Source organism: Toxotes jaculatrix, chromosome 24 (genome assembly GCF_017976425.1).
Source record: "Toxotes jaculatrix isolate fToxJac2 chromosome 24, fToxJac2.pri, whole genome shotgun sequence".
Taxonomy (NCBI): Eukaryota; Metazoa; Chordata; class Actinopteri; family Toxotidae; genus Toxotes; species Toxotes jaculatrix.
In genome coordinates, this window is record NC_054417.1 from 3,116,463 (window position 1) to 3,367,994 (window position 251,532).

The 251,532-nt window shown below is 44.7% G+C and overlaps 3 protein-coding genes across 8 annotated transcripts; 1 reads left to right on the forward strand and 2 right to left on the reverse strand.

Annotated features, from left to right (window-relative positions):
* Positions 1-5,897: 5,897 nt before the first annotated feature.
* On the reverse strand, positions 5,898-81,527 carry nrp2a (neuropilin 2a). 4 transcript variants are annotated; one of them, XM_041032454.1, is made up of 22 exons: positions 81,456-81,522; positions 81,276-81,345; positions 79,486-79,611; positions 79,254-79,371; positions 75,421-75,527; positions 54,445-54,622; positions 44,879-45,060; positions 37,591-37,821; positions 35,922-36,077; positions 35,143-35,312; positions 34,058-34,213; positions 27,021-27,165; positions 25,084-25,259; positions 24,368-24,547; positions 24,119-24,263; positions 18,998-19,078; positions 18,658-18,762; positions 15,170-15,435; positions 14,380-14,476; positions 12,557-12,589; positions 7,525-7,587; positions 5,898-7,395 (listed from the first exon to the last, which is right to left on the reverse strand). In XM_041032454.1, the coding sequence occupies exons 5-22, from the start codon at positions 75,524-75,526 to the stop codon at positions 7,091-7,093; spliced, it is 2,775 nt and encodes a 924-aa protein (XP_040888388.1). In that variant the 5' UTR covers position 75,527; positions 79,254-79,371; positions 79,486-79,611; positions 81,276-81,345; positions 81,456-81,522; the 3' UTR covers positions 5,898-7,090. The 4 variants fall into 4 exon arrangements, with proteins under 4 accessions (XP_040888388.1, XP_040888390.1, XP_040888389.1 ...); XM_041032457.1 differs by lacking the exons at positions 5,898-7,395; positions 7,525-7,587 and adding an exon at positions 7,970-10,623 and having other exon boundaries at positions 81,456-81,527; XM_041032456.1 differs by lacking the exons at positions 75,421-75,527; positions 79,254-79,371; positions 79,486-79,611; positions 81,276-81,345; positions 81,456-81,522 and adding an exon at positions 63,476-64,305 and having other exon boundaries at positions 54,445-54,623.
* Positions 81,528-90,058: 8,531 nt separating this feature from the next.
* On the reverse strand, positions 90,059-213,730 carry pard3ba (par-3 family cell polarity regulator beta a). 3 transcript variants are annotated; one of them, XM_041032693.1, is made up of 24 exons: positions 213,302-213,730; positions 206,916-207,017; positions 191,336-191,507; positions 183,685-183,791; positions 179,102-179,184; positions 175,690-175,776; positions 175,354-175,479; positions 173,822-174,297; positions 172,087-172,226; positions 171,758-171,886; positions 165,284-165,469; positions 162,619-162,789; positions 161,204-161,290; positions 155,853-155,988; positions 154,471-154,618; positions 153,803-153,906; positions 150,030-150,074; positions 140,268-140,474; positions 139,253-139,457; positions 124,475-124,585; positions 123,841-124,122; positions 116,400-116,511; positions 102,403-102,479; positions 90,059-91,555 (listed from the first exon to the last, which is right to left on the reverse strand). In XM_041032693.1, the coding sequence occupies exons 1-24, from the start codon at positions 213,416-213,418 to the stop codon at positions 91,120-91,122; spliced, it is 3,846 nt and encodes a 1,281-aa protein (XP_040888627.1). In that variant the 5' UTR covers positions 213,419-213,730; the 3' UTR covers positions 90,059-91,119. The 3 variants fall into 3 exon arrangements, with proteins under 3 accessions (XP_040888627.1, XP_040888628.1, XP_040888626.1); XM_041032694.1 differs by having other exon boundaries at positions 162,628-162,789; positions 179,102-179,187; XM_041032692.1 differs by having other exon boundaries at positions 179,102-179,187.
* A 21,478-nt stretch (positions 213,731-235,208) lies between these two features.
* On the forward strand, positions 235,209-239,896 carry LOC121178110 (zona pellucida sperm-binding protein 3-like). Its single transcript, XM_041032630.1, has 11 exons — positions 235,209-235,685; positions 235,773-235,875; positions 236,288-236,406; positions 236,484-236,602; positions 236,878-236,981; positions 237,685-237,862; positions 238,105-238,222; positions 238,639-238,730; positions 238,895-238,989; positions 239,495-239,644; positions 239,757-239,896. Exons 1-11 carry the CDS (start codon positions 235,245-235,247, stop codon positions 239,882-239,884), a joined length of 1,647 nt encoding a protein of 548 aa, XP_040888564.1. The 5' UTR covers positions 235,209-235,244; the 3' UTR covers positions 239,885-239,896.
* Positions 239,897-251,532: the final 11,636 nt, after the last annotated feature.

Genomic DNA, 251,532 nt, shown 5'->3' on the forward strand with positions numbered 1-251,532 from the left:
CTAAATCACTGTGTGAACGCCATGATGCTATGAATACCAAAGCTTGTGGGAGCATGGCAGTTTCAAGCCCATGCAACTGTGAGATTCACCTCTGCGATTTAATAATTCTGGTGAAAAACAATGCTGCACAGAAAAATGAGAAGAATGTGAAGAGATAAATCTCCAAAACACCTTCTGCAAATTTCCCATGAATCTCCCTCCATGACATCGTTCGGCAAGAGCCTGTGTGTGTGTGCGTTGTTGTGAAGAAAGGTGTGTGTGTGTGGTAAGATGGAGAAAAAGGGAGAGGGATTGCTAAGTTGGCGGTTTGAATGATGTTTAACTGGAGCTCAGCACAGCTGAATGAGGCTGTAAATCCGCTTTCTCCCGGGTGCAGTTACTCAGAGCATCGTGGCACAGAACTATCACAGAGAGAAGGATGTCACCACATTACAGTTGAGCGCACACACACACACACACATACACAATTCCTACCTCCTACAAGGCATAAAATATAACCCATACCATCAACAGCAACCCACTCAGAGGACTTAGGATGTACACAGAGCACAGAGCTGCATCCCACATTAACCAAACACAGAGAGCTCCCCTCTTGAGGCTTCACATCCACACTGGCCTCGCTGGCACATAATCTTCCTCTGACACATCCCTTCTCCTCACAGCTCACACTGCTTATGATCAAATCATGAAAACAGAGTAAAAAAAGAAAACTGCAGAACAAGACAGTCATTGAGTGACAGCTGCAATTTCATGTCACGATGGAAAACAGCATTGTGTATAAATAATATCAAGGATGGGAATATTTATTTTTAGGTCAATGTTTATCTCTGCGTTTAAAATGCATCTTCTACATGTCTTAATGTATGATTACAGACATTTTCTAACATTTATAACTACACTTAAGGGCATTTATGAGGCCACAGCAAGTAACACTGATTTGAAGCCTTTTCAGAGAAAAAAACATTCCATGTTTTTTCATTTTACCTTTTTTTATTTTCTGCTGTATTTCTGCCAACATCACACTGCAGTGTCCAACTTCATCAAAGAGGAAATGTGGCGGGTGTTCTTACAAAGCTGCTTCGTAAACATACGTTACTTGTGGAGCTAATTTGATTCAGATGAGGAGATTTATGTGCAGAGCCAAGGAGACTGGGGAGGGTGTTTTTTTTTTGAAGGGTGGAATCGTCAATTATTTTGGAACAGATGGGTCTCAAAGTGCAATTGAATTTGATTATCGCCTCAATGGAATACATAATGAAAGAGCCCTAATTTGAAGAGAAAGTTATGAGAAGGCCATTTCAATTACTCCACAAACTAAACTGGGGTACGAGCCTCACACAACAGACTCAGGCATTCAGATAATTTTCTATTTCTTACTTTCTGTCTTTCTTCTCCTTTAATGACAGCGAGAGTGAATCATGATGAGCACAGCTGTTTATTTTCTTGTTTCTGAAATCTGCCCCAGCTGCATTCTTGAAAGCTTGATGTTTTTGTCATTGTTAATTGATTACCACTTTTCATGAAATATGACTTTATTTTTCATTCTATTATCGACACGCTTGTTCGAATAATAACAGGCTTGGCATCTCAAATCTGTTGAAATTGTTTGACAGATTTGGAGTAAAGAATTGTCTACGGTGCCAGCATTGAACAGATTATTACAGAAGCTTTAAGATGTTTTGTCCAGGAACGTTCAAATTCTGACAACCTGTCAAGCATGAATGCTCCGCTAACAGCTTTCTTTTACTTAACTTGTGACTGACAGATACATTTTTAGCTGTTTTTTTCCTCACAGGTTCAAGAGTTCACATTGATTAAGGTTTCACAGAACTCATTTGATCTGTTTTGAGAGCTGGCCTGTGTTAAAACTTTTAAGATTCATCAGCTTTTCCTTAATTTTTAGAGCATCTGCACAATGATCACAGCCTCCTCCTGGACTGAGAATTTAAGAGTGGATCTTACCCAAATGGGAACATGTCATGTCGTGAAGTGAAGGTAACACACTCAGTGATTAAACCAGAAGCAAAGTAGATGCTCAAACTAATGAAAGTGTTCCTGTAACTTCTCCCTTAAATCAATAGTAACACTGACCCCAATATCAAAATAGTTTTTCTAATTGAATATGGTTTCAGTGTTATAAAGATTACCTCGGGCAAATAAAGATATGATTAATTTTAATGAAATATTCAAGTCAGACTAATAGATAGATAATGTGAACCCCTTAAAGGTCCACAGATTTCTCCTCATACACTGTGAGAGGCGCTGCTGAAATCTGAGGCCATTATTTAAACAATACTGATGTTGAAATAATGAATTTGAGGAATCATTTCATTGGTCTCTGATGTCCGGCACTTGAACCACAACACCTTCACTCAAACCCAGCCACAAACACTCCAAACAGATGGCTCAGGCCCGCTGAAAGAGGCCTCCCGCCATGCCTGATAACAAGTTTTCGGGACTATATAGGGCAACCGTGACTGTAAACACACCAGCCTCAAGTGGAGTGAACAGGTGGCGTACCACATGGGGCCCACTATTTATGTTGCGTGTCCACAGCAAAAGTTCCATTATGAGGAAGAGTCTTTCCATGGTTCGAAATGCAATAATGGGCTCAGATCCGCTCGTGGAGAAATGATCAGAGCTAAGATGCTTCTGGGAAATCAAATCCGTTGCTCTGCACCAAAACATCGCTGCTGAGCAAAACCAACACGAGGCATTAGCTTCAGTCCAGAGGGAGTGGCATCCAAAAACAAAACTAAAGCCAGACCATCAGCGGCGTAGTCCCTGGTCAACAGCCCCAAAAACTGCCTCAAATGCCCTCAGTATCTTTTTATCAAGTTAATTTCCTCTGTGCTGCTTCACAATGACAAGAAGCCTGGCCTAGTTTGAAGCTCTGAATAGAGCTTTTCTCATTCCAATCATATCCTCCATGTATTTGTTTTCAGAGGCAGTATCCTCTGGTGGTCGGGAGATGATAATGTCACGGAGGAAGGAAAGTGATGGTCTGCCTGGTGTTTATACAAGACTCTGGCATTTGTTGTCACAGGGTCTGCCGTCATTGGCAGGCAACTTGCCACAGAGCCCCTTTCCATCCTCCATCCTCCACACACACACACACACACACACACATGCACACCCTCCCCACTCTGACCCATATAGGTGCTTTGAACCGCTGGCAGGCCCGACAAGATTATCTGGGCCCTCTTCCCAGGAAGACCACTGGGATGTGGGTGCGTGGTGGTTTGTGTGTGTGTCTATGTGCATGAAACATGTCTAAAAATGTAAGCGTGCTGTCAGTCTCTGCATGTGCATGTATAAATGCAACACTGCTGCAGTTTGTGACAGCACTTTGGAAGCTGTTGAAAGAGATGTAAGGTTTAGTCTCCAGGTGGTTCTCGTCTTCAGACTGTCACCGAAGGAGCAGGGAGGAGGATACGGAGGTTTTTTGAATTTTGAATTAAGGATTTTTGAATTTCTCCTGGAAAGGTAAAATTCTCTTCTACTAATAATCTGTATGACTGTATCACAAGCTGCTTTCGAGGGTCAGCACAACTGAAACCAGTGTACTTTGACTATGCAATAACACAAAGGAAATACTAAGTGATTAAATAAGAAAACCAAACAAAGTTTCCTCCCTAACTGTGATGACTAATGTGCTGCCTGTTTGTCCTCTCTTCCATCTTAATTACATAATCCCCAGATTAATTAGCTGTGTGTTTCAGTCACTTCCTGTAGCGCGACCCTCAAATGGGCTTCCTCCGCAATCTGGCCTATCGACTTACAGGGCGCCAGGGCTTTTTCTTTGAAGGCCGCCTCGGCTTCAGAGGCAAAAGAACTCTCTGATCTGACGGCTAAAGAAAAGGGCCCCTGCAGTGTGCCGTTACAGACTGATAAAAACCTAGAAAAACAACATTTGGGTAACACACACACTCATGGGGGGAAAAAAAGAAGAATAATCTGGTTACGAAAACAAGAGGCGGCATGGAACAATGACAATCTGGCTCCTTTGGTAATTTCCTGTCGACGCTCATTCATGTGATGTGGTCGTGACTGTTTTGCCGGGATCAATCAAACCTGTGAGCAGATGGCATCGCGCTCCTCCGGCGGACTGGGGATTGTCTGTGTTTTTTCAGAGACGATAATTGGCCCGCTATGTCATGGACCGGAGCACGCTAACAGCCACTGCCAACACGTGTCGTTCTGCTTTGTATGGCTCATAATGGGGTACCTGTGCTACAGGCTCCATTTCGTATCAACTCAAACTTCTGTTAAACGATGTTATAATTAATACGCCATGATGACAGTCTATTTCAGTAAGAAAAAAACACGTTTCAAGATGTCCTCACAAACTCTGAAATGCAACATTCACTTCAGCACTCTCATTTATCTTGCAAGTCATGAGAACAACTACAGACACCCATAAGACCCCAAAGAGTAGAACATATCGTATTCTGGATCTGAAACTCTGTGCTGTGTTTGCTAAGAGGGTTTGCATTTAGGTGAGGAAAGCTTATGCGGATAAATGGAACCGTGTGTGGGAAACTCAGCAAGCTGTATAAAAGAGAAGCACAGTAATTGCATGTGTACTGTATGAGTCTGTGTGTGTATGTGTGTGTGTGTGTGGCTAAGACGCCGGGCACTTCAAAGCTTTGATGTTGGAGCTCCTAAATGAGGGCCACCAGAGGTCCAGACTAATGGGACATCATGGGGAGATTAGAGGCCAAGTGTAGCAGGCTGACAACACAGCATTATGTATGTATGTGTATGTGACAGAGAGCGAGAGAGAGAGCGAGAGAGCACGGGTTTGTGTGCGTGAGATTTCCTGTGTGTATTCTTTTTGCAATTAAAAGTGAAAGTTTGGCTCCAAGTCTCAGATGGAGTTTGCAGAGAACTCGACAGGAAGTATTTGTAGTATCACAGGAACAGGACTGATGCTAAGAAAACATCGCATCACTCAGACCTTCCTGTTCTTTTTCACAATTTCTAAACGTAGCACAGTAAGAAAATCCTGGCCTGCTCTTTCCTATGGTATAAATCCTTTATTAAATAATCATAACAATAATTATAATAACAATCATAAAAAGAGCTTTTCTGTACAAAGACCCCCTTTAAATCAACAACAACAGCAGTCCGAGCAGTGCGAAGGGCCGGGGAGGGAGGGGGGGGGGGGGGGGGGGGGCGGGGGGTCCTGACATTTGTTTGGTCCTCCCAGTCAGAAGGGGGCGCTGTGACTGTCATTGTCAGTGTCAAATTACTGTATCTGATACCGGCTCCAAAGGCAAGCTGGATCCCCGAGGCTCCAAGGCACTTTGAAGAGAGTCAGTGGGGTCCACAGATGCGGGCCTCAGAGGAGAGGGACGGTGTGTGTGTGTGTGTATGTGTGTGTGTCTGTGTGTGTACATGGTGAGGGTAAATGGGATGAGATGTCCACGGCATTTATGTAATTCACGGCCTCCAATATATCTCTCTCAGCAGCTCCCATTATCCCTTCATTTTTAGGTCTGAGTGCCTCGCACTGTGTGTATGTGTCCAACGTTTCACGTGTTTCTGAGAGAGGCTGTGTATTCATGTTCTGTATATACATCTGTATATACAAGTGGAGTGTGCATGGGAGGGTCTCTCACCCTCACCTTCTCATGGCTTATGAGTCCATTCGAACCCGCCCCGAAGAATGCCCGCCTTGCTGTGCGAGAAAAAAAAAAAACTAAACAAAAACAACTTCAGAAAACAAGTCGCAATTAGCCAGCAGGTTGAGGTGGGGGTGGTGTGACGTGTCTGCATGTGTGTTTTTTTTTGGGGGGGGTGGGGAGGGGGCATGGGGATAGGTCCTTTAAATCATGGCTTTTGAGGTCCACATGTAAAAAGAGAGAGAGACACATCGCTCCTCTCTTGTCTTGGTGTTGCCTCAACGTTCCTTTTTCTTCATTTCCGCAAACAGTTTGCTTTTAAGGCTTGTTGTGTGTCCGGGCACACAGTCAGTCGATTGAGAAAGCAGTTTCTGGCTGTGCATTTGTTTTTCATCCCATTTGTTTTTTTTTTTGTCCTCGCCAAAGCACAGAGAGAACATTACCCCTGTGAGAGAGCGAGGCAGGGGATTTTAGTGCTCTGTCAGTCATAGTCTCTCTCACTCTCTTTGCTTCTCTTTCTTCAGTGGTTTTCGGTCTCTGCTCTCACCAGCAATCCATAGGTTGCACCGACCAAAGCTCCTTGACCTTTCACCATTAACCACAATGTAAACATGACCTTCTCTTTGACAGGAACCAGCAACAACAGTCTCCGACAACTAAATCTAACAATAACGTCTCTCCGTCATTAAAAGAATGTGTAAAATCCCCCCCTCCCCACCTCTACACGCACATACATTTTCTTTGCCTGTTTTTTTTCTACTTATCTGCCATCACAGAACGAAAACATTAAACAGAAAGAGAGTGACCGAGCAGAAAGACATACTGGAGGGACGTCGGTGACTAAAAATACCACAGACTGTCAGGAACTGAGGGGATAACTGAGGCTGATAGGTAGCAGGGTCTACGACGGAACAAAAAAGTCAACGGGCCACACAAAGGAGCTAAGTTCTAGGCCACTGTGTTCACATGTGATCAAAAAAGACGCTTTCTAAGCACGTTCCTAACCTACCACCGTTCCGACACAATGTGTTCTGACTCAGTATGTGTAGCTTACAGTATCCAGTTTCAAAACTAGACCTCTTACAAATCTATGATGCATTTATAAACAGTTCTCTTTTGGTGGAGCAGGAATCTGTAATTGATATGTGTAGATATTTATTTTTTGAGGCCTAACATCCCTGCAATGGAACAATCCATCTGGGTTACCCCAGTCTTTCTCTCATTGGTTCTTTCACCACAAAAAATACCTAACACTGGACAACGCCACGTTTTCCAAACAGGAAACGAGTTCCCACTTGAGATAAAAAGTGGCTTTCTCATTGTCCATGTGTCCAGGGATTTGCACCATTGAGGAAGTAAACTGACACTAAAGTGAACTGGAGGGAATGAAGAAAATAGTGAGAGGATTTCACAAAATGGCTCCATCTCTCGCTCTTGTTCCGCCTCTTTTTGAGCTTCCTCTCTCACGCCTCGGTGCAGCAGCGCTGTTGGTTCAGTTTGACCTTGTGCTTGAGGCCGTCGTACAGTTCGAAGTTGTAGTTCTCCAGGGTGGTGGAGGAGCGTGACGACAGGCCGCTGTAGGAGCAGGTGCAGTACAGGAGGAGGCCGGCGCAGACCGCCCCGAGCAGGACGCCCAGGGAGCTCATGACGATGATGGTGACCAGGATGGGGTCCAGGGTGTACAGCCACGAGTTGTCCTTTTCTGAGACACGGGTCACCGGAGGCTCAGATGACGGGGATGCTGTGTTCCACGAGGGGAACTGTAAAACTGTGACAGGAGGGAAGAGACGTGGAGAGTTTCCAGTGGAAAGGTGAATGAGACTCGTTTCATTTTAACTTTCTTTAAAGAGAAATTCGACACAAGAGACTAAAATTCTGCTGATGAAAAGGAGCTTACCTCCACCGAGTGGGTCTCTGCCACTGAAGAGTCGCCCGTCTCCAAAGTCGTTGGGTTTCTTAACTGTCAGAGAGAAGCACAGGTGACACGGACTTTAAGCATCGAGCAAATCCTACACACCATTATTGTTACGTGGCACAGAAAGTGTACAAAAAGATGGTGCTAAGGTGAGAGTAGAAACTCATCCTCTATTCGCAGATTCTCATCCCAGTTGTATAATATTTGATTCTTTTTTCAGATTGCTTCACTAATTAATAAATAAATAAGTTTTTGTGATAAATAACTCTTTAGATATTGTAAATTAGGTCATATTTGCTGCTTTATATTTACTGGAATTTAGAAATTTGGCACACAAACACACACCCACCCACACACGCACACACACTTGGAATAATAGAAAAATATGACTTTATTAATAGAGAAAGATCATTATGTTACATTCCTGTCAAACACACAGTCATCACATAACATACTGATGGTATAAGACTGTTCATTCCATGTGAATAAAGATGCAAACATGTCATCATCAAATAATTACTCATCATTATCACCGTTAAAATCGTCGACACTATTTCTGTCAAGTTTAAGAGTGGTGCATAAGATGATCAGGAAAAAAAAAAAAACTAATGGCAACAACGGTCAACATTTAAGAAGTGCCGGTGACAGTCGGTGAAATTCACGACACTGCCAGGCGAACTGAAAATTGATATGTATGCAAGTGTCTGAATAGGGAAGATTACAAGTGTGGTAAAACTAGCAGTGGCTGCAGCACTTTAGTTGAGCCCAATGGCTCGAGTGTACTTATACTTCAGATGAGTTTTCTTTTCACTTTGTGTGTGTGTGTGCGCATTTGTGTCTATGTGTGTTTGCGCTCGCTGCTCTTGGCAAGAATTCAGGAGTGGTAGTAACTGCTTGGCAAGGCACACGTCTAGATGTGGAGGTCTTTGATGGCCAATGGCGTTATTAATACCGTTTCCAGGGCAACTGAAGTTGGCAGCAGATTGGGCGACGGAGGTGCGGTAGATGGGAGGGAAAAGTGCTTACCGCAGCCTTCATAAATGTTATCTGTCCATTAACTAATTACAACTATTAGAGGCTTGGAGCGTAACAGTGTCGAGAAGGAAGAGGCAGGATGTCCAATCCCTCCTCCCCAAGTTGATTTAAGAGCACAGAGTGAGAGCATGCCAAAAAACACCTTTTTTTACTCAGGAGAGGAAAGCGCAGCTTCCAAATCGTGGCAACAAACTGCGGTGCATTCTGCTGAGCTGCGGTGTAGTAGCTGATGGATTTTTGCTGGTGTGACAGATCACGAGAGCACGCCCCGCTAAGCCACGGAGTAAAGACCCTCAATTTCATTCAATCCAGGGTGTTAAACTGAGCTCGAGTCAAATCTCACCACCACAGCTGCACCAACTGATGAGAGAGAAACTGGCACCAATTTGTCTTTCTCTGTCAGAATTTTGAGAAATTTCACAATAAAATAGGCTTTCAGATCCCAGGTATGTTAGATATTAGTAAGAAGTGCATTAGTTATGTCTTATTTTATATTAATAGCCATTCATGGCGTCTTATGGCACTAAAGGAAGAAATATCAACAGTTGGAGCTCGGCTCTGGTTCTCATAATGTCTTGGATCCATCTCAAGGGTGCACATATACAGCAAAACACGCACTTATGGCTTCCAGCTGTTGCAGCGGCATTGTGGGATTTGTAGGAGTATAAATCAAGAAAGCAGTGGTGATGGCAGACAGCTGTGTCTATTTACAACCCTAAAAACAACAAGCACATATTCACACTGAAAACACAGTACGGCTTGGCTCGGCTCGGCTTTCATCTGGGCAGCTTGCAGACATGGGGAACAATGGGAGTGGGTGGTATGAAGCATAAATGGGAGTGGAACAACGTGCTTTATTACGCCGGAGAATCAAGATGAAACACTAAACACTGAAGACGGCTGCATCCATCACTGACTGATGCCTTTATCAGGAGGAGACAAGACGTTCAATCAAACGAGCTGGTTATCTCCATTTGTGATGCAGGACTTTAAGTATGATGGATTTGCATTCCTTTGTTTTTAAATGTGCACAAGCTCTGTTGAAAAGGACAGTGGAAGGATTTTTTTCTCCTGCGTTACAACAGCCTCACTACTGGTACAACTCATATCACAGATATCTCGTGTTGTTATTACAGAGATACCAAGAGCTTTATTTTGCGGGGCTCGCCAGATCATTTCCACAGCTAGCACAATGAACGCCTCTCAGCCTAATAGTTTTCTCCTCTCTCTCGGCACTGCAGAGCTCCTCGTGTCTCCGGGGGCTTGTTTTAGCCTGTGGTTTGGCAGCTCTGGCTGGCTCTCGCAGTGGAACCAGCTCGACCCCCTCCTCTTCCCAGCCCACACATGTCTGTGTGTATGTCCATGCTGGGGTCATTCCAGGAGGACCGTTGGGGTTATGAGGAGCCAGACGGCGCTCAATGGTCCGAAACAAGCTGTTCAGATAAATAACTTACTCAGACTTCAGTCCTCTCATCAGGAGCAGCATAGTGTGAAATGTCAACAGCAAACTCCTTAATGGAACAAAAAAAAAAAAAAAAAAAACAGCAACCGAAGCTACGTCCTTTAGAGACGGAGAGAGAGAGAGCACAGTGTTTCTTTGCAAATTTTCACTTGGCATCATCATCATCACCCCTGCAACTGTAAACTAAAGGAGAGAGGAGTTCATCAAGAGGATGTTCTGTCAAATCTTCATCATGACACACACTGCCACTGACATCACAAGTTGGTGTCCTCCTCTGCCAAACACAACGCAGCTAAGTGCTTCTTTTCAGCAGAGGGTACGGTGTCGGTCCCGGCTGTCCAATCTCACTGTCAGGACTGGCTCCACCCCTGGGGTGGCCATACTGGAAGACCAGTTAGAATACTGGAAGCACTGCGAGGAGCTGTGATAGGCCACTGACAGCTGGCTCTTCTTGGTGGCCAGGTGTTGTCGACAGCAACAGAGCGCTCTGACCAAGATGGCCACCGCCAGGAGAAGGAGGGCGCCCCCGGCGGCCATAATGTAATACCAGTGGATGGGCAAGGGAGGCACAGGAACGCCTCCCCCTGGTGGAGAGATACAGAATAATTGGCCAGCGGGAAAAGAGAGGAGCGGCACTTTTCTATTTTTTACATTTAATTCTCTATTTTCTATCCCTATGTCTTCATCATACGAACAGCAGGCGTGCACCTCGAATGAGCATGCACAAGCATGCCAGTTGCAAAAAATAAAATAAATCTCCAAAGCCGAGAAAAGAAAAAAAAATTAAAAATGCATCCATTTCTCTCATGTAGCTGGTTTTGCAGTTGGAGGACAAGTTTTCACACCAAGATCATCAAGAGATTTGGCTTGAAATCAGTCCAATGGTTGATCCAATCAAATGCAATGTAATTAAATTTTTTCAAAGCTCAGATGAAATGACTTGGTGTGAAACGAAAGCCAAAATAATTAGTTATAAAAGCACCCACACACAGTGAATTAAGGAGCTTCCTCTTCCTGTTTCGAACTGGCACAGGAAGTCACAAACAGCCCCCTGATAAAGTCTCAGAACCATGCAAGAATCAGTCGGACACCACACGGGGATCCAATGTTCCAGAGCTCTCTGGGAGCTCATATTGGACTGGGATTTGTTATTTAGCTGGCTTGACTTGGCAGATTTGTTTTGAGTACATAATTTATCCTGTTCTCAGTTCTTGGTTTTTCATTTTCCTTTTTCTCATGCATCAGCCTCCTGGCCAGTCCTCTCCTCCTCAAGCCAAGCGCCGTCTCCTTGGAGACTATCTCCACAGATCCTCTACACTGCTGCCCCTGGCTTGAACCCCCTTCTCAAATTCTCGGTAAGAACCAACTAACCACCTTCCAAGAAGCCTCTACTCGAATATCCAAGCACGCTATGCAAAAACGAACCCCTGAAGACACTGAAAAACTGAAAAAAATAGAACCCGCTTTTACCATCCAAACTTGATGTGGAGAGCTGTAAGACTGAGAGAATGTCACACTGAACTAGGGAACACGAAGCAGAGCTGAATACATCCTGATTTTTGGACCGTGTCACATAATTACAGAGGGAAATGGTGCGTACTCCTGCTACTTCACACTGCACACACTCATTAGACAGAGCTGAGTTAGGGAGAGGAGAGAGACACCCGTGCTTTCTGCTGCTCAGTCACTCTATCTGATTGCTTTTCACTGGGGACACTGGTGTGTATGTGTGTGGTGATATTAATGTGTGTGTTTGTGCAAGTTTGTCAAGGGTTAGAGACACTGTGTCTGTGTGTGTGTGTGATGATGATGGAGGAGTAGAAAAGACGAAGAAGTGCACACACATCACATTCGCACTGAAACCACCAGGCTCTTATCTTATTGGAAGACATTATGAGATGCCAAAACACTAATATCAATCTCATAGAGTCCCCCAGGATGCTCTAAATATTTTTCATGAGGCAGACAGTTATTTAAAACCCTTCAGGCTGTGTCAGGCAGCCTAGAACTGAGAATATGCAGCTCTTTTCAAATATCTGACTCCATGAGGTGTGCTTGATTTAGCTTGCCTTGCACGCACAGTTTGCTCTTTTGAGACTAATCCTTTGTTTCCACTGAGACTGACAAGGTAAAACTAATGCACAACAACACATTACTAAAATAATCTATTTTCCAACTTGGTTAGAGTTTGAGAAAATTCATTCTGTATTTGCAAATTGAATAATTTAGATTTTAGCGAGGGGTTTAGTATTTGTTTGGTGATGTCCACATGCTGCGGATGATGCGATGAATCACTCGTTTTAAAGATGAAGGCAGTTTTATTAATCTGGAATCACACAGCTCTCGCTACAGACTCAGCCTCTGTGTTGTCGGTGGAAGGACTGGTTTGGGCTGGCTGTTTAGCGGTCGAGACAACTGCCAACAGTGCCACCAAGCAAAAAACCCCAGGGTAGTGCATACCAACGGGCAGGAAGCAAGACCAGAGAGGAAGTGACATCATACCAAAGTCAAACTCACCTGGATTTTCAGGAGAAAAAGCTGCGAAGGGTTCTGCGAGGACAGAGAGAGAGCCAGGCAGACATAGAAGGAGGAGAAGAAAGAGGGAGAGAGTGAGAACTGTTAGATAACTTTAAATACGAGGGAAAAGTCAGCCAAATGTCACACAAATGTCACAAGACTATCAAACTCCTCCTGAGGAAATTTAAGTTAATTCCTCAGATAACTCACATGAATTATGGCATTTACTCAGCTCCTTTGCTAGAATGCAATTTCAAACAGAACGTTGTGTGAGTCGGGAATTTGAGATGGGCTGTGCTGAGAGTGTATAGGCTACGTGTGTATGTGTGCGTCCGTGTTCGCAAAGTTCACGCATTTCAAGTTGTTTATCTGCGGAGTCCAGATAAACTGGAGCGGGCTGTGGCGCTTTGGCTTGCTGCAAATGCACAGAGCAGAACCTTCACTTTGATTGCCTGGAATGCAAACACAAAGAACTGGTGTGTGTTTCTCAGTGTGTGTTGGATAATGCGTGTGTGTGTTTGTGTGTTTGTTGGGGGGGTATGGTGAGAGACAAAGAAAGAGGGAAACCGACTTGGGAACTTGGGCCTTTTGGCGGGAACGCCATCGTACTCTGAAGAACTCAACTGCGCTGGGTGATAAGCAAAATCCCAGCATGCTCTGGGAGTGGCGAAAGAGGGGAGAGAAGGGGGGTGGGAAACACAGCAGTATGGAGGTGGAGTGGGTTGCGGGGGTGGGAGGGGGGGGCTGTCGTCTTTGCCTTCCAAACTGCTGCGCTGCTACGACTCTCTCAACACTCTCATGATGCACACAAACACACAAAAATGAATGATAGAACACAAAAAGGCAAAAGTGTTTGCCACAAGCGAGGGACATAACACACACACACACACACACACACACTTTCCCTCAATTACACTTTGCCTTCTCCCCACTGTGGTCCAGCTCCAAAGCACACTGGACGTCAGTCAGAAGCGATGACGGCAGGTTTTTGGCTCTGAACCCCCGGCTCGGTCTCTGATCTGTTTAAGACCCTCTCCAAAGCCCCTGCTCGGGCCAGATTAAGGAGGCTGTGCTGGCGCTCGGCTCACACCAGGCACCCAGAAAGTTGCTTGGGAAACAGCCTGTCTAGTAATTCCCTTTGACGGCTCGGGAAAAGCTCTGTTTACAAATACGAAAGAGGAGTGAGTGCAAGAGAGATAGAGGGAGCGGAGAGAAAGAGAAGAAGAGAAATCTAATGAAACATAGATTAGCATCGCTGGGGCCCACAGGGCGTTTATGGCCTAGTTTTCCTATTCTTCTTTTCTTTTCTTTTTTTTTGTGGAGGAGTAAACGCTATCCCTCCCTCTTCTTCCTCCTTTCATCTCTGTATTCGGTGGGCTCTTTGGAGGAGAGGCTGTCTCTGAAACTGGGATGGGAGGGTGATGGAGTGGAGGGAGGGACTGGAGGGGGGGGGGGGGGGGGGCATGTTTATCGCTTCATGTGTGTCACTGTTCAAGGACCTTAAGGCTAAAAGTGGAGGAGGTGGAAGGGAAATAGAGGGAATGGCAGATTGATGGAGGGTGAGATGATGGTGGTGTTGACAGAGGATGAGAGGGAGCTGGTGGGTCAAACGGATGCATGTGTGTGTGTGTGTGTGTGTGTGTGTGTGTGTTTAATTTTGAAAATTCTTCTGGATGGGAAAGATTTTGGCAAATTGAAGAAAAAAAACACAGTTTGTCTCCGTCTGTCTGTCTGTTATAGAGTGGTCCTCAGAAATGCGTGGATGTGAATTACTGAAGTGTGTGTGTGTGTGTCTACAGCATGTGGGTTTGTGTGTGACTTACGTGTACACTCTTTCAGAGGAGTGCTCGAGCTCATGTGGATGTTGTCTATCCAGATGTGTCCTCTGGTGCCGTGCACAAAGAAACCCTCCATCACCACCTACCACAGCCAAAAACGGGGGAGGAAGAGGAAGAGGAGGAGGGGGAAAAAGTTGAAAAAGAAGAGGAGGAAGAGGAAGACGGAGACAGGATGAAGGCAAGGGGGAGCAGAGGGGTGGAGGCGAATTGAGAATGGGGACAAGAAGGAGGAGGAGGAGAAGGAGGAGGAGAAAGAGGATAAAAACTTAATATGGTGCCTGTGATTTCAAAGTTGCACTCAACACTTGCAATCATCCTCCTCTTCCCTGCAAGCTTCTCCAACTGACTTTTTTATGAGAACATTAACTGCTTGTGATGTCTCTGACAAATGAACAGTGATCCCCAAACAATCATAAAGCCAACAGAGACAGTATGACTTACTTTAGCTGCTTTTGAAGTCAAACCTGGTCTAGGGTGACAGAGTGGTTCAAACCGATGCTTTCATATGCACTCAGATGAACATGTCTCACTCTAACCGACCCTGATTAAGACATTAAAGACATGTTCCTCTTCCTGGGGAGACATATAATAAAGGGTCTGACCCAGATACCTATTTATCAAGCAGACATACTTTAATATAGCTCACTGATATTGGCCAGAATTTGCTTTGACTTTTCCAGTCACCTCCTTTCTCAGCATTTGCACTTTTTCATGCCAGTAAAGATAAACTTCATCCCGCTTCTTCTTTCATCTAAATATCTGGGTTCATTTCTACCTGGAAGTCTTTAGGTGAGCGCGGCAGAATAGTGCGACCCTCCTTCCAGACGGGGCCCTGGTCGTCCTTCAGTGTCCAGAGCAGGGTCTCCTCGTTGTGGGCGTCACGCAGCAGAACCTTCAGGTGGCCCTGGGCCTCACCCCACAGCTGATAGGAGAAGAGGAGGCAGAGGGGCCCGGTTTCGGCCGCCACGACGGGGCTGATGAGCCGGGCTCGCTGCTGCTCCGTCTTCAGGCCGGCGTCCATGTACAGGTAGCTGTTGAGCTCTGGATGGGATCGAGACAAGATGAGAGGTTACTTTGTCGGTTTTGGATAAGTGTGTGTAACATGATTCGAGTTATTCAAGGTTTTCACAGCAACACTGTGCAAACAAACAGTTTTAGTATTTTTAACACATACAGAAATGAGCAGAGTTTTAACCTTGAGTTGCTGGTTGTTACACTCAGATTTAATGGGTTTTCATTTCAGCCCTCAAGGCAATAAAAGCTAGGAAATATGAGTCTGTGTAGTTTTTTGATATCCACTGTAAATGCTAGTAGATGCTGCTGAAATGAGTTTGCGTGCACAAATGTAGCAGAGACACAACCTGTGTGTCTTCATGAATGCAGTCAAACATTTTTTTATCATTAATCATCACTGTTCGCACATCCAGGCAGATTTAGACACACATATATACACACACGTACAGAATGTGTTTTCACACAATTACAGACATTTCCAACATGTCCCTCAAACAAGAAAGAAACTAATCAGCAGTTGCTAACAGGAACGGGATCACCCTCGCACAATAGTCCCACTAAACAATAGGGATATGACATATATAAACACACAGAAGAATAGGTCCAGTGAGAGCGTCATTCGTACGTGGAGTGCTACCAGAACTCCAGCAAAGACCCTCGGGGCCTATTTCTCTTCATTCCCTCGCAGGTAAATGACTCAAACAATGGAAAAGTCCAACAAAATGCACGCCACTCCATTTGTTTACACCAGAGGATGTTTAGTTTGCAAATTGGAGGCCGACATGAATTCCGTTGTGAGGGAGTAAGATTGGTGAGTCTACTGTATGTATGAGTGTGTGTGTGTGTGTGAGGCTGCGTGTTTATGCCCATATATGTGTGAGAGAGAGACTCAATGAGGCGTCTGGTGAAGAATTTCTTAAGTGGGCCCTGTGGGAAAATGTCCAGTATCAACAATCTGCAGATTAAATCACCTGCTTTATCATGAACAACTGTGTGTGTTTGTGTGTGTGCGTGGCAGAGCAAATGTGTGCCTCAGTGTTTTACAGGAAAAACAGTGTGACACGTATCAGGGAGCATACATGTGTTTATTTTCTCCAAAACACCGTACAGCAGCATCCATCGCCGTGTGTGTGTTTCAGTGCAGTTATTGAGTGACTGGGCCGATAACCTTTTCGCTGGGTGTGTGTTTACGTGTGTGTGCGGTCCTTCCAGCAGATCAGACAAGCAGTATCTGGAGGGACAAATCTTCCTCTGGCTTGACAGCTCCCCTCTGCCCGCCATACGCCCAGACTCGCCTGTGTGTGACACTTCAGACACTGTGTGTGACAGTATGTCCCTTGGCCTTTTGCAGCTCTGGAATGAATGTGTGTACTCTTCCTTACTGCACATGACACAGTTTGTTTTTTTTTGTGGGCGGTGTATACACTGTGTGTATATATATATATGCCTAGAGAGGATGTGTGAGTGAAACACATTTGTGACTCCGCGAGGCGTTTTATCACTCATTTTAATGTGCGCACCAAAGCCTCCTCCATCATCTCTGCCTCGCGTCGAAGCGCAGCGTCTTGCAGCGAACCCCCCATTGTTGCGCCTCTTGTTTGCCAGACAGCTCATAATCGAGACTGCCTCGCCATACGCAGCACAACAGAGCATTAATAATCACACTGGTCTCCTGCAGCGAGAAGCAAACAGGGATTCAATCTATGAAGCCTAGTTAGCACATTTTTATTAGTGGGGGTATATTAAGCCAAATAATACAACTGTATATGTTGGCTAATTCCAGCTCTGTGTTTTATGGCCGGTTTCACGACCGAGGTCAGGAGGTGAGGAGATCATAGTTCCTGGGTCACAGGAGAAAAAGGAACTCTACAGAGGATTAAACAGTGATTTGATAGCGGTGAAATAATGATCCTGTGCTGGCTGGGATTTCTGACCTTTGACACGTGCGGGAAAATCAAAGGCTGGCGTGGCGTGTCAAAACGACTGGAAATGATACTTTATACATGAAAGCCACAACCTGACTAATCTAAGCAACCCTTTCCAATCCGGCCGTGATGAAAGAAGCCGCTTTGAAGCCCCCTGTCAAAGATGGTTATGACCTAAAGAGGTCACGCTTCAGGAAAACGCTGCGAGATCGGTTGCTCTGCAGAACATAACCCAGGTGACATCAGAGATCTGACAAAAAAAAAAAGGGGGCAAGCTGAAGCTCTTGTTCAATTCTATCCAGCTGGAGAAATGCTGAATCTTTCATGGAGACTTGCTCAAAAGCAATGAATTTTAAAACACGGTTGGGATAACAATCCTGTTCCCTGCCAATGAAAAATTATAAATAGTGCTATAAAAAAAATTCTTCCTTAAACCCAGCAGGAAATGTCTTCTGTAGCTTTTAATAACTCGCCAAAAGCTGCACTTTTGATCCTCGGGTATGAATAAAGGGAAAATGAATAATTATTTCTTCAAGGAGTGTCTAAGTAGATGGAAGTCTACATAGCATCATCTGGGATGTGCCTGAGGTAATGGAGGGGCAGTAAAGGGACGGCTGGGAATAACTGCTCGTCTTCGGAATCTCCTGCTCTGAACTTAATTGGAGCTACTGGGTCTTAACCCCTTCCTGCCGAGACGTCAAGCGTTTGGACACACAGAGGCGAGCGAGCAGAGAGCTGGGGTATGTCACATGTGTCACATGTGAGGCTGTATGTGCTCGACATGACAGCGGTATCTCTTTCCCTCTGATTCCCTCATTTCATTTTCCTTCTCATTCACTCGGAATGAGCAGCGCGGCTGGCAGACGACGCTGCTGCTAAATTAGACCGGTTTCAATTTAAGGAATTATTTTAATCAAATTGAAAAGGAACTCAATGAAGATGCACGAGGAAAATGACTCCATTCAATTATAAAAAAAAAACAATGTCTTGTCTAGACTCACTGAAGTTGATAAAATAAACTTAATGCATTTGTTTTTGTGCAGTTTTCTGCACCCAAATGAAATTCCCAGTGCAGCAAACCTTTCTACAGCTGACAGATGTTTATACAGAAACTTTAAGATGCTTGAGTGGGTAAGTGCATTGTTTTATTTTAAAGCATCCAGATCTAAATGTTGACCTCTTGACTCCTGCAGGTCACTGTCCATCAACTCTGTGCTACATGGAGAAAAGCTTAAGTTCCCCGAAGCAGCGCTGAGTCGCCCTGCTAACCAGACAGCAGCAGTGAGTCATGCAGAATCTCCACATGACTGATAAGGAGACTCACCGTGGCTGTGCAGGGACCAGAAGAGAGGGGCGCTGGGGTCGTGCGTCCACCCACACAGGCCGTGGTCAAAGTCACACACGCTGTCTGACGGAGGAGAGGTAGCTACTGTAGAGGTGGAGAGCAGCGAGGAAGGAAAAGACGGAGTAAGAGCGAGAGCCAAAAGGCACAAAGGCATGAGAGATCACAGTCATTTCAGATAAAGAAGCATTCACAGCAGCTCTACATAATGTCACACAGGCCTTACAGAGGCTTTCATCTTTGTTATTACAGCTTCCTAATAACACTATTAATCCAGTAATTCTGTTGCTTTCATGTCAAACACTGTGCTGCCTGGTCTCACCTGTAGTCATGACGGGGACAGTGGTGGTTTCGATGTCTGCAGGCAGCGTTGGTACGACTGTGTCAGCCGGCGTGGTGGTTTCTACAGAAACAAGCACAACACAGCTCAGGTCAGAGACGGTAGCATGGGACAATCCTCAGACACAGACAGATTATCGACACATTAATCACCCAGTGTTTGTTCAAGAGATTATTCATGTGGAATTCCCCTCGTGGAATCATACGTTAGGAAGGACAAAGAAACGCGGACAGGAGCGGAAATGATACGCAACAAAGGCAGAAAGAACCAGGAGGGACTGACTGAGTCTCTTCATTGTAAACTACAGCACAGAGCAGCGCAGTGATTCACATGCTTCCTCCCTGCAACTCAACCCAGTTCAGGCTGACTTTAACAGCAGCGAGAGGACGTTTTAAACAGGAAACTGGAGACTTATACGCCTGTTTTGATGAACCAAATTCACATCAACATCATGTCTGCGTGTCCCATTAAGTGCACTTCATTATGTGTGAGGCCACTGTCCGAAACTAACTGTATCTCTCGTCTACTGTCTCCACTCGGCCATCCCACCCAGAGCGTCAGAGACAGGCGGAGGCAGGCACAGATAGCCCCAGAGCACCCAAGGGGGCCAGCATCATGTTGTGTCTGGATGCTCAGGCGTCAGTGTCTGACACACACACACGCGCACATTGACTCAAATATGCAGACAGATGCACAGGCGCACATATTCAATCGCTAATACACACGCTCAGAATGCCTGGCGCTAAGGCTGATGGATGGATGTGTCTAACAAACTCCCCTCGACCTTGGAGAGGATGATCACACTCTGGGACCACTCACTGGCTGTCAGGGAGGATACAGAGCACACACACTCCATCTCCCACGTTTTTTCTTGTGCATGTGTGAGCTATCGTTTGTGTGTGTGTGTATGTGTGTGTCCGAGTGTCTCCCTCACTCTATAACTCATGCGCACTGGAGAGAAGGGAGAGCAAACACAAAGTGAAATGTATAATTTTCTCTCTGCCCCTTAACATCTATTTAAGCACGCATCTATCACAAAGAAACACAAACAACACACAAAGACATAAATAAGCCAACAATTTGCTCATTAAAACACATCACATGTGCACGCAAACAGACACATGTTGAGCAGGCTGCAGTTGGAATGTGAAGTGGGAGAAAGCGCCGTGTTATTGGGAGCAGATGGGTCAACCCTGGTGCGTTATGGGAGTTTACGCAGAGGTTTGGGCCACGTCTCAACCAAAGATCCAAATTTATCATGTGAATAAACTGTGTAGTCTGCTCTTCCCTCAACTTCTGTCTGTATAACCGTCGCAAAGAGTCATTAACAACATCTGTTTACACAGCGACTTGTTTTTGTCACATTTCACTACACTAACATATTCATAGTCAAACATATTGTACTAATTTGACATTAATGACCACTGAAATGTGGATTCATAAGAATATTATATTTCTCTGTTAGCTTTCCCTGCCTTGTCTCATTTAAGCTTATCCAAACAACTCTGAGGCTTGGATGCCTGATGATCTCATGTGAAACAGAGCTCAGCAGCTGGAAAAGAAACACAACAAGCACGAAAACATCTAAAAAAAAAAAAAAAGAGAGAGTCACGTGGGTTTACTCTGCTGAATGCCTGTTAGCTGCAGCTCTAGAGCCTCCTACTGTTAATTTTCCTCTTTCTGCATGACTACCATTATCATTTAAAGACTATGAAAGGCTAAGGGCAACAGACGCGGCATGATACACAATTGATCCGCTTAAAGGAACTTCCTGTGGAAATGAGTGCAACGGCGCCCCAGCTGGAGAAATGGCAAACATGAAAGGGCCGGCCACAGCTGGTGACGGCTTCTGACATTAACCCAGCATTAATGTCACGTCCTTTATGCCAGTCATTAACTTCCTAATGAGACTCTTATCGCTGCCAGCCCACCGGAAAGGTGGGAAAGGTAAGGCACGGAGAGCAGTCCTCTTCCTCAGACCTCTCTGCCTCACCAGGTTCAAATGCACGACCATCTCCTGTTCCCCTTCTTCTCTTTTTTTCTGTCTCTTGTGCTCACTCTCCAGATTTGTTTTTGCTTGTGGTGTTTGCCTTTTTATTCCAGTCTAACCTTTGAGTTCTCCAGTTAAGTCTTGGGACCAGGCGTTAAAATAAACTTCACACTCACATTACCTGGGCGCCAGTGTGCGTACAACTAAACACACATAAACACAAAACACACAGGCTAGTCCATTAAGATTCAACCCAGCTCCTGAGCACTCTGCTTTCAAAGGTCAGGCCTTGTCACAGTGTAAATGTGCTGACCTTTCCAGGGTGTGACAGGAGTGTCGGGGGCAATGGGAATGGGACCGACTTCTGCGTTTGTGCGGGTGCGTGTGTTTATGTGAGACAGAGTGAGAATGTGTGTGAACGTATGTGACCTGCCTACCTTGCCCCAAGCCCTGTCCTTGACGTGTGTGTGAGGACTATGTCACAGAGCAGCGTGAGGAGGCCCACGTGTGCACAGGCAGGCCTACTGTACATGCGCAGCAGAGGGCCTCGTCATGCAGGAAAAGTCCCTCTGCAGCGGAGTGTTGTCTTACATAATGTGTCTGCTGCTGCAGGTGATGATGCAAGTCATCATCATGCACAGGATGAGACACCAACACTCAGAACTGGGCCCTGGGGAACTGCTGGCATAGATAATGGAGATGTACACTCACACGTACAAATACACATAAAGTGCAGCTGCGCAAAACCACACATGGACATATACACAAAAAAATGGTTTTGCGTTATTGTTTTTCAATACACACATACACTAAAAAACACTGAGAGTCAGGGTGGCGAGGGCCAACCCTCTCTGCATAAAAGACATTGCTCACTCCAAAGAATCTGACTCAGCAATATGTCAGAGAAGAGAAAAAAAAAATCTTCAATTATGTAGAAAGCCTTTCTGTAAATCTCTGCTTGGCAGCCCTACACACACTACACACACACACACACACACACACACACACACACACACACACACACACACTGATGAATGGATGTGCATGCACGCACGTACACACACACCCCACAAAAGAACATGACGGGAAAGACAAATAGCCATTGTTTCATATTCTTTTGGGTGGGGTTAAGTGCTCAGATCAAGGTTTCTCTACACACACACACACCCTAAAGGATGGGATGCTACAAAGATGGTGACATGAAGAGCTTACATGAACAGCCCAGATACGTGTAAGACCAAACTGTGTCGACTGTTTATGATCTGTCATAATCTCTACCGCAGCTCTACCATCCAGAGCTTACTGGGATTTTGAAGGAACCAGAAAACCAGTGTGGAGCTGAGGTTGACTTTACAGATGTGCATGTTACAGATGTGTGTGTGAGTTCTACAGTGCAGTGCTCCTGTGACTATAATGATCCTACCTGGAAAAAGGAAGAGATGATGTTTTTTTTTTTTACAGATCAGTCTCTAAAATTTCCTTCCTGAGCTCATAAATTTTTCATTTTTGCGGCACACACACTAGAAAAAAATTGCGACTGTAGAGGCTGTGTGTGTGTGTGTGTGTGTGTGAGTCAGCTGCCAGTGAATCGGGGGAAACAGAAGGAGTCAGGATCAACAGCAGTGAGCACGGAAAAGAGGTGCAAGTGATGAGTAACAGAGGAAGAAGGGAGGAGAGGAGGCATGGTAACGAAATGAGAACAAAAACATTTACGGACCCACGCACTGGGCCTCAGGGTGGGAAAAAAAAAAAAACTGTAACCATGTGTAGGAATGGGGAGAGAGACCTTATTCCTCCTCATCGAGGGAGCTGCTGCGAGCTTCAAACTGCTCTATGCACGATTTGTGGTGGAAAAAAAAACACTTTTTTATCTTCCTAATTCACATAAATGAGAAGAAATTCAAAAGAGGGCTTAAGTGAGGACAGAACAGAAAGACGTGAATAGCTTGTGGAAGGGGAAGTGAATGATTTACAGGATGTCAGCAGTAGTCCACTATTCCTGCAGAGTTTTAGAGGCCTGTGAACAATGTGTGACCCTCAGCAGCAGTTTTCTGCGCCACAAACCCTCCACTCTTCTCTGATAAAAATCCCTCCTCTACACAAAGTGGTAATCCCTGAGGTTTTTCCTTGTTCATTTTGTCTCCATCTTTGAGGTTAGTGCTCAGTCTTATGTCGTTTCTTCGCTGCACCTCCCACAGCTCACTTGTCAATCAACGGTGAATGCAAAACACCTCATTTCCTGTGTGGCACAGGAGGTTTTGGGGGGAAATAAAGTCATATATGAAATGTATAAAATATATGCATCTCTGGATCTTCATCTGCACTACACAAACCCACACACATACACACAAATCACCTCAGTGAAGACATACCATATAACTTGCATTTATAGAGGCATGATTACTGTGGTGTGTGTTGGTGTGTGAATGCTGGGAGTCTAGTATACATCTATATATCTTTCTTTTTGTGGTTTGTTTGGCGTGTGAGTGTGTGTCTACATGTGTGTGCGCATCTGTGCTCGTATGTAAGTGTGGAGCATGTTGTGCCATACAGCCCAGTCATCCTGTTGAGGCACAGAGGGAGTGGTAAACAGTGAGAGTCCATATGTGTGCGAGTGCTGGTGAATGTGTGTGTGTGTGTGTGTCTCCGGCACTGCCTCACATCTGGATAACAGACCACGCTGGAAAGTGAACAAACCAGCGCTCTCTCTCTCTCTCAGTGGGGACGCATTCCTTTAAACCGAACCCTGTCCACTCCCTGCTGATGCGAACACTTGTTGTAGAAGCTCACAGAGCCTAACACGCAACTTCCAGGTGAAACAATATCACAAAGGAATCAAAATCCCAGACTCTCAGGGTCAAGCTGTCACCTTCCCTCTCTCTGCCAGCACTGGGCGTCACTTTTCACCTCTGGCAGACTCTAATGACTCTCATGCATTTCTAATGCGAGCCCCACTTCTCTGGTGAGCCACTTTCCTCAAGGTCCATTCAGTTCTGCTTAGATCACTCGAGTTCATTAGAGTGAAGGGCAAATTATTCAGCCTGGAACTCTATAGGCAGCAAATTGTCATATAGAAAACGATTCATACAATAAGCAACAGCAGAGTGTCCTACCTGGAAGGTCGCAGCCCAGTATCTCCACTCTCATCCCGATCCCTGCTGGAGACCACCTCTCTGGATACAGCCTGATGTACTGGGCCACTGTCTCCTCAAAATGACGCAGCTCTGGCGTGTCGTAGTGTGTGTTCCCCTCGAAGATCTGCACAAAACACATAAACACAAAGCTTCAGTGGCTGCTGAACTGGTGTTATGTGAAAACAAACATAGCTTAATTTTCTCCATCTGTCCTCCACCCTCGCCCACCTTGGGCAGGCTGGTCTTCTTGTCCATGATGAAGTTCCAGTCTTTTGCATTCAGGCTGTGCGCCACTTTGTACTTCCTAACAAACGCCCGGTTGTCCGTGGTGGCCCCACTTCCGGCGTCCCCTCCCCTGGCTCCTTGGGTGATCACACCACGCACCGTCTTCGGCACACCGAGGTCCACCTGAGGAGATCAGATTTAGATGAATGCACTTTACATTAAAAACAGCACATGGTTATCGTGTCACTGCTGCTGTGCTTCTGGTTTCAGCAGTTTTCTCTGGCAGCGCGTGGAAGCAGGAATTTACGGGTGCTGCGTGTCGCAAGTATAAACATGACATTTTCACTGTGAAAGTAACAACAATTAGATTGAATAATGACACAGCAACCAGACAGACGTCTCTATGATGTGTATTTAACTGTAAACCTGACCCTATGAGACAGAATGTACAATGCACTATAGGTGCCAGTAAATTTATTTATTTATTTACTTACTAATTTTTTTCACCATTAGCTATAATCTGCACAGTTGCTCTTTCCGTGGTCCACACAGGCTAATCTGCTTCAAGTGTTCTGGGTTAGTGTCTACTATTACTCCTTAATGTGTGGACGATTAATATCTGTAACCTACAAGGATAAAAAAGGATCCGCGAGGTGCTGACAAGCATAAATATCAGCTGGAAACTTACAGCCAAAATTTTCAGTGAAAAAATCTCGTACCTGTAGCCACTCCTCTCCAGCCAGAGGCTGTGCAGGGGCTGGGAACCAGCCGGAGCGACTGGCGACCAGACGGGCGGTGCCAGGATTCCACACCATGTCCCTGCTGGAAGAGGCTGAGATCTGCGCATCAGGTAGCAGGCCGGAGAGCATGCCCTGCAGGTCTGAACACGGAGCATCTGGAGTGGAAAGGAGAGAGTGAAGAGATTCCTTTAGCCTTCACCTTGGGGGGGAATGGAGGGGCTTGGTGGAGAAGTTTCAGCGATGACCTAACATACGCTCATGCTGTTACTCATGTTCCCACATGGGAGCTGTTAAGCTTCACCGCAGGACTGCACTACTGGCTGCTAAGCACTAAGAGTTTAGACTGGAACAAACGGGAGAGGATGAGGTGAGAGACAAGAGGAGGGAAGGAAAGGAGACGTGTTGTGCAGCTACTGCCTCAAGTTCATCATGCAATTAGACTGCCATTAGTGAAATAAAGCAATGTGTTTGGTTGGTGCTGAATGGCCACAGTTCACTGCTTTGCACTTCACATCTCGCACAAATATTTAAGTGTCTTTTAGACATGTAGTTCACTGTGTTGTGTCTTTATATTCTTTACAATGGCTTGTCTGTTCACCAGGCTGCACACATTCTTTGCACATCCACTGAGTGAGGGAAAGTCCCACATACATGTAGAAGCACTTGGGAATGAAACTCATACGGATATGGATGGACGAGTAGCGTTGAAAGTAACTTGCTGAGGGAGTATGTGCGAGGGAGAAATGAGGATTAAGGGGATGAGAAAGGTATAATTCAAGGAGCTGGGAGGCAGAGAGGTAGAGAGCGGAAAGAGCAAGAAAAAAATCAAGAGAAAGAGACTCGGAGCTGAAGATGACGGTGTGGGGACACTGGGAGAAGGATGGAGGGAGGAGGAGTGAGGGACCGGGGGAGGTAGATGAGCGCGGAGGGTGGTGCGAGGTAGAGAGAGCTTAAGGAGGAGGAAGAGAGGGAGGCACAGAGGAAGCGAGAAAGGGCAGGAGGAAGGGAGATGGGGAGATGTTAGTTGTGCTGACGGTTTAAGAGAACACAGATCAAAGTTTCATGCTGTTATGTCACTGCAAAAGCAGGAGATGTAAATAATGAATAAAAAGCACAGGAAGTGTATGTGTGTACGTGTGTGTGCCAGTGGGTGGTGTCTGTGTACATTTCAAAGGGTGTGCCTGCTTTTGAGGTCACCTGCTATATTTAGAAAGCGCTGGTGTGTGGATGTACCTGTACTGTAACAGCTAATAGTTATTTTAATAGCAGCTGTTGATGCTGAAGCGAATCACAGTTTCTGATGTAAGAGTGAACGGGGAGCCATGAATGATTGATCGGTACTCATTTCTCCATATAGAGGAGCTCGCGGAGCAAAGAGGACACATCATAAGAGTATCAAAAACCACGAGAGGAGGAAGAGGCGGGAGAGCGGGGGGAGTCAGAGACAGAAGAGCATGGAGAGAGGGAAGAGACACTGGTGGAGCCTCTGGAAGGAAGAATAGAGTAGAAGTTTCCTTTAATTAGCCTGAGGCTCACCATGTTTAAAAGATAGCAGGAAGAGTGTGGCAGAGAGTAAATACACATGGATGTGTGAGTCAGTATGTGCCAGTGTGTGTGTGTGTTCCCTTTTTATGGTTTAGGAAGTTGTTTTTTGCTGATGTTCAAAGTCTTTAAAGTCGCAAATTATATTTAGCTTTCAAAACAGTTTTTTCTTGGGAAGACAGCGGTGGAAAATACAGACTTCTGACCACAGTGTTGAATCACACAAGTGGACTAAACTGGGATTTCTCCTCTCACTCGTCACTTCTGCTAATTTGCCCCTGAAAGAGAGACTGAGCTTAAACGTGCAGCAGATACTGGGCAGAGGTGACTTTAGGTCAGAAGAATCTAACCTCGTCTCACACACACACACACACCTGTGATCTGGCATCCGTAGAGCTCGAAGCGCAGAGCGATGCCGTTCCTCCAGGTCTGCGGTCTGATGCGAACAAACCGGGCCAAAACCGGCTGTGGGACCCGGTTCAGAACCACCTCAGCTGGGTCTGTGTTGGCGTGGAAGATCTGGGAAAACAAAGACAAACAGAGGACAAAGGGCGGTTACTGTCAGACAGAGATGTACTGTACACACCTGTACGCCTGAGTCTTATCTCTCTCCTTCTCACACACACACACACACTGCGTCTTGCTTTACACCCACCCACAGTGCATGGTTTCGCTTGGCTACACACACACACAGTGGCAGGCCGGACAAAGCAGAGACAACCCAAACACGGATCCAATGTCACCAGCCCAGCTGTCGATATGTTTTGGGGTCAAAGGTTCGGCGCTGGGAGGCTGGGAAAGCCTGACGATGGATGAGGGTTCCTCTCTCTCCTACACACACACACACACACACACACACACATACACACACACACACACACACACTGCTCACTCATCCACCAACTTCCATTCACCTCTATGCTGGTGGTCATAGGAAGCTGCGGGAGACGTGACCTGACACGGCCAAACATGACTGGCCTTCAGACGGAGGAAGTCTGTCCAGGTGGGCAGGATGTGAGTGAGTGAAATTCACTTCCTGAGGCATCCGCCCAAAAGCATCAACATTCACTTCAGGGACACTCCCTTCCTTCCACTCGCTCTTAAGCGACCGGCTGGGGCAGCAAGGGTCGGAGGGCAAATGTAACCAGGGTGGTCAGTTACTTTCTGTTTGAGGCAGAAATGTGACCCATAATGCTCCAGGGCGTTGGACGAGGACATTCAATGACAGACACGAGTCTCCCTTTATTTCCTTTTTGTGGCAGAACAGTTTTCCCAAAACCCAAACTTCCAGTTTGTAATTATGAATAACTTCCTCTTCCTTCTCCGCCTCATTGTCCCTCCACTCTCTGTCCATCTTTACCACATCCCTCTGGATCCCTTCATCTCAACACCTCCATTTTCTCCTTCAAGACTGTACAGTTGATATCTCTCCACACCTCCTCTCTTACCACCACATGCCTTTCTTCCTCTTGTTGGTGGCTACAAACTGAAACCACACACACAAAGACACAGGAAACCACAGGGACCCACACAAAGCCCCACGAGAACACACACACCCTCTATGCTCTCAGATAAGCAGAGGAAGCGTCTCTTAACTGACTGAGTGACTGTTAAGTGTCATTCACTCTCTCGGTCTGTGGTCGACCGGGCCGGCTGATAGGAGAGCCACAGCTGAAGGACGCATATCAGCAAAACCACAATGACTAACATCACAGCCGCTACGCAATGAAAAGATGGAAAGAGCTACAAACAGCTGAATTAAAGATTAAAGGCATAATTTATTAAAAAAAATAAATAAAAAGGTCCCTGAATGACTTTTCTTTTTCTCTAATCCGAGCACAGAATGATCAAACCTGAAAATGTGACGATTCCTTCTTCTTTTGATAATGTTATTTTATCATAAACCGTCTGGTTTCAGTCAGAGTCTGAAACGATTCCTCTGCCTTACTGGAGTAAAGTGACCCATTTGTAAAGGTCCCTCTCTGGCACACGCCTCTCAAAATTATATGATATTCCAGAAATTCCATAACCAGTGGGAATATGAGTGATATGACTTCAAAATCCTACTCGAGGGGTTTTATTTGATTTTGGGCACGGCCTGATTTAATCAAGTGGAGCTGACACTGGTAATACAAAGCAGCGTGAGTGTTTGAACAGATAAGCGGAGGCTATCTCTGCGGTATCTGCTGCTGGCTTGAGGATAGACAGCCGTCATGTTTACCTAAGAGGCCAAACAGTGGATGTGGGCTCTTATGGGGGTTATGTAAACACCCACGCATGCTCACACAAAGACAACCGTATGCCTCACATACAACCAACCTGTCTTCGCCACTTGTAGATATTCTGTCTGTGAAACAAAGAGCAGCGGGATGCAAAGACAGAGAGGACAGGAAAAACAGAAAATGACTGCAGGGAGGATGAGTCCTCAGAAGAATAGTTAAAACCAGATGAAAAGAGGAGTGGAGGTGGGTGTGAGAGAGAGAAAGAAAAGGTTGAATGGAGGACAGTAGATAGAACTTAATGAGGAATATGAACAGAGGAATGTGGAAGAGGAGGCAGGGCGTGGCGGCGAGTAGGAAGGAAAGAACAACGAAGACATTCATCACCGAAACAGGAAATACTCCATCCAAGTATTTATATCGTTATAAGCCAAAACAGCAAAGTTCAATGGAATTTCCTCAATTTTAAAATAAACTGCTATCACTAGTTAAAGCTCACTGTAATCACACTATTGGACAAACATCCAAATCCCAGCATCAGAACACTGTGTTAACTATCAAACAAGCTGTCCAAGCTCCATAATCTGAGGGGCACTGAGTCAATTATTACAACATCAGCAAAAGAAATTTTATGATAAACTGCAATAAAAAATAAATTGTCAAATAAAAAATGATGCAAACATCAGCATCATCAGGCCCATAAACACTTTAGTTTCAGAAGTGGAAAGTTTCTGTAAAGTATTTGTCTGTTAAAACTTCCCAGAAATGTCTTCAATGTTCCAATGTACAAAATGCCCAGCATGACTAAAAGGCCATTAGCTGGTGCATTATAACATTGGCAGCTGCTTTTCTTTATTTTTTTTTTTATCTCTGGATAAAAGCAGGGAACACGGCCAACATTACTGACACAAAAAAGAACTATTTGTTCAATAAGAATCAGCTCTCGAGAGCCACTGTTCATTTTTCCTTCTTGGACGTGAGAGAACAAACTTTTACAGGAGCCAGAGAGGGAAGACAGAATAAGACAATGAGCAGCTGTCAGTCAGCTCTCAGCGTCGTCTGTCCACTCCACTTCCTCCCATCTATTGTTGGGCTACCTGAAAGGTCACTCATTTGACCCCTGAGCAATTACTTCCAAGGTTAAAGGTCAATGGCCTCAGGAAGCAGATGGTTGGTCATTGACTAGCTTGTTGATAGCATGGTTACTTTTTGACTGATCAGGAATGTCCACCGGGCACGGCGCGAATTCAAATGTATGCTTATGTGTGTATAAGTGTTTATGTGAGGCACGACGAGGGGCACAGCTGCCAGTCTGTTGTCTGGGCCACCTCTGTAATCTGCCTGACGACTGGCGTGTTCTTTTCTGCTTGTGTATGTGTGTGTCTATGCGAGGCCCCCTCTTCACGTGACGTGTGGGTGAGGTGGGCTGAATAATTAACGTTGTCATGTTGTGTGTCCCAGTGTGGAGAGTCATGAAAATATAACGAAGCCCCGCTCGCCGTCTAACCCCACCCCTCCAGACACACACATAGCAGCATACGACGGTCAGACTTGTTTGTGTGGACACTGGCGGGTCGCTGGCACCATGGGTATTTAACTATTCATGACCTCTCAGGAGAACGAGGTCACTGTGAAAGGTGTGTGTGTGTCTTATTGCAGACACACTCCATAAAGATCTAAATCTCTGGACCAGCAGAAACAGAAGTGCGTGTGCATCCTAAGCAGACTAAATTTGACTGGGTCTTGTTAGAGCGAAGAACATTTGTTCTGTGGAAAATGAGGCGTGGATAAATACATACATCATAGCCTGATTCATTTACCATCTCTCCCTTTCTCTCTCCGTTCTGTGTTTTTGGCACATGTCTCCTTCCTCTGCCAGTGTTTTCCTTCTAGCTGATGGCACCACGGGGAGAAGTGGTGAGCTCTGCACAAGACATTATTCATTTCCCGGTCGTCTTTTCATCCCTGTGTTGTTCCCTTGATCTCTGTCTCTTTCTCTGTCCATTACACTCCTCATCCTCGTCTTCTTGCTCTAGTTATTCCCTCTGTCTCTCTCTTCCTTTCTAGCCATTAGCCCCCTCTCCACCTTTGCTCTAGACGCCCCCCTCTTTCTCAGTTCTCTGTATTAAGATGTTGACAGTAGGAACTGGTTCCAGCTGGCCGCTCTCCACTACTGGCTCTAAGAGGGCGAACAGTGTGTGTGTGTGTGTGTGTGTGTGCACTAAGGTTGAAGCAGTGATCCATAGCAATTGTCCTACACCACCTTATGTTGAAGTCTTCCACTTTGTACCAGTGTTACCAGTTGTGTTGTCTCTGTGCATGTGTGTGTGACCTCTCACCTGTGTGTGTGTGCATTTGCAGCTGTATGTCATGAAGAATGAGTAAGTGAAACACAAAGCTTTTGTGTGTGTGATGGAGGAGCAGGGTGAAAAGCTGTGTGGGCTTTTTTTTTTCCTCTCCCAGGTTACTTTGTGTATGTGTGTGTGTGTGTGTGTTGAACAGATTTAGCATAGCCCCACAACGCTTTTCAGTAACACAATGCTTGGTTAGCACAGGGGCTGATGGGATTTTCTTCACAGACGGAAGACAATGTGTGTTTGAGTCCATGTGTGTCTATGTTACCACTAAAAAAAAATCATTGTGTGTTCGTATCTATGTGTGAGTGTAAGTGTATAAGTGTGTGTGAGTGTGTGTGAGTGAGATATGCAATTCCTAAGCGTGTTAGCATCTCATCAAGTAATGAGGTGCATATGTGAGTAGTGTGATTTAGAATTAACAAGTCACATGGGTGTCAAACTGAAAATGTGTTGGCATGCAGAAAATGAGTCAAAAAAATCACACACACACACACACACACGTGCGCGTGCATGCACACACACGTGCACAAAGCCTTCTTTGCTGGTGTGACTGAGGTGATTGCAATCTGCAGTGCTGGTGTTTTTCCCTTCACACAGCACTTTCATTTCTCTACAAAAAAAAAAAAAAAAGAAGTGCTGTTTCTCACAATGCCTCAGCTGCTCTCGCTCTTTCTGCCCGCCTCTCTTTCTGTCAAATAATCTTTATTGGCATTAAATCCTTCGGTCTTTGTTAACACAGCAAATAAGCACACAAATCTTGACAATGAGTGAATGACAATGAATCTCTTCCTACAACAAGCACTGTGAGCAGGAACTGCCAAACCAATCCTTTTATTCGTGGGTGATTCATATCTGATGCACAGCCACACTCACGGCTCAGCCTCCACAAACACACACTTATTGTACACTACCGACACACGCACTCTTTTAAAGCCACATTAACTTCAAACTCACTGTTAAATGACAATTAGAAGAACCAAATCCCAGTCATTACAGGACCCCCTGATGAGAATTGAGCTTCAACCACTTAAGGGCTCTTTGGGGGGCTTAGGACGGGCTAACTGGGAGTTTGTACGACATGACTGTTGGATTAGCAGTCACGGAAGATTCAACGGCAGCCCACAGGGGCCCCGAGAAGAACCTGGCTGACAAGGAGAGTGAAGAGTGCGGTGAAATCTTCAGTTTCAGCATTATAAAATCAGGCCGGGCTGAAATCACGACTGCAAACTGTGCTTCGGTGTGCGATTTGTCAGAGGCGTTATTCCTAAATTCAATCCATCCATCAATGTCTGCGGTTGGCAAAAATACAAAGAGAAAGTTTGATCCAGTGTAATCTGAGATGCCTTGCCCCTGTCTTAAACATCAGAGAGCGTGAATGCACAATAAATCCTTTTGGATTTGAAACATAATTTGAGAACCCTATCACGCGTGGAGTAAATGTTGTAACTGTCATCTTTTCTTTATCATGATCAAAAACAGATGGTCTACTTAATCATATCTACATTTTAGCGAGATAATGTAATGTCCCATTAGTAAAAGTATCAAACATTATTTCCTGCTTTCAGCCTGGTTTTGAGGAACATCCATAATTTAAAACAAACCTGCATGTTTTATTGATCTTTCATTTTCCTGCCGGACTTTGTGCGTTCTTTGTGCAAGCTGAGAACATAACCAATTTAAAACTTTCAATACCACCACTCACAAAACAAACAATATCTCCACCAAATGCATGTGGACGCATCCGCGTCTGAAAGTGTCTCAACTGTTTTTTTTTTTTTTTTTGCTCAGACAGATTAGTGGACTCAGATTACGTGGTACAGACAGACAGACACATCATATACATATGCGAACACACGCTCAGATCTCCAGACAGAGAGATCAGCCAGAGGTTATTTAAAGGGGGGGTCTGGGGATTCTAAGTGGGAGGAGTGGGGGCAGTCTGGGGGCGGGGTTCTAATAAATTGCACAGATGTTGACTTTTTAAGTCAAATCCACGTTTCGCTCAATAATCTCCACATCAAATACCCCCCACTGGCCCCACCCAAACCAATCACTGGCGCACACAGAAGGGGAGTCCCAGTCCGTGTGGGTGAGTGTGTGGATTAACCCGCTACACACACCCCCAGCCTTGCCACTCTCTATTTTTTCTGCCACTGTCTATTTTTCCGCTTGAAATCCACAGTGACCTTCACCCAGATATAAGGGGCAGGGTTCACTTCCCCCAGAGACAGGCTTACTGCAGGTCACACCATGACAACAACAACAACCTGCACTGTATATGCATTCATACACAAGCCTGTGTATGAATCCACCGCCCCACATCACACACAAACAAACGGCCGTGAGGCCACCAGTTTACAAAAAAAAAAAAATGTTGTTGTGAACCTCTTTAACACAGTCCGCACCTGCTATGACTCCAAGGGTTTTACAACCCGAGGTGTGTGTTCATGTGTGTATGCACTGGTGTGAGAGAGATGATGAATAGCAAGAACAGATAAGGGCACATAGAGGACTCCATTGTTCTTGTTTGTCAGTTTCCCTATCTCTATCTCTTCCTCCCTCCCATTCCCTCTTTCTCTACCTCCTGACTGAGGTCATGACTCTGGTTCATAAACAGTCCTGGAAGGGGAAAGACTCCTTCAGGAATGTTGCAACTGCTGATATGGCTCTTTGATGCACACAACAAACCCTGTTGTTGTAGAACATATCATGATAGTAGCATAAAGGTTAGAGAAAGTGCACTACAAGTTCAAACTGCTTCTTGACTGTTTCATCCCTTTGTCTCCGTGTAGAACATGCTGATCTTAAAGCACCTGAGTCGATCTGAAAGCCTACCTTGTGGTTCTTGCCATGTCGGTACACCATCCAGTCCTCTCCGTTGGTGCTGACCTCCAGTTTGAAGGTGGTGACGTAGTAGGATTTCTGAGTCTCCTTAGAAACGGCTCCTTGTGTGGCAATGCCGGTCAAAACCTTCAGGAAGTGGAGGTCAACCTGGAAGGAAAAAAATAAAAGATTTAAAACTTGATTTCTTATATTGAAAAAGTATTTTCTTAATAAATGAACAAAACAGATTTAGAAAGGAAAAAGAACAGAGTAACAGAGCCAGTGTGTGGATTGCTGTAGGGATTTATGGGGCTCAGGGTTGATGTAGATAACAGAAACAGACCAGCTGCTGTGAATATCTGTCACACAGACAGCAGGGGATGGACACCGACTGCGGCCTACTGCTGAGGAAGCCTAGGTGGTGTTTATGTGTGTGTGTCTGCATTGCCGTGTGTGTGAGGAGAGGAAGGCTGGAGGCAAAGATCAATGGCGCAGTGTTGGGATGCATTCCTGAAGAGCACCTTCATCAATCACGGGCTTCTCACCGCTCTCCCCCGCGCTCGTGTGTGTGTCTGTGTATGCATACATACGCGTGGACTCGGCGTGTGAGACAGGAAAGATTGAGAGCACAGAAGCACTTCCTTATCATCAGTTCACAGTTCCTCCATTTCCTTTATGTGCGTGTTTGTGTCCTGCTGTATGTCTTCAGTATATACAAGATGCTGTTACCCAGTGAGTCTTCCCCTTCACACCTTTATCACTGAGACAGATTCTCTACATTTATTGTCCTGAGCAAACGAAAGTAATGTTGATTCAGATTTCTCTGTTTGGTCTTTGCAGTCACTTCACAGCTGGAATTTTAATGAACTGAACCCAGAACACGGAAAAGAGCTTGATCTTAAAATTGCACATTTTCTACTGCTGATTCCCAGGCCTCACACAAACTAAACCTACTGTATTTATAAAGGTCAGAAAAGCTTTTTTCAGCTGGGTTCAAAACAAAGAAATGTTTTAACAGCAAATCTAAGTGGAAACCTTTAATATCTGAGAGGCGCAACACAAAGATACACTGGCAACAGACAAACTACTGTACATACCTGAATATACTCCTTGTTGCTGTCCTCTGACGGTGTCCAGGCGTTGTCGTCATTGTTGAGGCGAGCCTGCCGTGGCAACCAGCGGCCGTCGTAGAAGGACGTAGAAGCTGTGATCTGATCGTCGCTGATCTTCCCTGACTCCATACCGAGCGCCATGCTACAGTGGAATGCTGCTGGCAGAAAGGAGAGGGGAAGAGGAGGGAGATGGAGAAAACTGAGTTTAAACTGTTCATTTGTTGACGTGACTTTACAGTCGAGATGGAAAATGTAAGAAACAAAGGGAGGAAAAGAGGAAGGAAGAAAAGTTGAATAGAATGGATGACAGATTTTCTTTAAGAGGCTGAGATGGAAGATCTAAGTATTATAATATAGAGCCTGAAGACAGAGATGAAAGGGTAAATCCAGACAGGGAAGGGGCAGAAAGCAGCCCAACAGGTGAGCAGAGGTAAATTGAGGTGAAGTTAATTTATATTCTAAAAGAAAATAGTATAAGTCTGCTTCAGAGAAACCATGCTCCCTTAGGAGAGAGCAAAATAGGCTGAGAGGGGTGAGAGAGAACTTTGAGATTGAAATAGCATTAAAGTAGGCAAAGCTGAAAAGATCGAGAGGGTAAGAGGAGTGAAAGATGAAGAAAGAAAGATGAGTGTCAGCAGAGATGACGGAGAAGAAACTGTTGAAAGAGAGAAAATAGAGATGGGAATAAAAACAGGTAAACAAACCTACACTGAGAGCATTTGAAGGCACAAACACACACTCTCTAAAAGTTATCTTGCACTCACAGTCGGTGACTTCTTTGTGCGTCATGTTGTAGCGGGCGGAGAAGCCGTCTTTGGCCACGGCCATGTCGGTGTGGAAGGACAGGGACAGCAAGCCGGAGGACGACTGGATCTCCGGAGGGATCTTTGTCCCGCAGTACCGTCCAATCAGAGGAGCCACTGCAGACACACATACAGAAATCCAGTTGATGTAAAGATACGTGTCATGTTGTAGTTTTTTGGCCAAACCTTTAAATTGTGACAGGAAGGTTTTGTGCTTTTTTTTTAATTTTTAAACTGAGCAGTTTCTGGTTTCACTCAGTGCTTCTGCCATATGATGATAAAAAAAAGTGAAATATTCTTGCAGCATCTTTAGGAACCAGTGTGCCTGTTCCATTTAAAGAGGAATCCAGCTCTGCAGAGACAGGTTTCCAGTGGCCACGCTGCTTCAGTAAGTGTTGTCTAATGAGTCGCAGCATGATTCCCCTCCGTCTCTCTTCCTGCCATCATTCCTCTTTCTCCCTTTTCTCTCCTGTCCATCCCTCCATCTGCCATGTGTGTCTCAGCCAGGGCCCAGCAGGGGGACTGGAATCCCTGCCTTAATGCAAGCTGCACTGTGATCAGCTGCAGACACACACACACACACACATGCAGGGATACACATGCACCAGCGAGGATTACAATAGTCTCAAGAGTAGCTCCCTCGCCAGACACCAAATTCTTCACCCTTCCGTCTTGTCTCCCATCCCTCTTTCATGCCCGAGGACTCAGCTCACTGGAACTGGGTTACACTTTAATTTCCTCCTAATTCACAACTTTGAATGGTATAAATTGTTTTCGGCTATCAAAGCTCCCAAATTCAAGGCTATAATTGGAATTTTAAATCCACTTGGATCCCTTTTTAGCAACTGAAAATAGAATAATTAGAGCAAATCCTCAGTTCTCTGCTTCATATTTAAAAAAAAATTGGGGGAAAGAAAGAGAGAGGGAGAGGAAGTCAGCAAGAGGGAAGTGAGAAACGAACCACTCACCACCGCTAATGTGGTTTTCAGCAGCACCACAGCAGCTAACGTTACCCTATGGCGGTTTCTATCAAAGCCCTCGATAATATCCTCAAATGTTTTTTCCTCGCCACTTCCTGATCTCACCTGATAGGCCACTTTCTCAACACTCGGCACCTCCTACTGGTTACGAACAGATACACATCGTGGCCGTCACTCTCACTCACTCGGGGGAGGAAGGAAGTGCCAGGTGATAAGAAGGGAGGACAGCGAGGATAGGAAGGGGGTTGATGAAGGGGGTTATTACAGAGAGAGGGAAGAGGGGCATGGGAAAGGGCTGCTCCTTAGGGGTGTAGAGGCACTTTCAGCTCCCTGTGTAATAATGTTTCCTCTATGTAATGTACAGGAATGTAAGGCAACAGTGCTGACATCAAAGAGAGTGATGGCTGCCCAGGAAATTGAAGACTGCTATGCAAATTTCTGTGTGGGAATGTGGGGGACTGCATGAGTCAGAGTGAGTTCTGAATGTGAATATGAATGTAATTGTGTGTGTGTGTGTTATGCTCAGAACCTAGAAACACTGACTTTCCAAGCATGTGTGTGTCTGTGCACCTTCGTAAGTGTGTGTGCGCTTGTCTTGAGCTGAGCCACTCAAACGCGTGTCACTCGTGTGTGTGTGCATGCGCACTCACCTTGTGGCAGACCATCCCACACGTCCAGCCAGTCGTACTTGCATTCGCCCTCTCCCACCAGCAGGGGGTCGTTCTCCAGGTCAAAGGTCAGGAACGTGAGGGTGATGTCCATGTGGGGCGGGGCAATGATCATGTAGGAGCACTCCAGATTGTGTGGGTATTTATCCGGGAACCCCGGGGACTCGATCATACCGGACGGGCTGGTGAAATTGCGGAAGCAGAATTCTGACCCTGAGCGGATACAAGGATAAGAGGATATTTAGAAAGGAATAAGCAATCGGTCATATTAGTAGAAGATACAGGCATAAGCAATCGATCACACGGGGATATCTCATCTGACTTGCAGAGGGTGTTTCAGAGAGTCGTTTATCACTGACAGCGAGCTGGAATATACAGTAGCCGTGGTGGTGAGACACACAAACACACACATGGTTTATGATTATCGATGGAGGAGAAAATACACACCGAACAAATGCTCAAGTAGGCGTGTCTAACGTTGCATTGTGCTACACGAGCAAGCTAATGACTCTTTTTGTCAGTCGTGTTCACCGTTTATGACCACTGTGTTCAAAAACAATAAGGATGTGACCAAGATGTGAAACACTTATTCTACTTTCAGAAATAAAATAGTAATATTATGTTGTATGGCTTTAGTTTGCCTGTAAAAGACCCCTTCATCATATGTATGATGTTACATAATATGACATGTTCAAGGAGCAGACTGACCCCTGCTCTGCTGCATATATTCAAAACAAATAATCTCTAACACTCTCTTCCCCTCTTTTTTTGCACTCTGTGTTTGCGTGTCTCTCTTTCACACACTCACACACACCACAAACGTTGTGTAATGGTTCTAAGTGGGCCCTTTGCGGTGGCACCTCATTAGCCATGCAGATTTATGCGCCCTGGGCGGCTCACCTTGAGCGGCGGCAGCTGTGTGGCTCAGATCATCTACCCATCAGCCACTGCTCCGCGGCTCACTGGGGAACCTGAGTCACGGCTGAGTGTTTATGGACCGGCACATCAATGAGAGTGCACACACTTACAGTCCCATTCACAATCCATGGCTATTTTCTCACTCTGTCCATTCGCCTTCTCCTCCAACATTTCTATCTTTGTATGTAGGCTATAAACAGCCGCGTCTGTTTAGTTGTATGTTATTCTCCATCTCTATTTTTATACTTGCCAGAAGGGCAAATATCTTGGTGTGATAATGTTGCTGAGAGACTGCAGAAAATGTTATTAGATCTGTGTGTGTTTAAATGCACATGTCAGAAATGCCTGTGGTAGAGGCCTCTCCAAACCAACTGATAGTAGTTATTTATAAGTGCACTTACACTGGACAATGTTAATTCCTGCTTCTCTACAGTTGAAATTACTTGCACAAGGCTGACTGATAAAAAATACATTTCATACACTCTCCTTTGCCAAGACGTTCGTAACTGGCCAGCATAAGGAAAAGAATCTGTTCTTGTAGTATTTTCCCATCACTGAGTGTGCTGGAAAGCAAATAGGGAGGTCAGGCTGAAGAGACTCTGGGGAGAAGCTTCTGGTGGATTTCAAACCTGGGAAAGCACCACTGCACTGTCTCAGAGAACTGCCAGGCTGCATGTGATAACCAGATACATATTCATAAAGGCAGCGTTTAGGAGCACAGACATGTTAACAGCACATTCCTTCTGCCGCATTCCTCCGAGGCACCAGTCCTTATTATCAAGCAGCCCTATAAAAGCGCAGGGGTCGACTGAAAGCTCTGGCCCTCCCCTGTCTACACTTGGTTAATGGCAGAGAACTGACCCCAATCAGTGTGGAGAGAGACGGAAAAAACTCAGGAGATATACACAGTCTGTGTCTCTGGCTTTGTTTTCCCTGTTCTCCAGAATCTCCCTTTTATCTGTTTTTCTTGCTTTTCCTCTTTCATTATTTTGATGGCAATTATCTCAAAATGTTCTTTCCTTCATTCACTATGTTTACGTTTGTATTAGTGTACTAATTTCCACGCACAGTATCTGTCACGGCGTCTGTCTGTCTGTCTCTGTCGACCTGTTTTGCATACATGTACATATGTTGACACAAATGTATGAATCTTCCCCTACATGTTAAAAGCGGCTCTGAACCTCTTGTGTTGCCTCCCACACACGCTGCAACATCAAAACACCAGTGGATCATCCGGCTTCATGCTAGGAGCCAGGCTGCCTACACAAACAGACACACACAGACACACACACACACACTCACACACACAAAGAACCAGGCATTTTGAAATATGACGGTAATTTACAGCAAGCTACCGGCGATATCTCCCTATCCCCTCAACCACTGACCTCACCTCTTTGAGTTAAGTGTGTTTTTGTGAGTGTGCGTGTCTACAGCCGCCGTGTATGAGTGAGCAGCATAAAACGGAGTAAACAGGAAAGCTATGAATCCATTAAAGCAATAACATGCATGTGATTGTAGTGTGGTTATAATGAAACAGTAAATGAAGTATGCAGTATGCATGAGCCATATGCCATGAGAGTGTGTGTCTTTTTTGTGGAAACCTTTTATTAACCTCCTCGTGTGTATCTTTTGCTGCCGGCATGCTTTGCCTGTCTGTATGTGTTTCCATGTGTGCATGCATCTGTGTATGAAGGTGTGTGTGACAGCTTCCCAGTATGTGTGAGACCCAGTAACACACTGGCCTTGTTTCTTACTGGGTCACAGTGCAGCAGTGTGGAGACCTACTGCCGAAAACTTCAATCTGAGCACAGCTTGACTCCATCGCCTCCAAACACACTACTCTGTGTTTAGACTGTTTTACACTTAGTGTGCACGAACTAGTCGCTTCACACGCCCCACGCTGCCACGTGCCAACGCCGTATGCATGGATGTGTTCATATACTTGCGTGAGCATGGGTACGCTTTTCAGTGTCTGCATATGCATGAGTACCTCCTCTTTTCGTTAGCCCTCGTTAGTTCACAGTATATGAACATGCCAAAAACAAGCCCCCCTCTCTACCTCCCTCCGCCCATGTCTTGGCCCCCGGTTGGTGCCTGCATCTCACCATGAGCTGCCATTTGGCAAGAGCTGTCTGCTGGCAAATAGGGGGAGGTCACGGTGTGAGTGTGTGTGTGATTGTGACGCAGGGGGGCGAGAGGGTGAGTTGCTGGGTAGAAACCACTCGACTCTTTCACATGAGTGCCTGATGTAGTAGCAGCTTCACATGTTGTGTCGGGGGCAACCCCTTTCCCTCCTCCTCCTCTGCCTCCTCCTCCTCCTCTCTTCTTCTCCCTTCCCTTCCCTCCTTCCTTCTCTTCTCAGCGGTGACGTGCAGAATCTGTGTTCATTCACTCTTTCAACTCTCTTGTCTTGTCTCGTCGTCTCGCTCATCCTGTCTTCGGCACGCAACTCTAGCTGAGGGCTCACCCCTGCGTTCGCAAGTGTCTGCCGCACATCAAAACCCGCCTCACCCTCCGCTCTCTCTACCTGCCTGTCTCCACCTGACATACATCTGCTCCTCATACACAGACACACGCAGATCTCTCATGTAACCCTGCTTGAGTTGAGTTCAAGATTTCATTGAAGAAAGTCTCTCCTGAGGCATTTGAGGAGGGGTGTGTGTGTATGCGTGCGTGAATGTGTGGCGGGAGGGGCGTGCTACACAGAGGGGTTAGGGTGGAAACCCTACAATAACGACAACAACAACAACAACAAGATTGTGAACAACAAGGAAACCCAAGAAAAGAAAAACAACATTCTTGGCGTGCCACGGCTCAACACTTTTATAGACCCGGAGAGACATTTTGCATCAGTCTGCAGCAGCTTAATATAGCGAGGAATGCTCCTTCTAAGTCGTGTATCACGCTGATGTGTTCTGTTATGTGTTGTGGAATGGAATGCCATCATTAAGTTTTTTTAATCTTGAGCACAAAAAAAAGCAGACGCCATAAAGCCTCCTGCTGTTTGTGATCAAAGTGTTCGTGCAGCTCTAGATTTCCTGGATCTTATTCATACCGTCATGCCTTATTATTTCATTTTGGGACATGTTTTCTTCATCGCTCATCAGTCTTAACCACTCTTTGCTCTCACTTTATTTATTCATGAATTTAATTTACCTTTGCCAGTTAATTACTTGAGTGTAATTTCAGCATTGGGAAGACTTGGGTGTTTCAGGAACACCACATGGCAATCAGCCATATAGTAACAGCCATCGCTGAGGCAAGGGTCGGCGTCCAATCAACGCGATAGCATCAGAAATACACACAGGGCCAATGTTATGACTGGCGCTTGGGCAGGGGTCTTGCCTTAGGCTGCGCCCCCACCGCGCCCCCACAGATGCCACGGCAGTGGTCACCAGTGGTCACGAAGGGGACGCCTTGGGGTGCACTCGGCCATGTCTTAACTCAGGATTGGCTGCGACGTTATCTGCCCCCGCCGCGTTAGTGGTGGGCTTAGGGGGACTGTGAAAAAGGGGGCTTTGCTAGCAAGTCTTCCCCCTGTAGCCGTGGTAACAGCGTCAGCAGCACGTGACTGTGTGTAAGTGAAAGTGCATGAGGGGTGGATGGGGGTGTGGGGGTGGTGGTTGGGGCTGAATGAAGGGTTAAACGCGCATGAGTGGGACTAAAGTAGGCCACAACAATAAGGGGGCGGAGGGGAACCATGCACTTTCACTGTACACCAGGATTACATGTACTGTATGTGTGTGTGTCTGTGTGTGTATGGGGGGGTTGGGTGGGTAGTTTAAAGGATGTTGTTTTGGGGCAAACGCTCACTCTGGCTCCCCTCAGGAGGTGGAGGGGTATCAGGATGGATGTAGAGTCAAAGGTCGACTCCTGCTCCTCCTTTCTGGAAATAATTAGCTTTCACTGCACTGTAGCCCATTACACACACACACACCTACACACACACACACGTTGACACAAACAGATTGCTTGTCCAATTCAAAACCCCCTAGAGTTGTTACAGTCACCGCTTATGTAATAGGGTTGAATGAACAAAACAAAAACAAGCCGCTGTATCATTAGTTCATAGTACGGAAAACAGGCCAAGATATGCCTCTCTCGCTCTCTCTCTCTCTCTCACAGACACACACACACAGCCAAAACCAGACACACACTGTCTGACTTCTAGACACAGTGTGGTGGGGTCAGCCTGTGCCGTAAGCCGTACTGTCTGTTTAAGATGGGAAGGAAACTGAAGAGACACGCACACACACACACATCTCCCAGCTGTGTGCTGTGATCTCTATCTCTGCTCGGACGCACCCTTTAAAAACACATACGCACCCATAAACACACACAGCCGCTCGCGCACAAACCCACACACTGTACACACGCTGTACCAAAAATATTCTACTCCAGAGCACTCTAGGATTACTCACACGCTTTTACAGCTTTGAAAGTAGAAAAGTACAGTTACGTCGCAATGTACCTCGATAAAAATAATATTCTTGTCTTCCAACCTGAAAGTACATGAACACAACAATGCAACCAAAATCCATTAAGTAAAAGTAATGGTAGTGCAATTACTTCCACTCTGGTGAATAAACACATCTCCTCTAGGATCTCTGCATTCCCGTCACAAGTTCTAAGCGGTGTTTAGTGGAAACCCATGGCCCAGGCCCGCCACGGTAAGACAAACAGCTATGATGAGAGCGCGCAGGCACTGGAAACGCCATAATTAACACATGGCCTCAATCACGCATCCTGAATACATTTCACACACCGACTCGCTCCTCCTTTGTTGGCCTGTCTCCTTCACCCCAATCATTTTCCCACCGTGTCTGTCTCTGTTTGTCTGTCTCTCTGCCTCTCTCTCTCTCTCTCTCCAGCACACATGTGCATCTATCATTCCGCCTCCTCATACATACAGACAGACACAATCTCACACAACAAGCTGAGTGGAACCACCCACACATGCAGCACGCAGACACCTACATGTGCTCGCACAGTGACACAATCTCTCATAGCCCCTGAATTTATACCAGGATCTTGTTAAAGTCATGGCAACCGCATCCACCAGCCTTCAATCCATCCATGTGTGTGTGTGTGTGTGTGTGTGTGTGTGTGTGTGTGTGTGTGTGTGTGTGCGTGTGTGTGACAGATGCAATCTACAGTATTACACTGTCGAGGTTCAAATCGGTGGCCTTGGTAATGGAGCTGAACGTCAAATCTGGGTCACACTCATCTGACACAAACCCAGAGATATTGTTCAAAGGTAGGAGGCGATAACTCAGTGCAATCTTTCTGTAAGAGGAGCACTTACACTCTGTGCTCCACAAACTCTGACTTTTACTTCTCTCCAGTGACTTTCACCTGAAACTCTTCGAGGATAGATCAAGAAACTTTTTGAGAACTAAAAAAAAATCTGAATTTAAAAGTCTGTTCTCGTGATGAAGAGCTGACTATCAGCAATCAGCTGGTAACTCACTGGAACATAAATCTTTTAGCTGCCTCAATGCCACCTGACCATTTCACCTCCCCTACTACACACACACACACACACACCAATAAAACAAATATACTTCCCACTACCACCTCACCTGCAAAATGCACCTCACCTCGTGCACTTCAGCGACCTTGAGAAAATTCCATTTCGGCACACACTCCTCCCCATCCATCTCCTCGCCTCTACCTCCACCTATAAACCTTTAACCTTAAGTCCAACTCCAAGTTGCCTTGGAGCTCTCTCCATCATCCCACCACCCCCTCCTTTCTCCCAGCCCTCCTCGTGTCCCCAGAGGAAGCGGATCCTGCTCCAATTAAGTGAGCATTCCTCACATGCTTCCAGGCAGCTTGGAAGAAGTTTAGTAGTCTTTTTTCTCCCTCTCTGTTTAGGTTTTGTTTCCATGCCCGGCTGCCTCTGCTGATGTAGAGTGTTGTGAGAGTGTTGGGGTGAACGAGCGCAGGTTTCGGGCCATTAACGTGGGACAAAGAGGTGGTGCAAAGACAAAATCATTAACTTAAGTATTAATGTGCAGCAGAACCTTGTGCTTGGTTCACGTTTTCCACAGAGGTCAGAGAATTCTCTCACACACTCTGTACACTCTGTTTAAATTGTTGAAATATTTTACCAAAAAGTTTGTGAAAAACACAAACATGTCCCTCTGTTGTATTAACATCAGTTCAAATTTAGTCATGGTCACCAAGTTGGAAGATTTTTTTTAAAATCTATAATAAATAAAAATAATAAATCACACTGTAAGGCTGATCATATGATAAATATGATGAATTACTGATCAAACTAACCATTATCAGCATTATATAAACAGACCAGACTGACCAATCACGCTCAACAATATTTCCTCACCTGTTTTGAAGATCTCGTAGCGCAGAGAGAAGCCTGCCCCTTGGTGGGCGTAGTCGGAGACGAATCTGATCTGGAGGGAGGGGCCAGATGAGATGATCGGAGCTGGGGCGATGTTGCTGCAGTGTCGACCCAGAACGTCAGCGGTGTCCGAGGTGCCATCGCGGATCTCGATGAAGTCGTACCTGATCCACAATGAAAGGAGAAACAAAAAAGACGGAGATTATTTACTGCTGCGTTAAAATGTTTCCTCACAAGCATCCTGTAGGAAACAGTGTTAACGTTGGGATTACACTGAGCTTAATGTAAGAGGAAGTGATTAAGAGCAGTAAAGAGATAAAAGCAGAGCAGCGGCATGGAGATAAACATAGATAGATAGTTATGGAGTTATGCAACAAGCTAAGCTAATAAAAGCAGACAGGTGTGGACCTATTTACCATCAGAGTCTGCACCTTACTCGTTCTGTTTCCCTTCAGCTGCATTCAATATCGATAAAATTAACTCTTACAAGCCAGATTTGCTCCGGACAACAAACACAGACACCAGCTTGGTGCGAGGGATCCCCAAATGCCTGCAAATGTTCTGAGGGTGAAGATGCAGGCAAACAGACAGACAGCTGGGTGGATTCATTAACAACGAGAGTAAAAATAGACGGAGACACTCATGAAAGAATAAAGAGGTGAGGGCTGGGGGAGAGGAAAGGTGAGGACATTAGCAGCATGGGGGGGTGAGGTGGGGGGTTACAGAGAGAAATTAGGAGGAATAAATGTGAAGACGCCTCGCTTTTTAGCTTCCACGTGCTTGAGCTCTGAGCTCTTTGTGACCTCTGACTAGCCATCTGACCCTGAACTATAAAAGCAAATGCTTGACTGTCAGGTTAGTGTGTGTGTGTGTGTGTTTTTATGTGTGTGTGAGAGAGGAAGACAAAGAGAGAGAGAGCCCACCTGGCTGATCCAGAATTAGCTCATTGCCCCGTGTGTCACTCCTCTAACATTATTAGACACATGCAGCAGCACAGAGTCACAGACAGAGGCAGCACACTCAGCCATCTGTGGGGTCTGCATTTCTGTTGCACGTATGCTTGGTTCAAATTTGAAAGAAAGAGAGAGATTAGGTGGGATGCATGTTCCAGTGGCTTTTCCACTCTTTGTTACACAGACTGCTCTGAACGTGTGGCAGAGCCATCTGCTCCTCTGGAGGCTGTTTACAGAGAAAGTGCGGCTGCCTCCGTTTTACGTGACAATATTTTTCGGCCTCAGACGGTCGAGTTCAATGAAAACTGTCATTTGCGGTGAAACACAGTCCATCTATGCATTACCTCCGATAAATGATACCATAGCTGTGTTGATATGATTAAAAAAGGACCAGTTCATGCTCGGGAGCTGACTGTGAACCACCTGGTTATAGGGTAATAATTTGGGGTTGTGACAATATTAGAGGTTGTGGAAATCTCCATAATTTTTGTTTGTTACTATAACTGTGCCTAAGTGCTGTTTTAAGCAAATTGCACCAAATTTTACTTGACTAATTTTGTTCCTGAAGCAACAGTCAGAGTAAAGCAACCTCCCCTTTTCTATCCCTTTCTGTAAGCGTGCGTGTATTTGTATTTTCCTCTAAACGTGCATGTTGTTAGATTTAAAGTTGCACAACTGTGACTAATTTCCTTGTAATTTTGGTCTCCACAACATTCGTCCCTGTTTCTATTTCTCATCACAGTGCTAACAACTGTCTCCTCACCCCCCCATATTGTGACTCCCTGCGTAACTAACTGCATCGCTGCAGGAGCCTTGCAGCGGCGTTGAGGACACCCTCCCAACATTTACTCACACAAACACTCTTGTCTCAATTAGTTCAAATGACGAAACCGTCAAAAAAAAAAACAAAACAACGGGGCCACTGTTGTCCCACTAATTACTGTGATGGGCTCTTTGATGCTGAAAAAGCATCACAGGCACCTCTGGAGTCTTGCTAATGTTCAAAACAGGAAACTTTTTTTTTCTCACAACTTCCCCGAAATGAAAAGTATTCACCAAAGCTGAGAGGTACCAATCAGCACTAAGCTGTGTTTCTCCGTGGCATCTAAGCACTAAGACTGCTTTCATTCTGCAGCTTGGAATAAAACTGGGATTAAGTAGAGTCACTAAGCCTCTTTTTTGGCTATCTCATTCCTGCAACGTATTGATTCCCTTACAGAGCATTCAAGCTAAGACTGCAGATGGAGGGATAATCCCAGTCACATTAATTTGGGTCAGAATGGCACAAGCAAAGGTGAGGATCAAAGTGTGAAAATGCTGCAATGAGCTTGTAATGTCACAACATTGTCTGCACCACACAAACATGTGAAGGATGACAATGTGTAGGACGAGATTTATTTTATTAAAACTATATAGTATAAAATGACACATTATAAAATCATAATTTTTCTATTTTTAATCAACTACTAAACTTAAACGTTAAAGATCAGTTTACTAGTCATTCTAATTAACACACTGCTCATCCTGTGAAAACGGCTGTTGATGTGTTTTCTGTGGAGCTGGGGGAGGTTTGTCAAACCTGAGAAAATTACTCAGGTGACAATTGATCTCAGCATGTGTTTTTGGGGCTTCAATTTTGAAAGGAAAGCCTGTGTTACAAACACAACACAAATGTGTTTGCCGGGCAGGGAGGGTCTAATGAAGGCTGCTGTTGTGCTGGATTATTGGAATTGCATGTTCCAGCCTTTTTGAAGCTTCACCCGTGCCCGGGACTACAGAAACCCGGAATATCTCTGCCCCTGCAGCACTGACTGAGACCAGCAACAAAACAACATATGTTAATCGTTCAAAAACAGATGTCATTCTTCTCTAAAGAGAGTGTGTGTGCTCGAGATGTAACAAATACATATATGTGGTGAGGGGACATAACAGGTTTCAGTCTGCCTGTACATTCTTGCAGTTAAAGTAAGTGATGGTTGGGGCTGAAGCAAATCTGTGCAAAAGTGGGCCTGAGGAGCACTTGTGCTCATGAGTAAAGAAGCCGTTGTCCAATTCTCTTATACGTGTCTTGGTTGTAATCCGGCATTACAGAGGCGATCGCAAAGGCTTTAGCGGCAAGCTCCCACGGTGAGCCTGTAAGAGCCACGGCTATCCCTGAGTACGCCTATTTAGGGCTGTAACTGACACATGCTTAGGGAAAACACACACTCAAACATGTGCCAACAAACACACACGCAGATACAACAGACATGTACACACAAGCGCACGCAGATATAGACAAACACCGGGCGTGCGCGTACACACTTGGAGCTGTATCGCCAACACCAAGGATAAAAGGCCTGCGAAGGAGCTGAGAGCCTAATTAGGTTTTAATTGATTTTGGAGTGGGTCTCTATCCTTCTCTTTCTCTCTCTCCCTCTCTCCCTCTTTCTGTCTTGCTCTCTCCTGTCATGGATTAGCGTCAGTGAGTGAGTGTTCCTCAGATGTGATTATTGACCTGTTCGCTCAGCCTCTCCCCAGGCTCTGATGAATACATGCATGAGGGCCTGACGTGTGAGAGCCCACTGTCTGTCTCTCTCAAACACACACTTGAGCGCATTCCAGGACACTGCACACACACACACACACACATAAATCATCTGCACATGCGCACACACAAACCCGCACTCATGAAGACACACATTAGCATCACATACCACTTGCACACACATTCAAGCGTACACGTAGCCCCCCATCCAGATCCAAATTCCATTAGGAGTTGTTTTGATCCAAACCCCGCCTATGTCTGACACCATCCATTCCCCATTCCCAGGTTTCTGTCTGTCTGGCAGTCTGTCTGGGTCTGCATGACCGGCCCTGTGTTCAGGGAGCCATTATGGGACAGCAGTCCCCCCCCCACTCGCCCCCCCCCATGCCCTTGTTTCCCCCATAGAGAATAGCTGGAACAGAGGGAGAGGGGTTAAGGAAACTAAAAACCCTTCAGGGCCAGTAATTCTGCACCAGTCCAGACATGTCTCCTCTTCCTCTGCTCACATATATCACTCCACCCCTCCGCCAAAACAACTAATTGCCTTTCACACCTTTGCTGTTTGTCGGGGACCAGGGACATTTCCTGCAGGCAATGGTGTCTCACCACAGAGACACATAAGTGCAGTGTGTGTATACACTGTATATATGCATATTTATAGGCTTTTGTAGCCTTCAAGGCTCCATTAGTGGTCACTCTCCCTGCTACGGTTTTATTATGTATACAAACCCTGCTGCTTCCTTCTTCTTTTATCTTTTGTGAAATTGGCAAAAGAGTTCTCATTTGACCACCCGTCTGTGTGAGAGCTAGCTTGGGATATTGTGTTTCATTAAGTTGAATCTAAATGCCTACATATTAAACATAAAGCATTCTCTGGGAGCGTCGAAATTACACAAAAGATTAACACATAATTTGCTGCGGGTGCGTCATGGTCGTCTGATTTATTTTGTTTATGCCGATAAAAGAGGAACAGCTGTTCTTGAATATCAGGAAACCAAACTTGGCTGTACCCAGACACTTGAGGCCGTCAGTTAAAATGATTTTCTTCTCTGCTCCATTGTGTTTTTCCCCTGTTTTCCACTGTCAGAGCACAGAAACCCACAAGATCCTGATCCGGTAAACAATGAAGAGCCGTCTGTCGCTTCTTTCTTCTCTCTCGACGATACAGAAGCAGAAATTAAGTAAGGCGGAGGGTGTATAGCAGACACACACCCAGATGCTCACACTTCTACATACACACGCACACACACACACTACCACCCACTCCTCCCGCCCACGAAGGGGACTCTAATAAACCATAAGTGCCTCTGAAATATTAACTAGATGCTGCGAGCAAAATCCCTGCAGATCCACGGAGCCTGCCATCTTCAATCTAGCCCAAAAACAAATAGCACTCCTCTTCCTCACCTCCTCATGCCTCACCTCCCTCTCCTGCTGTCCATCACACAGTCATACTTACAGATGACTGGGGCCAAACCGCTGACCACAGGCTGTCTGGGCTCGGCCCCAACCCTTCCAGTCCAGCATTGATCTGAAACATCAGACTATAACTGCTGTCTGAGCTGAAGCCGTGACCCTGCTGCCCCTGCCGAATGCATTTTAACTGTCCTCTATCAATACATATTAGCGATGGAGATTTTCCTCACCGAACTGCAAGTCACCCGCTCGTGTTCGTTGCATCTGAGGACCGAGATCCTCTGGTCCACTTTGCTTACATGTTTGTGGACTGGGAAACCCCTACGGACAGCACTGGGACAACACAGCTGCGTGAGGCTAAATTAATCATAAAGCTTTGATGCACCGCTCATTTCTGAATGTCTCCACGGCGGACAAGAACAACTGATCACAGAAAGCTTTTGAAAATGTTTTTAACGTTATATCATCATTATAGCTGCGGCAGTTGTAATAGTCACGACCGGAGAACGCTGATGACCATGATCTTGTCCTAAACGTTGGCCAAGTGCAGGATATCGACAGAGCAGAACCTGAACAACTCCCTTTAGTCGTGACCTCTGGCAAATCATCTGTCTCTCCTTTCATCCTTAACCATCACCGTCCTCCTCCTCCTCTTCATCTCCCTCTGCCCCTCCGGCCACTGCTGATCATCTATCGATTTCCCATTACAAGCGGAATACAGACATTGATCCCACACCTCTCTGCTCCCCCTTTGGGTATTGGTAAGAGGGTGATATCATACGCACACATAGATACACACACACACACATTCATGCAAACACAGGAGAGTTGTTGCTATGTGTTGGTGACACCTCTGACTGTGATAGGGCATGTCACAGGCCAAAGGGATTCACAGCTTTGTGTGTGTGTGTGTGTCTGCGTGTGTGTCTGCGTGTGTGTGTGTGCGTGAAGTTATAAAGTTATATCATCAGATCTTCCACCTCAGGCTGCATCCAATAACAAATAACCAAATAAAAGAGAGAGAAGAAAACACAGAGGTGGAAGAAATGGATCTTTCTGAATGACTACAGTTTTATATTGTGTGTGTGTGTGTGTGTGTAATCTGTATGTGATTCTGCCTGTTTCAATGTTTAATTCAAATGTGTAAAAATAAAACACTTCCTCCTCCGGCAGAGGGGAGGGAGAATAAAAGAACAAAGGGGGGAGGGAAAGGGAGGGGAGGAAGATGAAGCAAAAAAGAAAGAGAAGGAGAAAAACAAAACGGGAGGGGGGGATCATCTCCGCCTCACTCCTCTCTCTCTCTCTCTCTCTCTCTCTCTCTCTCTCTCTCTCTCTCTCTCTCTCTCTCTCTCTCTCTCTCTCTCTCTCTCTCTCCCCCCTCTTCAGCTCCTGGTATATCACTAGGTAGCATCCTGGGGCTTGGTGATGGCAGATTGCATTAGAGATATGGGCCTGATATTTCATCTAGCCTTTATTACATTTAGTTCACATCAATCGGCTGGCAGCCTGGAGGTAAGAGCTATTTGGCATGTGGCCGGACTCCCCCTGAAATGAAATCCTGAATTAAAGTGCCACCTCAGACATGGAGCGCCTGCATAAGGCTGCGGATTTGATTGCTGCAGTAGAACCGTGGTTTGGCTTCGTTGCATCGTCCGAGTACTGACTGTTTGAACCCACTGAGGGAAAATCACCAGCTGGCCAGGGATATTAGTCAGAGTTTACACCCCTTGCCTGGGCTGACCAAGCACTTTTTCAGTTTTATAAGTGCCCAGGGGAGGACATGATGGCTGATGAGCACTCTTACACCGACAGGTTGCATGCTTAAGTGTGTGTGTGCATGTGTCTTTAAGCGTATCCCCTGAAAACATATGTCCATTTACAATCTTTATGACCATGTTATCATCTGTGTATTTTTTTTTTCTTGGTGTGTTTCCACTTTCAGAAGTCCAGACCACATAGCTCTGCGTCTTTCAGGTAACACACAGCTCTGGTTTTCTCTGCTGCCGTCTCTGTAATCCCAGCTGTCACGCAGATTTTCAACCCTAACCGAGATGGTGAGCCCTCCACCTCTGCCTCCCCCTCCGGCTCCCATCGCCCTAACCTCACCGAGGACCGTGAAAACATGCAAAAATCCACTCTCTGCTCACTCACTCCCACTGCCGTGCCTAATCATACAGGCAAAAAAAAAAGAAAGCAACCCGTAACAGCACTACAGGGCTTGGATCAATCCGGGGAAAAAGCATAGCACAGGACGGAGAGAGCAGGAATATCGAGCCGTACTTCAGCCTTTTTCCACTTATTTCTGCACCCTGAAGGGAAACGCTTCCTCCATGAAACACAGAAGGGCAAACACATTAGTTGCAGAGGTTATGCATAAATAAATGTTGGCGTGATCCCCTGTTTCTCTAATGGGCCTTTAAAATGGGGGTTATCAGTTGGAGGCTGGATGGATAGATGAATGGAGGGAAGAGGGGAGCGGAGAGGCTAGTCTTACAAACTAACACTTACATGCTTGCAGAGTTACTCGCATGTAGACGCCTTTTCCCACCCACGCTCACTGACACACTCTCCCACACGCACATGCACACACTGATACATAGAGGATGAAGGGAGACTGAGTGGGAGTATTTGTTAGAGGGCAGGCCAAGGCCTCGGTGCCTCCGGGCGAGCGTAAAAAAAAAAACCCCATCCCAATAAAACCGTCCACGGAGAGGAGAAAAGAGGAGGCATTTCAGTTTTCTCTTCCTCCTCCCTCGGCCTCCTCCTGCCCCGCACGCCTTGGGCTGCGAGAAACTGCTTGACACACTGCTTATCAACAGCTGAGCCTTTCCTCTCGCTACCACTACAGCAGGGAAGTCCAGTGTGCTACAGTGTTGACACTGTGACGCTGGTGTTAAAGCCTTATTACTCAGAAACATATTGCAAAGGAGACAATTATGCAACGCATTGCCTTTTGAAAAGAAGTGTCAGAAACCTGGAGACACAAAGCCGAGACATCAAAATAACATTTCCAGTTCACTGCAACATGACACAACCGTGTGAATAGAACCGACAATCATTACACAACCCTTTTACCAAAGCAGTCACTGATGTCCTCATGAAAGTTACATTTTTCTCCTGGCCAGACAAAGTGCTTTGTCAGTGAACAATGCAAAAACACCCATCTAGGATAGTTAATTCTTCAATTTACAGAGAAAAGGGAGGGCAGGAGCAAAGAAAGGAAAAATAAATGGCCATAATTGCAGAAACTGCAGCGCTAAATCTCGCCTGTGTTCACTTTAACAGACCAAACAGACAAAAAGTGTGTCATATGGGTAAATTGTGCAACATTCCCCCTGAGTTAGTTGTATAAAACCAGATTAAACAGTGGAAACCGTGACTTCTTCCTCTGAGGTCAAAGACAATAGAAGACCACATGATTTAGATTATTCAGGTCTCAGGGAAAGGAAACTGACCAACACGGTCACATCCAAACAGCTGGACTTCATTCTCTTCCTCCTCCTTCTCCTTTCCTTCCCTGTTTATTCTCTCTGCCTTTATACCCCACAAACTTTAAACTACACAACATCCTGTCTGCTCTGCTTTTCCACCCGGCACTATCTGCCCTCCGTGCCCAAACTCAGCCAGAGAGATTTTCAAATATTGCCTGGCATTTGATTATCAGATGGAGGGGGATTACAGTTGGATAGCCCTGATAATGTCAGATAGCTTGTTAAACGCAGACACACACACAAAAATGATTTTCAAATTTTGTCTGAACTTTCTGATTGTGGTGTATGAATCAATACAAAACATGCACAAAAAAACAAAAACCTGAATCATCTGGTTCCAAGCAGAATAAAACTAAATGATCTTGTAGCAAACAGGGTAAATCATCAATGTCCTAAATCATCAGTGTGAATAGAAGGAGCACATGAACAGATTATTGAGCTGTTTGAATCATTCTTTCCATTCTGCCTTTATTGTGCTTGTCTGCTTTCATCATTGTGCGAACGAGACCAAAAACTTTGGGACGTGGAAACTGAAATGAGCAACATTTTCTGCTCTCTGAACTACTGAGGTTATGTGCAGCTGACGTGCCCTTGAGCAAGGAATCTAACCCAGTAATTGCTCTGGAGAAGCCTTTAAAAGGCCAACGCTGAAAGTCTGAGGTTGTACTGGGCAGCATCCAGGACATAATGTGTGTGTAATGGTGTGAATGTGAAAAAGGATGGCGCTGAAAAGAGCTCATATGCTCGCCGTTCTCTTAATAAATAAATATTTCAGAAAAAGAAAACCACACTCTACTTAATGGTCTGCGTTTTGCAGAAAGCTTGTATCTTGTAATTAAAATTTCCTTTGCGATTGACCTGTTGTGGTCAAAATGTGGAAAATGTTCCAACAACTTGGGAAGGAGCCAAAACCGCTGGCAGTGAATAATAGTATGTAAAAATCTGTGTGTTCCAACAAGAAATTACTTATTTGAGATCCAAATGCTTTTCCAGCATACTAATGAAAATGTCAACATCATCATCATTCAGCCAGAATAATAACACACCATGAAGTCGTACTGGTCAAAGCAATTTTGCTCTGATAGAGAAGAGCGGTTTACAAACTTCACTGTTATGACATGACTACATCTCCACCCCTCTTTAAAAAGCCCCCCTTCTTACTTGCAGTCCAGCCTCTCGATCTCAAAGTGCGGGTTGAAGTTGAGCACGATGCGCTGCGAGGGCTCCGGCGCCGTGATGATCCAGTGACAGTTCTGGTGAGGTGGGTACTCCAGGGGGTAACCAGGTGAGGTGATGTAACCGGCCGCGCTGGCATCGAAGACACCTCCGCACTCTGACACTGCGACAGAGACAAGGAAAAGGTGAAAGGAAACAGTTACTGATTGGAAAACAGAAACAATTCCGTAAACGGATGAAGCTTTTTAAAAATACAGCTGTGATGCAGTCTAACATCTGTTATTTGCCTGGCAGGCCAGAGTCAAACCATAGAAATCCCCAGTAAATGACACACTCCCTAGAACAGCAACTCAGAGGACGCTCCTTCGTTTACCTTATTTCTCTGTATGAAGATGTGATGAGCAACAAATGAACAGTAAAACAAAGAAAGCAATTTAGGCCGTCAGTTAGGAGGAAATTGGAAAAACTCCTCCATTGTGGATTTTCAATGCGAGTGGGACCACATGGGTAAGCTATTAAAACAATAAAAGATCATTACTGCTGCATTTGGACAGCGCGCACACAGACAGACATACACATAGGAACACACAGAGCCTTTTCCACCCTCTTCCACACCCAGGCTCTTATCTCTCCGTTTCCCCGTTGGGAACGTTCTCCAAGTGTAATTGTTGCTCCGGCAAACCAATCTGCAAACATTAGGACACATTCCCTGATCCTATCACACTCTCCCAGGAACAATAGCCTGCCAATGGCATTGCTCAAAAGGCTTAGACAGGAAGTGACACACAGACGGCCTGTCTAGTGGGGTTCTGGGGGTCACCCCGACTCTGTAATGAGAAGCTAACGCAGCAACAAAGGCTCTATTCTCTGCTTACGCCCTGACAGATACGACAGCTCCCGCTCTTTGCGTTATCTCCCATAAACACGCTAAACACATAAACTCACATGCACATACAAAAGGAACATGTATATGGGTATACTGCATGAACACACACACCCCCAATGGCATATCGCGCACACACACGCACACAATATTGTGCACAATGGTTCTTTTATTACTCTTGCACTGCAATAGATTCGCAGGCATTATTATTCTTTACGGAGAGGCAAAGTAAAAACGTGTTCTCCATGACAACAGCAGGGGGGTGGTTTAGCTCTCCACCTAACGCCGTGCGTGCGTGCATGTGTGTGCGTGGCGGCTGATGCACCGCTGGGATCTCTAAATGTAATGAACTTTGTGATATTGAACTCAAAGAGGGACAAATGTTTAACTTAATATTGCTGCTGGTGTACGAGGAAGGAAAACAGAGATATATCAGGACACACTCTAAAGCTCATGGTATGCTGCCATTAACAATGCACAACCAAATGGTGGGCTTAACCACTCAGCCGCTGCGCTGAATCTGTTCTTGACATAAATGGGTTGATATTCTCGCCTGTTTCTTTCAAATTTCTGTGAAAGCATCAATAAAGGAAGCAGAAAGAAAGAAAAAAAAAACAGCACCAAAGGCTTAAAGTGTAATAGACCCTTCAAGTGTTGACATTTCCACCGCCTATTGTGCTTAAAAGGCACACTTAAGATTCTCTGACATTTGATAGAGCTGCGATGGCTTCCTTACTTTGTTACTGGAGAGGAGCTACGCCCACGCTCACACACCGGGCACACACAGCTGCCGGTGAATTCATGAGAGTGCACGACTCCTGCCGCCCACACGCGTACACAGTTACACATACAAACCGTAACACAAGTGCGCAACAAACACACAAGTTCAGATACGTGTGCACACGTGAAGACGCTCACACGTACAGGGATGCACGCTTAAACACACACCCACGCATTTATGCACACACACGCACAGAGCGGCTGCTCCATGTTCAAACGGCCACCCACGCACGCACACATCCAAATACACACAGAGGGCCTGTCAATCACGAGGGCCGACAGAGGTGGAAAAAACAGCTAACTGAAAATTTTCAAAAAGATAGCAGGGATGGTGAAGAATGACAGAGACAGACAGAAAGCCACACACACACAGACATCTCTTTATCTGCTGCGGCTGTGCAGACAGACAGTCATTGTTGGGAAGCCTATGGAGGGAATGGTGTGCAGGAGGCTATCAGCACGCAGAGCCTCAGCAGATTAAGCCGTTTGGGGAGAATCCTGCAGCCTCGACACTTTTTCCCTGAGCTGCCCATTCAGTGGCCACCGAGGAGGATGAAGAGGAGGGGTGGAAGGGAGAGGAGAGAAGGAGTGGGAAGGGAAGCTAGAAAGGGATTACAGTGGGATGGAAAATGGAAGAGGCGAAGGAGAGGGGATGAAAGCGAAGAGACGTGGGGAGGAAGAGGAGATGAGGAAGGGTGGACTGAAAAGGGGGAGAGACAGCGAGGGATGGGTAGAAGATGGATTGAGGTAGAAGGGGGAAGACTGATCGGAAGGGGAGGAGGGTGAGGGCGGAGGGTAGGGTTGATGTACGATGGGCGGGTGCCAGGACATAGGTGGGAAGAGCAAGGGAAGAGGAAGGACGAGTGACAGGCAGAGGGAGAGGGAGGGAGGCGACAAAAGGTGATGAGGAAGGAGAAATACAGAGGGTGAGAGAAAGATGCAGTGAGTGAGAGAAGAGATGGAGCGAAGGGACCATGTACGTGTGTGTGTGTGCGTGTGTGTGTGTGATGCGCAGAGAGCCTGACGAGCCTCATTAAGACATGCCTGCTATCCAGCGGCTCCCTGTAGACACTGACCCCACTGGGAAACCTCTGTCAGTCAGCTCTCCCTCACACACACACAGGCACTGGCAGAGTGTGTGTGTGTGTGTGTGTGTGTGTGTGTGTGTGTGTGTGTGTGTGTGTAGGACTGTTTGTTTGCTGCTGCAGAGGAGAAAAATAAAGAACGATGGTGATGCAGCAGCAATGTATCTGGACTAAATGAGCCGCTGTGAGAAGATTTTTTGATTATGGTGACAGATGTGTGTGTTTTTTCCTGACTGCTTGGATATACATAGCAATTAGTACAAAATGCAAATGGGTGTGTGTGTATTTGCTAAAGTGTGTTTCATTCTAATTCTGTGTATTGTGTGGATGAAACACAGCAGAATAACAGAAATACTATCAATGTGTGTGTTTGCCGCTTGTTTCTGTGTCAGTGAAACGACTGAATAAAATAAAATCACTCTCTGCGTGTGGGTCTGTGTGCACATTTCCCAGTCACTCCAGATCAAGCCAGGCCCAGAGACGTCGCTGTACCCGCTGTGAGTGCCGTTATCTTCATTATCTGAGAAAATGTGCATATGTCTGCATGTCTTAACTCACATTCTGGATGTGTGTGTGTGTGTGTGTGTGTGTGTGTGTGTGTGTGTGTGTGTGTGTGTGTGTGTGTGTGTGTGTGTGTGTGTGTACGCCCCGCGCTCTCATTTCTATTAGTCGCCTTATCGGGGAAGTATGGCGTCACGCTCTGGGATAAGCTGCGAGTGTGAGGAGAGGCGCTGATAAATCCCTCCATCATTCCTAGTGTCTCTTGCCCCTCCCTGGTCCCCCCCACCCCCCAACCCACTCCCCCGACCCCCTCCCACCTCCCACCCCACCTTAATTAAAAAGTGCTATCGCCCAGAGTGAGGGAATGAGAGGGGAGAGTGGGCAGCGCTCATCCATTCAGTCAAGAGCAGGGGTTGTCTCTGCGACTGCTTTTAATCTCACCCATTCCACACTAGACTGGACCCAAGGAGAGGGTGAGGATGAGGAGGAAGGGTGAAGAAAAGGGATTCACTTTCACTGGCCTGTGCTTTAAGTCCTTTATCCTGAGCCAGAGTAACTGTGCTTTGGGAAAAACGTAATAGTGGCAGCAGTGAGTGTGTATGAGAATTTAAAACTCATATTAATTAAAAATCCACCTTCACTGATTTATAGTTAAATATAATTAATATTCCGGTTTCAAAGCCCTTTGGAGTAATTTCCTACTCTCTGTACTTGTTGTTGTATTCACTTGTGAGCGAGGGCACAGGTTTGGATTTGTTAAAAATAAATAAATCAAATAAGCTGAAATAAAATGGAAAATATCACATCTTGAAAAGTAGTGGTACTGTAATATGTAAAATAATTCTAAATGCTAAACTCATTGCAGTTATACTAGAACAATAATGCCAAAGAAATTATTTGGTTTTCATTAAAAAACACTTTATACTTCATGATAAATATTGTATATGAATATTTACTACAAAGAACACTGTGCTTTAATCTCTTATCTTTGAATCAATCTTTTAAAAACACAGATTCAATCGTTTCGTTTTTTTAATTCCAAAAAAGTGGCAGATTCCTCCGCGCAGTGGATCAGTAAATAACCATTTTTATAACCTCCTTTCTCCTCTTATCTAAAATACGGCAGTTGGAAAGTGGGGAAAAAAAAAAAAAACACCATTCAGAGATAGTTTAACGAATAAATGAAACTGAAGGTGTAAAAGTTGGGGGAAACAAATGGAAACTACACCCGAGCTTATGTGCAGAAGTTTCACACTTTGCTCATAACACACAATGTCAAATTCTGTACGTTGCACTGAGGTCACTGCAGGTGACGAAGAAATTAGTAAAGGTAAATTTCCTGGACTTTCTATTATGGACTTCCTCTTTATGATAAGCAACAACAAGTCCTTTTCTCAGGGAAAAAAGACACAGCAACAATACCTTTTTTTTTGGAACAGTGTTAAATGTCTTTAAGGGAGGGATTTTTTTCTTTTAGAAACCAACAAAAGCCACATCAAAGGCAGATAATATCCCAAAAATCCTCTTTTCCTCTCGCTCTGCCCCCCTTTCTTTCTCTCTTTCTTCTTCTCCCTCCCTAACAGGATAAGTGCCCCATGCTAATCAGCTAAATGCACAATGCTGGCCATCGCGATCAATGGTTCAATGGATCAATTGAGTAAACAGATGGCTGCTGGTGCCTACAGGGGGGGTAATGGTGTGGGCCTAATCCTAACCGCTACCTGACTACAGTATCATGTCTCCCTCTCCCTTGGTGCACTCTTTTTTTTTTGTCTCTGTGCTGAACCATCAAACCTGCACCGCCGAAGCACTTTTCACAAAAGATTTCCCTGTCTAAAGAGTGGAGGTAGTGGAGCCTACATCAGCAAGAGAGAGCTGTGAAGAATTGAGCTTTGCTGCAGGAGTCTTGGTGATTTGTTGCCACTCTCTACCCCCCACCTTACAGAGTGTTTCCTTTTAGTGGAACCGACTGCTTAAAAAACCCTTTGCGAGTGAATTGCAGTTCTTTCAAAAGCAGTTTTTCTTTAAATTCACACCCTTAACTGTTTCCTCTTGTACCCTCTCCTCTTTAACCCCACTTGTGAATTACAGTAAATTTCAAATGCTTTGCCTCTTGACAATGCCTACTCCCCCCCCAGCTCCCATCTAAGCCTCTCCCTGAGCACCCGTTAAGACCCCCCTGTGCGGCTAATGCGGCAGAGTGAAACACCCAGCTCTGTTTTATTTATGGGGGTCTTGTTTTTAATTTCACCCCAAGTGCAGCGGGCTGTTCCAGGGCTTTGCGTGTGCCTGTGACTCTCATACCTGACTGGTATTGAACGGGTCTCTCAGTTTGTCTTCGGCTATGAATGCTAATAGGTGACCTTGTTTTCGCAGCTGATACCTCTGAGGCTGGGGCAGATTAAAACAGAGAGAAATGCAAAGAATTGAAGGGCGGGTTGTGGAGGAGAGGGGGAGAGAAAAGGCAAAAGCAGAAGAGAGAAAAAAAACAAACAGAGAAGTGTGAAAAAGACCAACAAAGAAGATAAAAATGAGAAAGTCTGTTCACTCAGCAGCTAACATTTAGAAAAGAAATTATTAAATGAATAGAAATCCAACTCTGGAAGAAAGTGATACCATAGGTGGAGAGGATGCACAACCACCCACTCAATAAACATGCAAATGAGCTGCTTAATGGCCTGAATATTAATGCTTGGGGTAAGGAGTAATTAATGTACATGTCACCGAGTCAAACTATTGTGATTACAGTACAAGTGGAGTGGAAGTCTCTGTGCCTCGGAAATAAAGACTGCAGCAAAGAGGTTTTAATACATGAAAAAGGCCCTTTTCTATTCCACGTGAAGGCGCCACCAGCAGAGAACAGCAGGTCACAACCGGAAATGTCCAAGCAACAAACATCTTTCATGGACCATTTACCTTGAGACCATGTAAGATTTTTATACTTACAGAGGTTTCTGGCTGAGATGCCTCAGGCATGCATCAGTCTGTTCCAAAACATTATACTTTCAGGGAAACCTTTTGCTACTGGAAATATATCAAGTTGCTAAAATCCAGATGGAGTCTATCATCAAAAGCAGGAACTCTTTGGAAAGGAAAAACCTTTAATGTGACTCCAATGTGCTTAACTTTCATGAGAGCATCATTTTGTAACAGCGTGACTGTTTTTTTTTTTTTTTTTTTTTTTGCCGAACGGGAGCTACACTTCACTTCTTTCAGTTCCAACCTCCCTGTAGAGCCCTGGCAGTGATTTTACCCCACTTTAGCTGTGTCACCCCAGACGATAGTGTCACTTCATAAACCCTTAATGCGATCTGTTCCTTCCCCGTCCAGTGCCATTTTAACTCTGTGACCCCTGCACGCTTTGATGTTGCCCTTTCCTCTCACATTGCGTGATGCACAATCCACACACCCCCCACTCCAGCCTCTCCTCCACATCTTCCTCTGCCTTCTTCACTTCTGTTTTTCACGTTATGGTCAGGTGTATGCCACTCTCACTTCTCTTTTCACTTGGGTGCGATTGCACCTGCCTTCCATTCTCTTCTGCAGTCATTGTCTTTCTGTCCCCTCACATCATTCTCTCTCTCCCTCTGCTGCACCCTCTTCCTCTCCCCTGACTCTCTGAACCCCTTGTTCTGTCTCCGTTCTGTTCTCTTTCAGTCTCTCTTTCCTCTGGCATCTGTGTGTAATGTGGCTCTTGAGGGGAGCATGGAGGCAGGGACACGCAGTGTCTTGGCAGGGGAGAGGGAGAGAGAGAGAGAGAAAGAGGGAGAGAGTAGGGGGATCTAGCTTCTTGCTTGCCTGATGGCTGCCAAGAGGCCCACATCTGTCTCTGATCAGCGGGTATACAGGCAGCCAGCAAAACACACACACACACACACACACACACACACACACACACACACACACACACACACACACACACACACACACACACACACACACACACACACACACAGAGGGATGGCTGGGATGACTGTCCTATTTAAAACAAGTAGCCTAAACAAGAGGAAGAGCCCACATGAACAGAGCAAAACTCGGTTTCATTTAGGATCTACAGCACTCAGGCCAAAAGTAAACTACTTTGCAAATAGCCCGTATTATAAAACGGAAAGACAAATATATCATGAGGTAAGATGTGTAAATAAGTATAACTCAGTACCACAGAAACATAAAACAACAGAAACGTTATACATACACTACTGCCATATTTCCTTCTGTGCACAAATCCCACTTGGCGACAGGCGGCGAAAAGCGCACATTCACATAAAATAAAATAAAAAACCGTGACACCCGGAGTCAAACCACCGTAAAAGCAACCATAATGCTCCAGTAGCAGCCTTACAAGGATGAGTGAGCGGGAGGCCATGTGTCACTTCTCTGTATGTTTAGTCTCTGCCATAACCTGCAACCCTTTCCCATCAACACCCCCACACCTGTCTACACCCTGACATAATAAAGCAACAGTTCATGACCGACACCTTATTATTATTATTTGATCATTTCTGTGCAGGTGAGCAGACGGAACACTGCGCTCCCTAATGTTAAATCCACATTTAATTAGGCTTCTAAATAAATTTGGCGCTGTTTGACGCTTGGGCTTTTCTCTCTCAGTAGGCCAGTAAATCAAATGTGAACTCATTGCCACTATGTCGTTTTCGTGCTTTACAGTAAGAATTAGCCCTGCTTAAGTGCCTTAAAGCAAGGCTCTGGGTCCCTGCCAGCAGGAGGACTGCTGTTCTTTGGCTCATCCTGCTCCATAATCTCCCTGCTTATTGTTATTTGATTGCTGAGAGCGCACGGAGGTGACGGTGCGCCGCCGCCTGGAGCTGCCGGCGCTCAGCCACCAGCAGCCCTGCCTTCACCCCGCAAAGACCCGAGGAGCACGAGGAGATAATGAAGGAGGGAGACTCGCGGTGGCTGATGAAGATAATGATTAAAATGGTGATGATTACAGTCCTACCAGACAAATCCTGCAATGACAGTGTAGCTTTTACGCACGGTTTCTTGGACACCAGCGAATTTGTAAAATAGCAGGTTATGGCCCAGCCTCCGCCTAAAACCTGTTTTCATCCTGATGTGAAATCGCATTTTAATCAGCGCTGGCTTGTTTATTTCCCTTGATGAATAATTAAACCAAAGAAAAACAACGGGCAACTCGGGGTAAACAATGTGTTTGAATTTTCAAAAGCTTCATGCATATAATCAACTCATTCACAGTCCACTGAGCTGATGGTAAGCTCTACCCTGAACCCAGTCTAGCTGGGACAGATAACTGTTCCCGATCTTCTGAATATTTGATGAAAGCATCCAGGTTCTTTAGTTTTAAATGTGTTACAGCTAACACGGGGACTGAATTAAAAATCAATTTAAAATTTAAAAGTCGGCATGGTACCTAAGATTTTCCACACATTAGGCTTACATATGTACATATGTCTCACCTCTGTCCACCTCGCTGTCTCCTGTATTTACCATATTTATCATATTTAGGGGGAAAACATCCAAGACACCATGAGACACATGTGTCTGGTTCTCACACAATGGCGTTATCATGTGTATTGAAACAATCTGAAACATACGACAAGGAGTTCTTGGAAAATTTGTTTTAAAAATATAAAATTGTACTGTATAGTCTCAGCAGATTGACATAATGTTTAGACTACATTCATGCTGCTGTGATTTAGAATATTATTTCTTTTTCTTTTACGGGTTTTGTTTGAGACAGACCGTGCATGCGTCAAAATCAAAGAAGTAACCAAAACTCACCTTCATCTCCTCTGACTCTCAACGCCAGATGACACATTGCCATTAAAAATCCAATCACCGATGGCACAAAATCCATCTTGGATGATTCAGAAACTCGTGGATCGCTTTAAGTTTCTGATGTTTCCACCTCGTGTGATTTAAATTCTACTGTTCCTCCCAAAAAAAAAAATCCACACCCCTTCAGGATCAACGGTCGCTGGCAACAGTCAGAACTGAACAACTTCAGCAATAATCCCACGGCGTTTATCAAACCACAGGAGGAGAAAACTGTGTGACAACAACATGTCACTTAAGAAATAAGGGGATTTTTTGCGCAGCGCTTTGCCTTTTAAATCTGTCCATTCAGCGGAGCGATGCCAACAAACCTCATCCAAAAAATAGTGAACAAACAAACTCCTTGATCAAAAATGCGTGTGCTCGGCAGCTGGGAGATTTCGGGGGATATTTGTGCTCCGGAGAGTCTGGACAGCGTCTCCAGGGTGCGTCAAGTTCCAGTATCCCAGTCCCTGTATCCCCGTCTGTGCGTCCCCGCGTATTTTGCGCACACGAGGGTCGGTTCTCCTGTCGGGGTTTGGAAGCAGACTGAAGTCCACAGTAACAGCTCTCAGAGCCCCGGGAGCCTCAGTCCAAGTGTCAGAAGCTGCTTTTCAAAGCGGCGTCAAAGTCACAGAGCAACAAATAAGAAATGTTGCGCTCTCGCTTCCCAAAAAATCCCGTTTATGTCACGCCACCTCCTGCGGCACCGCTCCTCTCCGCCGTGTTTCGCTCTCTGGTATCGGCTCCGTGCAGCCTGCGCTCCGCTCCCACACCGGCGTGTGCCCTGTGTGCGCGACGGTGAGGTGTGTGTAGAGCTTGTGTGTGAGTGATCGCGCTTTTGAGCTGAGCAGCTATCGCGTTACAGTCACCGCGCCTCGGCTCCGCCCCCTGCCGTTGGTCGCTTATTATAGGGAAGGAGAGAGAGAAAGAGAGAGCGCGCACGTGCACGCGCCCCCCAGGCTCTCTCAGTCTCCCCCCCCCCCCCCTCTCTCTCTCTCTCACACACACACACATATAAAGGACGCATCCCCCCTTCAGAAGATACCACAGATATGAACTCTTCCACAGCTCAGGCCGAGATAAGACATATTGTAATGGTAAACCAGGGAGCAGAACTTCTCCTAGGGCTGTTTTCAGAGGAGCAGAGAGGAGAGATGAGGAGCAGAAAATCCCAGAAAGAGTGAGAGGAGGAGTGTCTGACTGAGGGGGGGGTGTTGCCCAGCAAATGGCACACGGCCGCCTTTCACCACAAAAACACATCAAACGACAAAGCCAATGTCAAAGCCCTCAACTCAATAGAGGGAGAGCCCACCTCAGCCCTGCCCAATCTCAGCCCTACAATCAACAGGCCTAAATACAGAGCGGGAGGCCGAGTAATGACACAGTAGTGAGCCCAAAATAATCTGCTGAGAAAGACCTCTGCAGCGTCCAGCCCATGTGCCCTGCCTATGGCTTGTATTACCGTGTAATGTAATGGACTGGCTGAGGCCTGGCTGTATAATGAGGTACAGTATGTAGCCTTGCTGGCATCTTTATTTGGAACAGCTAGGTGCATTCCTAAAGGTCAGGACACATGGGAAACTTTTTGAGGCGATGTAACGTACTGTACTTTCAGCCCTGTGTAGGTTTGGGTGCAAGCTTTTTCTGAAGTGAATCGAATTTAATGTCCGGGATGTCGGTGCCCTGTCGAACAGAGACAAGGCAAGATGATGGTGATAAACACTGGCAAATATAAGCTTGTACAAATCGTTATTATCTTGCCTTATTCTCCCTGGATCACGACAGTCACGCGCTGTAAACAATGTCAACAAAAGGGTCCCGATGCCCTCGACAGAAGGTTGTATGACAGGTCTGTGTGTCACCGCCTGACTGTCTGTCTGTCACCTCAGTCAACTGTCATCCTCTGCTGCTCTGAACCCCCCCAGGTTGACTAGATGCCATCAGCTTGCAGAATTCTTACAGCCTGCCAGTCATTTTTAAGCCCACCTCTCGCCCGAGGGTGCGGCGGCTGTCAGACATCACTGTGATTGGCTAATCTGAGCCTCTGGGCGGGGGTCCTCGCTGGCATAAACTAGTTTGCCATGTGCTATATTGTGTTGTTATGCCTATAAGATTGTTTTTTTCCCATGCCACTCATGCGTGCTATAGGTGTGTGTTTATTGATGAGAAAGCATTGATTCAACTCTTTTTAATGAGCACTCGCTGACCTTTGCTTAACCCCTGTAATGACCCGTTCACAGATAAAAGGAGATAAAGGGAGAGAGAGAGGGAAAACTCAGCCAGTATAAAACCTTCGAGCAGCACTGGGTCACTTTCTGTTCTGTTCCCCCTCCCAGTCCCCAGGGGTCATTTGATACTCCTCTCTCCCATTTGTCAACATCTCTGCCCCCACCATCAGCCTTCCACCCCCAAAATATTGGGTCAACACATGGCTAATGGAGGGCAACAGTCCACCAGAGAACCTGAGAGAGAGACGGAGATACAGAAGGAAGACTGTGGGCGGAATGTGCTTGTATTTGCCCCACAAGGGAATATGTTCACTGCAGCCTTCATAAATACAGTTCTTGTATTGACATTCTTTCTAAGTTACAGGTTACTGACATTATTTCAATGCTGCTTTTTCCCCATGTATCTTCTCTTGCTGAAATATGAGTTTCTGTAGGTGATGCACCTTCAGCCATGTTGGCCGCCTCTTTTCATGCAAACTACCCGGTTCACTGTATTTATTTAAAAGAAGCTGCGGTAGAGCAGAGCAATATTTGAATTTAGAATGTATTATGGAGTAATGAGTGAGATATGCTGCAAGTGACTGAAATGAAACTCATATCCTTGCGAGCACGTGTCATGATATGAGCCCTGGTCTAAAAAAGCCACAGGTCTCTGCATGTCTCAGTGTCAGAGGCTGTTTAAGTACCACAGCAGTGAAGTCAAACACTTCACCTGCACCTGAACCACTCTCTCTCATGTATTTTTCCCCAGGTCTTCACCATCTGTATTCCCGCTGTCGTCCCTCTGCCCCAGAATACAGTCGACAAATGGCTGCCATACAGTCCAAGTCCTCACCTCAGCACACCTCTGCTGTGCTCACTCATGGGTGGTAGAGGGGAACACAACAGGGTCTTTCTCCCCCGTTATGTATGTGTGTGTGTGTGAGGGAGAGACACAGAGAGAGAGAGATAAGATACCAACCGCTGCCATACTGCTTCTCTTATCACAACCGGCCCCAGAGACTGACAGCATGACTGATAACTCTCCCTGTCTTTCTCATTCTCTCCTCCGTCTATCACACACAAACACACACTTTTCTGCCTCCTCCACTCTCTCAACGCCTCTCCTCCCCCCCTCTCTCTCATCGGTGTGTTCCGCCGGTCAGTCGGCTGTAGGTTCAAGGAGGAAACTGTGAACGTCTAATAGTCTTTCTGAGAGGCTGAGTGATCCCGGTCGACGCCTTCACCTTTTTTCTCTTCATCACCGACGGACACGGCTTTAGATCTAACGGTCGGGGAGATAAGCTAGAGATAGCCCCAACTTGACCCTATCAGCATCTGGAGTGCTTGTGTGTGTGGGGGGTGGGCTGAGGGCACTGTCAGAACATCAAGAGTGGACGGTTAAAGAGGGAGTTTTGTGATCCCCTTCGGTTATTCACTGACACCTCAACTGACAATATCAGAGCTTTCCAACCACTTTTAGGGATGGTGAACGCACAACGAAATCATTACAGCTGTTACGCATAAACGCACACACACATCCCAACACACAGGTTGGAGGCAGAGCTAATTCAAAGCCTATAGGAGGCTCCGTATTAAAATGACGTAGCTGCTGCATCTTTAATCTTCAAAACGTTCAGTTTGTTGTGTTTTTATCTTCACACACTGTTCTTTGCTGCTGCAGTGACCCAATTTCCCCTGGAGATCATTAAACTTTCATCTGATCTTTATCATGTAAGCACACACACGCACACACACACACACACACAAACACACACACTCCTCTGATATTTCCAAATATTCCCACACCATTTCCTCCGGTGAGTAGGAACTGCCCCTTTTCACCAGGAGGCACAAATCACAAATCTCTGCTATTTCCAGACTCACTGCCACCGTCGGATTCCTGATGGGCCACCCAGGCTATGGGCATGCCCCGGCCAGGGTAATAATTACACACACAGACTTCAACCTACTGTGGTACATTCTCTGAGCTTGGCTGTGCTGTGCTGTGCTGGCTGGTTGGATTGTATGGAAACATCTGGTGTCTGTCTGCTGTCTTAACACTCCTCCCTCTCCTCCTCCCTCTGTGTGTACTGTGTGCGTGTTTCTGTATGTGCTACCTTCAATACCAAAAAAACAGCTCAATCATCAAAACACTTTCAGCTGCAGTTAGAAACCTCAAAGCAGAGCTGTGCAGAGGTGCAGTCTTCTGATAGGAGGAAACCCCAGATTTCATGATCTTGCTCTGCAGGTTTTTGTCCATCAGTGATGTTGTAAGCTCTAACATACTTAATCTAATTTTTGTGGTTGCTAAAATCAAATGAGTTAAGAGACGTGACAAAACACTGACTGTAGTCTGGAGTTACAGCCAATCAAAAGCTTGTTTCAGTGCAGGGATTCATCTGCAGTACACAGCTGAGCCTAATGGGGGCAGGCAACTGCATCAAGCCAAGGTGGTGGGAAATCCAGGCTCCAGGCAATCTTTAGGAACATGTTATAAATATAAACAAACTTGATGTTAGATGACACATACATTAACATGATTAAGATATTAGATCAACATACAGGCAAATACGACAGCTATCCAGACAGATCTAATTTGCTTAATTGTGGCATATCCATTGCATCTCAGAGCGCAGCATGTTAAAATGAGAGAGAATTTATAAATCATTCAGTAAATAAGTCACAGTGGATGATCAGCATTTGCCAAATGCCCTATTTTTTGTGAATGGTAATTTATTAACCTGCTTAAAAATGTGCTGTTTTCGATTCAGATATGAGCTTTGCTTGTTTCACATGCAAGATGGCCGCGCTGCTGTGTGTCTGCCCCATAGCTGTTGTTCAAAAATGTTGTTTGCCTACTTTAATTGCAAGATGCCTGCACTATTCCCCCGCCACCTCTTGTTTATGATACAGCATCATTATCCTGCGTATGATGCAGAGGAGAAGGGAGAATGCATCTTCCTTCCCTGTTCCACCAGGACCTATTTTACTTCTGCTCTGTCTCTTTCATCTCCTTCCACTGGCCTGCTGTGTGTGTCTTTATAGTCACATCAAAGTGACCTTCGCCACCCTGTTCCCTCCAAACCCCCCACCCCTCCTTTTAGTCTGGAGCCCAGAGAGAGAGAGACACACTGATAAGGGGGGGGGCTTACTACACATATTTTCCAGGCAGCACTACAATACCTGACGCGTTGAGAGGTTTTCAAATAACAATGGAAATACAATTGCACGAAAACTTCACTGCAGACGCTACAGCGAATCTTTCTGGGCCTCTTCTCTGCTGCTCTGACACAAAAACTGTTGTTGAGAGCTGAAAAAGTGAGAGAAATCCACTTCAGTGTGTGCATCTGTATTTTTAAGTGTGTCTCCCTGTGCACACTCTGTGTCTGAAAGTGCCCCCACCCCTCACACGGTTTGTAGGTTCCAGCCCCACTCCATCATGACAGGAATGAGTGCTGAATTAGGAGCCAATAATAAAAAGACAAGAGGCCATTCTCCACGCCTTGTTTACTCTGCAGGGCCTTTATCGCTCGGCCTCTGAAGGAAAGATCAGCCCACGACAAACCAGGGAGAGAAAACACTGCAGGACAAGTGCATGCTAATGAGGGAGGGAGAGAGAGAGGGAGGGAGAGAGAGAGAGAGAGAGAGAGAGAGAGAGAGAGAGAGAGAGAGAGCTTGTTTTTTTTTTGTTCAGGGGAGATAAAAGTGTTGCACGGCTAGGAGCTATAGTCTTGCCTCCTGCTACCACAATATGTGGCAGAATAAGAAGAATCCTGTCTTTATCGTATGAAGTCAGGCATTCAGACATTATGTATGCATGCTGTAACTGTAACTGAAGACATACTGTAATATTACATCATCCATGGGTATGTTTTATATGAATATACGTACCTACACTGTGCAAAGACTTTGGCATATTGTGTATTTTTCCGAACAATTTGATCACAATGACAAATGTGTTCACATTGATTACAAGTTGTTTCCCTGTCAGCAAAGAAAAAAGGTTTAAATAGAGTGGGATCAGGAGAGAAGGAAGGAAAGAAGGAGATAGCATCGATAAACTTCTGGATTTTAAACACTTTGCATTTTTTAAGATTAAAAGTTGTGCTCACAAAGCTGCTTGGCTGAAGACAAAAAGATGAAGACTGAGAGACGGAGAGATGGGAGGCAGATGGGAAGAGGAAGTTAGCAGCAGAGGAGATTTGCTGTGCATCTGCTGTGGGAGAAAGAGAAGAAGAAAGAGGGAGCTCACAAAAGAAGAAAAGTCCCATTAACAGAAATAGGAAGAAGCAGAGAGAGCGGCAGAGGAGGGCACTTAGGATAAGATGGCTGACAGCTTAAAGAAAGGCAAAGATCTTTGAGAAAGGCGGCTCCCTTAATGTGGTTTAACCCTGGCGCATTCACATTAGCATGGTAATCTTATCAATATCGTGTGCGTGTGCGTGTGTGTCGGACACAGTGAAGCACTCAGCCCCATTAGCAAAAACCTAATTGACTTACAACCTTCTGACCACAAAGGTAACATCTGTGTCAGTCATGTAAGTGAGTGCCCTGCGTCACCTCACACATGCACAAAGACACACACACTTTTAAATGACATTTGCTTCATTGTGCATCCTTTTGCCACTGATTGACCTTGATATGCACCAGCAGATGCAACATGGACCATATCTTTGTCTCCTTGAGATGTGATGAGAGAGAACCACATGTGAAAAGTGGCATTTAAGCCCTTTTAAGATGTAGCTTCCCTCTTTTTCCTCTCCTCTGTTCCATCTAAGTTTTATGGTTACGCCATTTCATCAAATGGAAGTACTGCACATGTTTTCACATGAAATTCAACTTGGTGTTCAGGAAATTTTAGGATCTTCACCATCTCCCTGAAAGACCAACACACAGGATGACAACTAGTTTTCATGCGGCTTCTTTCAGGGAAGTTCGTGGAAGATTAATCACTCTTGGCATGTGACCTGTTTGTGGTTATAAGTAATTATGTGTTATTGACTGAACACAATGATGTACATTCATCAAAAACATGAGGACTATGCAATAGTTGTTTATGACAGAGGGAGCATTGCTGGGTTTAAAAAAACTTAATGGCCATGAATTACCCATTTTCTGACAATAAACTATAATATACATGATAAACGTGTTTCGAGTCAGATAAATGTATAAATCCCAATCTTAAAACACAGGCTTTAAAAGAAAACAAAATGGAGTGCCGCCTTAATTTCAGTGCACATGGAACAAGAGACTCAAATCAGTCAGCAGACAGACGGATGGACGGATGGACAGACAGACACAAGACAGACACAAGAGGAAGCAGCAATGAGGGATTGACACACGGACACAGACGGAGAAAGAAGGAAAAGGCGGACAGGTGAACAAGACAAACCCAAGGATCCATCATTATTTAGGGATGGATACAGAATATCAAATGCAGGACAGGAGACACCTCCACATCAGCCTGAAATTATTGAAGATGACTAATATATTCTGAAGAGAGAAAGACAGAGGGAGAGAGAGAGATGGATGAGATACGGAATCCGATGGAGACTGACACTCAATCTTTCTGAATAGTAATCCAATAACGTCTCCCGAGTTTCCTTATGGTTAATCAATTGTGCCGGAGCGCAGAAACAAATCACCATATCGCCGAGTCAATAACCGCCAGTCATGGAAATACCCCGTCTCAACTGTCAGTGTTTATCAAGGTTGGCTGAGTGTCAGCCCTCAGTGCAGCGCTGGAGAGAGGGGTGACACGGGTATGTTTGGTATGCACTCTGGAAGCCTCCTAAGGTGTCCCAGGCTGGTTGTAATTTAGATGGCGATAAGACGGAGATAGCAACGTGTTATCAAGCACGCCCAGGAACTCAGGTGAAACCAAGCTCAACCAAAGAAGAGACGGATGGTGATCTATGGCTGACAGGACAAACACAACAAACAAGTTTATCAGGGAAGGGGAACATTTCGTCTCACACCTTCATAACACACGCACAAGATTTATCCTCACCACACTGGAGATGTTTTAAAGAAAGTTTACGTTTAGCGTCACTGATACCTGTTTTTACCACCGTCTCAGGACACTGTGTGCAAGTGCACGATCAGTTAATACACTATGCACCACAAAATACACACATGCTGACAGATTTCTCACAGGACTGACTCCTAACACCTGTGTCTAGACTGGGTGAGCCTGTCAGTACTGGCTCTGCAGGCTGATCTGCACTAGGAACTTCTTAATCAGGATCCTGGGTCAGGATCAGAATAAAGTACTATAGTCTTACTAAGTTAACTCTAATTCTCCGCATTTCCGCACATCTCCACTGAGCACCTCCACACAATGTGCATCCCTCCTCCACTGAGCTACGTTAGCCAAAACCACAGACCAACATGCAAACTGATAAAACTCATTTCACCTTCCAGGACAACGATAGGACTTAGAATTTACAGTTGGCACAGATGATGGCCTTTTTTTTGCCAACTTCATCTCTCTAATTCACCATCCACATCAGGATTAAAGCCATTTCACCAGCTCTGTGGAACATGAAAGATCTCTTCAAAATGTGACACCGACAGGCTGGATAGAAGAAGAAGTAAGAGTGAGGGACACGCAGCCAAAGTGACCTTCGGACTAAATGAAGCCACTTCATGTGCTCACTGCGGCTGCATGGTTAAGAATTTATACCATATTAATTACAGTGAGGCAAAACTGTCGGGGGTTGATGATAAATGAAACATGTGACTGCTGTCACTGCCAAACCAGACATGTGTTGGTGCTGACCTAGATAAGCCGACGTTTGGTGTGTTTTTTTTTTTAAGTTCTGTCTGAAGTTATTGACATAATATACAGCCCAGTGCTGAAAGGCTGTCTTTGGTTTTTCAGGGAGAAATGTTGGTAATAAAATGCTTCTGTTTTAGTCTCTGCCTGCTCTGTCCTTACCGAGAAGATGAAGATGAAACACAAGAAATACTCTAGTCAAGAGTCAGTACAGAAGTGTGGCTGCTTATGTTTTAAAAACTCTTTTAAATTCCTGATTTCATTGCGTTTTTCCCTTTTCAACCGCTTGAACTGACAGAAAGTGTCAAAAGAACATGTCTAACTTGTATTTCTAAAGTGGGGCTTTGTTCAGTAATAAGAAAAGCTTTATATGTGAAGTTCTTTTGTAGCCAGATTAGCAGAATCCTTGCCTGCCTTAATACCTTTTCTCCACAGCCTTTAATTATAAAATTTAATTAAGAGAGCTCAATTTTTGACTCGTCATTCTCTCTTTAAATAAATCCCATCTAAACTAAGGATAACAGAATTGTGTGAGATGTTTTTGATTGTTATGTATCAGGGATACATCTGATCCTGTTGTTCACCTGATGATGGATGCTCCTTCTTGGTCCCAGTTATTGTTTTATTTGTTTGTTTGTTTGTTTTTAGCAGATTTATTACTGATTCATTTAATTGTTCAGATGTTTTTGTAAATTGATCCCACATTTTAAGCTCTAATGGAGTTTTAGCATCTTGGCCTAATTGTTTTAAAAGCTTTTCTACTCTTACAGCGACAAGATTGACTGGTAAACACTAAATAATTGTATATTTGTGTTTGGCACAAAACAAAGCAAGTTGCCTACACAGCCCGATAATGTTGGACCTGATGTGGTACGTGTCCACCTTGACAGCGTGAACAGCCCACGACACGTTCAAGTACTTTTCTCGAGACAGACTCTTCTTGTTGTCATGTTTACTTTAACAGTTTAGGGTTAAGTTGTAAGCAATCACAGAACTTCATTAGCATTAGCACATTAATCCTAAATAATGAATACACAACACAGAACAGTGGAAACATGAACTGTAAAACACCTTCAGAGCTTAAAGAGATGCTGGTTTTGATGTGCTCTTTGCTGAACGTAACATTTTGTTTCACACTTTTCAAAGCCTTTTTTTCAATCACTGCTTTTGTATATAATCCACACATTAATCTTACACCAATAGAGCTTAATGAAGTTTGAGGCAGACACTGACATAAACCTCCTGTGGTGCAAAACTGACATAATGGGGATCCACCCTGAGGTCAAAAGTCTAGTGAAACAGCAGTATTTATTTCTTAATGAATTATCAATTAATTAGTAAATGACTGAGTCTCCTCAGGCAGCTTTCACTGATTGGCTGACCTAATATCCAGTTTGCTGATCTTTAGAGCGAATATACTGAAAGAAGATGAGATTTCTGGTGGGACGTTTAGTTTGATTTTCTGTTAGTCAAGGTTGAATGCTTTGCATTCCTCCGTCACCATCGCTGCTATTTAATACCACTGGTACTCTTCTAAAAGGTGCATCTGAGCAGCTCATCGTCGTGCTCACCAAGATTCTCATCTTCAAAGCTTTGCCTGATTCACTTTTAATGGGAACTCCTCGCTGTCTGGAAGTGTCAGGCCTCTTACCATCACGCAGCTCAAGCAAGACAACTCAAAACAGTCAGCTGACTGTTTGAGCTGTAACTCATCCATTTCCCCTAAAAACACTGTGTGTCTGTGAAGCCCCAGCTCAGACACAGTTTCCTATTAACATCCTCATTAGTGAAAAGCTGCTAAATATACACTTTAAATCCTGTGAGATGAGTCTGATATGTGTCACTGTTCACTTTGGATACTCTTTGAGATTAATTCTGTAGCAGAGTTGCGAGTTGGACGCGTCTCTGTTGGCTTGGCAGGGTTTCACTGGCTCGTGTGTGTGTGTTTGTACCATCTGTAAGTGAGCACTGTGTGGTTTTATAGGGACAAGCAGAGTTAAGAGTCAGATATGGTTCAGTAGCTGCTAAGCCAAGGGCCGTCTTTGGAGAAGATAACGCCACTTGAGTGAAGAAAGTTCTTTTAAAAAGTTGATCTGATTCAGAAACAGGGAAACTATCACCTAATTAGCTGAACATTTAACTGCTTTAAGGAAAATATGATTTCAAGAGTCAATACAGGACTAAATGACTTTTCTGTCCTGCTGTATGTGTGTGTGTGAAAGAGACAGTGATAGTGCAAGGGCTTGTTATGTAAAAAAAAGAGAACATTATCTTCCTCTCCCTTTCTTTCTCCTTCTCCGCCTCTCACCTCTGTTTCTTTTGAAGAGCAAACAACAATGGCACCATTAAGTCACTGAGGGGGTCTTTGATGTGAATGGACCCTAAATGGTCCTTTCAACAGCCAGTCAGGAGAGGGGGGAGGGGGACGGAGGGGGGGTCGGGGGTTGAGGAGAGGAGAATCAAGTAGCTGCAATGAAGGGCATCATTGCTTCAGTGAGGTACCTCCAACTTGTTAGACTTAATGTAACTTATAACAATATAACATATCACTTTTAATTAAACCTGTCCATGGTAAACAGTCCTACTTCAAATTCTGTGGCCTTGTCTCTCCATTAAGTGTCATTTCCCTGGTGCAGATCCATCTCCTGTATTTTGTCAAACTATGTCAAAATCGCCTCAAGTCACCCGCCGACGAGCCGAGAGCTCTCAATAAAAACGGAGTAAGCTGTCAATCACTTGGCTGCATGACCCGTCAAATGCAATTGGCTGAGATCAGTGTATTCCGAAATGCAGTGACTCATACATGCATCATATGAGTATATTTTGGACGACACTGAGTCATCTCATGAGCCATCACACTGAGAGGCTGGGACATCCAACAGGGAACATCATCATCCACAGAGGGAAACCCTGTGTTGGACAAACCTGAGCACTTGTCTCCGTTGTCTGCGCTTGCAGCGGGTTGCAGTGGACGCTTTGGAACTTCATGAACCAGTGGGCTGAGATGATGTCTCAACTGCATGTGCAGCATCCTGCAGAGAAAGAGAGACTGGATTATTCATCACAACACTGCCCAGGACAAGCAGGTAATCCAGGACAAAAGTAAGACTCTGGCACTGGGAGTTAAACTGGGATCAGCAAAGACAGAAAAAAAAGGATTTTCCACTTTCACTTGAACTGAACTGTACTTAGTCAAGTATCAGGACGTTGACCTGAACCTTTCCAAGAAAGAAAATAAACCAGACAGACGTATTGTTTTTTGACTTGATGATTTGTATCACTGGGTGTGACTGTAAGGGGGAGATGGACTAACAGAAAAGGGAGGTGGATGATAAGATATACAGAAAAAGACAGAGGGAAAGATGGAGGAAGGAAGAGAAAGAAAAGAGAAGAAACAATCGTAACGCGAGGGGCAGAGAGAAGGAGAGAGAAACTGTCATGTCCCCGCTGTAATAGGGGAAAGGGAACCTTTGCTGATTGGAGTTGCCATGGCAATGGTTGGCACCTAGTATTTGTGTGTGTCTCTGTGTGTGTATCTGTGCATGGTTGTATTTGTGTGCTCAGGGTTTTGTGTATGTGAATGTGCTTCTGAGCATCTGGAAATGTTTGTTAGTGTGTGTGTGTGTGTGTGTGTGTGTGTGTGTGTAGGTGGGGGTTTGAACGGGGGATCTTGTTGGGGAGATTATCAGTGTTGTCGAAGGCAAATGAGGAAGGGGACCAGAGAGACACAACAAAGCGCTACTAGCCTGCTCTGTAGATGGAAAACACACTGTAAACACACAACCAGAGAGAGAGAGAGGGGAAAAGGGTGACAGAGGGACTGTGTGTGTGTGTGTGTGTGTGTGTGTCCTAGGGGTGGGGGGGCAGACAGACAGGGAGAGATGTTGATCTTTCACACTGAGGCACAGGCAACATTGTCCTCAACTTTCACACGCACGTCGGACTTGAAACGGGAAGAACGAAGGATGCTGGGAAAGATGAGAGCCAGAAAGACAGAAGGCTCAGATGTCCACACATGATCATCAGTGTTTGTCCAAGTCCTGAGACAGCAGCCCACAGTCCCCTGCTCCAATGCAAGCTTCCTCCAGCCAGTGAGTCTCGCTGACATTAGGCAAGTTAGAAAGAACTTAGGATGCAGTATATGGTGGAAATACACACAGTCCTCACTCCAATGTGCACAAACACACACAGGCATGTGACTCTCTCTGACATGAAACAACACAGCACAACTCAGAACACACACAAATAAAGGTAAACACACAAAATCTTGTCCACAACAATGCTGTGTGGGTTGTCAATGCATCTTTTCGACAGCCGCACACACAAACCGCACCAAAATGTGAACCATATTGAGTGTATTTGTAATCCAGTTGCTCTCTGACAGAAAGACACACACACACACAGCCCACACTCCTCCCCTACAGGTAATGACTGCAGCCAGACTCATTATTTTCAATCCCAGGTTCCAGGGTGGTTACCATCTAAAGGTCGTGACAATATCCTTTAATTGTTTTCGGGGGGTCACAAACCTGTTTGTCTAAGCCAGCACCTCGCATGTCATGCTCATTATTAATAATGGCCACAGAGCCGCGGCGTCTCACGCCCCGCTCGGGGTCAGTGTGCTTTCAATCTGAGCGAGTCAAACTTCAAAACTGGAGATGGTTTGGAGGCAGGCTGGATGCCATGCTGCTCAAACCCACACAGCAACAGAATGATGGATGTGCTGAGTCTATTGGCCAGACTATGTCTTGGACTGTGCATCTGCAGTTTATCTAAAAGGATTAATCTTTGACATTCAGTTTTTTTGGACTTCCCACACATCACCTGTCAGTCATTAACGTGGGCAGAACTGTTTCCTCGAATTTTCTATCCACAAACTTTGAATTTGTGCTGTTGGAGCTCACTTTCCTGAGTCTTTTCAGCTTTAGTGGTGAAAGAAGAACCCAGTTCTTCTATTTAGCTTAAACGCACCACTTGCCATATGAACTACCAGTCAGACACTGGGTATATAAGAAGGCTACAGCATGAGCCACTAATCTGTGATGGACAGGTGCATAATGAACATTTATTTATAGGCAGGACAGAGCAGGTTTATTTATAAAGGACATGCCATACACAAAGGCCATTCAAAGTGCTATTTATAATACACACAAGACATGAATTAAGAAATATTGTGCAAGATGTTAAGACAAAAGAAACAAGAATCAAATGAAATTTGAAAAGAAATTAAAACGATATACATCCAATTACTCTTTTGTCCAACGCACCTCTGGAAACTAGCTTAGTGACATTTGGACTCAGGTTAAACAGATATTTAGTTGAAACATGTCTCTAATTATTTCAGGAAAAGTTTGATACGGGCTGCATTGTGCAGTCACAGATGCATCTTGACTGTTGGTTGTTAAACCAACTGAGCCGATAATCCTCTCGCTCCAATGTCACCAAGACAAATCCTGCACAGTTATTATACTTTGAAACTGATTGTGATTACAAGGTTTTTTTTAATATTCAAGCTATGAAGAAACAACTGACAGCAACAAACCAGTCATTACTTTGAAAAGGCCAGTTTCAGTTTACATTCTGAATTCCTGCTGAGTAAATACAACAATCTGCCTGAGCCTGTTGTCATTTCACTTCCACTTCAAATCCTCCGCCGCTGTGGGAAAGTGCTCGCGTTCATAAATCATTCACTTGTTATTCTGCAACCCAGATATGGAAGAGTCGACTGCATCGCAGTTTACAGTCTCCTATCCCGCATTATATCTGTCTTTTCTGCTCTCTGTGACTGTGATAGAAAATCCTGGCTCAAGTTCCCAAGTTAGAAAATGTCAATCTCTCTGAGGTTTGCGAGGCGACTTGATTCCACACGACCACAATAGGCTTTTTATGACAGCTTCAGTACCATGATAATTAGGCCGAGGTTGGAGAGGCGGGCTAAAACTGGGATTCCATTTGCAGGGTTTGGATGTGTGTGTGTGAGTGCATGTAGCGGTGGGGAGGGTAACTGAGCTGATCCACAGTACACAATGGACCAGCAGCTGCTGTAAACGATAGCAAGGTCATCACCACTGCAGCCGCTCGATCGGGACTGAGAGTGTGTGTGATGGAGAGTGTGTGAGAAGAGAGAGGAGAGAGTTGGCAAGTGTGTGAGAGACTGCAGCTACTTTTCCATCCATTTGTCAAAGGGTTTTAAAAGCACTTTTCCAACTTTCCTAACTCTCCTAATAAAATGTAAATGAAATACATTTCCAGCAACTTTATTAGAGCGTATAAAATATCTTACGCAGAACGTATGGTAGGTGTTTAAGGTTGATGGTGGTAATGCACTGTTACATTTAGCTCTCTAATGAGAAGACGTAGCTGAGTAAAAAAAAAAAAAACTATGCAGAGAAAAATGGACGAGGAAAAAGGAAGGATCTGTTTAAAAGAGGCAGCGTTGTTGAATTCCCCTTTTCATGTTGCCACACTGTATTTCATGTTGTCTGGAGACTGTTGTGAGAATATCTGGGATCACAGCCAAAACAGCTCATCATTCATGTTGCTTGTCTGTTCACTGTCCATCTGAAGCTAAAGCTCCTCACTGACAATATAAAAAAAGGAGAGTATAAAAGAGTCAAATTGCTCCTTTTCAATAAATTCTTTCTAATGTGACACTTCATGATGTGCAAAATAAACCCTTTATATCTGGCGAGTGTGTGAGAGAGGTGTGAAACAGAGGAACAGAGAGATGTGAGCACGGACAGAGGAACAGACTGCACCTGTGAGCGGATTCTGCTCTGACAGACAGCGAAGCTGCTGTGATTCGGGTGTCTTTCCTCAGCGACGGAGACTCTGATCCTCGGAGAGTCCGCTCTCAGCTCGGCTCTGTCCTGTTTGCTGAATAAGACATGCGGACAAACTCAGACACGACATTTGGTTTTCAGACAGATCAACAGCCACTCTGTAGTGCCGTCACACGGCCAATCAACACCAGCTGAAAATCGAACTCACCTCGCTGCGGTGATGCGGAGGCGTACTCCAGGAAGCGCCAGTACACCGTGACATCACAGCTGGGTGGGGTTACAGGTGCAGCAGAGCACACGTCTGTATACTCCAAGAACCTCTGGAACCTTTAACCTAACAAGAAAGCAAAAAAAAAAATATTTTCAGCCTCTAAACAGACTAATAGTTACTTATTTTTCCATCCAGCAGACAGAGAAACATTTCATTTGGAGTCACATTTAAGGCCGACTGGTGAAGGTAAGTTCAGTTTTGTCTACCAGAGCTTGTTTGTAGAAAACAGCAACCTGCTGCACTGAAAGCGAAGCAAAAGAAGAACTACACATTTAATCCACAGTTAACATAAAATTATCCATTCCTGCAGCTGTAAGCTTCACGGATGCAGTTATATACGGAGGTGGGAACAGATGTCTGTTCTTTCTTGATAAGTCATTGTCAGACTCAAACTGACAAGGTGACAAATTTCTAGCTAAAACTGTAAGTGATGACTAATTTTGTCTATTTCTCAGGCAGTTGGAGGGAATGTGAAAAGGGCACCAACTAAGAGATTTATGTAGGAAATTTAGGTGAGATGATTTATCATAGTTCTGTACTTTTTAACACATTTCTAAATTCTATCTGGTGTATTTACACGTGTTGGACATGATCATGACATGTTACGATCAACGACCTATCAATTTCTATCATGTCCTGCAGTGCTATTTAATTTCTGATCATCATCTTCGTAATGATCCTGAAAACGTTTGGATTTAATGAACTCTGGAATGTAAATACAGGAGAGTGGAGAGTGGGATGTGGAAAATGGCTGCACACCACCAAACAATTTGGTGATGAAGCAACATGAAGAATAAAATTCCAGTATGTAAACAGAGAAGAAGGGCACTGAAAGTGTCACATTAGCTGTATTTATTAAAATCTTCCTGCTATGCCTCACTGTGCTCTAGATTTCCTTCTGGTGCGATAGGGTTTTTAATGAATTGGCCAGCATCCAGCAGAACCATATTACCCCAACAATAGCAGCCTTTGCACGCCACTAAATATCTGACGGGCTCTGCCGATTTCTCTGCTGATGTGACGCGATAAATATGGAGATGCCATTAGTGTGGGCCAGGCAGTCCCCAGCCATTATCTTAGCAACGGCATCTTGACATAAACATTTTGGAGGCAATTAAAGATTATATGTGTGTGCATGAGTGTGCGGAGCTGTCAAAGAGCAATTACGGTGACAATGTCCTCAATGTGGTTCCGGACGGCTCATTTTCATATCAGAGGAGACGGTGATGTTTCACGATTTGATTAATGTGTTTTCAGAAGGACGTGCATAGCCCGCGCGGGGACGTATTTGCAAAAACCCACGCACGAAAACACATCTAGAATCACACACAGGCACAAACAAAAAAAAAAATACACACACACACAGAGATGAGATGGATGCGAGGCAGCAAATGGCTCTTAATTGATGCACTACATCCTTTGTTTCATTATTTACAGGCCTGCCTCATTATTCTAACATTCCCAACTCTAAGTACTCCTCAGAGCTGCTTCCATGATATAAACAAATAGAAATGGGAGCCCAGAATAGCAAATGGCTCAACTTCATCATTATGGGAGGATGGTGTGTGGTTGTGTGTCTGTGGAACTTGGAAGTGAGGTTTACATTTTTTCTACGAGTGCGACGCTATGTGAAGGCAGTCGGTTTCAGTGTGTGGGGCTGACCATGAATGGAAAAAGTGTGCCCTTGCATGCACGCACGTGTATGCATGTGTGTGTGTGTTTTTTACCTGCTTCGACGACATGTATCCACAGCGAAGGTCGTTTTCCTAAAATCTCCACCGCCAATACAATAGTGACCTTAAACATAAACACAGGTTAATAACAGCAGAGGCATAAAACACCTTTCTTTAAAATGAAAGGTGTTAATACGTCTCATAATACTAACACTGACGTGTAATCTGCTTTACCTTCCTGCCAGCACTCATCTTATACGAGCAGGCGTAAATCTTTCCAAATGATGTAAATGTCGCTTTGGAAAGAAAGAAAATGAATGGAAGATTTTAAAAAGTGCGTGTGCCATTTTCACTGTGTGTGTGTGATCACATCTGGGTGTGAGTGAGATCACATTATTCTGACGTGAGCGTGTGTGTGTGTGTGTTAATTGAAGCAGGGTGCTGTGCCAGACTGGCCATTATGGGGCTGAATCTTGATCTAATCCGCAGAGTTAGTGGCCTTAAATAGATAATGCTCCTGTACTGGGGTCCAGGCACTGGGGAAGCTGAACATATGGTGTATGTGAGCATGTGTGTGTGTGTGTGTGTGTGTGACAGAGGGAGGGTGAGAGTGCGTGGGAGCACGTATGTGTACATGTACAGGAGTAGACAGCTGAAACCAAGCCAAAGGCAGAATGGCATGCCTGTAGCATGAGCAGCAAACTTTCCAGAGTAACTGAGACCTCCAGCTGGTCTCTACAGAGCGATGTAACTTTAACACCAACTGACACTCTGGATCCAAGAGTCGGAAGGCCTGGGTAGGACCTGAGGAAGATGAAAACAGAGATAGTGATGGAGAAAGGGAGTGGGAGAGACAGATTGACAGAGAAACACAGGGCCAGACAGATGAAAACAAAACAGGTGCGAGAAATGCCAAGTGAAAGACTCAAAAGAGAAAAGAAAAATCAAATGTAGGAAAAAGAATACCTGCCAGAAAAAGAAACCCCAGTGTGCTCCAAATTGCAGAGCCGAGGCATTAGGGTAGCTTGTCAATCACAGCCCCCTCGACAAGCACAGAGCAGGTGATCTGAGGTTTAACTGATACACACACCGACGAGTCAATTACAGGCCGGCGAGGCAGAATGTCACGGCCGCCCGGACACTAAACCGACGGCTTAACCTCCTTACACTGCATCAATATGCCTCACCGGAGAGAGGAGGAGGAGGAGGAGGAGGAGGAGGGATAATGCTGCAGACAAAGAGCACGTGCATGCTGGGAATTCTCAACACTCACACACATTAAAGCACTAATGTGAGACATTTGTGTATTTTTATTCAAATTCGCATGAGAAGAAATTTAAATAATAATTAATTTAATTTCCAACCTGGGACTTAATTTCAGTTTGGTATAAAAATTTCATCACTACCTCATTGTTAAAGTTGATGCAGTAGCTGCAAGATGCTGGGAATGCCTGCACACACACACAGACACACACACACAGACACAGACACACACACACACACAGTGCCATCACCGAGAAGCAATTAAAACTTGTCCTCTCAATATTCACACTGCATTGGAACCTGACTAATACTTGTGTACACTGTGGCATTACCCATACTGCACTGAGTTAGTATTAGCTCACTGCACTCAAGACAGATGGTGCGTTCACTGAAGGTTCTGTCAATAGGAACAAATAAGCTAAAAAAAAAAAAAAACACCATTCACGGTTGATATGTGGGAATAGCTGGCACTATAAACTGAGAGGGAGTGAACAGCACCAGCTCTACTGATGCTCTCACTGTAAGACATGAAAAAATAAAAGTATCAGTAACCACACTGTTACACAGTGAGAAATATAATGTTGATGTCTAACTTCCTGCACTGCCTCTGAAACACTCAGTCATTTGCACTGGTATTACTTTCAATGACGCTGACACTGAACCTAATCTGGGGTTTTGCAGACTCATCCAGTATCAATATTTTGTTTGGCGAGGGGCTCGTCTGAAACAATGTGAATCCAGCAGCAAGAGAAGAGGTCGTGTGAGCAGAACTATTATTACAATGACTCCTCACAGCTGCTTTAAATGTGTAGTGTTATATTTGTCTTACATGTTATGTTTTACAGTTGTCCATGTTTTTTAACACGTTATTCCTCTTAAGTTTTTGCTTAACTGGCTCACATATCGCCTGCTATTCTGCTATGAACAAACACACACACACACACACAGTACACAGACATTTAAAAAGATGTGGTATCTATAGGGCTGTTTACTCTCCACTTGAGAGGAGGAATAGGATGTGACTCGCCCTCTTGGACGTCCACAGGCCTTCACCCCTCCAGGGCATCTCTGCCACACATGTGTCTATTCATGAGCCAGTTCTCAAGTCAAGTCAGCCCCAGGCTTTCATGTGGCCAGACCCTCACCTTCAATAGTATGGAGTCCGTGTGACTGCCTGCACACGCACACACACACACACTGATGCTACACTGGTAACTCTATTTCAGCTACAATGCATGAAAATGGTGCGTGTGTGTGTTCTAGATGGGAATTAAGCAGAACACACAGGGAATCCCCGGATCACCCCCTTGTCCCCGTCCTCCCTCTGAAGTGGGGTGGGCTGAGATAAGGCGTGTTATGAAAACACACACGCTCAGAGGGTGGTCAGAGCGAGCAGGTCACATATCTGTGATGTTTACAGGGGAAATCCACAATGTGAGTGGGTACAAGGAGACAGAGCGAGCATGTGTGTGGATTATTTACTGAACTCGGGCTGGACGGTGATCGTTTGGGAAAGATTGCGCATCACTCAAGCCGATGATGCACAGTGAAAACTTAAAAACTGAAATATTCCTTATTTTCTTTTGCATGTTTGTAGCTTTACCAGCCTCATCTGCAAGAGAGTTTTATCTAAGCAGCTAGTGAAATAGATTGGCATGCTATGTGTGTGTATGTGTGTGTGTGTGTGTGTGTGTGTGTGTGTGTGTCACTCTCATTTCCTCCCTATCATAGAGCTTATCTGTGGACTGCAAAGAATTGGGGGAGAGGAGTGACAGAATGGAAAGAGGAGATGGAGGAGAGAAACACACGGAGGGATGGAAAGTCAAGCTGCGGAGTGAGAAGGGCAGGCAGTTGGTAACTTGTGTTTGTGTGTGTGAGTGCGAATGTAGTTGTGGCAGCTCCACTGTTATGTCTAGAAAGGAGGAAAGGAGGCATAATGAAGGGGAAGGCACAGTGAAATGACTCAGTGAAACTCCCTATTATGCTTTTTCTGTCTGTATCATATGACACAACTCTGCAGAAGAAGCTCTAAACTGTCTGAGCCAAATGCAAAACACTCATAATAAATAAACAATTAAATATATATATAAAAAAACAATGCGTCAGATGCTTGTGGCTCCAGAAACCTTTTCCAGCAATAAAAAGAGCCTTGCATCAAGAAGCTAGAATGCTTCTCCCAGCGCTTGGCTCCTTATCTCCCCCAGGCTGCAGCTCTGTAGAGAACGATCGCCTCAAGAAAAAGAGTGAGAGGTGGAATCCAGATGGACACACTGGTCAAAACGCAGACACACTTGTGGGGGTGCTGGAATAAGAGAAGCACAAGGAAACGAGTTTGTCTTCACTGCAGAGAGCTTCTCAATTAGCCACTAATTGCCTCGCCTTAACGAGCAGGACATTTCTTAGCACTAATGAAGCTGGTGGCAGGCGTGCAGAGAGAGGGGTGTACAGCTACAGCGTGAGGTGTGTGTGTGTTCTTGAAAGATAGAAAGCAGAGAGACAGAGCGGCGATCTAATGGAGTCGGGTCCGCAGCTCATTTTCAGCGAGCTGTTTGGCATTCTCTGGAAGGAATGCGTGGATGGATTACACTGCTGGCTGCTACAGTGACTTTCCAATGAGGCTCCACTTTGTCTTCACCCTTATCTAATCCACGCTGGAATGGCCATCTCTGCTAAATGAAAATGAGGCCGGAAATCAAATGACCTGCCTCTTTGTTACAGCTGCGTGGACGGACATGTGATTTGAGAAAATTAAACCCCCACTTGTTGCAAAAATTAAATCTGTGCAAGAAAATGTGCCGGTATGCACAAAGCAAACACATCATCCTTCCTGCATCATACAAAGAATATTTGCAGAGATGAAGATGTGAACATGCACTCCACCAATTTCAATGTCAAAGTCAGTTTACTAGTCATGGTTAGTACGACTGAGCCTGTTAAAACAATTATATAAGATCTTCTGTGGCTCTGGAGCAGCTTTGGGAATCTGATCGAATTACTCAAGTGACATCACCAGCGTATCTGGGCACTGACACTACAATTTGTTTTTTTTTTTCTTTACAGCAGTGAGATGATGGGTAATGGGGGACAGACGGACATAAGCCAGGGACAGCGCCTTAACTTTTTAGTCCTTTTTAGTGTGTGGATCACATACTGTACTGTACGGTGTCAAAAATAATGATCGCTCGCGGCTCGATGATTCAGTGGTATTTGGGTATTCACCTGAGACATCTCCAGCTTATAGAAGACGATATGTCACACGCTGTTTTCAAGCTCATATGGAAACTAAGCAGTCTGTAATTCCTCTCGGGCCTGACAGGGCTCGATCTTAGCCAAGCGGCTGGGCTAACAGGGACACACGACATATTACCCCATCCTGTCCCTGCCGTTCACAGCAACCCAACACTCCTGACACAAGCTCACCCCCAGCGCCCCTGACTGCCAAGCAAAACACCTGGCATCTGTATGAGAAGGGCGCCAATTTCACAGTGACTGCCAGGCGGTCAGCTGAGCCTCCGCCACACACACACACACACATACACACATATTGGTAACGTGTGTGAAGGCAGAGCGATGCGGATGTGGTGTGTCTGTAAAGGCAGCATGTGTGTGTCCGAGCAGAGAAGTGTCAAGAACAAGAACTTAACATACAAGGATATGAGTGTGTGCGTGACAGACAGCTCAGTCTGAACACACACAAAACCACAGCTTGGCAGCATCAGTGCCTCTGGACACATTTATTGCTTTATACACACATGCACAAACACACTGGTGTGTGTTAACTTGCATGCAGACACATTTGTTCTGAACGCATGTGCCGGACAAAGTGCGTACATATAATTTTATATGGTTCCAATGTCTCTCTGACATTGATGCATTTCTCTGTTGCGTGCTTCCATTCTCTGGCTGAAGTTTTGTGTGTGTCAGAGGCCAGCGCTGGTGCTGAAAGCCTGATGGATGGAGTCCAGGGGTCACGGACTTCAGCTGTTGTTGGCCACATCACAACCCAGTGAACCGCGCTGCTAGCCTTGGGTTAGCACCAGAGTGCACAGCTCTTCTTGGTGTTTTTCATTGTCGGAGCGATAGGAAAGCTGAGAGGGCCGCGGAGAGATATATAAAGAGAGGATTCTGGAGGGTCTGGATGCCGGACTGGCAGGGGTGTAAGAGGGCACAGAGGCAGGGGTCTGACCAGTCCAACAGCTCTGAGCCTTCTCAGCCCAGGAAGCAAATTAACAATGCAGTCCCCCCACATTCTGGGAATAACACACTGCTCTATTCAGGTGGAAGCCCACAGAGAACAGGCCTGCAAACCATTCAGTGGTCTCACCCTGATGTTCCATCCTCAGGTTTCGAAAAGACTCACTGAACATGCTCATGTTTTTGATTTCAGATGAAAAAAATATCTGAAAAGCAGCTCAGAAAGTGGAGGAAGAAATGCTGTGTGTAGCTTACTGAATACAGGCCTGTATGCATGCTAACTGGCTGCGCCCACACTGGAGTGATACCCGCTTTCAACGCTGAATGTGATGCAGAAGGCATTCCGCTCTGCTCCCTGTACATCCAGAACCAGCGCTGGCTTAAAGAATAAAGGGGACTTCAGTGTTTTAGATAAAGGAGGTTACAGTACATCAGGTTTCAGATGCTCCGTGAAACCGCCCGAAAAGAAAGAAATCCTGCTTTTTCCTATAATGGGATGTATGAACCTTTCATTGTTGCCACGACGATGTCATCAGCTCTGAAAGGGGCTGCTGTGCCAGGAGCGGCGGCCGCGTTGCCATGGCGACAGTTGGTGTAAAAGATGGTGGTTGGTGGCTCGGCTGTGGTGTGTGGGCGACCGAGAAGCAGCCAGCGAGCCAGCATTGCTTTTAGGGTAAATATGGTCTAAATTAACAGTGTTGCTGTATCGACTCCGCAAAATAAAAAAAAATAAAAAAATATAGACATTAAGTAAAAATGGATGTCTTAAACACAGCACAAGGTGAAGCCAAGCAAGAATATTGCACAGGATATGAAATTATTTCCAATATCAGCCCAGCTGTGGAAATTCAATTTCACAGCTCATGAACAATATCAAACAAACATGCTGGCTGAAAGAGCACACTCCAAGCTGAGTGATACTGTATCAAAAGGCTACACAGCAGACATAAAAGAGAACGAGGTGGGTGAAGGGCAGGCTAACGGGTAACGGTAATCCATAACTCGACCAATCTCCATATTCAGGCCGTTTAAACTGCACATTAGCCACCAGCTATTCCCATGGCCTGTCTCAGACCCGGGAGGGGCGGGTCGCCTCTCTAATGAACTGTATAATTAAATGAGAAGCTCCGCTCGGCCCGCTCCGACCACTCTCGATTCCGAGACCATGATGCCTTAACGAGGGATGTATTGAAATGAATGACAGCAGGTGAAGGACAGAAGGACAGCAGGCTAATGTGGTGGAATGTGCCTTTAATGAAGAGGATGAAGGGGGGGAGGGTGAGAGTAGACCGAGGTCACCGTGGGCGCTCACCCGTACCTTCAGACTGGGTGTATAGTCCCCATACACACTGCATCTACCGTATACACACCCTCCATCTTTCTCCGTCTACCTCTTGCAGCTCTGTTTTTTTTGGGAGCTGTGTGGGAGAGAGATAACTGTTCCAGCTCTCCACTTTGCCCTCCCCAGAGCACGGCTTTTGACTGACACATGCTAACAAGCTAAGGTGTTCGACAGGGGCGCCGGCAGAATGGGTAATGCTAAGAGAACATAACCAGGGAATTCTCCCACAACTCGCGGCTCATGACAATCGACTGGGGAACAACGTGTGCTCCTGCATTTTTTTTTTTTATTCGTCAGTAACTGCAACAAAAATCCGGGCTTATGAGGTGTCAAATTAATTCACGCAAAAAAAACTCCCCTCATAACACAAGAAAAAAATGTAAGTGAATTTTCAAAAACCAGAAAGAACTGAGCAGAATTGTCAAGGAAGTTCAACAAAAGGAGGATGGGTGTAGAGAATCGACAAATAGTTTTAAGGAAGGGTACGGTCTTCCTTGAAATCAGAGGTCATGCAGTGCGAGGGGAAAATTTCCTCACATGGTAAGTGTGTGAGCTGATACGAGGCGTGAAAATATGTCTGTCAGCGCATCAGCGGCCGTGACCGCATCCAGTCTGTGTCAGAGTGTGTGTGTCATGTGATTGATTAAAGAATCTCTTCTCGATGACCATGAACAAAGGGGAGCCACTCATGAGACACACACTCAGTGTAACCGATCACATAAACTGTGGCTGGAAGAGCAATTTCAGTAAGATGTGTGTTACAGTCAAGGACTCCTGACGGTGATTTCAAAGCTTTTGTTTAATGGACATTAAATGCCATTAATTCTTGGATCTTAAGCTGCTGTTGTTTATTGTCTTTGGCAGCAAACTGACCACAGGCACTTGAAGGAGGCTGTTTACTGCACAGTTATTCTTTAAACTACAGTGAATGGCCAGTGAAGGCATCTTAAGTGCTGTACGTTACTCTGAAAACACATTAGTTACTGTTGGTATCAACGGACTGCAGGTTTCATTCGACTGATGTTCTGAGTTTTGATGCATCTAAATAAGTTTTTGGATGATGCAGAAACTGAAATATTTTGTACTTTTCAATGTTAATGTTAAACAAAATTGTCCACAAAAGTAACATTGTCCATAAGGCTTAAATTATCAAAACTTAACAGCTGCAGAACTGCAGTCACATATCAAATACATAATGTTGATAAATTTGTGCAAATAGGGGAAAAGCTCTCATCACAGGCTTAGCATCTTTAAATTGCTTGTTTAATTCAAGGTTATTAGCAAGAAAATCTGGGCTGTTTTCCCTGTTCTGTCTTCACACGATGCTTTTTTTTTCTCTCTTGTTTATCCAGCTTTTATCTATTCTGCTTTATGAAAAGCATTGTAATGCTGTTTTGAAATGTACCACATGAATAGAAATGTGTAATAATAAGCCTTTGTTGATTACTGTTAGCTGGTCAGAGAGCCTGTGCTTTGTCTGAGGCACTTTACGGTCATTGATGCGCGCTCTGACTCTATCTGGGAAAGAGTTCATTTGCTTAAAATTGGTTTAAATAAAACGATTGATCAACCATTTATCTGCCTGTGCTGGTTTGAAAGGTCTATTTCAGCTCAGACAGGAGAGGGTCAAAGCAGCGCAGAGACTCAGCGGATCAGCAGAGGCCCGGTCCCCGTTGGCCCTGACGCTAATTAAACACTAACTGATAGAAAAAGCCTTCACCACACTCTAATTATTCCCCATTTCAAGTCTAATTTCACCAATCAGTGCCATCTTTATTTCTGAGAGCAAATTGGACAGTAATCATTTTCTAGTGGAGATTTCCCTGACTCTAATTGTTGAAGATGATTTAGTCATTATCAGAACGTTGGCTACTCTTATCAGTCATCTTACAGGGCAAATTTATCTGGAGATTGTGCTCAGAGAAATTAAGCTGAATATCGTAATGAATTTTTAAAGTGATGACTCATGGTGTTGTCACAGTTTGACTGAATATCTGAAATATGTATAGTCTGGCTAATTGGTAAAACGAAACAGAAACAGGATGAAGTGATTTAGTGCTGCACAGGATGAGAATCTTAAAACATTTAATGCAAAATATTTGTGTAAAAAAAAAAAAAAATCATGCACTTATCTGACAGCGTGTTTAAATCAAACCACCAGTGACACATTTAATGAGTTTTCAGTGCAGTGACTTTTAGGAATGATATATTAAAGGATAAAATGTGTAATTAAACACTATATTAGCTGCACAGTGTACGAGGCGTCCCACAGCATACTTGTACAGCCTGTGTGCGGATCAAGACGAACACATCTCATTAGAAACACCACAAAAAATATCACACATAAACTCATTTGCAATGCATTTAAAAAATACAGTAAATGTATCAGCCACGTCCACGTCCAAATAATCAAAGGCAAAAAAACCCAAAGTGTGATAGCAGGATGTAAAGGAAGTCCAAGCGACAAAACATCAAGGACAAGAAGACACTTTGAAGGGGAGTTGCTTCCTTTTCCTGTTTGTCGACTTTAGCTTCCTGTGTCTCTTCTGTTATCACAGTCTGGTTGGTCAAGGTCCCTGTTTATGTCTTTCAGTTTGATCAGCTTGTGCAAAATACCACTCAGCACCACCTTCATGCTCAGTTTGCTGGTGTAAAGTTGATTCTATACAACACATGGCACGAAATTTACTCTATATCTCTATGTAATTAATTTAATTTCCCTCAGTTTAATTTAATTTCTACATTACAAAAATTTTGTCAAAAATAAAATCCAATTAGCATGTTTACTGACACAATTGCGAATATATACAAGCTGTTGCAAACATGTACAGTATCTATATATATGTAAATATGTATTTACACCCAAATGATGCTTGTTAAATCCGCCTTTGCCTGTGAAGACAGTTATGACCTGATGTATTCTCAGCTTGTCACTTACTCCCCTCACGGTTTCTGACCAAATAAATTAATTTGGCAAAAATCACCCTTATCCATGCTGGCAGCCTCAGTGACAGAGCTGGAAACATGAATTCTGAGTTATTTTTGTGTGAATGACCCAAGCTAACCTAATTTTTCGTGGTGAGGTGGGGGGGCTACCTTTTACACCGCACCAATGACCGGGTTCTTCCGTCTTGGGTCAGGCTGTCTTTCATCTCTGTAGCCGTAACGCTCAGGGCTGGTGTAGCGCTCCCTTGTGGCGGGGTACCTCTCTGGGCTGGTGTAGCGGCCAGGGCTGGCCTCCCGGTAGCCGTCAGCTCGCCCTCCGACGGCTTCGTAGTAGTGCCGCCCTCTGCGACCTGCAGTGGGAGAAGGGGGGATGTCCTGCCTTACCACCGTGCGGGGCTGCTGTCCTGAGCGGGGAGACGAGGGATAGTAGTGAGGATTGCTGGAGGCCTGCTGGGACTGGGTGCCCGGCTGGGCGAGAGGTACACGGCCAGGGTGGCTGGAGACGGGAGGGTCGTGGTAGTGGCCGGGGTACGGGGCTGACTCTCTTGGCACGGGTCTCGAGTGGGTGGGATAATCATATGGATCCCTCCTGAAAGAGAAAGAAAGAGATTAGAAAATAGTGATTGTACATCTGCCAACGGCACCTGAGCACGTATATACTGTATGTATGCTTGAGAAAACAGAGGAAGACAATATTTAATACTGGTTTAAACTGGTTTGGAGTAGAGGACGTGCCAGAGATTTGGCCCTCCCTTGCGGTAAGCCTCCTCCTGTTATTCAGTTTACGTGGCGAGGCTGTGGCCTTGGCAGGATCGAGTTGTGGGGGAGACGTGGATGGAGAGATGCCAAGAGATAACAGCAAATGCCTCGGTAAGCATATATGAGGTCGAGTGTGTGTTTAGCTTGTGTGTGTTGGAATGTGTGTGTGTGTCCCAGGGGTTCTGCAGTAACGAGGCAGCCAGCTGGAAGTCTCTGGTTCCCTCCCACTAGCTCTGGGTGATTAGGGGCTAAACCCCTGGGTAAGGCGACACGCGGGCCTCGGGGTGACGGGGGGAGAAAGAGAGATAGAGAGAGAGACTGAAAAAGAGAGGGAACCAGTGAGAAAGTGAGAGGGGAGAAAAGAAAAGGGAGGGCTGCTCACCTTTCACAGGCCCATTCAAATGTTTTCCATCTTATGTGCTGTTTCCAGTGTTCAGTGACACACAAGTCCAGCTCGAGCAAGTAAGCAAATCTAAAAGTAAGTTCTTCGCTGGCCGAGCTGCAAAGGAAACTCTCCTAGTTTTAAAGGTGGTGATCTGCAAGAGCCTGGTCCCCATCGTAAATAATCACGTTCAGCAGAACACAACACACCACAAATCTAGTCTTTGTAATCAGGTTTCTACAACTGATTACAGAAAATTCCTCTCTTGTACACATGATTATTTAAGTGTATGTAAATGCATGTTTTCTGATGCAGTGCTATTGTTGGATAAAATAATAAAACATAGCCTGGACAGAAAATGTGTGTGATAAACGCCGTGTCAAACAGCAGCAGAGAGCGGCAAACACATTTAGACATTTGCTTCCCACCCTTCAACAATGGCTCCCACTGTAGTTATTACACAGAAGCCTTGAGCTTATAGCCTCTCCCTTGTTCTGCAATCGTATCCGTGCGCCTCCTTTGTCCAGTCCCTTGAGTCGAGATCAGCACCTGTTGACTGGCCAATTAGAATGACTCACTCACCACAGATTAGGTCGCACACAGCTTGGTTGTGTGTGTCTGTGCTTGTGCATAAGTAGACTTCCCCCGAGGATATTCGTGGACTTGTGGTGATGTGGATTTCTATATGCGTGTGTGTCCCAGATATCAGTGTGCGGAGTGTGTTTTCAGTGGGCTGGGAGGCCTGACCACCCAAACACAGCGGTGGGACAGGATACACAGGTGGTCCCGAGAATGAACAGCACTGCCTTGTCAATCAGCAGAGCAGGAAAGATGGAGTCACACATGCATACACACAGATAGACACACACACGTGCATTGACTTGAGATAAGGAAGAAAATTGGAGGAGGAAGCATAAAGAAAAATAAGAGGAATCTGAGACGGTGGAAGAGAACACAGAGAAAGAGATCTCATATGAAATTAAGACACAAGGACACAGCAGCAGATGTGGAGGGAGTCTGGGTAAAAGCGATACATTCATCCACGTAAAGCTCAGCAAGGAGCGGAAAGAGCTGGAGAGAGAACGAGAGACGAAGGTCAGCCTCCTCATTAATCCAGATTAAATAGTGAAGGCCACCAGGGGAGGCAAAGAGAAGGAAAGAAAGAGGGATGGAGTGATAGAGGGATAGAAGAGGGGGAACACCTGGGTCCTCAGCCCCACTCAGGGCCACCCAAACAGACAGGAACCTCTGCCAGCTTCCCCTTTCTTCTCTCATCATTCTCCTTACTCTCCTCCCTCTGCTATTTATTTCCATTTACACCTCTTTTCCACATGAATATTCATCTTCCCTCATACCTCCATCACCTTTGTGACCCCTTAATATCTGTCTATCCCTTCTTTATGGACTCTCTTATTTAAATGCCTTCTCCTCCTCTTCTCCTTCTTCTCAAAGCAGTAATTTAAGCAACAATAAATCCACGTCTGGAGTAATCCTTCAACCATATAATATCCTGTGCACGACTGTGAGAGTGATGGATTCAAACTGCAGAAAAAACAGCATTTATTACAATGAGTTCACTATAAGGTCACTGTTAGACTCATCTGTTTCACTTAACTAATGACGGACAAATAAACCAGACTTAGTTTGACCTGCACCAAAACATTTAGGTGTGAGAAAAACCTTAAATACTTTCTTTCTTTAATTTCCTGGATGACTATGGGTTAAACAAAGTGAGATAAATTCCTTCAGTGTCAAGATACCAAGGTCTGGATGACCTTTGACCCTGCCTTAGCATGGCCTGGTAGCTGTGTATGGGTTGTGTGGTTGCCTTTTGTCTACTCATATGGGAGTGTTTATGTTTCTTCAGGGAGGTGAGTGCCTGACAGTGTGAGTGTGTTTGCAGGAACAGAAGAAGGGGAGAGAGTGTGTGGGTTTTTTTTTGCACAGGGATTTAACCTCATGTTACCACCCTGTTTAAAATCTGTATTATCTAATACTACAAAAATGTTGCATAAAAGAAAACATGGGGGACGTTCTGAGGTATTGTGGGTAATAGCATGACTGCCTGCAATCATATGAGAATATGCATTTGTGTGTGTGTGTCCGGCCAAACAGCTGTGGGATTAGGGGGTCTGTGGGCCCCAGTGACCCACAGGGAGTTCCTCATCCCTGGGTCACACAGCTGGCCTCAGCTTGGTTGGGAGATGGGGGCAAGTGAATGTGCTTAGTCTGTGTGTGTTTCTGTGGCCGTTTACTGACCTAAAATTCCCTTCAACCATGTCGAAAGTCTGCAATATCTGAATTTTACATAAATTATGTTTGAGTTTGGCGGAGCTGGATAAAACATTTCCAGTATCTGAGTGCCTCGGTGAGTAAGAGTGCGAGCCAGAGAAGAGTGCGGGACTGTGTTTGTATATTGTACGTGTCAGAATGAGATCTCTGTTTACATGTTAACTTACGTAATTTCATTAGCGAGCTTCGTGCTACGTACCATGTGAATATGGGAAAGAGAGGAGGAGTGAGCAGGAGAAAGATCATGTTGTGTACCAGTTCAGCAGTCTGCCACTAAAAGCACAGCATCTGAGCTACAGTTTCCCCAAAAACAGGGAGGAACTTTCCTCCAGAGCTGTTACTTTTGACTTTAAAAAACCTGCCAAACATGGCAGATTCCTGCCGGATTAAAATGCTGTTTGCCGTCGGTAATGACAATTAAAGGAGCTACGCCAGTGCCGCTAATCTAGCTTGAAAAGAGTTCATGACAACAAGAGACACGCAGACAGTAGGTGTGTTTTCATTCAGCTGTCGACTGAGTTTTATGCACGCTTTTGAAATGTCAAAATAAAGAATCAAATGCAAATTAGATGTTTCCACGAGCGGCGCAGAAACAAATAAATAAGCAGAAATGTGAAAAAGAGAAAGTGGAAGGACTTTGAAGAACAACTCAGTGCTTGGTATCTTGCTTTGTCCTCTATGTTATTATTTAATGCTCTAGTGATATTGTAATAGAGCCATTATTAATATAGTAGGTACGACGTTACCAGGAAGAGATCATTTCCACAAAGTTTTGCTATGAAACTACACCATTTGTCTACATTATTATTCACCAGCAAATGCATTTCTACTGTATTTCTTTTATGGAATTTCTTTGCTCACATTTTTCAGTTTGAGCAAGTGCATAAAACATTTTGGGGATTCAGTGGGAATTTCACTGAATTTTCCTGTTTCCGCTTGATCTTTAAATTTGATGCAAAAAAAAAAAAATCTGATCAGAAAAAAACAAAAAAACAAAACAAAACAGAGACAGTGCAAATAAAAAGAGACCGAAGAAAAAAGACGAGCCATGTTTAGCAGGAGACAGGCAGTGAGACAGATGCGGACACCCGTCTGTCCCTCTGAGGTCTATATGGAGCAGCAGTGCAGGGTGTGATATGAACCACAGGGACCAACCACAGCGGAAAGCTGTAATGACACGCCATGTAATACATCTGACTCACACTCTGAGAACATCAGCAGCGTATACCACAGGCCCAGCCACCCTCTGAAAGTGTGTGAATGTGTGTGCGCGTGTGTGTGCATGTGTGTGGTGAGTGCAAATAACAGACTGGATATTACATCCATATTTATATGCATGTGAATGCGTGTTGGGAGTGTGTGTGAGTACAAACTCAGCAGTGAAAAAAAATGTGTGCGTGCCCATCTGGGACTGTGAGAGTGTGTGTTGCCATTTAGGCACAGCTTCTGCCTTATGACAGTGAAGAATCTGGGTGTATGGTGATAGCGTGGGAGATGGGGGGAGTGGTGGGGCCGTGGAGGGGGGGTTGGTGTTGCACCTGCCCCTAGGAAACGGAAGGAGAAAATTAGCAAGCTACTCTCATGCATGCTTTACACTAAACAGCTGGAAAACAACGATGTGTACACAAACACACACACACGCTCTGACAAAATGTGGTTAAACATGGAAAAACAGCACCCCTGTGTAAGCTGTGACATTTGTGTTATTCACAGGCCACACCTCATGAACCAGGAAAGATTCACATAAACTTTCCAAAGCAGGCATCAAATGTTTACAGACTGTTAAATATGGGGATTTGAAGTAGTGCTAAAACTGAAATAATAATATTTATCACAGTACATCCCTTTGTTACTTTTTAACTCTTAAATGAGGAAAAAACAAACAAAATGAAATGAAATGAAGCATTAATCTGGAGCTCTGGAGGCAGCCGATTGCATCCAGCCACATTTATTATTCTTTACTTGCTGCTACCTGGCTGCTCTGTCTCCTGTTTAAAGTTTAAGGACGTGTGTTTGTCTTCTTTTGTTCTCACACATACATAAAAAATTAGTGCAAATGCTCAGACACTTAACTGCACTCACCTAAATGACATTAGCACATTTAATTTATTAATGTTCTGATTGCAGCGATGAAGCGAACATACAGATGCATATGTAAGCACATCTGCCAGTTATGTGCTCACCTGTTAGCCGACTGACGGCGAGCGGACATGCACTGCATGAAAAATACATTAATTGCTCAGCAAAAAAACAGCTGCTGCACCTCACTGCCAAACACTCCCACGCACTCAGACATTCAGATGCATGTGTGCTCATACTTCTCTGGGTAAAATGTTTAATGTGCAATAATTTGCAGAGGTTCCACTGGTGCTACACAAACAGAGCTTGAAATGCCCTGATTGTGGTTTAAGGTGGTGATATCAATGTCTGTAATCATGGTTTCTAGATAAGTTGCAGCCAGAGCGAAAACGTTCTTCTGGTCTAAAGACGCTGTCGTCATCAATTATCGTAAAAAATGTTTATTTAAAGGATGTAATACAGTATATTTAGCAAGTTGGCACACTCATTAGTGTATGATGCATTCTCCAGATTCTCCAAATTCATCCATGTCCAAACTCACACACACACACACACACACACACACACACTATAACACAGCCACACATAAAGTGGCAGCACTAATGGTGCGGTGCTAGCTGAGTGCTACAGACACGGAGCAGGCCCGGCCGGCTCCACAGCAGAGGAAACCATTAGCCACTCTGGCTCTGGCCATCGAGACAGCTCTGCTAATCAAACCAGCCTATGTCAACAACAGCAGTGGAAATTGGCTCTCACCTGCGACGCACGCGCCTCATCTAAATGGGCCTATGTTTACACTCTCTGCTACTATATTCTGAGCAATGACAGGGAATGTGTACAGTATCAGTGGCAGGTAGCAGAGGGTCCGACTTGCAACATGGGAGCTTTGGGTTTGAAACGAGAAGGTGAGGAGAGATGGGAGGCACCAGGGCAAACAGCAGGCATGTAAACTAAGTATAGGTGCTCTCTCATTTAATGACTCATTCATCATTTTGGTGATGTCATGCTTCAGACAACTATCAACAACCATTTCTTCAACTATTTCACCACACTTTTTCATTTTATTCACGTGATTTGAACTAAATTTAAAGCATGTAGTGGCTAGTTGCACTCAGAGTGACTTACAGTGACTGCAGGGTTAGAAAAAGCTGCTTTTCTGAGCCATGAAAAGCACAAACAGCTAGAAGTAAGAAGGTCAAGGGTGAGATTTACTTGGACAGCACTCGTACAGGGAGAGTGATTGTGTAACAGAGACGTGCTGCGGAGAAGCAGTAAAGTAACAGTTAATGACGGAAACAGATGGGATTTCTTTTGCACTAAATGCAGAAACTTTTAGACTCTCCCCAAACTCATACTGAGTTTAGATTACTCGCAGTTCAAATGAAGTTCACTGTGTGCCTATTCTGTCCTATTCCAGGTAAAGAGGAGAAAATTTGAATTCATGGCGACTCCGGCGTCTCCTCCACAGAGCTGCACATCCATCTGTATTTGTGGACTGAATGTCATGCAGACTTGTACATGACTGTCTTTGTATTTCTCCCTGAGCTCACAGGGAGCACGGTGGCCTCAAAGTGTATATCTTTTGGTTTATTTATAAAGCAATGATTTCATTTTCCCATCCGCAGACCTGAGACACTGTGGGAGAGAGGGATGCAGAGGAAGGGGAAGACAGGGAGCGAGACGAGACACAAAGAGACATAAGAGAGATATAAACAGAAGCGACAGAAAAATGCAAACAAAAGGATTGATGGAATCAAGGAAAAATGCAGAGAACAAAAAAAGAGAAGTTGCTGTAAACAGGTAGAGCCACTGGTGTCTCAGCTGTGCATGTGACAGAGCTGGCTAAAGCCCTTTCATTTCCTACTGCTGATTCCATTACATTCTCCTGTGTCTGAGCACAAACACCGTTAGCTGGACAAACACCGATGCCTCTGCACACCAGTGGGGCCCGTTCCTTCATAAAGGACCGGCAAATAAGAAAAGGGTCACAGCACCTCTCTGGAAATCAGACAAAATAATCCGCACATTGTTTCAGATGCTCCTGGGCTGCTTATTTCACAATAAAAAATGGGAGAGGTGGGGTCACATCACCTTTAAAACCAATCATGGGTCCTGGAAAGACATTACCAGCTGTTATGGGCCAGACCTTGAAAAACTATAGTGAAAAAAAAAGCCACACACTGAGCTGTCCAGGACCCAAGAAATTAAATGAGTTACAGAGACAATAACTCTGAATTGAATTGGGTGAGTTTAAAGTGAGTTATTCGACAGCTGGACAGCAGTGGGGGGGGAAACCGTTGATCACTTATGAAGCTGTGAGAAGCAGGACTGGGTTTTAATAAAGATGGGGCCAACGCAGCGAAAATATGATTTCTCCACTGACCTTGAAAAAGCCATCCGAATTCATCGAGAGATCCAACCTGCAGGGTTTAACAATATTACAGCGCTCAAATGATAATGGACCTCTGCAATAAATATGGCCGCCCAACCGTGCGAGGTAGTGAAATTTTTATTTCCAGTTGACAAAATCACAGTGAAGCAGAAATGAATGAGTAAACATGAGCATTTTAGAAGGGCTTTTCATTTTCAATATTCCTCTCATCTGTCCTTATTTATTCATCCTCCTCTAATCAACAGATTGCTCTGACTTGGGGGGGGGGGGCAGTTTTCTATTCTGTGTTGCTAGGTGTGTCCAGGCTGGCTCACTAGGGCCTGGGCAGACACAACCAGGGTGAAAAGGTTCATGTGCTGAGACATGACGGAGAAAAACCAAGCAGCTGTAAATGTGGGAAGTGTGGCACTTTTCAGGAAGGTCAGATGAGAGTCCTTCAGGGACACTTTGCCACAAACCAGAGGATACTCAACACGCTGAGGACAATCAAGAAGTTTCCCTCTGTTTTTTAAAGAAGGGCAGAGAGCGCCTGATGAGAGCACAAAGTCACTCCTCAAACGACAAGCCTGAGAGGCTGCTTAGAATGACTGACTGCACACAAGAGAAGAGAGGTGTGTGCTAGAGGGCTTCACATGTCCAAACTTTTGGACCATGTGATCAGAGCTCACATCAAATCCACTTGGATCCACCTAAATATTAGACATACTCTAATACACATCATATGTCCTTCACCGTGGATCATTTCCATTGTCCAGATGTGACATGAGCTTCATGAGGCCAGTATGGTCCCCTGGTTGGAGCCCTGTGCTCTCTGACTCACTGGCCACGGGCTGCACATTAATCAGCCAATTATCAGCGTTGGCCGGCGACGCTGCCGCTCCAACCCGGCCCCCTAATCCAATCACATTGGGGGAGAAGGTCAGGGGGTGCTCTGATTGGATAACCTGGGGCCGGGTCGCCGCGCCCATGACCTGCTGCTTTGAATTGGTAATGATGTTAATATTCACCATATGGCTGGGTGTGTGTGTGTGCACACACTGTGTGTGTGTGTGTGTCCTGAAACATTGAGCCTGTCTGGAGGCTGAGCTGCATCACAGCATTAATGGCCAATGGAGGGCAAGGTAAGAGCCAAAGAAGCACTATCACCCTCCCTGGGGCAAACCTCTTGACGCTGCCACTTTCCAAATCCTCTTTCCCAGATTTCAGCCTCTCTTGTTGGCTGCTGTGCTGTAGCCATCGGCCCTAAGTCCCAGGCTGAGGTCCACTTTCTTTCCATCAGCCCTGCTACCTTGGCATCCGCTCCTTCAGGTCCAAACTCTTGATTTGAGAGGTGGGAATAGGCAGACAGATCTTTGTATAGTGAACCCATGATTTGGGCTGCAGGACTGTGATGAGAGATGTTTTCCAATACAGTCAAGAAAGTAAAGAAGCAAGAGGGCAAACTATTACTTGCTGGTCAGTTTTTTCACTTTAACTCTGAGAAAAAAAGAAATATACTATGTTCCTTAAAGCTACGAAAAGTTCGAGTCACTTGAACTCACAGGAGACACAAATTTAATAGACCATGCTTGTGTGCTTTCATTAAAGAAGCTATAAAGTGCATGGACATGGTGACTTTTACTAACACAGCACTTAAAGTGAGATATTTAAATGTTTGCCTGAACGCCTTGATTCTGCCTCGGTTTTATCTCCACCCTTCTAACTCGTACGTCTCCTCCTCTCTCTCTCTCCATCTGCGCCCATCTGTGAGGTGCTTTGCTGCATCTCCTGTACTATCCATGCACACGCACGCACACACACACACACACACGCACGCACGCACACACACACACACACTCACCTCCTTCACTCCCTCCCCTCCAGCTGCAGTCCCAGCCGGCTCCACACAAAGGCAGGCCAAATGTATGCTAATGAGTGCCAGGCCAATGGTGGAGCCGCACTCATTTTGAGAGGAAATGGCTTTCAATAATGGCGGCCCCCGGGGGGATTTTGCACAAAGTTCAGCTCCACTTTGAAAAATGCATTCAATTCACTGCTGTGTCTGCTCTCTCTCTCTTTTTCTCCTGTTTTTCTCTGCTCAATGTAACAAAAAAAAAAAAAAAAAAAAACATTCCCGGAATATATTTGTGTCCCCCTCCTCCTCTCGCCTCTGTAGTTATGCTGGGGGGGAAGTCGGAGGACTTTTTGGGGACTGAGGAATCGTGATTTATCTTTGCAGAAACATCAGAAACAAGAACACAAACACGCGAGTTTGAATAGTGTTCACACTCTATCTGGCACTTTCCCTCTGCCTTTTGTTGCTCTTGCTTTTGCTCCTCTGCTGAGGCAAATGTCTCCAGAAGCGTGTTAACTGTACCATATGCATTTCAAACAGATCATATCCTATGGGTCCTGGGCCTAAAAATACTTCAAAGAGGAGATGAACAACAACAGTTAGATAACAATGAGAATATTTCTTGCCTCGTCATCTTCACGCCCAAACATTTAAGACAAAAAATACGGTGCAGAAGAAGCTGCAACCAGAAAATGAGTGGTGATGATGGTTTGTCTCACCAACAACGTCAAATCCAGAAAGATTCATTTTAGGCAGCAAATCCTAATTCAGTTTTATTACGGAGAAAGTTTGGAAGTTTTGACTGAGCTGTCAGTGGTCATTCAAGTCTCAATCAGCCTGTCTGCCTCCATTTGTCTCCACAGTTACAGTTGGCTAATCTCTCTGTCCGTCCACCACTTGGTCCTGTCCCTCCTTCTCACTTCTTCTCTCCCCCAGATTCTCAGAATGCGTCGTCCCCCCTGAGCCAGTGCTGATGTCTGCGCTCCCTGGTGCCTGTCATATCAGGAGGGGCAATAACCCGTGAAATGACTGTTCTCTTTCTCTCACTCTCCTCCTCTCCATCCCGGTGTCCCCTTCTTTTCCTCATTCTCCTCCTCTCACTTTCCTCGCACCACACCACTCCACGCTCCACTTAGCTGTTGGAGCGTGAACATCACAAAAATGGCATTTGCTCAGCATGTGCACACACACACACACACACACACACACTCACACTCTGAAATACATGCACAAGAATATTCTGGTTTTCACATGCATGTATGTTTGCTGTAACACTGCCGGGAAAGACTTCTAAGGATAACAGAAGAGATATAAGTGTGTGTACGTGTGCACCTAATTTGACAACAGAACGTTTAAACAAACAAAAGAAACGTGCAGTTCCATTAAACCCACACTAGAGGTTATACATCCTTCATTAGAGCAAACCATTGAGTGTGCGTGAATGTGTATGTGTGAGATCCTCCTGCCTGTTCCCTGCTCTCCAGAGAACTGATCACTCCTGTTCCTGGGATGAGTAGATACTCCCAAGGCAAACACTCCAGATTTAATTATAAGCTCCAAAGAGGATTAGTCTGTGCCGTGTGTGTGTGTGAGAGAGTGGGGGAGACACAAAGGGAGGGAGTGGCAAGAAGTTATCCCTTCATTTCCTGCTCTGAAGAGTAAAACACACACATACACATGCACACACAGCGGTCTTACCTGGGGTGTGTGTGGTACTGTCGGTCTATCTCTTCGTAGCGGTGTGCGGGTCGAGATTCAACTCCTCTTGGTGCCATCTGCGAGGAGACACAGCACAAGGCATGTAAGCATGTTGACTTAAAAAAAAAAAAATCTGAGGTTCAGTCACTTAACAGTCCAAACAGCCACTGAACTCACACCCCCCTCACTGGAGGTCACTCAGGTGGAGATTTTATATTAAACGAGACCACACGTGCAGCTTTGTGGTTTCAGTGCAAACAAAAAACAAGACAGGGAGAAGTCATGGAATGCACCACATGTGGTAACATAAACACACGCAACCACATAGAAGCACTGTGCCCCCCTGATACACATGTGTGTACGGTACACACAAACACACCAGTCACATGAAAAAAATTACATTTAGAGTGGGTTTTCGGGCAGAGGGTTGATCTGTCTCTCATCTACCGGGAAGCGATTGATTAAAGCCATGTCCCCTCTGGGGCGGATAAATCTGGAAATTGTGTTTACTTATGAAAATTATAGCATTTTCTGGTCATTTTCTGCCCACAATTAAATGGCAAAAGAAACAGAAAACGAGCTAAGCCTCTCTTCTTTGTCCTCTTTCTGTTCTCTTCAAACACAACTGTGGATTTCAGGCATCGTGTCACAGTCAGGGCACTCAGCTTGGCCTCAGCAGAATAAACCTCTGCTCTGTCCCCTCGTACTCTCCACGAGTCCTTACAGAGATGTGATGGGAACGTTAATGAATAAATGAGTCTAAAGACATAATGAAGACAAATACTTCCATACAGGACGCTGAAGGGGGAGGGGGTCACTGAACTGCTTGATGATGTGTTTAAAAATGATGTGAAACATATGCTATGGTCTTCACAGGAACCAGATCTTAACTTTAACCTATGGAAAACACCAAATGTTCATCAATATCAATGATGTTCATCATCTCAGTAGATTCCCAGACTTCTGGATCTATGCAGAGGAGGCTGAGGCTGCTCTGGAGGCTCGTTGTGATCCTAATGGGACACCCATCTGTGAGTATGGTGTCCTTAATGGCATCAAGCTTCTGTTTCTGTCATCAGACGACTGCATCAATATAAAACAGTGATTTATCACTGCTCATTAACGATACCCATTAACTCATTCCGACTGCCACAGGTGGAATCACTTTTTAAGCTCACTTGTGTGTGTGGCGTGAACATGTAGAGACAAACCTGGTTTTAAATCAAGTTGCTTTAAATGTGGACATGGTCTAAGGTTCACACAATACAAGGGGGTTTAAACGATCCATCCCTGAAGGCAGAGGGGGAGAGAGGCGGGGGCAGACTGAGAGCATACAGTTTCAATTATCTGTAATCTCGGTTCTGGGCTCTGAGTTTTCACATACAAACACAGGCTGTTTACTCAATGGACATTTCATCGGTCAAACACACAGTGCACCACCAGCACGTTAGTCAAACACACGCCAGCAGCCACATATACAATAACTGACATGCAGTCGTGTGCATAAACAAGCAATCACAGGTCTGACAGAAACACATGGAAATCTAAGGAGGCAAACAGCCATGTGTTTGATCCAGGCTATCAAAGAGATACTACCCCGCAAACACCCACACACACATTTAATATCACAAACACACACACCATAAAGAGTCTAAACGACTCAGTGCAGGACTGGTCTATTGCTCTGTTTTGCATGTACGCACCAGTTCAAACTCATTCTGCATGTCAATGTAGCAGCGGCACATTACCTGATATCATTAGCATGTCTCTGTAATGCAGGAAGCTCTAATGTCTCTGAATGGGAGCCAGGAAGTGAAAGCACATCAGAGCCATGGCTGGGGCAAGGCTGCTGCTCTATTCAGTAAAATGGCTTAGTGCCTGTGTGTGTGTGTGTGTGTGTGTGTGTGTGTGTGTAGGTGTATGTTAATATTATGGTAGCCTGGGAGGGCATGTGTGTCTTTGTGTGCAGATTTAATATGATGTCGGGAAGTGAATGCTCCATCTTTGGATGGCAGCGTGAGTGTGTGCTGCGTAGGGGACATTATGCAAAGAGATGCATAATGTGAGGTAAAGGGGGCATTAGTCTCAGCAAGAAGCTGGGACTCAGGTGGAAGACCTTCTGTGTGTGTGTGTGTGTGTGTTGAACAAGGCATAATACATCTTCTGAGTATGAAGTGGAGGGAGAAGGAGAAGGGAGGGAAGGAAAAGAGGAGAGGGAGAGAATGATGAGGACAGGAGGAAATGTGTGTTTAGATAAAATGAGTGAAATTTTTTGTCCATTGATTGTATTAACATAATAGCCTGCAGCCGTAGGTCTGGATGATCCCTTTATTAACTCACACACAGATTAAGGATGTCTGTCAAATGGATGCTTTTCAGGCGGAAGCCCATTTCCCCAAATTAGACAGCCAGCTTTAGTGCCAGATGATATGCCTTGAAATACTGCTGTGGCGTGCACATACATACAAGTAAACAAACACAACACAAGTCTCAGTCTCACCATGGCAACCAGTAAAACAGCAAAATGAAATTCATCCAGGTTGGAATGAAAATGCAGCATTCAGACTTCAGAGGAGGCGGTCAGCGAGCAAAGAGGCTCTGCTTCACAGCTTCGGAGGAGGAGAGCGATGACAGACGCTCTGCTATTCCTCACACGCTAAGTTCACATCCTCACCCTGAACCTAGTGACATCATATACAGCACTGTGTAAATCTACAGTAAGAGTATGTGCGCTCTGTGTGTGTGTGGTTATCGGTGGAAAAGCTAATGTTTTGTGCAGACAGTGGCTGACGGAAAGCCAGGTTCTCTCATGACTCCATGACAGAACACAATACACGCACACACACATGATGGGGAATTTCCTATTTCTCATGAGTGTCAGGTGGTAAAACTCTAAAACTAAAAGACTTTGCCAAACTTGGAGCTCACTGCAGTCGTGTGCACGTGGACGCATATGTGCGTCATTTAAACCCAAACCGTTCAATCAGCAGATCTTCAGACAGCTTTTAATACTTTCTCATCAGGCAAAGTAAATGAGCTCTAACATATCAGAACAATCTTTCTTATAAAGTGTATAATTTTGTGGAGTCACTGCGTATGCTGCAATTCAGCAGCTGACAAACGCTCTGACAGAATGGCTGGCACTCGTGTGAGTGTGAATGAGCAGAAAGTCACTTTTCCATTTTTCCAAATTAGAAAGCTATGCCTTGACAGTGCCAGATGATAAGCATTGGAACACAACACACACACACACACACACACACACACCAATCAACTCTAGCAGCACAGCTGTCGCATTCATCAGAAAGTATTGCCGGAGCTCAGGAAATGAATTTCTTGGAGCACTTTTGGCTTTGCTGTAAATTTGCGATGCTCATATATACAATAAGCCTCAAATGAGAGTCCAAGTGCTTTGACACAATGCCTGAGCAGTGCTTTCATCCTGCGACTGAGATGCTCAGATTCGCCTTTTCCAAACCGCTTTCCTCTGCCGTCTCTTTTCAAATGGCATAATTAGCCTCCTGTATTGCCATCTATTCCTCCTTGCATCCATCCATCCTTTTCTTCCTCCCTCCATCCATCTTGGATGCTAATTAAGCATGTGTCTCAGTGTGGAGCCTCTGCCTGGCACCCCATGCCCACCTCCTATTGGCAACCTCACCCCCACGCCCTGGCACGGTGAGGCGGAACCCAGCCGATATCCATCCCCTCCCCTCCCTAAAAATCACTGTGATGAGATTTTGCTGACTCCCCCATGGGAGGAGCGGGAACAGATAAGACAGCGAGAGAGAACTAAGCTGGCAGAGAAGGAATATCTGACAGAGAAGTTGTTTAAGATGTGCTGTGTGCGTAGATGGACACAAAACAAACCATAGCAGGAACCTGCGAGCCACAGAGAATCTAACCACTGCTGCTACTCGTTGTTGACAGTTGGGAGCATGAATGTGAAATGCTGAAATACGGAGAAACCACAGCCCTGGTCTAAGAAAACCCTTATTTTTATACAAATATAATAAAGCACACACAGTATAATAAGCGTTTGGATTTCTGTCAGTGTCCATCAGCATCTAACAGCTCGATGAGGAACGACTGAGAAAAGGATTCAGAAGGTGTCCACACTGAGCCGGCTAAATCTGAAAATGCACCTTTCTCTTTTAACAAAACTCATTTTTAATGTCCTCCTGACACGGCTTGTTGGCATAGCTACCAACAAGTAACCAACCAGAACTCAAAACAGTCAAAGCACCTCTTCCACACGAGTCAGGTCTGGTCTGGTACACAAGATGATGCTGTATTAGGAGGCTGTGTGCATGTGTGTGTGTGTATATATCTCAAACAGGAGGCTCACTTGCCCCCCAGTGTACACTAAACACTCCCACACCTGGACCAGGCTCACTCTGAGCTCGTTAGCAGCAGATGGTACACACACACGCACACACACACACTCGGGGACCAAAGGTTACACACACTCAGACTGGAATGCAGTCTATTTTGGTAATAGGCCAATCTGCTGGTAATTGTCTTCATTGTTAGTGTTTGTTTAGGCCTCAACTCTTGACCTTAGAGTTTTTGCATTTACATACAGTTGGGTTCAGACCTCCACTGGGAGGTGTGTCTGTGTCTGCGGTCTAATCTTTCCTTATGAGGATGTAACAGGTAACGTGAAGAGAATGTTCAGCTCATTATCTGAGAAAACTCACAATGGTATTTTTGCAGACTTGTGTCATTTGCCACAGCAGGCCTCTCCGTCTGTCCGAATAAATTTGCTCTGGATTAAACTGTCAGACTGTTTACACGAACTCCAAATAAACTGAGCGTGTTTACATGCGTCAGAGCAAGCGCGTGTTCAGAGGCATGTTTTTACTCTCTCTGTGAAATGTGCTGATGCCATTTGCCCCAAGTGGACAAACACACTCAGAAAGTTAAAGTGGTAATTAACCGCAAACATTTTGTAACCGGACAATTTCTACCACTCTTCGGGATGATGCAACATGTCGAATCAACATGCATTCTAAACCTGTTCCGTGTGTGTGTCTGTGTGAGTGTGTGTGGCCATGACAGTGGCCATGGGGTGTTGTTTATTTACATGGGCTGTGTCCCTGTTCCTCTCCTCCTCTGCGGGTTTGTTTGCCTCCCCACTGTTCGCTGAAATAACATCCAAATACCCCTGTGAGTGCGTGCATGTGTGTGCATGTGTGTGTGCATGTGTGTGCATGTGTGAGGTTGGTTTCATTCTTCCCTCTCCAGGTCACGATGCTCCGAAAGGGCATAAGGTGTGTGAGTGAGAGAGAGACAGAGCTGTGTTTGGTTTAATTTTTACCAAGCTGTGACTCAGCAGTCAGGGTGCGTGAGCCTGGACCCAGCCTCGATGTTTGATCCGGGGTCTTCCACCCACACACGCTGCAAAAACACCAACACTCCTTCCAGCAGCTCCCCTTCCAGTTCTGTCAAGTCATGTGCTTGAGCTCTGTGATGGCACCATCTCCACAGCACAGGTTAAACAGTCCTCTGTTGTCCTTCCAGTCACAGATTTGTGGATGTGGGGGTTGACACCACGACCAGTGACGGAGGCTTTGATGACTGAATCCAGCTCCTCATCTAACGGCCTGCTTCAAAAGTCGTGAGGTTGATCTGTTTGACCTCCAGATGCTTTGATGTAAGTCGTGCCAGCTCCAGAACCTCAGAGTGAGCTGCAGTGGATTTAAAGGGTCAGTCCGAGGAAATATCCAGATCCTCCCCTCGCTGAAATTCCACATCTCGCAAAGAAGAGGTTCTTTTGTTGAACATTCACGTATCAAGAAAAAATTAATAGAAGGTAAAGCTGTTAACTGGATATTAATGTGTGGTGCAACGGTACAGAACTTGACAACGTTCCCCCTGAAACTGCAGACTTATAAAATGATTTATGGCACAAATTAATCTTCACTTCGTCTGTTTGGTGAGATGGTAAAGTGTGACCTCAGCAGAGAGAGAGACACATAATACAAGAAGACAACCCTCCCAAACCTTCTCCTCACAAATCCAAACACAGAGTGGTGACACGCTTTGAAAGTGAGAGCGGGTGCGAGTGAGGAGGAGAATTGGAGATTTCTATCAACTTGCAGACAGATCACACTCTGCATTTTGCCCGTAGGCCAGAGACAAGCTGTGGGGATAAAGACAGACACCAAATAAGTCCCTGGAGGCCTTTGCAGGCCCAGATGGGGAGGAGAGAGGAGGTAGGGAGAAAAAATAAAAACTCCTCACCCGGTTGCTGTTCAGCATTGGAATGAAGTGACTTAAAACAAAAGAGAGGAGAGAGGGAGGGGAGTGTGTGGAGCCTCAGGGATGAGCTTGAGAGACAAGGACAGAGAGGAGGAGTCCGTGGATGGAATCGCTCATTGTGACTTTGCAAAGAGAAAAGAGGGAGAAAGATACTACACACGTGTGTGAAAACTCTTGATAGCAGTGGGTACAAAAATAATGCTGGAACGAGATGTTCACTCTTGTCTTTGTCTCCTAAGAGTGTGAGTAAGAGTTCAGCCAGTGTCTGAGTCTGAGCCTTTGTGCTTTAGAGACAGTGATGGAGGAACTGTCCTGTGAGCACCGATTAACAAGGAGATGAAAGGCAACGGCCAGGAGACACAACACCGGTGGTCAAAACAAATTAAATTCTGTAGCAACTGATAAGTTCATAGTTTCCTCGTTGGTGGACATCAGTGGCTGCAGTTGTCAACTGGATTTTGTTGTTGAACCATTTTAAATATGGGGAAAAACAACCTACACGTCCACAGAAATGTCTCGGTCCACCCTCATCATAATCTTTTTGGTCCATCCATGTGCTGATTGTGTCCCAAACACTGGGCTTCAGTGCGATGTCAGCCTTCCTGAAGCACCACAGCGCGGCTGGAGGTACTGTTTATTAACAAAGTGATGCTGTTTGGAGCATAGTGAGCATATGGAGGCACAGAGGAGAAGATTAGGCTGCAGCAGCGGTTTCTATGGATGTTTTCATTCACTGCAATTGAGTCACTGTTGGAATCCACTGACTGATTTCAAGCTGACAAAAAGCTTCTGTTCTCTGTCAAGAGGAAACACGAACTCTGCTAACTTTATGCAGGCACCGATTGTCCAAGCTACGCTGCTTGTGGGCCAATGCATGTATTATTTCTTTGGAATTATTTCCAGTGCATGCTGGGTGGAAATAAATGTTTTTGATCTGCAAACAATAAAAATACACACATGGTTTGAGGTAATTTCTTTTTTCTTTTTTTTTTTTTGTAAAAGCAAATCAATTTATTTTCAGAATATTCATGAAGCATCATCAGTTCCTGATAATGCAGTATTCTGGAACATTTAAAGGTATTAGCACAAAATTCAATTAAATTTGATTGCAAAACATGGAATTATCTCACCTGACTGGAAAACACCGTAACCTAAAATGGGCTCGCGAGGGTGAATTTTGGACTACATGGCTTGTGAGGAGGAACAGCACGACTTTCATTTTATAATTATCACCCTAAGCCCGACATTAACCGAGTCTGCTGTAAGCTCTGCCTCCTGCCTTTCTTCTCCTCTGTCATTTTCTTCCTCTTTCGCCTGTTTTTCAGTAGCTGGTCACAGTAGCTTGTTCAGAATTATTCTGGGATGTATGATTCAAACACTAACTTGTGGTGGAGCCTGTGCAATTATACAGGCCAGAATAGCACTCAGCCTGGTCCCGAGAGTCAGGGACCAACGGGCAGCCTTTAATCAGCACAGGCCTCGACTGCTGCACAGCGCTCGGTAGGTAAGGGATCGTGTGTGTGTCTCGGATGTGTGTTTTGTATCTGAGTGTCGAGCGAGGGTGATCTCAGAGGGGGTCACGAGGAAACCAAGAGACTGCATTTCTTGTAATTACTGAATTATGGGATTATCCTCAAAAAGTTTTCGCGTGTGTGTGAGTGTGTGTCAGCTGCCAGCATGGAATTGGCTGGAGCCTCCTGCAGAGAAATGAACTCGGAAAACAGCTTCAGTTTGGCCAAGGCTGAGGTTTGCAGCCCTTTGATGGTGACTGAGTGTGTGTGTGTGTGTATGTGTGTGTGTGTGTGTGTGAATGTTGCCTTGGTTGATTGTGGACTGTGTGTCTTTTATGTGCTTGTGGTATGTTACCTCTTAAAAATCTGTTATAAAATGTGTGTGGGTGTTCATACACATGAACACTTGGTTTGTGTGTAGTTTGTGTTCCTCTCATTTATATGTACTGTGTATGTACGTGCATGTGCTTGATGTGTTCATACATGAATACACGTCTGTGTGTGTCTGTGTGTGTAAAGTCAGTGAAGCCTGCATTACATTTCTAAATTTGTGAGCGTGTTTGTAAAAAATAGAAAACAGGACTTAATCCAACTTGCTTGGTGATCCAAGTACTTCAAATGCGGCTTTTCCCATGGGGATTGTGTGTGCGTGTGTGTGTGTGTGTGCGTGTGTGTGTGTGTGTGTGTGTGTGTGTGTGTGTGTGTGTGTGTGTGTGTGTGTGTGTGTGAGTAAGTACAAGTGTGTGTGAGAGTGTAAGTGAAGAGGAAAGTCAGACAGACAGAGTGAGAGAGATGTTGAGTGATGGTGTGTGCTCGCCAGTTACCCTTCTCTCGTTCCTCATTAAAATGGTGCAGGTGCATCAGTAAAACCTCAAATCTACACACACACAGACACACACAGACACACACACAGGGCATATGCTAACCTGATTAACACTAACATTAGACTAACATTAGTGCAGCCTCCTTCAGAGAAACACCCCCGGACCAGCTGCTCTCTCTGTCTCACCTTCCTCCATATGCACAAACCAGCATCTCAGCCTCCCATACTCACTCTGTCCAACTCCTCTTCTTTATAAATCTACATTTTCAACAATTTATCTGAGAAAGTCTCTAATTAAGTGGACAGCACAGGGTGGAGAGTCAGAGAGAGAGACGGAACTGAATCCTACAACCCAATGTGTCAGGACAGTCCCTTGTTCTGTTCTGTCTTTTTATTCAAATTCCAACTGAAATCACAAAAACAGATCCCCCTTTAAAGTCAAAGCCATGAGTCAAGTCATTCCTAAATTCATTGATGATTTATCAGAAGGAGCACTGGACAAATAATTTACCAAACCAATCTGTACGCTACAGCAGAAATAATCCTGCTTTAATTGAATTCAAACTGAAGTATTAAATCATCCCTAATCTCTGACGGGAAATTTCCTTTTCCTTTGTCCCCCCTACGTAGAGACTTAACACCACACTCAAGGACACTCCTGCAGTGTGAGTCTTTGCTTCAGTCTTTCTAAACACTGAGACCACCTGAGCTACATTTTACCACCTGATTTTTCCACCACTTCTTTCTCTTCCTCCCCCGCTCCATTCCTTCAGTCGTTTATGTCAATGCCTCCATGTGTCTGTCGGTTCCTCCATCCCATCTGTCTCCTCCTCGTGCCAATCCAGCTCCCCCTGTTAGATGTGCTATTTCTCATCCTTCCCATCTTTCCCCTAAGGCGCCTCTTTAAGTCTTATTTGCTTCGACGCTGCTCAGTTACTATGTCATGTTCTCACTTTCTCTCTCTTTTGTCCCCTTTCTCATAAACACATATGCTCTCTCTCCCGCTCTCGCTTTCTGTTCTCCTCACTGGCTGCCTCGCTGCCACTCCCCTCGTCTTCTCGTTTACTCGCTCCCTCGTTCCTCTCTCCCATTTCTCTCCCTTGGGTCCCCCTCTTGTCTCTGAAAGCAGCTTTCTGCTGGGCTACACTACTTTTGTGGCAGCTTCCCCAACAGCGGGCACACAGCGGGAGGAGCCTGCCAGCACATCCATTACACCTGTGCTCTGTGTGAGCGCGTGGCTTCGGCGAGTGCGACAGAATGAGCCTGAGTTGTGCACAGCAGAAGGCGTGTGGTAAGAGGAGGCACTTGTCAGGTAAAAGCAGTGAGGGCCAGTCACTGGGGCACAGTGGGCGCCAACTAATCTCACCAGTAAACAAAACTAAATATCAACATCTAACCACAAAGGGCCTGCGGACACATTATCCAAATGTGCTGTTTCTGACTCTATTTCTAACACTGAGGTGTTTTTCCAAAAGTGTGTTTTAACTTAGTGCAAGTTCACAGATGAATACGTGCGCATTCATTAGGACTGTGGGCGCAAAAACCATCGGGGCTTTTGCCTGTGGGCATGAAGCACCCCGCACAGATCACCAGTGCCTGCGTAAGTGTGCGCGTCTGTGAGTGTGTGTAGGCCATCTATCACCGTGACAGGCTGGTGCGTGTTTACTTAATGATGTGGGGGTTTATTTATGAAGTGATGGCCGATGTGTGGGAGGGAGAGAAAAAGTGAGCGAGGGGGAGAGATTGAGACAGCCTGAGGATGTGACATTAAAATATCATCAAGGTGATGGATGTCCGCGCACACAACATTAGAGAGAAGTACAAAAAACAGCTGCGCAACGGATGACAAGTCGTATCTGGACTTGTGGGTGTCTCTGTGTGTGTGTTTCATAATGACTCGGAGTGTGTAGTTGCGTGTGTGGCTTTCTGTGACTTCTGTGTTCATTAAGGTGTCACATGTGCTGCCAGCGTTGTTTACGATTCACAGGGTAATGAGTTGAAGATAAGATGCATGAGTTCATGTGTGTGAGTGCGTCTGTGTGTTCCTTCCTCACTGTGCGCCTGTGTCTTTGTTACACTGGCAAAACAAGACTCTGGTTCACTGTGGCGTCACTCGTCTCAGCTGACCACGTTATGCATGGTCAGCCATAATGCACACGCAGCAGACTGACATTATAACAACATGTTGTGAGATGCGATCAGGACTAGAGGAAACAAAAAGACACAGCGTGTTTGGATGTTCTGCTGTATCACAGAGTGGAAGTGAATACGTGATCCTGGTCAGTGTGTCAGCTGTAAACAGTGGGATATCCAATAACAACCACTAGGGGGCAAATAGTCAAGCAGTGAATGAATGAAAGAATGAAATCATGAATGTGGGATTGGGTTAGTGCTTTCCTTCAGGGTAAGAGAACCCACAAAAACCCCAAAGACTGTGTTCAGAAACACACAACAGCCATGTAACTATTTACAATACAACCAGGGATCTGATTCTCAATACGGTCCATCTGAACAGACCTAACTGAGGGAGGACACCAACACAGGCAGCACAGTGATGCAGCTGCACCCAGCAAAGTTACTCCCGACTTACCTTATAGAACAAGGAAGTCTATAAAAAGAGGCTTAATTGGCCATCAGGACATTACAGAGAGCCTATCATTAGCATACAGAGAAAACAGACAGAGAGAGAGAGAGGGAGTGATTGTCATAATTACAAGTGTGACCTATCCACAGACAGGGAACACGGGCGAAGGGTCAAATTAGAGACAGACTGACAGACAGGGACACAGAGGAAGAGGGGTTAGAGGAAAGAAATGAGGAAGGGACACGAGGTCCTTTTTGAAAACCAGATTTAGCTGCACGCACACACACACACGCACGCACGCACGAAAAGCCAGCGACACCCACTTAAACGTGGCTTGCCACGCACACTCCACCTCAGGATCATGCAGATAGATGACGGCTGAGAGAATAAACAGACATAAATAGGTATCGTATTCACAGTCTTTTATCCCTGCTTTTGTTTATGTCAGCTTAGGTTAGTGTGTTACCCAGCATCCTCTAGCTCAGGAGAGCAAATGGAGACACACACACACACACACGGTCATCTTCTCTTTCAAACACACAGAAGCCACTCAAGAGAGGGAGAATGTGCTCCTGGCCTTGTGTGGAGAGCTTGGAAAACCTTTTTAACCATTCAAGGCTACAGAAATGGCTGAGCATAAAAGAGCAGGGCGGCACGGTGATGGTTGTGGTGGTGGCGGCGGCTAAAAGGCTGATCACACAAGGCTGAAGCAAGCGAGTGAGCGCCGCGCTCAAGTGCTCTGCATTTCTGCTCCTCTCATACCACACGGAGAGAGAGAACAGCTAAATATGTGTGGAGTGATCAATGAAAACCATCAAAAATAAAATCAGCGTTCAATGGTGTCTTATTTTAGTCGAATACAGATATTTTTATCAGCATACTAAAGAGACTTAGATCAGATTTAAATGTAAGTTACTTCTGAGTCTGGTAGAAATTTGTGTTTTATTTTCATGAAAATGTTTTCGATGCTGTCCTAAAACGTGCAGTAATTTATGGAGTCTTACCGTCCACAGCTGTATGTGTATGTGTCGGAGGGGAAAACGCGTTTCTGCCCTTCTCATTTGAAGATGAAGAGGATTCTGGGTATTCCATGAACCCTAGCTGACATAAACAGAGGTGAGGATAAAAGCTCAGACTGTGGCCAGAAAATCTATTCATGTCTCTGCTTATTCTTTTGGTGGTCATCTCTCTACAGAGCGTGTGTGTCTGTGACTGCAGAAGCTCGAGCAGTTCAGAGTGTTAACACTGCAGCAGCTACACAGCACTTAGAGTTTTTTCCTTAACCTTTCCTTTCTTGCTAAGAAAAACAGGAAAATCAAACCAACAAACTTGTACTTTACATTTCATTCACTGAAGAAGAAGAGCTGTCCTCAGAAACTGTCTCAAACAAAACATGTTATATATATGTTTAAACTTCTTTCTTTCCCAGTCATTTGTCAGCCATCATGTTGTGTTTCAACATTCCATTATCATCTTTTCTTTTTTGTAACTTCCCGGATGTTCTACTGTTTTAGTGTTTCTATTCTCACTATGTATGTGTGTGCGTGCGCGCGTGTGATTGTGAGTGGGGTGTTTCATTATCAGGCTCCTCAGGAGAGGAACCCACTGCTGGTTTTCGCTGCGGACACCGCCGGCTTTTTTTGGGAAAGAAATAACAATCAGATCAGAGGTCGCGCCTCACACTTGCTGCGCTTTAATTGCATCAGAGTGTCGGTACTGACTGAGTCGCTGTGAGCCGGGGCAGTAACACACGCTGCACAGGGATGTGTAATGAGTGACGAAGCCCTTCGGGCCTCAAAGAAAGCAAGTGTGGCGTGTGTCTGCGAGCGCCTAATGAAGACTGGTTCTCAGGGCTTCATTGCTCAATAAACAGAGACTACAATAAGCAAGGAAGCGAGCGCAGCAGGAGGCAGGTTGTGTCAGGTGATTGGGTATCGGCGATGCTGTCGGTAAATCCATCCCATATTTCCCAGATGCCTCTGCTTCTCTCTTTGCTCAGTTGTGTCACTTAATGAAAAATAAATCTAGCTCCGAGGAAGTGCCTTCGCAAATCACTGCGACCAGACTCAGCGATTCTGATTCGGATCAAAGTGTGATTTTCTGCATCCTTGGGCTCGCTATTAAAAAAATCCCATTTTAAAATGGCTGATAAATGGCTATTGATTTCCATGGCGAGTATGTTGAGTTCAGGAGTGTACGGAGGTAAATGAAATGATTCCTCAGGCAAGATCAATACAGGTTAAGGGACATTTAGCAATGCAGCTTGGTAAGGAGAGGCAACTACAGTGAGGCATTTCAGACCATTGTTGCTCTTGACAAAATAAGAAAGAGAAAGAGGGCAGAGCGAGTTAGGAGCAGACAACACTATCAGAGAGGACAAGGAAAAACGGAAAAGCAATAGGATAAAAGAGAAAGAAAGAGAGAGCGCTGAGGTATAGAGCTGAAAGAGAGGGTGGATGGAAATGTCACCGGTCTAATAGATCTCTCCATAAACTAAATGAGGAGGAGAGCGGGCGCCGCCTCGGTGGCACACAGCACCTCAAAATGTTAACAAGAAAGCTGAAAATAGCCTGAGAGAGGCTCAGGGGAAAACAGGCTGGGCTCACAGGAACACAGGAGTGCTCTGGAGACATGTACACACACACACACACACACATATATTTCCTTAATTTAACATTTCAATCTTCTGCACTGGTGTTCAGGGTGGGTCTGTGTCTTGCTGTCGAACACGTCATTTCATAACATTTTCATGGATGTTTAAACTTATTTCCCGATACTGAAAACTGGCTGCACTCCCACAGGCATGAACACTCACCCGGTGCGGGTCATTCTCCAGAACTCGGCGTCGTGCGGCGTCTAGCTCCTCATAGACCGGGGCGGCTCGGGCCTGCTGGTACTCCCTACGTAACCCCTGGAAACGCTGATCACTGCAGGGAGACAGAGAGGAAGGTGAAAATGATGCCTTAAAGTCTAATTCTATGATTATTCCACAGCTTCACAAAATGAGTTCCATGATCTGAAGATGCTGGTTGTTCATTTTAAAGCGTAAACAGTCAAATTTTCACCACAGACGGGAATGAAGAGGTGAAGAAAAAGGCAGGTGGAACATGATACATGTGGCTTCATCTTTTGTTAAATCCACAGGTACTCTTCGGCTTCACAGTGACAACCCTTGACAGCACAGGGAGACTGACAAGCAGACAGATAATATCCACAAAGTAGTGCCTCTGAGAAGACATCAGTGCCTGAACTGAACTTTCTACAGCTGACAGAGAAGAAAAAAACTGAACAGAAACGGTATAAAAACACATGATGGATGTGCCTTTTCACTTAAAAGTCACATAGAGCAATGGGGTGCTCTCCTGGATTGAACTACAGACAGACAGACTGACAAGTGAACACCCAAACGATTCTGCTGAATCTGACCTTTGCAAAGTGACCGGAAGGTGAAAATAGAGAAAGAATACACTAGGAAAAAAAAAGTGCCAGCAACTGCCAGGGAGGAGATAAGAACTCAGGACAGAATGGGGACAAAACTTAAAGACATCATCGTGCTCACTGGACCTTAATGCTCGATAAGCAACATACACCTGAGAGTACAAACCTGGGCAGACATAAACAAGGGTATGAATACACTCATACACACACACACAAAAGGCAACAGACAAAAACTGCTCACCTGAGCGAGCACAATCCTTCAGGATGTGCAACCAAAGTACGACATCGTGCTGTCGTTTATCTGTGTTTACTGGCTGCAGTGGAAACAGGTATCTAATATTGACACTGATATGCTGCTCGTTTGTTATTTCGTCCTCAGGAGACACATGCTGTGTGAAAATATTCAGAAAGAAAAAAAAATACAAGGAGAAAAAGCAAACTTTCCACCCCTCCTCTGCATCTGTAAAACTCACACACTCTTAAAACTACACACAGGGAGGGCCTTTGTCCGACACATAAAACACACGCACAGCCTTCATCAAAAAGATGCTGTGCCTTCCATTCTAATGCTCTGACCTCCAGGCAGATATTGACCAATATGGAGCGAAGGAGAGAGAGCTGGCGAGAGACACAGGACAGACAGAGAAGTTCATTAGAGAAGTACATAGCTTACATGTTTAATTCTCTCTCGTGACCCTGCCTTTAATTAGAAAATCTGGCTGAGAGTGTGAGTATATGTTTGTGAGGAGCATTTAAATGTGTGTATTTCTGTGTGCGCACAGTTCGGTGGGACACACTGACGCTGTGTTTGTGCCTGTGTAGACGTGCACTGATATGCAGCCCACCTTCTATCCAGCTCAGTGGGGACAGAAGGCTGAGTCATACACACTTCTGTGCCAGTATGTTGATATGCAAAGTGTCACTATCATTCTACACAAACGTGTGTGTGTATGTGTGTGTACTCATTGCTGCAGAGTCCCTGTCGACGCTCAGGGCACAGTTTTCAATCCTGATTTGCTGCCATGAGGAAAGAACTTTCCAAAAGTTTCTGTGCTGCTATGAAACGCCAGCGCAGACGCTTGTGTTTTATAAAGATGGATATCTGAGGCAGCATCACGCCCGCTACTGGGCTAATTGTTGCTTCTTGAGATTGGCTTAATGGCTGGTTTCAACACACAGCTAATCAATACTAATCTCTGTTTCCCCCCCCAGGTGCTGCGTCCTGTGGACAACCTCACTGTTAAGATATTCACACTTAATCTCTTGTATTATTTATTTATTCACTTATTACTTGTTTTTTTTTTTTTATCACTTGCTTACTTCCTCTGCCGCCCACCAGCCCCTCTCCACACACAAACAAACAAAATGCACAGAGCCAAGTTGAGAGATTTTTTTTTTTTTTCACACCACCCCTCTTCTACCAAACCCATTAGCCAATCCCTGGGCCCGTAATTAGGGCTGCCATTTTGATTGAGCGTGCGTGTCGCTCCCCAAATGAAACAACACTGTAATTATCTCATTATGCCATGGCCTCCATCACTGACAACGCCAAATATTATCATATTAATGGCTGAAGACAGAGTCTGAAGCATTAGAAGCGGGTGGGGGTGACTTTAGGTTTGTCGAGTAGCAGTTTGACAATTCTGCAGGTTGCTTTGCTTTCAGTGACAGAAGAAGAAGAGAGGGTGTGTGTGTGTCTGTGTAACCACACACATCTGCATGCCTTGTCCTATATATATGTGTGAGTGGATGTGTGGGGGTGTGTGTGTGTTTAGATAGAGACAGGTAGGCTCCCTGGTTGTCATCAGCAGCTATTAACTGCTGCTGATTGCCTGTCTACAGGCCTGAGGCCAGTTGCATAAACACAACAGGCCTAAGCTATAGTGATTTACCATTACCTCAACAGAGATGTGTGACAGCGAAGACTGTTTAAGAAGCACAGAGAGTCAGCTGCCAACCAAATGGGATGAGAAACAAAGTTGGCATTTTTCAGATTATATGTGAAGTCCACGAAAAGTGTTGCTGTGGGATCTGAATATAAATAAATAAATATATATATATATATATATATATATATATATATATATATATATATATAAATGAAGCTGAGGTTTAGGTTTGTCTCTCTAAGTAATTTCCGTAACTTGTACTAAGATTTATTTGTCCGTCAGGAACCAAAACTTACATGATTTACAACCACACACCAGACTAATGTGTTGCAACTTTATCTTCCAGTTCTCAGATCTTAGGATTTACTTTGCTGAGTATAAAGTAACCAAGAGAGACAGAAATACAAGAATAAGACCCAGGTTGTCATAAACTATAATTAACCTTTAAGTTGGACTGTGATGGGAACCAGATCTTCTTTATTCAAATGTTTCCGTATGTGATGTATGGAAGTCTTACAAGTTCACAGGGGCATCAGACTGAGTGCCTGACATGTAAATACTGTAGACTACAACTAATCAATAAATCAATAAAGCCTTTTTTGCTTTATTAGCTCAACCAAAGAGGTTGATGCTGCCTAAGTCAGATGAGTTATTCCTTCAAGCATCATATTTCATCCATATTTCAGAGGATCTGACTGTGCACGCTGATCTGATGGCACACTGAGAGAAAGCAAACTGGAGGAGGATGGAGACTGAAGGAGGAGAGGGAGAAGGAGAGACACGAGAGCAGGAAATGAAAGACGCGTCAGAAGACAGAATGAGAGCAAAGCCAAACAGCAACATAAAGACAGAGATGGAAACTTGGAAAAGAGTGAAAGAAAGCTCAGGAGAACTGGAGACACAACAAAACCGACTGTCGTATGAAAGAGAAAGGGAGAGAGTGTGTGAGAAAAGCAGCTATCCCGTGGTGTTAGCCAGTGTGAGGGCAGGCTAATTAGGAAGTGTGCAGCGCCGCGGGCTGGTTTGGTGACTTCTTCTTGCTGTGGATAGCTGATTTAAACACAACACACTGGGGGAAAAAAAAGCTCAGGAAGGCAGGGTTTTTCTTTGCCGCCTGCATGCTGGAGGTAAGCACACATCAAAGCGCATGGTCAGTGTTTGGTTTTCCGGCGTAATATTGGGAATAGAGATGGACAGAAACTCAGTGGAGCTACAAAATGGAAGCAATGGGAAAACAAAGATGTTTTTACTGTTGAAAGAAACGTACATGTACTCTACTCTGTTATCAGTCCCTCTGAGTCTTACTGAAACCTACAGGAAAGGGTACTACAGGATAGTAGTTGATGCAAAGGTAACAAGAGATCGAACATGAAGCCATGGACAAGAATTTCTAACAGAGGAGGCCTGAATAATAACAGTGTTCTGATCTTTTAAAAGGGTAATTTAGCAAATTAATTTTGCAGTTTTTTCCCCTTTTGCAGGGGAATTATGAAAGACTCCCTTTAGTTAAACTGATCCAAACTCAGACACAAAATGTTAAACCATTGCCTCACTGAACCTCAGTATCTAACACAACAGACACATTACTCATCATGAATCTGTTTTCTGCAGTGTGCAGCCATAAAAATGAAACCTGATTAACTCGTACTCACACCAGCTTCTCGTAACAGCCAGTTTCATCTGTGTAACTGACCATGACCAAAAGAAAAGCTGGAAGGAGCTTGAACGTAAAGAGGAAACATTTTAATTGCTCAGAGCGCCAATAAAAGATAATAAAACCTTAAAGGCATAAAAGACACAAATGTCTTAATATAGAATCTACATTAATCACATTTTGTTTTCAAGGGAACAACATATCCTTCCTCTCTGAGCTCTTCCTCAGGCAGATGCTGCCTGACAAATAAACCCACAGCTGAAAACAAGAAGATGTATTTTCTGTCTGCAGTACAGGAAAAAAAATGAACTTGCATTTGCATTAATGGGAAGTCTCCTCGTGTAATATCTGCTTTGCATTTCTTTCACACTGCCTGTTTCTCTACTTCTCTGTCTATAGGGGAACAAAACTGTGTCTCTGGTGTCACACCAAAGGAAATGTGGAGGAAAAACAACACTATTCTGGATTTGTAAAAGGACCAAATGTATATCCAAAAAGACCTTGTAGCTTCTTTCTTATATATTTCAACAATTAGTCAAACCTGCCAGGAGTGATTAGAGAATCTGGCCTTTGTCACAGTGTAAACTCAGTGGTGTGTATTCCTCGTGCCACTGCTTGAACCATGGTAGAAATTTGGGAGCATCTTCACTGATGTGTCATTTACTTGTCTTAGCTTACGATCTCACCTTCATCTTCCCTCCTCCTCCTTTTCTTAGCACAATGGTGCATTTTAAAACACACCTCTCACGAGTCTTTACATCTCTCCACTTTGGCCTCTCTCTCTCTTTTTCTTTTTCTCACTCCTCTTTCATCTCATCTCCCTGTTCCTTGCTCCAGCTACAAAGAGTGCCTTCTGGCTAATAAAATTTGACAAGCATAGCTAACCTTTTTTCTCCACAGGTCAGCCTCTAGCATAGCTCTAATCAAATGTGACGCCCATCACGGCACACACCTGCCATTGAAGGCCTAATGAAAATGTCCGACAGTAAATTAGGGAGACAGTGCTGGGAGTCCACTGTTGAGGGCCTTGACAGGAGGGGTTTGGGGGGGGGGGGGGGGGGGTTCTAGCATGTCTCAGCTGGCAAAACTATGCAAACACACGCAGACCACGCGTGCACGGACACAGAGGCATGCACACTTACCTTCAAAAACATTAGGATAAAGCCAAATTAACATTAGAGATTTCAGAAGCACACACCATCTCCCACATGTATAATGAGCGTGTTTCTCCCTCAGCATCATTAAAACACAGTAAAATGTAAAAGATGAAAGAAACAGATACGTTGTTCCCTTGGAAACAGTAAAATTCTTGCATGCTACAGCTATAAAAGTCTGTTTCACAGGAGCATAAGGTACTCTGAAACTGGAGAAGTGAGATGTACGCTTGTTTGCACTTCAACTTATAGATATACACACAGTCACACACAGCAAGTAAAGCTTAGACCAATAATTTTTTGCAGTTGTATAAAACTCGGCGGACCACACACACAGCATTGTTGCTAGGTTACACTGGGCTTCCTTGCAGAAATATTGCATGTGGGTGGCGGCGTGTGCGTCTATTTCTGACCGTATATATCTGTGTGAATGAAAGGCACAGGCGGGCTCCGGCCTCATGGCTGGCTGCGTGTGTTTTAACAGATGTACGGACTTTGTGAATGAGTGCCCTCATCCAAGCCACAGGTGGTGGAATGTGAATGAAAATAGCCCGCAATCAGGGAGCATGTGCGCGTGTGGATGTGGGATGTGAATGGGTGGGACAGTGGAATACACCTGAGGGCCAGTATGGCCAGCTAAGGTATTTAAAGGCACATTCTGGTTTATTACGACTTGAGTCTTATTTCTACTGCTCTCATGTGCATGTGCAGCATCATGGCCGTCCACTAACAACATTATTGGACATTTATTTCTGTCTTTCGTTGTCTCTGGGGACACCCTTACATACAAGCCAAAGAAGGCTCCTCATCCATCATGCTAATGTTAAATACTAATATACGTTAAGAGCAAAGAGCAGAGGGAGAATGGACAAGTGAAAGAGACAGAGAGAGACTGAGGGAGAAAGCGAGGAGAGGGAGAAAACAGGCTGGTAATGAAGTACCCACCACTAGTGGATGAGAGCTAAAGTGGTCTAACAGATCTGTCAGGCTGCTAGACTGTGGCTAATTATCCCTCCTCCTCTTTTGTCTGCATCCTCTCCTCTGTCACTTCTTCTCCTTCGAATTTACTCAGCCTAACACGTTTTCCCTCTCTCCATTTTGGCTCTGCCTCTCATCCCTCTTTCTCCACACTCTTTTCCAGCTCTCTTTTTTCTCTGTCTCCCTCCGTCTGTCACTTCTTTCCATTCCCATCTGTCTCCTTTCCATGTCCAACCTCTCCCTCCCTGTATCCTCTCTTTCTCTGGATTAGATTGGGTGTCTGGGGCTTAGTTTTTGATTTGCAAGTCAATAGTAATTTCTGTCAGAGTTTAAGTTGAGGGAAGTTTTAATGTGGCCTGTATTATTTCATACGGGAAATGATAAATCTGCATTAGAATCCTTTCTAGATGTTCTCCTTTTCCTCTTTCAAGTACAAAAATGTCTGCAAGTTAAACTCTAAGGTTTCAAAAACTTCAGCAGTAATAATATACAATATGGAAGGAATGACAGCACTGATAAGCCTTAAACTTCAACTGCAAGCATTAACCCTTTTGTTATACTGAAAATGAGGAGGGGCTCTGACACCCCAATATTACATTAAATAATAAGTGTTACTCAAGTGCAAGCACATTTTTTCATCATACTACCTTAAGTTGCCCTTAAAAACCTCTATCATTCCCTTTATTTGCACATGGCTGCAGGTGCAACGTCTTCTGGATTTAAAATTCAACAGCATCTATAAGGTTAGACAATGACTCAGCTTTAAGGGTGTTTGAGGGTGTTCACATCCAAACTGGGTCAACAGTGTAGGACATGTGGCTCTGTGCAGCAAGACAACGATGTCGTACATGAAGTGTGTGTGCTGCCTTGAAATTCTCATGACATCAAATGATAAAAAGGGCTGAGCGGAGGCAACCTTCTTCTGTCAGGCTGTTCCTGGACCCTTCATGTGTGTCACCACGGTGTAAGCATTCGTTCATGTTTTATGCATTTTCTGGTTTGGCAGATTGTGAGTGTAGATACGTGGAAATAGTCTTTAACTCCAGAAACACACATTTAAAAATGGTATTAGAGAACCAGCACAAATGCATCAGCTTGGTCCTAATAAGTAAATGACCACGCCTTGTCCCTGTCCTCTCTCACCTGTCTGCTTGTGTGTGATTCTGGTTCTGCGGAGCAGGTGGGGGCCTGGACTTGTTGACCTTGGCGTAGAGCCCATCCAGCTCCTCCTGAGGCAGGTTAGGCCCCGCTACTGCCACCGCAGGAGAGGGTGTGCGACTAATGAACGGCTGAGGTGAGGGTGGCTGGCGGAAGTTGTTGATGCGGGCGTAGTTGGGGTCACTGTCGTCGTCTTCCACGTCCGGGAGGGAGGCCGGGTCGGGGGTGACGTGGCCGGAGTGGATGTTGTTGTAACGAGGATCATAGCTGTCAGACAGAAAAGGAGGAGGCAGCTGAACGTGAGTACGGTACAAAAGCATGTGTTCTTCATTTTGGAAACAGCCTCTCTCTTTAGTCTGGAACCTATGAGTCTGTGGTGTGATAGACAACTGTGCTACACATACAACCAAGCAGTTGCTTTGGAGGACCAGGTGGGTGCGTGTTGCTGTATCAGGATGATTCACAACTTGTCAGGTAAGGTGTCAATCACAACACTTCACTCCACTGACAAATGATGTTCTATGATGGTGTGAACTTTGTGGCTCTCTCAGCACTTTCCTCTCCGTTTCTGGCACAACTAACTGTAAGAACCAGCAGAGACTGCTGCAGTGATTCATACCCATCTCTGCTGTCAGGGATCTTGTCCAGTTCCTCTTCACTCAGGGCCTCCAGTTTACTTTTGGATGCTTTTGCTGCGTCTTTGCTCTTGTCTTCTTTCTTCTTGCCAAACCTGGACAATACAAGAAGAGACACAGATGCAACAAGGTGAATGTTAATGGATTCTGTGATAAGGGAAAGTGATGGTGTGTTGAGATTGTGTGAGCTCAACCCTCAACAACTTCCAGTGCATTTTAATGATCTTAAAACTTCAGGTAGACAACAGTGCAAGTCCACAATGTACTTTTATTTTGGAGGTAGTCTTTATGTGCTTTTATAGGATCCTTTTGGAGACTTTTATGATGAAACAACAAACTTCACAGGAGCAACAGAGCTTGCATGAGTTGATGAAAGAGGCTCCGTAGCTCACACAACATGCAAACACTACACACACACTCCACCTTGCGTCAGTTTTCCAAATGTTGACACACACATGGCTGCTCTCCCACTGCTAGACAAACTCATTCTAACTCCTGTGCGTTCATTAGCGGCTGTGCCTGGAAAAAGACTGCTTAATGATAGACACGGGTATAATGTCACAGCAGGCACTGACAATCCATGGTGCGAGTGTGTGTGTGTGTGTACGGGCACATGAAAAAGTGGTACAGTTGTCACGCAGCATATGGAGCATGAATATTTTAACATTTCGTCCAATAAAATAGCTGTTACACCACAGTGTGTTATGCTTTTCTTATCAACTTTGCCATTACGACCATCATCATCATCATCATCACCATCATTGTGGAGCTCTTATTCTCTCATTTCACAGGAAAAACACACTCGTCACCTCTGTTCGACTTATAATGGAGCTCTGCTTCACACGTTCAAGAAATTAACCGAGTCTTTTTCTCTAAATATTTCATATTCCTCTATCTCTTCTTCACATCGTCTTTCTCACCATGCCCACCACCCTCTCTCATCTCCTTTCTCTCTCAACCTTGCGTCTCTCTCTCTCTCTCTCTCTCTCTCGCCTCCCCCGTCTCACCCGCCAACCTACTTCTTTTTCCTCTCGCCCTCTCCTTTCCTTCGAGCTCCTGCTGAGCCAATCTAATGTCTGTGTTTATCTCATTAACAGCGAGGCACTTCTCATTACTGCTACAGGCAGATACGTGGCCTGAATGGTAACCCGCTGGCCTGGCCACGAGCAGCACGCAGCTTCAGAGCTGAAGTGAGACCTGGACAGGGTTGCCACGTTGGTCTGGCACCATCCTGCAAACCAATTAGTGTTGTTTTTAGCAAATCTACTCACTTCACTTATTGTTGCCGACAGCAGGTCAGACACTCACACTGCTTGTGTTTTGCTGTGAGGAAGGTAATCAAATGATCTTCTTTTGATACAGTTAACAGTCTAATGACTGGACACTCGGTTCACTGCACTTTATTTGTGCATGAACTTCATGTAACTCTCAGCTTAGCTCAGAATTCACCCTGAGCAGAGCTCTAATCTGCAGCAATAAGTGAAAACACCTGTGTGGGTATGAAGGGCCCTTCAGCCTAAACTGAGATGACCCTGATGACATTATAGGGGTTATTTTTCAGACTTGACCTGGTTCCTTCATGCTACATTATTCAACTGTTTTCACAGGTTGAGTAGAACCGTCCATGACTGGTAAACTGATCCCAATGTGTAGAACTGGTAAAATTTCCACCTTAAAGCAAAACTGGCATCGAGCAGTTTCCCCATGATTTTTGGGCCATTTCAGGGAGTTTAAATCTGTCATCTGCAACATCCTGGTTTTATTTTTATTTTGTCTTCAGGTGATATCACTGGTGCTAAGCCCTTGTTGCTGTAATGTTTTTCCACCTCACTTCCTAGAGATCACTTGCCACAGAAACAGTGTGGGCGCTGCCGCAGCATCTTTTTTTCTGCAGAGTTTTTTTCTTTTTTTTTTTTCTTGGAACTATTTTGATTTTCTAAGCACTCCCACATTATGCAGGAGCCAAAAAGCAGACTACCAATTACCTTAGTGATAACCATATAGAATTCAGTATTGTTGGAAAAGGAATATCAGCACTATTCATCTTTGTATGCATCAATAGACATATAATTATATTACACATAAATATATGATTATCCAAAATCCCAGGTTTATCTGGATGAACTGTCTGGTAGACTCACCCCACCTCCACACACACACACACACACACACACACACACACACACACACACACACACACACACACACACACACACACACACACACACACACACACACACACACACACACACACACACACACACACACACACACATGCAGAGCGCTTTAATCAACATACCGAGGGGCCAGAGGTCCACAGCTGGACCCATCATTATATCTGCATTAATTAGGAAAGCCTCTTTTTCTCACTGCATTGTCTGAGAGGTGATGGAAGGAAAGGGAAAGAGGGGGCGATGGGGAATGGGGGTGGGACTCCCAATTAGAGGCATGTACCTGCCATGAGGGAGGTGGTTATCCCCCACTCTCCCATTATCTTATCCCTTCTTCATCACTAAAAGTCCCATCTTTTCCCATTGCAGTGAACCAAATGTTTGTTAACGATGTCTCATTGCCTTCGCCTGTTTTCTTTTGTCCATTTTTTCTGTTACTTGCTCACTGTTCTTTGTTTTGTTTATTAATTCTGTCTCTTCTTAGGACAGTTTCTGCTCCGTCACTCATTCAGAAATGTGACAGTTAATTTCCTGTTGAGTGCCAGACTGCTGCTGGATAAAAAAAACATAAATGACAGATCTACACTCTACAAGCACAAGCAGAGGTACGTTAATGCACAAACACACACACGCACCTACAAAAACAACTCTATAAACACAAGTAATTCAGACACATGCACAGTAATTTAGAAACTAATATATTGCTCACAAACACAGGTAAACAGACACACACACACACACACACTCAAGTAGACAGCAATATACATCAGTGACTCTGTAGGAAACCGCAAACAGTCTCATGGAATAGGACATCTCATTAACTTAGCATTATCTACCTACACAACCACTCCATCAAACTCTCATTAGGGGGAAGTAGGGGGTCCGGGTGAGTCAGGCTGCTCTGGTGTCCCATTTAATGCACTCCCCACTGTCACAAGAGCTACTGGGAACCATTATTAGTGTGTCGCTGTCATCATTAGCTCGTCGCCTTCACCGTTGCCCCTGCGTCACCTCGGTGGGTTCGGGATCTTGAGAAGAGGCAACGTCACAGTGTTCAGTTTGAACTGATTTCTTAAGCGAGTTCCTGCTGGTACATTTGTCACTATATGGATCACATTATAAAATACTGAAAACTGCTTAGGAAGAAATTTGTTGAGTCTACTTCTTGAACACTCAGTGACTTCTCCCCTTCTGCTTTCTTCTGTCATTTGCATGATTCTCCTGTGGAAACACCCGAGTCGTCCATTATGGACAAAGACCACAGCACTTTACAAAATCGACACCCTGATCTGGACAAAAGCAGTCAGTCGCACAGGCAAGCAGGCTGGTGAGAAACCGAAATGGCCGTGATTAAAACAGCTACTGTCATTCTCATTACTGCAAGAGGGAGGGAGGGGGGAGTGACACGCGTGCGCTCAGTTAGCCGTGCTCTAATGAGGCTCTATATGTAACATGGAGATCACAGCGAGCCGGGGTGGTGATGTCACCAACCTGACCTGTGCAATTAGCCCTGCGAGGAGGGAGGGAGCAGGCCACAGGGAGCAACAGAGCTCACTCCGTTAGGCAAACTTAACCGTTACACATAATTGTCTAAACAAAGTGTGCCAGATATCTGCAGCCAAAAAAACTAAATATCTCCTCTCTGCAGACTAAACAGCGTCATTTTGGGCTTTTCTCCATAAATCTTTGAAGAAATCATCTCCTCGCTTCCGTTCGCTGCATTAGCGCCGCTTTGTTTTCTGCACTTGTGACAACAACTCTGACAGTGTGCAGTGTGAGTTGAGTGTGTACAGTCTTAATAAGCTTTCCTATCTGGTGGAGCAGGGAGTCAGTGGGTGGCTAGTTATCGCCAGGCATAACGAGGCATGTGAGAAGGCTGTCTGGCACGGTGGATGTGTGTGTGCGTGTGTGGAGGACGTCATGTTTTCAGGACGAGGACAGGGATTTAATTGACGTGTGTGTATGTGTACAGTATGTGTGTGAGCTCACACACTCGCAGACTTGATGAAACTTGTGAACACCTTGCCATACAGAGTTTGAGGTGAGGCACGCACACACACATGTGAGCTGAAGTTCTACACAAACTGAAACACACAACGGCACCACGGAGCATGAAGGGCTCATCTCTGCAAAGAAGCTGGTTTAGCACCCTGTCTACCCTGAAGACTGAGGAAGGAAGAAAGGCAGTGAGGAAGATAGAAAGCAAATACGATAAGAAGAAAGGAAAATAGTAATATTCCTCATTTGCAGGTGAAATAAAGAAAAAAAATCACCCCACAAAAAAGTGAAAGCTGTCTATTAAAATGTGATTTTAGAAGAGATTTATAAGATGATTCAGCAAACCTCACTCCAAAGCCTTGAGGGCCAAAAGAAAACCTCTGGCCAAGGATCTTAAGCTACATACAGGTTAAAAAAAAACTAAACTAAAAGTTTAGAAATATATAAACGAAGGCTGTGAAAAGCCTGAAAAGTATTCAGCAGTATTTTAAAATCACTAAAGTAAGTCTGGAATGCTGAGGTGTGAGAAGATAAAAGCATGTATGATAAAATCTGAAATATATCTTACTGGTAAAACCATGCTTGGCCTCATGGTATAACGCTAAAAACGTTAGTAACTATTAAATAAGTAAAAAGATTTCTTGCTACAGACTTGTTATCGTCTAAAGAAGAAGAAGGTAGCAAATGGCTCTGTTGAAGCCAGAGAACTGGCCAAATATACTGTTTATCTTTTAGAATGAATGGGAGAGAGAGACAGAGAGGTAAAAAGGAAGCAGAGTGGGTGAAAGAAAGAAGAAAGCAAGAAAGAGGCAGAAAAAGAATGAGTAGGTAAGAAAAAAGGAATTAAATGAGCAAGCAAGAAAAAGTGAGAGCGGCTAAATATCCCATCAGCCTTAGAGACTGAAGGAGAGACACTAAGAATAAGAAACAACCCGAGAAGTAAGAGGGAAAGAAAAAGAGAGAGGAAAGAAGAAGGATGGATGGGTGAGCCAAAGCTCCTGTGAAAGTGCAGCTCGGCTGGGGAGGAATAAGGAGCTTAGGAATATATAGATGCAATGCTGCTGCGTTCAGAGGCACAGAGAGAACAGTTAATCAGCCAAGCAGAAATGTTATCGTAGTAATTAGATTGCTGTGTATGTATTTGTGGAGGAGCGCACATATCCTGGTGGAGTTTGCAGGAAAGAGAGAAAAGAGAGAGATAGAGATAGAAAGAGGGTGAAAGAGAAACAAACCGAGGAGCAGACTGAGAGAGAAATGGGAGACACTGAACGAGAGAGAGAGATTAACACTATAAAGGGTTGTGATGTAACACGGCGCCTCCTTCTCCTGTTCCGGCAACACGACGCTGCTTCACGGTGAGACTACTCGGAAAATATTTCAGGCTTGAAATAGACAGAATAACATTCACAGCAAAAAATAGACAACAACAGCTCTTTAAAATTGGTCTGGTTTCCTGGTGGAAATGAGGATCAGGCTACAAGTGGACTGGCATCCAACAACACAAGGTCACACCGGGCCACTGAAAGCTGGTTTTGACTGACAACAACAGCAACCAATCCTGGCCTTCCTTTCTTTTTGTGCAGAAAGCCCCACCTCTGTTCGATAATGAAAACAGCCAGGAGGCCCTGAGTTTTCCCCACCGGGTCTAATTAAATCTATTTATCTGACTTCCTCTGCATATGCCCTGCGCTGCATACCAGCAATCTGGCTCAAATCAGCTCAAATCAGCTTCCATTAACGGCCGATATTAGCAGTGACAGGACTAAAAAAAGAGGGAGAGTGTGTACAAGATAAAACCGCAGCTAAGAAAGATCCACCCAAAGCTAATCGCAGTTAAAACTGCTTCACTTAGAGCATATTAATAATGTAGGGAGGAGGAAGCAAGTGGTGGATTCATCCACTGCTTCTTATTTTGATATCTAATTCTTCAGTGTATGTTAACTCAATTTCCCAGAAAAAGCATGAGAAAGATTTTCATGCAAGAGTCGACCTGTGTAGTCAACAACAACAACAACAACAACCCTGCTACAAATATATAACGGCTGAAGCATTTTAATTTCTTTCTGTAAATGACTTTAATTTAACACCTGGAGGAGAGAAGATGGAGGCAGACGGACAGGTATGAATGCATAGCAGGTAGTTCTCAGGGGAGGACAAAGCAGACATGGAAAGCTCGTCTTAATCCACGCCTGGCCAGTCCCTCGGGCACTGATACCTCAGTCAGACAAAAGATAGAGTGATGCAGGGAAGGGAGGAAACGAGGAGGCAACATTAACAGGGAAAGGAAGGAAAAGAGATGAAGAGAGAGGGAGGCAGGGAGAAGAGACAAGGGAGAGGTAAGGAGAGGGAGGAAGGCTGGGTGATAGAAGGGAGAACAAGGAAGAAGGGGAGGAGGAGGAGTAAAAGGGAAGGTAGAGGGAGGAAAGGAAGAATAGAAAGAGAAACAGAGGATGATTGAGATCAAGGAATGGAAGTAATAAGTGAGTAAAAAGAAGAAGGACAGGAGGGAAAGAAAAGCGAGAATGAAGCAGGGAGGCAAACTAGTGAGGGAGAAGAGGAGGGAGAGGCAGAAGAAATGGAGAAAGAGTTGCTGCGTCGACCAGAGGCCACCTGGTGAAATATGGGCTTCCCTTTAATTGTTTGCATTCTGATATGTGGCATATTTCAGCAACTCCACACAAAATCTGTCACCACGGGCAGTTTGTCTCGTCTTTTCTCTTCCCTTCCCACTTCTGTCAGGGAAGCCATTAATATTTAATGAGACTGCAGGGCTACACGCCTCATTCTCACACCCTGCCACAGCGGAAGGTGCTACACATGCACGCTGTCTCTCTCTATGTACGCACAGTAAATACAGACCAAAACACAGCAGCCAGGTGGTAACTGCTGACCCTTCCACTCTCTCTTCAATACACCCGTGCTTTAAACACTGATGAACTGAAAGCATTGCACCCAGGGGAGGCATATGAGACACTGTTGTTTTGATTCCCTGATCCATTCCAAGTATTGGAATATTTAGTGCTGAAGGCTACCTGTCAGCTCTGACGCTTTTTCAAAAATTCTTCATGCATTTTCCCAGCTGGAGGCTGGAGAAAAGGCCAGGTCGCCATGGCTCCAGATGAGAGCCACTGGCAGACTGGGAAAGGTTAGACTCTTGGCTCCTCAAGCCCTCCACACATCCTCAGACAAGAAACACTTAACCTTCTCCGTCTGGAAAGCACGGGGTCACGCTCTGTGTGTGTGTTTTAGCCGGAGATACGTGAGGGGGCAAGGAAAGACACGAGCAGAGAGAAGGAGTGTGTGTGCGTTCATGCATGTGTGTGTCATTAGCAGACCTTAAATGACAGAGGAAGTCCATCCATCACTTATGGCATGAAGATGACTGGATAGGACATAACCGCCATTGGAGGTGTAATCGCTTCCTGGCGCCCTGCACTATGAGCATATGTGTGCGCATGAGTATGTTAAGATCAAATGCTAATTGGTCGTGTCTGTTTCCTGTGGCCACATGAATACCTTTAATTGGCCTGTGAGTGATGGGCAGTCCGCTGCTGAAATGCCGCTGAGCTGTCTGGCCGATATGAATGTGTCTGCACTTCAAACCGTCCGTCCCTCAGGGTCAATTCAAATGTCATAACTCGATAGGACCTGATGGATCGTGAAACTGATCAACACAAATGGAAGTCTCAGCCCACGGTCTCATTTGATAATTACCTCATGGGTAATAATTCACCATACAAATGTGGGTATCGTGTTCCTCAGCTGGATGAGTCACAGATGTTACCGGTAGAAATAAAAATGAACTTTCATTCCTAAATGAAATCTCTGCCATTTGAAAAAATATTGACCGTTACTTTAGTACAATTACTTCTGGCAAAAGTCTAAAGAACATTACAGACTGTGCAGAGTTTGTGCTTCCTGGGAAACTGTGGAAGGAGGAGGTAAACAAGTTGTTTAGAAGCCGATGAATAAAGTAATTAATTCTTCAACTGCTCTGCTGGAGCTTCTTCAAGCTGCAGAGGAATGAGTCGGCATCCCTGCCTCACCCCTCCCCTCCCTGCAGAACACCAGAGCTGTAAATGAGAGAGAGCTCGGAGCCAAATGGCTGAAGAAGAGGAAGGGAGGCAGGTGTAGCCAGGGCATGAAAGACAACAGACATAAAAGCCTTTCGTGTGAGAAGAGAAGAGGGGATTTCAAGGGGAAGGAATAAGCGATGTAGAGAACGGGAACGACAGAAACAGAGAGGGAAGGAGGGTCGGGAACGGAAGGCAGAGGATTGTTGTGACTGCCCCTTTATCAGCTGATATATATGCATGAGGATTTCCTCATCATCTCCACTGTCAATTCCCCATCCCTCTGATATTTGACTGACAGCTCACATCAACACCAATATACCCACACATCATTTCAGGAAAGCTGCCCATCGCGCTGAATGGAGGGTAGAAACGGAGGAAAAAAGTTAATTTGTTTTTCCGGCAGCTGCCGACGGTGATAGCGTTCGTGTCTGTTTGCCTCCATGGCAAAGTTGTAAATTAGAATTGCGCCTCAATAGCGAGTACAGGAAGCTGCTTCTGCTGTGCAAAAGCTCATTTTCAACAACGGCAAAAATACTTGGCAGCTTTTTATATTTAGGGCAGCAGGCGTCTTACAGGGAGCAAATTGTGCACGAATCTGAATTATGAAAAGAAAAAGCCGTCATTTTAAGACTCCTCTCTCTTTATGAAGGGTGATTCTCTCTTTGCATTTTAATGTTACGGTACATTCTGGGACGTTGAGGAGGACAGCTGCATTAGGAATTGTAATGATAGATAAGCTTGACAAACCATAATGGCCTAAAATCACAAGGACTGACTAATAAAGTGCGAGCAAAACATATGCAGAGACCTATGAGCATTTAATGTATATATATTCACACACATGCACATACAAATAATAATTCTAGGCTCCTATAATTGCAGGGTAAAACCAACAGCGGATGAGAGAGGTGATATTAACCCTCGGTGGGATTTACATGATCGCTGTCTCCATTTCAATCATTTCTACCTCTGCCTGATGGCAGGTTTTAAACGCACAAGTGGAAGAACATACTCTGCAAACATGTGTTTAAGGCAGCTCTGATTAGTAAGCAACGGCAGTGCGTTCCATAGATGTCAAGAGTGGCAAAGAAAGTGATTTGTGGTTTTGCATTCATTATTTATGGAAAGATAAAGAGATGAATAGAGATGAAGAGAGAGAGAGAGAGAGAGAGAGAGAGAGAGAGAGACGCTTATCCACAAGAGATAGGTGTGTCCTCTGGGCAAAATGTATGGCCTTGTGCATATTTTACGAAAAGAGAATACTAACATTAATAAAATACTCTCTTGAAGACTCCACTCCATAGCAGTGCTGCTAACAGCCCTTAAATGCCAGATGAGATGGTGGATCAAAGGAATCCACCTGCAGTGCATTAACCAACGCTGGGATTAGGTAATGCACCTTCAATTTACCTCCATCACAGCTTAGAGTCACTGCTAAGACGCCCACACAAACATGTCAGAGGGATTTTGGTATGCCTACCAGCACTGCTGACAGCCAGGGCCCGTTCAAACACTGGTCTGCACCTATCCTTCCTTCTTTCCTTCCCCTTCTCTTTTTTGTGTTATTGATGGTCTTATATGTTTAAAACCGCAACCGGTAACACTTGAAGGTCTCCATGTAGCCAACAACAGTGATTTTTATGAAAGCTTTTATATTTGCTATACTAAACATCCATTACCAGGTGTTCCCTGGGAAATTCTGTGATGCACAGGAAATGATAGTTTTTACTTTCCCTGCTTGTTTAGAATAAACAGAACAAGAACTGTGCTGTTCCTACTTTCCAGGCAGTGATAGCCATCCTGTCAGAACAGGCACGGAAAAGAGCACCAACAACAGAAACTTCACAAAGACACAATGGTGTTCTGTGCTTGTTTAATTGGCAGGTCTGTGGGACCTCGCAGAGCTCGTATTAGAACACTTAATTGTAGAAAATCATGAACTTGTGTGAATTCAAGCGGGACTTGAGAGCTCATTTTGTCTAATGTAGCCTAATGTAACAGTTCATTCAAGGACAGAGCGACGAATGAGGAAAGAAACACTCAAGTATGGAGTGAGGAGGTGAAAAGAAGCAAAAAAAAAGACAGAAGAAGGAGGTTAAACAGGACAGAAAGGATAAGGGAATGATAAAGAGAGAGGGAAGAAAGGAAATACAGACATTTCAGAGAGAAGAGAGAAGGCTGATCATGAAACGAAAAAAATGAAGGGGGCAAGGGCTCAGGGAAGGGAATGAGGAGGAGGAGGAGTGCACAATAACAGCAGTAATCCATCAGAAATCATCTTGGAAAAGCGTGCCCCTCCACTTTGACAACAAGGCTTTGGTTCTGTAGAGTACAGCCCACCAGTGACTACCTTTCAACCCTGCACATCCTGCTGCTCTGCGATAGGATAAGAGCGGAACGGACGGCACTAATTGGCTTGCTTCCCTGTCGGATTTCTTCAGCGCTGCAAACAGAGGAGTGGGGGAGAGGATATATCATGTTGTATGTGGATTTGTAAACAGAGGATCAAAACGCCAGCTTTCATGTCCCTTAAATTGGTGGAGGGCTGTTGCTGCGCTGTCACAGCAGGACGTGTGCTTATAGCGACAGCTGAACATCGATCCTGACTGACTGAGTGACTGACGGGACGTGGGGACGGACGGGATGTGTCAGTGCTCAGCGGGGCCAGTGGGGGCAGTTGAGCAATGATACACCCGGTGATTAGTGACACGCACTCCAGCGGACGGCGTCACTTGCATCTGTAAGGAGAATAAAAATAAAAACGGCTTCACCATTCAGCCGCACATCAAATGCCGCTCGAGACCGAGACTCACTTGATGACACAATCAGAGGATGTTAGTCACAAGTTATATCCTTCAAACCCTGACCTCCTGATTAAGTCATGCTGGATCAGACATAATATGTCTAATCCTCACACAAAAATAAGACGGGCTATGAGCTCAAGCATAAGTGGTGCACACTAGAATTAATGCCATGATCAACTTCCCCGGGCTGAGAAATATCACTTTGTGGTACAGAGCAGCGGAAACGTCTTTGAATTTGAAATGAAATAATATTGTCGGCAAGAGTTTTATTCGGTTCAAAAGGTGTAATGTAAATATCCTTGTCTGATAAAGACATCGGAAACCCCTGACCAGGTTACCCTCTCTGTTTGAAGAGTGCACGGGTGTCGAGAGAAAACAGGCAGAGCAACCAGAGTTCCAGTGTTGGTCTTTCTGCGGTCTGTCAGTGGCGCAGCCCCCGAGGCTACGTTCCAGGCAAAGACTTCACTGCTGTCTGCTGAATACAGACAAGACAAGCAGTCAACCTCTACTGAGGAAAGTCTGAAGGGCACGGCCATTTGTCTTGGCTTATTTAGCAATCAGGGAGACGAGACGCGAGCGCGGCTTTGAGAGCCTGGTGATGAAAAAGAGGAGAAGCCACATGTGAGGCCAGCTCACTCGCAGAGTGAGAGAACAGCACAGACCAAAATTAGCAAAATCCTGATGCAGCACCTTTTTGACCAATAAGTACCACCATACATAATTTGACGGTCTTATTTCCTGACTCTGACTTTCATTAAAAACATACTGCTGCTGTGCAAACTATTAACTTTGAGGTAAACTTTTAAATTGAAGCACTTTTATCACGCCTGCAGGTGTAATAATGTAAAACGATAAAACTGCAATGAGTCTCCACATTTCTTTGAAATCGATCTTTAAAATGGAGATAGGAGCAATGAAGAGATAATCTCCATATAAAGAGAATCACATATGGATTCAGCAGAAAAACAAATGTTCCCATAACAAACATGTGATTTCCAGAGGTCACTTTATACCAGCTGTTTGCAACGAACTGCTGCCAAATACAACTTATTCCTCAAATACTGGCTCAGATAAACCAAATATTTATTGCTGCTGAAAGGACAGGGCCGACTTCCAGCATTTGTTGCGCTAGCTGCTGTTGCACACACTTTCATTGCCGAGGTAAATTGAGGTCATATGTTTATAATTTGCCCTTTTCCTAATGCTGCCATTGGAGTAAAATAACATTTGAGAGCTGCAATTAGATTAAACCGCGCAATACTCCAGCTAATTAAGTCATATTTCAAGTTCAATAACGATCAAGACGGCCAGATAAAGGCCAGGGAGAGAGAGGCTAGTGTGGTGCAACAATCTGGAAGCTTTTTTTCAAAGCTCGGTTCTATTGTTGAGTTGGAAAAGCACTCAGCGTCTGTGTTTGGATGAACTGTGGGACGGTTCTGAGTGTTTCTGACTATCGTGGCCAATACAAAAGGCTGAGTTTGCAAATGACAAGAATACGAGGAACAACATGCACAGGTACGCCAGAATTCACGTCTGTGTCAAGGAGAAGAAACACAGGATAAAGACTCAGCTCTGTCAGTGCTCAGTTCATGGTTTCCTGCTTTTGGTTTTGTGGATATTTAAAAAAAAATACTCAACCTCCTTACTGAGGCATTTTCATCAATACACCTGATTTGAAATCATGAGAAATGCTACAGTATTCATTCATTATTCATGGCCTCAGCCCTTCCTCCATATTAGGTCTCACATTTTATCTGTACGTCTCACCCTTAACAGCCTTTTACTGGCATCTAACATAATAAAAACTTCAGATTTCCTCACAGCGTACATCCCAATCATGAAAGCCTAGGGCTCTGTGGAGCGTCTCTCCTGTGAGCCTCCTGAGAGCAAAGCGTTGATTAGTGAACTGGACGGCAGCAAGCTGTACTCCAGTTGGCTCTGGTTGAGGAGTAGTCGAGCAGAATCAGGCTGCTCTTCCCACTTCTTCCATCACCCTTCACTATATTCATTAGGTTTCCAGTTAAATTTGGTTATTTTGAGACAAAGCTGGTGGGTATGAGCAGGAGAAGGAGACTCACAGAGAGAGAGCTGCAATCAGTGTAAAAAAAAAAAGAAAATAGAAGGAAAAATCCAAACACCAACATAGAAAGAAAGAAATGAGGGAAAAAAATGACATGATACTGTATGCACGTGGAGTATAGACGCAGAGATTTCATTCCAAAATCTATATAAACACAATCTGTCACACAGCTAGCAGTGTCAGCTTCCACATATTTGCCTGTTTCTCCTGCAGAGACACAGGAAAAGCTTGATGTGTGCAATAAAAGGAACTATTAAAGACACCAGAGGACAAAGGTGAGTACATGTCATCAGGGAAATGAAATGCTAGGTGTAATGGATTATAGGTAGGTTTACACTCAACTACAACCTTCCTGACACATGTTCCTGTATGTAACTCCGCTCCTCTGTTTGTGTCCTTCATCTTGCCCTTCCCATCTCTGCCCTACTCTCCACTACCAGCCTCACCGTGTGAACATCTCTTCCATTACCGCCCTTGACACTGTGGCCGATTGGATTCTTATCTGCCATCTGTAGGCCGACGCTCAGCCTGCACTATCTCTCTCCACAGCCTAATTGAATCTCAAGTGTTGGAAGTGTGGTGATACACTGACCACACCGTGTCACTGCCAATAGATAAGGATTGCTGCTGGAGGATTGGGCCACCACAATCACGATGGGGACACATTGATAAAGGGGTGACAAGCAGTTTGGGTTGGTACTGTGTCGCTGGGACTTTGCTTGGATTGAAAGATAATGGATACCCTCCATTACCAGGAAGGTTGTGTTCATATCCAATAATCCAATATCCCTTAATCCTACTGTGCTCAGTGGTTAATTTGTTGAAACTAAACCAGGGGAAAGTAGGGCAGGGTGTTGCTGATTTCCATCGATTTCTACATAAAACCTTAATTCTACTGTTTACAGAGGAGAAGCATCTAATACTATGTATCTTTCACAGCTACAAAATGCTTATGTTGTTGTCGGCGTGATGTAAAACCACCTGACCCAGCCTGAACCTGAAAAATCTGTGCAAACACAAAGACGGAAACAACAAGTACCAATTTTTTCTCTGAAAATCAGTGTTGTTCAGACAGAAAAAGTAATTACCATCTTGTTGATGCTTTAGAATGAGACCTTGGGGTTTTGGGTTGGTGATTACATGCAAGCGTCATTATCTGCTCTGTTTTAGCTCACAGTGTTCTTGTTAAGCAGGTAACCTTTTCCTTCATGGCAGTCTCTGGATCTACTCTCCTTACTTTATCACAAACTAACCAACTGCAAAGTGCCTGATCAGCTACATGATCAGATTTCAAGGTAAACCTGACATTATTCACCAGTCCATCACGGTTTGGCAACATGTCAACATCTGCCCTGTGCTGAGGTTAGATTTACTCAACCTAATCTTAGTGAGGGTGGGGCTTGAAACTCGGCCTTTGATGTGGCGCCCCACCAGTCCCAGTGTGCCTGATGGCCGACTATGGCACAGGGGAAAGGTAAGAGGGAGTGTATACAGAGTGTATTTCCCTGTTTCTTACTATGGGAGTGGACCCCTCAAAGTTTTGGTAATATGCACAAAGCACCTTCAATATAAAAATGGAAAATTATATTTTCATTACAATTGTAATGTATTAAACAACATTCAGGTCTCCTACCTTAAGAGGCCAAATCCCTTCTTTTTGGTTTTCTTATCCAGATCCTCCACAGAATCATCTGTCTTCTTCTTTCCTTTGGTCTTCTTCTCTTTCTTCTTCCCTTTGGCTTTTTTCTTCTTCTTTCCGTCCTCTGGTTCCAGGCCCTGGCGAGACGAACTGCTGGCGGGCGTTTCGTGACCAGAGCTCTGCTCTGACAGGTCATCGTCTGAGGAGGGTGAGCGGTTTGTTTGCTTAGACACGGAGGGGTGAGGGCAGAGGTCGCAGCAGATGCACACACGCAGTTGGAATACATACTCCTAAATGCAGCTGCATGTATTACATTCAGAATTTAACTTAGTATGCATGTGCATAAAGCAGCCTTTCTCCCAGCACAGGCGGCTGACCACAGGCAGGTCTCCACACCTGGATGGGCTCCACCAGGAATCAAGATGAATTTTCACCAACATGCAAAACACAGCATCAAACAGCAGCTGCAAATCATTCTCACGTTTGGTTTAATGTCTGATTTAAAGGTGAGCTCCTAAACACTAAAAATAATGCTAATTTATTGCTAAACATAAAGTTCATTTGAATACAACAGACAGGTAATTCTTCACGCTCCAGATTTCTCCAAACATCATTAGTTAACATTCAGCATTAATTCATAATAATTTCAGCTAACATGGAATTTCTTCACTAACCACACACACACTCAACATCCCACACGTCTGTGGGATCACAAGGTAGAGCATTAAAATATGCTGCTGTAAGATATAAAGTTGTTCTTCCTAAATTGCTGAGTGGATAAAATCATGTAGCATTTCATTAAGGTACTTAGGCTAAGCACTGTCCCTTGGCAGGCCTCTGGCTCTTCTTGAGTGCCAGTGTGTTATAAAGCCTAAGGGATGAGCATTGGCAGTGTAGTATCTAATTTAAAACGGATACAAGGTCTAGGGAAGAATGCTATATTACAGCAACAGTGCCAGAGCCTGGTCCCATTATTTCTGTTTTTAAAATGCTGATGAAAAAGTCTTACCATCTTCAGAAGGTCCATCGTAGGATTTGTCGATGGCGATGCGGAAGCTCTGGTTGCATCCCCGCCCCCGGACCACGTGCGGCCGAGGGCGATGAAAGGGCACCTGGGCTTGGTGCGTGGCCTCCGACACGGCCGTCTGGAGGCTCTCCAGGGAGCTGGACTTCCAGAGGCCCAGGGTTGGGCCCAGCGCTCCTCCATCTGAAGGCTCTGAGAGACAAAGGAGACAAGAGAGGGTGGGAGGACCCGTTAGCGAGGAGGTGGACGGAACACGAGATGGGAGGGTAGGGAAGCCTGACTGATGGAGGAGGAGGGAACTTTGCTCCAAAATTATTTTATGCACTGGCGAAATGAGACAGAATGATTTTAAATGTTAAAGAAACTCTCGGTACTGAGGTCAAAAGCTTTTATAAAGTGCAGCCCACTGCTCGCAGAAAAAAATGTTCTCATCTACCACGGTAATATTTTCTTGTTTAAAGGGCATCTGTATTAAACTTTTTAAATCTTAATGCCGCTTGAAATTTAATTTAGGTCGAGATCAGTTTATGTGAGGAATGAGGGAGAGGAGTGCACTGCAGTCTGCAGTCCATGTTTTATCCATTTGTGCCAGACGAGGATTTATTCAACTTTAGAGCAACATAATAATGACTGAAGTATGTATGGTTGTGCATGATTTTTTCCTTTCTCCCTCATTTACTTTTATTGTTTGTCTTGTTCATATGTTCATGCTGTAGATTCAGCTTTTCAGACTTTGAAAGATCACCTGATTTTAACCCAAGCATCAGCATCAGCTCTCTCACCTTCTCCTGCATGGATACAGGTTTTTTTTCTTTTGGAATGAAGCTCAAAAAGGTTATAACCCAGAAATATGAAGCTATGTAGGTGAAATGAAGAGAGAGAGACGTAGAGGGAGGCAGAGGAGAGAGGGTGAAAAACAGGCTTGACAGGAAAGGGAGAGAAAGTCAGAGACCTATGGGAGAAATATACTGCAAAGGAGGGAAAAGACACGATGAATGAGGTGGAGTGGTACAGGGACAGGTGAGGAGCAGCACTGTGGGAACTGACAGGCTCATGCATAAGCAAGAGAGAGGGGGAATAAATGAACTGCCATCATACTGTACTCAGGTATGGCCTCTTCTCAACCCGAGAGAGGAAGAAAGGGGAGACAGAGGAGCGGGAAAGCGATGAAGGCCACAGCTGATTCAGCAGAGGATCGGAGAGCAGAGGAGGAGGAGGCACGGGGGAAAGAGCGAGGAAGGCTGGGAAGATTTGAGGAAATACGGAGCTGTAAGAAAAACGGAAAAAAGACACAAAGGAGGAGAAAAAGTAGATGTCATGCAGACCCAGTTGCTGCCAGGACTGAACCCACCCTACAGGCTGTGGGAGAAGCTGAAAGGCAGGTGACCAGGAAGGAGAAGAAAAAAAGCTTTTCAACCCAGAGAAGCAGCTACCCTGCTCACCAGCCCTCCCAGCTGTGTATCACAATGGAACCAGTACTCAAAGAAGTTACAGACAGGTTGCAGGCTGCATTTTTTTTTTTTCTTTCTGAAACTTTCCTGTAGGAATGACTTTCTCGCATCATGGCACTCACTGCTTAAGACGTATTTTTGTCATTTCAGAGGCTTCAAAGCTCCAAAGTAGAGTGGGGGGGAAAAAGGGGGAAGTGAAACTGAACCAGCAATAGAGTCAAAGCAGGGGGAAAAGTAAGCGGAGCGTTGCTGCCTTTTAAGTCCTAAATTGACTTTCTGAGAGGAAGTGGGATTTATGGGGAATAAGGGGTTATAAATAGAGAGGGGGGAGCGCTCAGGAATAAAACGCTCAATTTGAGAGGCAGGATTTGTGTCACAAATGTAATTACGGCTGTCCAGCTCGCAGCCTGATAGAATTAAGCTCCTTGCCAGCACACTGCTGCACTATACACAGAGAAACTGCGTGTGTGTGTCTGAGTGCGTGGGCACGTGTGTGTTTACTACAAAATGTGAGAATTTTGTTCCAAGTATTTAAAAAAAAAAAAAAAAAAAAGTCATGCTACTGCCTGTTTGAGATAGCGGTGTGTGTCCTTGACCGCCCGAGATGAAACACGAGAAGAAATATGAGCACAATTCACTTTTGCAAGTGAGAGTGTGTTTGTGTGTGCGGGGCTGTGAGTGCACTCATTCCATGCATGTCAGGCAGTTGAGGCTGGAGGTAAATGAATAATGAGGGTTTAATAGGATGGATGAGCGGCAGAGAGGTGGCTATCATCGCCAGCTCGATCCAATGGAGGGTGAAATCAGCGTTTATCACATATCGCTGCCCGCTGTGCCAGCAGATGCTCTCACGGATCCGTTCGCATCATGTCTGCCTGATTGCCACTGATTCAAGCTGGTGCACATATTTGACAAACAGCCTGAAAGCCAAACAGCCCAGGACGACGGGCAGTGCCCTTCACAGCTGTAACACTCCTCCGTCCGAGATCAAGCAATAATGTCACGTTCTCACTTTCTGTTTTTGCAACCTTTTATCACACTCGAGTTCTGCCAAGACACCGACTGAGCTTCCATCCAAATGTAATGCAAAATATAACCAAACGCTTATGCAAATATAAGGAGTTGGTTTGTTGATATTGTGGCATGAGTCACTGTATGAGAGGATGTAATTAAAGGCTCGCCAGTCAAACCTCAGCTGGTTAAAAACTGCACTTTCTCACATTTTGTTTTTTTACTGATACACCAAGTTTTCCACTGCAGCCAAGCATAAAAACTTTCTGCATACAAAAATACAAAAACTCTTACTAACTAATCTATAGTGTGGTTAAATTATCCGGTGTGTCTCAGCTGAGGAACATCAGGGATTTTGTTGAGAGAAAACTTTAAAATGGTCATTTACAATGGAGAATAAATATAAAACAATACTTATTCAACTTATTTGACAGGTGGCTTCTGGGAAATACGGTCTAACAACATTGTTAATACTAAAACAAAGAACAAGCCAACTGCCACTTGGTGCTTGCATCTCACACTAAACACACAAACACTCAAGTATCCACAGATGCCTGCATACTGTCGGTGCATCTACGACAATGTGCACATGCCGATCTCCACCGCCGTACATGGCTAACCCACGCACACCTCAATGTGATACGTATATTGTGACTTCCGTAGAGGTTGGCTGCTGTCGTGTCTGTACTGAGCAGACAGCGGTGAAGTCTTTGCCTGGAACGTAGCCTCGGGGTCCCGCTGCGCTGACAGACCCTGCAAAGACTAAAAGTGTCACCTTAAAAGTGAGTGCGACACACCTGCAACCTACTCACACAACTCCTTCACCAGTGTCAAGCACGTTTCATGTCACAGGGGTCAAGGCAGGATCAATAATGATATTTTGTCTGAATAATTGAAAAATGATAATAATGTGTGTTTTCCTACAGCTGGGACAAACTATCAATTCCGAATAAAAGTTGTCTGCACACAACTCTCTAATTATTTCATCCACTGAACACAAGAATAAATGAACTCAAAAACATCCAAATTACAGGCTTTGCTGTGCAGACTCTGTGTGTAGTACAAATTTAATACAGCACTCAGCACACACAAAGACACACTGCCAATCCCTGCCACCCTGTCTCACCGAACACAATATCCAATCTACGGGGTATTTAACACCAAACTATTAAACTAGATATTGTCTTTTCTGTAATAAAGCCAACACCGTTTCAGTAATGACATACAAACAGGCAGACACACTTACATCCGCACATAAACCGTGGTGCACCGCTACCACTGAACTGCCCCACAGTGTCTCAGCAGGGTCTTAACACTTACCTATCAACTGGACAACAATGTGCTCCACAGCAAGCGGCTTTGCAGCAGAGTGGCTGAAAGGTTGCCACGGTTACAAGAATGTGCCCCCTCCATCAAAACAGCTGGGGGGTGGCGGTGGTGGTACAGAAAGGGTAGGGGTGTGTGTGCGTGTGTGTGTGTGTGTGTGTGAGACAGAGGCGTGATGGTGAGTTGCCAAGGAGACACTTTAGCCAACAGTGAAAAAAGGGGCTTGTTGCTCCTGGCCATAGTTCTTTAAATTTGGTACAGAGAGCACAGATCACAGACCACAAAGACACACACACACACGGCAATCACTACAGATATGCTTATAGAAACACACATGTAAGACACAGAACCACACACACACTTTTCCATCTAGGATCCAATCTGAGTACTGGCCAATAAAACCGAGAGCCGTTGTTCTGGAGACCAGTAAAACAGGCCCTGACCTGCACTCTGCTATAAAAACACATGCCACACACAGATACACACACACACTACACACCTGTAAAAGAAAAGCCTGATCTCAGTGTTAATACTGTTCAGCAAAGGTTACTGAATTTAATCCACCAGAAGCATTAAACACACTGTTAGAAAGGATTGAACGGCCGTTTCCTGCATCAGACTGGTACAATAAAAGTTATTTCATTCACAGAGAGCCTTCAATACTCTTGAATTACAACAGATATTAACAATCCTATCTCAATAAATGTTTACAAGTGGATTTTAGCTCTTTAGAGTGCACAAAGAAATGGACAGAACACACAACGGACTCTCATGACACTAATCTTCAGCTTTGATTAAATGTACTGAATATAGGCCTCTGATGACGTGTGAGAGGTACAGAGAGGAAAGCATCATGGATATGAAGCTTAGGTCAGCTGTTAAAGAATAAGACATGTAAATTCCATGGAAATCTTTAAAATGGATTAAAAACATAAAGTTCCATATTTAAAAAGTGCCAAGTAATTTCCTCAAACTTCTGGGGACTGTTGTTTTTCACAAACGTTACTCAAACTGGAGTAAACAGTGAATGTTTGGGACTATTTTCACCTGCGGTTTAACGCACGTTTAAATTCACCGGTGAATATTAGCTGTGAAACAGAGCAATAAGCTGTATCAGGGTTTGGCTACACAGGCGACAGTGTTGACAGTAAGAACAACACAAAACATCACCAGCTTTATCCTTTTAAAAAGTGAATGATGTTCAGGCACGGCAGCTTTTACAAACCTTCAAACGGAATCACTTCACACAACTGTACGCCCAGTTAAAGCAAATCCAATTCATGTTATGGCTAATCTAAACTCCATTCCAATTAAAGACCTGCCCAGTCATTAAGCATCCCTCCATCACGATCTGAATGCACTCAGATGTATCACAGGCAGAGGATGAAGCTGGATGGAGGCGCTGCCCCGGCAGTAATTGTGTTTAGCTGTTTAGATGTATGAGGGAATGGGAACATATGGGCCGTATGTATTTACCCTCCAACTAGATGAATGGCTTTAATAACTGGAGAGGACTTAAAAGGCCATTTCATAATTACTGCTTACCTCTACTGGATTACAGCAGCGCGGCAGGGGTGGCAGAGCACGGATGAGGGTTGGAGCGAGCTGTGTGGAGTGGGACATGTGCCATTTGTAAACGCGTGGCGGGTGAAAGTGCTTGTGCAATGAGGGAGAACTGCCGAGTGCATAAATTCAGACACACACACAAACACACATACCTGCGTGATGCTATACTTGTGAAGGCCTTCGTTCATTGACTATTACGTACTCGTTTTTCTCCTTCCTCTGTTATGACACACCATGTGATCAGAGCTGATAGAGACTACGCAGACAGACTGCACAGGTCCACAGGGTATTACATGTATTAACACAATATAATGGGGCCCTGCCCAGTACGATGAGTCTGAATGTAATTTGGAGCCATGAATATCTCTATTCTAGACGTAGAACTGATCGTCTGCCACTGTGCAATGCAACATCCACATCTGTTAGTTGCTTTCATTTTAACGCTGATAGTCTGATCTCAGTTTAACATGAATCGAATTTTAATTTAATCTACAAAAACTGAGGTTTTCAATCACTTCTTCTTCCCTGTAAGCAGAACTGGCCCTCATAAGAACAGAAATACGAGGAAAACACACACAGATGGTCTTTGCAGACACAGAACGATCAATCAATTCAAATCTGCACAACATGGTGACTTTCAACTTAAATCAACAACGACAAGTCGGATGCAAAGAACTGAGGGAGGGAGGGAGAATGAAGAGAGCGGGAGACGGAGGGAGATAAGGAGCCAATGACAGCAAGAGGCAGAATTACACAGCACCCAAACAAAGAGCGTGAAAACAAAGCAGAGGCTTCGGCGCTGGCAGGACGCCGGCTGGTTTTAAAGTGTCATTGTGCACAGAAGAAACCACGGGGACTAATGGGCACGCAGAGCGATGGCACTGGTGGCTGTGCTGCAGGGTTAGCTGTTAGCTATGCAGCACTAAACACACAAACAGAAAACACACACATATGGAAAGAAACATATAAAAAGACAAAAAAAAAAAAAGAGACACACACAAACAAATACGACTTGCAGCAAAAGCAAACACCACCACAAGCAAATGTAAGCAGATGTGCATGAGGCTGAGACGCAGTGCTGCAGTATAATCTTCTGCACAGCCCCAGTGCTTGAGTGTCTGCATATAGAGTGTGTGCATGTGTGTGTGTGTGTGTGTGTGTGTGTGTGTGTGTGTGAGAGAGAGAGAGAGAGAGAGAGAGAGAGAGAGAGAGAGTGCTGGACGAGCTCCCAGGTGTGTTGTAAGAGGGCAGCCTTCTGCCAGGGGAGATGTTAGACTCTAAGGGAGAGAAATGGAGGGATGAATGAAGGGATATCTGTCCATTACTCTCTTGGCTGTCTACGGGGTGTTCACACACACACACACACACGCACACACACACACACACACACACACACACACACACACACACACACACACACACACACACACACACACACAGAGGCTTGAGGAGATGCTGGGCTGGGTCTGACTTGGTAGAGGAAACTCAGAGACTGGAGCATGTTCACCATAATCACATAAGGCTGGAACAGATACAGCTGCAGAGGATGGAGAGAAAGAGAGAGGGAAAGAGAGAGCTGAAGATAACAGAGGAAGAGAGAGAATAAAAAAGGATCAGCCTGTTGAGAGAAAGAGAATAAAAGTGATTATAAAGAGGGAATCGGATGTAGGAGAGGAGGAGGGAGAGAAAAGAAAGAAAGAAAGAGAGAGAGATGAAGGTTTGGGATTGAGAGGACACTAAAAATGGGGATGAGGCTGGCAACAGAGAGCAGGAGACAGAATAATCAAGAGAGAAGCGATTGGGAAGAAGCGGGAAAGTGGTAGCAAAGATGAAAGCGAAAAAAGAAAAAAAACTAAAAGCTCTATTGAAGATGGAGAGTCCTAAGACTGGAGAATCAAGAGAGAAGAAAGAGAGAGAGAGAAGTAGAGAGAGAGAGAGAGAGGGAGAGTGGGACAGCCTGAGTAAGTGACAGAGAGAAAGATGGAGCAAGAGGAAAGAGAGAGGGAGTTAGAGGAGTGAAGCGCTCCTCACAGCGGCTCTAGCCAGAGAGAAAAAGGGTTTTATCCAGATTAAAGAAGCCAGGCAGGCCTCTTAAGACCATCCGCCTAATGAAATATGTCAAAGCCCATAAAGAAACACTGAGGCCATTTAGGAGGGAGGGTGGGACGGGTGGAGGGTGGGGGGGGCACAGGAAGCTCTGCAAATATCCTGCATCAGCAAAAATGAAAAACATGCAAAAGCCCTGTCAATACGCATTAGCTAAGACGTCAGCATGAGAGGAGATGGAAAAAAGAAGAAGAAGAAGAAGAAAGGAATGCCGCAGTGGAGAAATGGATCGCTTTATTTATTATGGGCCATAAGGGTTATGGATGCTGATCAGAAATGCCAAGAAAATCATAACAGGAGGAGGAGGGAGGGGAGGGGAGGGGTTTGTATCAGGGAGAAGAGGAGGAGGAGGAGGAGGAGGAGGAGGGCGGAGGTGAAGCCATTTGTGGGAATGCTGAGTGTGGGAGATTTGAGGTCAGGAACGGTGCTCAGGCCATTTGTATTCCACTGGCAACAGGCTTAGCTGGCTGCTGCAGGTGGATTTAAGAGATCGGTGTACGTGTGTGTGTGTAGGTGTGTGTGTAGGTGTGTGTGTGTGTGTGTGTGTGTGTGTGTGTGTGTGTGTGTGTGTGTGTAACAGAGACACAGAGGCAGGGACGAAGCCAGGCCTGCCTGCCGACATCAGAACCAAATTGCTGGTCATGGTTCTTTTCTTAGACAAGCCTCGTTTCCATTTTAAAATACAGCGGCTGTCCTAAATGAGATGTAATGTGCTGTCTCCCCACTGCTCAACTCCACAGTTAAAACTAGGGATGACCAGCTGAGCGTGCACGCTCTCTGTCAGCTACACTCTGATTGATATTCATACTGGTGATGCAGCCACAGACAGTCTCCCAGCCTTGGCCACTGAGAAGCAGAGCTGGAGCAGCTCTGTCTGACTCAGTGGAAATTCACTGCTGCCCTATCTGCTCCCATCACAGCACAGATTGTTCCTTCATACAGCACAACTTTGAAAGCAGCCTCTTCTGTCTTTATCTCCAGTGTTGTTGCATGTTTTCATTGCTGTGGTGTTTCTGCAACATCTTGCTGTCTCTTTCTACTGAAGTTAAGTTTCAGAAATCTGAATTCAGATCTTCTCAGACACAGAACATGTAACGCTGTTAAAGACTTTTTCTCATTCAGACATCCATTATATAAATATACCCACAGACACGACAGGAACTTTATGGAAAGAGCCACAACTCTTACTTAGCATATTTGGCACCTGGTGCAGTAGAGGGAGCTGTGATGTGAAAGTGATGAGTGTGTGTGAACAGTGTTCTCTGTCTTCACACACACAAACAAACAAACGCACACAGTCATCACTGATGGATTTTAGAGCTTATTTTAACACTGAAGCTTTAATTATTGGCCAACGTGAGCACGTGAGCTGCTCGTCACCACACCCTCTTCTTACAGTGGATCCCCTGATTAATATCCTCATCAATTTCATCATTTAAGTCATTACAAACCTCTGTAATACACAATAGTCATTAAGCTGTGACGTTAATTCCTGTTTGCTCACAATTATGTAAATGACTTTGCTGTATATTCACCTATTCATCAGTGGAGTTGGTGTAAATGAAAACTGATCACACAGAGAAGGAGTGATGCTCTGACAACTTAAAATGATCTGATTCCCGGTGGGTTGATAACTTAATTGCAGTGACGTGGGTTTAATCTGTCTGGCTGTGCATGTTTTACCGTGCGTTGCTGTGGTTTAACATTTGTGTCGTGTTAGAAGTTTTACTGAAGTGTTACTGGGTGTGGATAGAGCCAGACCGCCGTCAGGACTTTTATGTAAAAGTGACTCGTGTGCTTATCCAGACATGAGACTGACATGTTAAATTGCTGTCATATTTGTGTAATGAGGTACGTCTCTGGAAGGGGCTTTAGTCAGGGCTGTTCCTGCAGACACAAATGTAAAGTGCATCCGTTCTTTGAACCAACACACTGTCATGTTACTCAGGAAAAGAACACTGTAAAACTGACTTTATATTTTACCTTTAACCAGACTTTTCTCAAATAAAACAAGGCGGAACTGAGTGTGGAGAAATAACTGAAGCGGACACCACTGTAATGTAATACGGCGGCTGTCAGCTGGGTGAGGATTGAACACCGTGGGCCTGCTGACCTGGACGGCTATAAAGCAGCGAGAGCTCAGACTCTAAGTGCTTCACAACTCAACTTTGTCAGCCGGGGGAGTGAAGAAGGTGGGAGGTGAAAGAGAATGAGGAATAAAGAAAAATAGATTCCTGTGTTTCCTCTGCGTGTGTGGATGAAAGTTTTAATTATATCAAACACTCACCGTTCCTCTGCCTGACCAGTGATCCAATGTTGCTCTCATCAGCCACTAGAACAAAAAAAAAACACACACAGCAAACACCACGTTATTGCATTCCATACATATTACAACACAGAGCAGAATATACGTCATTTCACTGCTTTGGGTGGTAAATGGTTACAGGGGTATTGTCTGGTGCTGGCACATTTGTGAATGACTCCCTGCTGCGGAAGAATCGCACAGAGAAAGACGAGTGAGGGACAAAATAACACAGACTGAAAGAGGAAATGAAAAAGAGGCAGATATATAAGAAAAACACAAGAAAGAAAGATATTATGATCGTGAGAGAGAAAACGAGAAGAGATAGAGGTGAGACAATGAGGGAAATAATAAAGGGAATAAGAAGAAAACAAGAAGAAGCCCCCACCAACACCCCCCACCACCCCTTAATCTAACTAAAGAGGATTGCGGTCGACCAGTGGCAGCCGCCACAGGCGGTGCACCATGGGATACAATAATAGGTTTTCATTACACTGCTATTTCTCTTAAATAATCCTTTTCATTTTTTATGAGGTCAATTTTCCCAGCGGACAGACGGACGAGGGAGAGAGAAAACGAGACGAAGGGAGAAAAAGGGTAGACCGAAAAAATGATAAACAGCAGGGAGAGAGTGTGAGGAGTGACAGATGAAGGATGATAGGGTGTGGCAAAAAAAAAAAAAAAAGAACACAATCAGCGAGGAGAATAAGGTTGAAATCAAAAGAGGTTGCATCATAAAAGTCCTGCAGACACGCATCTGTAGCAACAAGACAAAGAAACCGAAATACCTTTCTTGTGCGCACGTGCCAGATAAAATAAAAATTAAATACTTTCAAAGTTTGGAGAAGAACTATTCCGGGCCACACGACCCTGCCAGATAATGAAAGCCTCCTTTTCTGTGGAGGAAAGATAAAAGTCTGCATGGCCAGCAGCCAAGTTTGTCTCCTCCTGACACAGTGAAAGGCTAAAATGTAAAATCCCTCTTTTAACTTCCAGTCGGCTAAGTTTCAGAGTTATATATATTTATTCTATCACTGGATAACTTAACTACATACTGCAGGTGTATTTATACAGCCCTGCAGAAGCATGGCACACTGTATATTGTTAATTTATCATGTATTTAAAAGTAAGGTATGGAAAGAGAAGGAGGGAGGGAGAGACTGAAAAGAAAAAGAGGAAAGGTAACTGAAAGAGAGAAAGTGTAGGGCTGGAGTTCAAGAGACGAAACATCAAAGCAAAAACAGAGACCACGGGACAGTGAGCAGGGGACAGACAGAAGGTGCAAGGACGGTGAGAGGAAGAGGACAAAGAGTAGAGAAGACTGTAAGAGAGACAGTGTGGAGAAAAAGGAGAGACTCAGAGGGAGACGAGGGAGCAGAGAATGAGGAAGAGAGATAATGAGAGAAAGAGTGAGTGAGTCAGTCCAGCTGTGTGTGTGTGTGTGTGTGTGTGTGTGTGTGTAACTGTTGGATCCATTTTTCATGGGTTATGCTTCACATCCAGATTTGACCTCCTGGCCTCGAAAAGTTTGAAAGTCCACGTGCTTCAGAGGCTGTTGGATGATTAGGCCTCGTCCCATTTGTGATTTTATGAATCCAAACTCTGCATCTATTTCACATGATACACCCACTACAGCTGAGTGGATCACTTCACAGCGAGGACTAATGCACACATTAAAAGTGTTCCTGTCGTAAAAAAACAGAGTGGCTCTTATTGTGAAACAGCTACTCAGTGTATTTGCCGCAGAGGTTAGCACTGACCACCATCGCTCAACAAAAATGCTTCTACAAAACAGGACGAGCGTTTGATCTGGTATTAAACCGCATTTGCTGTTACCACGGTAACCACAGGTGTCAATCAAATCAACCAAAACATTACACCGAGTGAGGAAGGTGCTGTGCATTAAATACACATCAACACAAAATAAAATGTTTGTTACCAAGTGAACAGGAGGGTCAGCGAAGCGCGGGGAAGCCAGGTAGCTCTGCCGCAGCATATTCAATGACTCCCATTTTTCAAAATTCAGCGAACACCACGTAACTCAGGTTGCAACGTGTAGTGTACGGGCTAAACATCTCCTAAAAGGTTTGATGCTCCTGTGCACTTTGAGCAACTTAAAGCCAATCCATACAGACCATTTTCCAAAGCTGCTTTTCAGACTGATAAAAGCATTAGTTTCCATTATTGGTCATTCAGTGAAAAATTTTATTTAATGTTTTACCTTTCATAGTTGTAAGGGAATATAAATAAGAGCAAAACTGATTCATCATTTCAGAATCCTCTGGAACAAATCCAAACCTCTTCGGTGAGAAATTTCGGAGTTGGGTGCAGCTTTAGTGTCAGTGACTCCACTATTCATCTCAGCATGGGCAGACGATGTGTGTGTGTGTGAGGATTCCTGTGTGCGAGCCGAGGCTCTGAGTCAACAGACTATTTGCTAAGGCATCCGAGGTCAATAAAAGCAGCTCACCTCTCCCTGTCAAGTGGTGTTTAATAAAAGCTAACCTGCTCTGCTGTGCTGCTAAAGCTCCGATACATGTGACCATAAAGACTGACACGTGGGAAACTCTCCTGGGTGAAAGAAGCATTTGGCTCTTTAAATACAAATTGTGTAGACAGGGTCAAAAGTGTTCAGAGCTCCTGTCATCTTTACACATGTACACACACACACCCACTCACATTCACACACAGGGACAGCACAAAGAAAGCAGACTGAAATGAAGGACGGCCAGAGATGGAGACAGAAGGTGGAGAGGGGAGACAGATAGTGGTGGGTATTGGAGTGGGTCCTCAGTGGGATGGAGCTCAGAGTGCATGTGTTTGTGTGTGCGCGGCGGCGTGTGCAGAGCACCCTTGTCCATAATGAAAGCCAATCAGCTTGGGTGGCAGAGGCGTGTGCTGCAGGAAGAAAGCCAATCCACTGAACCTAATGAACCGGGATTGGAAATCAGAGAGAGGCAGAGAAGAAAGAGAGATAGATAGAGGAGAGCGAGAGCAATGAACTTGTTGGCTTTCAGCTGAGAAAGAAAGTGCTGAGAGAAAGGAGAGATAAACAAAGATGAGGGGAATGCTGAAAAATAGAAATAAAAAGAGAGATGAGGACAAGAGAGGGAGAAAAACCTGCAATGATCCTGTCCAGAGAACAGAAAATTGAAGAGAAGTATAGAAAAGAGAAAAGTAAGAGATAAAGAAAGATGAAAAACTGGAGAGACAGACAGAGAAAAAGAGAAGAGGAGGGAAGGAAGGGTCAGCTCGGGTTAATACGAGGAAATAAGCCCTTTCGTTCTCGCCTTCCACACACGCACAGCAAGCCATGAGATTGGAAACCTCACGCTTTTCATTCACACACAAATAAAAAGGACACACACACACACAGACATGTACACACACACTAGACGTGTTCATCCAGTCCGCTGGAAAGCCCCTGGGTTTAGGAGTTCAGGAGGTCAAATCCCCTCAGGCCGGGGGATAATAGGAGAAGGCTACATATCACAACAAAGAAATGTACTGATAAGAGGCATGTGATCGCTGCTGTGGTTGTGTGTGTGCGGTTGTGTGTAGTCTGGCTCCCTGATTAGACTCGTATGTTTGGCTGGGTTGTGATGGTTGAGACAACAATGTGTTTTGTACGTTTTTGCCCCAGAAAATGCATTTGGTCGTAGACTGGTGAAAAGTAAACAGCTTCTTTCATTGATGAAGGGTTTTGTGTGTGGTGTGTGTGTGTGTGTGTGTGTGTAGGTGTGTGTGTGTCAGCTCACCCATATCCATGCTCTTGGACGCTCTGTTGCGAGGTATGTTGTCCTCGTCATTGGCCAGTTGGCTGTAGAAAGCTGCAGCCATGTGCGGCGGCATCTGAAACTCACTACAAAACAAAAGTCACAGTTACTTTCAAAAGTAAGAGCAAATTAAATTTAGATTCACAAACACACACTGGCCACAGATCATCCAGGTCCTTTTCTCCAGATGGAGAACAGTAGCATGTACTGTCACTTAGAGGGAAGCAAGTATACTGCTGCCAGATTCTGACTCTGACCACATGAGACACTGTACACACACATCTGAGATCTTCAGACATACTAATTTAGAGGACAGCTGACAGAAACTGTCCTGACTGTACAGCAGGATCACGGCTTTTTCTAAGCCTTCAGACTCCAACAGAGTGCTAACCAGTGTGCTATGACCATCATTACTTATGCATAATGCAAATAGGCTATTACAATTAGACCATATAGTCTAAATAATGCATGTGGGTTGTAATGTTTGGTGTAATGACTCTTCTTTATCTCATAATGCAGCGACCTAAATTAAGAGAGCCTTTAGAACATAATAACTGTGGCCCTGTGTGTTTGTGTTAGTGGCACAGTGTACTGTGCACTCAGTGTGTATGTTATAGAGTGGGGTGGCAGGTGGGGGGGGGGGGGGGTACCTGTGATGTGGAGGAGTTAGTGGCAAGTCTCTGTTCATTTCCTCCACAGCTCTGGGGGAGGGTGGCGGGGGGAAGCCTTCCTCCGACTCCTCATCCTTGTTGCCGTAGTGACCGTAGCTGCCATTGGCGGTCGCAGCGGGATTCGGAGCTGAGGAGAAACCACTTGATTTTGTTTATCAGGAAGGAATCAAAGAAAACTTGGGAAACAGAAAAGGTGCTGACCTTTCTGCTAATTTTAATCTCGCTTGATTTGGCTGGTTAGAATATCAAAAGGTGCCTGAAGGCAGTGAAAGCTAAATAAAACTGAAGGTGTGTGTGTGTCTGTGTGTGATATCCAGTCTTAAATGTGTTATCTTATTATTGTTTGTTATTTATATTGATCACACACGTCTAAATACAGACATCAGACACTATGGAAATCAGTGTGTCCTTCATTTGAGGATCAATACTGTCAATAAGGAGCTGAGCAAGGTCAGACGTTAAGAACGCATACGCTCAACATCAACAAGACACACTCATGCACAGAACGCACACATAAGCAAAGGCCTCGTACATAATGCCAATTCACACAAAACTAAATACACAAAAAATAATCATTTCCATACAAAAGCCTAATGCTAACTTCCTTGCAACTCTTCCTCCAACATTTCCATAAACCGTAAACCCAGAGAGCGCATCATTTCCCCACTCTAAAGCCTTTGTGTTGAAATCCCGCCCATACAAAATGACTGTAACTGTACTGCCGCTCCAGTGTGATGGAGAGCTGACAGAGTCTCAGTGAGGAAAGCGTCTCCAGCTCCCTGCATCCCGGGGGATGAGGGGAGGGGGAGACGAGGGAGAGAGATAAAGAATGAATTCAAAACAGTTTGTTAGTCTTTCTTTTTTCCTTTAACACAACAGCACGCATGCCTCACAATACCCTTTATGCAAATCTGGCCCACTTAGAAGCCGTTTCATCAGCGTAATGATTCCAAGGTCAGATCTTTTGCACATGAAAAGCGAGCGTTGCGTTCGGAAAAACATAGTTAATGACTTTCCTTTCTCCCGTTATAAATATGCAGCGAAAAGAGATTTGGAAAAGCCTGGAAAAGATGCGACAATTTTGTAATTCAGAGCTAAAAGATGTAAGATGTATAGGAAGAAAAAAAAAAAAACAGACCAATGTCAGGAGCCTGGGCTGGGTGTCACGCTGTGCAGGGATCACAAAGACACACACATGCACACACACGCACACAAACATACGCTGACAAACATACTGTGTGTACTCACTCAGTCACAGATAGCACGAGTACACAAACACTCTAAGCCTAATGTTGACTATCTGACAGTTCAAATGGACAAACACTGTGCACATTGTCGAGTGCATGTGGCTGCGTGCTCACCACTTCCAGAGTTGCTGTACGCATAGTTGTTGGTCGTCATTATTGGAGTGTGACCGGCAGCGTTCATGGTGGGCTCTGATTTTGGGGGTCCAGCAGATCCCGGATGCTTCTGGTATGCATCGTGGTCCCTTGGCTCCTGTCAACAGAGAGAGTCGGAGAGGGAAATTAAAGGTTATTAAAGGTTCAAAAGCAAAGAAAAAACGTACCAAACCCAGTCAGACTCGTGACTTATGAAAATTTGATGATGTTGCCTCATACATCAGAAGATTAAAGTTGTTTCTTTTATTACCCAGTAGGAATGGACTAATGTCCGATGACTCATTTATTGGACAATTTTGGTCAATTTCATCCTGCATCATCAGAGCTACATGGACCCACAGAGGAAAATCTAATTCAGGTGACTCACGGCAAATCATCTCTTATTGCTCCTCCTGGATCAGCTCATCTTCCCTGGTGTCACAGACAGCTCACAAACAAATCACCGGCAAAGGCCATTACAGACAAAACTGCAACTGGACTTCAGTCATAAAGTATGAGGCAGGAACAGTACCAAAATAAGAGTCTTGTCATGTCACTACGATTTTAATAAACTGCTGAAATAACTAGTGAACGCAGAAGCTTTCTCAGTTTGGACCTGAACAAGTAAGAAACATGAGAGAGGGTACGACATGACCTGAGTAAATACTGTATGTATGTAATAAGTGTGTGAAGACTGGTATCATCCACAGCCAGAGGATCGAATCTGTCATCCAAAATTAAAGTGGGCATTAAAAAATATTACAAAAATAAAAGAACAGACTCTCGCTAATGAAGGGTGTGCTGACTTTCGCTGCAGCTGGTTCTGTAATTTGGACCTTTCATTCTGGTGTAATTAGTCAAACATTTCTGGTTTCTCAAATTAATTGGCTTCATTCTGTTTGGGCTTTGGGCTGAAAACAACTAAAACTAAGTTAGAAGGAAGGAATGTGTAATTACACAACACTGTAGTGACACTGACCAGGGGTGAAGACAGAGGAGGAGTGAAAGCACCCTCTGAGATCAGCTTTATGAACTACAGTGTATAATAATCTACAGTACAGCGACAGACACTATCAAAGATTTTCATCATCTACTGGATCCTGGATTTTTCAGAGTTAATATTAGAGGCAGATTAACTGCTGATGAAAGCAACGAAAAGTCGAACTTGACATTTCTTCAGATGGAGCAATTTTCAGTTTCATCCAACGTGCATCTACTGTGTGAAAAAAGAGGATTTTACATTAATTTTGTAGTGGTACAGTCACATCTTGCAACCAATCAATTATGATTCACCTCAGATAGTGAAATGGGAGCAGAGCTTTGAGGAAATATGAGCAGATTTAGAACAAACCTCTGAGGATTTTGGGTAGACGTGCAGTGCAGTGTGCAGGGTGATGCAGAAAATATCACAAAACAGTCAAGTTGATCATTACTGCGGAAGAAACTGCGTCATCTGTTCTGACTGTTTAAGATCGAATCTAAATCTTTAGGCAGGAAGAAGGAAAATATATGTTGTGGAATATAGATTACAAGACTGCTCGAGTGGATTCTTATAACCAGATCACAGATTCTGAGATGAGGTAAAAAAAAAAAAAAAACGAAAAGCATAAATATATATATTTTTGATTTGCCTTCGGAAACCCAAAACGGTTTTAATGCTGTCTAACTGGGAAAAAAATGTCAATTCTCTTCATGTGCACAATTGAAATCAGTAATTAAGATAATCCTGAGAGCGCTGACAGGCATGTTATCGAACAACCATCCAGCACTACAAAGGACCCCCACCCCACAGATGGAGATAGGGACTGGCAGTGCTGATGGGAATCGGTGCTGGTGGAGGATGAAAGAAGCCTTTTCTGGTCAAAGAGATGGGAGCTGTGGCTGACGCACACACACACACACACACAATGAGCAAAAACAGACACACACCTACACCACACACTTATTTAAGTGCGACAAAAAAAAAAAAATCTAAGATGAGGTGTACAATAATGAAAGGTGTGTTTGTAGCTTCCTCATTTCAAAGCTTTGGGTGGGACGCAGTCACAATGTCATGGAGTCCCTGAGGTATCATTAGCAGCTACCATACATCTTAATATGTCACCATATCACAGCTGTCAATCACTTTGAGCTCATATATGTGTGCCGCATGCATTTGCACGCAAACTTCTGACAAGTGACACATAAATCACATAACAGCCCCCATCCATCCATCCCTCCATCCATCTACCCACCCATCCATCCATCCCTCCATCCATCTACCCACCCATCCATCCATCCCTCGGTCACTGACGGCTCGCCTGAGGCTTCTGAAGCAGCCTGGCAGACAGGCAGTCAGATATCTTAATCCCACAACAATGAGTAAACAGGGGGGATCCATCTATCCTGCCAGCGCCAACCTACAGCTGCATACAATGGGCTTCTGAGAGGCTTAGGCCCTGCTTCACCCTAATGTGTCACCCACCCCACCCACACTTCACTCGGCTCAGGATGGAGAAGAAAAGAAAGAGCGAACAGAAAAAAGTAAAAATAATATTAGATGTTAAAATTAAAATCAAACAGAAAAAAAAACTAAAAGAAAAAAACATGTTTTTTTCATTTTAATCTAATATGATCCATCGCGCGTGTGAAAGCAAATAAACATTTCAAATCATTCTCCAGAACCAGATTTATCAAAGTAAATGAAGTCATTTTATGATGAGTAGGACTTAAGGTTCTACCATCAGCTGTAGACAGAGACGCTGAGGGGCTCGGGGAGTTTTCCTTTAGGGAGCGCTTGTTTTATCACACTGCCCCACGGTGTCTCCAGACTGGCTGTTTAGTGATGAGACGAGGACTATGCAGATATATACTGAACTTTGAACTGGGTTTGATAGCATTTATCTGCAGGCTTGGATGACTAAAACATCCACACACTGAAGGGAGCAGATGAGATGGAAATGCCACAATGGGCAGGTCAGTGGCAGGCAACCCTCCAACCCTCCCGTTTCTCTCATGCACACGCACATTATCACTCAGCTTTAACTGCTGTGAAACATCTTTTTAGGCTTTTGAAATAATCAGTCATGGTTCAACATGGAGCTGAATAGACAGACTTAACTAAGAGACAGCTATTTTTCGCCATCTGTCGTGCTTGATATCTCCATCAGTCCGTCCATCCAGAAATTCGTGCTGCTTTGTGCAAGATGAACACAATTTTTTTGTGTGACTTTGTGATTGATTCTAATGTTGCTCGCAGATTTATCACCAGGGATTACAGGATTTTTTTTTTTTTTTTTTGGGACGCATTAAGACATGCATGGGAACATTTTTTTTTCTAACAGCACTTCAACATAAGAGAGAAAGAGATAAAAATAAGCAAAGGTTAACACGTTCCATGCAGTTTCATTTTTAACACATTTATCACATCTGAGGGGAAGTGTTTCACAGCTCCATGGAGCATTCATGAATACTGATTCTGCTCTTGTGTCAGTTTTCATTAGGTTTCCCTGAATTATGTTCATTTCTCCTTATATCGCTGAGAATGTGACTCTTGGTGTAACTACTAATTTACAATTTTGGTATCTTTGTGTTCAAAGATGAATCGTGTCTGGATGTGGCGTATCTTAATGTCTTTGTAGGGGGAATTTTCAGTTGTTAAACTTTTATGAAACATGTCCTGGTTTCTGCTTGGAGTGAGAAACAAGGGATAAAGAAAAGGCAGAAAAGGAAAAAGACGCTGAGGCCAACACAGTGGGAACAGGGACCCAAATGTCATTTAATAAACAGGCAGTGAAGCAAAGGAGAAGGCCGCCACCGAAAACCCAACGGAGAAACAGACAGACAGGCATGCAGGAGACTTCAGAAGAGCTTTATTTAACAGAGGAGAAACAGGCAGGTGAGACAGGACAAGCAAGAGCACATTGCACTGAAAAACATGGAAATTAAAAAGAAAAAAGTTAATACAAAACTTTACACAAATAGACAGAACAGGAAGGAGCAGATTCAGCCTTTACACTCTGAAGAAAACCGGTGGTTTGAAAAGAAACTATGAAAAATAATCAGTTACATCTAATTTTAGTGAATTAAAAGCAGCGTGACAGAAAGCAGACGGTGGACAGTGAAGAATTTAGTACTGCCCTGAGTTTATGGGTTATATTTTAAAAAGAGAGCTAAAAGTTAATGGAGTGACAATTAGTGGTGTTGGCAAAGGGAGAGCTTTCAGCCAGATTAATATGCTTCCACACCATCAGTCACCGAGGACTTACCGTATTTACACATCAAGGGTTTTTGGTTCCAATGAGGGAAAAGTGACATTTTCTACCTAATTTCTTTTAAAATATAACATGAACCACCAGACTGTTACTGAGCTTCAGAATAATGAAACTGATCTCTCTGCCCTAATTTGAAATCATTTTACTTGAGTCTTTTTATTTACTTTATTTTTCTTTTTTTTTTTTGTTTTATAATTACGAATGTGCTCTTTTAACCGAGCTCAACAACACTCTTAATTTGCAGCCAAAATGTCACCTGCACCTACTTTCCAACATGTACACTCAGCCACACACACTCATACACACACACACACACTCTGAGTGTCAGAGTCCACCAGAGAGCCGGAGGTGTTGTTGTCTGGTGAGGGCCCAGTTGTGCGCGTAGTTATGTGAGTGTGCGTCTGCATATATGTCTGCAGATCTGTGTGTGAGCCTGTTGGTGTGACTGCGGGCGGGTATTCTGCTGTGTATTGGCGGGTCTCCGTACATCTGCCCTGCCATGGCCCTAATGTTCTCAGTGTAACTGTTACTCTGGGAGCTGTCTCGGCTGTGGATGGCGTCCAGCGTGCGGCTGCGTTGGTGCCGTGACTTGCAGCTGTGCGTGTTCCCCTGAGCGTCAACGAACGCGTGACTGTGTGTGTTATCGAGCAGGGTGCGGCCCTGCGTATCTGTGTGTGTTCGGCTGCGTGCGTGTGTCTGTGTGTACTCACATTCGTGCCTTTCCCTGTTTAAGTTTCCCTCTGTGTGTCTGTTCAAGCTGTTCAGTGTCTGACTGTGAGACACAAACCCAAACTCACACCTTACACTTGGTCTGTACACATCATTTTGTGCACACTGCCCTTCATCATCACCGGACTCTTTATCCCTCTGTGCGAAGCCAAATGTGTAACCACTACGCCTCTCCCTTTGGTTAAACCCATAGGTGTATCTGGTGTGCGTCTCCCCGGGCCGCTGTGTGTAACGCTGCCTGTGGCTGTGAGGCAGCGGCTCGGACACTCGCCTCCTCAGTGTGGGGAGGAGGGAGGAGGAGCGGCAAGGCGGAGGTGGCTGCTGCTGGTGGCAGGGAACACTTGCTCGTACCTGATTGCTGGAGCCTGACTGAGAGTTGGATTGCTGGGTGGTGGAGACATTTGTAGCTGTGCTTGGTGCAGGGTTGGTGCTGCCCATCTGTACAAAAAAAGCAAAATAAAGCAAGTATAATTTGGAGTAAAAGAAAAAAAACTAATGTTTATCAGCTAGGAGATAGAATGGATGAAGCTGTTACGCAGCTGTTTTCATCTTTTGCAGGAATCAGTGTTGTGTCAATTAACAGCCACAAGCCTTATCAAAGAGCTCCTGAATAAGAAACTGAGCTGGTACCTGCGTCTTCTTGATAAAGTGTCATCTTAATCTTAAAAACTGTTAAATCACCAACTTAACACCCGAACAAATCGTGCAGCACGACAGTCACTGTCACAAAGGCTGCCTTTATTCTGTTTTCTTTATTTCTACCCAACTGTGTTTATATTGTGAGAAGCTGGAGACACATTATCAGTCTTCACTACAGTAAATCAACTGGAGGTCCTTTGAATACTGCAAACAGAAACCATTTGCATTCCTCCAAAATCAGTTTCACTGGGTTTGTAAAGAAGTGTTTCAGTGTTTCAGCCTACAGTTTATATCTGTAAGCTTCAAATGATCATAACAGGAAAGAAATGATCCTCATGCAGATGAAGCATGTCGTTGATTTGTCTGTCAGTGTGGTAGTTACTTACAAGTAATCTTTGAACATATCAGACTGCACAGATTATTTCATAATGCATAAGCATTCCTAAATGTTTCATGTAACCAAATCCATCTAACCAAACTCTGAGAATCTAAAACTTTTAACATGTTCCACATCCACCAAACCTTCAAACGCACAGAGACGCAGTAAATAACAGGGAGTCTGTCCTTAAAAGGAAGTGTAACAACATTTATACGTTTCTGAATCGATCGACTTGAGACTGACATATTTTTTGTATAAAAAGTAAAAGAAATAATAACTTCAGCTGATTCAATTTCACAGTTCAAGTTTGTTAATATTATTGGAGTAAGCTTCCTGATTTCTACATGAATATGAGATGAGTATTGGAAGATAAGCAAGATTTTAATATTAACCAACAGTTAAGATTTACATGTGCTGCACTTTTAAAATAAAATTGCATGTTTTGATATTAACAAGCTCATTCTGCCAAGTAATTTCTGCAGAACTGTGAGAAGACAGAGCTCCTGCCATCATCATCTTCCTCGTCTTTCCAAGACGTTGAAGCATGAAGCATTTTCATGACCTAAAAATGTCATTTCCTTCTGTTTAAAGCAAGAGTTTGATTTCCAATCCAGATGGACTGGAATCATCTAACGAAATGTGAAACATGTACCTTCTTTCACCCATACAGCTTTCCCTGAGTGGAATACACCTCTCAATACTGCATTATATTCAAAGGAGTTGTTTACAGTAGGATATAACGTGATACCTGCTGTACCTGTCTGGGTGCTCGAAGCACTACGAGTTGGATGGTGCCTCTGGCGTTTCCCTCTGATGACATGGAGCGTCTCAGTGTCTCCATGGCAGCGTGGTTGGAGCGTCCAAGCAGCGACTCGCCGTTTACTGCTATCAGCTGGTCGTTCACGCTCAGCCGACCGTCCTGTTGGGAAAAGATGACCATGAGGTTGTTGGCATTTGAATAAAGGAGCAAACCACCTGCAGTTAGAGTCCACCCTTTCTGATTATTTAAGCTATTATCATAGAAAATGTGGGAATAGAATTTTGGCATTTTGAAGACTTTCTTGTTTGGTGACTTTACTTACAAAAGCCTTAAAAGTAAGATTTTATATTAAAATGCTTACTCAGAAAAAAGAGGAGTACAGAGTGGAAACCTTACATAAAGTAAGAAACATAATAAAGTTTTAGAAGAAGAGAATAGAGGAGAGAAATATGAGAGAGAGAGTAAATGTGAGAGAGTAAGGGAGAATGACAGAGAGAGAGAGAGAGAGAAAGTAGAGTAGAAAATGGAAGAAGGGGGAAGGCAAGAAAATTGTGGAGTTAGCAATCTAGAGAGCGGGAGAGCCATGATAAATACATAGAGCAGCTAATGGAATAGCCTCCGTGGGCACTAAATCACTTCTAAGTGTTTTAAATAGCAGCCTCTTGTAGAGAGGCAACACAAAATAGTGCCCTGGAGGGAGAGGGAGAGGGAGAGGGAGTGGGAGTGGGTGAGGGAGAGGAAGCGGACGGGTGAGTAAGAGAGATGGCGAGAGAGACTGGGGGGATCAAATGAGAAAAGAAATGCAAAGGGCAAAATAAAAAAAAAGAAGACCAATAAAGATGAAGACACTCTGAGACACACACACACACTGAAAAGTCTCTTGGTGTGTGTGTGGGTGATCGGTCCATTATGGTCAGTGCAGCCCTTTGACCCCATCTCATTAGCAAGGCACCGTCTGGCCTGATCTCAAATGCAGACCGAGATGGCACCACACACACACACACGCATGCACACACACGCACACATACACACACACAGAAGATCTCTGTGCCTCCATCAAATTCAAGGATGTCATCAAAAATTGATGTTTATGCCAGAATCAGTGGGTGTCTGTGATATTCCCGATTAATTTCTTCATTCTCCATGTAAGCAGCAGCAGCACCCTACATGTAATTTTAATTTGTTTTTTTTTTTTAGCAGACTCTTTGAAATGATCACATGACAGGATCAGGGATAAAGTCAAAGAAGATTTCTTTTTTTATATAATTGAGGCCCCGGGCCCTGACAGCAGCCAAAACTCTTAAATGAAAATAGGTTAGATCTCTCTGTGACTCTTCCTCATCTCCTCCCTTCTTGCCTGCTGTGTGACTGAGTGTGTGAGTGTGAGTGTGTGTGTGTGTGTGTGTGTGTGTGTGTGTGTGTGTGTGTGTGTGTGTGTGTGTGTGTGTGTGTGTCAGTCAGACTCAGGGGACACCCGGGTTCCCTCCTCTGTACCGGCCTGGTGCAGAAAAGTCTCATCAGGCCCCTTTGCTGCTTTTCATTAGCATGCATCAACACTGAGGAGGAGACACACAGACACACACAGACACACACAGACATGCATACCCTCATGTATTGTGTTCCTGCTGAGTGTCTCCACTTTTCAATTTTCTCTTTCTCCCCTTATTCCGCCTCTTTCCATCTCTCTATTGTTCGACACCGCTCATTTCTTCCCTCTTAGATTCCCTCCCTTCTCGCACTCGTTCACCCGCTGTCTTCTTTCAGTGGGCTTCCTCCCTCCCTCACTACTGTCTGTCTCTCTTCCTTCATGTCTTTCTTTCTTTTATGTGGTATCTTGTCCCAGAAACCTGTTTCGCAGCCAGCCGGAGATCTTACTGGGCCATTCTGCTGGAGCACATTGGCAGCTGTCTGAAAACTGCTTCTGAAGGCACAGCGGGGAGCCGCTGTCTGGCCCGCCCTGATCCCAGACCAGCCGTTTATCTACAACGCCACACTCGTCTCTGTGCCTCCTCGTCATGCCGAGCAGATCTGGGAGCAGTGACGAGTGGCAGGAGGAGCTGTGACATGTGAGGGGAGCCAGATATTGAGGCCAAGTTGAGGAATCTCCAAAGCGCTGAAGTGGGATGTTTTTTTTCCTGATGCACTTAAAACTCTAAGTGAATACTGAGTGATATAGATAAGACGGCTGTAGTGCTGATGTGAAGAGGCCACTTGGGGTCGATGGGAGTCAAAGGTTGAGAGAAGCCAAAGTAGAGGGAGAGGCCGTGGCCTCGATGAAAGACAGGAAATGAGACAGAGGGGCGAGAAGTGCAAAGGAAGAGGAGATAAGAGGAAACGTCACAGAAAGACACCGGAAAGAGTGTGGACAGTTAGAAGAAGGTGAAAAAACAAGAAAAACTCCCCGTAACATTCCTGCTTTGCTCCTCACGGAAAAAAAAAAGACAGACAAGAGGTGATTCTGGATGAAACGATAATTCAAAGAATCCTAAAGTCAAGAGAAACTCACACATCTGAATAAAGAAAGCAGCGTGGCTCTCGAAATGCTTCTCATTTCCCATGTTTGATGTATTTTTCAGGAGCTCTTTAAAGCACTAAACGGATTCTGTGACAGCAAAAACCTAATGAGGCAGTTTGGGACTATAACGAAAGCTACCTTGTAAGCGGCTCCTCCGTGGATGATGGACTTGATGAAGATGCCCAGGTCTTCTCCAGTCTCTCTGGACCTGTTGCCCTTCAGGCTGACCCCCAGGCCGGCCGAGCCTGTCTCATTGAGTGGGATCTCGTACATGAGCTGCTCCCTGCCGTCCTCCAACACCACACTGCTTGCTTCCTCACCTTTCTGAAAGAGAGAATGACAGAAGGAGGGATGGAAGGAGGACTGAATTTAAACAGATATTTAAGACTTTTACCCAAGTTCAGATACTTTTCTTGAAATGTTATTTAAAAAGCTGCGATTCTAGACAGGAAAAGCCTGTTCACACACACACTTAATACCTGCCTTACATAATAACTGCTGTATATGAGTGAGGAAGGAGCACCGCATCTAAAGCGCTGACTGATAATGCATGCTCCTACATCACACTGATTATACTCTCAAAAACCAGAAAAAAAAAAAAAAAAAAACGGAGCGAGAAGGAAGGAGAAGAGAAACGGATTAAAGAGTGAGATGGAAGACGGCTGCAGGGAAGTAAAAAGCAAGACGGTAAGAGAAAGGAAAAGAGGAAGAGGGGAGCAGGTGTTGTGTACTGGAAAGAGAGATGAAGGTGTAGTGAGAAAAAGAAGAAAGCTGCTGTAGAGAGGTTATTCCATTTGGAGATGAAAGGCGCAGACGGAGAACGAGCCATTTCTAAAGGAAACATAATAACCTTTTCATACCTCCTCCTGGAGCACAGTGGGGGAGGAAGGGGGAGGACAGCAGAGGAGGAGGAAAGAGGATGGAGGCGCAGAGGAGCATTTAAAAGTAATAACCCATCCCTGAGGTATACCCGCTTCTCCCGCTCACACTCCCCCTCCTGCCTCACTCTTTACATTTCAACCTAATCTCTCAATCTTACTGTACATCTCTCCCCTCTCCTCCTCCTCCCCAGACTCCCAGTCCATTTCTACTTTCTACAGGTCTTTCTCGACATCTCCCACCCACCCCACTCACCCCACTCACCCACTGCTATTTAATCTGAAGAAAATGACCGTGGCGGCGGCAACAGTGGCACTGCTCCGAAAATGAGATGGAGGAGGGAGAGAAAAAAAAAAAGCAACAAAAGAGAAAAGGAAAATGCCTGTCATTAGAGGATGGCAAAATGGAGATGGCGGCAGGAGGGTGGGGTGGGGGAGGGTGGGTGCCAGGTCCAGTCACCCAGGGAAAAGAGGGCCTGCAGAGGGGAGGTGCCTCAACACCACTTCACTCCCAACTCTTTTTCTTTGAAGAGGAGGGATGGAAGGTTAAGAAGGTGTGCGTGCACGCGTTCACACATCCTCACATCTTTTTGTTCTGCTCTGGCTGAACGTGGCTCGGGGGCTCGTTCAGTTCAGGACATATGACAAAGACAGACAACAGCCACTCTAACTCCACTCCGGCTCATAAGGTATGAAAATGTCAAAGTGAATTTTGTATGAATATGCATATACACTATACCAGTCACGGCTTTAAAGATCTGAGTAACCGTACTAAGATTGCAGGAGCCTTACATCAGGCACCTTTCCCGCCACTGAATCAGGAATCCATTTCCTCTCCCATCACAGCAGGAGGACGAAGGGTGTGGGACGCAAACGTGTCCTCCAGTATAGGTTTGCAAAATTCTGGACCATAGGAACTCACTCTCAACCTAACTGTGATCCTCCAGCCCCCAAAGTCTGTCTCCCTCTGTCAGCACTGTTCTCTGTTGCTTCATCTAGGTGCTTAATTAAAACAACAGCCTGCTAAAGCCTCAAGGCCAGGAGAGATACTCAGAGCTCTCAGCCCAGTGCAAGGCAAAGAAACTAAACCTGGAACAAACATTTATTAGTGCAGTTTCTTTTTGTGTTCCTGCGTACATATTTATCTGTGATAACCTGATATTTGCTTTAGCAATAATTACCTTTAAATCAAGCAAGACGTGTCCTTCACAACTCACAGAATCTATTTTCTGCTCCAGCATAAGGCGAGACTTTCAGTCAGGGCTTATTTTTATCAACAAGGCAATTCAGAGAGCTGTTACTCAAAACCAGAGGAATTACAAAGACAATCCGCTACTTCCTGCTTGAGAGACACTTGAGTAGACTCAGATGGCAACCTGGGAGGTTTTAAATACCTCTGTGATCTAGATGCAACAACGCACAAGGTGAAGGTGGCCAGATCAGAGCACAGCAGGCTCTGGAAACAAACCCAGGCACTGGAACGTTATTAAAATGAGAAGCCACACAAACTGAGCATGTTTATTTATTGTATCTCACTGCTGATTCACATTCTATTTACACAACCACCTGGATCTCAGTGGTGGTCCAAAGGCAGGCACACACACTCCAATATCCCCTCTAATGCCCTTAGCTTGGGGGCAGATTGCGTCCCCAGGGTGGCTGAGACCCCTTGGCTCCACTCTGTGACCCCTCCTCCCTCCACTGTTAGCCCTCAGCAATGGCTCTTTAACAAGCTTTTAGGCAGGAGAGAGACCACCCTCTTCAACATCCAAATGAGGAGACAAAAAGGAGCTTTTTCTTACCCCAGGCTGGGTGGTGAGGAGGGGGGTGATACACAGTGATTACACACAGAGCCTTTTGTCGCTGAGGATTTCTAAATGGGGGGTTTCAAAGCGGCGGGATTAGCGGTGAGAGCGACATTCAATTAAGATGAGATCTCACCGCGCGCGACGGCGACGATGGAGCTGCCAATTAATCGCCTTAATGTCTGCCTCTTCGCCGCTTTACACCTTTACCTCACAATGAAGAGAAAGGAAAGTAAAATGACTGATCGAGGGATAATTCTGGTGCACGCTGGAGGGGGAGGGAGGATAATGAAAAGGAAAAAGTGAAAGAGGAGATCCACTTTGAAGACAGAGTGACAGAAAGAGAAAAAAACAAGAGGGGGATAGAAAAACAGTATTGGTAGATAAATAAGAAGACAGACAGAGAGGACAGGCTGAGACAGAGAAGGCAACAGCAACACAGCAAAGTCACTTTCTGCCTGGCGACCCCTCTTCCTGTGAACTGGCCTAGGCTCACCGGCAACTGAGGGTCAACCATGTGCAGAGCGACCCCTCCATCCTGTCCTTGGCAAACTCAGAATTCTGCTACAGACACGCACTTTCACTCGCACAAACACACACATATCATAATCCCGCTGAAAGCCACAAAAAAAAAAAAAAAAAAAACTCTCCACATCTCAGAGGATCTCTCTAATCTCTGCCCCGAAACAAAAAGAGGCCCCGTGAAATAATGAGAGCGCAGAGCAACGCAGACGCAGAAATGCTGACAGGAATGAAACTGTGATTAGAAAGTTATCACTTTTTAATTACTTAGGGAGTGTGTGAGAGTACAGGAGATGGGATAGAAAATCGGCATCCTTTTGTATCCTCATAATGAGGCTAATTCGAAGGCTTTATTGTTATTCTTTTGACTGAAAGAGACCAGTATTCCTCCCAGCGCTGCCGACTGCTTTCACAGAACCACACGCTGCTCATCAAACATCCGTTCCCGCGCCATTGAAACTAATCAATCTGTAGTTCAGATTGCTCCTCTACTTCACTTCTACGAGGGAGATAAAAATAAAAAAAAGAGACTGCAGGGTGATGCAGTAAATGCAGTGACCAGCCTTTTAACCACGCGACCCGGGTTCAAACCGCTGTGTCAGCAAGTGTCGGCTCCGCTGAAGCGTTCGCTGGCAAAACGCCGAACCCTGACTAGCTAAAGGGCTGCTGTTCTGTAGGTCAGCTGACCTCTGACCTCCCTCAGCCAAGGCAGTACTGTACGCTATCAAGTTTATTCCCACTGATACCAGAGCGCTTTAGACTCGCTCCACCAACACGTTATCCTCGGCAGCAGCAGAGCTCGAGGGATGGTGGTGTCAGACTGAAACATTCTGTCAAATATTGAATGAATTACCATGAAACTCTGCACAAACATTCATGTTCCTGAGAGGATGAGTGTTAAAAACTTTGGTGATCCTCTGAATTTTCATTTAACAAAAGCACAAGGTTGACTTTTTCTGGTTTTGTGTGAAACATCCTGACAGTTATTTGGATTAACTGCTGTGAAATTTGGAACAAGCGTCGAAGTTTCCCGCAAGACGAAGTATAATAACTTTGGAGATCTCTTAACAATTTATCCAGTGCCACCATCACTTTGTTTTATGTCTTCATATCTGAAAGACTAAAGACATTTCCATCTGCCTTCGTGTCACATCTGACACAGTAAATTGTGCCTCTATACTTTGAACAGGTCTATACCACTGCACCACCTATAGGCACAGTCAGGTAAATAACCTGATCATAGCATCAAAATGTGTCATAAATGCTCCTAAATATCTGACCTAAACCGAGGACCTGCTATCATGTCTTCAGCTGGACAAAATGCTCTCAGGGAAAAACAAATGAAACCTTGATATATGCAATAAGCTGAAACTGGAGACTCATTATCTGTAGCAGCGACAGTGAGGTTCGTCAAGGAAAACTTAAAATTGTAATTCAGCCAATTAATCTCAGCAGCTACTGGATGTAAAACTGCGATAATGAACTATTGATTTGCATCTGATGGCTATTTCAACAAATAGGATTGTAATTCATGAAGGTTTTTACTACTGCCTCTAAAAGATGACTGAATATTCATGAGCGCCCACACTAAGTTAGACAGGCACGCAGACGTGCAGGCAAACAAATCTTCCTACAACAGAGGAGGCAGATGGCCACGTCGGCTTAATGCGTCTCCATCATCATTACATCTTTTGTGCAACCAAATCGTCCTGAGCCGCTTCTTGCTAAGTTCTCCACATAAATTTCCCCAACAATTTACTACTTGAGGGCAGCAGCGGAGAGCGCCGAGCGATTAAAACAAGGGAGGAGAAGAGAAACAAGGAAGACAGAGAGAGAAAGAGGTGGAAAATGTTTTTCCTTGGTTTGTATTTTGGAGTGTAGATTTTTTTTAAAGGGGGAAACTGTGTTGTACTGCAGGCTGGATATAGCTGCTTCCTCCCATGTGCTCAGATGCACATGGGAGGAGATGTGCTCATCTGGCTAATTTTAATGATGAACTTTTTCCTCTGTGGTACTTTCTTCATCTGTGTATCTATGTAATCCTTCACTTTTTAAGGGTCTGCACATGTAAATTCAACGACGACCAAACTATGGAGTGTCTGTGTATATCTGTAAATATGAGGGAGAGAGAGAGTGTGTGAGTGTGTGTGCACGCTTTGGGGACATCAAACTGTCTTTGAGGTGGAGGACTGTGCTGAAGATAAGGGCCAGATCTCACGGGGCACCAAGAACTTCACCAGCCTTGATAGAGACAGGAGTGAACGCCCTCTCTCATTCTCCTTTTCCACTGTCCCCCCCCCCCCCCTCTCTCTCTCTCTCTCTCTCTCTCTCTCTCTCTCTCTCTTTAAGTCTCTCTCTAATGCACAAATACAAGCAAGTGTTAGATGAAGACCATAGAGGCTCTTCAAAGTGCACTTGTTATGCCAAGACTGCTGGGCCATTAATGAGGGCAAACTATTTTCGGAAGCAGTTACCCGGCTGTTTAAAGTGTGTGGGATGTGTTAGTCTGTGCACACGTGTGTGTGAGAGAGAGACAGAGCACTTGTGTTCAAGTTTTTTTTTTTATCAAGGACTTGGTGTTTAGTAGTTTTTGTGTGTGTGCGTGTGTGTGTGAACTCTAGGTGTGAATATGCATCAGTCACTACAAAGCCCTGCGCGCCTTTCTCACAGCTCTTTGAAGTGAAGGAAAGCGAATAATCAGAATAACCACTGAGGACAGAGGGGAGAGAATAGAAGCACACGGGCAAAAACATCATTTACAGAGAGCAGGAGACTTTCAAGGGGCCACCTGGCCGTGTGTGTGTGTGTGTATGCATGTTCAGATGTGTTTGTTTATTGATAAAACGTCCCCTGTGAGGCACAGTCAAACTGTGTCAGCTTCGCAGCCCCGGCAGAGACCTATGACCCCATCAGTCGCTACAGGTAAATGGTCACTTAACACCCGTGGCATGTCGACATGCACGGACATGCTCACACGCTTCCTGCGGGGCTGCTGCGGCTTGGGTTTGTGACTTCCTCTGGCATCGCTGTGTCAACAAACCAGAGCGGGACAGGAAGGCGGGAGCGTGCTCCGGGTGTGTTTGTGCGTTCGTCCGAGTGCGGTGTTTATAGGCAAAAGGGCATGGACTTAAAAGAGGTCTGCTCCTTTGAGAGAGAATAAAGGAAAAAAGTGGCACAATGTGCAGGAAATGTTAAAGAAAAAAGAGGAGAGCAAAAGGAAGAGATGAAGAGGAGCAGAAAGAAAAATGAGAGCAAAAGCGAAGACCACCACGGAGGACAAATGACCCACAAAAGCAACAGAAGTGACTGACAGACCAAAGGAGGAGAGAGAAGGAGCGCTGTGTGAGGGTACAGCAGGCTGGGTGAGGACATGGATGCTGTGTTTTTGTGTGTTCGCACTCTCCTACCAGTTCCCGAGGCAGGAAGATGTCCTCCTGCCGTGCCACCACCACACACACACTCTCTCCCTGCTTGGTGCTGCGCAGCATGGCCACGAGTTCCTCCTGGCTACGGCCCGTCATGTCTACTCCATTCACCTACACGTACACAAAAAGAAAGCACACACACACACACAAGTCGATTAAAGTGAAGTGTATTATCCACTGCCAGTGCTCCACTAATATGTATCGACTCTAGCAGAGGGTCTGACGTGATGATGATGATGTCCCTGTTACTGTGTATAAAAGTGGCTGTTGGTTCTCTGCTCGGTGGACGACCAGGCTGATGTCTGTGTTACCTCCAGGATGCGGTCTCCAGGCTGCAGGCGGCCATCTTTGACTGCTGCACCTCGCGACAGGATGTTCTTCACCAGGATCGGCCCTGGCCCGTGGACCGAAGAGTCCCTGGTTACCACGGTGAAGCCCAGACCCTCTGCGCCTGCAGGGAACAAAGCAGCCTGCGTCACGGTGCGTGTCAGGGACATCAATTCCCCTGCAGACGAGACTTAATTATGAATTTTATGACTTTTTAATTTCCTTTTAATTGAATTTTCCCTCGTCTCCATTCTGTGACTTTTCTCCTTTCTTTCTTCGCCTCCACTCGCCACAGAGTTCTCCCTCTCTCTCTCCTCTCCTGTCCTGCTGAACCCAGTCTGCGGTTTTAGGATCGTCCTCCACATTAACTACTGTTTAAGTGCCTGTTTTCCTCTGGGGGTTAGTTGCCTGGCTCAGCCTCTGAGCCGCCAGGAGAAGGCTTCTCTCCTAGCCGGATTAGACAGACTCTGCCTTTAATTTCACGTGTGAGCAGGCCGAACGGTGGCTGATGAAGGGAGGCAGAGGGAGAAGATGGAAGGAAGGTGGAGGCGGAAGAGAGAGAGAGAGAGAGAGAGAGAGATAGAAGAACCTCAGAGATATTATTCCTTTCTCTAGCTTCCCTCCCTGGGGAGCAACTTGATTTCCACAAAGATTTTCCTTATGTGTGTGATTCTATGTTTATATCTATCACACACACACACACACATTTACAAATGTGAGTGTGTGTGCGCTTCTGAAGCCACACACACACACACACACACACATGCATGAGCCATCAACCCCGAGAGCCTCCACCCTCTCCCTTTTTCACGGCCTCACAAGCCCCAAGCCATGAGTGAAATGTGCCATGCTCTGTGTCTGCCTGTGTGCGTGTGTGTGCATGTGTGTGTGTGAGTGTTTGTGCGCAGGGAGAGCAAAGCCGGCGTGGCATACCAAAGGCAGTGAGCGATGCTATCTGGTCTCCAAGCTAAGCCTCTGCCTGCCCTACATTAGCGCACCTAAACCTCACCGCCTGTCAATCACAAGAGAAAGAGAGAGAGAGAGAGAGAAAGAGCCTGTTGCCAAGGGAGAGGGTGTTAGAAACCCCATAATATCCTCTGCTCTGATCTTGCATCAGGTGAAAGGGATAGAGGGAAACGTGGGGGGAAAAGAATCAAACAAAAGAAGGGTGGAGGGGAAAGGAAAAGAAAACGGGAAGGATGAAAAGGTGCAGGGAAAAGAAGAAAGAAAAGAAACTAACAATAAAACAGCTGTGAATGGAGCTTTGAGCTGGAGCTGGAGAGTATGGAGCCCAATTTCTTCTTTCCTTTCATCTGAGAATCTTCTCGCCTTTCTCTGGGTACCTGCTGCATGCGTGTGTCGGTGTGTGCATGTAGCCCAATTACAGCTATCCTTTCAACGCCCTGTAACACTACAGGTTGCTAGAACAGAACCCATTCACAGTCATAAGAACCTATTCCAGTGCTATCAACACATCAGTGCTGGAGCACTGATGTGTTTTAGACGGATAAGAGATAAGACGGCGGGGAAGTGAGACCGATTCAGTCTGGGTTCAAATCTGAAAGCAAAACATCCAGATGGTATGCACAGTTATCCCGCAACATAAAAAATGAAAAGCATCTCCACAGTGGAAAGTTACTTTCAATATGGACATCTGAGTGAAAAGTCTGAATTTGATAAAGAAGACCACGCCCAGAACGTCCATATCCGCATATTTACCTTTCTTCAGGTCAATCTTTATCCGCTTGCCGCCCTTCTTGCTGGTAAGGTTAGCCAGGCCGGGCAGGACAGGGTTCTTACTGGCCAGGGGGCTCTGGCTGCGGGTCCTGGGAGTTGGGGAGGCGCTTTCTGCCCTGGCTGGTGGTGTGGGAGAGACTCTTTCCAAGGTGCCATGCCCAGACTGGAGCTCCACTGGTGGCGTGTTCACTGCAGCTGGCTCTGGGGTCTTGGCACGCGTGTCTGGTCGCCTCACTTCTAGTTTGGTGTTCAGTTTGGAGTCTGGTTTGGGTTCTGGCTGGGGGTCGGTTTTGGCACGGATAACCATCGGGCTCTTTGCTTTTGCAGACGAGTCTTTGCCGTCGCCGGTGAAAAGATGACCTATCAGGCTCTTCTCGTAACGCTGCTTGTTGGCTACAGGGAGGATGTCCAGTCGCACTGAGGGGGAGGTCATGGCCTGGCGGAACACTTCCTGTGACCTAGAAGAAGAAAAGAAAGAATGAGGACATTAGCAACATTCACATTTTTGGCATTGGTCGTGTGATTTTAAGTAAGTGGAAGCAGCAACCACTCAAAAGATAATTACTCCAACCTCAGAGCCAATCTAATTTGTGAAACACTATAAAACTGTAAAACAGCAAAACTGCCTTAGAACTTCAAGCAGAACACAGACAATCGGAAAGCAGAGAACGAGGAGGGTGAATGAGGCTTGTGCGTCGTTAACGGAGCTGTATTTCAATTTGGATCAACCACAGAGTGACTCTTCCAGCTGGTTTGGGACACGGTGGTCCCTATCAGATGGGGGAGACCTTACAGCAAATTCCTATTGCCGCTTTAATAGACTACTATCAGCACAACATTCGCACAACACAGTCAACACAGCGGGATGCAGTTAAATGGACCTGTTCAGTGAGGACAGAGAAAATAAAAGACAGAGAGCAGGGACCGGAGGTTGTAGGTGTGCGTGAGCTGGAAAGAGAGAAAATTAGTAACAGAGAGACAGTTGGACACACACACTCTTTTGTGAGGGAAGATGTGGTGGAGAGATTGGACGGACAGAGAATGAGGAAGATTTGTCTTTGGCTGATAGAGGAGACGAAGTGAGTGACAGGTGAGGTATCTCACTATAGTGGGTGAGTGGGAGCAGACACACACACACACATAAACAAAGAGCACAGATGTTATTTTCCTCGAGTCCTCGAGCAGTTGTAAGTGGGAGAAAGACTGAGGACTTCCACAAAGCAGCATATTCTAATTTGATTCCAAAAACCGTCCTATTAAAGACCTCGCTTGAATGTTTGTGTTTTAGTTATTATAACTTCAGAATTTGTTGAAAGCGAAACAGTGCAGATTCACTGAGGGATTCAAAAGGATTCAGACTCAATCAGCAGATGGAATACTGGATTCAGATTTGATAAAATGTTCTTTAAGTCTAGCTTTATTTGCTTCTGATCAAATGTTAGCGTTTCCTTGCTTTGACACAGACAGAGACATAAACATACACCCTCCAGCTCATCCGCACTCGGAGCTCTTACTGTGCGAAGGTCTTGTCTTGGAGTGGTGTGTCGTTGATTTGGACGATACACTCATCCTCTTGGAAGATATTCTCTCTCCGGGAGCGACTGTTTGCCTCGATGCCTTTAATATGAAGGCCCAGGGTCCTTACGACACACACGGAGCGCAGAGTGAATATGAATTCATGGAAGTAAACACATACGTGTGATTACATGCCAACACTTGAATTTTTTATGCATTTCTGAGTCAACATTGCCATCTGTCTTTCCTTATGAATGTCTGGCTGATTACAAGTGGATGTGCTGGGAGATGAGTGTATAGCTTTATTATGTGTGCGTCCGTGGATGTGTGGTTACCGTCCACTGAGAGAGGAGCAGTAGGGGACAACATGGATTCCCAGGGGCCCCTGGTCACCTGGAAACTCTATGGTCCTCGTCAGGGTGCTGTCAACGAAAAAAAGCACTCACTGTCAAATAAAGACAAACATACTGAAAATGAGGATGTACATAAGGAACTGCACACAATCATAAAATCACTGATACAGTGTTACACAGCTGCAAACACACACACACACACACACACACACACACACACACACACAGACACACACACTCAATCTTTCTATGTGCAAGCTCTTCAAAATCCATTTGCATTTTCCTCCAGGCTACACAGATAGGGATACAAATTAGCTTACAGGTAGGCCTGCCAAACATCAGAACAATGTGTGTGTGTGTGTGCGTGTGTGTGTGTGTGTGTGTCTGTGTGTCTGTGTGAGCGTGACTAGGACGCAGGTGGCTACTTCAACCTTTATCTACCTGCTTCTCAACCACCCAATCTAGCCGGTGGACAAAAGAAGAGGAGATAAAAGAGAAAGACAGATAGAGGGACAGACAGAGATGAAACAGAATGAGCTTCTCTAATAATCTCTGCAGAGGCCTGAACTATGGCTTTTAACAGCAGATAAACAAGGACAGTACTACTAAAGATAAACAGGAAGAGGGGCTGCTTTTGATATTGGACGGTTAAGAGAGGGGACCTGCATGATGGAGGTGCAGGAGAAGAAGATCACAGAGTACGACAAGCCCTGACTGTATGTTTAGTAGTAGTATTACAGTATTGTGTGAGTTGTAGACTATATTCTAAGCTTCAGTTTCAGGCCACTGCAAATTAACTATTTAGTTAAATATTAATTTATGTGTTTTTGAAAAGATTAATTGCAGGGTTGCTAAATCGATCCGCAGATCAAGCCAAATTGCTCCTGATGTACGAATGTGTGTGATATAATGTCCATGAGTTTTCATCCTGCAGCAGAAGATGGGCGGTGGCCTGACCGAGCCAAGTGACCCCGGGTCCTCAGAGTGACGTGATGAAAACTGTCCACAGGCAGAGAGGGAGGTGTAGGCAGCCGCAGACATGACAATGCTTAGAATTCTTGCTTTTCTAGATCTCTGCATTATCATCCACTATTGAGATTCAGCCTCTGAACTGCATGTGAAGAAGGGAATGAATAATGTTTAAGGAAGAGCAATCACACGTAGACTAAGAACAAAAAGCTATATTTCCTCCAGAGTTTTCCTTTATAAAAGCCACAGTGCAAAAAAAGGGAGTGCTGAGGCGTCTGTGTGGGTTAAAAAAAAAAAAGAGAGAGAGAGAGAAAGAAAGCAAACAAGTCTGAGAACAAAAGCAGTGAAGTTCAAGGTTTATGTGCTTTCTACACGTACATAAGCCCCAGCACGAGTTGGGATCGTTATAACACACTCCTCTGTCACTGTCACCCTGCTCTCGTTAACCTCGGCCAGGGTCACATGCGTACTGTATACACATTTCCACACACACACACACACTCACATCCAATTTGCATTCTTATTGCCACATCTATTGCATGCTCACAAACATCATCAGTCACATTCCTCTAAATTGAATTCACAGATACACACATGCATCAAATTTACATCTATTAGGGAACAAGGTTACATCTAAATTACATATGTGCACAACCCATGACTTGCACACACACACACACAAATAATCACACACAACCTCTGAATTTACTTTCAGTGATGGTAAACAATCAAGCAAGGACAGGATACACACACTCATGCACACAGGTACAAAGCTGGTCCTGAATGATGTGTATGTAGTCACAGTGTGTGGTACAAACACACACAAATACACACACAGCTTCAGCCCATTTACATTCATATAAAAAACAAACGGCGGCACAAACAAGCTCATCAGAGGCAGCCGTAGCTTGTTAGCGCAGCACGCTAATATGCAGAATAGCTCTGCTCACCCATTTTAGTATCCCACTGATACAAACACAAACAAACAGTCATTCCACTGGGGGGGAGAGAGGGAGGTGAGGGACAGTGGGACGGATGAAAAGAGCAACGAGGAGTGAGACAGATGGAGCTCCCACTCTTGGTTGACTTCCTCTACATCAACGGAAGCCGAGTGTCTAACAAACCCGCGGCCTGGACTCGCTGAAAATGTGCTCCCGCTCGCTCACCGTGGCTTCTTCAACCGCCGACCATCTGTTACCATGGCAAACTATCTGTGAGAGCCGTGCCTCCATTGTATCATAGGGCTGTCAGGACACCACTGTAGTGTAAAACACTAAGAAATCACCATCTGTCACTCAAGCCAAGTCTTTTCCTGAGCACCCGTCATTCTCTCTGGAGTTATTTTTAAAAGAACAATCTGGTAATCAGGAATCAGGCGGCTGCAGAGGGTGTCGCAGAATCATCTGTACTCTCGCCACGGGCTTTTCCTGTACCAGACAGGTGAAGGGCTGTGATGGAGGGGTTAACTGTTGCCGCGGTTACTGCATGACTGACAGCCTGGAGAAATGAAGATAACACTCCCATCGCGCCAGAGGTCTGCGAGGGTGACGTGCCCAAAAACAAAGGTGGAGGTTGCCATGGTGAGATGCCCGTGCACGCCCACATAACCTACAGCCAGTGAGTGAAATCTGTGAGGTCGTTGGTGTAACTGACTCGAAGCCACGAGCCTATAACAGCATAACCAACAACTAACAAGCAACAATCGATAAAATGCAACCTTCACTCAAAGCTGCTTTGATGGGGTTTGACTTGAGTGAAAGTCAACCTGTTTCAGTTAACAGGAGTCCAGGGTCGACACCTTACATGCCAATCAATAAGCATCATAACAAATAAATTGTACAGGCGAATGTTTATAAGAGGAATAGTGAATTCTTTCTGGGCTCTTCCCTCACTGCAGGAGGAAGCCTCAATCAGTGTGACTGCCAGGTTATTAATAATGAAAAACATTTGGTGTAACCTCACTACTTAACATGCTAATGTCCTCAACCTCACCTTATCTACAGTAGGTGAAAAACATGACTTTATTTTGCCCTGTGTATGAAATCTGCCTTACAAATAAGTTGCCTCAATGTCACAAGGCAACTGATAACAACTTCCAAAATTATTATAATAAATACGATTATTATAATAAACAGGGGGGAAGAGGAATTCCCCTCCACTACTGTTCAAAACTCACCTCTGCTTCAGCCCATAGAGATAACAGACGCTATCTAACCCACCATGCAATGGGACACATCCACACACACACACAAACACACACACACACAGACAGACACTTACACTCAGCCATGAGACAGTTTAATCCAGCCTGAGTGTCAAACAAAGACCGGAGTGTTAATCCTAGTCTCCATCGCCGCACCACACTATGGAGCTATGAGCTGTCTGACATCGACAAATGCACACACGCCTGCACACACACTCTTACCTGAAGTTAACCTGGCTCATCTTGGCAGGGGGGTCGTCTGTGCGCAGGCGGTCCAAAGCTCCTTTCAGTACATGGCTGATTTCCTGCTAAAAAAAAAACAACAAAAACAAACCTCTTCAGTCAACATGGTGATAACTGCTGCAGTGACAAATCAACGCTTTCCTGCCTTTACACATTTACAGTAAACAAACAGGAGCCAGGCAGCAAAGAGGGGGAGGCCCACTGCCTCCTATTAGCAGAACCATCTAACGCCACCATCAATCACCTCTGCAGACAGCGAAGACAGAACGACCGCTGGACGCTTCGCCTCCGACCACACACCACTGTCCTTCCTTCACTCTGTCTATGTATATTTCTATCTATCTACCTCTCCCTCCTCCTCCCTCCATCTCTGCCCTGTGTCGGGCAAGGCTCTATTTTTAAGTCAGCAAAATCAACAACCTAGGGGCAAACAAACAAAAAACGAAGAGGGAGAAAGAAATGTAGGAAGAAAGACAGAGAACGACAGCGTCAAACTGTTGCGAGACGCTCAAACGCTCTCGAGGGGCGGGAGAGAGAAACTGCCCCAAATCGCCAAAGACAAGAGGGGTGCAATTAGGTCCTTCTGCCTTGTCACTTTCATTGTGTCACCAGTACTAATGGCTAAAAAGCTCCCGCCCACCAGCCCGCTCCTTAGCAACCCCCCCCCCCCCCACCCCACCACACCCAACTCCCCGGTGGAACCTCTGTCACACGCAGAGTAAATATATGCTTTACAACACACACACACACACCCACGCATACATTTGCTGCAAATATTACCTCCACGTCTCGACTCTGCAGAGCTGCAAACATAAGAACAGTGTATCTGTGAATACACACACATACACACACACACACGATGCCTGCACAAATAGTGACCCACTTATCTGGGCAGTGTGAGATTACCCCACAATAGAGCGCATATGTGTGCGGGGGCAGGAAGGCGAGCTGTAGGCTCCATTGTTGCTGTGCATCTTCCCACAACGCCATTAGCTAACACAAACACAGCACAGGCTTCTCCTCCTGCAGTACACGCTCATCCCCATCACAGGCGAAGGTAGTGACACAGCCTCTGGGAACACTGGGTTGGCAGGAGCGCAGGTGAACACATGTCTGCACACATCAAACACACACTTGCACTTGCTGTACATCCAGTTTTACAAGAACTGTAGCGTGAAACTGAAATGGAGCAACACACACATGTTGTACAGCAACACAAAAACCCGTGTATCCCTGCTTCACTACAACTATAGAGCAGGAGATGGCGTGTGGGGTTGCACACATACGCACACATGCACACAAACCTGACTTTGTTGTCACACCATAATGCCCAGTGTGAATCTAATCCCTGACTGAGAGCGTTCCTGTTGATGCAGACATACAAACAGCAGCGCTCCTCTTGTGCCGTGCTCAGCCAATCAGCTTGCACCGCTCACTGCTCGTATCTCAACACGCTGGGAAGAAACATTTGCGCCATCACAGTCCCCACATGTATGTCACACTGCTGAGTTACATTATCACTACTAGAACTAACAGTACTACCTGTATGACTATTACTGCTACTACTGTTACTATTACAGCATAAGTGATGCTGCTATCAGTGTCTGGATTTGTGTTTCAAGCCTTAATCTCTAAGCTCCACTGTGTGAATCTAAATTATCCTCAGAAATTATAGTTTGTGGTTGTTTGGTTTTATTTAATCTGTTTCCTTTTCTGAGAGATCTGAATGTGGCAGGCTTTGTGGTCCCAGGATGAACGCTCAAATAATTTGTGAAACCTGTCTGAAAACCTGTCTCAGCACAACTAACAGGTTGTCTGCTCTGTTGTTGTGTTGCACACACATGTTTTTTTTGTGTTTTGGGTGCCGTTTGTAGTCTGAGGTGTGTGTGAGTGACAGGGCATATGAGAGATGAGGTGTTTTTGTGTGTGAGCATGTTACTGTGTGTGTGTGTGGTTGTTTGTCAAAAGGATGAGTAATGAGGTGTGTGTTTCTTTTGTGTATTTCCTCTGACTGCTGTAGTCATCTGCTACACGTCAGGCGGTTGAGAAATAGCGTGTCTGTGTGTAGAAGTGTGTGTGTGTGTGTGTGTATACGCACAGCCTCAGTCCACGAGCCAGTGCTACCTGACCCTCGCCATATCCATCACATCAACTGGCTGCCATGCTCACACTTTCACATACGTACTCCCAGAAAACACAGTCTAACACACGCAAAGCCACTGCAATCCTCCAGGGACATACACACAGGTACACACAATACCCAGCTACTAGCATGAAAGACACACACTGTGCATACAGACACAGGAAAACAGCAGAATTTAGTGTAGCTCGTTAAGGCATCAGCTTTTTATATTACGGCTGAAGGAAACATCAACACCGGACAGAGTGCAACGTTTTAAAGTCCAACTTTCTGCTGTGTTAACACGTATTGCATCACTGAACCTGCAGGTGTCGAAAACCAGCCAAAAAACATGGGAAGCACACGGAGGGAGCGGGGGAGAGAGAGAGAGATAGAGAGAGAGGGGGGATGAAGAAACATAACGAGGATTAGAAAACGCAAAGTGACGGAGGTGAGGGGAGCTAGAGGAAGGGAAATTCAGCAGCTACTGCTGTTAGCGGGTAACATGAAACGTCTCATTTATTAGCCTCGAACTTGGCAGGAAGTCCAAATCAATTAAAGGGCCGACTGCATGTTTAGCACTGCTCAGCCTTTTGTGAATTTCATTAGCTCTTCTGATAAAGAGAGAAGGAAAGACTAAGAGAGCTACGAGCACAGACTACATGTGAATCAAAGACGGAGAGAAGAGGGCCAACCTTGGCCTTCACCATAGCAGGCAGCAAAATCAATTAAAGGGGCAGAGCGCATATTTATCACTGTATCAGCCTTAATTACACTTTATCTAGCTTTCAATACGTCCTCCAAGACAAAAAGGGGCACAAGTGTGTGTGTGTGTTACTAGAAAGTGTTTAAGTGTGTGTTTGCATGAGTGTGTGGAGGTCTGCAGAGGAGCCGTACACTGGATGAGTGAGGATGAAGTGATAGTGTATTGATCTATGGAAGTCCATCAGGCCTAGGACTCAATATGCCCAAGAGCTGTGACGGCCTCCTCGCCTTCTGCACACTCACACACTACAGTGTCACACACATCCTTTGTTCTCCTCTGTGCACTGCCTCTGTCGTATGTGGATAATACCGTCTGCATCCACAGCCTCAATCAGGTCGTTCAGTTTACTATACCTGCAAACAAACAGCTATCACTTACACAATGACCATTGATTTTTACATTGAAAATCTTGCAGCAGTTAAAGAAGTGTCAGATTTTATTGTAAATGAGCAGAAGGACAGGTTTTTAATATTATCATGGTGATGTGGAGAAGAAGGGTGGAAACGGGGGAGCATGTAATCCTTCAGCTAAAGGATTACATGGATAGCAGCATGATAAATTCTCAGATTTGATTCATGGAATTTACAGGTAAAGTTTCATCTAATAGATTCAATATACACGGCTTTTAATAACTCTCATTATATATGCAGATCAAGAGTGATCTGTAAGATTATAACATGGTTAAGGTGCTCTAGGAGTTCATGACTAAAAAAATATAATAAATAAAAGCATCTCTTTTAAAACACTGTAAACAGACAAAAACACTGAGACACCAACTCGTATCTGTGAACTCCAGCAGCTGTCTGGGTTTAGTTCAGGCTGAGGAGGTCTGAAGCAGGGCTTCATCTGTCAGTCAGTCAGTCAGTCAGCTGAGGGATGCAGCTTTTTCTAAACACTTTTAAGGATATTTGAAATCATCTGTGATGAGCCTGTTCACTCTGGCCTGGCTGTGCTATTTGAAGGGAATGAGCCCTGACGTTTTTTGGAAGGGAAATATGGGCTTTGTCATCGTGTTAGTTCTGCTGAGTCACTGCTGTGTCGAACACGGGGGGCAGGGGGCATCAGGACACGATCTCTAAACCTGAGTTTCCCCTCACACACACAACCACACACACACAGCTGTGTGGCCTCACACATACACAATCCCCCACACAGGGACGAGAAAAGGCAGCAAACAAAGTTCCTCTTAATGGCAGCCTGTTTGGAAAAGAAGGAGAGCACTTGAAAAGCTGACCCTTTCAAAGTGCAGCCTGAGGCCTGGAGCTGCACCACAAGAGGAATATTCACTGGGCTCCTCTCTTTGTCTTCAGTGAGGGAACTGCATGCACCAGAGACGTAATGGAAACTGTAATTTGTTCACTTCCCTGTTATTTACTTGCAGTCTCTCTACATTTTTCATCTCTTTTCCATTGTCTGTTGCTTTGGTTATGACATTTTGCTTCTCCCGAACAACTGGTTTGAACTGTCGGAGTCGCTGGAGAATTTAGTCCAATTTGTGCAGAAACCCTTTGTGCAAATGTCTTTTTACATAACAAAAAACATGGAATAAAAATGGCTCAGTTACATTATTGGCATCTTTAATCGGCTTCGAGCTAATTGCACAAATTGGTTTAAATGAAAAATACAATGAAACAGCTTTTTCAGTTTTTTTTTATGCCACTGTGACACTGTGCTCACCGGCTCAGGAGATCCGTCACTGCGGTCATCAGGTGTCGGCGGGGCTGTCTTCTCATGGGGCGGGGCTAAAGCAGAGTCACTGCTGCTCCTCACCAACAGCGGCGTGTCTGGGACGAGAGAGATCAGAGTTTAGAGACAGAGAGAGAGAGGGGATGGATGGGTGGATGCCAGTCAGAGCTGCACCTGCAATCATCTCGTATTTTCCACTGTGTTGAAAGGAAATTACATTATATTTGATTTCTTAATCTCCAGACACGCCGAGGATCATCAGAGGAGATGGAGAGAGAAGAAGGGAGGAGGTGAGAGAAGGAGACAGAGCTCTTTTTTTTTTCTTCATGTTTTGGCAACTTTCACACTAAGCAGCTGGCCATCTTTTTGGAATGAGCATCAGGGAAGCTCAGAGGTTTAGACGGACCCCGAAGGCTCTCTGCGCTCTCAAAAAGCAATTGACTGCACTGAAAAAGGAAACTGTAGGATCTTTGTTGCCACGTGAAGAAAAACATTTAAAACAAAGGAAAGGAAAAAGGATGAAATATGGTAGATAAGTGCCAATAACCAGAGACTGGGAAAAGAAGAGTGACGTGAATTGTTTAAAACGATGATCAGTCAACTGTAACCAGCTTTCAATAGTTCAAATTTAATCTAGGATGACTCGAAGACCCAGAGAGAGCACCGCCAGCCACCCCATCCCTCCAGCACTACGCCCAAACCCCACACCCACCCACAGTGTACGTTTTCATATGACCAGCTGTTGCCTCTCCGCCCCCAAACACACACATATTTACACACACCCATCCACAGCCCAAAGGAGATGGGAGAGGTAACATGGGCAGGTCTGAATCCACAATAAAACAATTCAAAAGAATCTAATTTGGACCTTTGTGCTGCCTCTTGCTTTTAATATCCGCCCCAAAGAGAGAAGGCTGGTATTTGTGGAAGCAAAACCCATAGCAGGGTGTTTTCAAATTTAACTCGACAGAGGAGAAAATAAAGACAGGGGAGAGAAAAAAAGCAAGAGTGTGAGATAAACAAAAAGAGAAGAGGAGAGCCGGGAGATAGTGACGGAGAGAGAGCGAGCGAGGGAGGGAGAAAGCCTTGAAAACTGAGAGACACAGAGAGGGAAGGCAAACAAAATTCTCTTTCCTGTAATCAATCTCTCTTTGGAGGGTCAGTGACAGGGTCCTGGTCTAACGTGGTCAGAATAGAGAGAGCAGAGGAGGAGAACAAGTAGGAAAGAAGGAACTGGCAGGGGTCACGGTGTGTGTGTGTGTGAGAGAGAGAGAGAGAGAGTGTGTGTGGTTTGTGATTGTAGACAGATGAAAAATGGTCACTTCAACCATCTGAGACACACATACAAAGATCCTTTCTGCCTCAAACACACCAAACCACATGCTCGGCCATTCGATGATGAGTTCAGGTTTGTCTAATCGTCTTTATCAATCCTCCTAAATCCCACTCTCATCCTCCATCTGTGTGTGTTTCACACTTTCTACCTCTGCTAACAGTGAATGTTAACAACACAATGTTGACTCACTATCGCTTACGTGAGAGACGTTTTTGTCTGTTTTCTTTTCTCGAGCTTTCAGTTTCTGATTTTTTTATTGTGGAAATCAGCAGAGTGTGGTCTAATTTATTCCATTTAGAAAAGCAGGCTTCATGTTCAAACTACACAGAAAACACTATGATTTGCAGTAAAAAAAAAAAAAGGTGCTTTGATTTAACACAAACTTTTTTTAGTCAGAGCATCAGAAAATTATAGCAGACAGCGCATCAGCTTATCAATAGCTGCTGCTTTCTCTGCCTGATAATCTGGTGTGTAGCTAAAATTGGTCAAACACTTCCTGCAGATACTTTTCAACCGTGCCAAATGAGTCTTTTGTTAAGGTGTGTTCAGGATAAACACAAAGTGAATTTTTAGAGGCATTCACTGAAACCACGAAACCCCATAAAGCACTATTTCTACTTCAGGCCTCACACGTGGTCCAACTTTAAAAGTTCAGAAGAGCCGTGTATAGAAAGCAGTAAAACTTAATGGTTGGTTCTTTGCTCTGCCTCCTGTACCCACCTGTCTGGTGCATTCATGGAAAGTGAATGCAGATAAATATAGACGCACACGCTGAACAGAGAGCACGCATGAGCTTTTAAAAAGGTGAATGCTGGCACAGTGTTTCGAGCGAAGTCTGGTAAGCTTATACTTTTGCAACCGTTTGGAAAAAAGCCGACACCTGCTCTTTTGTCCTCAAACAACAGGGACAAAATGGACATTAAGTACCAAAATACCTTTACTACTGCAAGGACAGCTGAGCTTCATAAGAGCAATTTCAAAGGCTGGATTTTACAGACACTGAATGATGAACTGTTAGCAATGACTTATTTCAGAAACAGCAACAATGGATTTTCAAAATGAGCTCTACACATCACCTCGGTACACACTTATACTTCACCACAATGTCAATGACGCAACTTTCTGAAGTGACCAAGGCCACTCCATGGTCACAGTCAGGGTCCATTACCCAGCAGTCAGCCCCCATAAATCCTCCTCCATTTATCCATCGGAGTCAAATCGGCCTCCATCAATCCTCCCACCACTTAGACCCCGGAGCCCGGCCGGGCCATGTGAAGGAACCTGAGGGTCACTAGCTTTGACCTCTGACCTAAGGTGACCTCTGAAGGGGGCAAACAGTGTCACTGAGGGTTAGGGATATTGATGAGAGTGACAGTTGGAACTCTCTCAGGTCAGCCGCAGTTAGGACGGTCATAAACAGGATTGCCTCAGAGGAATTACTAATCAAAGGTGACTGGGCCTGTGGAACAGAGCTGTGATACTGGGCTGGTACACTCACAGATGCTGAGCTCAGCTGTTTACACGCATAAAAATGTATCCACAAAACCCAGGAATGTTTCACAAAAGCGACTAGTGAGCTCTGTTTACAAGCAGATCACAAGGTCACATTTTACAAGTGACTGTTGCTCACAAATTGCAGATGCATTAGTGAGTCCTAAAGAGCTCTTCAGTACTCATGCATTAGCTGTAAGTGTGGTGTTTGTTTTAATAAATGAAACATGTCACAAAGAACACAAAAGGAAATTGTCTCTTACTGCCAAATTGCAGCTCGCACGTTGCAAATGTGGTGAAACGGGCCCATGGTGAACAATCCCCGCCACAGTGAGCGGGTGATTCAAACAGTAAGTTCATTCTAAATCATAAATACATCAAGTGGCTGCACTTACGTGTCTGCACCTCTCGTCCCTATCAGTATGAGTTCAGGGTCATAATGAGACCTTTGTTCATTAGCTGATGCAGCTATGGTAAACAGCACAGCCTGCTGCAGGCTTCATTTGATCATAGCATGGACTCACAGCGTGAAAGTGTGGCAGTTTATTGTATTACTACATTTTCTATAACAAATCCAAATGCCATTTCAAAGAATGTCTACAATCTTATAAAATAACTAACCCCTAACCAGTAAAGTCAGTACTTAAATAAAATGATAACTGCACAGCCTTGTGAACTGTGCGGACTCCCAACTTGAAAAAATAATAATAATCAAAAGAGAGTTAGAAACATTTCTGCTGCAGATGGAATGAGATTTTTTTAGAGCCATAAAAAATGAAATATTATACATCTACAATGATATGTCACTGAATCTAAAAGCTCTATGTGACCAAACTGTTTCTGAGCTAAAACAGGTGCATGCATTTGATCAAATGATCAAAATGAAATGAAACCCTCTGTAGGAGTTATGAAGAGAGACTGGGGTCAATCTTAAAGCAGCAGCGTGGCATCTGTAGCCCTCAGGAGCTGAACATTATTCATGCCCTCTGTGCAATCTGAGCAGAGTTTTCGTTTATTTTAAGATCACAGACATTTTCTGACTTCAACATCCAGTCTCCTGCCAAAAGGGTGGAGGAGAGGTGGAGACACTAAAACTCTGGATGTATTTTAGGTAAGCTAATTTCACAGAACTGTGCACCCACAACCACAAGGTACCCTGCAACTTTAAATAGACCCCACCCACCAAACTCATCTCAGTGACCACTTCAACGCCAGAACAAACAAATGGTTGCACACGGAAACACGCCCAAGTCATGTTCTTCACTTATCTTTCCCTTGAGATTTGTGTAATTGCAAAGACCTGAAGAAGCCCTGTGAACTCTGCCAGTTCTGTGTTTATCTGCCTCTGACTCTCCATCTGTGGCTCTCTGTCTAACTAGGCTGCTTATGCAATTCTGGGAACACAGTGGTTTATTTTAAGAATTTCCTCTTGTTTTCAGTTCTGTGAAAGTTCTGTAACGCTGCAGAGCTAGTTCACTGCCAGGGCAGGATGAAAACAAGGATGCATCATGTTTCTGTCTGAATGTGTGTGACTGCGTGTGTGTGTGTACTTTATGTGAGTCTGAATACACGTTTATCGATGTATGTGTGTGTGCCTTTGTTTGCCTTTGAGTTTGCATGTGCAAGCATGCGTGCATGGTGTGTGTGCTATATGTGCGTGCTTTGCTTCTGTGTGTATTTATATTTGTGTGTGTGTGTGTTTTCATGCCATGGGCCAGGGTGGTCTTGTTTCTCTGGCAATCGATAGAGCAGCTCAGGCTCAGGCTGCTCATGGGATGATGCGATAAGGACTCTCTTCCTAGAAGTGTGTGTGTGTGTGTGGGTGTGTGTGTGCGCGTGTGTGTGTCAGTGTAGCAGCGGATCAATGCAGGTCTAATCATCCCACTGGGGCAGTGTGAAGTCCAATCACCCTGTTCAAACAAGCAGCCCAACCTGACACACAAACACTTTGATGCCTGACTGATTACTGAATTACTTCTTGTCCTGTTCCACTCACTGCAACTACCTGCACACTTCAACCAGATTATTGTCAATAATCAGATTAAGGTAATAGTGTGATTAAAGCATTCAAAGTCCCCAAGTCCCAGATTTCTGATATGGACAATTCAGACGAGGAAACAGCTGGTGATCTCATGTTGAAAAAAGCAAAGACCTTCTTTGGAGAAGGAAAACTAAGTCTGCCGACTGAAACATTCCTAACGCACAACAACAGCGTGATGTAACATCTCTCTGCAGGTCTCACTGCCTCCATCCCATCACTTTCTGCCAGGGAGAGCAAACACACACAGACACACACTCCCCTAAGACCTGCCCAGCAGAGAACGGGTAACTGCTGTGGGTGTGTGCGGTTGTTTAACTTGCACGCTGGGCTTCTTTTGTCACATTTTGTGTGTGCACGCGCATGTCTGGATGACAAAAGCGGCCTTATTGCATCAGTCTGGCTCTATATGAGGGGCGTCACAGGGTCACATCATAACTAAGTTAGTCAGGGTTCAACAGGGCTGGAGAGCAGGTTGAGGGGTGGGGGCAGGAAGAGGTCCCACTGGGGTAAAAACAGGGTGTGTGTGGGGGTGGAATTAGTCCATTCATGCTCGGCTGGACCCTGGGCATGCTAACAGGCTAGAGTGCTAATCTAGTTAGAGGTGGAAGCCATGCAGAGACTGGGAGAGCAGTGCAGGATGGGAGGGTGGGGATACAGGAGGTATCTGGTGGGAGTGGGAGTGGGGGTGTCAGGTCAGGGTCTCTGGCGCCGGGTGGTGAGGCTGTGGATGGCAGGTGGCTGAAGCTGAATAGTAGAGTAGGCAAGTGATGGCTGGCAGGAGTGAAGAGGGGGCAGATTATGGGGGACAGGGCAAAAGTGGGCAGAGGGGGAGTGATGGCAAAGGGCAGGTGTGTGAGGGGGTATCACACTGTTTCTCTGTAACCAACAGATGGAGAGAGGAAAATGAAAGGGGTAACAGGGTGGACGAGTGAACAGACAGACCCTTGTTAAATTAGATTCTGGCTCATTTCATCTTTTATCTCGTCCTTTATCTTGCCCTTGGTCTCTTGTCATTCAAAAACTAATCAATAAAAGGCACTGGAAGAGAAAAGAACGACATGTAAAGATAAAAATCTTGCTCTAGATTATTTACAGAAAAATGTGTCTCTAACCAGAACAGCCCGTGGCCCACACAGAGCAGAGATTTCCCCAGAGACTCCCGTAGGCTTCTGACTGACTGGTCTCGTGATGATGTTTCCCTCTGGAGATGCACCATGACCCACTAACTTGTTCACTCTATTTCCTGACTGCAAAAAGCATCATCTGCATCATTCTCACTCGGTTTCTGCTCTGCTGAATTGAGACTGATCAAGTTACAGAAACACCAACAACCTTTGTCTTTAACTCTAACCTCTGACTTCACAAGCAAACACAGGATTCAACAGACAAAGAAGATAAACACTTAATTTTTTTTACTGCAACACTTCTCTAGAAAACACGAAGGACAAGGGAATATTTGTTACACACTTGTTTCTGCTGTTGCTCTCAGTTAACATCACTCTGGATGTGAGCAACAGCTAAATGCCAAAAATATAAATGCAAAAGCAAAAGGCAAACAGAGAACAGGAGGAGGCAGGCTTAGAAAGGAGAGAGAGCATAAGAGAGAATGGCAAAAATTATGACTGTTGAAACAAGGGTGGTGCTGGATGAGAAGGAAAACAGAGGAGAGGGTGAAAAGAGCTTTGCATTTTTAAAAAATCTGCTTTTGCAGAAACGTTTCCAGCAGCCTTTTCCTCTAACTGGTGACCACACATTTCTAAAACAGTTTTCAGCTCTGTGAGATCTACAGCTATCAGGTTTTAGGGTTGGATTATTTCGCCCTCCTCCTCTTTTTTTTCATTTTTTATTTCTATCAGTCAGTGAGAGAAATGACATCATCCTGAAGACAATGCGAGCCCTTACTAAACGAAGTCGCCTGTCATCTTTTATCAGAGTCAACTTTTCTCATTTTTAACAAGTTCATTCGTCATCACTCTCGTCTCTCTCCTGTCTGCCTGCTTGTTGTTGTCTTTCCAGAGGTGTCTCGCTGCAGTGTCATGGCTAAGCTGTCTCGCCGTCACAGAGACAGTGATCGGCTGTGCGGCACCACATCATGTTTAAATCCATCACCTTAATGGTGCACAGAGGGAAGCTTCTGTCGGTGGGAAGAATCAAGACAAAATCAAGGAGCAGCACGGCTCCTGCTAATATCACACTCATCATGTTGTTCACTGAAATACGTTAATGCCCCAGACAAACACCCCTCCTCAAATGTGATGAAAAATATATATATGCTTAACTCTGTGTAAATAAAGTATACCCTGTGTGCTGCAGACTGAGCAACGTGTGAAAACTAAGTAAAGAACGTTAAGCGAGGACGACAGAGGAGAACGCTGCGTCAACACCGCATCTGTTTTCACACGCCATGAAGTTACAGGCAAAAAATCTCTTTTTACACAGCAGGTTCAGCTTACAGCTGTTCCATAAATGTATTTTCTGATTCTCGCTCTCACATACAGTCACACACCTCCACACACACACACACACACACACCTCCTGCTGTCTCACCATCGACTTTTTCACACACACACAAAAAAATGTGAAAGTGTTGATTGGAGATTTTTGCAGAAACTTCTCTTACATTTAAAACAGCAGCAACTTGTTCAACAATCAGAATATTCTGTACAACCCAGAACTTACTGATTATAATTATATTGAATTCTAATCATTTCAAATCTGCTCAAATCTGTCACTGAGTTATAAATCTTATTAGATGAAGCTGAGATCTGACGTACTGGCTTTGAGGACAGCCTCGTTGACTTCAATCTCTCCTCTGATTGGCTCTTGGTACTGCAGGTGGGGATAGTACTGGAGTGGTTCAGGGCTGGGGGTGGCACTGGAGTAGCCAGACATGTTGTCTCTGGGACTGTCCGTCCTCCTCTGGACTGCTTCAAACACCGCGACCAGCTGGAAGAGACACACACCGTCCAAAATATTAAACACAAAGTGCACATGATCTGAAACAAACAACATTTCCTCAAGATAAACTGTCTACACAAAGTCTGGCATATGAACAAGCTGGAAACACGCCGCCAGGTTATATAGCATCTCCACTGTGCCATGATCACAGTGAGGCTTTTATGTGATTTATCTTACCAGCAGTGGGAATGCAACCTGCTTCACTCTGCCAAGTGTGCAGATGTGTGTGTGTGTGTATGTGTGTGTGTGTTGTCAGTGTGAGTGCATAGAGGAAGCAAACAGAACTGGATCCACAGCTCATTCACAGCTCATCTCCCTCGTACAGCGTATAACACACCAGCAGATGCCACTTCAGCGACACAACAACTTATTTCTTTCTGAACAAAGGAGAAAATCTGACCAGGGAGCAAGCGCAGGGCCGGTTCACACGAGTTAACACACACGGCAAGGCGAGGCGAGGTGTGTACGTATGAAATTAGCAGTCAAATGAGATCTGACACGAGAATGAGAAGCTGTCAAACACAATGACACGGCTGCCACAATGAGACGGCGGGAAGAGACGAGGGAGGCCAAATGAACAGGGGATGGAGGACAGGAGAACGACAAACAATCCTAATTGAGACAGGGACATGATGGCAGATAGAGTGAAGGGGAATGTGTGCGTGTGTGCGTGTGTGTGTGTGTGTGTGTTGACTGCAGGGCCGCGCCATCACGGATATGTGGTTTGATAAATGGGCGCGTGGCGGCGTGACGCTCTCATTAGACGGTGCTGGCGAAGGAAATGACCACTTAATGAAAAGCAATAACCGCAATGGAACAAGGGATGGAAATAAAACAACAGACGAGTGGAGGACGTCAATTAACAACAAAGGAGTGCGGAAGCTGAGTGTGTGTGCGTTTACGTGTGTGTAAACAATACGCAGGGAGGAGGCGGCGAGATATGCATCATCCATCACGCGGTGACACCACCTCTCACCTCAACCTCCCGTGATTCAATATCCTCATGACACCTGGCCGACGCCATGCGAAGGAGATACATCTACTGCATTTGCGTGTGTGTGTGTCTGTGTGTGTATGTGTGTGTGTGTGTGTGTGTGAGCATTAGAGAGAGTGAGTGAAAGAAAACATGAGGAATTGAGGGGCTGGCAGATGCAGAGAAGAGAGAGAAAAGAAAAGACCGAATGCCAGGAAAACAATCTGATTGCGCCGCTTGATGGATGCTTCTCGAGCTCTTTCTCTCTTCTTTATCTGCTTTCCTCTTTCTCTTCTTATCTCCCTCCCTCCCGAGCCTCTGTCTCTTCCTCCAAACTCGCTGACAGCATCAATCACAGAAGAAGTCTCGGAGCGTAATGTGATGTGCACGCGCACGTGCCGGCGAACGGGCGGGCGCGTGCAAAGACACGGCGATGAGCTGCCCTCAAAAACGATTTATTCGTTTTGAACAACTTGTTTTTAATGTGTGGAGGGGGGGATGATGATTCGCTTTTCGGGAGTTTATTTTTTACGGCTGACACAGGCGGGGAGCGATGCTGATGAAGGCCGCCCTGCTGCTTCCATTCATCACTCAATCAAACACAGAGTATCAACAAAATGAATCGTGTGTTACTTCATTTGGGAAAAAGCTGAAGCATTAAAAACTGGGGCACTGTATTTCATGATGAGGCCTTTTCATTGATCGCACACTTGTACACGGTTACACCATAACTGTCGACGAAACCCATGTGATCAAAGTTAAATGTGATCAAGCGCCTTTGCATTTACAGCGGCAAGAAACAGCACGTGAGCCCTTTGGAAGATCCTGGTTTTCTCCATTAACTGGTCATAAAACGTGACCTGATCTTTATCAAACTCACAAACACAACGTGCTGCAGCCGACAACACACAATCACAATCTTTAGTGTCTGTTTTGCACGCACACATTAAAAATCACAGTGCAGATGGAAAAAGTAAGTGAACCCCTGGATTTAATGACTCCTTTGACAGCAATGAAACATATATTGAAAAATACACTGAATTAAATATTCAATATGGAGAAAAAGAACACTGATTTGTGTGTCATTAGTTAAAGTAGATGTGTTTGTTCACTGTAATTTCTACAGAAATGCAGGTAATTCTTAAGGGTTCACTTGGTTTTTATTGCTATTTTGGTGCAAAATCTACTAAGACAAAGATCCAACAACAAAAAAAAGACTATTAGCCAAACAAAGCTGATTCTTTAAAAGAAAACTTAAACTGTTAAGAATTAAAAAGACCCAGATTCAAGCAGACGAACAGGGTTCCAACATAGCTTGTAGCTGATGGGTGCTGATGAGGGTCAAACTAAGGTGAGAAAAAGTGTGTCAGCTTGTTAAAATGCTGATGGCAAATCTTTACTGATTCCATTACTTTGGCAAACAGTCACTTTCTGTCAAGCTGGAGTTCGAATCCAAAGCAGCTAATAGAAAAAAATCTGTCAGCATGGCCCAATACCACTTAGCTTTACATGAAATTACACCTGTTGTTGTTATTTTTAAATTTAATGTGGTTACATCTCATTACAGATTACACTGGAGCTATCAATCAGCTGTTCCTTACACAGGAAACAACAATCACTAATACAGTGAAATACCAGGAAAAGAAACTGTGCTTTCAGTTTAAGTTTCCTTTTCAAAAAAAACACGAGGTTTGAGATCCAGCCCTTCAAATACAGCTCCGACATGCTGTTCTGGAGGACCCGGTGCCCCAGGATGAAAAACAACACCTTGAATGGTTCACAGGGTGTTTTCCTAACACACAGGTTCCTCTCAGTCCCTCCTGACTGTGATTAGCATTCTAGGAAACAAATCGCCTTATTTTTCCTGCTCTGTCCGTGGGGGGACATTGATATGGACCTGGGGAGCCCGCATGTCAACTACTGCTGAATAATGTGACCCCTTTGTCTCATTTCCATAAAACGCACAAACACACACACGCTCGCAAACACACACCGCTGCCCGTGCCAAATACAAATAGCTGAACCCTTTATATTGTCATGTTACGATCATCTGTAAATCACGATGCAGTGCGTGTATCCAACGTGACCAGACTAGCTGGAAGGACCGTGTGCGTGCTGCAGAGCCAAAGCGATTATCATGACATACATGAAAGCCCTATACAATACCATGCATGAAGCGGAGGGAGAGATAAACACCGTCTGTGTGTATTCCTGGATGTACACACTAGAGCCTAGAGCAGCGAATTATAAAACGTGGCAATATATGTGGCCCACGGCTGACACACACACACACACACACACACACACACACTTATTTTACTCTATTTCATAGAAAGGCAAGCACACACCAACCCACACATTTCCTTTATTGCTTCAACACATTATTTTTGCTTTATTGTGATTAACTGATGCTCTCAGAGCTCAGCTCAGCGCTCAGATTATATCAAGCCGTTTTACGACGAAGCCTTGTGATTTCTTTTCTGTTGTAATGACCTTACGTCAGTTGAGTGTCCAGAGTGCATTTAAATGGCTTTGCTCAAATTGAAGTAAACTACATTTCCAAGAATGCATTTCAACAACCATTTGAGGACAGGAGTAAAGCTGAGTGAATACTGATGGCTAGGACAGTAAAGAAGAGAAAAAACAATGAACCTGTGATCCATCCATTTTATATGTTAACATTTTTTTAAATATATTTGTTGATCATCGATGCAAAATGGAGAAGAGAAACCACAAATGGATCCTCTGACAACAACTAGCATTTATTACTGAGGCATCAGACAGCTAATGGAGCTTAGCTCAACTGTTTTCATGGTTTGAACTGGTAAAACGAAATGGAACGCAGCCGGTAGTAAAAGTACCCTGTGGAGTGTTTGACCACTGTTATGCTAAATCACAAAATTATAAATGTCTCACAACTGATGACCTTTGACCTCCCTCTTACAAGAGGGCAGAAGAAAACAGCATTTATTTACTGTGATCAATAAACGTACACATTATTATGATTACTACTCAGGCTGCTTTCACACAGCTCGTCAGACACAGAGCTGAAATGCATCATGGTAACCGTTTCTGAATTTTTAATGGTCAGGATATGAAATTATTGCGGCTGTTGTAAACAGTATATGGTGTTTACATGTACAACTCACAGAAGGAAGAGTCGAGGGGTTTTAATAATTGATGCACTCGCTGAGAATTAATTAACCGAATGTAGCACGTCCTGTATGGAACACACGAGGGAGACAACGGTATTATAAGGATGGACACACACACAGATGCACACACATACACATGCAATCAGGGATGGTCACACTTTCTTTAAAAATACACAAAAACACAACTGTGGACACAATCACAGACACACACACACACACACACACTCTTTCCACAGTCAGAGGATGAACAGTGCCACCTTGCTTTAGTCAAACACTACTGCATGCTGGTACCACTCAAGCCTTGAGCCTTTACACAAGCATCAGCAGCACACACACACACACACACAACCTCACAAACAAACATACACACTTCCCTATTTCATCCGCTGGTACTAATCAACCCATTTTTCTTCTCCTCTCTCACCGCTGTCTAACACTGCTGTATGTATGTGTGAGTGTGAGAGTGTGTGTGTGTGAGTGTGTGTGTGTGTGTGTGTGTGTGTGTGTGGTACCAGTCTATTGAGATGCTCTGCTTTTGTGCTGTTGTCATTTATCTTACGACTGCCCCCCCTCTTCTCCATTTTCTCCCTCTCATGCTATACTTCATTCTTTCTTTGAACAAGAGATGCATAATTCAGAAGGAGCGCGCAGCATCCTGACAGTAGTATGGTAACCCAATCATCTTCCTCTCTCTCACACACACACACACATATACAGTGCACACACACACACACGCTGGGAGAGCTTCTGACTCACACACAGACACACTTTCTTCACTAAAGTACAGGTTTACAAAGACTATTTTGGACGTCTGCTTTTTCAAGCACTAAAACGTGAATCATAGAGAATAAACCTCCAGCTCGCAGTGTCTCGTCTTGACTGTAGAAAATGAAAGTCTGCACTACCTGACAGTCTTACTTGGTGTGTACACGTGTGGTCGCACTATAGCTGAAAGGATTCAAACGCCAGTTTACAGTGAACTGATGGAACTCGGGCTCCGGTGGCTCCTGGCTGTGCATTTGTGTGTCTGGTGTTTTCTTTCATTCTCTGAAACGCAAGCGGCTGAGGTGTGAAGATTCTGGAGACTCAGAAATTTCTCCTCCGTGTGCGAATTAGATGCTGCTCAACAAAGAGCAGGCAGGATGTGTAGAGAATGAGCTTCTCCACGGCTGTAAAGCGTGATGAATACTGACGGTGCACAGGTACAGAGGGGTGAAGTAAAGTATCTCACCCTGACTGAGCAGAAATTTGGCTCTTGATATCCATGGCATCATGTGAGAAATGGCAATCAACTTGAAACAAGGCGTGTACAGTTACTTGCCCTTTTCAATTGACAAGCAGGTAATTGTAATTAGTGATACTCCTCAGTACAAAGAGCAGTGATGCTGAGGCTGCAGCTGCAGGTTGGATAATACTGCACACAGGGAAGCACCTACTTACTATGCACGTTCTACAAACAAGACAAGCATGTACCAAAAACTAATCCATGTTCAAGAGCACACACTATATAAACTCAGCCTATACAGACACATTTTCAGGGCAGAGTCGGGGCATCAGAGGAATGTTTGGCCTGTGTTATTTAAACAAGTAGAAAATTGGTTGTATTACCGGTGAGAGGAGGGCTAATCCCACTTCTGCTCCAGCCTCAATCTCTACAGCACACTACCAGATGTGGGGGATTACCTTTCAGGAACACACACACCTGGCTCGGGGCCTGCACACACACACACACACACACACACGACTGCACACACAGGCAGTGTTTAAGATTAGAGAAGCAACCACAAAAACACAAAGGACGGCGAAGAGAGACACAACGTCTCCCGCTCATGAACTGAAGCACACAAACAGATGCACAGTCAAACCTGTCGGCCGGTGAGGGACTCCTTAAAAATAATGAATCATATACAGAGACTTCACTACTTGAACCTCTAAATCTTTCTTTCTTTCTGTTTGAGGAGACGCCAGCAGTTCCAAACAGCAGTTAGTACTTCCACATTGAACATAACGTCTCTTTGATGCTTCTGACAGACTGATCTGAACACTAACACACCAAAGCAGATTCCTCTGTCTGTTGGAGCTGAGGTCTAAGCATTTACATTCATGCAAATTTAGCAAATGATGACCCACTTCTCACACTACTTCCAAAATGTAAAAATAGCAAACCAGAGGAAATCACAAATTCAGAGGAATAGAAAAAAAAATCATGTTATTATCCAAACTCATTTCATTTTGAATCCTTCCTGACAAACAAACCTTTACTGACACTCATCTCTCTGTGGATATTACTGTGGGACAGAGGACAGAGGACGAAACCATAACAAAGATAAGAAATCCTCTAGGAGACGCAGGCATGCAGGTTACACAGTATTTACCCACTGTGTCAAACACAAAATTACTTTTTAGTGACACACCACTCACAACAGATTGACACAAAGATGTTAACACACCTGACTGACCTGGAGAAAAAAACACATATCCGTACCAATCAAATTCATTACACTAACTTTAAAGTAGACATGTCTTTGGGCCAGGGGTAGTTTTATTATGTAGAATGAAACAAACTTTTTTTTTCAGGTTATTGTTCACACTGCCGGAGAAGTAAAAACTTTGTTTATGGCACAGAAAAAGGTTAACTTATCATTCTCTCTCTCTCTCTGCATCCAACACACACACACACACACACATCTGTCGCATCAGCCACAGTGATGGAGCACATATGCGCCCACTGAGAGTATACACTAACACACACACATTAACACACCCACACACAGACACACAGCGAGGCACCAGCTGAGGTATTGCAGTGCCGGCTATGCTCGGTGACAGGCCACATTATTATTTATGCACACTCATAAAGGGAGAGGGTAAACTCTTCATAAATCACACGTGCCCGAGAGGCCCGAAAGAGAGAAGGAAGGATGAGGGGAAGAAGGGATGTGGGTGACAGGAGAGCTCCAGGCCTCGTATTTCTCAGGCCAGCAACACAGAAATCAAACCGGCTCGTTCATCATTCCCACAGTGCAAACACATCAGTGGTGGTTACACTGGTCCTGTTCCGCATCTGTGAACACGACACCCTGACACACACACACACACACACACTTTCACTCCCTAACATGCAGAGGGACGTGAGCTCCCTCGCCGCACAGAAAGTCATAACCTCTTTCTCATAAATGTGCATAAATAAGCTCAAACACACATTCCCATATACACACAAACACAGAGGGAAATCACACACGTTTTCCAAGTCAGAGCCAGAGCCTAATAATCAGCTTTCTTTTCCCTGTGGCCGTCACAGGGCCAGCTGCTCCCTCCAACATCCCCTCCTCCTCCTCCTCCTCCATCCTCCCTCCCTCCCTCCCGGGATCTGACAGAGAAATAGAAGGAGTGATTAACTCAGAGCTGCGAGGCTGCTGCCCTCTCACCTGTGGCTCTCTCCTCCAACGGCTGCCCCTGCCTCCTCCTCCTCCTCCTCCTCCTCTTCCTCTTCCCGCCATCTGCCCTCTCTTTAACATTAGACTTTCATATTATACGTCACCTCTTTCTTTCTGCCGAATGATGTTTAGGACAGTTTAAAGAGAAAATCTGTACTTTTCATCATTATTATTCATTAAACTATCAATAATTCACTGGTTTTCCACTGTGGCCGTGATGTTAATTTTTTCCTGTGATTTTCCATTTTTGGGTCAGAGTGTTTCCACAGCCTCAACGTGCTGCTCCTCGGCTCAGATTGCCTCTTTAGGGGGAAACGTTCCGGTTTCCACCACAGCTGAGCTTACTGATATACAGCATATGCGTATGTGAACTATATATTACTGACATTCAGTACTTGCTGTTGCCATGGAGAGCCTGTATCACTCACAGCCTGAAGCTGTTTGGGAGGGGGGAAAAAAGCCTCACCTGCAGTTCTTTCTCACACCCATCAACATATATGTTCCTATCAACACGCCTTATTAGATAGTTATTGACTCAACATCAAAGCCTGAAGGGGATTTGTGCTGCATTACATGTCTGCAAGCCCCATGAGTACCAAACACCACCTGACAGCACCATCCATCCATTTATATGAATGTCAGGGGGCTGGAGCTCCCAACACATGCTTTCATTCTCACTAACATCCACCTGAAAATAGATATACAGCATAAAATATGTGGAGAACTACACTCACCAGCTGCGACAGTTAGTTTGTTACTGTATTTTAAAAAGTACTAAAAAATAATTTTGCTTTTACAAGAGTAGAAAACAGATTAATTTCAAAACCAAAGTCACTCAAACTTATGTGAGTGAAGCAGCCACTCTTCCTTCCCATATGTCCCCCTATGGCTGATATATGCTGGCTAATAATTCGAGTGGCCTATTCAGACACATTACCGTCCACAGAGCACCATTCATTAGGCCAATCAGTTAGGTGATGAGAGTGAGAGGCGGAAAAAATTATAACTATAATAGTGTGTTTGTTGTGCATGAAAGCGTGTTTGTGCGCGTGCAACGCAGTGGACACAGATGCGGTTTCAGCTGTGTAATTGCACCAGAAAGCATTAAATATTCAACCTAAATGAGTTGGATTCAGTGTTACAGGCATTTATCCTGTCGCTAGTGTGAAAGTACACACTGCTTTGCACACACACACACATGCACACGCGTGCACGCACACGTCCAGGAGTGTGACTTTCTGCTGATTTGAGTTATTAGCAGTTGGAGTGAGCTGAGACTCGGTGAGCAGAGGGAAACCACCCCACGCTCTCACACACCCTCACACAACACACACACACACATATAAGCTAGTCTGGGGCAATGTCATGTAGGAAAACAGATGGTGCGAGGCTGGTTAGGTCAGAGAGTAGATTTGCTGTAAACAAGTTGATCTATAACAGATCATTAGCTGGATGTGATTAGCTCCTCTGCAGGCTGCTGTGCCAAAATCACTGTTAACTGATAAAGCTAATACTGACAACAAACACAACACAAGCTGCAGCTCCAGAACAGCATCACTGTGACTGAACCAGAACTCGAATGCCACTATTTTTCACACAGAAATTCTTGGTTCAAGTCGTGTAGCCGCTGTTCTGGATCACGTGTCATTGGAAAAGCGAGCCTCTGCAGCGCCGTGCCCCTCTGGCCTCGGAAAGGCCGACCCAGGTTCCTCCTGCCAGATCGCAGCAGGCGCAGGCAGGTCAGGTTACAGCCTGACCGTCTCGCTCCATTAGGAGCTAATGGGTGGTGTGATGGCGACACCGAGGGCAATGCAGAGTTTGTGTGATTAACAGGAGGAGAGGCACCGAAGGACGAGATCTGAGGGTGTGGTGACCTAACGCTGCCTCTGTAAGTCACACACACCTACGCAGAGAAAACAGAAAGAGGCCTTATCCTAACTGAAGCCCAGTCTTTTGCTTCAGCGAACTGACAAATCACTTTGGAGAGGTGCCATCATTCAAAGTCAAAAGGTAGAGCAATGGATCAAATAAAGGAATTAAAATTCCAAAGTGCAACTTTATGAGAAAGCTCAACACGCGTGTAGTTCAATGAAAAATGAAACAGGCACAGCGAGAATTATTCCTCCTTTCCGCCTTCTGTGACTCCTCTCAGCGTAATTACAATCAAACAGGGTTTGGTGAATGTGTGTGCGTGAGTGTGTGTAGGGGGTATTGTTAATTGAATATAATCAAATGAAGAGGTGTTGTGATGCTCAGATTAGAGGTGTGTGTGTGTGGGGTGTTGAATCAAGGTCGACACTGATGAGCTATGATCAAATCAGCTCAAGTGACCCGATCCCGCCGGGCAAAACATCCAGGCGCCCCGGTCTGATCTGATCTGATCTGCAGGTCTGACACAGATATAATCTAACTTTACTCAATATACTGTACGTTTACTGGAGATTTGAATATATTAATGTGTTGCTGAAGAAATACAGGATGTGAACAAAAGCAACAGACACATTTTTCATATCCTATCCAATATCTGTATGAGGATTCAACTATTTATGAAAAATAGAAACAGACTTCTGGGCATCTCCTGTCAAACCAATGAAAAAGCCTCCATCCATCATGTAAACCCAGCTATGAAAGTCATGGCTACAAAGTTATGTCAGAGGACAGCAAACGTCCTTCATCAGCTGTAAAAACCATCAGATTCATGGGACTCAAATCCACATTCACTTTGTTCTGTGCAAAACAATATTTAGAAATATGATTCAACATACTGAGAACACTGGAGCCGAGACCTGAATCTTTAAACTTAACATTCAAACAGCCATTTTCCATCATGCAATTTAGTTTCAGAAAATCAAGTCTGAAATGCTCAACATGTCTGGAGCCTGCAGGCTGCAGCCGTGACGGCAACCTCACAAAATAAATGTTCTTTTTAGGGGAAAAAGGTAAGAATAAAATCAATTAAGTAGACAAAAGAAGGACCATAATGACTGGCTGCAGGTGAACGGGAGCTGATTTATTTTATACCCCGGCCATGTTCAAAATCCATGCAAGACTTCTAATTAATATTCAAATGTGTGAGACAGACATGGTGTTGAACGCACCCCATCTTCACAGGTAAAGATGTATGGATCATGATTAGAATGTGAAGAGGCTATAGATTATGATTAGGCTGGCGTGCATGTGACATTTTCTAATCAGCGCACTTGAACCTCATGCTCCCGCTCATCACTGGCCATTCAGCGAGTGTGCAGAGTTATGTGACTATTCAGATGCCAATCAAACGCAGCTCGCCGCGACGCTGAATGAGGGGAATAGAGGTGAGGGAGCGAGGTGTCACGGAGCGTCAAAGGCTAATCAGCACGTCTGCGCCTCGCAATCACGTCCCATTCACTGAACTTATTCTCCAGCGGGTTAGCACGTTTTAAGTAATGCCTTATTGTCACCTGTCACAGGGGCTGACATCTGACACGCAGTAAACGGCTTCAGGCAAATCACCCGACAAAACTTACGAGAGAGTTCTCTGGCACTGGTGGAAATAAATTTACAGCAGCCTTATTTAATTTCACTGTGAGTTTTGAGATCTGCAGATAAAGATTGGACACATCACACTGTTGCATGTCCACATTTAGCTTGTGTACACGACTCATTTCAGTTTGTGTGTAGATAGTGCAGGCCTACAAAGGGCTCTTGCAACTTGAGGATGTTTTCTGTGTGTGTTTCTGAGGCCAAACAAACATGGCACAGGAATTTCCTTCTTTACAAACAACTTCTAATGCCACCTCTCTAAATATTTTGAAAGCCTGATACAGCAGACGAACGATTACAGCAGATAGTAGAAAGTAGTTTCAAAAATACGTTTTTTGACCAAACAGCAACAATTCTGAGCTTTAAGCTTCTTTTCATGACTGAATATATATGTAAGAAACACAGGACTTTCATGTGCATCGGTTTTCTAAGCATGTAAATGATTCTGTACATATTCTGTAATTAAATAAGATCATTACTCACAGAAGTGTCAGTTTCTCATTAGAGGATAGATAAGATGTCCATAACTGCAGACCTGCTTTAAATATCATAACACATCTCCATGTGACCGACTCATTTTTCTAGCATTGCGTCCTCCGCTGTGCCATGCAGGCAGGAGAGATGGATGATGGGAGATGGCCTCGTAATCAAGCAGTTGACATTTCAGAGCGAGATCAGCTGGGATATGCACCCTTACCATTTACATTCCAGCAACCAGAGACTGCACAGGAGGTTCATGGGTGCCTTGTAGGCGTAGTGATTAAAAAGCTCTAATTAAAGAGAGATGGAGGAAATCATTCCATTTTTTTTTTTCATTAAATTTCCCATGAAATTAGATTTTTCATTGGCTGCACTGGATGGAAGGTTGAGTTTTTTTTATGTGTTTTTCCCCTTGAAAACAAGGTCCGTGTAGGGTAATGCGTATGTGTGTTCGGGCACATGGAATGAGGAGTGACAGTCCACTTATGAGGAGACGTTCTGCTCCCTGAGTTTAATTCCCATTCTGGAGGAGATCGGCGTGACAAGAGAGGACACTCACACATGTTAAACATTCGAATTTCAGCTGCGTGCGGGTGACGGAGAGGAATGATGAGGGACTAACAATCAACCAGCATCATTTTGGACTCTCTCTCCAAAACCCGTATATGTATATGTGTGTGTGTGTGTGTATGGGATATCGTATGCTAATGGCACGCTGGCACTGGAGAGACAGCTCCTGTGCACCGTGGAGACGTATGGGAGTAATGGCCGCAGCTAATGTGGAATCCCAGAGGACTGTGAATCTGAGAGAATGACAGCTCTGGTAGCGGAAAATGGGCCAATGTGTAGAGGTAAAGCACTACATCTGTTAATAAGTGCTTTTGAGAAGGCGGAGAGGGAAGAGATGGAGGAGTGAGGGTGAGATGGGGTAAACAGGAGAGGGGCGGAGGGGAAATTCTGAAAATGTGATGGTACTTGTTTTTCTGCAGGACTGTAGATGTCACAGGGATGTAATTGTTCCAGGACTAAAAACCCCACAAGTGTACTGGTCTGAATGTAAACACAAAGGGAAGGAGGAGGAGGAGGAGGATGACAGACTCAGTAACAACAGGAGCAGCAACAGGTTCACTACAACCAAGGGGACATGTTATAGACAACTAAAAGCCGGTGTGCTAACAGTGCTGCAGAGCATTTCAAACTTATCTCAGCACCTTAAAGACAAACAAACAACAACAACTACACTAACTGAAAAAGACTGAGGGAGGATAAAGAGGATAAAGCAGGTTAACTAGTCAAATGCAGTGATTTGACCAACGCAGTGTGACAAAAGAGGGAGAGATCGCGAAGCTTTTGCATCTGCCCTCTCCTCCTCAGCATTCAACAAAGTGATGGGGTATCTGACAGGTCAATGACTCCAACCGCCATGCCTCCACCTGTCATCTGAGAGCTGCAGGGCACGCATCACACACCCACAGTAACGGGTCAAAGAAGAAGAAAGCTTCACAGAGTATAATTGAGTGAACCATGACCTGCAATGGTCTCTTTATACTGTGGTCTTTTGTCTGTGAGTGTGCAGTGCGTCTATGTGGTCACACCTAAGCCAACACCCCATGGCCCTCTGCACATTCATCAGATTGATATTAATATTCATGAGGAGGCTGGTGGCCGGTGTTCTCGAGATGGGGTGCTAATGAACGGAGTGTGTGTGCGTGCCGGTGTGTATGCGTGTGCGCACATGTCACAGATGCAGGGGGCAGAACTGTAATCAAATCACAGCCGCCCCGTCATCTCCGCCCTCATCAACCACCAGTGGCGCTACTTCCATACACGCTAATGCTGACATGCAACGCTCCTCGCTTTCCTGTGGTTCGGCACAGGCAGCGGGGATAGCAGTGTGTGTGTGTGTGTGTGTGAGTGTTGAATAATAGTCGGGGACTGGCCCAGATAAAGAGGTCTGGACTCGCGGCTAAGCTAACCACTAGGCGTACAAATAGCTAACCATTATCTCTCATTAGCATCCGTGGCTAACACAGGGCCCACGCTGTGTGGTGGAGGGCCCTCACAATGGGACCACTCCTGTATGATTGATGGTGAAACAGCATCAGCCACAATAACAGAACAAAAAAGAAAAGCACTAAAGATAGAATCTGTCGGCCGCGGCGAGGTAATAAAAACGTAGACAAACAAAGGGAAGTCAGACTAATCAAGAATGCCAGGCACAGCTCATTAATCTATGAGAGCCGACGCTGTTTGGAAGCCTGGAGATAAGTCAGATGACTGGCACGTTATGAAGATCATGTGCACTCGTCCTATTCCGTCTGCTATCTTTTCATCAGCAGCAAAAACAAAAGGATAAAATGAGAAGCGAGATGAAAGCAGGGAGGGCGTTTGGAGGATTGGGTGAAAGCGGAAAGAGTAAAGGAACAAAGGTAAATAGTACAGTTCCTGCACGGTGCAGGTTCTACTGGAGCGTTTGCTCAGCAGAGTCCGTAATCACAAAAAGCAGCGCAGTTTGGAAATCTTTGATCAAAACGCCAGAGGGGGATTTGATCTGTGACACCCCGTCATCACTTTGAGGACGCCGAGAGAAAGCAGGTTTAGGTTGGAAAATGAGTCATTAAAATCCATGGCTCATTCTCTTGTGCACGAATAAGACGCAGATCTTATGATTATTATTCCATCATGTGGGAAATGAGGCCTCTGTTCTCTGTGATTGCAAAAACATTTCTTTTCCGCCGTTGAAGATTCCCACTGAGTTTACACATCTATTATTTAGTTCTGTCCCCTTTTTCACTCAGAGTATTTTGCCAAACTTGCAGTCACTGTGATGCTATGCACACACACACACACAAACACACACACACACTCTATTGTTCATGCAGCTTAAAACACCAATTGTTATTGCATGGTACAGGGTCGGCTGAATATTCCATTTCCATTTCATTTGCCCTTCTTGCTGACTAAGTGTTGGTAATTCATCATTTGTCTGGGCCAGGGGCTTATGAATATGGATTTCGGGCAGTTTATTAGCACATCTTAAGAATGCATTATGGGAAATTAGCAAGAGGAATGAAATTTGCTCTTTATAGAAATTGGGCCACTGTCTGTGTGTGTGTGTATGTGTGTGTGTATGAAATTCAAAAAACTCCCAACCCATCTCCTGTGAAGTTACATCACTGCTGTTTCGGAGAACTTCCCTCTGCACATGGTTGATTTGCCTGAAATGATGTTCCTTTCATCTGTCTCGGTACAAATGAACATGACAGCTAAATCACACAGCACCGTCACCACGGCGACTGCTTCGCTTTCTGAGGAACCAGAGGGAAGGAGGTTTGGGACGAGAAGAGGAGGGGAGGAAGTAAGTTCACTTCCTTACCTGCCATGTATGGAGCGAATTAAGATGCAATCAGAGTTTATTTTCTTCGGTCAGAACCACAGCAGAAAAATTCATTTTATTCAGACTCCTAACAACCAGTGACAAGCTAACCAAGGTTTGGATTTACAAATACCTTATTTATTGGACATCCTGTCATCCTGCCAGGCTGGAGACTTCAGTAGGCAGTCAAAACAAATCCGCTGCGAGACTCTAAGCACGGATAAGAATGACGGATACCCTGCTTAAATTTACTGCCCCTCATACCAGGTAGAGAGTAATCAGGAAATAGCTTAGTGCAGTCTATCATACACCGTGTCAACGTGTCTGCGTGTTGACGGTCGGGTGAGAACAACAATAGGACAAAACAGGGTGAACCAAGATAAACCAAATTTATCTGAATCAAAGCACAACACAGACACCATACACCCATGTGTCCATCCACCCCGTCCTCACCTTGTCTCTGTCGTCCACGAGATCACTCAGCAGGTCATCCATGTCCAGGATCCCTCCTTCAGGGTACTCCAAGTGGTGTGTTTTCACTGCACTCTCCTCATACTGGACACAAAGACACCAGTCAGCAAAAATGAATAAATAACTGAGAGCAGCTTAAATTACAAACTATATGGACATTTACAAACCTAAATTCATAAATATTTCAATCACAGAAACTTCACAGAAACTTAAACTACCAGTAACAATAGAAACAAATAGAAACAATAGATATATTTTCTTATTTATTGTGTTTACATACATGGCCTACTCACTCAACATTTTCCTCTTATTACAGACCGAGGTTGGAAGATTTCAGTCACTGCCAGTATAAATTATGGTTAAAAAAAAAAAAAAAATAGCTCAACTAGGCCATTCCACCCCACTATGAATGCTATGTTTACATCAACAAATGTGACAATACTGACAGTCAGTCAACATAATAATTACGCATATATCCAGAGACAACAGCAGGTATCTGTGTTTGTTTGGCGGGTAAAGCAGGAACAAATGACCTACATACACTGTGCGTGCACAACACTGGGTTTAAGAAGTACAGTTTGTACAGGAGCGTGTGAGAGTGAGGTGGGGGAGGATAGGAACTTTTCCAGTTTTGCTGCTCCGCGGGGAGCGGTGGTGGGCACATTCCAGGCCGGTTTCACTGTCACCATGAAGACAGAGGTCAAAGTGAGCACGCCCCACCCACAGAGCAGGAAGCGCGCTGAGCCTGGTGCTTCGCCCGCTGACTTCTGACTGAGCTGCAATCTGAAATCTGTGTGCCGTTCACACAACAAAATCCAACGAGAAGTACACAAACAATAGCACCTTCCCCTTTTTGTGACCCAGCATTCACACAGTCTATTGTGGTCATGCTAAGCAGATCGAGCAGATCTCCCAGAGAAAGTTCATCTGCAGACAATCTGAGATGAGGCCGATGATAAATCACGTAAATCTGGAATACAAAGTGAGACAGAATGTGATTCTAACCTTGTGGATGGGTTAAATATTTGATGTTATTCTATAATAAGAGGAATTTCTGCACTTTGACAAGTCCTATCATGTCCAACAATAGAAAATGGTCTATTAGGAACTGCCCATACCAATAAGCAATCTGTCCAGAGGAACACAGGACTACATTACCAGCTAAATTAACAGCCATAGGCTAAAAGCCTCAGAGGCTGGAATGAGTTTGGCTATGACCCAGCGAGCAGCTTCTGCCATATCACTGAGCCCCGCTGTGAATGGGCTTGTTCTTGCTCCGCTGCATCCGAATGTGAATTATGGGCCACAAAAAAAGAGGGTGTCTGCCTTTCACAATGGGCCAAGTCCATTCTCTTAAAACAAATGGCTGGAAGAGCCTGGGATTTCAATCACAGGAATAAAGCCAGAACCCCCCTTTCTTCAGAAGTGCCCATAATACCAACACCGGAGCTCTGAGAGACAGAGCAGCGAGTAATCCCCCACTACAACCAGCATACAAACACACTGCAGTTTTAACACAATGGAACAGCATTGTGTGATATGCAAACAAGCATGCAATCCAGTGAGCTGGAGCCCAGAGGATCCTGTCATTGTAAAAAATATGAAGTTGTTTCATCATAAAAGGAGGAGGATACCTGCCTTCCTCATGGTTTGCATTGTTTGAATTTCCATCATAGAGTAGTGTGACTCATCTGAGGAACGTATAAACACAACAAACCTTCACAATAACCTTATACAATACCATATGCAATGCATGCTGGGAAGTAAGCTCACTTTAACAAACCTATAGTTAATATGTGATCATTATCTGGGCCTGAGCTTTCATACCTGTTATTAATAAGTTTATTTATTAATAAGCAAATGCAATGAAAAATAAACAGTGTTTATTAACTGTGTTTATTGATCGTTTACTACAGGACAGCACATGTGGGATGGAGATGCTGAAACCAGTGGAACACAGACGTAGACAAGACGTCAGGGCAAAGCATTTACACCTCACCAGAAGAACTGGTCCAACCTGAACGACAGCCGGCATTCTTCTGCCTCTCACTGTGTGACACTGTGTGAGAGTGTGTGTGTGTGTGTGTGACAAACACCAAAGGAGGGAAGGGAATCACCAGCATACACACACACACACACACACACACCTTAATGAAATAAGAAGCATGAGTGTGATTTTCGGGGGTAGGGATTAACGCACATCAGTGGATTAGAGCACAACAATGCCCAAGTGTTAATTAGCATCACCTCTGCAGGCCGTGCTTAAGCACACCTGACATACGTGTGCGTTTTTTTTCCCCTCTGCCAGAACTCACAAGATCCGAGGAAACACTCTTTCCTCTCTTTCTACCTTGTGATGAAAAGGGGTGAATGTATGACACTTCAGAGGGAAAGTAATCTATAGAGAGGAAAGAGGGGAATGAAAAAAAAAACCTTCTGAAGTCCCTCATTGTCAATCCCTGGTAATTCCCCTTTGTGTCCTGAGCTCTTCCCGTGAAGTAAAAAACAAAAGGAGCTGGGAGTCAGTCAGTCAGCGGCAGAGGAGAATTACAGTGACAGTTAGAAGAGTAAATTCCCTGCAAATTACACTATTAAGTCCACCACCATTTACAGCCATATCGCTGCTTCTTCTCCCTCTCCGCCTCTCTGGTGAGCAAACACGACACCACTCAAGAACGGTGAAGTGCCAGGGCGATTAGTGAAGCTAAATTTGCTGTGGCGGTGGTGGTGGTGGTGGTGGGGGGAGTGGTGGTGTTGGGGGTGCCATTTCACACTTTGATCCTCAGAAGAATGTGTAATTACACAGCTGCAGGAGGACGGTGTGGATTTAGCTGTGACAACAACAAAAAATGTCTTTAATGAACGAGCCGATGAGGAGCTGTCTTCGAGTCGGGTCCATCAGAGCGAGCGAGAGGACAGAGAAAGGGAAGCTGTGGAGAGCCTCCTCTCTGAAGGAAGACGACAGCAGCAGTCACAGACAGCTTGACCTTTGCAGTTTCCTACATTCAACTGTAATCAGGGGCCAAAATTACTCCTGAACATAAGAGAGATATATTAAATAGGGATGCAATGGTCTAATATGGCACACTGAGTATCAGCCATGAATAGCACAGCACTTTCCAACACTGATTAACCATCGTGTGCTGTTTATGAATGAATCTGATCTCTTTTTGCTGAACACGTCGCACACGCTGAAACCAGACAGGAGGGCATTTCAATTTTAAAAAAGTGTTCTGGGAACTGATACACCATCACATCCTCTTTTTAATGTCAGGATGTCTGGGATGCCCACATTTAAACTCCCATGCCAGCAGGCATCTGTCTGCTAAAGTGCCCTTCAGCTGAACACACAACATCCTCTAGCCTCTGGATGCTGCGCAGTAGTTACACAGTTCTTTGAACTGGGGCAGTTTTTCCCTTCAGGAGTCCACAAAGTTGACTGTGACTGCCTCCTTGAACACGTCTGACAGCCAAAGTGATCAAAATTCCAGTGCCACAACAAAAAAAAAAAAAAAAAAACTAAGGAAGAGAAACAGCAGGTTTGAACAGTTACATTAAACTTTAAAAATGCCTTTTGCATAGCTGAGCTCTGACGCACAAACGAATCCACACCGGACAACGCGCACGAGGAGGAGGGCAAAACGCTCTCAGCTTGTTCAACGTGCTGTCAGACGTCAGCACAGAGTCGGTACGGGAGCTGTAATCTGAAGTGAACCGGCACAGGCAGACCATGAGACAGCTACAGTACCTGCTGCTTCCCCTGAGAACAAACAACACCTGCAGTCTACATGCTGGTCCCTCAGGCTACAGGCCCCACACTAACACAGTAATCGAGAGAATCAGAGATAAGTCAGCTGTGCGCAGACTCTTCCTCTCTCCTTCAGCACAGATCACAGGAGGTTCTCGTGTCTCAAATGTGAGAATTTGCAGCTCAAACTCTCAGTAAATCAAAGAGCATCGACTAAATATCTAACCAACAATAACACAAATAGACTTCAGTACTTTTTTACAAAGCAGGCCTTGTTGTTTATCAAATAATTATATAGATGACAGAGGACGTATGTAAAGATTTTATTTATTTATTTTTCAATACTTTTATAATCTTAACACCTTAGGTGCAAATCTTTACACAACTCCCACAATCCTTCACTTTCGTCATCACATGCATTTTAGCAGGGCTCGAAAAATGTGTGGAAAATATATCAGAAGATCTTTTATCACCACTACGATTGCACCTATACACTCACATTTTACAAATGTATAATGAGAAGTCATTTTCAGTGTGCACTTAGTCAGAGGCTAAGAAGAAGAGGCGAGAGCGGCTGAACACGTACAGAGTCACATTAAAATAAAGTGCTAATTAAGCAGGACTACATGCCATCACTACAATTCACAGCGAGGCTGTGCAGAATCCTGTTCACCAAGCACATGGCCACAAACCAACACACACACAAACACACAGCTCGGTGATTAAACCCAGGTTTTTGACACTGTCCCTGCTGTCAGCGGTGAAGCCGGCGAGAGGAGGAATGTGCGGTTAATGTGGGCGATAAGTGGATTCTGCTGGCAGGAGCAGTCGGCACATCCGGTCAGATCTATTTAGTCCTCTCTCCGGCACTTACAGAGCTGGACTGTCGTCGTGATGATCCGCCTCTATTAAGAGAAGGCAACAGACTGCAGAGTCAGCGTCTGGTAACGGCTTCTAATTAACATGCTCTGTGAAAAGCAATCAAGGCCTGGGTGCATTCTAATCACACGCTCGCATTTAGCCTGCCTCAGCCAGAGCACAGCAGCATCTCAGTGAGAATCAGCAGGGACCGCTGGGCAGGCTGTGCGTGGCTGTGGCTGTCAGCGAAGCAGAGACATGACAGCTCAGGGGATACTGAGCAAGATGAGCTCCTCTGTGTGTGTGTGTGTGTGTGTGTGTGTGTGTGTGTGCACATTCACTGAGTGGAGGCAATCCATCCAGCCACCCAGTCGGTCCATCCACCCCTGCACCCTCTCATCCCCACCAGCCAGCCTCTCTGCTCGCCTTCGGGGAGGGTGCGTGGGCGTGCTGAGGGGGGGGGGGACCAGCCAACCGATAAGACCGCGGCCTGTCACCAATCCTAATCCCCAATCACTCACAGGACAAAGCCTCCTGTCCACCACGCACATCCCCGTCTGTGACCACACTGAGAACATCAAACAGCAAACTTCCACCTGCCCGCTGAGATACCAGGGCTTAAACAGGGAGCTATTGTACAGGTAGACAGCCGAGGCTGCAACCAGCGCCACTCACATCCTCACAGAAGCGAAACACACATCACACCCGTATCACACTAAGACAGCGTGCACGCACAAAGCTGCTGATTAATAAAAGGTCAGTTTGGCCGAATGATTAATGTTCAGGTGATTACAACATCAGGGAGCAGGAAGCCGGGGGCTTCACAGCCCATCTCTGCATGTGTGGGACATTTATAACAACACAAGCAACATGGAAACAACACTACACCAGTGGCTCCTTAACTCTGATTACACCGTGAGCTGCTATGAGTTTGGAGTGTTCAGTGTGTGTATTGTGTTTTCCCCTCACTTTCGATTCCCATCACAGCAAACTGAACACATCCAGATGTGTTATGCATGGAGACAGAGCGCCACAGCAGCAGCAGGTGACTGAGTTTTTGTGGTAGAGGCGCACGACAGTCTCACCACATCCTCATAATCCAAAATGTGAAACGGCAGCAATGCATTGTGGTCTACGGAGGCGAGTTGGCCGTCTATTCAGGTGGATTTCTGACAGTGATTGTTTAACATTAGAGCTCTTTCACTTTCCTTTACTGAAACACTAACTACTTATGTTGGTAGATGTTTTCTTTCTGATGTTTAAGTCACTTATGGCTGCACTCTGCACCTCCACAATAAAACACCACCATAAATGCGAGACACATTACCATTGCCTGGTTTCTGACAGCTTTTAATAGTTCATGGTGGATTAATCCTTAACTATAAGCAGGTTTCAGGAAGTTTTATTCAATTGTTTTATAACAATGTCAAGATGTTTAGATGACAAGTCTCAGGCCCGTAAAAAGTCGGGGTCAAATAGGGGTCAAAGCTTTTATGAATGAGGCTTGGTCTCATTCAGGAGTTTTTACAACAAAATAAGCGGTTGTTTCTCGGCACATTGCAGGATCCTTCATGCGCTAATTAACCCAGTCACCAGCTGAAACCACTATCCTGTAATTAGCTCCTCAGGTGACCCCCACCTTAGCGAGAATATGGGAGCGAAGAATCCGTGGAATGAAATAAAAACATTATCTGAAAACACAGTTAAATAAAAAGAGGTGTATTAGCAAAGGAAACAGAATAAGTGAAGGGTGTTTGTTTACCTGCTCCAGAATCCTGCGGTACCTCCGCGTAGCCTGTTCCACTAAGTCCCGGACGGTCCAGCTAGTTTTACAGGGAACCACCACCGCGGTGTCCCCGAAAGTCACTGTAACTTTCATACTGACCACAAAGTCAGACAGTATTTTAACAGAGTTGAGGAATAAATCCGAGTTTCGGTCTCCTCTCGACCCGGAGCTGCTCCCTGTGCGAGCGAAGTGGCACCTGTCTGTCGAAACTGGAGCAACAGGTGTCTCTGGTCAGGATGAAATCACGGTGATCTCACTGCTCCGCTTTTCCAGCCACGTCGTATGAGAGCGCGGAGGATCCCCCCAGACCTCCGGGGACCTTATTTTCACGCCTCGCTGTCATGAAAGTCGGAGGAAAGCGGTGGTTACGGCCGCTCAGTGTGACTTTGTGCCATGATCAGCTGTTCGCTGATACACCCGGGCAAAACAAACCGAGAGGAACCCGGAAGGAACCGCGGCGCTCGCTCTGACCGTCCGAGCACTCCGCTCAGGCTTTGGTTTAGTTTATTAAATCATATGTTCTCATATTATTGTTATTTAAAACAGCTCCCAAACATGTTTGACGTGTTTTAACAGCTTATGCAGCTGTTACACATGTTAAACTGTAATAATCCTATAACAAATTTAATCCTGTAACAATAAACGAAACTAAAATACTTTTTTTTTCCTGTACCTGCTTTCATCCATGTCCTCTTTAAGTCTGCACATTTTGGTGATTATATTTTGTATATTTTAAATAAATATCTATTAATCATTACAACTCATTTCACAGTCAGGTTAACATTTAAAAACAGGAACATAAAGAAAATGAGTTATTCAAAATCAGAATTTCGTTTTATCTGGAAGTTTAGTTCCAGTTATAATTTAGTTATTCAGTGTTTTAGAATTATACACAACAGCTTGTGTAAAGGCCATATTTTATGTCTCCTGTAAATTCACATTATTTCATAGGATAAACTGAAGATGAGGTAAACTCCTTCACTAATGTCCCTGCACACACACACACACAGTCCGCCACACCTCTACTCACACACATCACAAATACTAATTACTTAATCGTTATTGTGTGTCATTTTATGTCATTAGGTGTGTTGTGAAATTGCCTTTATGGATATTAATGGCAGCGGACACGCTCCCGTGCCTTATTCCCGCTCTTTGTCTGCTCTTGCTCTCGGGAATTTCCTCCCCGTCGAATCAGAAAGCCACCACAGCAGATGGATTCATAATTGGGACAAGCAAATTATTTCCACTGCCACTGTAATTTATCTGAAAAGTACAGAAGGGAACAATGAAGGCCTGACAGCCTCCTTTGCCTCTTGTTGCATCTCATTCCTCTTATATCCAATAAACAAGTTGAGTTTTTATTTGTTTGTTTGTTTGTTTGTTTGTTTTTATTGAGGTGAGGGTAAGGTTTGAGGACAGAAAGCAAATAGAGAGCTGAGGAGAAAGAGGTGATCCCTGATTAGCAGATCCTACAGTGAGTGCATCCTTTGTCCATGATCCCTGGGCTCTGATTTTTAAGACAGAGCATAATTTCACACCTGGTTTAACACTGTGTCTGCAGAGCCACTGAGAGTGTATGATGCTGGTTATGTTCCCCCAGCGAGGTCATGGCAGCTGCTGACTCAGCACTTGGCTGCAGGCACACTCAGTCAGCAGTGGAACATGTGTGTTTCTATGCAACATTATCTAAACCCCGGCAGCTGATGGGAAAACAACACATCTTAACTGTTGTCTGTGGATTTACTTTCCACACTCACCTGTTTTCAGCCGGTTAAAAAATTGCGCTTTTCAGTTGCACTCGGCAACTTTGCACTTCAGGCGCTCCGAGAGGCAACGTGAGATTGCTGGTAGAAATTCTGAAAGTTTGAAGGACGTCATTATTCAGAAATCATGTAAAGTGGATCCAGTAAACTGCACACTCTGAGGTAAATGTGTTCCATGTAACAGCAGGTGCAGAGACTGAAAACATATTTTGGATGATGATAGTGAGTCCTAATTGTGAATGGAGTGCTTGTGCAGTCCTTTGGTGTACACGCTACACTCTCACTGCAATCAAGTTTTGGTTTTTGTTTTTTGTTTTTTTTTTGTTTTTAGGTTTTATTCATGCACTCATGCAGGTTTTATAAGATTATTTTTTGGAAGCTTTGGCTTCACTCAGGAAAACAAAGAGACCAAATCAGACATCTTGTAGTTATGTGGTACATCTTAACCACTGTGCCACGATGCATTTCTTCATCTTCAAAACTCTCCTTATGCAGCTTCTGATTCTTTTAATTTCACTACAGCTTGTAAAGTACAGCAGCAACAACACGCACAAATGACAAATTCAAAGAGAAAAATAAAGAAAAATATTCTAAGCTCAAAGTTCACTTTCTTCTTCTGGAGCTTTTGACCACAGCACGCTGCCTTCTTTAGTGAATGGAAGTGGCTCAGGACATGTGACGAGCTGAGCTCTGTACATGAGTCAGGTGAGGTGAGATCACATTACCACATGTGGGACTGCTGCATAGAGAAGCTCTGTTGTTTGTTGAGGGTGGCTACCTGTGTGTACAGTTCCCGTTTATGTTGTGGGAGAACAATAGAATCTGTTGGACATGACATGACAGAGGCCTCGGTGAAGGAACAGAACGATAACATGTCAGTGTCAGAAATGTCGAGTGCTGTGACAACACGCACACAAAGTTGATTTTATCTATTCCCACATAAGACGGGAGCTGTTGTCTGACCTGAGAGGAGAGAGGAGACAAGTTTGACAACACACGCTGCTGTGCAGCGTTTGCGCAACGGCACCGCTGTCAGTTGTTCACTCGGTGATGTCACTTCCTCTTTTAATAGAGCAGTATGTGCTCCAGCACGCCCTCACATGTTTTGATGTTGAGCTATGTGTGACTGAGAAGCAGGACGAAGAGTTTTGGAGAGTTTGTTGTTGATCAGAATTTGAAAAGCTCAGGTTTACAGTTGTTTTTGAGCTAAAGTGCTGCTCCAAGTGCAAGCTGTATGTGTTTAAACGCTCTATCAAACCTTTCTTTTGAGTCTTTTCAATCTTACCCTCGTCTGGAAGTAAGGCATGCTACCCAAAGTGTTGGCCATCAATAAAAGCCCAGTGATGGTTTTTGTTGTTTTGTTCGTCTCTGAGTGCAATTTACAGGGTTGGCTTGTCTGGGTCGATAGCCGTGTTGATTTGCTTTCAGTCTTCAAGCAGTGCCCCTTTTCTAAAGAGCAAAATTGACATGTTCTCAGCGGCAATGCCACCACCCCTGTGTTTTAGCTCAGTGTGAGACTGAAGCCAGTCAATAGCCGAGACTTGCTTCCCTTCCTGCTGCGCTGCTTACAATTACAGGCCCTGAATCAGTAGCAAGGATTACTCATAAAAACCTGCTCTCGCTCTCTGTGAGTGTATGTGTGTAGCTGCGCAAGTAGAGCAGGAGAGATAGTGTTCGCAATCACAAAATATGACTTTCATTCAGCGTGAGGATTTCATTTCAGACCTCAGGTATAATATTCATGCTGCAAAATTGCATTTCTTTTGTGTGCGACTGCTGAAAAGCTCCAATCGAATGGATAAAGGCGCTCGCCTGTGAATTACAAGTGTTGCTAAAGTTGCCCGAATTGTTGTCTGAAATTATCACAGTTATTCAAAGCAAAACAGCTATCATCAGGCACCATGATCCACGGACACACACAGATGCATTTTGTACTTTGGAGCTTATAACACTTCTACAACTTAGGAGGATCTTTGTGAAGCACTGCTGGCAGTCCACTTCCTATTGGATTTTTTTTTTAAGAGACTGCAGGTACAGTATGAGGAGAAGTGTGCAGAATTGTAAAAGTAAGAGGAAGAGGAAGTTGGAGGCTTTGATGTTTTTCAGTCCCATAAACCAACATGTTGAACAGAAGTCCTCCGTGTTTCAGTCTAAATGTGGAAAGTGTTAAAAACAAACATTTAAAATGCTGGAACAGAGCTTAAGGACGATGCAGGCAGATCAGTTCAGTTGAGTGTTTAACCCGTGTGGAGCAATCCGCCATGTTTTACACAGGGCGCAAACCAAAAGGATTTTAGAAGGAAAACTCCACCATCAGATTCTCTCACACCTTTAGAAATCCTCAGTCTGGCTCATCTATACTTCATAATTCCCTGGATGCATTTCCACAGCCCCCAGAGAAGGGAAAGTGGTTTTCAGCCGGCCAGTGCATCGGCAGACAGTTCAGCAGCCATAACACAGAGTAACAGCAGAGATTTTCCAGCTGGAAAATGCAAAAGCTGTGCCTCTCATACAAATACAACATCTCCAGCCCGAGCTCACCCTGCAAGATTCATGTAGCGCTTGAAAACATCCATCAGGATTTTATTTATGAAACCTGCTCACACTGAATTTCCACCTTTTCTACACAGGGACCCCCGGTGCGAGATAAAGTCAGACAGCTGAGAAAAGCTTATCAGGGTTTTACTTCGTGCAGTCGGACTGTGTCACATTCACAATGAAAAGTCTGGAAAGTGCATAGAAACACAGGAACCAAACATAAATGTGCATTGTATGTCATGTTGTGATTTTCTTGTGATGCTGTCTAACCGGGAAGTCCTATTCTACTGTTGTGCACATTGAAAGACCTTCAAAATAAGAGCCATGGACACATGTAAAATTAATAGTAACATCATTTTCATGTTGTACAAGTTCGGCTGCATGTCACCATCCCCTCAAAACATTAGAGACATCTGTGATCTCACTGCTGGTGCGTGTGTGTGTGTGTGTATGACATTTTTGGAGTGTGTATACAGAGCCCTCGGCTGCTAAATGCCATGCAGATATTTGAAGAAATGCATCCTTTTCTTTGATCGAACACTCAAAGAAAGCTGCTGTTGAAGTGCCAGAAGCTGACTGAATGCATCTTGTTATGCAAGCGGATGAGTAAGGTTTTCTGTTATTCATTTACTTTTGGAGCATCTCCACTGGCAAGAAACCAGAAACGAGTTATTATATCATCAGCGGCATAAAAGATCATAGAGCAGGTTACGAAGGAAAAAAATCAGGCTACAGGTGATCACAGTCAGAGGTAGAGGATGTGGATTTGTCGATTACATCCACGCGTCTGCACATATTTTCACACTCTTTTCACGGAAGAAACATATTTTCTCACTTTTCCTTGCGAGGAAGCCACAAAGGAGAAGTCATTCCATCTTAGACTGTTGCACCCGCCTAATTAGACTAATTAGATTTTTCTCAGCTGAAGCTTGGAGTTTAACAAGACTCGACTCTCGCCCTTTGAGCCGTGTTCCTTGATGGGTGAGAATGAGACTTTATATTCACTAGGCAGGTAGCACATCACACACTCTCTCACACACACACACATCCCTTAATGGATCAAATTAGCGCCCTGGCACATAAACCCTGTTTTCCACCCATTCTTTCACCCCCCTCACTTGTTCCCTCTCCGTTTTCTGCTCCTTTCCTTCCTTGTTCCTTCTGTCGGAGACAGTCACCGCGTAATTAAAATCTACACTGAGACAAAAGTTGCTTTAATTTAAGTTCATTATACCGTGCCAGTCTGTGGCTTCGTGGGAGATCTTTTTTAGAAATCCGCTGCCTTGAAACCATGGCAACTGCCGCATAACCTAATTTTCCGCCTAATCACAGCGAGAGAGACTGCTGAACATTGATTTGGACAATTATGGGCCTACATTTGCAACAAAAGCAAACAAGGCAGAGGCAGCGGTTGGGAAAGGTGAAGTGGGGAGGGGGGCCAAGTGAGACTTAAGTGCTTACAGGGGAAATGAAAGAGAGAGCAGAGGAGAGGGGGCAGCACGGCGAGGCTACATGTCTCAATAGTTTAATGGCTCTAAAATGGCACCTTTTTCTCTGTCTGCAGCTCGTAAATGTCGCCGTGATGTCATTCTTTTCAATCTGACTGACATCCTGTGGCTCATCCACGCCGCCCCCTCCTCACGAACTTATCTCCTGTGCCTATTCAACCTGCTAATTTGACCGAGAGTACATTTCTATTTACAGCAGGCACCACTGCATTTTCACTGGCCATTTCCACAATCGCCTCCTCTATAACCAGAATTACACACAGTAGTTTATGTAGTTCTGCTTCTAAACGGCATGTGTCCATTGAAAATACTCAGTGGCGCGGAGTATGGTTAGTGCTACTGTAGGCAACAAAAAAAACCTGAGGTTTATAATCAGGCAACTAAAAGACTTAAGGGCATAACACTGGATTTCTGTCCAAATCATACTTGTTACTTAGTTAGATCAAGGCAGGCACAGTGTCAGGAAGTCAGGTGATGTCAGAACATCTGTCATTTGTGTGAATTGACCCTTTAAACTTACCCAGTTAGTCTGTTTGCCTGTGACAAAGGCCTCAAGCTCTGGTCAGTAACACCACTGCACGCCTGGATTTTAATACAAGCAGGAGGGGCCGTTCCATTGGTGGGAGCCTCACAGGTCAAAGGTCAGGAGAGTCAAAAAGTTGAGAAGGGCTTTACTGTAATAACACCGCCTCATTACAGGGTATCATTACCTTCTCAGCAGGGTCAGACAGTTGTTTTGGCTGACCTGGCTTCAAAGAGACACGGTCGATTTCTGTTGCTGTTACGTGACCTCGCTCAAATCGTGTGGATTCTGGGTAATGGTGATTACGACTGGGCTCATATCGAGAGGAACATGGTGGGGTTAAGTCAGCAGAGGAAAGCAAAAGAGACAGAAAACTCACTCACCGAGCTGCTGTGTTGTGCTTGTGCGTGCATGAATGTCCACTGCTTCTCTTTTGTGGGTGTAGGTGTGCGAAGGGGCCGTCGTCGCAGCTCTTCGCTGCGTGCGGTGGCTGTGATGGGAGAACTAATGACAATCCATCGACCAAACACACTCAATTAAGTTATGCAAATGCACTAATTGCGAATGCATAGCAGTCCTGCCTCAGCACTTAACCCTCGCTAACCTGTTTAAAGGTTTCCATACCAGCTTACAGTTTGGCTGGCAGGTTGGATCTGTCTCTGGCATTCAACAGAGGATGAATAGAGGGTGTGGGGAGGGAGGAGGGTGTGTGTGTTTTTGCATGTACGTGTGCAGGGGCGAAGAAGAAAAGAGAGATCAAAATTGCCCTTCTGCCAATCAAAAAACCCAATTATCATTCTCAATCAGCACTGGAAAGACACAAAGAGCGGCTCTCATACAATGGATCAGTGGTCTAGACCAGAACAATTACTGCATAATTAGTTCATCAGACAATCCCAGATTGATCCAACTTTGATTTGCATGCAGAATTGGGTCGGAGGAAAGCCTGGCTCTGAGCATCCACAAGATGTTCCCATCAAGCCGGCTGCGGCTCAGGCTGTGCCGGCAACTGAGGAATGTAAGTGTCTGAGAGAGGAGCAGTTCAACAAAGCAGAAATGACACTGTGAGAAAAATACCTCGGTCAAAAACCTGAGCTCCATCACCCTGTTACACAGGTTACTGGAACTTTTGCTCTGCCTCGTGCTTCTGGGGGAAGATGGAGGATCAGGGAGTGGAGAAATTACTTCTGTGTCCCTTCAGCAGGCACAGTGTGGAATGATGGAGCTCCTTTTAACCTAAATGCCCCCAATTTGAATCTTTCTCCATAAGTGAAGATTTTGGTGATGAGGGTGTCTCTGCCGTCATTACGGAGCAGACTCGCTGCAGTGCATGATTGCGAGTCAGAGGGTGTTATTCACTTGACCAGCCTGGACCTGATTCTGCAGCCGGGAGGCTCTCGGTGTGGTGAAAGGAGCCCCCGATCGATGACAAGGAGAAGGTGGAGGGGGGGAGAGAGTGGTCTGAACTTGTCACAGGGAAGGCGTCACGCTGGGCTTCTTTCAAAAATCCAGGCTCGATCACTTTCTGGGAGAGAAAAGGCGCCGTGCTTTCTGCACACTGTGAATAGACTGTGATTGCCTGTGATACAAAGGGACCGGGGTACAGGTAATGACTGTGTGGTTTTGACAGACACCACCCAGCAGCAGCCACATAGCTACATGCTCCAGCATTTGATTTGGGATAACCGTTGCTATGGAGACCGTACCATTTGATTGGTGCCCTGCTTTTTTTTGGGAGGGGGGGGTTGATTTACATACAGTCTTTTCCTGAATCTGGGGAAAGCGTTATTTAATACCAAAGAGTCTCATACACTGTGAACCTCATTTAAAGGAGCAGAAGTGAATCTAAAATGAACATATCAATTCAATTTGAAAGCAAATTTGTCTTTGTTTGTCTTTTAAATCTCTAAAGACATGTTTTTTGCAAATAACCTCATCAGGGACCTTTTTCTTTTTTAAGGACACTGAGGTCCTCTGTGTTTTGGAGGGAATCTGGAGGTTTTAGCCTGGCAGGGAGTTAGAAATTATTTTTATATACTGCAAATGTTTTGCAAATGTATTCTGAAAGAATGTTTTTTTTTTTTTTTTTTATCATGCAGAAGACTTTTTTCTGTTCTGTTTTACCAAAAATGTTGGTTAAGGAAAAGGAAAGATGGCTGTTTTAGTTAAATATTTTTAAAAAAAAGTAAACCAGCTTCTCTCTGATCTTTTCTGAACCTTAACTTCTGGAAAGTGCAGCGAGTGCCCAAACATATGCATGAACACATGACTCACACTTCAGTTACTGACAAGAAAAAAAAACACAAAATACATTTGACCATTTAGACTCAATATATTTAAATGTGACCTTATTCAGATAAATAAACAAGCGGATAAAGGATTCAGTATTTCTCCACCAGAATTTGAATTTCACTCTCAGCAGCATGGAGGAGGCTTTGAAACCACACTCAGACCTTCATGATTTGAGATAAAATTTAATAATCAAATAAATAAAATGTGAAAAATTCAAATAATTCATGTGGGCGGGTCAGCAGAGTACAGCTCTGCCTCTTTTCCTAAAGTCAAGGCCACATGTTACCTTGTGACTATCAATTTCCCAGGCATATGTATCCCCATTAATTCAGTAATATGCTGTCTTGTATCTTCTTTTTCTCGTCTCACTAAATCCAAACTGCACTTTCCCAAGGAAACAGTTTAAATATGAACGGAGCAAAGCATGGAAATAAACTCCGTGCCCTGTCTCTCGGCTCACAGGTCGATCGCTGGGCTAAGTCCAGGCTTACAGCTGCTTCATCTAGACTACACCAAGGTTGAGGATGAAAGGAAGATCTATTTCTGTCCAGCTCTCCTTTGTAATTAGAGAGGAATCCATACGGGGTAGTTTCTCAACCAAGTCTACAATTCTGCCGAGCCATAATTTACTTAATTACTCAGAGACGCCTCTTTGATTCAGTCAATATCAGAAAGAGCTTTTTGGAGGAGAGGTAGGGAATGATAGTAATTTTGAGGCTGTTTGGCTCCCACTTGCTGCTGTAAGGAGAGCTGCTTTTTTTCCCTGTGAGCAATAAACTGATTACAGATGAGAGGTTGTCAGATGTGTCTGTTGTGCCTTTTTACTTGGTGACAGAGTGATTCAATGGTGAGGACTTCAGTAAACGCACACTTTAAATCCCATAATAGTGGGAATAGCTAATATTGATCCCATCTTTCTGTCTGCCTAATATCCTTCAGCTATTGTGCGGACCTGAGATGGGTGCAGTTTACTTTAGTAAGTTCATTTGATTCAAATGGTAAATTGGAAATGAAATTCAAACGGTGAACATCAAGTTCTTGAAATCTAAAGAAAACAAGCTCGAACTGAAAGTGAAATCCACCCAACCTTGCTCCACACACAGACAAAAGACCACAACATCTTCGCCAGAGTTCAGTGAACCTCTGGGATTTGTAAGACCTCTCTATAAGAACCTTGAGGCGACGAAAGGCGGGGTGCCACTTACCTGCTGGAAATCCTGCAAGCAGGTTTTTTTTCCCCCTAACCAGAGAGGGAACGCGCCAGGCCTTACCTGAAAGCCTCTCTCTGCAGGACTGAGATTAGAGCACATTCCTCACTGTTTCCACTCATGTAGGGAGCACGTAAGTGGTCACCGCAGCTCTGATGTAACGCGAGGTCTCAAGCGTCTTTGAAGTGGCTGGATAAGCCGGCCTTGGACGCCGGCGAGTTCAAAAGGGCCCACAGAGGGATTTTGAAACAGAGGAAGGAATCCAGCTCTTCCTCAGATCATTTCCAGCTTCATTTCCCACCGTGTCAGCGAACAGTCTGAGAAGGGGAAAAAGAAAAAAATCTTGGAAGGCTTGTAGGCGACTGAGTGACTCAGACGTGCTGGTCGTTTCACTCTGGGAGGCCAGCGAGGACAGAAAAGGAAAGGACAGACAAACCCCTGAGCCGTGTTTTTGTTTTTACATCTTTGATCCACAAAGTCCACAATTCTACAATAAATATGTCAGTAAAATTTCCCATAGAAATTATGACCAAACTATAAATATAAAATCTAAAGGTGTTGTGATAATTCACACGACACTGAGGCCCAAAGAGGACAAATCTGACTCTGACCTTAACCTCAGCGAGTCAACAAGTCACCAGCCATGTCTCCAGCGCCAAACTGTCTCGCCAGCGTCTGGGCAAACCTCGCAGGCTTTTGACTCTGGACTGAAAATAGTTTTCAGTTTCCCTTCAAAGTTAGAACAACATATCAAAAAAGGAAAATATGTGCTGCGTATCACAAAAAGGTGAGTGAAATATTAAAACCCAGGAGACCGACGCACACATGGCTGCTAAAATGGAAAATTCTACCTGTCTTGTGGGTCATTGTACACACTTTTCACTGTAATTCAATCTGGCATGTTTAGTATCATTGGAAACTTCAGGATCTTGACGGGAATTCAAAATGAAGTTCAGCGGGTTTGAACAAACCTTGGCTGTGCACCACAGGCTTGAACGACAGACCCACCAGTGGATCTACGTGAGCTGAAGTGATTATTAAGCAACAGCAGAGCTGGCAGTTCTTCTCTATTATAAATATAAAAGTTACAATAATCATACAAGTGTTGTTTTTGGGAAGGTTTGGGTGCATGAATAATGTGTGAGCCCTGAGCCTTGGTTCACACTGGAGACAGGACAGTGATTTTATCTGCGATGAAGAATGGGCTTAGGTATCGTATCAACCACAAAAGCAAGAACAATTATTCAAAGAAACCGTCCACTTTAAGATTTAAACAAAGAAAGAAACACTGCACTTTCTACAGAACAAGAATAGCTTACAGTTGTCATTCAAATTTTATTGGAACTACATTCTGTCAAACAAATAGCTCCTGTGAAAACTACTGACAGCATAAAACATTTCACTGCAATGAAATTCTGAAGCCAAAACAATCTGCATGGCTGGATACTTGGTGGGGGCCCGTATAGCTGACACCCCCCCCAACACCGAGAGGGGCTGTGCAGAAGTGAAATGCTTACAACAGGGAAGAATCTGAGCCTTGGGGGGAAGTACAAGTGAGTGACATTAGGTTCCTGTTGCTGCTGCACTGCTGTGGCCATCAAGTTGCAAATCCGAGTTGCCCTGAGCTAGCTGCCCTGAAGCAAAAACCTGCTCAAGGTGAGGTGTGATCCCTCAGTGTTGCTCTGCTGGTTACCACACCACACACTGACCACCTGCACCAGTGGAGCTTGTACTGTGCTTTTATGCATTTGATATAGCATACATTTCCTCCTCTCCACAGCCTCTCTCTGTCTCTCTTCACTGGCCTGTCAAATTGCCCGTTGGAGAAAAAGATGGTGAAGCCTGAGAGCTTGAGCTTTTTTTTTAAAAAAAAAAAACAGGGACAAAAAAGAACCCACAGGTTCTCCGTCCATGTCTAAGTGACAGGTGTCCAAGGCTGAGTGTGTGTGTGTGTGAGTGTCTGGTCAGGCGACAGATCCTGCTAATCCTGTCCGTCCCAAAGGACAGGCAGTGTGACTGGGTAATTGGCCACTGACTGAGCAAGACCACTCTGGAGGCACTGCTTATTGAACCACTGTCAGAGAGAGGAGAGGGAGAGGAGGTGGAGGCATAACGAGGCTGGAGAGGGATGGAGGAGAAGATGGAAAGACAGAAACAGAGGACAAAATCAAGAGAAAGATGAGCAGTAACGAGAAAAGAGAAGCGATACGGATTGAAATAAATGAATAAATAAAGACCAGGAGAGAGAGTGAGGGGGTGAAGAAATAAAGAGGTGGCGAGAGCGTGGGTGGGTCACAGAGGTGGAGAGAGAAGGAAAAAAAGAAGAATAGAAATGAAAGCGAAGAGGGCAGAATTTTGAAGTGACCCCCGAAGCCACTGTTTCCTCTTCTCTCAGCTGAAATGTGACACTTTCATGATTACACTGGACCCCTTTTTTTTCGGGGGACTGGCTTAATCTTAAAAGGATGAGCAGGCAAAGGGATGGAGAAGAGTAGGAGGAAAGTGGAGTGGGGTGGGGTGGGGGTCTGAGGGGCATGGTAATGGAAGTCTAGGTTAATACTTCCCTCCTCCAGCTGGCCACCTAACAAATTGCCTTGTAAAAGCAGAAGCGATGGATAAATAGAGAATGAAATAAAAAAAAAAAGTATATCCCTCCAGCAAATTGGCTGTCATTGGATTATCCCCTATAAAGCAGGATTTGTGTGTGTGTATGTGTGGGTAGACTTTGGGGTATATGTGTGACCACCTTCTTGCATCACATAGATGTCGAGTGTGTGTGTGTGTGTGAAAAGGTAGAAGGGGAAGAGGATTGGATGAGCGATCATTGCTTCGTCGGCTCCATTAAACACACCAATGGCCTGTAAATCAGGCTGTCACAGCAACACCCATCCTACTAACACATAAACACACACACAGACACACACACACACACACACACACACACACACACACACACACACACACACACACACACACACACACGTCCGCAAGGCCCAGTGACAGGTAATAGCATGATTTAGGTCGGTTGTCAAAGTTATGTGCTTTCAAGTTAAAAGTAGAATTTACAATGTATTTACACTGGCAACATGTTCATTGCAGACTAAATAAAAATATTCTAGATGATAAAATTATACATGTAAGGCATGCACAGTTAAAATTAGCACATAGAGTAATATACACTGAATGACTGAGGTTCCAGTGGAAGAGTCAGTGTCTTGTTTAATTTCTCCAGCGGTACCGTGGTAAGACCAGCTGCCCTCCAGGTGATCCGACATTTACAATGAACACACCGCCGGTGCCAAGGACTGAATAAGCACCTTGACTCGGGGGGGGCAGCCGCGCCCCTGAGAGAGAGCAGAGCTCAAGAAATCAAAGACCTGCCTGTCATGTTTGAGAAAGTTTAGGGTTGAAAGACAGAAAAGAAAAGGTCAGTGAAAACATTAAAAAGATAAGAGAGGGATCAAGAAAAAGATGAGCATGGAGGGTCGTTGAGTGGGCAGAGGAGGAGCAGGTTGTCCATGCCAAAAAAAATCAATAAGTGCTTGAGAGTCAACAGCGTGTGGGTGGTCAATGGCATGATTCAAGCTCATTAGCAAAGCGTTTGACTTGAGTGTTTGACCTAATACCCGACCATCCCACTCTCACAGTCTTTAGCCCACATGGTAGAACTTTGGACAGATAATGAGCTGTGCAGAAATAGCTCAGCTGAGCGGACTCGTTCGTTAATTGAGGCGGTTTTTGACATGTTTGACTGCAGCGCAGCAAATCAAACCTGAAACAACCTCCAAGGAAACACAAAAAACAAACACTATTGTCATTACATTACAGCGAATAAAACAAAATTGAAGCTCGCTCATTACTTCAGTGTTGCTTCAGGCGGGAAATGTTCTCTGTTTTTCCGTAGCACCTCTCCAGTGTCCCTCAGATGAAAAGCAATATACAGTAAAACAAAGAAATGCCCCAGTCAGGTTCGTATCCTTCCTTACAGTCATTTAAAATTAAATTAAAATGACTGATAGCAACCAATCAATGGTGGTAATTTCAGCAAATGATGCAGCACTGCTTCAAACTGTAGCAAAGTATTGATTCAGCTGCAGCCTGCAGTAAGCCATTTAACTTCCATTAAAAACAATCACTTGTAATTACCTTAAACTGCTTTTTTTGTATCATGGAAGGAGAAATTAACCGGAGCTACTGTGTGCAACAAATTACATGCCATTAAAATAAAATATAATAATGTATGCACTCATCTCGAGCTCCTGGAGGTTTGAATAAAATGCAGTAATGTATGCGCTCATTCTGAATTCCCTGCGGTGCTTCCTGATCACAGGAAGATCAGCTCTTACTGTTGGACTCTTATTCCAAGCCCTGAATTCACTTCAGCATGAACATGTTCTGCTGAAGTGCCTCTGAGCACGACACCAAACACCCTCTTAGTGTTGTACTCTTGTGTATTTAAATTTGTACCTGTGAACACTTGCCGGCTTTCAAGTGTGAACCGTCTGGTTTCTGCCTGTAAATTTATATTTCACAGTTCTGTGTTGTCAAGCTCAGTTTTACACGAGCCAGGTGAAATGACCAAAAGTAACTCTCAGAGCTGACAAACAAAACTAAACCAATATGTATAAAACTCTATTTTCAATTCATGATTCCATGATTGTCCTGAATATTATCAGGAGCACTATGTATGAGGACAGTGGTGAGTAATTCCATCGTCAAACAAAGGTCTGTCGGTTCCTGGTTTGACCTCTTGATGCCATCAGAGGCTGCAGGCTGGCTGAGTGGCGTCTGGCTCTCAGATAAACTCATTTCAGAACCAATTCAATTTAGCTCAGTTCACTTCAAAACTGTTGCTGCGTAAAAAGGCCATTTGGTTTGCTTTGAAGACAGATTTACAGTGAAAACCTATAATCAAAGTGTATGTCAAATCACCACAACATAAAACGACTGCAGATAAGACCACACATGGGGGATAATTGCATAACAAGTCTCATCGTGTCAATATGAAGTTGTTATATAAGCAGAAGAACTCACATTTCTCGCTGCAGTAATGAGTCTCTTGCTGTTTAAAGAATCTGCTCAAACTGTTTTTGAAGCGTTTGACCCGAGCAGATGAGAGATGAGAAAGAGCCGTCAGCCTTTTCTCCCAAGTTAGTATTTGAGTCAGTGCGACCTGTCTCACAGAAATCACGTCACTGCTGCTGCTGCTGGTTGTTGCATCCACATATCGATCCAGCTGTCTCACATCATCGGCCCAACATGAATTATGCTTTAGGCCGGATCTTTGCTTTGATAAGGAAATCACAGACTCTGTGATGACCACCGCGGACGCCCCCGGCCAGTGTGAGGTAGCAGGCGAGATCTTCTGACAAGGTTAACAGATGATCAGTAAAGAGCGGCTCGCAGGGGCCCTCACGTGGCCCCCGCTCCTTCCTTCCTTCTCCCTCAGTATCAATCAATACCTGTTAACAAAAGCTCTGCGGGGCTCCTCTCCACTCTCTGCACTCTTATTCATATTTCAGGATGTTATTAGAGCGCACAGCGAAATGTCAAGATCTTTACAAGGTAAATATCTCTCAGAATGTCACAGGGAGAGTCGAGGGGGGTGAAACTACTTTTCTTCTCTGCTCTGTTTTTCACTGTCAGAGCTGCGAGCTGCCGACATTAGGGCAAGAATGATTTCTCTGCCGGCGGCTATTTCACAAAGTCGTTTGTTTCTGCCGTGTTTTCAATGATCATGTGTGCGTGGGTGTTTGCATTTTAATGGCTGGCCTGCAGAGGCGGCTGCAGAGGGGGAGCCGCTGGTTTTTAATGCTACAGGAACCTTTAAGATAAATATGAGGAATATCTGGCTAGAGCCGGTCAGGCAGCAGGGGAAGGTTAGTGCCCGTAAGCAGCTGGACCTTCACATGTGGTCATGACAATGAGGACACCTTCCTCCTCACAGCGCCTTTGTTGTGCCACAGCAGCAGAAATGAACCGACAATCAGACGAGGCGATGAGGCTGCCTCTGTTCCATCGACACACTGCCTCACGCAGGTCTTTCTCATCTCTACAGCCGGTAAATCAGGGGGATGACGGTCGTGTCTGGAAAAATATTGATCTGATCAAAGGACTGAGATAAACAGTGGCCGGCCTGCAGGTAGGAAGCAGTCATAGCAGGTCCGGAGGCTGAGTTAGAGCTCATTTCAAGTCGTGTGAGGTGGGCTCTGCTGCCTCAGTGGGCCTGTTGATCTGCGGAGAATGAGAGTCGGACTCTGGTGAGACACACCTTCTTCTCTTCTCTTCTTTCTCTTCTCTTCTCTCTTTCACGCATCAGCAGTGACAACAACAACAACAGCCTCACCCAGGACATGAAATGTGTATTTCTACTAGGGATCATGTCTATTTTTGAGTTGTTTGGTTTTTTTTTCCCTTACTGAACATCTGTGTGATGCTCCCGAGCGACAGCTTCGCCTGCCTGATCAGCGAAGCAGAAAGAGAGGGAGGAGAAGGAGGGAGAGGGAGAGAGAAATGGCGGCGTTTCAGGTGATGACAACATCTTCGTCAACCTCTGGGATTGTGGGTAATGAGGCTCTCGTGGGAAAGCCAGCTTGGTGATGTCGCGGTGCCAAGATGAACAAGCACAATCAAAGATTCATTTGACAGGAAACAAGGAAGAGTGTGGTTCCTGCTTTTGCAATATATCTTCCCTTCGTGTCTTCTTCGTTGGTGTCAGCGAGGGTGGCGACAGCTCCTGAATGACCTCATTCATCGTCTCCTCTGTAAGAAAGATGTCTGTTTTCTGTGTCTGACAACCTCCCGTCTTCACTTCACATTTACCAGCTGCTTTCCCCACCACAGTTCTTCACTTTTTGCCATCTGGGTAATTACGAGGTACAGCTGACAAAGCTAGCTCTCCTTTTTTATTTACCACTCAGCTTGTTGACAGCGCAGACAAGTTCTGTGTGTGCATCCACCGTACAGTCACCAGCTCTCACCAGCAGCTACACTCTCACAGATGAATATTTTCCATGCGCGTTGTAATCACGGTTTTAAACTGTAACTGTTCTCGTTTCAATTAAAGCACCTGACCAGTCAAAGGATGCAATTTTCCACAATAATTACAAGAACCTTGCCAGAAATTGCCAGAGTGAAATCTCTCAATTATTCTGTCCATTTAACATCTTACCTCAGATCCTAAATTGATCCTTTTGGCATCTTCAGGGCCTTCATTTGCAAGGTTGTTGTGGTTGGAATAAACCATGTCATTCTGTCTCCTCTGGCTCTGTGCTGAAGAGGACTGAGCGGGGACAAGAAAGAGCCAAGCTTCAAGAGCCAGAACAGCACACCTCGTTGTACCTACCACCCTGTACTTACCGGGCTGTACTTGTGGTTTGTTCTTCTCTAAGCTGCTGCAGCTTTGAGCAGATGCTGTGTGGGGAACTTTTGGTCCCACAGTGCCACCTAATGACAAAAACTAATTCAAGAATTTACAGTGATTTATTCAGTGGGTCATTTCAGCCCAGCATTGTCCTCTTCAAGCTTTTGATCGCCACATTAGCCTGGTTAATATTTAATATGTTTGCAAACACAAAGTTAATTCTTGCACTGTTTCCTGTCTGGGGGAAAGAAAGAGGATTAATCCACAAAACAATAAAAAATAAGATATTCAGTTTCATCTAAACCTCTCTCTGTTTGCTGCAAAATGGCAGAATTAAGTTATTCAGCCCATTCAGCCCAGAAAACTGGCCAATTCGTCTGTGATGAAAATGTCCAAATGTTGTTGAGGTCACCAGAGGGGGACTTCAGAGGAGAAAAAGGGACTGAGGTCGGAGTGAAGCAGAACAAAACTATTAAATCTTTCATCATCTCCCACTCTCCTATAACCTTGTTGCACTGGTGGAGCTGAGGTCTAGACACTGTGGAAAGGCAACAGCCATCCATCATGTCCGATTATGCCGTTTAGATGTAATTGCAAACCCTTAAGGATTGCTCTTCCATCCTCATCCCTGCACACGTAGACACACAAATGCACATGAGCACATGCACCAACACAAACACACACACACACACACCTGCAGGGGAGAGAAAGGGTAGAATATCACTATTGGCTGTGCAGAGAGAGACACAGAGAGAGGCAGAGCAGGCAGCCACCTCCATACACATTTCACAGACAATCAAATTAGAGCTGGCGTTCGATACATCACTGACAAATTGTTTATTAAACAAAAGGCTTGAATTGCAGCATAACTGAGAAAGATTCGGGAGGCAGAGAGAGAAGAGGGGGCTGTTAGACTTGTATGTGTGTGTGTGCGCGTGTGAGTGTGTGTTATATGCCCATCTAAGGAAGACAGGTTTTCACGTTACCCTCATTCGCACAAACACACCATTTATGTCCTTTTCTGCCTCAGGAGCCTGAGTCACAGTTATCATTTAAAACACACTGTGAGGAAATAAACGCCGGAATAAAACAGTGTCAGCGAGGTCAGGAGTGGAGCACGGAGCTGACACTGTTAACGCTGTTTGATTCCCAGTGGGGCCACCCACGTTCATGTGGCACTGCAGAGCACTTTGGTTAAAAGCTTCCACCATATGCTTTGTTAATGTGCTCAGATCATTTGTTTCCTGTCATCTCCTGCATTTAAGAGTGAGGAACCTAAAGGTCACATGGAAGCATCACTCACGTATGTTGTTCTTCTTGAAGCGATGGCACAGATGTAAGATGCTGCACATTGTGCAAACTCAACTTACTTGTCATTGTCATGTGACTTGAAGAAATAAATTCTGGTCACATGATCCTGGTCATTTATGGATGTAGATATTATTTGATGTCCGTTCAGACATTTCATACCAGCAGAGGTTAATTATAAACTTCAGAATATGAGCTGCCACTCATGGCAAAGAGATTTAAGCTCTTTATAGTTCTGACTCTTGGCATCTCAGGGTTTGCAGATTGCACAGTACCACAAATAAAAAAAGTTGCACAGCTAACAAACAGCTAAATATCATCAGATTAGCTCCTCCACTGCGCACAGATCAGATCAGATTACAGGAAAAATGAAAAGTAGCTCCCCCGAGAGAAACTTCAGAGCTCAGGATGTAGGGCGGAGTGGGAGACTAAAGGTCAGCTCCTGATTCTCCCGCCGCTGCATTGTTCCTCTACATGGGGCGATGACACCTGTCAATCAACCAGCGCTGAAGACCTTTAAAACCATGACAAAGGCCGTTCGCGGGCTATTGAGCGAGACAACGATCACTTCATGAGAAATGTCATGGATGTTGTGATAAAGATGAGGTCAGCTGTGTGTGCAGCGTGTGCAGCCTGGGAGAAAACTCCAGAGTGTGAGTGTGTCACTGTAGTTTCACCGTGCCGCAACTGGCTTTCTGCTAAGTGATACATCAGCTGCTGCTGCTGCTGCTGCAGTGCTGGGAGATCATTATCCCATCGGTGTGTGTGTGTGTGTAAACAATGTACAGATGTGTGTGTGGCTTTGTGTGTGGTCAGTAGGTGACATGGTGTGATGCATGTCTTTAATAACAGTCCATTAACTCTCTGCATGTGTGTGTGTGTGTTTGTGGGAGTTTCCGTGTGCAGTGTGCCAGTGCCTGTACTTGTGTGTGTTAGTGCATGTAACCGAGTGTGTGTCCGTGTCCCTGTGAGTGTGTGAAAACAGAAAGTGTGTCCTCGTGTGGAGACGTGTTGGAAGTTGCCGCTGATGGGCCGTGAATCAGAGCCCAGCATGCTGAGCACCAGCCGGGCTGCTGTCTGTTGTCCCTCACCCTGAGGTTCACTGACCCCAGCCATATTTTTCTTCTTTCCCTCCTTTGTTTGCACTTTCTCCTCCCTCCCCCCACACGGTGTGACTTGTTCCTTCTTCAAGGTTCCTTCTCACTTTCTCTTCTCACTCTCACACTTATTCTCTAGCTTCACTCCTTTCGCTAGCCCATATTTCATCTCCAGCTTCACCCTCCCGACAGATCCACATATTTGCTCTAAAAAGTGCCAACATACCAAGATAGTTTTAAGCAGTGGCACCATAACTGATGCCAGCATCTAAAAACACATGCCAGTACATGTTGGAAGGCAAAATGTCCCTCAGAAATATCTCCCTGTCCCACGCAGATCTATTCAGCGCTGTGAACGCTGACAAAACGCATAGAAATCCACTGATCTTGAACGCTGCTCGCCCACCACAACAGCAGGCTATAACTAATCCATCTCCCACTACATGTTTTTAATGAGCCTCCATAACCGTAATCCGTATGGTGCAGTGCAGCGAGGGCCAAATCGAGCTGTTTCCATGACTTTGTGCTGTCAGCAAAACCTGATGAGGGACGTGCGTGTGTGTGTGTGTGTATTTGTGCGTGCATGTGTGTGTGCGTTACTGTCACTGAGCATCTGTGTGGTCGGTGTGCCATCCTGGTTGACAATTTTCCATCTGGTAGAAGCAGGATAGAGGGAGTAGAAGTAGTAGGCGTAGAAAAAGAAGTGGTGTGTGTGTGTGCATGTGTGTGTCCAAACGGAGGATCTGTCTATTTACCTGCATCATCCTGTTCTTGGATTATTGGAAACAGAGGCTGATGGGAGTGGCAGCAGTGTGTGTGTGTGTCAGGGAACAGAGGTAGAAGCTGGCTGCCAGGCCCCCTTTCAGAAACCCCCATGGGGCCCACATTAGGGCCCTCCGGGGGCCAAATTAGAGGCCACTAACCAAGTTAGAGATCGGCAACAGAGGGGGCCTGACTGGCAGGGATTGACTGATTTCACTCCAGCGCTCTGAACTAACACACACACACATACATATACAGATACACACACACCTCCTCTCTTTGTTTTGCGGCTGATCAGCAGAAGATAAAAGCCAGTTCCTGACAATAGCAGCCTCTCTGTTGGGGAGTCTGCAGGGAGATCCTGACAGAGAGGAAGTGCTATAATGTATTCCTGTAGGTCAGCCCAGATTAGTGTGTCTGTATCAAGGGGAAGTGATTTAAACTCATTTAGCATTTAGAAGAGAAGTTTCTTTCAATAAAATCTTCTTCTTGTTATGTTCTTACTGGAAAAAGTTCCACCAGTGTGCCTGTAAACAATGGTAAATGATGATTTTTTATGTTTTTAGGGTTTATTTATAGATTGGTTATTTATATGTAGAATTGTACTACCATAAAACGCAACAGGGAAGCCATGAATCTTAACTATTTAAATTTCAGTGCCAGAACAGGCACATTTAGAGTATATATAGACTGTAAAGCAAGATAGACAACTTCTCTAAATATAAGAAAACTTAAGCAGAGTTCTGTGAGGGAAAAATGAAGAGATTAAAGAGGTTAAACAGACCTCGAAACACCTCTGTGCTGTCATTACTGAATGGCTCACCGGTGCAAGATTTATAACGGGTCAAATATAAGGAAAACAGGGCATTTTAACCCACATGTGTGATTGACACGCCTGCTGGCACAGGTTCAAGACACACCCTTTGCTTCGTATCACATGTCACGTGCACACACACACATGCGTTTGCTGGTGGTGACATTTGTGAAGTCTCACAGAAGATGACCATAAATCTCAGTTTTATGAGTGACTCTGCTGAACTCTGCAGACTGCTGACCGCTTCGCCTTGACATTCAAGACCATGCAGCCCAAAAACCCCTGAGAGTGTTGATTGATTTGCCTCACGAGGGCAGTGAAAGCCACTCACTGTTAGGGTCGGGCTAGTTTCTGTTTAGAAATGTCTTTGTGCATTACCATCATGACAAGTGGAGATTTGGCAGATGGCCGTGTTTGCCTTCGAAAAATGTGAAGAATGCACATTATTTTTTTGCTCTTTCGATTGTTTCCCACACTAGAAATGTACACATGGTGATTTAACTTACATTCATTTCTGTGTGAAATGAGTCTTTGCTGAGCTAACAGGCTGTAGAGGCAGCCAAACACTCATCATCTAATCTGTAATTCTAGTCAGTGAATAGGAATCAGGCTGGAGTCCAATCATGTCATTAGGAGTAGGTGGAGCCAGAGACAAGTTCCCAGTCCTCAGTTTTGCAGCAGTTTTGCAGCAGTTCTCCCTGAAAACACCCAAAACTCTGCGTTTTGCTGGAAAAGTTGAAATGGGGTTCAGAGAAGCAGTTTTGTTAGGATTTCTGCTTCTCTTCACACGTGGAAATCTTTGTGTTGCCTCACAAAACTGGTTTAACCTGAGCATCAATGAGACTCTGAACCAGATCGCTCAGGAACAAGTGACAGCGAGCTCACAGCTGCCAAGAACTCTGCAGACGACAGATCATCAGTCAAACCGGACACAGCAAAGTGACCCGGCCCGTTCTCCTGCCAGCTACCGGCTCCGGAGCTACCAGCTCAGGAACCCAGCTGTCAGCAAACAAAAAGCGGCCCAGCCTCTTGCAGAGTGGACGCAAACATTTCAAAACCCTCAGAGATTGGAGCTGACCTCAGAGCAGCTGGACCAGTGGGAAACTGTCCTGGCTCAAGAGCTGCTCAAATTGCCATTTCATGGTCCAGATATGAACCCACCTGTCGCACAGGAACCAAAAGTACTTCAAACCCTTTTTATCTTTCTGATTTCTGTGCAGCCTTTTCATGCATCAGTTCAGTGTAAACGAGTGTGAATGCTTTTGTAGGTGCTGGTGAAGCTGGAGCAGCGGGTACCTGTGCCAGCGGACAGCGTGGCCGTGCGCTGTGGTGAAAGCGAAATCACCATAGAGGTCAAACAGGACTTCCTAGGTAATCACTGCCAGTTACTTGTTTGAATTGATCAAGTGTGTGTTTTTTGTGGCACAGATCCATTTAACATGGCCTCTGCTCTGACGTCTGAAAATAAAAAAGGGCCGGGTTAGAGGCCCGGATTGGAAAATTGAATGGAACGGTGAAGATGGGACACTCAGTGCTTATTACTGCAAATGGCACAGACTATGGACTTTGGGATCAATACCATGTTTCCTCTTGTTTCTTCACTCTGAGAAGGGGCATTCTTGGTGCTCAAATGCTGACTTTACAGCGACGCATTAAGAAACCTTTTTATTTGTCCTGTAGCTGAACCTCCACTCGCTGTGAGTCTTATTGACTGGACCAGGAAAAGAAATGGCTTCGGGTAATGGTCTTGATTAAAGCTGTGCCTTTTCCTCTTTGTTCGTAGGCAATGGTCAGTTGATCCGTCCAAGTGATCTGACCTTAGGAGGCTGCGCTGCACTAGACACGGCTGACCACATCCTGCAGTTCCAGACAGAGTTACAGGGCTGCGGCAGCAGGATGACAGTGCGTGGCTTTCTGCCTCCTGTCCATCTATTCTTGTGTATTTGAAGTTGCTGTAAACTGTTTTATGCTCTCTTCAGATGACCGAAGATGCCCTCATCTACTCTTTTTCCTTGATGTACTCTCCAACAGCCATTGGCAAAACCTTCATTTTAAAGACCAACCCTGCTGAGGTGGTAATTGAATGCCACTATCAAAGGTAAAGCCTCATTATTTGGCATTTTCCGTCTTAGCCTGCCAAGTCAAATTCTCACCCTGCTGTTAGCACAAATTAGGGTATCTGCAGGTCTTTTAAATCAGTTTTCTTGACAAGAAAAAAATACCCTGCAACCCCACAGAAACAGTTAATGTCATGGTAACCTCCTGCATTATGTTATCCTCTCCCTACTCCTGCCTTTCCCTGTGAGTGAGGTACATATTTGTCTTCCTCGATGAGCCCCTCTCTGATAAAATGCCCTGTAATTGTCCTCGCAGGAGGCATTACGTGAGCAGCAACGCCGTGAGGCCTACCTGGAAGCAGTTTGCCTCCAACATGCTAGCAGAACAGAAGCTGCACTTCTCCCTACGCCTAATGACAGGTGGGGGCACAAAAAAAAACAACAAACTTATAGCTGATGTTCCTCGGTGGGGAAAAAGAAAACACAAACTTTGATTTGCGGCAGGCGGTTTGACTAATTTCCCCAGCGAAAGGGCGTAATTGCAATCACTCAAGGCCTTGCAGACTTTGCTGTGACTATTAAAGATGCTGAACAGTGACTTGATAAACAGGAGTGAAACTTTTTAATGCATGGTGATGAGCTGAAATTACATGCCTTGTAGGCTGCAGCTGACTCAGCGGGGTCACTTGCACAATAAAGTGATCAATAAACAGCAGATTATGTTTTCTAATTAATTCCAAGCGACACACTGTGGACAGTGGCTGCAACAAATTGTTTATCCAGAAAAGTTGCCCTAGCACAACCTCACCGCATCTCCTGTGATTTACGTATTGTAAAATCTGCACGGACTGTACGAAGTTATGAAGGAAATTATGAAAGTTTTAAATGAGTTTTTGCAGACGCAGACCCTCATCTGTGTTTCTTATCCAGGTTAATGATGATGTAATCCATTTATTGCCTTCTTTAAAGTACTTTTCTCTTATTGTTTCAGTACCTATATTCTCTTCTCTGCTGCTGCACTGACCCTTTCTGCCCCATGGGCATCGTTTAAGTTTCATCTAATCAGACTGATGGCCCCAGCATTACTTTTCCACTTATATTTTCTCCTTCTGCATTTGATTAGACGACTGGCAGTCGCAGAGGCCTTCCAGTGTTTACTTCCTGAGTGACGTGATGCACATCGAGGCAGCGGTCCTCCAGGCTCACCATGTTCCACTGAGGGTCTATGTGGACAGCTGTGTGGCCACTGTGAACCCCGATCCCGGTTCCCAACCCAGATACCCCTTTATCAACAACCATGGGTGAGAAGCTGTGGATGAGCTGCACAGTGTACGTGAACAGGCCAGAAACTCACATTAAAGATAAACAGTCAAGTTGGATGTGTTTGTCCAAAAGAGTCAGCTTGTCAAAATAACAAGATTTACGGTTGAAAAACAGTTGCATATCATACTGTACCTGTGAAGAGCATTTATTGTGCTGTAAAGAGCTGGAATGAGAGGCCTGTTCTGTATTTATGAACTGTGCCTGTGTTTTGCCTAATAAGGTGTTTAACCGATGCTAAGCTGACAGGAGCCAAGTCTTACTTCATGCAGAGGAGCCAGGAGGATAAACTTCATTTCCTGCTGAAAGCCTTCAGGTTCCACCAAGATCACAGGAATTCGGTAAGGACAGCCAGTGCAAGATGTGTTTTATACAGTTTTAAAACCACTGATCGTGTATCATGTTGTCTGAGATTTGACTTTTCAGACAGATTTTCTTTTACTCTCTATTTGAGCCATCTGGTAACCAGAGAAAGGTGCATTTTGCAGCAGTCAAGATGTTTCTTTAACCTTTTTTTTTTTTTCTGGTGTTCTGTTAAGTCTCTTACATGCTGCTCTTACAAGTGTTATTTGAAGGCCATACTATCCTCAGGAGATATCTGTGCTTAGTTCAAATACTTTCCAACTGAGGACATGAATGCCCTCTCACATAATATTAAACTCTGAGACTATGATAGCCTGGAGGAGTCAAAATGGATCTGTACTCTTATTTAATGCTGTACACAGTGTGTGTGTCAATAATGTTTGTACCTTCATAGCTCTACATCACATGTCATCTGAAAGCAACAACAGTCTCTGCTACCATCAACTCGCAACTCAAAGCGTGTTCATTCCTGACTGAAGCTAACAGGTCAGTTCCCACAGATGGATTCGTGACTCACCCCTAATCCTGTAACAAGCAAACGTTTAAAGATGTTCCAGGTTTTTTTTTTTTTTGTTTGTTTTGTTTTTTCCTTCAGTGCTATATAAAGCTGTGCTCAGCCTCTAACAGAATCAGTTTTTGGCTCCGGACAGATGGGTGGCATCAGGTGGAGACAATAAGGTGTGTAGCTGCTGTGAAACCAGCTGCACTGAGCAGAGACGGAGAAGAGGCCTTGCAGCAGATGCTGGTACAGTTTGCAGAAGCATCACTACATTACACTCAGATGAATCCTGAACATTATGCACTAACCCAGGGGGGATATTTTGATCATCCCACCACAATCACTAGTGAATAAATGAAAAAAGCTGTTATATTTAGTATGTTTCAATGCCGGTTATTAAAAAGCTATATGATGATTGTTAAGAGTTAAAATCCAACTGGCCTGAAACTATCAGAATGGTCCTGATGAAGCAAACCTCACCAATTATATTAGAAAAGAACCCAAGTGGTTTCTAACAACCCAGAGTAAAATAAAATCACCCCGAGACTAACAGATAAGCAGAGGTTCCACCCACGTTTAGACAAGCTTACTTGCTTTCATTTGGCACACACACTATTTATGCATCTTTGGAGGATTGATTTTGAGCTAATCCCTTTAATTGTCCAACCAGTCAGTCGTGTTGTGGATGGTTGACTCAGCTGAGTAAATGAGTTTTTTCTTCTTCTCTATCCTTCCCCTGTTGGACTGAAAGGTCTTCCTCTAGATCTGCAGTGGGAGGGGACTGCTGCTTTGGGCCCCATCCTGCTGGAGGAGAACATCCTGCTGGAGGAGCTGACTGAGGTCTCCGAGCTCCCGTCAGAGCCAGTCTCTCTGCTGCAGACTCACAAAGTGATTCAAGCAGGTGGGACGCCACTGGTGGTTTATATAACAACATAACTGGAAAATGCATTCACATTCACTTTTTCTCTGCTCACCATTTTGTTGTTGTCTTCCTCCTCCTCCTCCTCCCTCAGCTTCTTATCCATCGATAGCCCTGCTGTGTGGAGTGGGTGCAGCACTGGCTGTGGTGTTGCTAGGTTTCATGGGCGCAGTTATTGGCAGCAGACTACGTAAGCCTGTGGGACATGCTGTCTGTACCTGATTTAAAAGAAATAAAACATTTACAACCAAGCCTCGTTTTTCTCTCTTTCCCTTCTGCGCAGAGCTGCAGGAGAACTGTTAAATTGTTCCTTAGCTAAAGACTGAAATCTACCATCTCAGAGTCTCATGACAACAAGTTCTAACTCTGCACACACTTTGCTTCAAGCAACAAGATTTTTCTAAACCTCTGAGGTTTGCTTTCCAGTCCCTCTCAGCAGGAGACGGCTCTGTGTGGCAGCATCTGTGCAGTCTGTTGCTCAGGTGGCTCTGCACTGTACACTAAGTGTTCACTTACCAGGGTTAAAAGGGGTTAAGCTGTGGTGTCCAGCCTTGCAGAAAACGCCCTGGCCATAAAATGTATGCGGTGTACACAATGAGGCACTGTATATTGCTCTATCAATCAGCATGCTTTAATACCAGGCAGGGTTTCAGACTGTTTCTGACACTCTGCAAGAAATACCTCACTAAATATGGTTTAATAAAATGCACCAGGGTGTGTTAGAACATTTAAAATAGGGGGCAGGTGGAGGTGACCACTGATTAAACTCTATATACATATATTAGTGTGAATATGGAAGTAAAGTACACAAACACAACCACAAAGGCAAGTTCACAATGTATGAAATGACCCAAAGTGTCGGCCTTTATGCTGGATTCATGCATGGATGATTTGTATGGTTAATATTTAGGGACCCGGCAGCTGGTCCAGCCATGGCCTTGATCTCAGGGAGATAATTTAATACACACCATTATGACTGAGCTGCCATGTAATTCACTTGAGCTGCATGAGATTTCGCCATCTTTATACTAATCCACATGTAAAACAGAAAACCCTTGAAAAAAAAAATGAAATGAAAAGCAGCACCATTGGCTCCAAGCTGTGAGGTAAAGCATAAAGTACCATCCCAGTAACAATAGTCATATTTTAGCTTGAGGCCATTTTCAGCTCCTCCCTTTAATTCACCCCCTCCAGCTTTCTGCCAGTGGCGGCGTATTCGTGAAATGGGGCTCATCATGAACTGTTGCTCACAAGCCCAGGAAGACGAATAGACATAATTAAAAAGCCCATAAAGGCGAGAGCAGGGGCTTTTATTACAGTAATATGTGAAGGCCTTGGTTTAATGGGGTGTTTGTTCCCGTGTGCAGGGCTGACGGCTGCGCTAGTTTACTACCCGAGTGATGCTGACCCCCTCCCATCTCCGACACACCAGAGGCTAATAAAAAGCCATACCTAATGATGCACCAGCAGGACACATGACAGCAACAAGCATGCACACTCAGAGGCCCAGTGACACACACACATCCACAGGCCTCTCCCTAAAAAGAATCACTGAGGATGTGATAAAAGAATCTTTGTGGTTTTCAGACAGAGGAGAAAGAACAAAGGAGAACAAAGAGAGGGGTACGAGAAATGATTGGTCATTAGGTGCTGTCCAGACGAGCTACTCTTACAGTCTGTGCTTTGTTTTCCATACACTGGCACAATTTAAAGCAGACAGTTTAAAGCAGCATTCACTGACTTTTTGCCACCTCATAAAGTTGATATAGCAAAGACAATATAATAATCCAGCAGCAAACAGGTGCCTATTTACACCTCCAGTGGACCCAGAGCATCATGACCATTCATTAGATCTGTTTATGGCCTTCTGATGAATCTAATCACTTTCTTTTTAGCTTTGTTTTGCTTCCTACCAACACCTGAGGGAAATATCTGGCTCCTTAGCTGCTAAATGCCCCAGTACATTCACCAGCTAGCTGCTAATTTTGTCTGTCAGTGATTTGGTTGGGGCAGGTAGTGTACATTGGAGCTTTTTTTGGGGGGGGGGGGGGGGGGGGGGGTGAAAGCAGCTATCTGCTGCAGCTGGAACCGAGCTTGATAAATCCTAGCTTTGCCTCTGTGCAATGTGCTGCACAATTTATTTTTTGCAAACCATCAACAATGTTTTATTTAGAAGGGCTAAGGCACTTTTCTCCAAAACATCCTAACTTTCAGACCCAGGCTGCTAAGACAACTTTATTTTTTTTATTACATACAAAACTTGCCTGCAGCTTTACAAGGAGTCAATAGAGTGTAAAAGGTGTTAATGTCTTGTTATGGCCACAGAGGATCATCATCATCATCATCATCATGCTGGAGATGGTCGCCCGCCCACAGATGTCTAACGGTTATGGCGGCTTGGACCCTGGTTGACAAGTGAAATGGTGAAGAGTTCTGAATCAGCCATTTTCCCCGAGAGGATGTGTGACCCTGAGGGCACCAGCACACACACGTACACACACACACACACACACACACACACATAAACACAGACCATCAAAAGTAATGGTGTGTGTCCAGTGAGAGGCAGGGAGAGTCCTCTCATGTCTGGCAGCCTTAACGATATTATTGCTGTAGATGGAGCGTGCGGGGGAATATTGTTCCACACCATTGGTATGCTGCAGACGTCCACTCGTACCACACACTGGTGGTGATGACAGAAGTTGGTATTAACACCAGACCTGTTGGTTGATGCTTTTGACAGGAAACAACAACATGTGGATTCCTCCTCAAGACAAGAAAACTGCAGTTATTTTCAAATGGAGAGTAGATTCATGCACTTTTTTTTAACAAAGACAGACGTGAGATGGTGCTGTTATTACTCTGCCTTTTAAATTCATGGCAGACAACTCTATCATTTACTAGAGATGCTATCTGAGTTAAAATATTCCCTCCTTTGAATGTAAATAAATATCAAAGGCTGTTTAATTTAAGCCATGAATGCTCATTGTGTTATTGTACGCCTGTGATACAGACTGCAATAATACGTCTGGGTCTGGTCTGGATAATGCACGTGCACACAAACATGCACGCAACCTCTGTCCAGGCCCATAATTAACCCTCTTAATTAATAGAGAAAAAAGTTGCTAACGAAGGAAATGGATTTAATTAGCCTGGTCTTAGCCCAGGCACACGTGCACACCATGAAACACACACACGTGCACCCACACGCACACACAAAACAATTAAGCCTCTTTTATCCTGGCTAATGGCTTCAGTGACTCAGAGCCTCTCTCAGTAAGACTATCAATAATATGCTGATTACATGCATCCACCGGTCTCCTTTATCAGGGCACAAAGGGACGAGTGTGTGTCTCTGAGGTTTCAGGGGTGGGGCAGTTTGTATGTGCGACCTTATCTGCTAAAATAGACGTTTGAATTGTTTGGCTGGAGAAGCTGAAAGAGGCTACGCTTTGCTGTGTCTTTATTTTCTGCAGTTTATCTTATCGAGGAGGCCACGTGTGTCTTTCACAGGGGGGAAATGCCTATGAAGTTGTGTTGCTGAGGGCTTTATAGGGGCCAGATAATAGACTGAGGAGTGACAGCGACTGTAGGGCTGTAGATCTGTCTCCTTGTCTGATTGTGTGCCACCAAGCCCTGCTGGCTTTCAGTCAAATAAGTTCCTGCCCGTGGAACTGTTGGTCTGTCATCTGTTCATCTCTATCTCTGTGTTCTTTAATCCTCATTTAACATGTTTATACTTTTATGATAATGTATTTCACATTTGTCACATCTAATTATTTTCATTTCTTTATTCTTTTATCAGGAATATTTGATCCATCTGTTTACTTGCCTCTCTTTCTCTATTACACCTTATACGTTGAGGTGTGTGTGAGTGTGTGTGTTAGACAGACATAGTAAAGTAAGACAGACAGGCGTCTGTCACACAGGCAGGAAGACAATAGGTCTGTGCTTTGACCTTCAGTCTCTTCCTGTTGTAACAGACACTGGGGTCCTTCCCAGAGGAGGAGAGAGGAAAGCAGTAGCTTGACCTGCAGAGCCACACCTTCACCCCCCTCATACCGCATCCCCAAACATCCCCGATGGGGGGCTGCCATCCTCCCTCTGATCTCCACTGTTTTCCAGTTGATGCTATTGTGCGATTTGTTTTTCATCCAAGTTCTAAGGGTCTCATGGGTCCACCTATGGAGCCGACAGACAGACTTTTGTTTGGTTACCAGCTTTTTTTAAAACTTGAATGAGCTTGAGATCCATGGGTTTTACTGAATCATGTCACATTATGACAGATAACTGCAGCCTGCCTGCAGATCTTATGTCAGTGTTCTACCTCTGGACGACCTTTCACAGCTAAAGATTGCAAAATAGAGAGAGCTCAGGAAGGATTAATTCACTGAAACCTTTTCTTAAAGCTGCGGTTCCCCTTCTCACAAGTTAAGTTGTTCCAAAACAGCATTCTTCTTGACCGTATGTAGGCCTAGACGTGTCACATGAGCCAAATGCAACAGCTCCCAAAACGAAAATAAAGTGTTTCTTGGAGGCCTGTGCTCCCGTAGCTCCTCATCAGCAGTGCCAACAGCACCATACGGAACCTCTCCGACCCAAACACCCACCACACGAGACAAATAAATCACCACGCTGGGAAGCATCTACACCAGGGAAGTTAACGCGGATATGACTTGCTGCAAAACAGATGTCTTTTCTGACTGAAATAACATCAGATCCATCCCAACACCTTCCTTTTAACTACCAGGAGGATAACCACAACAAAAGGCCCCCTTCCGTTTATTCCCCCTTTAGATGTGGGTTTTTTCAGTAGACAATAGATGAAAATGTTCTGGCCTTTGTGTTTGATGTGGACTTTTGTCTTCGGGTGTTTTTCATGTGCTTAAATGGGAATGTGCTGAAAAATGTTTGATCGCAGCTCTCAGGTGTACGAAAGAGGAACAAGGCCCCAGACAAAGGGATAAGAAAAATTAAGAAACCTCTTATTTATGGATTCTAATGTACACATATTTGTCCTACAGACCACGACCTTTAATCCTGATTGGCACACTGAGAGTGGATGAACACACAGCATACAAACACACTCCTTTATCATTCAAAGTGTGCCAGAGCTATCAACCTGAATAAATAAATCCCCCTCTTATCTCCCAACGCAAAACTGGATAAGCGCTCCCACCGGGTCTGGATGGAGGAAGCTGTCAGCACCTCTATTTTGGTTTGCCTTTGCCTCATACAGAGACAGAATCCTGTTTTTCTCTCCAATCCATCCTCCTGGTTTTCAATCCCCAGAGAGTCATTTCCCTCCATGTGCGTGCAACGTGTGTGTCCCGCCACACCATCCATACATGATCCCTCTTTCCTGCTTATCTTCGGTGCTGGGCCTGTATCTTTCAGCAGTTGATAAATCCGCAGTGTTACAGAAATTTCCACGTTTGGAAGAAAGAAAACGGGATTTTCCACGTTGTCAGCCTTTAAACCTGTTTGCAAGATATATTTGCCATTACTCATCTCTACACCATTGCCTTCCTATATCACACCCATGTGCCTTTTGTGTTTTGACACCTGTAGCTGCAGCGGGGAGAGGGGTGCTTGTTGTATCTGTGACCCAATTTCAAGAAACCAGAGCTTGTTATTAAATTCAGATGTTTTATAACCTTTTCATGTTCTGCAGAGCCTTAGATTTACTTTGTTTTATCACCAGACACTGTAGCAAGAATCTGGTTGCATGACTCAGAAAAAACGCACAATGAAAAATGTATTCATCTTGCTAAATTCCTCATTTCCAATATTTCGGCTGGATAATAACTACCATTCCACTGTTAGGATTTCTAGTCTACGCAGGGTAAGACCAATTTGTCAGGAATAATTGCCGTTAGCCTTTGATGATGTGTGCCTCCATAAAGTCTCTATTATACAGGTTTGTTCATTCATCAAAAGAACAGAAGCCAAATAAGCTCACAAAATGAAGGCCAGGCAGTATTTCCCTCAGCTTTCTCACAGAGCAACATTGCCATCTGCAGCCAGCAGGAGTCAATAAACTACTAAAAGCTGCAGTCACATGGCTCCTCAGGCATGCTCAATCAAACACAGATAAAGTATTTTGAATGATACATGCTTTTGTAACATCTATAATGTCTATAACCTGGTAACTCGAGTGGAGAGTCGTCAAGCTTTTGCCCTTGTTTAAATAGTAGATGTTAAACTTTTTTCTTAACCATCACTGTCTCCTCATCTTCTCTATTGCCTTTGTGAAATTTATACAGATAAAAATATGGAGCTATTAACAAAAGTATGGGGCTATTAACATCCACTATTGTTCTAATATTCATGTCAGAGTGAGGTTTAATTTTCTTTTTTCTTTTTTTACACCAACACTGTGCAAGACTGAAGCCATTCCTTATCCTATGCTGCTCTCTTGTGGCGGGTTGATGGTAGAACACATTATGAAAAGAACAGGGTGCAGGGATCAGGGAGGTGCCATGTAATACTGTTTTTGTGTGTTCTTTATGTGTTAAGTGTTTCTTCGGGACACTAAATCATGTGACGACCCCTTAAATGACCCTAACCACATGCACTCTACATGTGCAAAGCCAGAACATGTGGTAAATGTGGTCAGATGGTTCTCTGAGCACAGTATGAGTATTTACTAAGAACAGGATTCAGTAAATTTGGGAAAGTGCAGTAATTTGTTGGAATGGAAAAGTTGTAAAACTGCTCAACGTAGATTAGGTTGTTGAAGAACAGTGGAGCCTAGAGCCTGATGATTACTTTTAGTGGCATTTACATTTGTCAGGTACATTCCTGTAGCTGATTTAAAGGTCATGAAGCAGCCTCTCTGCGTGCATGAAGCCGTGCTCTTTCCAGAGTGTGACGAACAGTGTGATTAGTTCTGTGCCAGACTGATGTGGCAGACGGTACACTCAGGTGTTTGTTTGCCATCCATCAAGTCATGAGAGTGCCGTGTGTGTCCACCCACAATCTTCACTGTCACTGCAATGAATATAAGCTTGGCCGGTCAGCTCTTGAATTCACTTGCATTAATGTTTATTCTCAGTTTGGTTTTAAATCTCAGTTGAAGACGATGGTGTGTGCTGTGGTTGGAAAATTAGACCTGCAGGTGGATACTAACTCTACCAGTTAGGGCCACTAGATGGAGCCTCCAGCCCATTATTGGAGTTTCTCAGCTGCAGTGGATGTCAGCTTTTGCACTGGTGATATCGATCATTTAGCAGAATAAATCAGTCAGAACATTTTTAACATCTGTCTCTTTGTCTATAGTTTAATAAACAGATCTGCTTTAATGGGCAGATCTGTTTATAATAATCGTATTTGGATTATGGTCAGGACTGGGTCTACAGCTCAGGGGTCAAGGTGTATATGTGAATGTGCAAGGGTGTGTTGGCAAGGTATTCAATTGATTTAGCCCCTGGCACAATACTTGTGCAGAAACTCGCTCACACAAATGCACACTCACTGATCCCCCGCCCACTCTCACCCCTAAATACATTTCCACTGCAAATCACACAGCAAATAAATCACCATGGTTACAATAATACAATAATTGCCGTACTTGAAGGAGGCTCTGACTGATGATGCTTGCAAGGCCACTTAGAAATCGATAATTACAGAGAAAATATGGCGTGCGAGATTCATTTAGCAGCAGAATGAATGTTTGTACACCAGTTTGATCCACTGGGCTGGATGGAGTGTGGAAAACAGAGTGAGAAGATGAGAGCGTCAGGAGCTGCATGTGTGTAAACGTGCGCTTATTGCTCTTCTCAGCTCACATAATCACGTGCTTGTTGCTTTTCTTCATGATCTTATTTTAAAATGCTGTATCTGTCAAAGCAATGATACATAGATGGAGGTTGTATTCATATATTTATAATGAATCTGGTCCATTATACACACTGAAATGTAGTCGTGTTTTACCACTATACTCATGAAGAAGCCAGACGGCCAGACAGAACCAGGGACATCTGTGGTTTGTTGCACAGTCTAGGAGGTCAGCATCTCTTTGCTAATGGACGGGGTTGCCTTCTCTTCTATGAGGCATTGGTAGTGTCCTTGTAACCTGCTGCGGCAGCCAGCAGCCTTGCAGCAGAAGCATCAATATTTCAAGCTGATGGGTCGCCTTGAGATAGGTTATTATTGTCTCTTACACCGAGGGAAACACGTACACACAAGCTTGAAAACACATATTACGTTTTTTTTTTCTCTTAATGTTACATCCACCAGCCTTGACACAGAAACACTGAACAACATGTCATCACAGGCTGTGTCCAAACACTCATTCATTTTTCATTCACAGTCCTGACATCATTACAGCTTGTCATAGTACAAAATACTTAATTACTACCTGCAAATCACTCTGTGTTTATGAGCGTTTGTGTGCGTAGGAGAGAAACAGAGACAGTGTGTGTGTGTCTATGAACGTAATTAGCTGAGTTCTCTCTGATCCTTAATGCATTATTGAATATTTCAAAGGAGTCTCAATCCTTTGGGCTAAGTGACTGCCAAGTTGGGATCACAGGGCGGGTTCGACCGTGATGAAGGGCGGTTCAGCCATTAAGGAGTCTGGGCTGAGCTGCTGGCCTTGTGTGAACCTGGAGCTCATGAATAATATAACTTCCTTTACTGTATTTGGAAGCACTTTGGACTGTAGTGGGGGAAGCTGATGACTCCACATTGATTTTTGGGCTTTACAATTTCAGGGAACAAATCAGTCCAATTTTAGTGGTGAACAATATTTGGTAGAAAATTTATTTTAGATTTCTTTCAATTTTTCCTGACGGAGAAAACCACAGCCAGGGTCTCGTTTTGTTGCCGCTGAACTCCGCACGCTGCAACCTTGACAAAACAATAGTTGTGTTGTCATGGTAATATGCCATTTCTCCTGACATTTCCAAGATTTTCATCTCTCACAATTATTGCCAATGTGTCTCTTTTCTGAAATGTCACAGTTTATTACTAGATGTTGAAATTTTGAAACACCTAAAACATATGACAGTAGTAGTAGTATAAATGTATACAAATTGAAATGCTGTTGGGCTGAATAATGATTAAAGTCATAACATTAAAGGCTACTGTTCCCCTCTGTTCCCAGTCTTTATGCTAAGCTAACACAAGCTCCTGCCTATGGCTTCATATATCCTCTCATCTAACACTACCTAAAAAATATAAAAATCTCATAACTCAACAACTGATCCATTATTAAACACCTGCATCATAGTAAGTAATAGAGCTGCAGTTTCTTTTGAATATGATTCAGTATGGCTCACACAGTATCTCCTGTCGTGGATGAAGCGAAATGAACGAATAGCTGCAGCAGATGATTTATGATGATGCATAACTCTTCTTTTCTCAGTGGACAAATGAGTCTGCCTAAAAATGGATCCTCTCAGCATTTTGAATAAGCTCACCTGGTGCAGTGTACATGCATTTGGGGATCTGTTTGTTTAATGATGGCGGGACCATCTTCAATCCATCATTACTTAGGCCTTGTGATTAGTAAAATGCTCATCAAAGTCATAGTGGGAGTAAAATGCCCAGGTGATCTCCCTACAATCAATCAAATTGACTGAACCACAGTGAAAGTGGTCACACACACACACACACACACACTCTCTCTCTTCCCCTGTCTCTACTGAGCTTTGTGTCAGCCGTAAGCTCTTTCCATTAAACCAGAGCTGCATTAAGCATTTGGGTTAAAAGCTTTCATAATCAGGTGTGTTCTCATTTAGTGTACAGAGATTTCTAAGATCAATACCGTCTTTGGCGTGAGAGCTTTGCCCACTGTGTGTAGGTGTGTGTGGGTGTGCATGCAGAAGGACCTCAGAGTCAAAGCTCTGGCTCCAGTGCTCTGACTCGAGTGTGTATACATGCATGTATTGTGCCGGTCTGAGTGTCTGTTTACTGTCTTCCGTCTGTGGGGCTAAACTGTTTCCTACTGTGATCTCTTCATTCTGCGTTTGAGACAAACTAACAGTGGTGTTGTAGATACTGCGGTTGTTTTTCTGCCTGCCGCCCCCTCAGCTGATCCCGAGGTCCACTCTGCAGACTGCTACTGCAACAAATGTAGAGTTAAAACCCATTAATGAGCACAACACACACGCAGACATCTGCTTCGGTTCTTTTTTCTTTGCTTGTATGTTTGTTTTTAAAATATATTCTGTGCTTGAGTTTGTACATGACTGTCTCATATCCATCTTCGATCCATCCAGAGTGATATTCAGTCTAAAAGTTAATTGCATTTTCTTCTAAACAGGTAAACACTTGACCATTGAGATGACACACTTGCATTTCTTTTGTATGTCCTTCAAGAAAGTGCCACTTGTTTCCAGATAAACGTTTCAGTAATTATGTCCACAATAAGTGTGCTCACATGCCGACACAGTCTTCCGACTGAATTGCTTTGTCTTGTATAAAACAGCAAATGCTTCAACACCATGCCTTGCTCAGTACATCAGCCTCAAACTTCATTTCAGGCAAGTCAAAAGAAAAAAAAAATCTTGTTAAATTGATATATTTTTTGCAGCTTGTACTGTATGCATTTATGTGTTTTAATGAGTGTGAGCTCAGTGTGCGCTTGTGCGTTTGTTTGCGAGTGTGTGGGTGTTCAGGGACTTTTAGAGAAGTATGCCGGCAGCAGCGTTTTTACAAATGCCTCCTCTGCATTGGGATCAATACGTTAGGCCTTGGGGGGATGAGCTTGACCTGTGTGAGCAGTTTTTCATAATCACTTACATCTTGAAAATTCTGTTTTTCTCCATTGTGGTGCTGCCTTGGCTGCGTTGTATTTTACTTTTCCGCTTGCTACATTCGAATGAAAGTCTTGCATACCCATATTCAAAGATAAAAAATGACTAATGGCACTGACATTTTTCAGTTAATAAAAGCTGAAAAGAACGTCTGCAGGCCAGGATAATATCAATATTCATTCTCTTTAAGGCCTTTACTGTTGGTCTCCCTGGAATCATGTTTAGTAAATATGAACTTTTAAGTTGCCACCAGCATGATGGGTGTCAAATGCCACAAGACGAATTATGTAATGACTGAGTCTGACAAGAGGTGATTCTACAACAGCAGCATATGTCAGCAGTTACCTTCACCAGTCTGGCCCCAGGTTAATTCTCTATTTTTGAATTTCAACATGATAAATGGTAAATCGAGCCCATACATTTCTGTGCTTCAAACTGTAGTGCTTGATGAAATCTCATAATTTACACCAACCGCCTTGCTGACTAATAACGTCTTCATCCCTGACACTGCCGAAGGCCTGTGTCCTCACAAACTGTGATGCCTTCATTCCCAGCAGCATTCCACTGAAGCAGGCCTTGGCCCTGCAGTCTGTGATGGCTATGTTCATTGTTCATGTGCTCAATAGGCAGCACATGGCGTGGGCAGCAGTCAGTGGGGCTAAATTTGTGCCTCTCTGCTCATTCCGGGGATATTTGTGACTTGCTCCTTGTTGACTCGTTGCGCTCCTTGCTGACAACGGGTCTCTGTGTGTCACAGACTGCTAAATCCAGGCAGCTGTATGCAATTAAGCTGCAAAATGCTGGAGATGTGCATGCTCCTCGACAACAAGTGGTGACGATGTGCTGATTGAGAGTGTGTATGATTGGCTGAAAAATCAAATTAAATCTCCTTTCTGTCATTTTTGCTGTTACACTTGTTTTGACAGGTTTGAAATAGTAATAACAACAAATCAATCCATCATTACACAATATATCTTCATCATGATGGTTATAATAGTTAAGAGTATCCTTTGTACAGTGGGTGGTTTAAATTTTGTCACAAAAGACATCTACATGTAAAATCAGGAAAATTATTTTTACCAAATCAATAAATCACTCTTACATCAA

Bases quoted from the DNA above. Each gene is read 5' to 3' on its own strand.
- pard3ba (XM_041032692.1), bottom strand. From the start codon at position 213,418: ATGAAAGTTACAGTGACTTTCGGGGACACCGCGGTGGTGGTTCCCTGT. The intron at 191,508-206,915 runs GTGAGGACGGGG...TGTCTCTTCCAG, and splicing joins TCGTGGACGACAGAGACAAG to CTGGTCGCGGTGTTTGAAGC. The intron at 155,989-161,203 runs GTACGAGCAAGT...CTCTGTTGACAG, and splicing joins AGTCAGGCTCCAGCAATCAG to GAGCCAAGGGACCACGATGC.
- nrp2a (XM_041032454.1), bottom strand. From the start codon at position 75,526: ATGCTGCACATGCAGTTGAGACATCATCTCAGCCCACTGGTTCATGAA. The intron at 54,623-75,420 runs GTTTGTCCAACA...TCTCTGTCGCAG, and splicing joins CAACGGAGACAAGTGCTCAG to TGTCAGAGTGCGGAGGTGTC. The intron at 15,436-18,657 runs GTGAGTCTCCTT...GATCCCATCCAG, and splicing joins CTGGTCCCTGCACAGCCACG to AGCTCAACAGCTACCTGTAC.
- LOC121178110 (XM_041032630.1), top strand. From the start codon at position 235,245: ATGGGGTTCAGAGAAGCAGTTTTGTTAGGATTTCTGCTTCTCTTCACA. The intron at 235,876-236,287 runs GTAATCACTGCC...CTTTGTTCGTAG, and splicing joins GGTCAAACAGGACTTCCTAG to GCAATGGTCAGTTGATCCGT. The intron at 238,223-238,638 runs GTAAGGACAGCC...GTACCTTCATAG, and splicing joins ACCAAGATCACAGGAATTCG to CTCTACATCACATGTCATCT.